Source organism: Phyllobates terribilis, unplaced genomic scaffold, assembly GCF_046119375.1.
Source record: "Phyllobates terribilis strain yellow unplaced genomic scaffold, ASM4611937v1 Scaffold_11__3_contigs__length_659146591, whole genome shotgun sequence".
Classification (NCBI taxonomy): domain Eukaryota; kingdom Metazoa; phylum Chordata; class Amphibia; order Anura; family Dendrobatidae; genus Phyllobates; species Phyllobates terribilis.
In genome coordinates, this window is record NW_027362771.1 from 613,961,275 (window position 1) to 614,210,051 (window position 248,777).

General features: G+C 48.9%; 4 protein-coding genes across 6 annotated transcripts; 1 reads left to right on the forward strand and 3 right to left on the reverse strand.

Annotated features, from left to right (window-relative positions):
• Window positions 1-946: 946 nt before the first annotated feature.
• Window positions 947-81,135, reverse strand: TNFSF12 (TNF superfamily member 12). The gene is made up of 7 exons (XM_073654481.1): window positions 80,177-81,135; window positions 8,716-8,751; window positions 8,061-8,142; window positions 7,479-7,547; window positions 6,174-6,206; window positions 5,976-6,100; window positions 947-3,142 (listed from the first exon to the last, which is right to left on the reverse strand). Exons 1-7 carry the CDS (start codon window positions 80,342-80,344, stop codon window positions 2,891-2,893), a joined length of 765 nt encoding a protein of 254 aa, XP_073510582.1. The 5' UTR covers window positions 80,345-81,135; the 3' UTR covers window positions 947-2,890.
• A 21,832-nt stretch (window positions 81,136-102,967) lies between these two features.
• LOC141167118 (uncharacterized) lies at window positions 102,968-143,080 on the reverse strand. 3 transcript variants are annotated; one of them, XM_073654482.1, is made up of 8 exons: window positions 142,925-143,080; window positions 130,523-130,585; window positions 129,070-129,141; window positions 128,902-128,990; window positions 128,492-128,546; window positions 103,746-103,902; window positions 103,352-103,549; window positions 102,968-103,200 (listed from the first exon to the last, which is right to left on the reverse strand). In XM_073654482.1, the coding sequence occupies exons 1-8, from the start codon at window positions 142,934-142,936 to the stop codon at window positions 103,112-103,114; spliced, it is 735 nt and encodes a 244-aa protein (XP_073510583.1). In that variant the 5' UTR covers window positions 142,937-143,080; the 3' UTR covers window positions 102,968-103,111. The 3 variants fall into 3 exon arrangements, with proteins under 3 accessions (XP_073510583.1, XP_073510584.1, XP_073510585.1); XM_073654483.1 differs by lacking the exon at window positions 130,523-130,585 and having other exon boundaries at window positions 142,925-143,078; XM_073654484.1 differs by lacking the exons at window positions 103,746-103,902; window positions 128,492-128,546.
• Window positions 143,081-209,191: 66,111 nt separating this feature from the next.
• Window positions 209,192-218,030, reverse strand: LOC141167393 (uncharacterized). The gene is made up of 23 exons (XM_073654800.1): window positions 217,933-218,030; window positions 216,802-216,860; window positions 216,032-216,124; window positions 215,829-215,956; window positions 215,587-215,724; window positions 215,374-215,436; window positions 214,921-215,076; window positions 214,742-214,838; window positions 214,445-214,662; window positions 213,736-213,892; window positions 213,427-213,635; window positions 213,140-213,257; window positions 212,864-213,069; window positions 212,519-212,633; window positions 212,280-212,449; window positions 211,908-212,005; window positions 211,652-211,830; window positions 210,600-210,650; window positions 210,319-210,499; window positions 209,718-209,817; window positions 209,547-209,637; window positions 209,378-209,470; window positions 209,192-209,298 (listed from the first exon to the last, which is right to left on the reverse strand). Exons 1-23 carry the CDS (start codon window positions 218,028-218,030, stop codon window positions 209,192-209,194), a joined length of 2,925 nt encoding a protein of 974 aa, XP_073510901.1.
• A 2,808-nt stretch (window positions 218,031-220,838) lies between these two features.
• On the forward strand, window positions 220,839-227,485 carry RANGRF (RAN guanine nucleotide release factor). Its single transcript, XM_073651005.1, has 5 exons — window positions 220,839-221,136; window positions 223,237-223,353; window positions 223,455-223,611; window positions 225,396-225,490; window positions 227,112-227,485. The coding sequence occupies exons 1-5, from the start codon at window positions 221,057-221,059 to the stop codon at window positions 227,227-227,229; spliced, it is 567 nt and encodes a 188-aa protein (XP_073507106.1). The 5' UTR covers window positions 220,839-221,056; the 3' UTR covers window positions 227,230-227,485.
• Window positions 227,486-248,777: the final 21,292 nt, after the last annotated feature.

Consider the following 248,777-nt stretch of genomic DNA (forward strand, 5'->3'; position numbering starts at 1 on the left):
ATAATGTGGGAATTCACCCGTGTGGACATCATGATGTGCAGAGTCACTATTAGGGCCCCATATTGTGTGTTGGGGCTGTGGGGGCATCATATTGTTTTGGGGGCATCATACTGTACATGTGGGGAGTACTGTGAGGGTAAATTATGGGGGGGAATTCACCGTGAGGTTATCAGGCTGTGCGGGGGGCATTATACTCTGTGAGGACCAGGACCGGAGTATCTTTGTGGGGTGAGAACACTAAGGAGCTTTAATAGGGGCACCATTTCTTTGTCCGTGCCTCAGTTTATGTCTCTCTGTGGTTAATAGTTTGGCGGTGTGCCCCTCTGTGCCTATGTGCCATGACTTCCCCACATAATATATTTTGTTTAATGGGGGTGAGGGGCAATTAGGACTTTTGCTATAGGGCCCCATGATTTCTAGATATACTATATGTAGTAAACTTCAGAGCTGTACTCACTATACTGCTGTGTGCAGCTCTGGAATATAGGACGGGATGAGCAGTCAGTGGATGGACGCAAGACACTATCGACGACGTCCATGTGTCTAAATAGGTCATACCAAGATGGATCGTCTTTCAAGAGTTAAAAAAAAAATCATGTGCCCCAATATAAGACCACCAAGGTTCTTTCCAAAGAAGTTTTTATTGTGCACAAGTAGAAAACCATTTAAAAACAGTCTTTTAGCACTGCCGTACTCCCACTGACCTGCAGAAGAACGCTTTCATGTCCTTCATACCTCAAAAAGCAATTGCAAAAAATGTTTTCTTTCCTCTTTGTCACCCCCCAAAAAATGTAATAAAATGTATAAAATACCCCCAAGTGATTCTATTTAGAAAATTAAACTCATCCTGCAAAAAAAAAAAAAAAAACCCTTATGTCGATGGAAAAAAAGTGAAATATTTAGATGAAAAAAATAAATAAAATAGAAAATTGTGCGGAGAAAAGACTTTTTATAGATGGTAGATATTCTTTATTGTACAACCCCAATACAATGTCTAAATAATAAGCAATGCCGGAACCTGACAGTGACCCATTTATAAAATATATTTTTATTCGACAGTGATCGGTGTTATATAAATCCAGAAAGTATTGGGTTATGACCTGTACAGATAATTATAATCGGTGCTCAGGCAGAGTTCACACAGTCCGTAAGATTAGGGGGGTGTTTTGAGTGAAATCGAGAAAATTGTTTTACAAAAACTTCACTAGTTCTTTCCTAAATCAAACCTGTAGGCACTTTGTGATCCCCAATGTTCAATGCACACACTGAACCCCGATATCCTGCAGTAAAGTGCACTTTGTATGAGTAAGGTGCATGTTGTCTCCATACAGTTGTTGAGTTTGGTCTTTGGTAAGAACACCATGGCCAGAGGATCAAATAACAGGTCATCGACAAAATTAAGTAGAACCATCCTCTTAAAAAAACCAAAGGATGAGACTAAAAACTTTATTGTGTTTGAGATGTCCATCTCATTCTTAAAGACTATAATTGCTCGAAAGAGTTTAAGGCTTCGGTCAAAAGTCAATGTACTCATGGAAAACATACTCATTGAGAGGTTTGAAGACCCAACCTCAAGACGGGAGAGGAACACTGGGCGTGGGTTGACTGGACCCATCAATGATCTAGAACAACATTCAGAGGTGTTCTATTTTTTGTGACCAAGAACATGGACTATTAGTTGACTATGCCATATTGATGCTGTTTGGATTTACGGACTGTTTCGGTTCATACATCTCGTAGACATCTTCTGATGCGGGTAGCCTTGTAAGTTCTGCTTTATAAGATCGAGAGAGTCAGAGAAGTCATGTTCTGAAGACGCAATGTAAAGACAGAATAGGATCACTGACTGTATATGGTCATGGATCAACAACACTCCATTCAATGGCCCAACACAACATACTACTTTTACATGACCAAGAAAATGGATTAGTAGTTGACTATGCCAATTTGATGATGTTTGGATGGATGGACTGTATCTTTTGCATATTATAGACATCTTCTGATGTGGGTAGGCTTGTAAGTTCTGCTTTCTTCAATGAAGAGAGTCAAGTAAGTCATGACCTGAAGACCCAATCTAAGGAAGGGAGAGTATGACCAGTGTCCAGTCGACTCATGGTGACCATACAATCAGTAATGTAACACAACACACAGAGGTGTTCTACTCTATGTGACCTAGAAGTTGTACTGATAGTAGACTATGGCATATTGATGGTTTTTGGGTTAATGGACTTTTTCGTTCACAAGTCTTGTAGACATCTTCTGATGTGTGTTGTCTTGTAAGTTCTGCTTTCTTCCACCAAGAGAGTCATCGTTATTAATAGGCCTGAAGAAGACCGAACCTTAAGATAGTGGAGGAACTCTAATCATATGGTCACCATGGGTTGATTGGACACTTAGAGGTGTTCTATTGTACGTGACAAAGAATAGAAGCTAGTAGTTGACTATGGCGTACTGATCAGAATCAATGGACTGCTTAGTTTACATAACTTGTAGACATCTACTGATATGTGGGTAGTCTTGTTAGTTCTGTTTTCTGGCCTTTTCTTATCGTAACCGTCTCAGCTTCCTGCAAACAGTAATATTTCCTGTAGTTTACTTCTCTTTCTTCATGGAAAGTTCTGCTTTGTTGTTTACTTGGTATTTTCAGCGGCTAGTAACATCATAGTCTTTGTTCGTGGCATGAAATATATCTTTGTTTAAAATCGAGGGGTTGGAATTGTCTATATATCGTCCCATTGAGGATATATATAACATTCTCATGATTCAGGATCATTTCCATAGTGGTTTTTTGGTTGTACTATTGACCTCTGGAACCAGGCATATGGTGTAATAATGGACCAAGGGTAAGCAAGGTGCTCATTGTTTTCCTTATCTCACCAAACCAACACTTTCAGTGAACCTGGAAAAGACCAAAGTAGGTGAGGAAATGGTCTACCCTCAGGCTGACTTTGGGAAGAGTTTTGATACGGAGGGAATTGCCAGGACGAAGGATCACAAGCCCGGAAACGCTGCAGGTCTTCACCGTGGGTTCACGGATGCTTGCGGCAGTAGCAGAAAACTCTTGCAAGCAGCGAAATATCAGTTTGCCATCTAGAAGTAGATCCAACTTGATGTAGCTGCTTCGGTCCTCATTGAAGTGCACCTTGGAAGGAAGGAGAAGCAGGCTTAATAGGAAAACCAATGGAAGGACTCTAGTATGTGACTGAAGAAGAGGTAGACCACATCGGGAAAAAGAGTTTTTGAAGACACCATCTCAGAGATTGAGTATGTGGTAGACCAATAAGATATGGAGACTCCTTGAAGACGGACATCACTCGTGATTGAAGATGTGGAGAGGAGGAAAAGATTCACTCTATCTAAATAAACAAAGATGTCGATTGCCTTCTGTTATCAGCCAGCTAGTACAATAGTTTTTTTTCTCACACAAAACCACACATTCCTGGCTGGTTTTTACCCATTTCATAATCCAGCTCGCATGCCCTGGGCACACTACTCGAAACCTCAACTTCTCCACACTCAACCACACTCTCCAAATCACAAAATAATCTCTCCTTCTCTCTTCTTCTACCCTACAGGTGTCCATATACTTTACATGTGATTCAGCCAAAGTCAACAATTTTGGTGGGATTTGGTTGTCTCCCAAGTTGCCGCCACAGCAGATATTGAAGAAAAGGGGATCAAGCGTATTGGATTTCGTGTTGACTCAACCTTAGAGACTAGTCACTGTCCAAAGAAGTCCGTAGGGGTCAGAAGAATCTGGAGAAGACATAGCAGTCAAAGCAACAGAGGTGTTGAAGGGGTAGACAATTCTCGAATAGAAAAAGGAGTCTGGAGGGGACAGAGGTATTTGAAGGGGGCAGAGGAGTCTGAACAGGAATTTGGAAGAGCAAAAAGAGTCTATAGGAGACACGGGAGTATGGGGGGATATATATATGTCTGGAGAAACTAGCGGGGTCTGGAGGGGATGGGTGTCTGGCAAGGACATAGGTGTCTGAAGGGGACAAGGGAGTCTGAAGGAGACAAGGGAATGTTGGGGGACTGAGAAATCTGGAGGCGACAAAGGAGGAAAAGAAGTATGGAAGAGACAGCTGTGTTTGGAGGGGACAGGGGAGTCCTAGGAGTCATGTATGGAGGGGACAGAATTGTTAGAGGGGCAGAGAAATCTTGAAAAGACGGGAGTCAGGAGGGTATAGAGAAGACTGGGGGAGGCAGAGAAGTATGGAATGGGCAAAGAAATCTTGAGGGGACTGGGGACTCTGGAGGGCACAGAGAAGTCTGAAAGGCACGTACATGTTTGGAGGGTACAGGAGAGTCAGGAAGGGACTGAAGTCTGGAGGGGATAGAGGTGTCTGAAGAGGGAAACAGCAGTCTGGAGGAGACAGAGAAGTCCTGAGGTGTCTGGAGGGGACAGAGGGGTCTGGAGGGGACAGAGGGGCCTAGAGTGGAGCAGAGGATTCGAGAGGGAAAAAAGAAGGTTCTGGATGGGATAGAGGCTTCTAGAGGAGATTGAGGAATTTGGAAAGAACAGAGAGGTGTGGAGGGCACAAGAGTTTTTGGGGGACATAAGGATGGGGATTGGAGGGGGCAGAAAAGTCTATAGGGAGCAGAGGAGTCTGAAGGGGAGAGAGGGATCTGGAAATGACAAGAAGAGTCTGGAGGGGACAGCGAAGTCTGGAGGGGGCAAATAAGTCTGGAAGGGACAGAGGAGTCTGGAGGGGATTGAGTAGTTTGTAGAGTGAAGAGAAGAGACCAGAGCTTTGAGGGGAGAGAGGGATCTGGAGGGGCACAGAAAGGTTTTGGAGGTGATTGAAGAGTCTTGAGACGACAGAGGAGTCTGTAGGAGGACAAAAAGATCTGGAGGGGACATTTGAGTCAGAGGAGTCTGGTGGGGACAGAGAAGGCCTGTGTGTGGAGGGTACAGTGGAGTCAGATGGGTCTAGAGGGGGACAAGAGTCCAAAGGAGGATAAAGTAGTCTGCCAGTGGCCTATTGCCTTTTTGCCATGTAACTTATTCCACTCTTTCCATTGAAAATACAGAAGCATGCATGTGGGTGGGGGAGCAGGCGTCAGCCGAGGGCTGTACTGGAGGAAGTGCTGACTTCTCCATTAGTTAATCACTTCTTCCATATTCCTCTCATTTATGCTAAGCAAATATATTGTAATCCCTGCCTGACACATTCAAAGCTTCCCACAAGGCTGCACAATTACACCGTCTCTCGCCTACAGCTTTAGGTGGACTTCCTTTATTTTACTCACTTATGTGGCTCCATTAATTCCACAGCGCTTCACAGACATCACAATCACTGTTCCATAGTCACTGTCCCCATTGGAGGAAACCCTCGCAAACACAGGGAGAACATACAAAACTCTTTTCAGATATTGTCCTTGAGGGGATTTGAGCCCAGGACTAGGGAAGAGCGGACCTGTGGAAGTTTGGGTTCTGGTACTTTATTCCAAAGTTTGGTTCTAGTACCAGAACTTTACACCTGAACTTCAACCAGAACTCAAACCCCATTGAAAACAACGAGGACCCGAACTTTTGAGTCAGAAAATTCTTCTAATCCAACCCCCTTCCCCGTCAATACAGCATCCACAACAGAGAATGGGGCTGGCTTAGCAATTAATATGAGCCAGGCAGCCATCCCCATTCATACACATCACTGGTCCTGTGGTGACCGGAAGCGGACGTTCTCTCTTAATAAAATGGTTCCATGACAATGATCCTTCCTTTGACAGGAGATTGGTTATGGAAGCAGATATTCTAGGCATTGAGTTCCAGACATGTTGGGGCCACCACGAATCATGCTTGATTGCAGACCTTCCGACTATGATGTTGATGATCTTGTGATGGACTTACAAAGTAGGATAAAGAAGGTGAATAAATATGACTAAAGACGTGGTAGTTAAAAGAGAAGACGAAGACCAGAAGGATTAGGGGGGTAGTGAAGAATTTGGCATGTGCAGACCCTACTCACCTGGCAATACAAGTAGAACAATCCCTTGACGTTGACTATAAACTCCCCCCTTCCATCATCGTATCTGACCGGACTGGTAGAGTTTCGTTGAACTTCCGTCCAGTGCAGGATTGTGCCATTATCATCTGCCGAAGAAGAAGGTTATCAGCCGGTGTCGCATGACGGAAAGAAAGGAAAAGTCGTCTGTCGTCTGCTTACCCGCGTTCATCTGTCCTCCTTTCTGCAACTTAACTGCAAAGCACAAAAGAAAACATTGAGGTCGGCCAAAATCCTACCTACCATTCACACATTCACATTCAAAGGGTTTCTGGAGCACACGATGTAATAACGTGATAAAAGGCAGAGAAGACCCTGGTGGACCTATCTAGGCCTACACAATATCCATCTTCCTAGAGAGCGTTCATCTATCAATTCGCAATGGGTCGAGATCGAGCCTAAGGCCATTAAATTAAATAATTAAAGTGAGGTCTTGGTGACCACTTTTAGGACTTTTCCATGACAAACTTCCAATATTTTTGTCATGTGTTCAAGATTCTAGTCCATGATGACTTGATGACTCTTCATTGACTTCCGTTCCACGTGGGCTTTATGTTCTACCATATCGGGAAGGTCTTCTATTGAGATGACGTATGCTTCCAACCTCTAGGATGTATAGATTAGTAAACTGTAGCCATCGTCAGCATCAAATGGCCTTGTCTTATCATAGATGACCGCTCACATAGCTGTGCTGCTATGGTGGGCGAGTCCAGTTCTGGCCCAAAAAAAAAAAGTCGACAATTACCGATAAATGGCCATAAATCTGACACCTTGATTCCATCAGAGATATCGGTCCATAGAGAAGGATCGTAAGCGAGGGACCCCCTTTTTATTATGTCCATATGCCTTTTAGAGCATATCGAAAAGCAGGAAATGGCCTGAGGGGCTGTGATTGTTGCTGAGGTCGTCCAGTCTGAACCGGGGGGGGTCTTCATTAAATAATTTTTTTTAAGGAAACTAATATGCGTCAAGATTACTCTCCCTTGGCCAACATTGGACTGGGACAATAAGGCTGGAGTTATGTGCTCTTCAAAACATTTTCTATCCACCATCTGCGAGTCTTAGGATCTAGTGGCAGTTTTCTTCTTTTTTTTTCGGTTTTAGAGCCATTTTGATTTTGTGGTCTTATCTAGTGAAAGTGAAATCTTTTGTGGATTTCAGTGGTAAGCCCATCAACGTCAAGGCTCAATGTGTTCAGAGATGTCCTTTTGTAGAACACACATGATCATTTCGACCACTTTTTTGTCATAGTCCGTTGACCTTTGTAAAGATATAGGGTGTTTGATTAGTATCTCAAGATCTAACAAAAATGTACCGGTCACGTTCACGCACATCGCACTTTTTTCCCTACAATCGAGGACTTCGATCAGAACATTTCTGGTCTTTTGAAGCCACTTCGTCCCTTCCATTCATGACCAGATTGGCCTTGACCTGAAACCTAAATGGTTGAGACTTCTGAAGCATCACCTTCATAATGAGCTGCGGTGACTGTTGAAGATTTACGATTGTTGTGTTTGTTTTTTCTGTTCCCATTGGCTGGAAAAAAAAAGATGAATAATTAGGATACAATACGACATAATAGTAAAAAAAAAAAGCCGAGGCGTTTCTCTTACGAAGCGGAAAACTTTTTTGGACAACTCACAGTGAAGATCCATTTTTCGGGGCAAATTACATTGAACTCAACTTTTTTTTACTAACAATAAAGTTCTAATTTGTTTTGAGAAGTTAGAAACGTTTTAGTGAACTTAAAGTCCAGCTTCACTTTTTTGGGTCAAATTATAACAAAGCTTAACTTTTTTTGGGGGGTTAAACTAAAATAAAGCCCGCGGGGTTTATGGACAATTTGAAGTCAAGCTTAACTTTTTGGATAACTTACAACTTTTTCAGGAAAAATTACAGCGAATTTCAACATTTTGGGCAACTTACTGAGAGGCTTCATTTTTTTTTTTTTTTAACAAATCATAATGGAGCTCTCAACCTTTTGGGGGGTAAGCTACAATAAAGCCCCCTTTTTTGACCATTTGAAGTGAAGCTGAACTTTTTGAGTACCTGAACGTCTGTGACGAGTCCGATCCTCCGTCAGCTTCTGATACAGAAGTTGATGTTTTTCCCAAATATTCTGATAATAGATCTAATAAAGAAAAATAGATTCGGTTGATTAATAGGATCGAGCCTCATTCCAAGCCGCCACATGACCGTGAAGTCCATATTCGTTACATCGGTCAAAGCTTCTCGTTTCGATCTTAATGTTTGCCGCTCGAAAGAGACCATCAAGAAATCCATCATGTGTAATCTAAGACCGGGAGGAGGGGGATGCAGCTGCAGCCCACCCATCTCGTGTAGTGTAAGAGGGGAGGAAGAGCTGCAGACCCACGAAGAGTAACCTGCCCACTCAGCAAGTATGGAAAGAGTACAAAAGAGGGAAGGAAATCATTTTTGGACCCTTCGGAAATATTTGCGTCCATAGAACTATTGGAAGCCCCCTCGGATTGTCTCAAGTTTTGTGAGAAACACAACTCTGCTTCTCCAAGACCCTCTACACAAAGGCATATTCAGAAAAGATGCTGCGCCAGCAGTGTAGCAGATAGGAGCCTTTGTCCTGGTGCCGATCCTATGAAAGGCGCTATTCTTCTATGAAGGCGGAGGAAGAATGTCTGCGTGACGGGACGACGCTGCCATACAACTCCCGCGGTGCGACTCTTACCTGGGTATCGGCTCTGGGCTCTCGCAATGGAGGCATCTGCGGCACAAACAAGCAAGATGTGAATACGTGTAAGAGTGACATTGTCTTATACTCCAGTTACATCCAGAGCTGCACTTACACCCCTGACACCAATACAATCATTAGAAGTATCTGTGCACCGTCTATGTGCAGTACTCTGTATAGATCTAGGGTGAGAGTGACACTACTGATTCATGGCAACCTGTGAAGTGCCTACCCAAAGCCACCACTAGAGGGAGCTATCTGTATAGAGATTTATACAACCACCACTATGGGAAAGTTCACTAAAGTGTAGTTTTATACAGCCACCATTAGAGGGAGCTCACTACATACAGATTTATACAGTCACCACTAGAGGGAGCTCACTACATACAGATTTATACAGCCACCACTAGAGGGAGCTCACTACATAGAGATTTATACAGCCACCACTAGAGGGAGCTCACTACATACAGATTTATACAGCCACCACTAGAGGGAGCTCACTACATACAGATTTATACAGCCACCACTAGGGGGAGCTCACTACATACAGATTTATACAGCCACCACTAGAGGGAGCTCACTACATACAGATTTATACAGCCACCACTAGGGGGAGCTCACTACATACAGATTTATACAGCCACCACTAGGGGGAGCTCACTACATACAGATTTATACAGTCACCACTAGAGGGAGCTCACTACATACAGATTTATACAGCCACCACTAGAGGGAGCTCACTACATACAGATTTATACAGCCACCACTAGAGGGAGCTCACTACATACAGATTTATACAGCCATCACTAGAGGGAGCTCATTACATACTGATTTATACAGCCACCACTAGAGGGAGCTCACTACATACAGATTTATACAGCCACCACTAGGGGGAGCTCACTACATACAGATTTATACAGTCACCACTAGGGGGAGCTCACTACATACAGATTTATACAGCCACCACTAGGAGGAGCTCACTACATACAGATTTATACAGCCACCACTAGAGGGAGCTCACTACATACAGATTTATACAGCCACCACAAGAGGGAACTCACTACATACAGATTTATACAGCCACCACTAGAGGGAGCTCACTACATACAGATTTATACAGTCACCACTAGAGGGAGCTCACTACATACAGATTTATACAGCCACCACTAGAGGGAGCTCACTACATACAGATTTATACAGACACCACTAGAGGGAGCTCACTACATACAGATTTATACAGTCACCACTAGGGGGAGCTCACTACATACAGATTTATACAGCCACCACTAGAGGGAGCTCACTGCATACAGATTTATACAGCCACCACTAGAGGGAGCTCACTGCATACAGATTTATACAGCCACCACTGGAGGGAGCTCACTACATACAGATTTATAAAGCCACCACTAGAGGGAGCTCACTACATACAGATTTATACAGTCACCACTAGAGGGAGCTCACTACATACAGATTTATACAGTCACCACTAGGGGGAGCTCAGTACATACAGATTTATACAGCCACCACTAGAGGAAGCTCACTACATACAGATTTATACAGCCACCACTAGAGGGAGCTCACTACATACAGATTTATACAGCCACCACTAGAGGAAGCTCACTACATACAGATTTATACAGCCACCACTAGAGGGAGCTCACTACATACAGATTTATACAGCCACCACTAGAGGGAGCTCGCTACATACAGATTTATACAGTTACCACTAGAGGGAGCTCACTACATACAGATTTATACAGCCACCACTGGAGGGAGCTCACTACATACAGATTTATACAGCCACCACTAGAGGGAGCTCACTACATACAGATTTATACAGTCACCACTAGAGGGAGCTCACTTCATACAGATTTATACAGCCACCACTAGAGGGAGCTCACTACATACAGATTTATACAGTCACCACTAGGGGGAGCTCACTGCATACAGATTTATACAGTCACCACTAGGGGGAGCTCACTACACACAGATTTATACAGCCACCACTAGAGGGAGCTCACTTCATACAGATTTATACAGCCACCACTAGAGGGAGCTCACTACATACAGATTTATACAGCCACCACTAGAGGGAGCTCACTACATACAGATTTATACAGCCACCACTAGAGGGAGCTCACTACATACAGATTTATACAGTCACCACTAGGGGGAGCTCACTACATACAGATTTATACAGCCACCACTAGGGACAGCTCACTACATACAGATTTATACAGTCACCACTAGCGGGAGCTCACTACATACAGATTTATACAGCCACCACTAGAGGGAGCTCACTACATACAGATTTATACAGCCACCACTAGAGGGAGCTCACTACATACAGATTTATACAGCCACCACTAGAGGGAGCTCACTACATACAGATTTATACAGTCACCACTAGGGGGAGCTCACTACATACAGATTTATACAGCCACCACTAGGGACAGCTCACTACATACAGATTTATACAGTCACCACTAGCGGGAGCTCACTACATACAGATTTATACAGCCACCACTAGAGGGAGCACACTACATACAGATTTATACAGCCACCACTAGGGGGAGCTCACTACATACAGATTTATACAGTCACCACTAGAGGGAGCTCACTACATACAGATTTATACAGCCACCACTAGAGGGAGCTCACTACATACAGATTTATACAGTCACCACTAGAGGGAGCTCACTACATACAGATTTATACAGCCACCACTAGGAGGAGCTCACTATATACAGATTTATACAGTCACCACTAGCGGGAGCTCACTACATAAAGATTTATACAGCCACCACTAGGGGGAGCTCACTACATGCAGATTTATACAGTCACCACTAGGGGGAGCTCACTACATACAGATTTATACAGCCACCACTAGGGGGAGCTCACTACATGCAGATTATACAGCCACCACTAGAGGGAGCTCACTACATACAGATTTATACAGCCACCACTAGAGGGAGCTCACTACAAACAGATTTATACAGTCACCACTAGGGGGAGCTCACTACATACAGATTTATACAGCCACCACTAGAGGGAGCTCACTACATACAGATTTATACAGTCACCACTAGGGGGAGCTCACTACATACAGATTTATACAGCCACCACTAGAGGGAGCTCACTACATACAGATTTATACAGTCACCACTAGGGGGAGCTCACTACATGCAGATTATACAGCCACCACTAGAGGGAGCTCACTACATACAGATTTATACAGCCACCACTAGAGGGAGCTCACTACAAACAGATTTATACAGTCACCACTAGGGGGAGCTCACTACATACAGATTTATACAGCCACCACTAGAGGGAGCTCACTACATACAGATTTATACAGTCACCACTAGGGGGAGCTCACTACATACAGATTTATACAGCCATCACTAGAGGGAGCTCACTACATACAGATTTATACAGTCACCACTAGGGGGAGCTCACTACATACAGATTTATACAGCCACCACTAGAGGGAGCTCACTATATACAGCTTTATACAGCCACCACTAGAGGGAGCTCACTACATACCGATTTATACAGCCACCACTAGATGGAGCTCACTACATACAGATTTATACAGTCACCACTAGAGGGAGCTCACTACATACAGATTTATACAGCCACCACTAGAGGGAGCTCACTGCATACAGATTTATACAGCCACCACTAGAGGGAGCTCAATACATACAGTTTTATACAGTCACCACTAGAGGGAGCTCACTGCATACAGATTTATACAGCCACCACTAGAGGGAGCTCACTGCATACAGATTTATACAGTCACCACTAGAGGGAGCTCACTGCATACAGATTTATACAGTCACCACTAGAGGGAGCTCACTACATACAGATTTATACAGCCACCACTAGAGGGAGCTCACTGCATACAGATTTATACAGCCACCACTAGAGGGAGCTCACTACATACAGATTTATACAGCCACCACTAGGGGGAGCTCATTACATACAGATTTATACAGCCACCACTAGAGGAAACTCACTACATACAGATTTATACAGCCACCACTAGAGGGAGCTCACTACATACAGATTTATACAGCCACCACTAGAGGAAGCTCACTACATACAGATTTATACAGCCACCACTGGAGGGAGCTCACTACATACAGATTTATACAGCCACCACTAGAGGGAGCTCACTACATACAGATTTATACAGTCACCACTAGAGGGAGCTCACTACATACAGATTTATACAGTCACCACTAGGGGGAGCTCAGTACATACAGATTTATACAGCCACCACTAGAGGAAGCTCACTACATACAGACTTATACAGCCACCATTAGAGGGAGCTCACTACATACAGATTTATACAGCCACCACTAGAGGAAGCTCACTACATACAAAATTATACAGCCACCACTGGAGGGAGCTCACTACATACAGATTTATACAGCCACCACTAGAGGGAGCTCACTACATACAGATTTATACAGTCACCACTAGAGGGAGCTCACTACATACAGATTTATACAGCCACCACTGGAGGGAGCTCACTACATACAGATTTATACAGCCACCACTAGAGTGAGCTCACTACATACAGATTTATACAGTCACCACTAGAGGGAGCTCACTTCATACAGATTTATACAGCCACCACTAGAGGGAGCTCACTACATACAGATTTATACAGTCACCACTAGGGGGAGCTCACTGCATACAGATTTATACAGTCACCACTAGGGGGAGCTCACTACACACAGATTTATACAGCCACCACTAGAGGGATCTCATTTCATACACATTTATACAGCCACCACTAGAGGGAGCTCACTGCATACAGATTTATACAGCCACCACTAGAGGGAGCTCACTACATACAGATTTATACAGCCACCACTAGAGGGAGCTCACTACATACAGATTTATACAGTCACCACTAGGGGGAGCTCACTACATACAGATTTATACAGCCACCACTAGGGACAGCTCACTACATACAGATTTATACAGTCACCACTAGCGGGAGCTCACTACATACAGATTTATACAGCCACCACTAGAGGGAGCTCACTACATACAGATTTATACAGCCACCACTAGGGGGAGCTCACTACATACAGATTTATACAGTCACCACTAGAGGGAGCTCACTACATACAGATTTATGCAGCCACCACTAGGAGGAGCTCACTACATACAGATTTATACAGTCACCACTAGAGGGAGCTCACTACATACAGATTTATACAGCCACCACTAGGAGGAGCTCACTACATACAGATTTATACAGCCACCACTAGAGGGAGCTCACTACATACAGATTTATACAGCCACCACTAGGGGGAGCTCACTACATACAGATTTATACAGTCACCACTAGGGGGAGCTCACTACATACAGATTTATACAGTCACCACTAGCGGGAGCTCACTACATACAGATTTATACAGCCACCACTAGAAGGAGCTCACTACATACAGATTTATACAGCCACCACTAGGGGGAGCTCACTACATGCAGATTTATACAGTCACCACTAGGGGGAGCTCACTACATACAGATTTATACAGCCACCACTAGGGGGAGCTCACTACATGCAGATTATACAGCCACCACTAGAGGGAGCTCACTACATACAGATTTATACAGCCACCACTAGAGGGAGCTCACTACAAACAGATTTATACAGTCACCACTAGGGGGAGCTCACTACATACAGATTTATACAGCCACCACTAGAGGGAGCTCACTACATACAGATTTATACAGTCACCACTAGGGGGAGCTCACTACATACAGATTTATACAGCCACCACTAAAGGGAGCTCACTACATACAGATTTATACAGTCACCACTAGGGGGAGCTCACTACATGCAGATTATACAGCCACCACTAGAGGGAGCTCACTACATACAGATTTATACAGCCACCACTAGAGGGAGCTCACTACAAACAGATTTATACAGTCACCACTAGGGGGAGCTCAGTACATACAGATTTATACAGCCACCACTAGAAGGAGCTCACTACATACAGATTTATACAGTCACCACTAGGGGGAGCTCCCTACATACAGATTTATACAGCCATCACTAGAGGGAGCTCATTACATACAGATTTATACAGTCACCACTAGGGGGAGCTCACTACATACAGATTTGTACAGCCACCACTAGAGGGAGCTCACTATATACAGCTTTATACAGCCACCACTAGAGGGAGCTCGCTACATACCGATTTATACAGCCACCACTAGATGGAGCTCACTACATACAGATTTATACAGTCACCACTAGAGGGAGCTCACTACATACAGATTTATACAGCCACCACTAGAGGGAGCTCACTGCATACAGATTTATACAGCCACCACTAGAGGGAGCTCAATACATACAGATTTATACAGTCACCACTAGAGGGAGCTCACTGCATACAGATTTATACAGCCACCACTAGAGGGAGCTCACTGCATACAGATTTATACAGTCACCACTAGAGGGAGCTCACTGCATACAGATTTATACAGTCACCACTAGAGGGAGCTCACTACATACAGATTTATAAAGCCACCACTAGAGGGAGCTCACTGCATACAGATTTATACAGCCACCACTAGAGGGAGCTCACTACATACAGATTTATACAGCCACCACTAGGGGGAGCTCATTACATACAGATTTATACAGCCACCACTAGAGGAAGCTCACTACATACAGATTTATACAGCCACCACTAGAGGGAGCTCACTACATACAGATTTATACAGCCACCACTAGAGGAAGCTCACTACATACAGATTTATACAGCCACCACTGGAGGGAGCTCACTACATACAGATTTATACAGCCACCACTAGAGGGAGCTCACTACATACAGATTTATACAGTCACCACTAGAGGGAGCTCACTTCATACAGATTTATACAGCCACCACTAGAGGGAGCTCACTACATACAGATTTATACAGTCACCACTAGGGGGAGCTCACGGCATACAGATTTATACAGTCACCAATAGGGGGAGCTCACTACACACAGATTTATACAGCCACCACTAGAGGGAGCTCACTTCATACAGATTTATACAGTCACCACTAGAGGGAGCTCACTACATACAGATTTATACAGCCACCACTAGAGGGAGCTCACTACATACAGATTTATACAGCCACCACTAGAGGGAGCTCACTACATACAGATTTATACAGTCACCACTAGCGGGAGCTCACTTCATACAGATTTATACAGCCACCACTAGGGAGAGCTCACTACATACAGATTTATACAGTCACCACTAGCGGGAGCTCACTACATACAGATTTATACAGCCACCACTAGAGGGAGCTCACTACATACAGATTTATACAGCCACCACTAGGGGGAGCTCACTACATACAGATTTATACAGTTACCACTAGAGGGAGCTCACTACATACAGATTTATACAGCCACCACTAGAGGGAGCTCACTACATACAGATTTATACAGCCACCACTAGAGGGAGCTCACTACATACAGATTTATACAGCCATCACTAGAGGGAGCTCATTACATACTGATTTATACAGCCACCACTAGAGGGAGCTCACTACATACAGATTTATACAGCCACCACTAGGGGGAGCTCACTACATACAGATTTATACAGTCACCACTAGGGGGAGCTCACTACATACAGATTTATACAGCCACCACTAGGAGGAGCTCACTACATACAGATTTATACAGCCACCACTAGAGGGAGCTCACTACATACAGATTTATACAGCCACCACTAGAGGGAGCTCACTACATACAGATTTATACAGCCACCACTAGAGGGAGCTCACTACATACAGATTTATACAGACACCACTAGAGGGAGCTCACTACATACAGATTTATACAGTCACCACTAGGGGGAGCTCACTACATACAGATTTATACAGCCACCACTAGAGGGAGCTCACTGCATACAGATTTATACAGCCACCACTAGAGGGAGCTCACTGCATACAGATTTATACAGCCACCACTGGAGGGAGCTCACTACATACAGATTTATAAAGCCACCACTAGAGGGAGCTCACTACATACAGATTTATACAGTCACCACTAGAGGGAGCTCACTACATACAGATTTATACAGTCACCACTAGGGGGAGCTCAGTACATACAGATTTATACAGCCACCACTAGAGGAAGCTCACTACATACAGATTTATACAGCCACCACTAGAGGGAGCTCACTACATACAGATTTATACAGCCACCACTAGAGGAAGCTCACTACATACAGATTTATACAGCCACCACTGGAGGGAGCTCACTACATACAGATTTATACAGCCACCACTAGAGGGAGCTCACTACATACAGATTTATACAGTCACCACTAGAGGGAGCTCACTACATACAGATTTATACAGCCACCACTGGAGGGAGCTCACTACATACAGATTTATCCAGCCACCACTAGAGGGAGCTCACTACATACAGATTTATACAGTCACCACTAGAGGGAGCTCACTTCATACAGATTTATACAGCCACCACTAGAGGGAGCTCACTACATACAGATTTATACAGTCACCACTAGGGGGAGCTCACTGCATACAGATTTATACAGTCACCACTAGGGGGAGCTCACTACACACAGATTTATACAGCCACCACTAGAGGGAGCTCACTTCATACAGATTTATACAGCCACCACTAGAGGGAGCTCACTACATACAGATTTATACAGCCACCACTAGAGGGAGCTCACTACATACAGATTTATACAGCCACCACTAGAGGGAGCTCACTACATACAGATTTATACAGTCACCACTAGGGGGAGCTCACTACATACAGATTTATACAGCCACCACTAGGGACAGCTCACTACATACAGATTTATACAGTCACCACTAGCGGGAGCTCACTACATACAGATTTATACAGCCACCACTAGAGGGAGCACACTACATACAGATTTATACAGCCACTACTAGGGGGAGCTCACTACATACAGATTTATACAGTCACCACTAGAGGGAGCTCACTACATACAGATTTATACAGCCACCACTAGAGGGAGCTCACTACATACAGATTTATACAGTCACCATTAGAGGGAGCTCACTACATACAGATTTATACAGCCACCACTAGGAGGAGCTCACTATATACAGATTTATACAGTCACCACTAGCGGGAGCTCACTACATAAAGATTTATACAGCCACCACTAGGGGGAGCTCACTACACACAGATTTATACAGCCACCACTAGAGGGAGCTCACTTCATACAGATTTATACAGCCACCACTAGAGGGAGCTCACTACATACAGATTTATACAGCCACCACTAGAGGGAGCTCACTACATACAGATTTATACAGTCACCACTAGGGGGAGCTCACTGCATACAGATTTATACAGTCACCACTAGGGGGAGCTCACTACACACAGATTTATACAGCCACCACTAGAGGGAGCTCACTTCATACAGATTTATACAGCCACCACTAGAGGAAGCTCACTACATACAGATTTATACAGCCACCACTAGAGGGAGCTCACTACATACAGATTTATACAGTCACCACTAGGGGGAGCTCACTACATACAGATTTATACAGCCACCACTAGGGACAGCTCACTACATACAGATTTATACAGTCACCACTAGCGGGAGCTCACTACATACAGATTTATACAGCCACCACTAGAGGGAGCACACTACATACAGATTTATACAGCCACCACTAGGGGGAGCTCACTACATACAGATTTATACAGTCACCACTAGAGGGAGCTCACTACATACAGATTTATACAGCCACCACTAGAGGGAGCTCACTACATACAGATTTATACAGTCACCACTAGAGGGAGCTCACTACATACAGATTTATACAGCCACCACTAGGAGGAGCTCACTATATACAGATTTATACAGTCACCACTAGCGGGAGCTCACTACATAAAGATTTATACAGCCACCACTAGGGGGAGCTCACTACATGCAGATTTATACAGTCACCACTAGGGGGAGCTCACTACATACAGATTTATACAGCCACCACTAGGGGGAGCTCACTACATGCAGATTATACAGCCACCACTAGAGGGAGCTCACTACATACAGATTTATACAGCCACCACTAGAGGGAGCTCACTACAAACAGATTTATACAGTCACCACTAGGGGGAGCTCACTACATACAGATTTATACAGCCACCACTAGAGGGAGCTCACTACATACAGATTTATACAGTCACCACTAGGGGGAGCTCACTACATACAGATTTATACAGTCACCACTAGGGGGAGCTCACGGCATACAGATTTATACAGTCACCAATAGGGGGAGCTCACTACACACAGATTTATACAGCCACCACTAGAGGGAGCTCACTTCATACAGATTTATACAGTCACCACTAGAGGGAGCTCACTACATACAGATTTATACAGCCACCACTAGAGGGAGCTCACTACATACAGATTTATACAGCCACCACTAGAGGGAGCTCACTACATACAGATTTATACAGTCACCACTAGCGGGAGCTCACTTCATACAGATTTATACAGCCACCACTAGGGAGAGCTCACTACATACAGATTTATACAGTCACCACTAGCGGGAGCTCACTACATACAGATTTATACAGCCACCACTAGAGGGAGCTCACTACATACAGATTTATACAGCCACCACTAGGGGGAGCTCACTACATACAGATTTATACAGTTACCACTAGAGGGAGCTCACTACATACAGATTTATACAGCCACCACTAGAGGGAGCTCACTACATACAGATTTATACAGCCACCACTAGAGGGAGCTCACTACATACAGATTTATACAGCCATCACTAGAGGGAGCTCATTACATACTGATTTATACAGCCACCACTAGAGGGAGCTCACTACATACAGATTTATACAGCCACCACTAGGGGGAGCTCACTACATACAGATTTATACAGTCACCACTAGGGGGAGCTCACTACATACAGATTTATACAGCCACCACTAGGAGGAGCTCACTACATACAGATTTATACAGCCACCACTAGAGGGAGCTCACTACATACAGATTTATACAGCCACCACTAGAGGGAGCTCACTACATACAGATTTATACAGCCACCACTAGAGGGAGCTCACTACATACAGATTTATACAGACACCACTAGAGGGAGCTCACTACATACAGATTTATACAGTCACCACTAGGGGGAGCTCACTACATACAGATTTATACAGCCACCACTAGAGGGAGCTCACTGCATACAGATTTATACAGCCACCACTAGAGGGAGCTCACTGCATACAGATTTATACAGCCACCACTGGAGGGAGCTCACTACATACAGATTTATAAAGCCACCACTAGAGGGAGCTCACTACATACAGATTTATACAGTCACCACTAGAGGGAGCTCACTACATACAGATTTATACAGTCACCACTAGGGGGAGCTCAGTACATACAGATTTATACAGCCACCACTAGAGGAAGCTCACTACATACAGATTTATACAGCCACCACTAGAGGGAGCTCACTACATACAGATTTATACAGCCACCACTAGAGGAAGCTCACTACATACAGATTTATACAGCCACCACTGGAGGGAGCTCACTACATACAGATTTATACAGCCACCACTAGAGGGAGCTCACTACATACAGATTTATACAGTCACCACTAGAGGGAGCTCACTACATACAGATTTATACAGCCACCACTGGAGGGAGCTCACTACATACAGATTTATCCAGCCACCACTAGAGGGAGCTCACTACATACAGATTTATACAGTCACCACTAGAGGGAGCTCACTTCATACAGATTTATACAGCCACCACTAGAGGGAGCTCACTACATACAGATTTATACAGTCACCACTAGGGGGAGCTCACTGCATACAGATTTATACAGTCACCACTAGGGGGAGCTCACTACACACAGATTTATACAGCCACCACTAGAGGGAGCTCACTTCATACAGATTTATACAGCCACCACTAGAGGGAGCTCACTACATACAGATTTATACAGCCACCACTAGAGGGAGCTCACTACATACAGATTTATACAGCCACCACTAGAGGGAGCTCACTACATACAGATTTATACAGTCACCACTAGGGGGAGCTCACTACATACAGATTTATACAGCCACCACTAGGGACAGCTCACTACATACAGATTTATACAGTCACCACTAGCGGGAGCTCACTACATACAGATTTATACAGCCACCACTAGAGGGAGCACACTACATACAGATTTATACAGCCACTACTAGGGGGAGCTCACTACATACAGATTTATACAGTCACCACTAGAGGGAGCTCACTACATACAGATTTATACAGCCACCACTAGAGGGAGCTCACTACATACAGATTTATACAGTCACCACTAGAGGGAGCTCACTACATACAGATTTATACAGCCACCACTAGGAGGAGCTCACTATATACAGATTTATACAGTCACCACTAGCGGGAGCTCACTACATAAAGATTTATACAGCCACCACTAGGGGGAGCTCACTACACACAGATTTATACAGCCACCACTAGAGGGAGCTCACTTCATACAGATTTATACAGCCACCACTAGAGGGAGCTCACTACATACAGATTTATACAGCCACCACTAGAGGGAGCTCACTACATACAGATTTATACAGTCACCACTAGGGGGAGCTCACTGCATACAGATTTATACAGTCACCACTAGGGGGAGCTCACTACACACAGATTTATACAGCCACCACTAGAGGGAGCTCACTTCATACAGATTTATACAGCCACCACTAGAGGAAGCTCACTACATACAGATTTATACAGCCACCACTAGAGGGAGCTCACTACATACAGATTTATACAGTCACCACTAGGGGGAGCTCACTACATACAGATTTATACAGCCACCACTAGGGACAGCTCACTACATACAGATTTATACAGTCACCACTAGCGGGAGCTCACTACATACAGATTTATACAGCCACCACTAGAGGGAGCACACTACATACAGATTTATACAGCCACCACTAGGGGGAGCTCACTACATACAGATTTATACAGTCACCACTAGAGGGAGCTCACTACATACAGATTTATACAGCCACCACTAGAGGGAGCTCACTACATACAGATTTATACAGTCACCACTAGAGGGAGCTCACTACATACAGATTTATACAGCCACCACTAGGAGGAGCTCACTATATACAGATTTATACAGTCACCACTAGCGGGAGCTCACTACATAAAGATTTATACAGCCACCACTAGGGGGAGCTCACTACATGCAGATTTATACAGTCACCACTAGGGGGAGCTCACTACATACAGATTTATACAGCCACCACTAGGGGGAGCTCACTACATGCAGATTATACAGCCACCACTAGAGGGAGCTCACTACATACAGATTTATACAGCCACCACTAGAGGGAGCTCACTACAAACAGATTTATACAGTCACCACTAGGGGGAGCTCACTACATACAGATTTATACAGCCACCACTAGAGGGAGCTCACTACATACAGATTTATACAGTCACCACTAGGGGGAGCTCACTACATACAGATTTATACAGCCACCACTAGAGGGAGCTCACTACATACAGATTTATACAGTCACCACTAGGGGGAGCTCACTACATGCAGATTATACAGCCACCACTAGAGGGAGCTCACTACATACAGATTTATACAGCCACCACTAGAGGGAGCTCACTACAAACAGATTTATACAGTCACCACTAGGGGGAGCTCACTACATACAGATTTATACAGCCACCACTAGAGGGAGCTCACTACATACAGATTTATACAGTCACCACTAGGGGGAGCTCACTACATACAGATTTATACAGCCATCACTAGAGGGAGCTCACTACATACAGATTTATACAGTCACCACTAGGGGGAGCTCACTACATACAGATTTATACAGCCACCACTAGAGGGAGCTCACTGCATACAGATTTATACAGTCACCACTAGAGGGAGCTCACTGCATACAGATTTATACAGTCACCACTAGAGGGAGCTCACTACATACAGATTTATACAGCCACCACTAGAGGGAGCTCACTGCATACAGATTTATACAGCCACCACTAGAGGGAGCTCACTACATACAGATTTATACAGCCACCACTAGGGGGAGCTCATTACATACAGATTTATACAGCCACCACTAGAGGAAGCTCACTACATACAGATTTATACAGCCACCACTAGAGGGAGCTCACTACATACAGATTTATACAGCCACCACTAGAGGAAGCTCACTACATACAGATTTATACAGCCACCACTGGAGGGAGCTCACTACATACAGATTTATACAGCCACCACTAGAGGGAGCTCACTACATACAGATTTATACAGTCACCACTAGAGGGAGCTCACTACATACAGATTTATACAGTCACCACTAGGGGGAGCTCAGTACATACAGATTTATACAGCCACCACTAGAGGAAGCTCACTACATACAGATTTATACAGCCACCACTAGAGGGAGCTCACTACATACAGATTTATACAGCCACCACTAGAGGAAGCTCACTACATACAGATTTATACAGCCACCACTGGAGGGAGCTCACTACATACAGATTTATACAGCCACCACTAGAGGGAGCTCACTACATACAGATTTATACAGTCACCACTAGAGGGAGCTCACTACATACAGATTTATACAGTCACCACTGGAGGGAGCTCACTACATACAGATTTATACAGCCACCACTAGAGGGAGCTCACTACATACAGATTTATACAGTCACCACTAGAGGGAGCTCACTTCATACAGATTTATACAGCCACCACTAGAGGGAGCTCACTACATACAGATTTATACAGTCACCACTAGGGGGAGCTCACTGCATACAGATTTATACAGTCACCACTAGGGGGAGCTCACTACACGCAGATTTATACAGCCACCACTAGAGGGATCTCATTTCATACACATTTATACAGCCACCACTAGAGGGAGCTCACTGCATACAGATTTATACAGCCACCACTAGAGGGAGCTCACTACATACAGATTTATACAGCCACCACTAGAGGGAGCTCACTACATACAGATTTATACAGTCACCACTAGGGGGAGCTCACTACATACAGATTTATACAGCCACCACTAGGGACAGCTCACTACATACAGATTTATACAGTCACCACTAGCGGGAGCTCACTACATACAGATTTATACAGCCACCACTAGAGGGAGCTCACTACATACAGATTTATACAGCCACCACTAGAGGGAGCTCACTACATACAGATTTATACAGTCACCACTAGAGGGAGCTCTCTACATACAGGTTTATACAGCCACCACTAGAGGGAGCTCACTACATACAGATTTATACAGTCACCACTAGAGGGAGCTCACTACATACAGATTTATACAGCCACCACTAGGAGGAGCTCACTACATACAGATTTATACAGCCACCACTAGGGGGAGCTCACTACATACAGATTTATACAGTCACCACTAGGGGGAGCTCACTACATACAGATTTATACAGTCACCACTAGCGGGAGCTCACTACATAAAGATTTATACAGCCACCACTAGGGGGAGCTCACTACATGCAGATTTATACAGTCACCACTAGGGGGAGCTCACTACATACAGATTTATACAGCCACCACTAGGGGGAGCTCACTACATGCAGATTATACAGCCACCACTAGAGGGAGCTCACTACATACAGATTTATACAGCCACCACTAGAGGGAGCTCACTACAAACAGATTTATACAGTCACCACTAGGGGAAGCTCACTACATACAGATTTATACAGCCACCACTAGAGGGAGCTCACTACAAACAGATTTATACAGTCACCACTAGGGGGAGCTCACTACATACAGATTTATACAGCCACCACTAGAGGGAGCTCACTACATACAGATTTATACAGTCACCACTAGGGGGAGCTCCCTACATACAGATTTGTACAGCCAGCACTAGAGGGAGCTCACTATATACAGCTTTATACAGCGACCACTAGAGGGAGCTCACTACATACCGATTTATACAGCCACCACTAGATGGAGCTCACTACATACAGATTTATACAGTCACCACTAGAGGGAGCTCACTACATACAGATTTATACAGCCACCACTAGAGGGAGCTCACTGCATACAGATTTATACAGCCACCACTAGAGGGAGCTCAATACATACAGATTTATACAGTCACCACTAGAGGGAGCTCACTGCATACAGATTTATACAGCCACCACTAGAGGGAGCTCACTGCATACAGATTTATACAGTCACCACTAGAGGGAGCTCACTGCATACAGATTTATACAGTCACCACTAGAGGGAGCTCACTACATACAGATTTATAAAGCCACCACTAGAGGGAGCTCACTGCATACAGATTTATACAGCCACCACTAGAGGGAGCTCACTACATACAGATTTATACAGCCACCACTAGGGGGAGCTCATTACATACAGATTTATACAGCCACCACTAGAGGAAGCTCACTACATACAGATTTATACAGCCACCACTAGAGGGAGCTCACTACATACAGATTTATACAGCCACCACTAGACGAAGCTCACTACATACAGATTTATACAGCCACCACTGGAGGGAGCTCACTACATACAGATTTATACAGCCACCACTAGAGGGAGCTCACTACATACAGATTTATACAGTCACCACTAGAGGGAGCTCACTTCATACAGATTTATACAGCCACCACTAGAGGGAGCTCACTACATACAGATTTATACAGTCACCACTAGGGGGAGCTCACTGCATACAGATTTATACAGTCACCAATAGGGGGAGCTCACTACACACAGATTTATACAGCCACCACTAGAGGGAGCTCACTTCATACAGATTTATACAGTCACCACTAGAGGGAGCTCACTACATACAGATTTATACAGCCACCACTAGAGGGAGCTCACTACATACAGATTTATACAGCCACCACTAGAGGGAGCTCACTACATACAGATTTATACAGCCACCACTAGAGGGAGCTCACTACAAACAGATTTATACAGTCACCACTAGGGGGAGCTCACTACATACAGATTTATACAGCCACCACTAGAGGGAGCTCAATACATACAGATTTATACAGTCACCACTAGGGGGAGCTCATTACATACAGATTTATACAGCCATCACTAGAGGGAGCTCACTACATACAGATTTATACAGTCACCACTACGGGGAGCTCACTACATACAGATTTATACAGCCACCACTAGAGGGAGCTCACTGCATACAGATTTATACAGTCACCACTAGAAGGAGCTCACTGCATACAGATTTATACAGTCACCACTAGAGGGAGCTCACTACATACAGATTTATACAGCCACCACTAGAGGGAGCTCACTGCATACAGATTTATACAGCCACCACTAGAGGGAGCTCACTACATACAGATTTATACAGCCACCACTAGGGGGAGCTCATTACATACAGATTTATACAGCCACCACTAGAGGAAGCTCACTACATACAGATTTATACAGCCACCACTAGAGGGAGCTCACTACATACAGATTTATACAGCCACCACTAGAGGAAGCTCACTACATACAGATTTATACAGCCACCACTGGAGGGAGCTCACTACATACAGATTTATACAGCCACCACTAGAGGGAGCTCACTACATACAGATTTATACAGTCACCACTAGAGGGAGCTCACTACATACAGATTTATACAGTCACCACTAGGGGGAGCTCAGTACATACAGATTTATACAGCCACCACTAGAGGAAGCTCACTACATACAGATTTATACAGCCACCACTAGAGGGAGCTCACTACATACAGATTTATACAGCCACCACTAGAGGAAGCTCACTACATACAGATTTATACAGCCACCACTGGAGGGAGCTCACTACATACAGATTTATACAGCCACCACTAGAGGGAGCTCACTACATACAGATTTATACAGTCACCACTAGAGGGAGCTCACTACATACAGATTTATACAGCCACCACTGGAGGGAGCTCACTACATACAGATTTATACAGCCACCACTAGAGGGAGCTCACTACATACAGATTTATACAGTCACCACTAGAGGGAGCTCACTTCATACAGATTTATACAGCCACCACTAGGAGGAGCTCACTACATACAGATTTATACAGTCACCACTAGGGGGAGCTCACTACACACAGATTTATACAGCCACCACTAGAGGGATCTCATTTCATACACATTTATACAGCCACCACTAGAGGGAGCTCACTGCATACAGATTTATACAGCCACCACTAGAGGGAGCTCACTACATACAGATTTATACAGCCACCACTAGAGGGAGCTCACTACATACAGATTTATACAGTCACCACTAGGGGGAGCTCACTACATACAGATTTATACAGCCACCACTAGGGACAGCTCACTACATACAGATTTATACAGTCACCACTAGCGGGAGCTCACTACATACAGATTTATACAGCCACCACTAGAGGGAGCTCACTACATACAGATTTATACAGCCACCACTAGAGGGAGCTCACTACATACAGATTTATACAGTCACCACTAGAGGGAGCTCACTACATACAGATTTATACAGCCACCACTAGAGGGAGCTCACTACATACAGATTTATACATTCACCACTAGAGGGAGCTCACTACATACAGATTTATACAGCCACCACTAGGAGGAGCTCACTACATACAGATTTATACAGCCACCACTAGGGGGAGCTCACTACATACAGATTTATACAGTCACCACTAGGGGGAGCTCACTACATACAGATTTATACAGTCACCACTAGCGGGAGCTCACTACATAAAGATTTATACAGCCACCACTAGGGGGAGCTCACTACATGCAGATTTATACAGTCACCACTAGGGGGAGCTCACTACATACAGATTTATACAGCCACCACTAGGGGGAGCTCACTACATGCAGATTATACAGCCACCACTAGAGGGAGCTCACTACATACAGATTTATACAGCCACCACTAGAGGGAGCTCACTACAAACAGATTTATACAGTCACCACTAGGGGGAGCTCACTACATACAGATTTATACAGCCACCACTAGAGGGAGCTCACTACATACAGATTTATACAGTCACCACTAGGGGGAGCTCACTACATACAGATTTATACAGCCACCACTAGAGGGAGCTCACTACATACAGATTTATACAGTCACCACTAGGGGGAGCTCACTATATGCAGATTATACAGCCACCCCTAGAGGGAGCTCACTACATACAGATTTATACAGCCACCACTAGAGGGAGCTCACTACAAACAGATTTATACAGTCACCACTAGGGGGAGCTCACTACATACAGATTTATACAGCCACCACTAGAAGGAGCTCACTACATACAGATTTATACAGTCACCACTAGGGGGAGCTCCCTACATACAGATTTATACAGCCATCACTAGAGGGAGCTCACTACATACAGATTTATACAGTCACCACTAGGGGGAGCTCACCACATACAGATTTGTACAGCCACCACTAGAGGGAGCTCACTATATACAGCTTTATACAGCGACCACTAGAGGGAGCTCACTACATACCGATTTATACAGCCACCACTAGATGGAGCTCACTACATACAGATTTATACAGTCACCACTAGAGGGAGCTCACTACATACAGATTTATACAGCCACCACTAGAGGGAGCTCACTGCATACAGATTTATACAGCCACCACTAGAGGGAGCTCAATACATACAGATTTATACAGTCACCACTAGAGGGAGCTCACTGCATACAGATTTATACAGCCACCACTAGAGGGAGCTCACTGCATACAGATTTATACAGTCACCACTAGAGGGAGCTCACTGCATACAGATTTATACAGTCACCACTAGAGGGAGCTCACTACATACAGATTTATAAAGCCACCACTAGAGGGAGCTCACTGCATACAGATTTATACAGCCACCACTAGAGGGAGCTCACTACATACAGATTTATACAGCCACCACTAGGGGGAGCTCATTACATACAGATTTATACAGCCACCACTAGAGGAAGCTCACTACATACAGATTTATACAGCCACCACTAGAGGGAGCTCACTACATACAGATTTATACAGCCACCACTAGAGGAAGCTCACTACATACAGATTTATACAGCCACCACTGGAGGGAGCTCACTACATACAGATTTATACAGCCACCACTAGAGGGAGCTCACTACATACAGATTTATACAGTCACCACTAGAGGGAGCTCACTTCATACAGATTTATACAGCCACCACTAGAGGGAGCTCACTACATACAGATTTATACAGTCACCACTAGGGGGAGCTCACTGCATACAGATTTATACAGTCACCAATAGGGGGAGCTCACTACACACAGATTTATACAGCCACCACTAGAGGGAGCTCACTTCATACAGATTTATACAGTCACCACTAGAGGGAGCTCACTACATACAGATTTATACAGCCACCACTAGAGGGAGCTCACTACATACAGATTTATACAGCCACCACTAGAGGGAGCTCACTACATACAGATTTATACAGTCACCACTAGGGGGAGCTCACTTCATACAGATTTATACAGCCACCACTAGGGAGAGCTCACTACATACAGATTTATACAGTCACCACTAGCGGGAGCTCACTACATACAGATTTATACAGCCACCACTAGAGGGAGCTCACTACATACAGATTTATACAGCCTCCACTAGGGGGAGCTCACTACATACAGATTTATACAGTCACCACTAGAGGGAGCTTACTACATACAGATTTATACAGCCACCACTAGAGGGAGCTCACTACATACAGATTTATACAGTCACCACTAGAGTGAGCTCACTACATACAGATTTATACAGCCACCACTAGGAGGAGCTCACTATATACAGATTTATACAGTCACCACAAGCCGGAGCTCACTACATACAGATTTATACAGCCATCACTAGGGGGAGCTCACTACATGCAGATTTATACAGTCACCACTAGGGGGAGCTCACTACATATAGATTTATACAGCCACCACTAGGGGGAGCTCACTACATGCAGATTATACAGCCACCACTAGAGGGAGCTCACTACATACAGATTTATACAGCCACCACTAGAGGGAGCTTACTACAAACAGATTTATACAGTCACCACTAGGGGGAGCTCACTACGTACAGATTTATACAGCCACCACTAGAGGGAGCTCACTACATACAGATTTATACAGTCACCACTAGGGGGAGCTCACTACATACAGATTTATACAGCCACCACTAGAGGGAGCTCACTACATACAGATTTATACAGTCACCACTAGGGGGAGCTCACTACATACAGATTTATACAGCCACCACTAGGGGGAGCTCACTACATGCAGATTATACAGCCACCACTAGAGGGAGCTCACTACATACAGATTTATACAGCCACCACTAGAGGGAGCTCACTACAAACAGATTTATACAGTCACCACTAGGGGGAGTTCACTACATACAGATTTATACAGCCACCACTAGAGGGAGCTCACTACATACAGATTTATACAGTCACCATTAGGGGGAGCTCACTACATACAGATTTATACAGCCATCACTAGAGGGAGCTCACTACATACAGATTTATACAGTCACCACTAGGCGGAGCGCACTACATACAGATTTATACAGCCACCACTAGAGGGAGCTCACTATATACAGCTTTATACAGCCACCACTAGAGGGAGCTTACTACATACCGATTTATACAGCCACCACTAGATGGAGCTCACTACATACAGATTTATACAGTCACCACTAGAGGGAGCTCACTACATACAGATTTATACAGCCACCACTAGAGGGAGCTCACTGCATACAGATTTATACAGCCACCACTAGAGGGAGCTCAATACATACAGATTTATACAGTCACCACTAGAGGGAGCTCACTGCATACAGGTTTATACAGCCACCACTAGAGGGAGCTCAATACATACAGATTTATACAGTCACCACTAGAGGGAGCTCACTGCATACAGATTTATACTGCCACCACTAGTGGGAGCTCAATACATACAGATTTATACAGTCACCACTAGCGGGAGCTCATTACATACAGGTTTATACCACTACCACTAGGGGGAGCTCACTACATACAGATTTATACAGCCACTACTAGAGGGAGCTCACTACATACAGATATATACAGCCACCACTTGGGGGAGCTCACTACATACAGATTTATACAGCCATCACTAGAGGGAGCTCACTACATACAGATTTATACAGTCACCACTAGAGGGAGCTCACTACATACAGATTTATAGAGACAACACTAGAGGGAGCTCACTACATACAGATTTATACAGTTACCACTAGAGGGAGCTCACTACATACAGATTTATACAGCCACCACTAGGGGGAGCTCACTACATACAGATTTATACAGCCACCACTAGAGGGAGCTCACTACATACAGATTTATACAGTTACCACTAGAGGGAGCTCACTACATACAGATTTATACAGCCACCACTAGAGGGAGCTCACTTCATACAGATTTATACAGTCACCACTAGAGGGAGATCACTTCATACAGATTTATACAGCCACCACTAGAGGGAGCTCACTACATATAGATATATACAGTCACCACTAAGGGGAGCTCACTACATACAGCTTTATACAGCCACCACTAGAGGGAGCTCACTACATATAGATTTATACAGTCACCACTAGGGGGAGCTCACTACATACAGCTTTATACAGCCACCACTAGAGGGAGCTCACTACATATAGATTTATACAGTCACCACTAGGGGGAGTTCACTACACACAGATTTATACAGTCACCACTAGAGGGAGCTCACTACATACAGATTTATACAGCCACCACTAGGGGGAGCTCACTACATACAGATTTATACAGCCACCACTTGTGGGAGCTCACTACATACAGTTTTATACAGCCACCACTAGAGGGAGCTCACTACATACAGATTTATACAGCCACCACTAGAGGGACCTCACTACATACAGATTTATACAGTCACCACTAGTGGGAGCTCACTACATACAGATTTATACAGCCACCACTAGAGGGAGCTCACTACATACAGATTTATACAGTCACCACTAGAGGGAGCTCACTACATACAGATTTATACAGTCACCACTAGTGGGAGCTCACTACATACAGATTTATACAGTCACCACTCGTGGGAGCTCACTTCATACAAATTTATACAGCCACCACTAGAGGGAGCTCACTACATACAGATTTATACAGTCACCACTAGAGGGAGCTCACTACATACAGATTTATACAGCCACCACTAGAGGGAGCTCACTACATACAGATTTATACAGCCACCACTAGAGGGAGCTCACTACATACAGATATATACAGTCACCACTAGAGGGAGCTCACTACATACAGATTTATACAGCCACCATTAGAGGGAGCTCACAACATACAGATTTGTACAGCCACCACTAGAGGGAGCTCACTACATACAGATTTATACAGCCACCACTAGAGGGAGCTCACTACATACAGATATATACAGTCACCACTAGAGGGAGCTCACTACATGCAGATTTATACAGCCACCATTAGAGGGAGCTCACAACATAGAGATTTGTACAGCCACCACTAGAGGGAGCTCACTACATACAGATTTATACAGTCACCACTAGGGGGAGCTCACTACATACAGATTTATACAGTTACCACTAGAGGGAGCTCACTACATACAGATTTATACAGCCACCACTAGAGGGTGCTCACTACATACAGATTTATACAGCCACCACTAGAGGGAGCTCACTACATACAGATTTATACAGTCAACACTAGAGGGAGCTCACTTCATACAGATTTATACAGCCACCACTAGAGGGAGCTCACTACATATAGATTTATACAGTCACCACTAGAGGGAGCTCACTACATACAGATTTATACAGCCACCACTAGAGGGAGCTCACTACATACAGATTTATACAGTCACCACTAGGGGGAGCTCACTGCATACAGATTTATACAGTCACCACTAGGGGGAGCTCACTACACACAGATTTATACAGCCACCACTAGGGGGAGCTCACTACATACAGATTTATACAGCCACCACTAGAGGGAGCTCACTACATACAGATTTATACACCCACCACTAGAGAGCTCACTACATACAGATTTATACAGTCACCACTAGGGGGAGCTCACTGCATACAGATTTATACAGTCACCACTAGGGGGAGCTCACTACACACAGATTTATACAGCCACCACTAGAGGGAGCTCACTTCATACAGATTTATACAGCCACCACTAGAGGGAGCTCACTACATACAGATTTATACAGCCACCACTAGAGGGAGCTCACTACATACAGATTTATACAGCCACCACTAGAGGGAGCTCACTACATACAGATTTATACAGTCACCACTAGGGGGAGCTCACTACATACAGATTTATACAGCCACCACTAGGGAGAGCTCACTACATACAGATTTATACAGTCACCACTGGAGGGAGCTCACTACATACAGATTTATACAGTCACCACTAGAGGGAGCTCACTACATACAGATTTATACAGCCACCACTAGAGGGAGCTCACTACATACAGATTTATACAGTCACCACTAGAGGGAGCTCACTACATACAGATTTATACAGCCACCACTAGAGGGAGCTCACTACATACAGATTTATACAGCCACCACTAGAGGGAGCTCACTACATACAGATTTATACAGTCACCACTAGGGGGAGCTCACTACATACAGATTTATACAGCCACCACTAGAGGGAGCTCACTACATACAGATTTATACAGTCACCACTAGGGGGAGCTCACTACATACAGATTCATACAGCCACCACTAGAGGGAGCTCACTACATACAGATTTATACAGCCACCACTAGAGGGAGCTCACTGCATACAGCTTTATACAGCCACCACTAGAGGGAGCTCAATACATACAGATTTATACAGTCACCACTAGAGGGAGCTCACTGCATACAGATTTATACAGCCACCACTAGAGGGAGCTCAATACATACAGATTTATACAGTCACCACTAGAGGGAGCTCACTGCATACAGATTTATACAGCCACCACTAGAGGGAGCTCAATACATACAGATTTATACAGTCGCCACTAGAGGGAGCTCACTACATACAGATTTATACAGCCACCACTAGAGGGAGCTCACTACATACAGATTTATACAGTCACCACTAGAGGGAGCTCACTACATACAGATTTATAGAGACAACACTAGAGGGAGCTCACTATATACAGATTTATACAGCCACCACTAGAGGGAGCTCACTACATACAGATTTATACAGTCACCACTAGGGGGAGCTCACTACATACAGATTTATACAGCCACCACTAGAGGGAGCTCACTATATACAGCTTTATACAGCCACCACTAGAGGGAGCTCACTACATACAGATTTATACAGCCACCACTAGATGGAGCTCACTACATACAGATTTATACAGTCACCACTAGAGGGAGCTCACTACATACAGATTTATACAGCCACCACTAGAGGGAGCTCACTGCATACAGATTTATACATCCACCACTAGAGGGAGCTCAATACATACAGATTTATACAGTCACCACTAGAGGGAGCTCACTGCATACAGATTTATACAGCCACCACTAGAGGGAGCTCAATACATACAGATTTATACAGTCACCACTAGAGGGAGCTCACTGCATACAGATTTCTACAGCCACCACTAGAGGGAGCTCAATACATACAGATTTATACAGTCACCACTAGAGGGAGCTCACTGCATACAGATTTATTCAGCCACCACTAGAGGGAACTCATTACATACAGGTTTATACCACTACCACTAGGAGGAGCTCACTACATACAGATTTATACAGCCACCACTAGAGGGAGCTCACTACATACAGATATATACAGCCACCACTAGGGGGAGCTCACTACATACATATTTATACAGCCATCACTAGAGGGAGCTCACTACATACAGATTTATACAGTCACCACTAGAGGGAGCTCACTACATACAGATTTATAGAGACAACACTAGAGGGAGCTCACAACATACAGATTTATACAGTTACCACTAGAGGGAGCTCACTACATAAAGATTTATACAGCACCACTAGGGGGAGCTCACTAAATACAGATTTATACAGCCACCACTAGAGGGAGCTCACTACATACAGATTTATACAGTTACCACTAGAGGGAGCTCACTACATACAGATTTATACAGCTACCACTAGAGGAAGCTCACTTCATACAGATTTATACAGTCACCACTAGAGGGAGCTCACTTCATACAGATTTATACAGCCACCACTAGAGGGAGCTCACTACATATAGATTTATACAGTCACCACTAGGGGGAGCTCACTACGTACAGCTTTATACAGCCACCACTAGGGGGAGCTCACTACATACAGATTTATACAGTCACCACTAGCGGGAGCTCACTACATATAGATTTATACAGTCACCACTAGGGGGAGTTCACTACATACAGATTTATACAGTCACCACTAGGGGGAACTCACTACATACAGATTTATACAGTCACCACTTGCGGGAGCTCACTGCATACAGATTTATACACCCACCACTAGAGGGAGCTCACTACATACAGATTTATACAGTCACCACTAGAGGGAGCTCACTACATACAGATTTATACAGCCACCACTAGAGGGAGCTCACTACATACAGATTTATACAGCCACCACTAGAGGGAGCTCACTACATACAGATTGAAACAGTCACCACTAGGGGGAGCTCACTACATACAGATTTATACAGCCACCACTAGAGGGAGCTCACTACATACAGATTTATACAGTCACCACTTTGGGGAGCCCACTGCATACAGATTTATACAGCCACCACTGGAGGGAGCTCACTACATACAGATTTATACAGCCACCACTAGAGGGAGATCAATACATACAGATTTATACAGTCACAACTAGAGGGAGCTCACTGCATACAGATTTATACAGCCACCACTAGAGGGAGCTCAATACATACAGATTTATACCGTCACCACTAGAGGGAGCTCACTACATACAGATTTATACAGCCACCACTAGAGGGAGCTCACTACATACGGATTTATACAGTCACCACTAGAGGGAACTCACTACATACAGATTTATACAGCCACCACTAGAGGGAGCTCACTACATACGGATTTATACAGCCACCACTAGAGGGAGCTCACTGCATACAGATTTATACAGCCACCACTAGAGGGAGCTCAATACATACAGATTTATACAGTCACCACTAAAGGGAGCTCAATGCATACAGATTTATACAGCCACCACTAGAGGGAGCTCAATACATACAGATTTATACAGTCACCACTAGAGGGAGCTCACTGCATACAGATTTATACAGCCACCACTAGAGGGAGCTCAATACATACAGATTTATACAGTCACCACTAGAGGGAGCTCACTACATACAGATTTATACAGCCACCACTAGAGGGAGCTCACTACATACGGATTTATACAGTCACCACTAGAGAGAGCTCACTACATACAGATTTATAGAGACAACACTAGAGGGAGCTCACTACATACAGATTTATACAGCCACCACTAGAGGGAGCTCACTACATACAGATATATGCAGTCACCACTAGAGGGAGCTCACTACATACAGATTTATACAGCCACCATTAGAGGGAGCTCACATCATACAGATTTGTACAGCCACCACCAGAGGGAGCTCACTACATACAGATTTATACAGCCACCACTAGTGGGAGCTCACTACATACAGATTTATACAGCCATCACTAGGGGGAGCTCACTACATACAGATTTATACAGCCATCACTAGGGGGAGCTCACTACATACAGATTTATACAGTCACCACTAGGGGGAGCTCACTACATACAGATTTATACAGCCACCACTAGGGGGAGCTCACTACATGCAGATTATACAGCCACCACTATAGGGAGCTCACTACATACAGGTTTATACAGTCACCACTAGAGGGAGCTCACTACATACAGATTTATACAGTCACCACTAGAGGGAGCTCATTACATAAAGATTTATACAGCCACAACTAGAGGGAGCTCACTACATACAGATTTATACAGCCACCACTAGAGGGAGCTCACTACATACAGATTTATACCGCCACCACTAGAGGGAGCTCACTACATACAGATTTATACAGTCACCACTAGAGGGAGCTCACTACATACAGATTTATACAGCCACCACTAGAAGGAGATCACTACATACAGATTTATACAGTCACCACTAGAGGGAGCTCACTACATACAGATTGATACAGTCACCACTAGAAGGAGCTCAATACATACAGATTTATACCGTCACCACTAGAGGGAGCTCACTACATACAGATTTATACAGCCACCACTAGAGGGAGCTCACTACATACGGATTTATACAGTCACCACTAGAGGGAGCTCACTACATACAGATTTATACAGCCACCACTAGAGGGAGCTCACTACATACGGATTTATACAGCCACCACTAGAGGGAGCTCACTGCATACAGATTTATACAGCCACCACTAGAGGGAGCTCAATACATACAGATTTATACAGTCACCACTAGAGGGAGCTCAATGCATACAGATTTATACAGCCACCACTAGAGGGAGCTCAATACGTACAGATTTATACAGTCACCACTAGAGGGAGCTCACTGCATACAGATTTATACAGCCACCACTAGAGGGAGCTCAATACATACAGATTTATACAGTCACCACTAGAGGGAGCTCACTACATACAGATTTATACAGCCACCACTAGAGGGAGCTCACTACATACGGATTTATACAGTCACCACTAGAGGGAGCTCACTACATACAGATTTATACAGTCACCACTAGGGGGAGCTCACTACATACAGATTTATACAGCCACCATTAGAGGGAGCTCACATCATACAGATTTGTACAGCCACCACTAGAGGGAGCTCACTACATACAGATTTATACAGCCACCACTAGTGGGAGCTCACTACATACAGATTTATACAGCCATCACTAGGGGGAGCTCACTACATACAGATTTATACAGCCACCACTAGAGGGAGCTCACTACATACAGATTTATACAGCCACCACTAGAGGGAGCTCACTACATACAGATTGAAACAGTCACCACTAGGGGGAGCTCACTACATACAGATTTATACAGCCACCACTAGAGGGAGCTCACTACATACAGATTTATACAGTCACCACTTTGGGGAGCCCACTGCATACAGATTTATACAGCCACCACTGGAGGGAGCTCACTACATACAGATTTATACAGCCACCACTAGAGGGAGATCAATACATACAGATTTATACAGTCACAACTAGAGGGAGCTCACTGCATACAGATTTATACAGCCACCACTAGAGGGAGCTCAATACATACAGATTTATACCGTCACCACTAGAGGGAGCTCACTACATACAGATTTATACAGCCACCACTAGAGGGAGCTCACTACATACGGATTTATACAGTCACCACTAGAGGGAACTCACTACATACAGATTTATACAGCCACCACTAGAGGGAGCTCACTACATACGGATTTATACAGCCACCACTAGAGGGAGCTCACTGCATACAGATTTATACAGCCACCACTAGAGGGAGCTCAATACATACAGATTTATACAGTCACCACTAAAGGGAGCTCAATGCATACAGATTTATACAGCCACCACTAGAGGGAGCTCAATACATACAGATTTATACAGTCACCACTAGAGGGAGCTCACTGCATACAGATTTATACAGCCACCACTAGAGGGAGCTCAATACATACAGATTTATACAGTCACCACTAGAGGGAGCTCACTACATACAGATTTATACAGCCACCACTAGAGGGAGCTCACTACATACGGATTTATACAGTCACCACTAGAGAGAGCTCACTACATACAGATTTATAGAGACAACACTAGAGGGAGCTCACTACATACAGATTTATACAGCCACCACTAGAGGGAGCTCACTACATACAGATATATGCAGTCACCACTAGAGGGAGCTCACTACATACAGATTTATACAGCCACCATTAGAGGGAGCTCACATCATACAGATTTGTACAGCCACCACCAGAGGGAGCTCACTACATACAGATTTATACAGCCACCACTAGTGGGAGCTCACTACATACAGATTTATACAGCCATCACTAGGGGGAGCTCACTACATACAGATTTATACAGCCATCACTAGGGGGAGCTCACTACATACAGATTTATACAGTCACCACTAGGGGGAGCTCACTACATACAGATTTATACAGCCACCACTAGGGGGAGCTCACTACATGCAGATTATACAGCCACCACTATAGGGAGCTCACTACATACAGGTTTATACAGTCACCACTAGAGGGAGCTCACTACATACAGATTTATACAGTCACCACTAGAGGGAGCTCATTACATAAAGATTTATACAGCCACAACTAGAGGGAGCTCACTACATACAGATTTATACAGCCACCACTAGAGGGAGCTCACTACATACAGATTTATACCGCCACCACTAGAGGGAGCTCACTACATACAGATTTATACAGTCACCACTAGAGGGAGCTCACTACATACAGATTTATACAGCCACCACTAGAAGGAGATCACTACATACAGATTTATACAGTCACCACTAGAGGGAGCTCACTACATACAGATTGATACAGTCACCACTAGAAGGAGCTCAATACATACAGATTTATACCGTCACCACTAGAGGGAGCTCACTACATACAGATTTATACAGCCACCACTAGAGGGAGCTCACTACATACGGATTTATACAGTCACCACTAGAGGGAGCTCACTACATACAGATTTATACAGCCACCACTAGAGGGAGCTCACTACATACGGATTTATACAGCCACCACTAGAGGGAGCTCACTGCATACAGATTTATACAGCCACCACTAGAGGGAGCTCAATACATACAGATTTATACAGTCACCACTAGAGGGAGCTCAATGCATACAGATTTATACAGCCACCACTAGAGGGAGCTCAATACGTACAGATTTATACAGTCACCACTAGAGGGAGCTCACTGCATACAGATTTATACAGCCACCACTAGAGGGAGCTCAATACATACAGATTTATACAGTCACCACTAGAGGGAGCTCACTACATACAGATTTATACAGCCACCACTAGAGGGAGCTCACTACATACGGATTTATACAGTCACCACTAGAGGGAGCTCACTACATACAGATTTATACAGTCACCACTAGGGGGAGCTCACTACATACAGATTTATACAGCCACCATTAGAGGGAGCTCACATCATACAGATTTGTACAGCCACCACTAGAGGGAGCTCACTACATACAGATTTATACAGCCACCACTAGTGGGAGCTCACTACATACAGATTTATACAGCCATCACTAGGGGGAGCTCACTACATACAGATTTATACAGCCATCACTAGGGGGAGCTCACTACATACAGATTTATACAGTCACCACTAGGGGGAGCTCACTACATACAGATTTATACAGCCACCACTAGGGGGAGCTCACTACATGCAGATTATACAGCCACCACTATAGGGAGCTCACTACATACAGGTTTATACAGTCACCACTAGAGGGAGCTCACTACATACAGATTTATACAGTCACCACTAGAGGGAGCTCATTACATAAAGATTTATACAGCCACAACTAGAGGGAGCTCACTACATACAGATTTATACAGCCACCACTAGAGGGAGCTCACTACATACAGATTTATACCGCCACCACTAGAGGGAGCTCACTACATACAGATTTATACAGTCACCACTAGAGGGAGCTCACTACATACAGATTTATACAGCCACCACTAGAAGGAGATCACTACATACAGATTTATACAGTCACCACTAGAGGGAGCTCACTACATACAGATTTATACAGTCACCACTAGAGGGAGCTCACTGCATACAGATTTATACAGCCACCACTAGAGGGAGCTCACTACATACAGATTTATACCGCCACCACTAGAGGGAGCTCACTACATACAGATTTATACAGTCACCACTAGAGGGAGCTCACTACATACAGATTTATACAGCCACCACTAGAAGGAGATCACTACATACAGATTTATACAGTCACCACTAGAGGGAGCTCACTACATACAGATTTATACAGTCACCACTAGAGGGAGCTCACTGCATACAGATTTATACAGCCACCACTAGAGGGAGCTCACTGCATACAGATTTATACAGTCACCACTAGAGGGAGCTCACTACATACAGATTATACAGCCACCACTAGAGGGAGCTCACTACATACAGATTTATACAGTCACCACTAGCGGGAGCTCACTACATATAGATTTATACAGTCACCACTAGGGGGAGTTCACTACATACAGATTTATACAGTCACCACTAGGGGGAACTCACTACATACAGATTTATACAGTCACCACTAGCGGGAGCTCACTGCATACAGATTTATACAGCCACCACTAGAGGGAGCTCACTACATACAGATTTATACAGTCACCACTAGAGGGAGCTCACTTCATACAGATTTATACAGCCACCACTAGAGGGAGCTCACTACATATAGATTTATACAGTCACCACTAGAGGGAGCTCACTACATACAGATTTATACAGCCACCACTAGAGGGAGCTCACTACATACAGATTTATACAGTCACCACTAGGGGGAGCTCACTGCATACAGATTTATACAGTCACCACTAGGGGGAGCTCACTACACACAGATTTATACAGCCACCACTAGGGGGAGCTCACTACATACAGATTTATACAGCCACCACTAGAGGGAGCTCACTACATACAGATTTATACACCCACCACTAGAGAGCTCACTACATACAGATTTATACAGTCACCACTAGGGGGAGCTCACTGCATACAGATTTATACAGTCACCACTAGGGGGAGCTCACTACACACAGATTTATACAGCCACCACTAGAGGGAGCTCACTTCATACAGATTTATACAGCCACCACTAGAGGGAGCTCACTACATACAGATTTATACAGCCACCACTAGAGGGAGCTCACTACATACAGATTTATACAGCCACCACTAGAGGGAGCTCACTACATACAGATTTATACAGTCACCACTAGGGGGAGCTCACTACATACAGATTTATACAGCCACCACTAGGGAGAGCTCACTACATACAGATTTATACAGTCACCACTGGAGGGAGCTCACTACATACAGATTTATACAGTCACCACTAGAGGGAGCTCACTACATACAGATTTATACAGCCACCACTAGAGGGAGCTCACTACATACAGATTTATACAGTCACCACTAGAGGGAGCTCACTACATACAGATTTATACAGCCACCACTAGAGGGAGCTCACTACATACAGATTTATACAGCCACCACTAGAGGGAGCTCACTACATACAGATTTATACAGTCACCACTAGGGGGAGCTCACTACATACAGATTTATACAGCCACCACTAGAGGGAGCTCACTACATACAGATTTATACAGTCACCACTAGGGGGAGCTCACTACATACAGATTCATACAGCCACCACTAGAGGGAGCTCACTACATACAGATTTATACAGCCACCACTAGAGGGAGCTCACTACATACAGATTTATACAGCCACCACTAGAGGGAGCTCACTACATACAGATTTATACAGCCACCACTAGAGGGAGCTCAATACATACAGATTTATACAGTCACCACTAGAGGGAGCTCACTGCATACAGATTTATACAGCTACCACTAGAGGGAGCTCAATACATACAGATTTATACAGTCACCACTAGAGGGAGCTCACTGCATACAGATTTATACAGCCACCACTAGAGGGAGCTCAATACATACAGATTTATACAGTCGCCACTAGAGGGAGCTCACTACATACAGATTTATACAGCCACCACTAGAGGGAGCTCACTACATACAGATTTATACAGTCACCACTAGAGGGAGCTCACTACATACAGATTTATAGAGACAACACTAGAGGGAGCTCACTATATACAGATTTATACAGCCACCACTAGAGGGAGCTCACTACATACAGATTTATACAGTCACCACTAGGGGGAGCTCACTACATACAGATTTATACAGCCACCACTAGAGGGAGCTCACTATATACAGCTTTATACAGCCACCACTAGAGGGAGCTCACTACATACAGATTTATACAGCCACCACTAGATGGAGCTCACTACATACAGATTTATACAGTCACCACTAGAGGGAGCTCACTACATACAGATTTATACAGCCACCACTAGAGGGAGCTCACTGCATACAGATTTATACATCCACCACTAGAGGGAGCTCAATACATACAGATTTATACAGTCACCACTAGAGGGAGCTCACTGCATACAGATTTATACAGCCACCACTAGAGGGAGCTCAATACATACAGATTTATACAGTCACCACTAGAGGGAGCTCACTGCATACAGATTTCTACAGCCACCACTAGAGGGAGCTCAATACATACAGATTTATACAGTCACCACTAGAGGGAGCTCACTGCATACAGATTTATTCAGCCACCACTAGAGGGAACTCATTACATACAGGTTTATACCACTACCACTAGGAGGAGCTCACTACATACAGATTTATACAGCCACCACTAGAGGGAGCTCACTACATACAGATATATACAGCCACCACTAGGGGGAGCTCACTACATACATATTTATACAGCCATCACTAGAGGGAGCTCACTACATACAGATTTATACAGTCACCACTAGAGGGAGCTCACTACATACAGATTTATAGAGACAACACTAGAGGGAGCTCACAACATACAGATTTATACAGTTACCACTAGAGGGAGCTCACTACATAAAGATTTATACAGCACCACTAGGGGGAGCTCACTAAATACAGATTTATACAGCCACCACTAGAGGGAGCTCACTACATACAGATTTATACAGTTACCACTAGAGGGAGCTCACTACATACAGATTTATACAGCTACCACTAGAGGAAGCTCACTTCATACAGATTTATACAGTCACCACTAGAGGGAGCTCACTTCATACAGATTTATACAGCCACCACTAGAGGGAGCTCACTACATATAGATTTATACAGTCACCACTAGGGGGAGCTCACTACGTACAGCTTTATACAGCCACCACTAGGGGGAGCTCACTACATACAGATTTATACAGTCACCACTAGCGGGAGCTCACTACATATAGATTTATACAGTCACCACTAGGGGGAGTTCACTACATACAGATTTATACAGTCACCACTAGGGGGAACTCACTACATACAGATTTATACAGTCACCACTTGCGGGAGCTCACTGCATACAGATTTATACACCCACCACTAGAGGGAGCTCACTACATACAGATTTATACAGTCACCACTAGAGGGAGCTCACTACATACAGATTTATACAGCCACCACTAGAGGGAGCTCACTACATACAGATTTATACAGCCACCACTAGAGGGAGCTCACTACATACAGATTGAAACAGTCACCACTAGGGGGAGCTCACTACATACAGATTTATACAGCCACCACTAGAGGGAGCTCACTACATACAGATTTATACAGTCACCACTTTGGGGAGCCCACTGCATACAGATTTATACAGCCACCACTGGAGGGAGCTCACTACATACAGATTTATACAGCCACCACTAGAGGGAGATCAATACATACAGATTTATACAGTCACAACTAGAGGGAGCTCACTGCATACAGATTTATACAGCCACCACTAGAGGGAGCTCAATACATACAGATTTATACCGTCACCACTAGAGGGAGCTCACTACATACAGATTTATACAGCCACCACTAGAGGGAGCTCACTACATACGGATTTATACAGTCACCACTAGAGGGAACTCACTACATACAGATTTATACAGCCACCACTAGAGGGAGCTCACTACATACGGATTTATACAGCCACCACTAGAGGGAGCTCACTGCATACAGATTTATACAGCCACCACTAGAGGGAGCTCAATACATACAGATTTATACAGTCACCACTAAAGGGAGCTCAATGCATACAGATTTATACAGCCACCACTAGAGGGAGCTCAATACATACAGATTTATACAGTCACCACTAGAGGGAGCTCACTGCATACAGATTTATACAGCCACCACTAGAGGGAGCTCAATACATACAGATTTATACAGTCACCACTAGAGGGAGCTCACTACATACAGATTTATACAGCCACCACTAGAGGGAGCTCACTACATACGGATTTATACAGTCACCACTAGAGAGAGCTCACTACATACAGATTTATAGAGACAACACTAGAGGGAGCTCACTACATACAGATTTATACAGCCACCACTAGAGGGAGCTCACTACATACAGATATATGCAGTCACCACTAGAGGGAGCTCACTACATACAGATTTATACAGCCACCATTAGAGGGAGCTCACATCATACAGATTTGTACAGCCACCACCAGAGGGAGCTCACTACATACAGATTTATACAGCCACCACTAGTGGGAGCTCACTACATACAGATTTATACAGCCATCACTAGGGGGAGCTCACTACATACAGATTTATACAGCCATCACTAGGGGGAGCTCACTACATACAGATTTATACAGTCACCACTAGGGGGAGCTCACTACATACAGATTTATACAGCCACCACTAGGGGGAGCTCACTACATGCAGATTATACAGCCACCACTATAGGGAGCTCACTACATACAGGTTTATACAGTCACCACTAGAGGGAGCTCACTACATACAGATTTATACAGTCACCACTAGAGGGAGCTCATTACATAAAGATTTATACAGCCACAACTAGAGGGAGCTCACTACATACAGATTTATACAGCCACCACTAGAGGGAGCTCACTACATACAGATTTATACCGCCACCACTAGAGGGAGCTCACTACATACAGATTTATACAGTCACCACTAGAGGGAGCTCACTACATACAGATTTATACAGCCACCACTAGAAGGAGATCACTACATACAGATTTATACAGTCACCACTAGAGGGAGCTCACTACATACAGATTGATACAGTCACCACTAGAAGGAGCTCAATACATACAGATTTATACCGTCACCACTAGAGGGAGCTCACTACATACAGATTTATACAGCCACCACTAGAGGGAGCTCACTACATACGGATTTATACAGTCACCACTAGAGGGAGCTCACTACATACAGATTTATACAGCCACCACTAGAGGGAGCTCACTACATACGGATTTATACAGCCACCACTAGAGGGAGCTCACTGCATACAGATTTATACAGCCACCACTAGAGGGAGCTCAATACATACAGATTTATACAGTCACCACTAGAGGGAGCTCAATGCATACAGATTTATACAGCCACCACTAGAGGGAGCTCAATACGTACAGATTTATACAGTCACCACTAGAGGGAGCTCACTGCATACAGATTTATACAGCCACCACTAGAGGGAGCTCAATACATACAGATTTATACAGTCACCACTAGAGGGAGCTCACTACATACAGATTTATACAGCCACCACTAGAGGGAGCTCACTACATACGGATTTATACAGTCACCACTAGAGGGAGCTCACTACATACAGATTTATACAGTCACCACTAGGGGGAGCTCACTACATACAGATTTATACAGCCACCATTAGAGGGAGCTCACATCATACAGATTTGTACAGCCACCACTAGAGGGAGCTCACTACATACAGATTTATACAGCCACCACTAGTGGGAGCTCACTACATACAGATTTATACAGCCATCACTAGGGGGAGCTCACTACATACAGATTTATACAGCCATCACTAGGGGGAGCTCACTACATACAGATTTATACAGTCACCACTAGGGGGAGCTCACTACATACAGATTTATACAGCCACCACTAGGGGGAGCTCACTACATGCAGATTATACAGCCACCACTATAGGGAGCTCACTACATACAGGTTTATACAGTCACCACTAGAGGGAGCTCACTACATACAGATTTATACAGTCACCACTAGAGGGAGCTCATTACATAAAGATTTATACAGCCACAACTAGAGGGAGCTCACTACATACAGATTTATACAGCCACCACTAGAGGGAGCTCACTACATACAGATTTATACCGCCACCACTAGAGGGAGCTCACTACATACAGATTTATACAGTCACCACTAGAGGGAGCTCACTACATACAGATTTATACAGCCACCACTAGAAGGAGATCACTACATACAGATTTATACAGTCACCACTAGAGGGAGCTCACTACATACAGATTTATACAGTCACCACTAGAGGGAGCTCACTGCATACAGATTTATACAGCCACCACTAGAGGGAGCTCACTACATACAGATTTATACCGCCACCACTAGAGGGAGCTCACTACATACAGATTTATACAGTCACCACTAGAGGGAGCTCACTACATACAGATTTATACAGCCACCACTAGAAGGAGATCACTACATACAGATTTATACAGTCACCACTAGAGGGAGCTCACTACATACAGATTTATACAGTCACCACTAGAGGGAGCTCACTGCATACAGATTTATACAGCCACCACTAGAGGGAGCTCACTGCATACAGATTTATACAGTCACCACTAGAGGGAGCTCACTACATACAGATTATACAGCCACCACTAGAGGGAGCTCACTACATACAGATTTATACAGTCACCACTAGCGGGAGCTCACTACATATAGATTTATACAGTCACCACTAGGGGGAGTTCACTACATACAGATTTATACAGTCACCACTAGGGGGAACTCACTACATACAGATTTATACAGTCACCACTAGCGGGAGCTCACTGCATACAGATTTATACAGCCACCACTAGAGGGAGCTCACTACATACAGATTTATACAGTCACCACTAGAGGGAGCTCACTACATACAGATTTATACAGCCACCACTAGAGGGAGCTCACTACATACAGATTTATACAGCCACCACTAGAGGGAGCTCACTACATACAGATTGATACAGTCACCACTAGGGGTAGCTCACTACATACAGATTTATACAGCCACCACTAGAGGGAGCTCACTACATACAGATTTATACAGTCACCACTAGAGGGAGCTCACTGCATACAGATTTATACAGCCACCACTAGAGGGAGCTCAATACATACAGATTTATACAGTCACCACTAGAGGGAGCTCACTACATACAGATTTATACAGCCACCACTAGAGGGAGCTCACTACATACGGATTTATACAGTCACCACTAGAGGGAGCTCACTACATACAGACTTATACAGTCACCACTAGGGGGAGCTCACTACATACAGATTTATACAGCCACCATTAGAGGGAGCTCACATCATACAGATTTGTACAGCCACCACTAGAGGGAGCTCACTACATACAGATTTATACAGCCACCACTAGTGGGAGCTCACTACATACAGATTTATACAGCCATCACTAGGGGGAGCTCACTACATACAGATTTATACAGCCATCACTAGGGGGAGCTCACTACATACAGATTTATACAGTCACCACTAGGGGGAGCTCACTACATACAGATTTATACAGCCACCACTAGGGGGAGCTCACTACATGCAGATTATACAGCCACCACTATAGGGAGCTCACTACATACTGGTTTATACAGTCACCACTAGAGGGAGCTCACTACATACAGATTTATACAGTCACCACTAGAGGGAGCTCATTACATAAAGATTTATACAGCCACAACTAGAGGGAGCTCACTACATACAGATTTATACAGCCACCACTAGAGGGAGCTCACTACATACAGATTTATACCGCCACCACTAGAGGGAGCTCACTACATACAGATTTATACAGTCACCACTAGAGGGAGCTCACTACATACAGATTTATACAGCCACCACTAGAAGGAGATCACTACATACAGATTTATACAGTCACCACTAGAGGGAGCTCACTACATACAGATTTATACAGTCACCACTAGAGGGAGCTCACTGCATACAGATTTATACAGCCACCACTAGAGGGAGCTCACTACATACAGATTTATACCGCCACCACTAGAGGGAGCTCACTACATACAGATTTATACAGTCACCACTAGAGGGAGCTCACTACATACAGATTTATACAGCCACCACTAGAAGGAGATCACTACATACAGATTTATACAGTCACCACTAGAGGGAGCTCACTACATACAGATTTATACAGTCACCACTAGAGGGAGCTCACTGCATACAGATTTATACAGCCACCACTAGAGGGAGCTCACTGCATACAGATTTATACAGTCACCACTAGAGGGAGCTCACTACATACAGATTATACAGCCACCACTAGAGGGAGCTCACTACATACAGATTTATACAGTCACCACTAGCGGGAGCTCACTACATATAGATTTATACAGTCACCACTAGGGGGAGTTCACTACATACAGATTTATACAGTCACCACTAGGGGGAACTCACTACATACAGATTTATACAGTCACCACTAGCGGGAGCTCACTGCATACAGATTTATACAGCCACCACTAGAGGGAGCTCACTACATACAGATTTATACAGTCACCACTAGAGGGAGCTCACTACATACAGATTTATACAGCCACCACTAGAGGGAGCTCACTACATACAGATTTATACAGCCACCACTAGAGGGAGCTCACTACATACAGATTGATACAGTCACCACTAGGGGGAGCTCACTACATACAGATTTATACAGCCACCACTAGAGGGAGCTCACTACATACAGATTTATACAGTCACCACTAGAGGGAGCTCACTGCATACAGATTTATACAGCCACCACTAGAGGGAGCTCAATACATACAGATTTATACAGTCACCACTAGAGGGAGCTCACTACATACAGATTTATACAGCCACCACTAGAGGGAGCTCACTACATACGGATTTATACAGTCACCACTAGAGGGAGCTCACTACATACAGATTTATACAGTCACCACTAGGGGGAGCTCACTACATACAGATTTATACAGCCACCATTAGAGGGAGCTCACATCATACAGATTTGTACAGCCACCACTAGAGGGAGCTCACTACATACAGATTTATACAGCCACCACTAGTGGGAGCTCACTACATACAGATTTATACAGCCATCACTAGGGGGAGCTCACTACATACAGATTTATACAGCCATCACTAGGGGGAGCTCACTACATACAGATTTATACAGTCACCACTAGGGGGAGCTCACTACATACAGATTTATACAGCCACCACTAGGGGGAGCTCACTACATGCAGATTATACAGCCACCACTATAGGGAGCTCACTACATACAGGTTTATACAGTCACCACTAGAGGGAGCTCACTACATACAGATTTATACAGTCACCACTAGAGGGAGCTCATTACATAAAGATTTATACAGCCACAACTAGAGGGAGCTCACTACATACAGATTTATACAGCCACCACTAGAGGGAGCTCACTACATACAGATTTATACCGCCACCACTAGAGGGAGCTCACTACATACAGATTTATACAGTCACCACTAGAGGGAGCTCACTACATACAGATTTATACAGCCACCACTAGAAGGAGATCACTACATACAGATTTATACAGTCACCACTAGAGGGAGCTCACTACATACAGATTTATACAGTCACCACTAGAGGGAGCTCACTGCATACAGATTTATACAGCCACCACTAGAGGGAGCTCACTACATACAGATTTATACCGCCACCACTAGAGGGAGCTCACTACATACAGATTTATACAGTCACCACTAGAGGGAGCTCACTACATACAGATTTATACAGCCACCACTAGAAGGAGATCACTACATACAGATTTATACAGTCACCACTAGAGGGAGCTCACTACATACAGATTTATACAGTCACCACTAGAGGGAGCTCACTGCATACAGATTTATACAGCCACCACTAGAGGGAGCTCACTGCATACAGATTTATACAGTCACCACTAGAGGGAGCTCACTACATACAGATTATACAGCCACCACTAGAGGGAGCTTACTACATACAGATTTATACAGTCACCACTAGCGGGAGCTCACTACATATAGATTTATACAGTCACCACTAGGGGGAGTTCACTACATACAGATTTATACAGTCACCACTAGGGGGAACTCACTACATACAGATTTATACAGTCACCACTAGCGGGAGCTCACTGCATACAGATTTATACAGCCACCACTAGAGGGAGCTCACTACATACAGATTTATACAGTCACCACTAGAGGGAGCTCACTACATACAGATTTATACAGCCACCACTAGAGGGAGCTCACTACATACAGATTTATACAGCCACCACTAGAGGGAGCTCACTACATACAGATTGATACAGTCACCACTAGGGGGAGCTCACTACATACAGATTTATACAGCCACCACTAGAGGGAGCTCACTACATACAGATTTATACAGTCACCACTAGGGGGAGCCCACTGCATACAGATTTATACAGCCACCACTGGAGGGAGCTCACTACATACAGATTTATACAGCCACCACTAGAGGGAGATCAATACATACAGATTTATACAGTCACCACTAGAGGGAGCTCACTGCATACAGATTTATACAGCCACCACTAGAGGGAGCTCAATACATACAGATTTATACCGTCACCACTAGAGGGAGCTCACTACATACAGATTTATACAGCCACTACTAGAGGGAGCTCACTACATACGGATTTATACAGTCACCACTAGAGGGAGCTCACTACATACAGATTTATACAGCCACCACTAGAGGGAGCTCACTACATACGGATTTATACAGCCACCACTAGAGGGAGCTCACTGCATACAGATTTATACAGCCACCACTAGAGGGAGCTCAATACATACAGATTTATACAGTCACCACTAGAGGGAGCTCAATGCATACAGATTTATACAGCCACCACTAGAGGGAGCTCAATACATACAGATTTATACAGTCACCACTAGAGGGAGCTCACTGCATACAGATTTATACAGCCACCACTAGAGGGAGCTCAATACATACAGATTTATACAGTCACCACTAGAGGGAGCTCACTACATACAGATTTATACAGCCACCACTAGAGGGAGCTCACTACATACGGATTTATACAGTCACCACTAGAGGGAGCTCACTACATACAGATTTATAGAGACAACACTAGAGGGAGCTCACTACATACAGATTTATACAGCCACCACTAGAGGGAGCTCACTACATACAGATATATGCAGTCACCACTAGAGGGAGCTCACTACATACAGATTTATACAGCCACCATTAGAGGGAGCTCACATCATACAGATTTGTACAGCCACCACTAGAGGGAGCTCACTACATACAGATTTATACAGCCACCACTAGTGGGAGCTCACTACATACAGATTTATACAGCCATCACTGGGGGAGCTCACTACATACAGATTTATACAGCCATCACTAGGGGGAGCTCACTACATACAGATTTATACAGTCACCACTAGGGGGAGCTCACTACATACAGATTTATACAGCCACCACTAGGGGGAGCTCACTACATGCAGATTATACAGCCACCACTATAGGGAGCTCACTACATACAGGTTTATACAGTCACCACTAGAGGGAGCTCACTACATACAGATTTATACAGTCACCACTAGAGGGAGCTCATTACATAAAGATTTATACAGCCACAACTAGAGGGAGCTCACTACATACAGATTTATACAGCCACCACTAGAGGGAGCTCACTACAAACAGATTTATACCGCCACCACTAGAGGGAGCTCACTACATACAGATTTATACAGTCACCACTAGAGGGAGCTCACTACATACAGATTTATACAGCCACCACTAGAAGGAGATCACTACATACAGATTTATACAGTCACCACTAGAGGGAGCTCACTACATACAGATTTATACAGTCACCACTAGAGGGAGCTCAATACATACAGATTTATACCGTCACCACTAGAGGGAGCTCACTACATACAGATTTATACAGCCACCACTAGAGGGAGCTCACTACATACGGATTTATACAGTCACCACTAGAGGGAGCTCACTACATACAGATTTATACAGCCACCACTAGAGGGAGCTCACTACATACGGATTTATACAGCCACCACTAGAGGGAGCTCACTGCATACAGATTTATACAGCCACCACTAGAGGGAGCTCAATACATACAGATTTATACAGTCACCACTAGAGGGAGCTCAATGCATACAGATTTATACAGCCACCACTAGAGGGAGCTCAATACATACAGATTTATACAGTCACCACTAGAGGGAGCTCACTGCATACAGATTTATACAGCCACCACTAGAGGTAGCTCAATACATACAGATTTATACAGTCACCACTAGAGGGAGCTCACTACATACAGATTTATACAGCCACCACTAGAGGGAGCTCACTACATACCGATTTATACAGTCACCACTAGAGGGAGCTCACTACATACAGATTTATAGAGACAACACTAGAGGGAGCTCACTACATACAGATTTATACAGCCACCACTAGAGGGAGCTCACTACATACAGATATATGCAGTCACCACTAGAGGGAGCTCACTACATACAGATTTATACAGCCACCATTAGAGGGAGCTCACATCATACAGATTTGTACATCCACCACTAGAGGGAGCTCACTACATACAGATTTATACAGCCACCACTAGTGGGAGCTCACTACATACAGATTTATACAGCCATCACTAGGGGGAGCTCACTACATACAGATTTATACAGCCATCACTAGGGGGAGCTCACTACATACAGATTTATACAGTCACCACTAGGGGGAGCTCACTACATACAGATTTATACAGCCACCACTAGGGGGAGCTCACTACATGCAGATTATACAGCCACCACTATAGGGAGCTCACTACATACAGGTTTATACAGTCACCACTAGAGGGAGCTCACTACATACAGATTTATACAGTCACCACTAGAGGGAGCTCATTACATAAAGATTTATACAGCCACTACTAGAGGGAGCTCACTACATACAGATTTATACAGCCACCACTAGAGGGAGCTCACTACATACAGATTTATACCGCCACCACTAGAGGGAGCTCACTACATACAGATTTATACAGTCACCACTAGAGGGAGCTCACTACATACAGATTTATACAGCCACCACTAGAAGGAGATCACTACATACAGATTTATACAGTCACCACTAGAGGGAGCTCACTACATACAGATTTATACAGTCACCACTAGAGGGAGCTCACTGCATACAGATTTATACAGCCACCACTAGAGGGAGCTCACTGCATACAGATTTATACAGTCACCACTAGAGGGAGCTCACTACATACAGATTATACAGCCACCACTAGAGGGAGCTCACTACATACAGATTTATACAGTCACCACTAGAGGGAGCTCACTACATACAGATTTATACAGCCACCACTAGAAGGAGCTCACTACATACAGATTTATACAGCCACCACTAGAGGGAGCTCGGTACATACAGATTTATACAGCCACCACTAGAGGGAGCTCACTGCATACAGATTTATACAGCCACCACTAGAAGGAGCTCACTACATACAGATTTATACAGTCACCACTAGAGGGAGCTCACTACATACAGATTTATACAGTCACCACTAGAGGGAGCTCACTACATACAGATTTATACAGCCACCACTAGAGGGAGCTCAGTACATACAGATTTATACAGCCACCACTAGGGGGAGCGCACTGCATACTGATTTATACAGCCACCACTAGAAGGAGCTCACTACATACAGATTTCTACAGCCACTACTAGAGGGAGCTCACTACATACAGATTTATACAGTCACCACTAGAGGGAGCTCACTACATACAAATGTATACAGTCTCCACTAGGGGGAGCTCACTACATACAGATTTATACAGCCACCACTAGAGGGAGCTCACTACATACAGATTTATACAGTCACCACTAGAGGGAGCTCACTTCCTAGAGATTTATACAGCCATCACTAGAGGGAGCTCACTACATACAGATTTATACAGACACCACTAGAGGGAGCTCACTACATACAGATTTATACAGCCACCACTAGAGGGAGCTCACTACATACAGATTTATACAGCCACCACTAGAGGGAGCTCACTAAATACAGATTTATACAGACACCACTAGAGGGAGCTCACTACATACAGATTTGTACAGACACCACTAGAGGGAGCTCACTACATACAGATTTATACAGACACCACTAGAGGGAGCTCACTACATACAGATTTATACAGCCACCACTAGGGGGAGCTCACTGCATACAGATTTATACAGCCACCACTAGGGGGAGCCCACTACATACAGATTTATACAGTCATCACTAGAGGGAGCTTACTACATACAGATTTATACAGCCACCACTAGGGGGAGCTCATTACATACATATTTATACAGCCACCACTAGGGTGAGCTCACTACATACAGATTATACAGCCACGACTAGAGGGAGCTCACTACATACAGATTTATACAGCCACCACTAGGGGGAGCTCATTACATACAGATTTATACAGCCATCACTAGGGGGAGCGCACTACATACAGATTATACAGCCACCTCTAGAGGGAGCTCACAACATACAGATTTATACAGTCACCACTAGGGGGAGCTCACTACATACAGATTTATACAGCCACCACTAGAGGGAGCTCACTACATACAGATTTATACAGTCACCACTAGGGGGAGCTCACTACATACAGATTTATACAGCCACCACTAGAGGGAGCTCACTACATACAGATTTATAAAGCCACCACTAGAAGGAGCTCACTACATACAGATTTATACAGCCACCACTAGGGGGAGCTCACTACATACAGATTTATACAGTCACCACTAGAGGGAGCTCATTACATACAGATTTATACAGTCACCACTAGGGGGAGCTCACTACATACAGATTTATATAGCCACCACTAGAGGGAGCTCACTACATACAGATTTATACAGTCACCACTAGGGGGAGCTCACTACATACAGATTTATACAGCCACCACTAGAGGGAGCTCACTACATACAGATTTATAAAGCCACCACTAGAAGGAGCTCACTACATACAGATTTACACAGCCACCACTAGGGGGAGCTCACTACATACAGATTTATACAGCCACCACTAGAGGGAGCTCAATACATACAGATTTATACAGTCACCACTAGACGGAGCTCACTACATACAGATTTATACAGCCACCACTAGAGGGAGCTCACTACATACAGATTTATACAGCCACCATTAGAGGGAGCTCACTACATACAGATTTATACAGCCACCACTAGAGGGAGCTCACTACATACAGATTTATACAGCCACCACTAGAGGGAGCTCAATACATACAGATTTATACAGTCACCCCTAGAGGGAGCTCACTGCATACAGATTTATACAGCCACCACTAGAGGGAGCTCATTACATACAGGTTTATACCACTACCACTAGGAGGAGCTCACTACATACAGATTTATACAGCCACCACTAGAGGGAGCTCACTACATACAGATATATACAGCCACCACTAGGGGGAGCTCACTACATACATATTTATACAGCCATCACTAGAGGGAGCTCACTACATACAGATTTATACAGTCACCACTAGAGGGAGCTCACTACATACAGATTTATAGAGACAACACTAGAGGGAGCTCACAACATACAGATTTATACAGTTACCACTAGAGGGAGCTCACTACATAAAGATTTATACAGCCACCACTAGGGAGAGCTCACTAAATACAGATTTATACAGCCACCACTAGAGGGAGCTCACTACATACAGATTTATACAGTTACCACTAGAGGGAGCTCACTACATACAGATTTATACAGCCACCACTAGAGGAAGCTCACTTCATTCAGATTTATACAGTCACCACTAGAGGGAGCTCACTTCATACAGATTTATACAGCCACCACTAGAGGGAGCTCACTACATATAGATTTATACAGTCACCACTAGGGGGAGCTCACTACGTACAGCTTTATACAGCCACCACTAGGGGGAGCTCACTACATACAGATTTATACAGTCACCACTAGCGGGAGCTCACTACATATAGATTTATACAGTCACCACTAGGGGGAGTTCACTACATACAGATTTATACAGTCACCACTAGGGGGAACTCACTACATACAGATTTATACAGTCACCACTTGCGGGAGCTCACTGCATACAGATTTATACAGCCACCACTAGAGGGAGCTCACTACATACAGATTTATACAGTCACCACTAGAGGGAGCTCACTACATACAGATTTATACAGCCACCACTAGAGGGAGCTCACTACATACAGATTTATACAGCCACCACTAGAGGGAGCTCACTACATACAGATTGATACAGTCACCACTAGGGGGAGCTCACTACATACAGATTTATACAGCCACCACTAGAGGGAGCTCACTACATACAGATTTATACAGTCACCACTAGGTGGAGCCCACTGCATACAGATTTATACAGCCACCACTGGAGGGAGCTCACTACATACAGATTTATACAGCCACCACTAGAGGGAGATCAATACATACAGATTTATACAGTCACCACTAGAGGGAGCTCACTGCATACAGATTTATACAGCCACCACTAGAGGGAGCTCAATACATACAGATTTATACCGTCACCACTAGAGGGAGCTCACTACATACAGATTTATACAGCCACCACTAGAGGGAGCTCACTAAATACGGATTTATACAGTCACCACTAGAGGGAGCTCACTACATACAGATTTATACAGCCACCACTAGAGGGAGCTCACTACATACGGATTTATACAGCCACCACTAGAGGGAGCTCACTGCATACAGATTTATACAGCCACCACTAGAGGGAGCTCAATACATACAAATTTATACAGTCACCACTAGAGGGAGCTCAATGCATACAGATTTATACAGCCACCACTAGAGGGAGCTCAATACATACAGATTTATACAGTCACCACTAGAGGGAGCTCACTGCATACAGATTTATACAGCCACCACTAGAGGGAGCTCAATACATACAGATTTATACAGTCACCACTAGAGGGAGCTCACTACATACAGATTTATACAGCCACCACTAGAGGGAGCTCACTACATACGGATTTATACAGTCACCACTAGAGGGAGCTCACTACATACAGATTTATAGAGACAACACTAGAGGGAGCTCACTACATACAGATTTATACAGCCACCACTAGAGGGAGCTCACTACATACAGATATATGCAGTCACCACTAGAGGGAGCTCACTACATACAGATTTATACAGCCACCATTAGAGGGAGCTCACATCATACAGATTTGTACAGCCACCACTAGAGGGAGCTCAATACATACAGATTTATACAGCCACCACTAGTGGGAGCTCACTACATACAGATTTATACAGCCATCACTAGGGGGAGCTCACTACATACAGATTTATACAGCCATCACTAGGGGGAGCTCACTACATACAGATTTATACAGTCACCACTAGGGGGAGCTCACTACATACAGATTTATACAGCCACCACTAGGGGGAGCTCACTACATGCAGATTATACAGCCACCACTATAGGGAGCTCACTACATACAAGTTTATACAGTCACCACTAGAGGGAGCTCACTACATACAGATTTATACAGTCACCACTAGAGGGAGCTCATTACATAAAGATTTATACAGCCACAACTAGAGGGAGCTCACTACATACAGATTTATACAGCCACCACTAGAGGGAGCTCACTACATACAGATTTATAGAGACAACACTAGAGGGAGCTCACTACATACAGATTTATACAGCCACCACTAGAGGGAGCTCACTACATACAGATATATGCAGTCACCACTGGAGGGAGCTCACTACATACAGATTTATACAGCCACCATTAGAGGGAGCTCACATCATACAGATTTGTACAGCCACCACTAGAGGGAGCTCACTACATACAGATTTATACAGCCACCACTAGTGGGAGCTCACTACATACAGATTTATACAGCCATCACTAGGGGGAGCTCACTACATACAGATTTATACAGCCATCACTAGGGGGAGCTCACTACATACAGATTTATACAGTCACCACTAGGGGGAGCTCACTACATACAGATTTATACAGCCACCACTAGGGGGAGCTCACTACATGCAGATTATACAGCCACCACTATAGGGAGCTCACTACATACAAGTTTATACAGTCACCACTAGAGGGAGCTCACTACATACAGATTTATACAGTCACCACTAGAGGGAGCTCATTACATAAAGACTTATACAGCCACAACTAGAGGGAGCTCACTACATACAGATTTATACAGCCACCACTAGAGGGAGCTCACTACATACAGATTTATACCGCCACCACTAGAGGGAGCTCACTACATACAGATTTATACAGTCACCACTAGAGGGAGCTCACTACATACAGATTTATACAGCCACCACTAGAAGGAGATCACTACATACAGATTTATACAGTCACCACTAGAGGGAGCTCACTACATACAGATTGATACAGTCACCACTAGAGGGAGCTCAATACATACAGATTTATACCGTCACCACTAGAGGGAGCTCACTACATACAGATTTATACAGCCACCACTAGAGGGAGCTCACTACATACGGATTTATACAGTCTCCACTAGAGGGAGCTCACTACATACAGATTTATACAGCCACCACTAGAGGGAGCTCACTACATACGGATTTATACAGCCACCACTAGAGGGAGCTCACTGCATGCAGATTTATACAGCCACCACTAGAGGGAGCTCAATACATACAGATTTATACAGTCACCACTAGAGGGAGCTCAATGCATACAGATTTATACAGCCACCACTAGAGGGAGCTCAATACATACAGATTTATACAGTCACCACTAGAGGGAGCTCACTGCATACAGATTTATACAGCCACCACTAGAGGGAGCTCAATACATACAGATTTATACAGTCACCACTAGAGGGAGCTCACTACATACAGATTTATACAGCCACCACTAGAGGGAGCTCACTACATACGGATTTATACAGTCCCACTAGAGGGAGCTCACTACATACAGATTTATAGAGACAACACTAGAGGGAGCTCACTACATACAGATTTATACAGCCACCACTAGAGGGAGCTCACTACATACAGATATATGCAGTCACCACTAGAGGGAGCTCACTACATACAGATTTATACAGCCACCATTAGAGGGAGCTCACATCATACAGATTTGTACAGCCACCACTAGAGGGAGCTCACTACATACAGATTTATACAGCCACCACTAGTGGGAGCTCACTACATACAGATTTATACAGCCATCACTAGGGGGAGCTCACTACATACAGATTTATACAGCCATCACTAGGGGGAGCTCACTACATACAGATTTATACAGTCACCACTAGGGGGAGCTCACTACATACAGATTTATACAGCCACCACTAGGGGGAGCTCACTACATGCAGATTATACAGCCACCACTATAGGGAGCTCACTACATACAGGTTTATACAGTCACCACTAGAGGGAGCTCACTACATACAGATTTATACAGTCACCACTAGAGGGAGCTCATTACATAAAGATTTATACAGCCACAACTAGAGGGAGCTCACTACATACAGATTTATACAGCCACCACTAGAGGGAGCTCACTACATACAGATTTATACCGCCACCACTAGAGGGAGCTCACTACATACAGATTTATACAGTCACCACTAGAGGGAGCTCACTACATACAGATTTATACAGCCACCACTAGAAAGAGATCACTACATACAGATTTATACAGTCACCACTAGACGGAGCTCACTACATACAGATTTATACAGTCACCACTAGAGGGAGCTCACTGCATACAGATTTATACAGCCACCACTAGAGGGAGCTCACTGCATACAGATTTATACAGTCACCACTAGAGGGAGCTCACTACATACAGATTATACAGCCACCACTAGAGGGAGCTCACTACATACAGATTTATACAGTCACCACTAGCGGGAGCTCACTACATATAGATTTATACAGTCACCACTAGGGGGAGTTCACTACATACAGATTTATACAGTCACCACTAGGGGGAACTCACTACATACAGATTTATACAGTCACCACTAGCGGGAGCTCACTGCATACAGATTTATACAGCCACCACTAGAGGGAGCTCACTACATACAGATTTATACAGTCACCACTAGAGGGAGCTCACTACATACAGATTTATACAGCCACCACTAGAGGGAGCTCACTACATACAGATTTATACAGCCACCACTAGAGGGAGCTCACTACATACAGATTGATACAGTCACCACTAGGGGGAGCTCACTACATACAGATTTATACAGCCACCACTAGAGGGAGCTCACTACATACAGATTTATACAGTCACCACTAGGGGGAGCCCACTGCATACAGATTTATACAGCCACCACTGGAGGGAGCTCACTACATACAGATTTATACAGCCACCACTAGAGGGAGATCAATACATACAGATTTATACAGTCACCACTAGAGGGAGCTCACTGCATACAGATTTATACAGCCACCACTAGAGGGAGCTCAATACATACAGATTTATACTGTCACCACTAGAGGGAGCTCACTACATACAGATTTATACAGCCACCACTAGAGGGAGCTCACTACATACGGATTTATACAGTCACCACTAGAGGGAGCTCACTACATACGGATTTATACAGTCACCACTAGAGGGAGCTCACTACATACAGATTTATACAGCCACCACTAGAGGGAGCTCACTACATACGGATTTATACAGCCACCACTAGAGGGAGCTCACTGCATACAGATTTATACAGCCACCACTAGAGGGAGCTCAATACATACAGATTTATACAGTCACCACTAGAGGGAGCTCAATGCATACAGATTTATACAGCCACCACTAGAGGGAGCTCAATACATACAGATTTATACAGTCACCACTAGAGGGAGCTCACTGCATACAGATTTATACAGCCACCACTAGAAGGAGCTCAATACATACAGATTTATACAGTCACCACTAGAGGGAGCTCACTACATACAGATTTATACAGCCACCACTAGAGGGAGCTCACTACATACGGATTTATACAGTCACCACTAGAGGGAGCTCACTACATACAGATTTATAGAGACAACACTAGAGGGAGCTCACTACATACAGATTTATACAGCCACCACTAGAGGGAGCTCACTACATACAGATATATGCAGTCACCACTAGAGGGAGCTCACTACATACAGATTTATACAGCCACCATTAGAGGGAGCTCACATCATACAGATTTGTACAGCCACCACTAGAGGGAGCTCACTACATACAGATTTATACAGCCACCACTAGTGGGAGCTCACTACATACAGATTTATACAGCCATCACTAGGGGGAGCTCACTACATACAGATTTATACAGCCATCACTAGGGGGAGCTCACTACATACAGATTTATACAGTCACCACTAGGGGGAGCTCACTACATACAGATTTATACAGCCACCACTAGGGGGAGCTCACTACATGCAGATTATACAGCCACCACTATAGGGAGCTCACTACATACAGGTTTATACAGTCACCACTAGAGGGAGCTCACTACATACAGATTTATACAGTCACCACTAGAGGGAGCTCATTACATAAAGATTTATACAGCCACAACTAGAGGGAGCTCACTACATACAGTTTTATACAGCCACCACTAGAGGGAGCTCACTACATACAGATTTATACCGCCACCACTAGAGGGAGCTCACTACATACAGATTTATACAGTCACCACTAGAGGGAGCTCACTACATACAGATTTATACAGCCACCACTAGAAGGAGATCACTACATACAGATTTATACAGTCACCACTAGAGGGAGCTCACTACATACAGATTTATACAGTCACCACTAGAGGGAGCTCAATACATACAGATTTATACCGTCACCACTAGAGGGAGCTCACTACATACAGATTTATACAGCCACCACTAGAGGGAGCTCACTACATACGGATTTATACAGTCACCACTAGAGGGAGCTCACTACATACAGATTTATACAGCCACCACTAGAGGGAGCTCACTACATACGGATTTATACAGCCACCACTAGAGGGAGCTCACTGCCTACAGATTTATACAGCCACCACTAGAGGGAGCTCAATACATACAGATTTATACAGTCACCACTAGAGGGAGCTCAATGCATACAGATTTATACAGCCACCACTAGAGGGAGCTCAATACATACAGATTTATACAGTCACCACTAGAGGGAGCTCACTGCATACAGATTTATACAGCCACCACTAGAGGGAGCTCAATACATACAGATTTATACAGTCACCACTAGAGGGAGCTCACTACATACAGATTTATACAGCCACCACTAGAGGGAGCTCACTACATACGGATTTATACAGTCACCACTAGAGGGAGCTCACTACATACAGATTTATAGAGACAACACTAGAGGGAGCTCACTACATATAGATTTATACAGCCACCACTAGAGTGAGCTCACTACATACAGATATATGCAGTCACCACTAGAGGGAGCTCACTACATACAGATTTATACAGCCACCATTAGAGGGAGCTCACATCATACAGATTTGTACAGCCACCACTAGAGGGAGCTCACTACATACAGATTTATACAGCCACCACTAGTGGGAGCTCACTACATACAGATTTATACAGCCATCACTAGGGGGAGCTCACTACATACAGATTTATACAGCCATCACTAGGGGGAGCTCAATACATACAGATTTATACAGTCACCACTAGGGGGAGCTCACTACATACAGATTTATACAGCCACCACTAGGGGGAGCTCACTACATGCAGATTATACAGCCACCACTATAGGGAGCTCACTACATACAGGTTTATACAGTCACCACTAGAGGGAGCTCACTACATACAGATTTATACAGTCACCACTAGAGGGAGCTCATTACATAAAGATTTATACAGCCACAACTAGAGGGAGCTCACTACATACAGATTTATACAGCCACCACTAGAGGGAGCTCACTACATACAGATTTATACCGCCACCACTAGAGGGAGCTCACTACATACAGATTTATACAGTCACCACTAGAGGGAGCTCACTACATACAGATTTATACAGCCACCACTAGAAGGAGATCACTACATACAGATTTATACAGTCACCACTAGAGGGAGCTCACTACATACAGATTTATACAGTCACCACTAGAGGGAGCTCACTGCATACAGATTTATACAGCCACCACTAGAGGGAGCTCACTGCATACAGATTTATACAGTCACCACTAGAGGGAGCTCACTACATACAGATTATACAGCCACCACTAGAGGGAGCTCACTACATACAGATTTATACAGTCACCACTAGAGGGAGCTCACTACATACAGATTTATACAGCCACCACTAGAAGGAGCTCACTACATACAGATTTATACAGCCACCACTAGAGGGAGCTCAGTACATACAGATTTATACAGCCACCACTAGAGGGAGCTCACTGCATACAGATTTATACAGCCACCACTAGAAGGAGCTCACTACATACAGATTTATACAGTCACCACTAGAGGGAGCTCACTACATACAGATTTATACAGTCACCACTAGAGGGAGCTCACTACATACAGATTTATACAGCCACCACTAGAGGGAGCTCAGTACATACAGATTTATACAGCCACCACTAGGCGGAGCGCACTGCATACAGATTTATACAGCCACCACTAGAAGGAGCTCACTACATACAGATTTCTACAGCCACCACTAGAGGGAGCTCACTACATACAGATTTATACAGCCACCACTAGGGGGAGCGCACTGCATACAGATTTATACAGCCACCACTAGGGGGAGCGCACTGCATACAGATTTATACAGCCACCACTAGAAGGAGCTCACTACATACAGATTTATAAAGCCACCACTAGGGGGAGCTCACTACATACTGATTTATACAGCCACTACTAGAGGGAGCTCACTACATACAGATTTATACAGTCACCACTAGAGGGAGCTCACTACATACAAATGTATACAGTCTCCACTAGGGGGAGCTCACTACATACAGATTTATACAGCCACCACTAGAGGGAGCTCACTACATACAGATTTATACAGTCACCACTAGAGGGAGCTCACTACATACAGATTTATACAGCCATCACTAGAGGGAGCTCACTACATACAGATTTATACATACACCACTAGAGGGAGCTCACTACATACAGATTTATACAGCCACCACTAGAGGGAGCTCACTACATACAGATTTATACAGCCACCACTAGAGGGAGCTCACTACATACAGATTTATACAGACACCACTAGAGGGAGCTCACTACATACAGATTTGTACAGACACCACTAGAGGGAGCTCACTACATACAGATTTATACAGACACCACTAGAGGGAGCTCACTACATACAGATTTATACAGCCACCACTAGGGGGAGCTCACTGCATACAGATTTATACAGCCACCACTAGGGGGAGCCCACTGCATACAGATTTATACAGTCATCACTAGAGGGAGCTTACTACATACAGATTTATACAGCCACCACTAGGGGGAGCTCATTACATACATATTTATACAGCCACCACTAGGGTGAGCTCACTACATACAGATTATACAGCCACGACTAGAGGGAGCTCACTACATACAGATTTATACAGCCACCACTAGGGGGAGCTCATTACATACAGATTTATACAGCCATCACTAGGGGGAGCGCACTACATACAGATTATACAGCCACCTCTAGAGGGAGCTCACTACATACAGATTTATACAGTCACCACTAGGGGGAGCTCACTACATACAGATTTATACAGCCACCACTAGAGGGAGCTCACTACATACAGATTTATACAGTCACCACTAGGGGGAGCTCACTACATACAGATTTATACAGCCACCACTAGAGGGAGCTCACTACATACAGATTTATAAAGCCACCACTAGAAGGAGCTCACTACATACAGATTTATACAGCCACCACTAGGGGGAGCTCACTACATACAGATTTATACAGTCACCACTAGAGGGAGCTCATTACATACAGATTTATACAGTCACCACTAGGGGGAGCTCACTACATACAGATTTATACAGCCACCACTAGAGGGAGCTCACTACATACAGATTTATACAGTCACCACTAGGGGGAGCTCACTACATACAAATTTATACAGCCACCACTAGAGGGAGCTCACTACATACAGATTTATAAAGCCACCACTAGAAGGAGCTCACTACATACAGATTTACACAGCCACCACTAGGGGGAGCTCACTACATACAGATTTATACAGCCACCACTAGAGGGAGCTCAATACATACAGATTTATACAGTCACCACTAGATGGAGCTCACTACATACAGATTTATACAGCCACCACTAGAGGGAGCTCACTACATACAGATTTATACAGCCACCATTAGAGGGAGCTCACTACATACAGATTTACACAGCCACCACTAGGGGGAGCTCACTACATACAGATTTATACAGCCACCACTAGAGGGAGCTCACTACATACAGATTTATACAGCCACCACTAGAGGGAGCTCAGTACATACAGATTTATACAGCCACCACTAGGGGGAGCGCACTGTATACAGATTTATACAGCCACCACTAGAAGGAGCTCACTACATACAGATTTATAAAGCCACCACTAGGGGGAGCTCACTACATACAGATTTATACAGCCACTACTAGAGGGAGCTCACTACATACAGATTTATACAGTCACCACTAGAGGGAGCTCACTACATACAGATTTATACAGCCACAACTAGAGGGAGCTCACTACATACAGATTTATACAGTCACCACTAGAGGGAGCTCACTACATACAGATTTATACAGCCACCACTAGAGGGAGCTCACTACATTCAGATTTATACAGTCACCACTAGAGGGAGCTCACTACATACAGATTTATACAGCCACTACTAGAGGGAGCTCACTACATACAGATTTATACAGCCACTACTAGAGGGAGTTCACTACATACAGATTTATACAGCCACCACTAGGGGGAGCTCACTGCATACAGATTTATACAGCCACCACTAGGGGGAGCCCACTACATACAGATTTATACAGTCATCACTAGAGGGAGCTTACTACATACAGATTTATACAGCCACCACTAGGGGGAGCTCAATACATACATATTTATAAAGCCACCACTAGGGTGAGCTCACTACATACAGATTATACAGCCACCACTAGAGGGAGCTCACTACATACAGATTTATACAGCCACCACTAGGGGGAGCTCATTACATACAGATTTATACAGCCATCACTAGGGGGAGCGCACTACATACAGATTATACAGCCACCACTAGAGGGAGCTCACTACATACAGATTTATACAGTCACCACTAGGGGCAGCTCACTACATACAGATTTATACAGCCACCACTAGAGGGAGCTCACTACATACAGATTTATACAGTCACCACTAGGGGGAGCTCACTACATACAGATTTATACAGCCACCACTAGAGGGAGCTAACTACATACAGATTTATAAAGCCACCACTAGAAGAAGCTCACTACATACAGATTTATACAGCCACCACTAGGGGGAGCTCACTACATACAGATTTATACAGTCACCACTAGAGGGAGCTCATTACATACTGATTTATACAGTCACCACTAGGGGGAGCTCACTACATACAGATTTATACAGCCACCACTAGAGGGAGCTCACTACATACAGATTTATACAGTCACCACTAGGGGGAGCTCACTACATACAGATTTATACAGCCAACACTAGGGGGAGCTCATTACATACAGATTTATACAGCCATCTCTAAGGGGAGCTCACTACATACAGATTTATACAGTCACCACTAGAGGGAGCTCACTACATACAGATTTATACAGCCACCACTAGAAGGAGCTCACTACATACAGATTTATACAGTCACCACTAGAGGGAGCTCACTACATACAGATTTATACAGTCACCACTAGAGGGAGCTCACTGCATACAGATTTATACAGCCACCACTAGAGGGAGCTCACTACATACAGATTTATACAGTCACCATTAGAGGGAGCTCACTACATACAGATTTATACAGTCACCACTAGCGGGAGCTCACTGCATACAGATTTATACAGTCACCACTAGAGGAAGCTCACTACATACAGATTATACAGCCACCACTAGAGGGAGCTAACTACATACAGATTTATACAGTCACCACTAGAGGGAGCGCACTACATACATATTTATACAGCCACCACTAGCAGGAGCTCGCTACACACAGATTTATACAGCCACCACTAGAGGGAGCTCACTACATACAGATTTATACAGTCACCACTAGAAGGAGCTGTCACGGGTGTGTTGCCACGAAGATCGTCACGAGTACACAGCCTGACTTCTCGCAGCTGACTTGTTGGTGCTTTGTGTTTCTCGGCAGTGAGGGAGTTAATTCTCTCTCTCTCTGTGCTAGACGAGGTCCAGCCTCGCCCAGCTGCAATCAATACTTCTGTAGTGAGACTCCTTCATATACCTGCTGGTCTGTTTGGGAGGTGTCGGTGAAAGCATTTCATTCAGACTGACAGAGCGGATCGTGGTGTTTGGAGTTGCTGAGATAAGTGTATTTGGAAGTGTTTTTTCCCTTTCCTCGCTTTATCATTTATCTCCTTTCCCGTTGGTTTTCCCTCTGTTGTAGTTGAGAAGTTGTTTGTATGCAAGGTGGTTTTGGTTTTTCCCTTGTACTGTCTCGTTCGTCTAAATACTGTGTTTGGGCATATTATTTCTTGTTCCCTTTGGTTGTGATCGGGGTCCTTCTCAGGACTAGATTACTGAGGTGCAGGGATCTTCAGGAGGTAGGGGTTACGCTGGCGGCCTGGACCTCTGTACCTTTAACAGTACCTCCAGGTTGAGGGACTAGTCAGGGCCCCAGCTTAGGGTCAACTTAGGCCCCCTACCTCCAGTATACTGTGACAGCGTGACAGGAGCTCACTACATACAGATTTATACAGCCACCACTAGAGGGAGCTCATTGCATACAGATTTATACAGTCACCACTAGAGGGAGCTCACTACATACAGATTTATACAGCCACCACTAGAAAGAGCTCACTACATACAAATTTATACAGTCACCACTACAGGGAGCTCACTACATACAGATTTATACAGCCACCACTAGAGGGAGCTCACTACATACAGATTTATACAGCCACCACTAGAGGGAGCTCACTACATACAGATTTATAAAGCCACCACTAGGGGGAGCTCACTACATACAGATTTATACAGACACCACTAGTGGGAGCTCATTACATACAGATTTATACAGCCATCACTAGGGGGAGCGCACTGCATACAGATTATACAGCCACCACTAGAGGGAGCTCACTACATACAGATTTATACAGACACCACTAGTGGGAGCTCATTACATACAGATTTATACAGCCATCACTAGGGGGAGCGCACTGCATACAGATTATACAGCCACTACTAGAAGGAGCTCACTACATACAGATTTATACAGCCACCACTAGAGGGAGCTCACTACATACAGATTTATACAGTCACCACTAGAGGGAGCTCACTACATACAGATTTATACAGTCACCACTAGAGAGAGCTCACTACATACAGATTTATACAGCCACCACTAGAGGGAGCTCACTACATACAGATTTATACAGCCACCACTAGAGGGAGCTCACTACATACAGATTTATACAGTCACCACTAGAGGGAGCTCACTACATATAGATTTATACAGCCATCACTAGAGGGATCTCACTACATACAGATTATACAGCCACCACTAGGGGGAGCTCAATGCATACAGATTTATACAGCCACCACTAGAGGGAGCTCACTACATACAGATTAATACAGCCATCACTAGAGGGATCTCACTACATACAGATTTATACAGCCACCACTAGGGGGAGCTCACTACATACAGATTTATACAGACACCACTAGGGGGAGCTCACTACATACAGATTTATACAGACACCACTAGAGGGAGCTCACTACATACAGATTTATACAGCCACCACTAGAAGGAGCTCACTACATACAGATTTATACAGTCACCACTAGGGGGAGCTCACTACATACAGATTTATACAGCCACCACTAGAAGGATTTCACTACATACAGATTTATACAGCCACCACTAGAGGGAGCTCACTGCATACAGATTTATACAGTCACCACTAGCGGGAGCTCGCTGCATCCAGATTTATACAGTCACCACTAGGGGGAGCTCACTACATATACATTTATACAGCCATCACTAGAGGGATCTCACTACATACAGATTATACAGCCACCACTAGGGGGAGCTCACTGCATACAGATTTATACAGCCACCACTAGGGGGAGCTCACTACATACAGATTTATACAGACACCACTAGAGGGAGCTCATTACATACAGATTTATACAGACACCACTAGAGGGAGCTCACTACATACAGATTTATACAGTCACCACTAGAGGGAGCTCACTACATACAGATTTATACAGTCACCACTAGAGGGAGCTCACTACATACAGATTTATACAGTCACCACTAGAGAGCTCACTACATACAGATTTATACAGCCACCACTAGAGGGAGCTCACTACATACAGATTTATACAGCCACCACTAGAGGGAGCTCACTACATACATATTTATACAGCCACCACTAGAGGGAGCTCACTACATACAGATTTATACAGTCACCACTAGGGGGAACTCATTACATACAGATTTATACAGCCACCACTAGGGGGAGCTCACTACATACAGATTTATACAGCCACCACTAGAGGGAGCTCACTACATACAGATTTATACAGCCACCACTAGAGGGAGCTCACTACATACAGATTTATACAGCCACCACTAGAGGGAGCTCACTACATACAGGTTTATACAGCCACCACTAGAGGGAGCTCACTACATACAGGTTTATACAGCAATCACTAGAGAGAGCTCACTACATACAGGTTTATAGAGTCACCACTAGAAGGAGCTCACTACATACAGATTTATACAGTCACCACTAGGTGGAGCTCACTACATACAGATTTATACAGCCACCACTAGAGGGAGCTCTCTACATACAGATTTATACAGCCACCACTAGAAGGAGTTCACTACATACAGATTTATACAGCCACCACTAGAGGGAGCTCACTGCATACAGATTTATACAGTCACCACTAGCGGGAGCTCACTGCATACAGATTTATACAGCCACCACTAGAAGGAGTTCACTACATACAGATTTATACAGCCACCAATAGAGGGAGCTCACTACATACAGATTTATACAGCCACCACTAGAGGGAGCTCACTGCATACAGATTTATACAGTCACCACTAGCGGGAGCTCACTACATACAGATTTATACAGCCACAACTAGAGGGAGCTCACTACATACAGATTTATACAGTCACCACTAGAGGGAGCTCACTACATACAGATTTATACAGTCACCACTAGAGGGAGCTCACTACATACAGATTTATACAGCCAACACTAGGGGGAGCTCATTACATACAGATTTATACAGCCATCTCTAAGGGGAGCTCACTACATACAGATTTATACAGTCACCACTAGAGGGAGCTCACTACATACAGATTTATACAGCCACCACTAGAAGGAGCTCACTACATACAGATTTATACAGTCACCACTAGAGGGAGCTCACTACATACAGATTTATACAGCCACCACTAGCGGGAGCTCGCTACACACAGATTTATACAGCCACCACTAGAGGGAGCTCACTACATACAGATTTATACAGTCACCACTAGAAGGAGCTGTCACGGGTGTGTTGCCACGAAGATCGTCACGAGTACACAGCCTGACTTCTCGCAGCTGACTTGTTGGTGCTTTGTGTTTCTCGGCAGTGAGGGAGTTAATTCTCTCTCTCTCTGTGCTAGACGAGGTCCAGCCTCGCCCAGCTGCAATCAATACTTCTGTAGTGAGACTCCTTCATATACCTGCTGGTCTGTTTGGGAGGTGTCGGTGAAAGCATTTCATTCAGACTGACAGAGCGGATCGTGGTGTTTGGAGTTGCTGAGATGTGTATTTGGAAGTGTTTTTTCCCTTTCCTCGCTTTATCATTTATCTCCTTTCCCGTTGGTTTTCCCTCTGTTGTAGTTGAGAAGTTGTTTGTATGCAAGGTGGTTTTGGTTTTTCCCTTGTACTGTCTCGTTCGTCTAAATACTGTGTTTGGGCATATTATTTCTTGTTCCCTTTGGTTGTGATCGGGGTCCTTCTCAGGACTAGATTACTGAGGTGCAGGGATCTTCAGGAGGTAGGGGTTACGCTGGCGGCCTGGACCTCTGTACCTTTAACAGTACCTCCAGGTTGAGGGACTAGTCAGGGCCCCAGCTTAGGGTCAACTTAGGCCCCCTACCTCCAGTATACTGTGACAGGAGCTCACTACATACAGATTTATACAGCCACCACTAGAGGGAGCTCATTGCATACAGATTTATACAGCCACCACTAGAAAGAGCTCACTACATACAAATTTATACAGTCACCACTACAGGGAGCTCACTACATAAAGATTTATACAGCCACCACTAGAGGGAGCTCACTACATACAGATTTATACAGCCACCACTAGAGGGAGCTCACTACATACAGATTTATAAAGCCACCACTAGGGGGAGCTCACTACATGCAGATTTATACAGCCACCACTAGAGGGAGCTCACTACATACAGATTTATACAGCCACCACTAGAAGGAGCTCACTACATACAGATTTATACAGCCACCACTAGGGGGAGCTCACTACATACAGATTTATACAGCTACCACTAGAGGGAGCTCACTACATACAGATTTATACAGTCACCATTAGAGGGAGCTAACTACATACAGATTTATACAGTCACCACGAGAGGGAGCTCACTACATACAGATTTATACAGTCACCACGAGAGGGAGCTCACTACATACAGATTTATACAGCCACCACTAGCGGGAGCTCGCTACACACAGATTTATACAACCACCACTAGAGGGAGCTCACTACTTACAGATTATACAGCCACCACTAGAGGGAGCTCACTACATACAGATTTATACAGTCACCACTAGAGGGAGCTCACTGCATACAGATTTATACAGCCACCACTAGAGGGAGCTCACTACATACAGATTTATGCAGTCACCACTAGGGGGAGCTCACTGCATACAGATTTATACAGCCACCACTAGAGGGAGCTCACTACATACAGATTTATACAGTCACCACTAGGGGGAGCTCACTACATACAGATTTATACAGACACCACTAGAGGTAGCTCACTACATACAGATTTATACAGCCACCACTAGAGGAAGCTCACTACATACAGATTTATACAGCCACCACTAGAGGGAGCTCACTACATACAGATTTATACAGACACCACTAGTGGGAGCTCATTACATACAGATTTATACAGCCATCACTAGGGGGAGCGCACTGCATACAGATTATACAGCCACTACTAGAAGGAGCTCACTACATACAGATTTATACAGCCACCACTAGAGGGAGCTCACTACATACAGATTTATACAGTCACCACTAGAGGGAGCTCACTACATACAGATTTATACAGTCACCACTAGAGAGAGCTCACTACATACAGATTTATACAGCCACCACTAGAGGGAGCTCACTACATACAGATTTATACAGCCACCACTAGAGGGAGCTCACTACATACAGATTTATACAGTCACCACTAGAGGGAGCTCACTACATATAGATTTATACAGCCATCACTAGAGGGATCTCACTACATACAGATTATACAGCCACCACTAGGGGGAGCTCAATGCATACAGATTTATACAGCCACCACTAGAGGGAGCTCACTACATACAGATTAATACAGCCATCACTAGAGGGATCTCACTACATACAGATTTATACAGCCACCACTAGGGGGAGCTCACTACATACAGATTTATACAGACACCACTAGAGGGAGCTCACTACATACAGATTTATACAGCCACCACTAGAAGGAGCTCACTACATACAGATTTATACAGTCACCACTAGGGGGAGCTCACTACATACAGATTTATACAGCCACCACTAGAAGGAGTTCACTACATACAGATTTATACAGCCACCACTAGAGGGAGCTCACTGCATACAGATTTATACAGTCACCACTAGCGGGAGCTCGCTGCATACAGATTTATACAGCCACCACTAGGGGGAGCTCACTACATATACATTTATACAGCCATCACTAGAGGGATCTCACTACATACAGATTATACAGCCACCACTAGGGGGAGCTCACTGCATACAGATTTATACAGCCACCACTAGGGGGAGCTCACTACATACAGATTTATACAGACACCACTAGAGGGAGCTCATTACATACAGATTTATACAGCCATCACTAGAGGGAGCTCACTACATACAGATTTATACAGCCATCACTAGAGGGAGCTCACTACATACAGATTTATACAGTCACCACTAGAGGGAGCTCACTACATACAGATTTATACAGTCACCACTAGAGGGAGCTCACTACATACAGATTTATACAGTCACCACTAGAGGGAGCTCACTACATACATATTTATACAGCCACCACTAGAGGGAGCTCACTACATACAGATTTATACAGTCACCACTAGGGGGAGCTCATTACATACAGATTTATACAGCCACCACTAGGGGGAGCTCACTACATACAGATTTATACAGCCACCACTAGAGGGAGCTCACTACATACAGATTTATACAGCCACCACTAGAGGGAGCTCACTACATACAGGTTTATACAGCCACCACTAGAGGGAGCTCACTACATACAGGTTTATAGAGTCACCACTAGAAGGAGCTCACTACATACAGATTTATACAGTCACCACTAGGTGGAGCTCACTACATACAGATTTATACAGCCACCACTAGAGGGAGCTCTCTACATACAGATTTATACAGCCACCACTAGAAGGAGTTCACTACATACAGATTTATACAGCCACCACTAGAGGGAGCTCACTGCATACAGATTTATACAGTCACCACTAGCGGGAGCTCACTGCATACAGATTTATACAGCCACCACTAGAAGGAGTTCACTACATACAGATTTATACAGCCACCAATAGAGGGAGCTCACTACATACAGATTTATACAGCCACCACTAGAGGGAGCTCACTGCATACAGATTTATACAGTCACCACTAGCGGGAGCTCACTACATACAGATTTATACAGCCACCACTAGAGGGAGCTCACTGCATACAGATTTATACAGCCACCACTAGAAGGAGTTCACTACATACAGATTTATACAGCCACCAATAGAGGGAGCTCACTACATACAGATTTATACAGACACCACTAGGGGGAGCTCACTACATACAGATTTATACAGCCACCACTAGAGGGAGCTCATTACATACAGATTTATACAGCCACCACTAGAGGGAGCTCACTGCATACAGATTTATACAGTCACCACTAGGGGGAGCTCATTACATACAGCTCCTATTAACTACAATAGTAACAGTATAAATCTGCACAGTGGTGAAGGCCGAACATGATTTGAATGTGACCCGGCATCTTGTCCTTTCTTGATGTTGTGTTTATGTTCTGCGCCTATACATCATGTCTGTGCTGACACGGGCACGCTGCTGCCAGTCACTAATATTATTACCGCTCAACGGGCACACTGCTGTCTGTCACTGATATTATTACCGCTCAACGGGCATGCTGCTGCCTGTCACTAATATTATTACCGCTCAAAGGGCACACTGCTGTCTGTGACTAATATTATTACCGCTCAACGGGCACGCTGCTGCCTGTCACTAATATTATTACCGCTCTGTACAGAGTTATTGTTATATAATGGCCGACAGCTGAGGAAAGAAATGTATCACAGAGATGAGTCAGACGAGTCTATAACACACAAAGGATTGAGATACTGACTGCTGAGCCGTGTATCTAATCCTATCCTGTGTGATACTGACTGCTGAGCCGTGTATCTAATCCTATCCTGTGTGATACTGTCTGCTGAGCCGTGTATCTAATCCTCTCCTGTGTGATACTGACTGCTGAGCTGTGTATCTAATCCTATCCTGTGTGATACTGTCTGCTGATCTGTGTATCTAATCCTATCCTGTGTGATACTGACTGCTGAGCTGTGTATCTAATCCTATCCTGTGTGATACTGTCTGCTGATCTGTGTATCTAATCCTATCCTGTGTGATACTGTCTGCTGAGCCGTGTATCTAATCCTCTCCTGTGTGATACTGACTGCTGAGCTGTGTATCTAATCCTATCCTGTGTGATACTGTCTGCTGAGCTGTGTATCTAATCCTATCCTGTGTGATACTGACTGCTGAGCCGTGTATCTAATCCTCTCCTGTGTGATACTGACTGCTGAGCCGTGTATCTAATCCTCTCCTGTGTGATACTGACTGCTGAGCCGTGTATCTAATCCTCTCCTGTGTGATACTGACTGCTGAGCTGTGTATCTAATCCTCTCCTGTGTGATACTGACTGCTGAGCTGTGTATCTAATCCTCTCCTGTGTGATACTGTCTGCTGAGCTGTGTATCTAATCCTCTCCTGTGTGATACTGACTGTTGAGCCGTGTATCTAATCCTCTCCTGTGTGATACGGTCTGCTGAGCCGTGTATCTAATCATCTCCTGTGTGATACTGTCTGCTGAGCCGTGTATCTAATCCTATCCTGTGTGATACTGACTGCTGAGCCGTGTATCTAATCCTGTGTGATACTGACTGCTGAGCCGTGTATCTAATCCTATCCTGTGATACTGTCTGCTGAGCCGTGTATCTAATCCTGTGTGATACTGTCTGCTGAGCCGTGTATCTAATCCTATCCTGTGTGATACTGTCTGCTGAGCCGTGTATCTAATCCTGTGTGATACTGTCTGCTGATCCGTGTATCTAATCCTCTCCTGTGTGATACTGACTGCTGAGCTGTGTATCTAATCCTCTCCTGTGTGATACAGGCTGCTGAGCCATGTATCTAATCCTCTCCTGTGTGATACTGTCTGCTGAGCCATGTATCTAATCCTATCCTGTGTGATACTGTCTGCTGAGCTGTGTATCTAATCCTCTCCTGTGTGATACTGACTGCTGAGCCGTGTATCTAATCCTCTCCTGTGTGATACTGTCTGCTGAGCCGTGTATCTAATCCTATCCTGTGTGATACTGACTGCTGAGCCGTGTATCTAATCCTGTGTGATACTGACTGCTGAGCCGTGTATCTAATCCTATCCTGTGTGATACTGTCTGCTGAGCCGTGTATCTAATCCTGTGTGATACTGTCTGCTGAGCCGTGTATCTAATCCTATCCTGTGTGATACTGTCTGCTGAGCCGTGTATCTAATCCTGTGTGATACTGTCTGCTGATCCGTGTATCTAATCCTCTCCTGTGTGATACTGACTGCTGAGCTGTGTATCTAATCCTCTCCTGTGTGATACAGGCTGCTGAGCCATGTATCTAATCCTCTCCTGTGTGATACTGTCTGCTGAGCCATGTATCTAATCCTATCCTGTGATACTGTCTACTGAGCCGTGTATCTAATCCTCTCCTGGGTGATACTGTCTGCTGAGCCGTGTATCTAATCCTATCCTGGGTGATACTGTCTGCTGAGCCGTGTATCTAATCCTATCCTGTGTGATACTGTCTGCTGAGCCGTGTATCTAATCCTGTGTGATACTGACTGCTGAACCTTGTATCTAATCCTATCCTGTGTGATACTGTCTGCTGAGCCGTGTATCTAATCCTATCCTGTGATACTGTCTGCTGAGCCGTGTATCTGATACTGTCTGCTGAGCCGTGTATCTAATCCTCTCCTGTGTGATACTGTCTGCTGAACCTTGTATCTAATCCTATCCTGTGTGATACTGACTGCTGAGCCGTGTATCTAATCCTCTCCTGTGTGATACTGTCTGCTGAACCTTGTATCTAATCCTATCCTGTGTGATACTGACTGCTGAGCCGTGTATCTAATCCTCTCCTGGGTGATACTGTCTGCTGAGCCGTGTATCTAATCCTATCCTGGGTGATACTGTCTGCTGAGCCGTGTATCTAATCCTGTGTGATACTGACTGCTGAACCTTGTATCTAATCCTATCCTGTGTGATACTGTCTGCTGAGCTGTGTATCTAATCCTCTCCTGTGTGATACTGTCTGCTGAACCTTGTATCTAATCCTATCCTGTGTGATACTGACTGCTGAGCCGTGTATCTAATCCTCTCCTGTGTGATACTGTCTGCTGAACCTTGTATCTAATCCTATCCTGTGTGATACTGTCTGCTGAGCTGTGTATCTAATCCTCTCCTGTGTGATACTGTCTGCTGAGCCGTGTATCTAAATCTATCCTGTGTTATACTGTCTGCTGAGCTGTGTATCTAATCCTATCCTGTGATACTGTCTACTGAGCAGTGTATCTAATCCTCTCCTGGGTGATACTGTCTGCTGAGCCGTGTATCTAATCCTGTGTGATACTGACTGCTGAGCCGTGTATCTAATCCTATCCTGTGTGATACTGTCTGCTGAGCCGTGTATCTAATCCTGTGTGATACTGACTGCTGAGCCGTGTATCTAATCCTATCCTGTGTGATACTGTCTGCTGAGCCGAGTATCTAATCCTATGCTGTGTGATACTGGCTGCTGAGCCGTGTATCTAATCCTCTCCTGTGTGATACTGTCTGCTGAGCCATGTATCTAATCCTATGCTGGGTGATACTGACTGCTGAGCCGTGTATCTAATCCTATCCTGTGTGATACTGTCTGCTGAGCCGTGTATCTAATCCTCTCCTGTGTGATACTGACTGCTGAGCCGTGTATCTAATCCTCTCCTGTGTGATACTGACTGCTGAGCCGTGTATCTAATCCTTTCCTGTGTGATACTGTCTGCTGAGCCGTGTATCTAATCCTCTCCTGGGTGATACTGACTGCTGAGCCGTGTATCTAATCCTATCCTGTGTGATACTGTCTGCTGAGCCGTGTATCTAATCCTCTCCTGTGTGATACTGACTGCTGAGCCGTGTATCTAATCCTATCCTGTGTGATACTGTCTGCTGAGCCGTGTATCTAATCCTCTCCTGGGTGATACTGACTGCTGAGCTGTGTATCTAATCCTATCCTGTGTGATACTGTCTGCTGAGCCGTGTATCTAATCCTATCCTGTGTGATACTGTCTGCTGAGCTGTGTATCTAATCCTATCCTGTGTGATACTGTCTGCTGAACCTTGTATCTAATCCTATCCTGTGTGATACTGTCTGCTGAGCTGTGTATCTAATCCTATCCTGTGTGATACTGTCTGCTGAACCTTGTATCTAATCCTATCCTGTGTGATACTGTCTGCTGAGCCGTGTATCTAATCCTATCCTGTGATACTGTCTGCTGAGCCGTGTATCTAATCCTATCCTGTGTGATACTGTCTGCTGAACCTTGTATCTAATCCTATCCTGTGTGATACTGTCTGCTGAACCTTGTATCTAATCCTATCCTGTGTGATACTGTCTGCTGAGCCGTGTATCTAATCCTATCCTGTGTGATACTGTCTGCTGAGCCGTGTATCTAATCCTATCCTGTGATACTGTCTGCTGAGCCGTGTATCTAATCCTATCCTGTGTGATACTGTCTGCTGAGCCATGTATCTAATCCTATCCTGTGTGATACTGTCTGCTGAGCCGTGTATCTAATCCTATCCTGTGTGATACTGTCTGCTGAACCTTGTATCTAATCCTATCCTGTGTGATACTGTCTGCTGAGCCGTGTATCTAATCCTATCCTGTGTGATACTGTCTGCTGAGCCGTGTATCTAATCCTCTCCTGTGTGATACTGACTGCTGAGCCGTGTATCTAATCCTATCCTGTGTGATACTGTCTGCTGAGCCGTGTATCTAATCCTATCCTGTGTGATACTGACTGCTGAGCCGTGTATCTAATCCTCTCCTGTGTGATACTGAATGTTGAGCCGTGTATCTAATCCTCTCCTGTGTGATACTGTCTGCTGAGCCGTGTATCTAATCCTATCCTGTGTGATACTGTTTGCTGAGCCGTGTATCTAATCCTCTCCTGTGTGATACAGTCTCTGTGGTATAGGGATGTGTCGGGGACCTGAGTTGTGTGCGGTGGGCTCCGCGGGGTCGTGGGCAGATGCCCAGCTCCTGCCCCTTCACCTGTCAGGTGGTGGATCTCGTGCCCTTACCTGCTGGTGCTGCGCCCCTCCATGGCACAGGTTGTGGCCCCAGGAGGTGGTGGTCAGGAGCAGATTCAGAGATGCTAGGACAAGAGAGGTGCCCCCTAGTGCCAGCGCCAGGAGTAGCAGCGGAAGCAGAGCTCCTCTGCCGGTCCCTTTCTTCCTCCAGCGAGACATCGATGTCGCTCCGTCCCCTTATTCCCACCTCATTCTATGGTCTCACCACCCGCACCCGCTCCTGCTCCCAAATACTCAAATTTACGCCCTGGAAGACCCCGACTGACGCCCCCCTTCTACATCTCGCCAACGGCCGAGAAAAATTCTAATTCAATATTTAAAAAGAACATTTTTCAAAAATTTTTTTGAAAAATTTGAAACATTCCTTCCAAACTTCCACGGAGAGAATAAAACCTTCGGGAGGGCCGCCGTCCTCTGCCCATGTGACAGAGACTGGAGGGGTCCGCGTCTAGGGAAAAAAAAAATCTAAAAATTAATCTTCCGCCGGAAAAAAAAAAATTAAAAAATTGAAGACTTTTTCAAAAATTGTCACGTAATTGTGAGACGGTGAGCCGACGTTGACCAGAGAGCAGCCATATTGTCTCATTCTGCTCGCACCACCGACGACCTGGACAATGAAAGGTTATAGGAATGTTCAGACCCCCCTGTCCTCCAGGGCCAAAAGAAGAGTCCGCTGTGCCAGAGGGATGATGGTGGTGATGATCCCCCCCCCCTCCACTGATTCTAAAGAGAAGTGAAGGAATACTTGAGGAGGACGAGGCCGGAGATCTGGAGGAGAAGGAAAAGCGGGTGGCCACTCGGAGGAGTTGTAGTCAGCAGTTCGCACTCGGATCTTGTGTTTTTCTTGTCTCTGGATGAGGTCCAGAAAAAAAGGAAAAAAATAAAGAATGACAGGAAATAGAAGGAGAGGAGGAAAGGAGGAGCGAGAGGGGTGACTGTGAGCACTGACAGGAGGAGAGGGGGAGGAACAACAGGAACAGTCACAGGAACAGAGAAGAAAAGGACGACCACCAACAAGAGCGATGGAGGCGAAGAATCCAGAGACAGCTCACAGGGTCCTTACACATAATGGTGGTGGTAGTAGAAGTCCTTGTACAAATCTGTGGCCTCCTGACACTGGGCCGCAGCAGTATCGGCCTAATCACATCCAACGGCAAGTTCATCTCCGAAGGTGGAGGACCAAAAGGAGAACTGCGGCACTCCGAGGAGTAGCCGAGATGTGTGGGTGCCACTGGAGAAAATGAGAATTACACCCAGTATAAAGGGCAAAAGTGGTACTGTGCAGTGTGTATATACAGGACAGGAGGAGGGGTACTGTGCAGTGTGTATATACAGGACAGGAGGAGTGGTACTGTGCAGTGTGTATATACAGGACAGGAGGAGGGGTACTGTGCAGTGTATATATACAGGACAGGAGGAGTGGTACTGTGCAGTGTATACACACAGGACAGGAGGAGTGGTACTGTGCAGTGTATATACAGGACAGGAGGAGTGGTACTGTGCAGTGTATATACAGGACAGGAGGAGTGGTACTGTGCAGTGTATATATACAGGAGAGGAGGAGTGGTACTGTGCAGTGTATATATACAGGACAGGAGGAGTGGTACTGTGCAGTGTATATATACAGGACAGGAGGAGTGGTACTGTGCAGTGTATATATACAGGACAGGGGAAGTGGTACTGTGCAGTGTATATATACAGGACAGGAGGAGAGGTACTGTGCAGTGTATATATACAGGACAGGAGGAGTGGTACTGTGCAATGTATACACACAGGACAGGAGGAGTGGTACTGTGCAGTGTATATATACAGGAGGAGTGGTACTGTGCAGTGTATATATACAGGACAGGAGGAGTGGTACTGTGCAGTGTATATATACAGGACAGGAGGAGTGGTACTGTGCAGTGTATATATACAGGACAGGAGGAGTGGTACTGTGCAATGTATACACACAGGACAGGAGGAGTGGTACTGTGCAGTGTATATACAGGAGAGGAGGAGTGGTACTGTGCAATGTATACACACAGGACAGGAGGAGTGGTACTGTGCAGTGTATATACAGGACAGGAGGAGTGGTACTGTGCAGTGTATATATACAGGAGAGGAGGAGTGGTACTGTGCAGTGTATACACACAGGACAGGAGGAGTGGTACTGTGCAGTGTATATACAGGACAGGAGGAGTGGTACTGTGCAGTGTATATATACAGGACAGGAGGAGTGGTACTGTGCTGTGTATATATACAGGACAGGAGCAGTGGTACTGTGCAGTGTATATGTACAGGACAGGAGGAGTGGTACTGTGCAGTGTGTATATACAGGATAGGAGGAGTGGTACTGTGCAGTGTATATATACAGGACAGGAGAAGTGGTACTGTGCAGTGTATATATACAGGACATGAGGAGTGGTACTGTGCAGTGTATATATACAGGACAGGAGGAGTGGTACTGTGCAGTGAATATATACAGGACAGGAGGAGTGGTACTGTGCAGTGTATATATACAGGACAGGAGGAGTGGTACTGTGCAGTGTATATATACAGGACAGGAGGAGTGGTACTGTGCAGTGTATATATACAGGACAGGAGGAGTGGTACTGTGCAGTGTATATATACAGGACAGGAGGAGTGGTACTGTGCAGGGTGTATATACAGGACAGGAGGAGTGGTACTGTGCAGTGTATATATACAGGACAGGAGGAGTGGTACTGTGCAGTGTATACACACAGGACAGGAGGAGTGGTGCTGAGAGTAGCACCTGCCTCCTGAGCCCAAGCACTTCCAGGAGGAGGGTCGTCGTCTGCCTCTCTTCTCCCCAGGGAGAGGCAGGCCTACTGGGAGGCCGGCATGGCTTCCCAGCCTCCTATCCCCTGGTCTATGCCGGCGGGGGAGAAGGAGCCTCAACAACCGGCCCAGGAGGGAGTGAGGAGATCGGGAAGGGTGAGGAAGAGTACATCCACCTGCTCCAACCCCGAGACTGTTCACCGCCCGCCCAGAGAGGGAGACCGGGGCACCCCAGGCCCCAGGAACAAGAGCCCAGCAAGATCCTGGGGGGAGATGAGCTCCAGCGAGTCCACAAGTTCCTTCTCCTCCCGAGTGGTCGCCACGTTGCGAGAGTACGAGGACGCCGGCAAAGCACTAACCCAGCTGAAAGAGGAGCTGAGGGAGGCCCGGGTCCTGAACACCCGGGCGTCCAACAAGGAAAGACCCACGACCTCCCAGAGGTTTAAAGCCCTCAGAGACGAGGTGGTCAGGTTAGTGCTCCTCCGGGAGGGGATTGAGAAAAGCGCAGGTCCCTTCCTGGAGAGGTTTAAGAACCAGCGGCGGTTCTCAGAAATGAAGGGGTTAAACACCTCAGGAGAACCGCCAGCCGGCGTCCTTAGTGAAGAGGAGGGGGAGGATGAAGAGGTGACTGGAGTCTCAGTTGCTGGAGCCAGTGAGGGGCAGAGCCGGAGTTCCAGTGGTCTCCCTGCAGGGCAGAGGACTCCGACAGCAGAGGCTGGAGTGTCGGGGGAGGAGGAGGAAGGAGGACTGCTGAGGGAGATCCGACTGCTGGAGTCTCCAGTGGACCTGACACGGTTTTCTTTCGGTGAGGACAAACCAGTGGAGGAGACCAAGAGGAGGAAGAGGAAGACCGGAGGAGCCGCACAGGAGGTGGTGAGTTATAAGTATGTACCAATGTCTGATGTTGCGCCTGCCACCTTCTGTTTAAACCCCACCAAACCTAAAGGCACGGGCTCTGCAGTGGGCTCGAGGCAGAGGCAAGGTGGGGAGAGGAGGAGGACGTCCGGCGATGCTGCCCTCTGTGCGGGGAACAGTGCAGGGGGCGAGGCTGTGGAGGTACTCACAGCGCCGGACATAGGAAGTTCTGTGGAGTTTCCCACCCTGCCCTCTGCGGCTAAGCCGGTTATCACCGGGGCCGGGGGGGCCGGGAGGGATGTGAAAAAAACACCTGTGAGGAACACTGGGCACACTGCTGCGCCAGGGGGGCAGTGTGCCCCAGCGCCCAAAACTGACACTAAGACCCCAAAGTCTGTGGGTGCAGGGCGGGCAGAGGTGCCGAGAGAACTTTCTGGCCAGAACAAGGACCAAAATGCTGCAGTAGAGGGGCGGGGCGCTCCAGGAGACGACCTGCAGAAAGCCAGCAGCAACCAAAAGAAAACTGGTGTGGTGCTGCAGGGAAAGGAATCTCTGGGAGTGCTCCCCTCCCCCGGCCCAGCAGTTGTGAGTGCAGAGACACCAGACACAAGGGAGGAAGGAATGGAGGTGACTGTGGAAGGTGCAGAGAACAGCAGAGGTAATGGGGTGACAAGTAAAGGGAATGGAGATAGTGGTGCAGTGAATGATGGGAGTAATGGTGGAGCAGATGGTGGGAGTAATGGTGGAGCAGATGATGAGAGTAGTAGGAATGGTGGAATTAGTGGTACAGTGAATGATGATGCAGCAAATGGTGGGGGTAGTGGTGCAGTGAATGATGTAGCAAATGGTGGGGGTAGTAGTGGAATGAATGCTGGGAGTTGTGGGAATGGTGGGAGTTGTGGTGTAGCAAATGTTGGGGGTAGTGGTGTAATGAATGGTGGGAGTAATGGTCCTGCGAATGGTGTGAGTAGTAGTGGAGTGAACGATGGGAGTAATGGTCCTGCGAATGGTGTGAATAGTACTGGAGTGAATGGTGGGAGCAGCACTGGTGTTGGTGGGGGGGAAGTAGGCGCTGGTCCCGCTGCCCACCCAGCATTGGCGGGGGCTTCAGCCCAAAGCTATTCAGGAGCTGTCAGTGCTGGGGGTAGTAGTGCGCCCTCGTCTGGTGGCCCTGGGGATGGTGACTTGCAACAGCAGCTCCTGGACGCCCTGAGGAGAGGGGAGAGCTCCATCACTGTAGAGGGGAGGGAGGTTGATCTGTCTTTCTGGATAGAGAGACATGGTCTTTCAGCCTTCCGAGATAGAGGGGCAGAGACTGTCTGGTCTCTGCCGACAACGGGGCAGAGGAGTAACCGTAGGAACGTGGTCCGTCTCCAGTGGGTAAGCAAGGATGCCTGTCCTGATAGGTCGAAGGTGGTTGAGCTCCTGCTGGGGATGGGCTTTGCGGCATATGACATCTTTGCCTTGATCCATCCCTACGGGACCTCCTACTTCGATGTCAGCTTCGTGAGACCGGAGGGCCTTGAGCTTTTCTGGTCTCGCCATGAGCTGGCTCGGAGTCGCCCCGAATGGCATGGTCTCTTTCCCCTGGCAATAACCCGCCAAGATTCAGTCAGGAAAGTGACCGTTTTGACTAGTAACGAGTCGCTTTCCTGTATGGACATTACCACCTGGGTGAGTCGATACGGAGAGGTCACCAATATTCCCGAAAAGAATCTGGATGACCATGGTATCTGGTCAGGGGCCTGGACCTTCATGGTGAGATTGAAGGTTTCGGGAAACACTGTTACCCATATCCCCTCCTCAACCTTTTTGGGGAGGGATAGGATCTTGATTTTCTACCGGGGGCAGCCTAAAGTCTGTCACAGGTGCGGTAGTCCCACACACTTCAGTGCGCAGTGTACCACCCAGAAATGCGCACTGTGTGGGGACCTCGGTCATCTTGCTGCTGCCTGTCGCAGGATTAGGTGTAACTTGTGTGGTGACCTCGGTCACCCGTTCAGTCGCTGTCCGCATTCCTTCGCCAATGCGGTCCTGAAAGCGGCGAGTGCGGGACAGGCGAAAGCTGGAACTAATCTTGCCGGTGAAGGGACCAGTAGGGGCGGGGGAGGCAGGGAACCGGTGAGGAGCAAGCTGCCGCCATCCACCATCAGGCGGCAGGAGAAGCGCCGTGGGGACAGGGGGCAGGGAGTAATGTCCCTAAACTCTGACCCAGGTACTTCACTTGCAGCTGAGGATCCTAAAGACAGTGAATTGAGCGAGGAAGTCAAGAGACTTGAAAGGGAAGAGCGAGAGGATGCCACATCTTCCCAGGAACCCTCTTCTGGTGACAGTCTAGATGAGGGAGAGGGGGAGTGGTCACAGAAAAAGAAAAAGGGTAACAGAAAAACGGCCAGAGGTAGGAGGGGGACCAGGTCTCGAGCTGCCTCTTTGGAGTGCGACCCCTCTGACTCTCTGGCCGTGATCCAAGCGCCATTGGAGGGTTCAGCCGCCCCCCCTCTGGTGGATCTCTCCAACCGGTTCGGGGCTCTCCAGGACCTCCCTCTGGAGGGGGGGAAGTGGGGACCCGGGGCCGGAGGTTGCGGACAAGGTGGTTGGGGCTCAGGAGATGGCTGGGTCTTCCTCTCGGGGGGGCAAATACAAAGCCCTCTGGGGGGACGACTAACCCAGGACCACCAGACGAGGGCAAGAATGTATGTAAGGAGAGAATGGACGAGTCTGTTTGTCTTAAGCGCACTAAAAACCCGTCATTATCGGAGGAAGAGGTTGGGACTGTCAGTGGTGGGAAGAAAAAGGCTATCTAATTCAATCAATCATGATGACGGCACCCACCCCGTTGACGCTGGCAACTATTAACGTTTGCAGCATAAAGTCAGATGCGGCAAGGTACACGGCCTTTCATTTTCTCGGCCAACTTGACGCCGACATTTTGTTTTTGCAGGAGACCAGGTTGACCGATATATCAACCTTGCATAAAGCAAGGCGGGAGTGGAGGCATGGGCCCTCCTACTGGTCTCTTGCGGCCGAGCCGTATAGCGGGGTGGCGGTCCTTTTTAAGACCGCAGCGGTTGAATGCAGACGAGTGATCGAATTAGAAATGGGGAGATGCTTGATCCTAGATGTCTCCATGGGGGGACAAGAGCTTCGGCTCATTAACATCTATGGTTCCCAGTCCAAGTGGGACCGCAAATGTCTCTTCCTGAAGATCAAACCTTTTTTATTTTCGAGTCGGCAGGTGGTCTTCGGAGGGGATTTCAACAATGTCACGAGATCCTGTGATAGAGGAGGTTCCGGAGACCGGCTGGCTTATGACTGCGTCGCGTTAAACAGGATAGTGAGTGAGGCTCGCCTGGTGGATGTCCACATCCGGCACAACCTGGGCGACACGGGATTCACCTTTTTTAGAGGTAGTCAGTGCAGGTCTAGGCTAGACAGGTTTTATTTGAAGGAGGAGGCCGTCTCTTCACCGTTGTCGGTTGTGGAGGTGGAGTTCTCCGATCACTGTTTGATTATGTTTTCTCTGAACGTTACAGAGACTCCTCGGATGGGAAGAGGCTATTGGAAGCTGAATTCATCACTCCTTGAGGAAGAAGCTGTGAGACGGTCTTTTGAGGAATTCTTTCAGAGCCAGGTACCATTGCTGGGCCTAAGTAACACTAAGTCAGAGTGGTGGGAGATGTTCAAACATCGGGTGGCGAGATTCTTCCGGCAGCTCTCGAACCTCAGAAGCCTGAACAGGGATCGCCTGTATCAGAGCCTGAGGAGGAAACTCGAGCATCTTGTCTCGACTGGAGGTAGCCGCGAGGAGATCTCCAGAGTGAAGTCCTTCCTGAAGAGGTGTCAGTACGATAGGCACGCATCTTTGGTTTTCGAGAGGGACTACGGGAAGTACTGCTCGCCCGACACTTACAGAAACTGTAAGATGTCAGTGAATAGTAAGATAGTGACGGGGCTGGTGGACAGTACGGGGTCCCTGAGAAGGTCCAGATCAGGGATCTTGGAGGTCGTCAGTTCCTACTACTCGCACCTCTTGGGAAGGAGGGAGCTTGATCGTGACGGGATGTCGGCTTTCCTGGCTGAATCCGTTCCTGAGCCAGGGGCTGACCTCTCGCTGGGCGATTTGGCAGAAGCAATCAAAGAAGAGGAAGTGAGACTGGCGATCGATGGGCTTAGGCCCAAAAAGTCGCCAGGTCCGGATGGCTTAACATCCGAGTTCTTTAGGACCTTTAGGGACTCTTTGGTCCCCCTCTTGACTCAGGTGTTTAACGAGTGTCTCTCCTCGGGCACTCTGCCGAGATCATTAAGGAGGTCAGCTTTGATCATTTTGTCAAAGGGTAAGGATCCGTCACGCATTGAGAACTGGCGTCCCATAGCACTTCTCAATGTGGACAGGAAGATTTTGGCTAAGATACTTTTCAACAGGCTGGTGAAGTTTGCACCCCGGCTCCTTTCGGAGGTTCAGCACTGTTGCGTTCCTGGCCGTAGCACTTTTAGTGCTGTTCTAGGTGTCCGAGAGGCCGTGGAGCAAGGCAGGGCGGGCCTCTGGAAGGGGTTCTTGCTGACCCTGGATCAGGCAAAAGCCTTTGATCGGGTTAACCACGAGTACCTCTGGTCCACTCTTTTGAGGTATGGTCTGCCTGGAGGGTTTGTGGACTGGCTTAAGACCTTGTATGCAGGGGCTGAGACTTTCCCTCTGGTGAATGGGTGGATTGGACGACCTTTCGGGGTAGGATCCGGTGTCCGTCAGGGCTGTCCTCTTAGCCCTTTGCTCTACGCGTTTGCAATCGATCCCTTCCTCAGAAGGATCGATTGTGGACCGTTGGCGGGGGTGCGGATGGGCGGGGCCGCGCCGGAGGCTATCCTGAGGGTGGTGGCCTACGCGGACGATGTCACCGTCTTTGTTTCTTCGCAAGAGGAGGCAGTGGTGGTGATGTCAGAAGTGGAACGCTACTCGGACGCATCCGGGTCCAAGGTCAACCAGGATAAGTGTGAGAGTCTCTGGCTGGGAGGCGGAGATCCCGGGTTTGATCTTCCGGACACCCTCCCCGAACCCCAAGAACATGCCAAAGTCCTGGGCATCGAATTCGGCCAGGGTGATAACCCCACGAAAAACTGGGAAGGCAGAATCAAAGGTGTCACTCAAAGAGTGGACCAATGGAGGGGTTGGTCTTTGACCCTGAGGGAAAGGGTTGGCCTGTGCAAAGCTTTCCTGCTCCCCTTGCTAATCTACCTGGGCAGTGTCTGTGTCTTGCCAGAGCCTCTCTGGACACGGGTCTACAGTCTGTTCTTCCAGATGTTATGGGGGAACAGACTGAACCTAGTCAAGCGGGAGGTCACTTACCGCACGAGGAGACTAGGGGGTTTTTCACTGGTGAACCCCGTGGTGTTCCTAGTGAACACCTTCTTGAAAGTGAACGTGGCAAACCTCTGGACAGAGAGGGCTCCTCCGTGGGTATTCTCCTGCAAGGGATGGTTTCAGCCTTTCTTCCAGGAATGGGAGACAGGGGGAAGATTGAAGGATCTTCGCACACCACACGGGCATCTCCCGGCTTATGTTACCCCGGTTCTGAAAATGATCCGCCGGTGGGGTCTGGGAATGTGGGAGGTGAGGTCCCTCCCGAGGAAACTCCTCGATATGAGGGTCTTGCTTTCTCATTTTCAGAGTCCATTGGCCCTCAAAGACTGCCCAAGTCGGGATCTGGAGGTTGGGTTGAGTTTGTTAAATTCTAGCAGGATCCCCGAGAAGTACTAGGACTTGACTTGGCGCTGCTTCCATGGTAAGCTGTATGTGAGGGACAATTTGAAGTTCAGGAGCTCCGAGGACAGGAATTGCCCCCGTGATGCTTGTGCTAACATGCTGGAAAGCATGGAGCACTTCCTGCTTCATTGTCCCTTTAATACTGAGGTGTACAACAGGGTGGGGGCTTCCATTGGTTGGCCGCGGCTGGCTACTCTGTCCTACGCCGGGTGGGCCTATGGAGCGTTCGGAGACCTTGGGAGAAGGGACCGAGACACTTTATTCATAGTCAGCGCAGTGGTGAGGTATTTCACGTGGAACGCACGAGTTTTAGTCTCGACGCAGAGTAAAATCCTCCATGTAGATGAAGTCTGTAGGAACATCCTAGGTGACCTGGTGAAGGTACGTTCTCTGGAGTATGAAGAACTGGGTGCCCGGAGGGCGGCCCGTCTCTGGAGGGGCTTTTCCTTCAGGGTATCTTAGTCCGGTAGTACTCCTATATCCTGGTGGTGGGCTGATGTCTTTCCACCCTAGATTTTTGTTTTGTATTTCTGTCTCCTGGATAGAAGGTTTGCCGGCATCGAACTTGAGCCTTGGATGGTGAGTGTGTAGGTTGTGTTCTGTATATATTGTATATAATGTATAATAGGGGGTTTTAGTTAGGTTGGGTGGGGGATTTGGGGGGGGGGGGGGGTCTTCATCAGCGGTGATAAGAGGACTGATCTGGCCTGGTCCAGGCCCCGCCTGGGGAAAAACTTTGGGGCCTGATCCTAGCTCGGAGTAATCCTGAACTTTGTGGCCAGAGCTGGATCAGGGGTGGCGGGATAGTTACTGTAGGTCTGTGTTTAATATATATATTAAAAAATTACAAAAAAAAAAAAAAAAAAAAAAGGTTTAAAATTGTCCATGTCACTATTGTATATATTGTTATTTTTGGTTTTCTGTGGTGTGAATGAGGTGCGGTAAGGGGGTGACTAAGGTCAGGCAGTGGGACCAGTAGGTTAGTGTTAGTTTCCGGTTGTATATACGTTATATTAGGTTTAGTGTTTTATTGTATATAGGACGGTGTTTTATGTGTATATAGGACGGTGTGAGCGTTGTGTGGGATTGTATATAGTAGTATGAATGAAGCTGGGCCGGGGGTTTTATAGGTTTTATAATAGTTATTTCTTGTATATATATATATATATATATATATATATATATATATATATATATATATATTTATATTCCTGGGGGGATTTATTTTCTGTGATTTGTCGTCTTGTTTTGTTCTTATGTTCGGTGTCCTGTAATGTATTATTGTTCTGTCATGTACTGTACTTATTCTATCAATAAAAAAAAGACCTGCAGTGTATATATACAGGACAGGAGGAGTGGTACTGTGCAGTGTATATATACAGGAGGAGTGGTACTGTGCAGTGTATATATATATACAGGAGGAGTGGTACTGTGCAGTGTATACATACAGGACAGGAGGAGTGGTACTGTGCAGTGTATATATACAGGAGGAGTGGTACTGTGCAGTGTATATATACAGGAGGAGTGGTACTGTGCAGTGTATACACACAGGACAGGAGGAGTGGTACTGTGCAGTGTATATATACAGGACAGGAGGAGTGGTACTGTGCAGTGTATATATACAGGACAGGAGGAGTGGTACTGTGCAGTGTATATATACAGGAGGAGTGGTACTGTGCAGTGTATATATACAGGACAGGAGGAGTGGTACTGTGCAGTGTATATATACAGGAGGAGTGGTACTGTGCAGTGTATACATACAGGACAGGAGGAGTGGTACTGTGCAGTGTATATATACAGGAGGAGTGGTACTGTGCAGTGTATATATACAGGAGGAGTGGTACTGTGCAGTGTATATGTAGCACCCCGAGGACTCGGCTGCTACAGGGGTATTGCACCTCGAACCAGAGGTGTGGTATTCCACTCCCGGGTAAGGATGGGGCGTGGAACTGAGCTCAGTAGGCTGCATGCACTACACTCACCCCATTTCCGGGGGACAGAACAACGGTACTCCCACCAGATAGTTGTGCAGGTACGACAGCGTCTGTCCCTGGCTGGAGTGGGGGGGGGGGAGGAACATCCCAGTGGTGTAGGAGCAGACAGGGGAGGGACTCTGGGCATAGCTAGGAGCCCATTGGTTGCATTGTCACCAGGGCTCGGGTGTCAGAGGGAGTATAAAGGTGGGCACCATCTTGGAAGAAGGGAGTTCAGTCTGAGGAGGAGCTGAGAGAGAGTTCAGCCAGAGAGGGCTGACAGGGAGCTGTGGCTCTGTCTGGGCCCAGCTCCAGAGCTAGGCCTGAAGCAGAGAGGAGAGAGAAGGAAGAGGAGAAACACAAAGAAAGGCCCAGAGACGCAAGCATAGAGGGAACCCTGAGATCCCACGAGAGAACGAAAACGGGTGAAGGGTTGGCAGAGAAGGGTACCGGATCCCAAACTGGTGGAGGCCAATTATCCTTAGCCAGGAACCGGAGGTCGTGGTCAAGTTTTGGCACGACCCCTCACCACATCCACCAGGAAGGCACGCCACATAGGGTCAGGGAAACCGGAGAGAGGTTTTATCCCCATAAGGCCCGAGGAAGCCGGACAAAGGTGGGTCCCTGGTGGGGATGGCCAGTAGGAAGGAAGAGAGGGGAGCTCAGGACCACGCTCTGGAATTGCCTGGGAGTTGGCCGAGTCCCTGACCTGGTGAACGCAGCACGACTCGGGTGGTCCTACTGTGCACAAGCGACCTGATAAAGAACCGTGAGTAAAGCTTTTGAAACTGCACTACCAGACTCCGTGTTTCATCGTCGTACCTGCACCACCAGTACTGGGACATCCACACCACCACCCCCATCATCAACTCTACAATAGCTGCCCTGAGGCAATACTCCTCCCGTGGGGAGTCGTTTCATTCTCAGCTGCACCAACAACACCAGCCTCGGCGGTCTGCCCTGCAGCGGCGGTCTCATGACCGCAATCCACGGGTGGCGTAGTCGAACATTCTAACAGCTACTGCTAAATACTGCCACTCAGTTTGACTCCCTGGGCACGGACCGGGTCACCGCCACGAGACTACTACCCCTATCTGATCCGGCTCCGGGTAAGCCCCCGTGCGCGCGATGCCGCACGACTCAGGCCCAGGGGCGCGTCAACTTTGGCGTAGTCGGCAGGATCACGTGCCCGCAACCACCGGGTACTGCGTGCCTGAAGAAAAGTTCACATGTACCGTAAGAAGAAGTCTCCCGCCAATTCCAGAGGGTCCCCGCCATCGGACGCCATCTCGGGTCGTTTCCCGCCGTTTGCCCGCCATCTGCAGCCTTTGCCCGCCATCCACGGAGTTTCCCGCCATAAGGAGACGATTCCTGCCATCTGAGACGATTTCCCGCTCTGGCAGAGCGGACGCCATTATGGGCGTGCCAGAGGGTGGCAAAAGACCACCTCCCATCGTGGGCCAGGTCCAAGAATGGCGCCAAAAGCGGAAACCGCCCCCACCAGCAGAGACTGCAAAGATAGAAATGTCCATCAGCGTGAGGGGGCTGCCCCTGGAACTGACAGTCACCAAGTTGCCCCAGGACCACCCTCAATGGGGGCGGATAGGGAACAAAACAGAGAGGATGGGTGCGGCCTGGAGGAGTTTGGACAGATCGCACCCGGAGATGGAGGGAGAGTCGAGCAGCACCGACCCTGTGGTCCGGAACCTGTTGCAGGCTGCCACCCCAGAAGTCCTGGTGGAGATCCTGGCACAGCTCCCCAGAGATCGGGAGCGTGCACAGACCGCGCTGGAGGCCTTGGCCCGGAAGATGGCCCGAGCGCAGCAAGAAGCACTGGCCGAGTGGAGAAGGGAGATGGTCCAGCAGGCTGGAACCCGCCAGCAGAGGACGCCACCCGCAACGTGGAGCTTGTCTGCCCCTGAGGATGGTGCAGGAAGGACGAAGGCCGGAGACGACGCCGCGGAGGGAGCCGCAGGGATGGAAGCAGGTAATGGGGACGTCATCACCCCGAGCCCAGTAGCCGAAAGCCTGCCCCAGCTCCCCGTCGCAGAGCCCGAAGTCCCACTCACCGCGCCCGTTGCCGCACCACCACCGCTCTTAGCTAGGCCTCAAGCGGCAGGAGCCGCGGTCACGCCCTCTGTTACGCCATGCCCCTTGACCCTGAGTGCAGCAAAGCAGGAAGTACCACCGGCCTGGTTTCAGGGCCGAGTACGCCCGGGCGCCGCGGTCTCCACAGCGCCCTCTACCTCCACAGTGCCACCGGCCTGGTCGCAAGGCCTGGTGAACCCGGGCGCCGCTGCCCCTTCAGCGCCCTCTTCCCCAAAGGTGCCATACCTGGACCCAAAGAGGATGCCTCCGGCCTGGACGCAAGGCCGGGTACCTCCGGGCGCCGCTGCCCCCACAGCGCCCTCGACCTCCACAGTGCTGCCCCTGGGTGAAGATCTCTTTGCGCAGCATACTAGCCCGGACGGGCTGCCCTTCGTGTGGCCACCGGAGTACATCAACCCCCGACTCCGGAGGGAACGGCCCCTGTGTGAGCCTCTGATCCCGGCACCGGCACCCGCTAAAATTGTCCCGCTCCCGTTGGAAGACGCCCAATTCGCATGGGATCCCACCGGTGAGGACCTCATGGGATTCACCAAGGAGACCCGGGCGGCCGCAGCCCGGCGGGAGGAGTGCTGCCGTCAACAGCTGGAGGTCTTTGGGAGAGAACGGCGAGAGAGGCGGATCCGCGAGGAACAGCTGCAGGTCCAAAGCGCGGAGCAGAAACGCCGGGCCCGACGAAACCCCCGTGCGGCCCACGGTCCCCGCGCCAACGGGACCGTAATAAAGTTCCAGTTGGAGCATGGCTGGGGCTTTATCTGGGATCACCGAACCCCCGGCGACGTCTTTGTCACCCGCAGGGATGTTGAGAGCCACCTGCCGGAGGGACACCGCGGACGTGACCTTTACCCGGGTGATGAGGTCACCTTCACCCGGCATCAGTGTGCCAAAGGACCATACGCCCTTCACGTGCACCGGTTGATGGAGGAGGAGATACAGTATGAGGAAGACCAAGAGGACCCGGACGGGTCTGAAGACTACCCTCAGGAGGAAACGAGGAGAGGACACCGCTACTGAAGGGAAGTAGCATAAACAAAGTACTGTATATAGTTACCCGTAAGGGTACTTGACATGCTGCTAATTGAAGTGTGGTCCCCGTTGGGACTAGTGTGGAACTGTTTAAAGGAACTGTTTCCTGTGTGCCCCTATCCCTAACCAGGCTGAGGACTGTGAGCAACCACTCCCTTATCCCCACTGGCCGAGGACTGAGAGCGGTCACCCTGTAAATAGTTGCGCTTCCTAAGGCGCCCCCTACTGGTTTTATAGAAGAACTGCGTTTCTACTTTAGAACTAGAGACTGTTGCACTTTACCTGGTCACAAGTTGCACCGTGGCCAGAGGTCAAGAATGTGTTTTTGAAGAACGTTTTTATATGAGAATGTTTTATTGGAAAAAGTTTTATATTGAAAGTTACATATGCTGCTAACAGAGTTTATAGTATTTTATATGGTGTTTTTTCAAAAAGAGTTCCGGTGGCATTAGAAAAATGTTTATACCAGTAACGTTTAAAAAGAAAAGTACCTCCCATAAAGGGACGATTTAAAGTTAATATATCTTACATGCAAGTGTACACTTTAAAATTTTTGTATGTCTAAATTGTTTTACTCTTTTCCAGCCCGAGGACGTGCTGTGATTTACCAGGGGGGAATGTAGCACCCCGAGGACTCGGCTGCTACAGGGGTATTGCACCTCGAACCAGAGGTGTGGTATTCCACTCCCGGGTAAGGATGGGGCGTGGAACTGAGCTCAGTAGGCTGCATGCACTACACTCACCCCATTTCCGGGGGACAGAACAACGGTACTCCCACCAGATAGTTGTGCAGGTACGACAGCGTCTGTCCCTGGCTGGAGTGGGGGGGGGGGGGGACATCCCAGTGGTGTAGGAGCAGACAGGGGAGGGACTCTGGGCATAGCTAGGAGCCCATTGGTTGCATTGTCACCAGGGCTCGGGTGTCAGAGGGAGTATAAAGGTGGGCACCATCTTGGAAGAAGGGAGTTCAGTCTGAGGAGAAGCTGAGAGAGAGTTCAGCCAGAGAGGGCTGACAGGGAGCTGTGGCTCCGTCTGGGCCCAGCTCCAGATTTAGGCCTGAAGCAGAGAGGAGAGAGAAGGAAGAGGAGAAACACAAAGAAAGGCCCAGAGACGCAAGCATAGAGGGAACCCTGAGATCCCACGAGAGAACGAAAACGGGTGAAGGGTTGGCAGAGAAGGGTACCGGATCCCAAACTGGTGGAGGCCAATTATCCTTAGCCAGGAACCGGAGGTCGTGGTCAAGTTTTGGCACGACCCCTCACCACATCCACCAGGAAGGCACGCCACATAGGGTCAGGGAAACCGGAGAGAGGTTTTACCCCCATAAGGCCCGAGGAAGCCGGACAAAGGTGGGTCCCTGGTGGGGATGGCCAGTAGGAAGGAAGAGAGGGGAGCTCTGGACCACGCTCTGGAATTGCCTGGGAGTTGGCCGAGTCCCTGACCTGGTGAACGCAGCACGACTCGGGTGGTCCTACTGTGCACAAGCGACCTGATAAAGAACCGTGAGTAAAGCTTTTGAAACTGCACTACCAGACTCCGTGTTTCATCGTCGTACCTGCACCACCAGTACTGGGACATCCACACCACCACCCCCATCATCAACTCTACAATAGCTGCCCTGAGGCAATACTCCTCCCGTGGGGAGTCGTTTCATTCTCAGCTGCACCAACAACACCAGCCTCGGCGGTCTGCCCTGCAGCGGCGGTCTCATGACCGCAATCCACGGGTGGCGTAGTCGAACATTCTAACATCTACTGCTAAATACTGCCACTCAGTTTGACTCCCTGGGCACGGACCGGGTCACCGCCACGAGACTACTACCCCTATCTGATCCGGCTCCGGGTAAGCCCCCGTGCGCGCGATGCCGCACGACTCAGGCCCAGGGGCGCGTCATATATATACAGGAGGAGTGGTACTGTGCAGTGTATACATACAGGACAGGAGGAGTGGTACTGTGCAGTGTATATATACAGGAGGAGTGGTACTGTGCAGTGTATATATACAGGAGGAGTGGTACTGTGCAGTGTATATATACAGGAGGAGTGGTACTGTGCAGTGTATACATACAGGACAGGAGGAGTGGTACTGTGCAGTGTATATATACAGGAGGAGTGGTACTGTGCAGTGTATATATACAGGAGGAGTGGTACTGTGCAGTGTATATATACAGGAGGAGTGGTACTGTGCAGTGTGTATATATACAGGAGGAGTGGTACTGTGCAGTGTATACATACAGGACAGGAGGAGTGGTACTGTGCAGTGTATATATACAGGAGGAGTGGTACTGTGCAGTGTATACACACAGGACAGGAGGAGTGGTACTGTGCAGTGTGTATATATACAGGACAGGAGGAGTGGTACTGTGCAGTGTATATATACAGGACAGGAGGAGTGGTAGTGTGCAGAGCATATATACAGGACAGGAGAAGTGGTACTGTGCAGTGTATATATACAGGACATAAGGAGTGGTACTGTGCAGTGTATATATACAGGAGGAGTGGTACTGTGCAGTGTATACATACAGGACAGGAGGAGTGGTACTGTGCAGTGTATATATACAGGAGGAGTGGTACTGTGCAGTGTATATATACAGGAGGAGTGGTACTGTGCAGTGTATATATACAGGAGGAGTGGTACTGTGCAGTGTATATATACAGGAGGAGTGGCACTGTGCAGTGTATATATACAGGAGGAGTGGCACTGTGCAGTGTGGGTGTATTTCGTGTGTACTGAGCAATACCAGTGCTGCGGTCACTCACACTCACATGACAGCCGCTGTGTGTAATATTGTGATCTATGACTTTGTCTCATCTGATTGTTTTACTGATTTATTATTAGAATTCCCTTTTAATTTATAACATCTGAAAGCCAAGATAGCGATCCGCTGCCCGTGATTGTGAGTACACTGACCTCAGGCTGCTAACAGCAATTGTATTTTTCTGCTAGAACCTCGGAGGCTCAATATACAAATACATACAAATATCAAAAGACTGACCGTCCCTTCCAAATCAGAAAACTGGTGTGTACAGGTGCTTACTAAGAGTAGCCATCTCCAAATATAACTTAACAAATGAATAACTGAGTATACTTAGCGCATAAATTGGCTAATTCATGTGTACCCAGGAGCCATGGTAAGGTAACTCTCGTTGCTGGGAACCTACCTAGTGTGAATCCTCTCTTAGACTGAAGCTACATGTATAACTGGACATAATTTCAAACAAAAAAACAAAAATGGGTTGGACAAAATTATTGGCACCTTTCCTAAATTGTGGGTAAACGACTTTATTTCAAGTAACAGGTGTGGAAAATCACACCTGAAACCAGATAAAAAGAGAAGTTGACTCAGTCTTTGGATTGTGTGTCTGTGTGTGCCACACTAAGCATGGAGAACAGAAAGAGCAGAAGAGAACTGTCTGAGGACTTGAGAACCATAATTTGTGAACAATATCAACAATCTTAAGGTTATAAGTTCATCTCCAGAGATCTTAATGTTCATTTGTCCATGGTGAGCAACATAATGAAGAAGTTTACAACCCATGGCACTGTAGCTAATCTTCCTGGACGTGGACGGCAGAGAAAAATTGATGAAAGGTTGCAACCCAGGATAGTCCAGATGGTGGATAATCAGCCCCAATCAAGTTCCAAAGAAATTCATGCCGTCCTGCAGGCTCAGGGTGCATCAGTGTCAGCGCAAACTATCCGTCCACATGTGAATGAAATGAAACGCTCTGGCAGGAGACCCAGGAGGACCCCACTGCTGACACAGAGACATAAAAAGCTAGACTGCAGTTTGCCAAAATGTACATGAGTAAACCAAAATCCTTCTGGGAAAGTGTCTTGTGGACAGATGAGACCAAGACAGAGCTTTTTGGTAAAGCACATCATTCTACTGTTTACTGTAAATGGAATGAGGCCTACAAAGAAAAGAACACAATACCTACAGTCAAATATGGTGGAGGCTCAAAAATGTTTTGTGGTTGTTTTGCTACCTCCGGCACTGGATGCCTTGACTGTGTGTAAGCCATCATGAAATGTGAAGATTATCAAAGGAGTTTGGGTGGCAGTGTAGTGCCCCGTGTTAGAAAGCTGAGTTTTCGTCCTAGGTCATGGGTCTTCCAGCAGGACAATGACCCCAAACATATTTCCAGAAGCCCCCAGAAATGGATGGAAACAAAGCACTGGAGAGTTCTGAAGAGGCAGCAATGAGTCCGGATCTAAATCCCATCCGTTTTCTTGTCTTGCAGGTTGGATCAGGGGGCTTATATACAGCATTATAGAACGCTGTATATCAGGGCTGAAGGGTGGTGGCCGTATCTCATATCGGTCACACCTGGTTCCCTTTAATTATCAGCTGCCTATCCTGTAGTATCCTTATAAAGCCAATATAAATATAAGGGACATTGGCTAACATTTAATACAGACTGACAACATTATACCATCTTCTGTTTTATAAAGGTGCCAACAATTGTGTCCGGCCAATTTTTAGGGTTTTGTGTGATATTATGTCCAATTTGCCTTTTCTTCTCAAGTTTCTTGTGTTGTTCCAATACACACAAAGGAAATAAACCTGAGTATAACAAAACATGTGCCTAAACTTTGAGGTGTACCCAAATTTTGTGCCTTATCTCTATCTCTGGTGTGCAACCATCAAGCCACATCTGTCATCTATAATGTGTACCCACCAAGCTGCATCTGTCATCTATAATGTGTACCCGCCAAGCTGTGTTCCTCCACTATAACCATAACCCTCAAGATTTGTGCCTCAAAGAAGATGTGTAACCAAGTTTTGTGCCTCAACAATGATGCTTAACTGCCAAGCTCTGCGCCTCAGTTCTGATGTGTAAAGATCAATCTCTGTAACTCTACTCTGATCTATAGACACCAAGCTCTTTGCATCCACAATCATGCTCTACTACCAAGATTTGTCCCACACCTCCGATGCACAACTACAAAGGTCTCTGACTCCACTGTGATGTGTAACCATCAAATTTTATGCCTCAACAATGATGCTTAACTGCCAAGCTCCGCGCCTCAATTCTGATGTGTAAAGACCAATCTCTGTAACTCAACTCTGGTCAGTAGCCACCAAGCTCTTTGCATCCACAATCGTGCTCCACTGCCAAGATTTGCCCCTCATCTCTGATGCACAACCACGAAGCTCTGTGCCTCCACTGTGATGTGTAACGACCAAGTTTTGTGCCTCAACAATGATGCTTAACTGCCAAGCTCTATACCTCAATTCTGATGTGTAACGACCAATCTCTGTAATTCAACTCTGATCCGTAGACACCAATTTCTTTGCATCCATAATCATGCTCCACTTCCAAGATTTGACCCTCAACTCTGATGCACAACTTTGAACCTCTGTGCCTCCACTGTAATGTGTACCCACAAAGTTTTATGCCTCAACAATGATGTTGAACTGCCAAGCTCTGTGCCTCAATCTGATGTGTAACGACCATTCTCTGTAATTCAACTCTGATCTGTAGACACCAAGCTCTTTGCATCCACAATCATGCTCCACTATCAAGATTTGTCCCACACTTCTGATGCACAACAAAGCTCTGTTCCTCCATTGCGATGTGTAACCATCAAGTTTATGCCTCAGTTCTGATGTGTAAAGACCAATCGCTGTAACTCTACTCTGATCTGTAGCCACCAAGCTCTCTGCATCCATAGCCATACTCTACTATCAAAATTTGTTACTGAACTCTGATGCACAACTTTGAAGCTCTGTGCCTCCACTCTGATGTGTAACCACCAAGTTCTGCGCCTCAATAATGATGCTTAATTGCCAATCTCCGTGCTCCAATTCTGATGTGTAATGTCTGATCCAGTTGAATCTTGTTGAGTCCACGTGAGTCTCTGCACCATCCTTTAGTGGGCAACAAAGTTAATAGTCATAAATCTGTCCCCAAACTGACTCTCCTACGCTTGGTACAGTCAAATTAGCAGAGTCTCCCATGAGGCATGGAAGAGCTGAAAGGTTTTGGTAGGGTGTCCAGTGGGAAACGGTCAACCCGCCCTAAGTGGGCACTGGTTAGAGCTAGCAATCATACAAGGACCAGGACTGGGGGAGAAATGTTTGCATTGATTTGTCATTGCTTTTTTTGGAAAAAGAAATTACGATGCCGGTGTGAACAGCACCAACGAGAAGAAAAATGTAGAAGGCAAGCTCACGGAGAACTGGTTAAGTTTATGTTCTTGTGCTGGATCTGTGACTAGACCAACCCTACACCTGCACGGCAATCCTCAGCGGGCTGCACTGGGAGCGGTAATGAATGATGCTCTGACTGCCAAACATCCCAGCCCTCCGCACATGGCGGGTGCGGTGCAGGCGGAGCAGACGATCTGTTACTGGAAGTAGGAGAAGAACTATGGCTGAGTGGTCGTACATGATATATATCCTTGATGTCACACATTGTAATCTACCTGTAGGGGGTTCTACATCAGGGGGGGTCCTGGATGACATGACCAGAAATGGTTTGTAGAAGATACTTCGCATAGCGGCCATTTTCAGCAGCTATGTTGCAATCATCTTCTCATATGTAAGTGGACTCTCAAGAATTGTCCCAAGCAGCAAGTAACTTCAAATGGGGTTGTCTTCTAACGGTTCTTTGGGACCAGCAGAATATCATAGGTAGTACAAGCCTGCTCTCATAGATAGAGAGATACAGTGCTTTTGAATCGCCCCTAAAAGTCACATAATTAGAAAGTTGAGTCAACCTGGTTGTGATTTCTACTCAGTATAACTACAGCTGTTCTGTGAAAGCCTCAGAGGTTTGTGTGAGAATAGGGATCAAACAGCATCAAGAAAACCAAGGAGCTCACCAGACAGGTCAGGGATAAAGTTGTGGAGAAGAGTAAAGCAGGGTAAGGTTATAAAAAAAAAAAAAAAAAAAATAGCCCAAGCTCTGAACATCTCATGGAGCACTGTTCAATCCATCATTCAAAAATGGAAGGAGAATGACACAACGACATACCTACTAAGACATGGCCGTCCACCTAACCTGACATCCCAAGCAAGGAGAGCACTAATGGGAGAAGCAGCCAAGAGGCCCATGGTCACTGGAGGAGCTGCAGATCCACAGCTCAGGGGGGGGAGAATCTGTGCACAGGACAAATATTAGTCATATACTCCACAAATCTGTCCTTTATGGAAGAGTGACAAGAAGAAAGACATTTATGAAAGCCATAAGAAGTCTTGTTTGTAGTTTGCAATAAGCCATGTAGGGGACACAGTGAGCATGTGAAGAAGGTTCTCTAGGCAAATAAAAGTAGGACTTTTTTGGCTAAATACAAAACTCCATTGTGTGGTGGAAAACTAACACTGCACATCACCCTGAAAACAACATCCCCACCGTCACACATGGTGGTGGCAGCATCATGATGTGGGGAGCCTTTTCTTCTGCAGGGGCAGGGAAGCTGGTCAGAGATGATGGGAAGATGGATGGAACTAAATATAGAGCAATCCTGGAGGAAAACCTGTCAGAGGCTGCAAGAGACTTGAGACCGGAATGTAGGTTCACTTTCCAGCAGGACAACGACCCTCAACATCCTGCTACAGCTACAATGGAGGGTTTAGATCAGAGCATATTTCTGTGTATGAACGGTGCAGTCACAGTCCAAACCCAAATCCCAGAGAATCTGTGACAAGACGTGAAAATTACTGATCACAGACGACTCCATCCAATCTTACTGAGCGAGTGTGAGGGGGCAAAGAAGAAGGGGCAAAATGTCACCTCTAGATGTGCAAGAGACAGACCCCAAAAGACTGCAGCAGGAATTGCAGCGATGGATGGATGGATGGATGGATAGGTGGATGCATGGAGATAGAAGGATGGATAGGTGGATGCATGGAGATAGATGGGTGGATGCATGGAGATACTGTAGATGGATGGATGGATAGGTGGATGGATGGATAGGTGGTTGGATGGATAGGTGGATGCATGGAGATAGGTGGATGGATGGATAGGTGGTTGGATGGATAGGTGGATGCATGGAGATAGATGGATGGATGGATAGGTGGATGCATGGAGATAGATGGATGGATGGATAGATGTAAATGGATGGATGGATAGAGATGGATGGATGGATAGGTGGATGGATGGATAGGTGGATGCATGGAGATAGATGGATGGATGGATAGGTGGATGCATGGAGATGGATGGATGGATAGATGTAAATGGATGGATGGATAGAGATGGATGGATCATGAGGCAACAGATAAAACCAAAAAAGAGATAAACAGACGAAGCTAAAGAAAACTTCCACAGTAAACTGTTTATAAACCGTCTTGTGTCTTTTATTACATCCGGAGGCCATGGCGGATAACGGGGATACACACGTTGTTTGGGGTCTGGGGTGGCGGTGACACCACTGGTCCTCTGTATCCCGGATATATCTTCAGGTCTGGACTGCACATGGTCAGATCAGGTTCTTGATGAGGTTCTGCTCCTTTAGATCCTGCAGGGTGAGAGCGTGAAGACGTGTGAGGTCCGCCAGCTCCTCCCAGACTAAGAAAGAAGGGAAAACAAGAATTCTCTTTCACAGCTGAATATTGGTAGTCTGGATCCAGATGGACCTTATAGTCAGTGGGGTTGGTCATTGACTATATGGATCCATCATGGCTGCAAAATACTAAATAATAGGTCAGGAAGAACTTACCATAAGAAAACAACAAGCTTCCCCGAGGTTCTCGCAGCAACAAACTGTGGAAAAAACTGACCAGAGCTCCTGATGAGAGCGACCTCTCCGGAAGAGGAAGGGACTTCAGGTAGGTAAAGTCCACAGCCAGGGGGTTCCTCGGGGGCGGAGAAACACAGGTGCTGACCACGTCCCACACAATGTGCCACACCCCCACATCTAGAGGGCGGAGACATGAGGGCGTCACTGATAGTGATGATCATACACAGATAGGTCAGTATGTGGCCGCAACGTTCAGGTGCCCGGAGCTGGAGATCACCAGAGCCTCATCCAATGATGACCCGCTCCAGGCCCCCGAGGAGCTTCATAGAAGCCAGACAACCCCTCTAATTACAAGGAGAGGTGTTGAGCTCACCCTTCGTGTCCCAGTCAGAGTAAGATGGCAGCATGAGGGGCGAGTCGTTATCGCAGAGCTCTGTGCCCATGAAGCGTTGATGATTGGACCTCACCCACACATAAGGGCGGCCATACTTGGCGTAGGCGGCCAGCAAAAACAGAGTGCAATGCGTTTCCTGAAAATAGATGAAACGGAGAATTACCGTAACCAGAGCGGGTAGTGTCCAGCTTTACAGTAACGCCCCCCGGTGGCTTTGTGCAGCAAGGAGATTAATGGAGGCACCCACTACTGGACGACCCCGGCGTAATCATTTTAGGGCGCCACCTGCTGCACCGTTGCAGCAATGTTTGCGCTGCCATCCTATTGTGGTGTCACATCACCACTGCAGCCAATCAACGGTCTCTCATTGGCTGCAGCTCATCCATATACGTCCGCTTTGACTAAATAGTTAACACTGCCACTGGTTAGTGGCTTCTGATTGGCTGCAGCGGTTTCGTGAGACCATTGTTTTGATTTTCAATGGGACACATAATTCATTAAACAAAGCTTGTACAGTAGTGGATAAGTCCATTAATGTCATTATCCCTGGTGGTCTAGAGAAACGAAAGGCTTACTGCCGGTATTCCTGGTGGTCTACTCCAGCAAAGGTGTTCATGTCAGTGTCCTTTGTGCTCTTCTGTATAAAGTTATAGAGTTATGTGGTCTTGAGCATAAAAGTGGTTCATTTCAGTATCCCTGGTGGTCTTGGAAAGTGAAGCAGTATTGTCAGGTGGTATAGTGCAGTATAAAGATTAATTCATAGTATAATAGGTGGTCTACAGCAGTGAATGGTATTAATAGTATCCCAGGTGGTCTAGGGCAGTGAACTGTATTACCAGTATCCCAGGTGGTCTAGGGCAGTGAACTGTATTACCAGTATCCCAGGTGATCTAGGACAGTGAACTGTATTACCAGTATCCCAGGTGATCTAGGACAGTGAACTGTATTACCAGTATCCCAGGTGGTCTAGGGCAGTGAACTGTATTACCAGTATCCCAGGTGGTCTAGGGCAGTAAACTGTATTACCAGTATCCCAGGTGGTCTAGGGCAGTGAACTGTATTACCAGTATCCCAGGTGATCTAGGACAGTGAACTGTATTACCAGTATCCCAGGTGATCTAGGACAGTGAACTGTATTACCAGTATCCCAGGTGGTCTAGGGCAGTGAACTGTATTACCAGTATCCCAGGTGGTCTAGGGCAGTGAACTGTATTACCAGTATCCCAGGTGGTCTAGGGCAGTGAACTGTATTACCAGTATCCCAGGTGGTCTAGGGCAGTGAACTGTATTACCAGTATCCCAGGTGGTCTAGGGCAGTGAACTGAATTACCAGTATCCCAGGTGGTCTACGGCAGTGAACTGTATTACCAGTATCCCAGGTGGTCTAGGGCAGTGAACTGTATTACCGGTATCCCAGGTGATCTAGGGCAGTGAACTGTATTACCAGTATCTGAGGTGGTCTAGGGCAGTGAACTGTATTACCACTATCCCAGGTGGTCTAGGGCAGTGAACTGTATTACCAGTATCCCAGGTGGTCTAGGACAGTGAACTGTATTACCGGTATCCCAGGTGATCTAGGGCAGTGAACTGTATTACCAGTATCCGAGGTGGTCTAGGGCAGTGAACTGTATTACCAGTATCCCAGGTGGCCTAGGGCAGTGAACTGTATTACCAGTATCCCAGGTGGTCTAGGGCAGTGAACTGTATTACCAGTATCCCAGGTGGTCTAGGGCAGTGAACTGTATTACCAGTTTCCCAGGTGATCTAGGGCAGTGAACTGTATTACCAGTATCCCAGGTGGTCTAGGGCAGTGAACTGTATTACCGGTATCCCAGGTGGTCTAGGGCAGTGAACTGTATTACCAGTATCTCAGGTGATCTAGGGCAGTGAACTGTATTACCAGTATCCCAGGTGGCCTAGGGCAGTGAACTGTATTACCAGTATCTCAGGTGATCTAGGGCAGTGAACTGTATTACCAGTATCCCAGGTGGCCTAGGGCAGTGAACTGTATTACCAGTATCCCAGGTGGTCTAGGGCAGTGAACTGTATTACCAGTATCCCAGGTGGTCTAGGGCAGTGAACGGTATTACCAGAATCCCAGGTGGTCTAGGGCAGTGAATTGTATTACCAGTATCCCAGGTGGTCTAGGGCAGTGAATTGTATTACCAGTATCCCAGGTGGTCTAGGGCAGTGAACTGTATTACCAGTATCCCAGGTGGTCTAGGGCAGTGAACTGTATTACCAGTATCCCAGGTGGTCTAGGGCAGTGAACTGTATTACCAGTATCCCAGGTGGTCTAGGGCAGTGAACTGAATTACCAGTATCCCAGGTGGTCTACGGCAGTGAACTGTATTACCAGTATCCCAGGTGGTCTAGGGCAGTGAACTGTATTACCGGTATCCCAGGTGATCTAGGGCAGTGAACTGTATTACCAGTATCTGAGGTGGTCTAGGGCAGTGAACTGTATTACCACTATCCCAGGTGGTCTAGGGCAGTGAACTGTATTACCAGTATCCCAGGTGGTCTAGGACAGTGAACTGTATTACCGGTATCCCAGGTGATCTAGGGCAGTGAACTGTATTACCAGTATCCGAGGTGGTCTAGGGCAGTGAACTGTATTACCAGTATCCCAGGTGGCCTAGGGCAGTGAACTGTATTACCAGTATCCCAGGTGGTCTAGGGCAGTGAACTGTATTACCAGTATCCCAGGTGGTCTAGGGCAGTGAACTGTATTACCAGTTTCCCAGGTGATCTAGGGCAGTGAACTGTATTACCAGTATCCCAGGTGGTCTAGGGCAGTGAACTGTATTACCGGTATCCCAGGTGGTCTAGGGCAGTGAACTGTATTACCAGTATCTCAGGTGATCTAGGGCAGTGAACTGTATTACCAGTATCCCAGGTGGCCTAGGGCAGTGAACTGTATTACCAGTATCTCAGGTGATCTAGGGCAGTGAACTGTATTACCAGTATCCCAGGTGGCCTAGGGCAGTGAACTGTATTACCAGTATCCCAGGTGGTCTAGGGCAGTGAACTGTATTACCAGTATCCCAGGTGGTCTAGGGCAGTGAACGGTATTACCAGAATCCCAGGTGGTCTAGGGCATTGAACTGTATTACCAGTATCCCAGGTGGTCTAGGGCAGTGAATTGTATTACCAGTATCCCAGGTGGTCTAGGGCAGTGAACGGTATTACCAGTATCCCAGGTGGTCTAGGGCAGTGAACTGTATTACCAGTATCCCAGGTGATCTAGGGCAGTGAACTGTATTACCAGTATCCCAGGTGGTCTAGGGCAGTGAACTGTATTTCCAGAATCCCAGGTGGTCTAGGGCAGTGAACGGTATTACCAGTATCCCAGGTGGTCTAGGGCAGTGAACTGTATTACCAGTATCCCAGGTGGTCTAGGGCAGTGAACTGTATTTCCAGAATCCCAGGTGATCTAGGGCAGTGAACTGTATTACCAGTATCCCAGGTGGTCTAGGGCAGTGAACTGTATTACCAGTATCCCAGGTGGTCTAGGGCAGTGAACGGTATTACCAGAATCCCAGGTGGTCTAGGGCAGTGAATTGTATTACCAGTATCCCAGGTGGTCTAGGGCAGTGAACTGTATTACCAGTATCCCAGGTGGTCTAGGGCAGTGAATTGTATTACCAGTATCCCAGGTGGTCTAGGGCAGTGAACGGTATTACCAGTATCCCAGGTGGTCTAGGGCAGTGAACTGTATTACCAGTATCCCAGGTGATCTAGGGCAGTGAACTGTATTTCCAGAATCCCAGGTGGTCTAGGGCAGTGAACGGTATTACCAGTATCCCAGGTGGTCTAGGGCAGTGAACTGTATTACCAGTATCCCAGGTGATCTAGGGCAGTGAACTGTATTACCAGTATCCCAGGTGATCTAGGGCAGTGAACTGTATTACCAGAATCCCAGGTGGTCTAGGGCAGTGAACTGTATTTCCAGAATCCCAGGTGATCTAGGGCAGTGAACTGTATTACCAGTATCCCAGGTGGTCTAGGGCAGTGAACTGTATTACCAGTATCCCAGGTGGTCTAGGGCAGTGAACGGTATTACCAGAATCCCAGGTGGTCTAGGGCAGTGAATTGTATTACCAGTATCCCAGGTGGTCTAGGGCAGTGAACTGTATTACCAGTATCCCAGGTGGTCTAGGGCAGTGAATTGTATTACCAGTATCCCAGGTGGTCTAGGGCAGTGAACGGTATTACCAGTATCCCAGGTGGTCTAGGGCAGTGAACTGTATTACCAGTATCCCAGGTGATCTAGGGCAGTGAACTGTATTTCCAGAATCCCAGGTGGTCTAGGGCAGTGAACGGTATTACCAGTATCCCAGGTGGTCTAGGGCAGTGAACTGTATTACCAGTATCCCAGGTGATCTAGGGCAGTGAACTGTATTACCAGTATCCCAGGTGATCTAGGGCAGTGAACTGTATTACCAGAATCCCAGGTGGTCTAGGGCAGTGAACTGTATTTCCAGAATCCCAGGTGATCTAGGGCAGTGAACTGTATTACCAGTATCCCAGGTGATCTAGGGCAGTGAACTGTATTACCAGTATCCCAGGTGGTCTAGGGCAGTGAACTGTATTACCAGAATCCCAGGTGGTCTAGGGCAGTGAACTGTATTACCAGTATCCCAGGTGATCTAGGGCAGTGAACTGTATTACCAGTATCCCAGGTGGTCTAGGGCAGTGAACTGTATTACCAGTATCCCAGGTGGTCTAGGGCAGTGAACGGTATTACCAGTATCCCAGGTGATCTAGGGCAGTGAACTGTATTACCAGTATCCCAGGTGGTCTAGGGCAGTGAACTGTATTACCAGTATCCCAGGTGGTCTAGGGCAGTGAACTGTATTACCAGTATCCCAGGTGGTCTAGGGCAGTGAACTGTATTACCAGTATCCCAGGTGGTCTAGGGCAGTGAACTGTATTACCAGTATCCCAGGTGGTCTAGGGCAGTGAACTGTATTTCCAGAATCCCAGGTGATCTAGGGCAGTGAACTGTATTACCAGAATCCCAGGTGGTCTAGGGCAGTGAACTGTATTACCGGTATCCCAGGTGATCTAGGGCAGTGAACTGTATTACCGGTATCCCAGGTGGTCTAGGGCAGTGAACTGTATTTCCAGAATCCCAGGTGATCTAGGGCAGTGAACTGTATTACCAGTATCCCAGGTGATCTAGGGCAGTGAACTGTATTACCAGTATCCCAGGTGGTCTAGGGCAGTGAACTGTATTTCCAGAATCCCAGGTGATCTAGGGCAGTGAACTGTATTACCAGTATCCCAGGTGATCTAGGGCAGTGAACTGTATTACCAGTATCCCAGGTGGTCTAGGGCAGTGAACTGTATTACCAGTATCCCAGGTGGTCTAGGGCAGTGAACTGTATTACCGGAATCCCAGGTGGTCTAGGGCAGTGAACTGTATTACCGGTATCCCAGGTGGTCTAGGGCAGTGAACTGTATTACCAGTATCCCAGGTGGTCTAGGGCAGTGAACTGTATTACCAGTATCCCAGGTGGTCTAGGGCAGTGAACTGTATTACCAGTATCCCAGGTGGTCTAGGGCAGTGAACTGTATTACCAGAATCCCAGGTGGTCTAGGGCAGTGAACGGTATTACCAGTATCCCAGGTGGTCTAGGGCAGTGAACTGTATTACCAGTATCCCAGGTGGTTTAGGGCAGTGAACTGTATTACCAGAATCCCAGGTGGTCTAGGGCAGTGAACTGTATTACCAGTATCCCAGGTGATCTAGGGCAGTGAACTGTATTACCAGTATCCCAGGTGGTCTAGGGCAGTGAACGGTATTACCAGTATCCCAGGTGGTCTAGGGCAGTGAACTGTATTACCAGAATCCCAGATGGTCTAGGGCAGTGAACTGTATTACCAGTATCCCAGGTGATCTAGGGCAGAGAACTGTATTACCAGTATCCCAGGTGGTCTAGGGCAGTGAACTGTATTACCAGTATCCCAGGTGGTCTAGGGCAGTGAACGGTATTACCAGTATCCCAGGTGGTCTAGGGCAGTGAACTGTATTACCAGAATCCCAGATGGTCTAGGGCAGTGAACTGTATTACCAGTATCCCAGGTGGTCTAGGGCAGTGAACTGTATTACCAGTATCCTAGGTGGTCTAGGGCAGTGAACTGTATTACCAGTATCCCAGGTGGTCTAGGGCAGTGAACGGTATTACCAGTATCCCAGGTGGTCTAGGGCAGTGAACTGTATTACCAGAATCCCAGATGGTCTAGGGCAGTGAACTGTATTACCAGTATCCCAGGTGGTCTAGGGCAGTGAACTGTATTACCAGAATCCCAGATGGTCTAGGGCAGTGAACTGTATTACCAGTATCCCAGGTGATCTAGGGCAGAGAACTGTATTACCAGTATCCCAGGTGGTCTAGGGCAGTGAACTGTATTACCAGTATCCCAGGTGGTCTAGGGCAGTGAACTGTATTACCAGTATCCCAGGTGGTCTAGGGCAGTGAACTGTATTACCAGAATCCCAGATGGTCTAGGGCAGTGAACTGTATTACCAGTATCCCAGGTGATCTAGGGCAGTGAACTGTATTACCAGTATCCCAGGTGATCTAGGGCAGTGAACGGTATTACCAGTATCCCAGGTGGTCTAGGGCAGTGAACTGTATTACCAGTATCCCAGGTGGTCTAGGGCAGTGAACTGTATTACCAGTATCCTAGGTGGTCTAGGGCAGTGAACTGTATTACCGGTATCCCAGGTGATCTAGGGCAGTGAACTGTATTACCAGTATCTGAGGTGGTCTAGGACAGTGAACTGTATTACCACTATCCCAGGTGGTCTAGGGCAGTGAACTGTATTACCAGTATCCGAGGTGGTCTAGGGCAGTGAACTGTATTACCAGTATCCCAGGTGGCCTAGGGCAGTGAACTATATTACCAGTATCCCAGGTGGTCTAGGGCAGTGAACTGTATTACCAGTATCCCAGGTGGTCTAGGGCAGTGAACTGTATTACCGGTTTCCCAGGTGATCTAGGGCAGTGAACTGTATTACCAGTATCCCAGGTGGTCTAGGGCAGTGAACTGTATTACCGGTATCCCAGGTGGTCTAGGGCAGTGAACTGTATTACCAGTATCTCAGGTGATCTAGGGCAGTGAACTGTATTACCAGTATCCCAGGTGGCCTAGGGCAGTGAACTGTATTACCAGTATCTCAGGTGATCTAGGGCAGTGAACTGTATTACCAGTATCCCAGGTGGCCTAGGGCAGTGAACGGTATTACCAGTATCCCAGGTGGTCTAGGGCAGTGAACTGTATTACCAGTATACCAGGTGGTCTAGGGCAGTGAACGGTATTACCAGAATCCCAGGTGGTCTAGGGCAGTGAATTGTATTACCAGTATCCCAGGTGGTCTAGGGCATTGAACTGTATTACCAGTATCCCAGGTGGTCTAGGGCAGTGAATTGTATTACCAGTATCCCAGGTGGTCTAGGGCAGTGAACGGTCTTACCAGTATCCCAGGTGGTCTAGGGCAGTGAACTGTATTACCAGTATCCCAGGTGATCTAGGGCAGTGAACTGTATTACCAGTATCCCAGGTGGTCTAGGGCAGTGAACTGTATTTCCAGAATCCCAGGTGGTCTAGGGCAGTGAACGGTATTACCAGTATCCCAGGTGGTCTAGGGCAGTGAACTGTATTACCAGTATCCCAGGTGGTCTAGGGCAGTGAACTGTATTTCCAGAATCCCAGGTGATCTAGGGCAGTGAACTGTATTACCAGTATCCCAGGTGGTCTAGGGCAGTGAACTGTATTACCAGTATCTGAGGTGGTCTAGGGCAGTGAACTGTATTACCAGTATCCCAGGTGGTCTAGGGCAGTGAACTGTATTTCCAGAATCCCAGGTGATCTAGGGCAGTGAACTGTATTACCAGTATCCCAGGTGGTCTAGGGCAGTGAACTGTATTACCAGTATCCCAGGTGGTCTAGGGCAGTGAACGGTATTACCAGAATCCCAGGTGGTCTAGGGCAGTGAATTGTATTACCAGTATCCCAGGTGGTCTAGGGCAGTGAACGGTATTACCAGTATCCCAGGTGGTCTAGGGCAGTGAACTGTATTACCAGTATCCCAGGTGGTCTAGGGCAGTGAACGGTATTACCAGAATCCCAGGTGGTCTAGGGCAGTGAATTGTATTACCAGTATCCCAGGTGGTCTAGGGCAGTGAACTGTATTACCAGTATCCCAGGTGGTCTAGGGCAGTGAACTGTATTACCAGTATCCCAGGTGGTCTAGGGCAGTGAATTGTATTACCAGTATCCCAGGTGGTCTAGGGCAGTGAACGGTATTACCAGTATCCCAGGTGGTCTAGGGCAGTGAACTGTATTACCAGTATCCCAGGTGATCTAGGGCAGTGAACTGTATTACCAGTATCCCAGGTGATCTAGGGCAGTGAACTGTATTACCAGAATCCCAGGTGGTCTAGGGCAGGGTTCCCCAACTCCAGTCCTCAAGGCCCACCAACAGGTCATGTTTTCAGGATTTCCTTAGTATTGCACAGGTGATAATTCCATCATCAGCACAGGCAATAGTTACATCACCTGTGCAATACTAAGGAAATCCTGAAAACATGACCTGTTGGTGGGCCTTGAGGACTGGAGTTGGGGAACCCTGGTCTAGGGCAGTGAACTGTATTTCCAGAATCCCAGGTGATCTAGGGCAGTGAACTGTATTACCAGTATCCCAGGTGATCTAGGGCAGTGAACTGTATTACCAGTATCCCAGGTGGTTTAGGGCAGTGAACTGTATTACCAGAATCCCAGGTGGTCTAGGGCAGTGAACTGTATTACCAGTATCCCAGGTGATCTAGGGCAGTGAACTGTATTACCAGTATCCCAGGTGGTCTAGGGCAGTGAACTGTATTACCAGTATCCCAGGTGGTCTAGGGCAGTGAACGGTATTACCAGTATCCCAGGTGATCTAGGGCAGTGAACTGTATTACCAGTATCCCAGGTGGTCTAGGGCAGTGAACTGTATTACCAGTATCCCAGGTGGTCTAGGGCAGTGAACTGTATTACCAGTATCCCAGGTGGTCTAGGGCAGTGAACTGTATTACCAGAATCCCAGGTGATCTAGGGCAGTGAACTGTATTACCGGTATCCCAGGTGGTCTAGGGCAGTGAACGGTATTACCAGTATCCCAGGTGGTCTAGGGCAGTGAACTGTATTACCGGTATCCCAGGTGGTCTAGGGCAGTGAACTGTATTACCGGTATCCCAGGTGATCTAGGGCAGTGAACTGTATTACCAGTATCCCAGGTGATCTAGGGCAGTGAACGGTATTACCAGTATCACAGGTGGTCTAGGGCAGTGAACTGAATTACCAGAATCCCAGGTGATCTAGGGCAGTGAACTGTATTACCAGTATCCCAGGTGGTCTAGGGCAGTGAACTGTATTACCAGTATCCCAGGTGATCTAGGGCAGTGAACTGTATTACCAGTATCCCAGGTGGTCTAGGGCAGTGAACTGTATTACCAGTATCCCAGGTGATCTAGGGCAGTGAACTGTATTACCAGTATCCCAGGTGGTCTAGGGCAGTGAACTGTATTACCAGTATCCCAGGTGGTCTAGGGCAGTGAACTGTATTACCAGAATCCCAGGTGGTCTAGGGTAGTGAACTGTATTACCGGTATCCCAGGTGGTCTAGGGCAGTGAACTGTATTACCGGTATCCCAGGTGGTCTAGGGCAGTGAACTGTATTACCGGTATCCCAGGTGGTCTAGGGCAGTGAACTGTATTACCAGTATCCCAGGTGGTCTAGGGCAGTGAACTGTATTACCAGCATCCCAGGTGGTCTAGGGTAGTGAACTGTATTACCGGTATCCCAGGTGGTCTAGGGCAGTGAACTGTATTACCAATATCCCAGGTGGTCTAGGGCAGTGAACTGTATTACCGGTATCCCAGGTGATCTAGGGCAGTGAACTGTATTACCAGTATCCCAGGTGGTCTAGGGCAGTGAACTGTATTACCGGTATCCCAGGTGATCTAGGGCAGTGAACTGTATTACCGGTATCCCAGGTGATCTAGGGCAGTGAACTGTATTACCGGTATCCCAGGTGGTCTAGGGCAGTGAACTGTATTACCAGTATCCCAGGTGGTCTAGGGCAGTGAACTGTATTACCAGTATCCCAGGTGGTCTAGGGCAGTGAACTGTATTACCAGTATCCCAGGTGGTCTAGGGCAGTGAACGGTATTACCAGTATCCCAGGTGATCTAGGGCAGTGAACTGTATTACCAGTATCCCAGGTGGTCTAGGGCAGTGAACTGTATTACCAGTATCCCAGGTGGTCTAGGGCAGTGAACTGTATTACCAGTATCCCAGGTGGTCTAGGGCAGTGAACTGTATTACCAGTATCCCAGGTGGTCTAGGGCAGTGAACTGTATTACCAGTATCCCAGGTGGTCTAGGGCAGTGAACGGTATTACCAGTATCCCAGATGGTGTAGGGCAGTGAACTGTATTACCAGTATCCCAGGTGGTCTAGGGCAGTGAACTGTATTACCAGTATCCCAGATGGTGTAGGGCAGTGAACTGTATTACCAGTATCCCAGGTGGTCTAGGGCAGTGAACTGTATTACCGGTATCCCAGGAGGTCTACGGCAGTGAACTGTATTACCAGTATCCCAGGTGGTCTAGGGCAGTGAACTGTATTACCAGTATCCCAGGTGGTCTAGGGCAGTGAACTGTATTACCGGTATCCCAGGTGGTCTAGGGCAGTGAACTGTATTACCAGTATCCCAGGTGGTCTAGGGCAGTGAACTGTATTACCGGTATCCCAGGTGGTCTAGGGCAGTGAACTGTATTACCGGTATCCCAGGTGGTCTAGGGCAGTGAACTGTATTACCGGTATCCCAGGTGGTCTAGGGCAGTGAACTGTATTACCAGTATCCCAGGTGGTCTAGGGCAGTGAACGGTATTACCAGTATCCCAGGTGATCTAGGGCAGTGAACTGTATTACCAGTATCTGAGGTGGTCTAGGGCAGTGAACTGTATTACCAGTATCCCAGGTGATCTAGGGCAGTGAACTGTATTACCAGTATCCCAGGTGGTCTAGGGCAGTGAACTGTATTACCAGTATCTCAGGTGATCTAGGGCAGTGAACTGTATTACCAGTATCCCAGGTGGTCTAGGGCAGTGAACTGTATTACCAGTATCCCAGGTGATCTAGGGCAGTGAACTGTATTACCAGTATCCCAGGTGGTCTAGGGCAGTGAACTGTATTACCAGTATCCCAGGTGGTCTAGGGCAGTGAACTGTATTACCAGTATCCCAGGTGGTCTAGGGCAGTGAACTGTATTACCAGTATCCCAGGTGGTCTACGGCGGTGAACTGTATTACCAGAATCCCAGGTGGTCTAGGGCGGTGAACGGTATTACCAGTATCCCAGGTGATCTAGGGCAGTGAACTGTATTACCAGTATCCCAGGTGGTCTAGGGCAGTGAACGGTATTACCAGTATCCCAGGTGGTCTAGGGCAGTGAACTGTATTACCAGTATCCCAGGTGGTCTAGGGCAGTGAACTGTATTTCCAGAATCCCAGGTGATCTAGGGCAGTGAACTGTATTACCAGTATCCCAGGTGATCTAGGGCAGTGAACTGTATTACCAGTATCCCAGGTGGTCTAGGGCAGTGAACTGTATTACCAGTATCCCAGGTGGTCTAGGGCAGTGAACTGTATTTCCAGAATCCCAGGTGATCTAGGGCAGTGAACTGTATTACCAGTATCCCAGGTGATCTAGGGCAGTGAACTGTATTACCAGTATCCCAGGTGGTCTAGGGCAGTGAACGGTATTACCAGTATCCCAGGTGATCTAGGGCAGTGAACTGTATTACCAGTATCCCAGGTGGTCTAGGGCAGTGAACTGTATTACCAGTATCCCAGGTGGTCTAGGGCAGTGAACTGTATTACCAGTATCCCAGGTGGTCTAGGGCAGTGAACTGTATTACCAGTATCCCAGGTGGTCTAGGGCAGTGAACTGTATTACCAGAATCCCAGGTGGTCTAGGGCAGTGAACTGTATTACCAGAATCCCAGGTGGTCTAGGGCAGTGAACTGTATTTCCAGAATCCCAGGTGATCTAGGGCAGTGAACTGTATTTCCAGAATCCCAGGTGATCTAGGGCAGTGAACTGTATTACCAGTATCCCAGGTGGTCTAGGGCAGTGAACTGTATTACCAGTATCCCAGGTGGTCTAGGGCAGTGAACTGTATTACCAGTATCCCAGGTGGTCTAGGGCAGTGAACTGTATTACCAGTATCCCAGGTGGTCTATGGCAGTGAACTGTATTTCCAGAATCCCAGGTGATCTAGGGCAGTGAACTGTATTACCAGTATCCCAGGTGATCTAGGGCAGTGAACTGTATTACCAGTATCCCAGGTGGTCTAGGGCAGTGAACTGTATTACCAGTATCCCAGGTGGTCTAGGGCAGTGAACTGTATTTCCAGAATCCCAGGTGATCTAGGGCAGTGAACTGTATTACCAGTATCCCAGGTGGTCTAGGGCAGTGAACTGTATTACCAGTATCCCAGGTGGTCTAGGGCAGTGAACTGTATTACCAGAATCCCAGGTGGTCTAGGGCAGTGAACTGTATTACCGGTATCCCAGGTGGTCTAGGGCAGTGAACTGTATTACCGGTATCCCAGGTGGTCTAGGGCAGTGAACTGTATTACCGGTATCCCAGGTGGTCTAGGGCAGTGAACTGTATTATCAGTATCCCAGGTGATCTAGGGCAGTGAACTGTATTACCAGTATCCCAGGTGGTCTAGGGCAGTGAACTGTATTACCAGTATCCCAGGTGGTCTAGGGCAGTGAACTGTATTACCAGTATCCCAGGTGGTCTAGGGCAGTGAACTGTATTACCAGTATCCCAGGTGGTCTAGGGCAGTGAACTGTATTTCCAGAATCCCAGGTGATCTAGGGCAGTGAACTGTATTACCAGTATCCCAGGTGGTCTAGGGCAGTGAACTGTATTTCCAGAATCCCAGGTGATCTAGGGCAGTGAACTGTATTACCAGTATCCCAGGTGGTCTAGGGCAGTGAACTGTATTACCAGTATCCCAGGTGGTCTAGGGCAGTGAACTGTATTACCAGTATCCCAGGTGGTCTAGGGCAGTGAACTGTATTACCAGTATCCCAGGTGGTCTAGGGCAGTGAATTGTATTACCAGTATCCCAGGTGGTCTAGGGCAGTGAACTGTATTACCAGTATCCCAGGTGGTCTAGGGCAGTGAACTGTATTACCAGTATCCCAGGTGGTCTAGGGCAGTGAACTGTATTACCAGTATCCCAGGTGGTCTAGGGCAGTGAACTGTATTACCAGTATCCCAGGTGGTCTAGGGCAGTGAACTGTATTTCCAGAATCCCAGGTGATCTAGGGCAGTGAACTGTATTTCCAGAATCCCAGGTGATCTAGGGCAGTGAACTGTATTACCAGTATCCCAGGTGGTCTAGGGCAGTGAACTGTATTACCAGTATCCCAGGTGGTCTAGGGCAGTGAACTGTATTACCAGTATCCCAGGTGGTCTAGGGCAGTGAACTGTATTTCCAGAATCCCAGGTGATCTAGGGCAGTGAACTGTATTACCAGTATCCCAGGTGGTCTAGGGCAGTGAACTGTATTACCAGTATCCCAGGTGGTCTAGGGCAGTGAACTGTATTACCAGTATCCCAGGTGATCTAGGGCAGTGAACTGTATTACCAGTATCCCAGGTGGTCTAGGGCAGTGAACGGTATTACCAGTATCCCAGGTGATCTAGGGCAGTGAACTGTATTACCAGTATCCGAGGTGTTCTAGGGCAGTGAACTGTATTTCCAGAATCCCAGGTGATCTAGGGCAGTGAACTGTATTACCAGTATCCCAGGTGGTCTAGGGCAGTGAACTGTATTACCAGTATCCCAGGTGGTCTAGGGCAGTGAACTGTATTACCAGTATCCCAGGTGGTCTAGGGCAGTGAACTGTATTACCAGTATCCCAGGTGGTCTAGGGCAGTGAACTGTATTACCAGAATCCCAGGTGGTCTAGGGCAGTGAACTGTATTACCAGTATCCCAGGTGATCTAGGGCAGTGAACTGTATTACCAGAATCCCAGGTGATCTAGGGCAGTGAACTGTATTACCAGAATCCCAGATGGTCTAGAGCAGTGAACTGTATTACCAGTATCCCAGGTGGTCTAGGGCAGTGAACTGTATTACCAGTATCCCAGGTGATCTAGGGCAGTGAACTGTATTACCAGTATCCCAGGTGGTCTAGGGCAGTGAACTGTATTACCAGTATCCCAGGTGATCTAGGGCAGGGTTCCCCAACTCCAGTCCTCAAGGCCCACCAACAGGTCATGTTTTCAGGATTTCCTTAGTATCGCACAGGTGATAATTCCATCACGTGCACAGGAAATAGTTCCATGTCCTGTGCAATACTAAGGAAATCCTGAAAACATGACCTGTTGGTGGGCCTTGAGGACTGGAGTTGGGGAACCCTGATCTAGGGCAGTGAACTGTATTACCAGTATCCCAGGTGGTCTAGGGCAGTGAACTGTATTACCAGTATCCCAGGTGATCTAGGGCAGTGAACTGTATTACCAGTATCCCAGGTGATCTAGGGCAGTGAACTGTATTACCAGTATCCCAGGTGGTCTAGGGCAGTGAACTGTATTACCAGTATCCCAGGTGGTCTAGGGCAGTGAACTGTATTACCAGTATCCCAGGTGGTCTAGGGCAGTGAACGGTATTACCAGTATCCCAGGTGATCTAGGGCAGTGAACTGTATTACCAGTATCCCAGGTGGTCTAGGGCAGTGAACTGTATTTCCAGAATCCCAGGTGATCTAGGGCAGTGAACTGTATTACCAGTATCCCAGGTGGTCTAGGGCAGTGAACGGTATTACCAGTATCCCAGGTGGTCTAGGGCAGTGAACTGTATTACCGGTATCCCAGGTGGTCTAGGGCAGTGAACGGTATTACCAGTATCCCAGGTGGTCTAGGGCAGTGAACTGTATTACCAGAATCCCAGATGGTCTAGGGCAGTGAACTGTATTACCAGTATCCCAGGTGGTCTAGGGCAGTGAACTGTATTACCAGTATCCCAGGTGGTCTAGGGCAGTGAACTGTATTACCAGAATCCCAGGTGATCTAGGGCAGTGAACTGTATTACCGGTATCCCAGGTGGTCTAGGGCAGTGAACGGTATTACCAGTATCCCAGGTGGTCTAGGGCAGTGAACTGTATTACCGGTATCCCAGGTGGTCTAGGGCAGTGAACTGTATTACCGGTATCCCAGGTGATCTAGAGCAGTGAACTGTATTACCAGTATCCCAGGTGATCTAGGGCAGTGAACGGTATTACCAGTATCACAGGTGGTCTAGGGCAGTGAACTGAATTACCAGAATCCCAGGTGATCTAGGGCAGTGAACTGTATTACCAGTATCCCAGGTGGTCTAGGGCAGTGAACTGTATTACCAGTATCCCAGGTGATCTAGGGCAGTGAACTGTATTACCAGTATCCCAGGTGGTCTAGGGCAGTGAACTGTATTACCAGTATCCCAGGTGATCTAGGGCAGTGAACTGTATTACCAGTATCCCAGGTGGTCTAGGGCAGTGAACTGTATTACCAGTATCCCAGGTGGTCTAGGGCAGTGAACTGTATTACCAGAATCCCAGGTGGTCTAGGGTAGTGAACTGTATTACCGGTATCCCAGGTGGTCTAGGGCAGTGAACTGTATTACCGGTATCCCAGGTGGTCTAGGGCAGTGAACTGTATTACCGGTATCCCAGGTGGTCTAGGGCAGTGAACTGTATTACCAGTATCCCAGGTGGTCTAGGGCAGTGAACTGTATTACCAGCATCCCAGGTGGTCTAGGGTAGTGAACTGTATTACCGGTATCCCAGGTGGTCTAGGGCAGTGAACTGTATTACCAATATCCCAGGTGGTCTAGGGCAGTGAACTGTATTACCGGTATCCCAGGTGATCTAGGGCAGTGAACTGTATTACCAGTATCCCAGGTGGTCTAGGGCAGTGAACTGTATTACCGGTATCCCAGGTGATCTAGGGCAGTGAACTGTATTACCGGTATCCCAGGTGATCTAGGGCAGTGAACTGTATTACCGGTATCCCAGGTGGTCTAGGGCAGTGAACTGTATTACCAGTATCCCAGGTGGTCTAGGGCAGTGAACTGTATTACCAGTATCCCAGGTGGTCTAGGGCAGTGAACTGTATTACCAGTATCCCAGGTGGTCTAGGGCAGTGAACGGTATTACCAGTATCCCAGGTGATCTAGGGCAGTGAACTGTATTACCAGTATCCCAGGTGGTCTAGGGCAGTGAACTGTATTACCAGTATCCCAGGTGGTCTAGGGCAGTGAACTGTATTACCAGTATCCCAGGTGGTCTAGGGCAGTGAACTGTATTACCAGTATCCCAGGTGGTCTAGGGCAGTGAACTGTATTACCAGTATCCCAGGTGGTCTAGGGCAGTGAACGGTATTACCAGTATCCCAGATGGTGTAGGGCAGTGAACTGTATTACCAGTATCCCAGGTGGTCTAGGGCAGTGAACTGTATTACCAGTATCCCAGATGGTGTAGGGCAGTGAACTGTATTACCAGTATCCCAGGTGGTCTAGGGCAGTGAACTGTATTACCGGTATCCCAGGAGGTCTACGGCAGTGAACTGTATTACCAGTATCCCAGGTGGTCTAGGGCAGTGAACTGTATTACCAGTATCCCAGGTGGTCTAGGGCAGTGAACTGTATTACCGGTATCCCAGGTGGTCTAGGGCAGTGAACTGTATTACCAGTATCCCAGGTGGTCTAGGGCAGTGAACTGTATTACCGGTATCCCAGGTGGTCTAGGGCAGTGAACTGTATTACCGGTATCCCAGGTGGTCTAGGGCAGTGAACTGTATTACCGGTATCCCAGGTGGTCTAGGGCAGTGAACTGTATTACCAGTATCCCAGGTGGTCTAAGGCAGTGAACGGTATTACCAGTATCCCAGGTGATCTAGGGCAGTGAACTGTATTACCAGTATCTGAGGTGGTCTAGGGCAGTGAACTGTATTACCAGTATCCCAGGTGATCTAGGGCAGTGAACTGTATTACCAGTATCCCAGGTGGTCTAGGGCAGTGAACTGTATTACCAGTATCTCAGGTGATCTAGGGCAGTGAACTGTATTACCAGTATCCCAGGTGATCTAGGGCAGTAAACTGTATTACCAGTATCCCAGGTGGTCTAGGGCAGTGAACTGTATTACCAGTATCCCAGGTGATCTAGGGCAGTGAACTGTATTACCAGAATCCCAGGTGGTCTAGGGCAGTGAACTGTATTACCAGTATCTGAGGTGGTCTAGGGCAGTGAACTGTATTACCAGTATCCCAGGTGATCTAGGGCAGTGAACTGTATTACCAGTATCCCAGGTGGTCTAGGGCAGTGAACTGTATTACCAGTATCTCAGGTGATCTAGGGCAGTGAACTGTATTACCAGTATCTGAGGTGGTCTAGGGCAGTGAACTGTATTACCAGTATCCCAGGTGATCTAGGGCAGTGAACTGTATTACCAGAATCCCAGGTGGTCTAGGGCAGTGAACTGTATTACCGGTATCCCAGGTGATCTAGGGCAGTGAACTGTATTACCAGTATCCCAGGTGGTCTAGGGCAGTGAACTGTATTACCAGTATCCCAGGTGGTCTAGGGCAGTGAACTGTATTACCAGTATCCCAGGTGGTCTAGGGCAGTGAACGGTATTACCAGTATCCCAGGTGGTCTAGGGCAGTGAACGGTATTACCAGTATCCCAGGTGGTCTAGGGCAGTGAACGGTATTACCAGTATCCCAGGTGGTCTAGGGCAGTGAACTGTATTACCGGTATCCCAGGTGGTCTAGGGCAGTGAACTGTATTACCAGTATCCCAGGTGGTCTAGGGCAGTGAACTGTATTACCAGTATCCCAGGTGATCTAGGGCAGTGAACTGTATTACCAGTATCCCAGGTGGTCTAGTGCAGTGAATAATATTGTCAGTTTCAGGGGAATATTGAGAAATATTGAAAATATTAACCATTTCTCCCAAGTCCTTCTCACCCCTCCCTTATCCACCTTTGTCACAAGAGCTAGCAATCGACCACTTGTCAGTACAAGAGCCGTCTCCATGTAAATCTCAGCACAAAACCCCAATTAACACAGTCCTGAGTAAGGCCTTGTACACAAATGCTGGCAAGATAGGTGCCACCTACCTACTTAAAATACCAGTAGATTTCCCCTGGCAAAGGCAGGGGACAATTAGACGCAGGCTTGCAATAAATCTTCAGATACCTGTTGAAATTTCATTCCCAGGGCTTCAAAGAGTTTAACACAAGTCTCTAGACTCTTCGGAGCTAAAACTAAATATGGAATAAGTAAAGTTCCATACATCCGATAATGATGGGACCCATATTTTTAGTGACAGGGTCAGCTAGGGAAAAATAGGGATATTTTCCTGTCGCAGTAAACCCCTCCGTGGAGCTGTAGCGCAAAAGCACCAGAATAACGGATCACAGGTACGCCATGCGTGGCCTCTACGGAAATGTAAATTCATAACAGAAAATATGGTATCACTTTTGGGCTTCTGCGAGCAACCAGGAATAAATTATCGCAGAAGTTAGTTATTTTAATAACAACATGAAGGGTGGAGACCAAGCCCACAAGATGTCGCCACAGGGGTGTGTGGGTAGATCTCCCCTTAGGCATAAAACTGAAAATTGATACATACTCATTGCCAGGGGGTTATACATACTATAAGCAACAGGTCACATTTGATAACGTTCAAATCAAATCGGGGAGCCCCTCCTCCTCCACCTATATTGAATCGTCTCAGCGATCTTATAGTAAGTTTCTTCTTTAGTCCTTATTATTTTGTGTAACTGCTTATGTATTGTATTGTCTCCTTTTTTGAAATCTTTTGTATATTTTTCCTTAACACTGCCTCCCTTTTGGATTAAATATAAAATTTAATAGTTCTGTTTCTTTTGTCCTGTAATTGTTCCCTTCCCTGAAGCCATACGCTACCAGAACGTAGGTGTCCGGCCAGGCCTGTATTATATTTAAAACTTGGCCGGTGGTGGCAGCGAATAATATTAATAATCGGGCTATCATGAAGCTGACAGTGGCCGTACGGAGGGCGTAAACACATTCCATGCGTTGGAATCCAGAGGTGTGACGCCATACACTCACTGGTCGCTTGCCGATACCTTCGTAGGCAGTAGTGGGGTCTGTGTGCTTGCGGATCCCTGACGAAATCCTGACAGAGTGACGGCACGGTGAGATATTGTGAGATCTCCTCGGTGTCGTCTCTGTGGAATACCTGACAGTCAGTATACCAGATAATCTAGGGCAATGAACTGTATTACCATTATTCTAGGTGGTCTAGAGCAGTGAATGACATCCCGGGTGGTCTAGGGCAATGAATGACATCCCGGGTGGTCTAGGGCAGTGAATGACATCCCGGGTGGTCTAGAGCAATGAGTGACATCCCGGGTGGTCTAGGGCAGTGAATGACATCCCGGGTGGTCTAGGGCAGCGAATGACATCCCGGGTGGTCTAGGGCAGCGAATGACATCCCGGGTGGTCTAGGGCAGCGAATGACATCCCGGGTGGTCTAGGGCAGTGAGTGACATCCCGGGTGGTCTAGGGCAGTGAGTGACATCCCGGGTGGTCTAGGGCAGTGAATGACATCCCGGGTGGTCTAGGGCAGTGAATGACATCCCGGGTGGCCTAGGGCAGTGAATGACATCCCGGGTGGTCTAGGGCAGTGAATGACATCCCGGGTGGTCTAGGGCAGTGAATGACACCCTGGGTGGTTAAGGGCAATGAATGACATCCCGGGTGGTCTAGGGCAGTGAATGACATCCCGGGTGGTCTAGGGCAGTGAATGACACCCTGGGTGGTTAAGGGCAATGAATGACATCCCGGGTGGTCTAGGGCAGTGAATGACATCCCGGGTGGTCTAGGGCAGTGAATGACATCCAGGGTGGTCTAGGGCAGTGAATGACATCCCGGGTGGTCTAGGGCAGTGAATGATATCCCGGGTGGTCTAGGGCAGTGAGTGACATCCCGGGTGGTCTAGGGCAGTGAGTGACATCCCGGGTGGTCTAGGGCAGTGAATGACATCCCGGGCGGTCTAGGGCAGTGAATGACATCCCGGGCGGTCTAGGGCAATGAATGACACCCTGGGTGGTTAAGGGCAATGAATGACATCCCGGGTGGTCTAGGGCAGTGAATGACATCCCGGGTGGTCTAGGGCAGTGAATGACATCCCGGGTGGTCTAGGGCAGTGAATGACATCCCGGGTGGTCTAGGGCAGTGAATGACATCCCGTGTGGTCTAGGGCAGTGAATGACATCCCGTGTGGTCTAGGGCAGTGAATGACATCCCGGGTGGTCTAGGGCAGTGAATGACATCCCGGGTGGTCTAGGGCAGTGAATGACATCCCGGGTGGTCTAGGGTAGTGAATGACATCCCGGGTGGTCTAGGGCAGTGAATGACATCCCGTGTGGTCTAGGGCAGTGAATGACATCCCGGGTGGTCCAGGGCAGTAAATGACATCCCGTGTGGTCTAGGGCAGTGAATGACGTCTCGGGTGGTCTAGGGCAATGAATGAAATCCTGGGAGGTCTAGGGCAGTGAATGAAATCCCGGGTGGTCTAGGGCAGTGAATGACACCCTGGGTGGTCTAGGGCAGTGAATGACATCCCGGGAGGTCTAGGGCAATGAATGAAATCCCGGGTGGTCTAGGGCAGTGAATGACATCCCGGGAGGTCTAGGGCAATGAATGAAATCCCGGGAGGTCTAGGGCAGTGAATGACACCCTGGGTGGTCTAGGGCAGTGAATGACATCCCGGGTGGTCTAGGGCAGTGAATGACATCCCGGGTGGTCTAGGGCAGTGAATGACATCCCGGGTGGTCTAGGGCAGTGAATGACATCCCGGGTGGTCTAGGGCAGTGAATGAAATCCTGGGAGGTCTAGGGCAATGAATGAAATCCCGGGTGGTCTAGGGCAGTGAATGACACCCTGGGTGGTCTAGGGCAGTGAATGACATCCCGGGAGGTCTAGGGCAATGAATGAAATCCCGGGTGGTCTAGGGCAGTGAATGACATCCCGGGAGGTCTAGGGCAATAAATGAAATCCCGGGAGGTCTAGGGCAGTGAATGACATCCCGTGTGGTCTAGGGCAGTGAATGACATCCCGGGTGGTCTAGGGCAATGAATGAAATCCTGGGAGGTCTAGGGCAATGAATGAAATCCCGGGTGGTCTAGGGCAGTGAATGACACCCAGGGTGGTCTAGGGCAGTTAATGACATCCCGGGAGGTCTAGGGCAATGAATGAAATCCCGGGTGGTCTAGGGCAGTGAATGACATCCCGGGAGGTCTAGGGCAATGAATGAAATCCCGGGAGGTCTAGGGCAGTGAATGACATCCCGGGTGGTCTAGGGCAGTGAATGACATCCCGGGTGGTCTAGGGCAGTGAATGACATCCCGGGTGGTCTAGGGCAGTGAATGACATCCCGGGTGGTCTAGGGCAGTGAATGACATCCAGGGTGGTCTAGGGCAGTGAATGACATCCCGGGTGGTCTAGGGCAGTGAATGACATCCCGGGTGGTCTAGGGCAGTGAATGACATCCCGGGTGGTCTAGGGCAGTGAATGACATCCCGGGTGGTCTAGGGCAATGAATGAAATCCTGGGAGGTCTAGGGCAATGAATGAAATCCCGGGTGGTCTAGGGCAGTGAATGACACCCTGGGTGGTCTAGGGCAGTGAATGACATCCCGGGAGGTCTAGGGCAATGAATGAAATCCCGGGAGGTCTAGGGCAATGAATGAAATCCCGGGTGGTCTAGGGCAGTGAATGACATCCCGGGAGGTCTAGGGCAATGAATGAAATCCCGGGAGGTCTAGGGCAGTGAATGACACCCTGGGTGGTCTAGGGCAGTGAATGACATCCCGGGTGGTCTAGGGCAGTGAATGACATCCCGGGTGGTCTAGGGCAGTGAATGACATCCCGGGTGGTCTAGGGCAGTGAATGAAATCCCGGGTGGTCTAGGGTAGTGAATGAAATCCCGGGTGGTCTAGGGCAGTGAATGACATCCCGTGTGGTCTAGGGCAGTGAAAGACATCCCGGGTGGTCTAGGGCAATGAATGAAATCCCGGGTGGTCTAGGGCAGTGAATGACACCCTGGGTGGTCTAGGGCAGTGAATGACATCCCGGGAGGTCTAGGGCAATGAATGAAATCCCGGGTGGTCTAGGGCAGTGAATGACATCCCGGGAGGTCTAGGGCAATGAATGAAATCCCGGGAGGTCTAGGGCAATGAATGAAATCCCGGGTGGTCTAGGGCAGTGAATGGCATCCCGGGTGGTCTAGGGCAGTGAATGACACCCTGGGTGGTCTAGGGGAGTGAATGACATCCCGGGTGGTCTAGGGCAGTGAATGACATCCCGGGTGGTCTAGGGCAGTGAATGACATCCCGGGTGGTCTAGGGCAGTGAATGACATACCGGGTGGTCTAGGGCAATGAGTGACAACCTGGGTGGTCTAGGGCAGTGAATGACATCCCGGGTGGTCTAGGGCAATGAATGACATCCCGGGTGGTCTAGAGCAATGAATGACATCCCGGGTGGTCTAGGGCAGTGAATGACATCCCGGGTGGTCTAGGGCAGTGAATGACATCCCGGGTGGTATAGGGCAGTGAATGACAGCCCGGGTGGTATAGGGCAGTGAATGACATCCCGGGTGGTCTAGGGCAGTGAATGACATACCGGGTGGTCTAAAGCAATGAGTGACATCCCGAGTGGTCTAGGGCAGTGAATGACATCCCGGGTGATTTAGGGCAGTGAATGACATCCCGGGTGGTCTAGGGCAATGAATGATATCCCGGGTGGTCTAGGGCAGTGAGTGACATCCCGGGTGGTCTAGGGCAATGAACGACATCCCGGGTGGTCTAGGGCAGTGAGTGACATCCCGAGTGATTTAGGGCAGTGAGTGACATCCCGGGTGATTTAGGGCAGTGAATGACATCCCGGGTGATTTAGGGCAGTGAATGACATCCCGGGTGGTCTAGGGCAATGAATGACATCCCGGGTGGTCTAGGGCAGTGAGTGACATCCCGGGTGGTCTAGGGCAATGAATGACATCCCGGGTGGTCTAGGGCAGTGAATGACATCCCGGGTGGTCTAGGGCAATGAATGACATCCCGGGTGGTCTAGGGCAGTGAATGACATCCCGGGTGGTCTAGGGCAGTGAATGACATCCCGGGTGGTCTAGGGCAGTGAGTGACATCCCGGGTGGTCTAGGGCAGTGAATGACATCCCGGGTGGTCTAGGGCAGTGAGTGACATCCCGGGGGGTCTAGGGCAATGAATGACATCCCGGGTGGTATAGGGCAGTGAGTGACATCCCGGGTGGTCTAGGGCAATGAATGACATCCCGGGTGGTCTAGGGCAGTGAGTGACATCCCGGGTGGTCAAGGGCAATGAGTGACATCCCGGGTGGTATAGGGCAATGAATGACATCCCGGGTGGTCTAGGGCAGTGAGTGACATCCCGGGGGGTCTAGGGCAATGAATGACATCCCGGGTGGTATAGGGCAATGAGTGACATCCCGGGTGGTCTAGGGCAATGAATGACATCCCGGGTGGTCTAGGGCAGTGAATGACATCCCGGGTGGTCTAGGGCAATGAATGACATCCCGGGTGGTCTAGGGCAGTGAGTGACATCCCGGGTGGTCTAGGGCAGTGAGTGACATCCCGGGTGGTCTAGGGCAATGAGTGACATCCCGGGTGGTCTAGGGCAGTGAGTGACATCCCGGGTGGTCTAGGGCAGTGAATGACATCCCGGGTGGTCTAGGGCAGTGAGTGACATCCCGGGTGGTCTAGGGCAGTGAGTGACATCCCGGGTGGTCTAGGGCAATGAATGACATCCCGGGTGGTCTAGGGCAGTGAATGACATCCCGGGTGGTCTAGGGCAGTGAGTGACATCCCGGGTGATTTATGGCAGTGAATGACATCCCGGGTGGTCTAGGGCAGTGAATGACATCCCGGGTGGTCTAGGGCAGTGAATGACATCCCGGGTGGTCTAGGGCAATGAATGACATCCCGGGTGGTCTAGGGCAGTGAGTGACATCCCGGGTGGTCTAGGGCAGTGAGTGACATCCCGGGTGGTCTAGGGCAGTGAGTGACATCCCGGGTGATTTAGGGCAGTGAATGACATCCCGGGTGGTCCAGGGCAGTAAATGACATCCCGGGTGGTCTAGGGCAGTGAATGATATCCCGGGTGATTTAGGGCAGTGAATGACATCCCGGGTGATTTAGGGCAGTAAATGACATCCCGGGTGGTCTAGGGCAGTGAATGACATCCCGGGTGGTCTAGGGCAGTGAATGACATCCCGGGTGGTCTAGGGCAGTGAATGATATCCCGGGTGATTTAGGGCAGTGAATGACATCCCGGGTGATTTAGGGCAGTAAATGACATCCCGGGTGGTCTAGGGCAGTGAATGACATCCCGGGTGGTCTAGGGCAGTGAATGACATCCCGGGTGGTCTAGGGCAGTGAGTGACATCCCGGGTGATTTAGGGCAGTGAATACTATTACCAAACCCCAGTGCTTGGATCAGACTGCTGGCAGGGTATCTGAGGTCTCCGCTTGGATCCTTCATGTTAGTGTCACCCTGAAGAAGCCGCAATGGCCGAGTGACTCTTACCGGAATAGCGATTTCTCTATCGCAGGGAGACGCGGGCGGCAGCAGGGCAGAGTCTCTGGAGGAAAAAACATAAATGGAGCTAAAGAGACTGGTCAAGTCCTTCAGGGGTTGGGTTGTGAGAAAGTTTGGAAAACTTTTATAAAGAATCTGCAAGTTTCTAACATGATCCCTGCTTCCTCTTAAGAAGTTAAAAAATTCTTGTAAGTCAAAATTCTGCATAATAATTTGCTCACAGAGCTGATGTGTTGTTACAATGTACAATTATCAGCTGGAATGTGTCATGGTATCACATGAGAAATCTCCTCTGTGTCCAGACTGGATGGAGCAGCTCTTCTTCTCCTTCTCACAGCTGAAGATCTTACAATGTAACAGAACTAGAGACCAAAACTAATAGCAGGGTCTGGACGTACCGTGGTGTGGACTGGTCACTGCTGCACGTAGGAAGGTGGTAGAGGGTCTCACTGCTGAGAGACCCCGGAGAGCGAGGAGGCAGCCAGCTCTGGAAGAGACACGAGGAAATAAGGAGCGTGATGGAGGCGACCGAGAGACCAGACAATAATCCAAAAGGGAGAACTCACCAGATCGTCATTCACCACAGTAAGTAAAATCTCTTCTCTTCCCCTCAGCCACGGCTGAAAGTATCGGAAACCCTAGAATGATAGCACAACAGCAAAAAAATAAAACACGTAAAACATCACCCCTGTACAAGAAAGAACTATAACACTGCCCCTATATACCGAAATATAACTACTATAATACTGCCCCTATATACCGAAATATAACTACTATAATACTGCCCCTATATACCGAAATATAACTACTATAATACTGACCCTATGTACAAGAATATAACTACTATAATACTGCTCCTATGTACAAGAATATAACTACTATAATACTGCCCCCTATGTACAAGAATATAACTACTATAATACTGCCCCTATATACAAGAATATAACTACTATAATACTGCTCCTATGTACAAGAATATAACTACTATAATACTGCCCCCTATGTACAAGAATATAACTACTATAATACTGCTCCTATGTACAAGAATATAACTACTATAATACTGCTCCTATGTACAAGAATATAACTACTATAATACTGCCCCTATGTACAAGAATATAACTATTATAATACTGCTCCTATGTACAAGAATATAACTACTATAATACTGCCCCCTATGTACAAGAATATAACTACTATAATACTGCCCCTATGTACAAGAATATAACTACTATAATACTGCCCCCTATGTACAAGAATATAACTACTATAATACTGCCCCTATGTACAAGAATATAACTACTATAATACTGCCCCCTATGTACAAGAATATAACTTCTATAATACTGCCCCCTATGTACAAGAATATAACTACCATAATACTGCCCCTATGTACAAGAATATAACTACTATAATACTGCCCCTATGTACAAGAATATAACTACTATAATACTGCCTCTATGTATAAGAATATAACTACTATAATACTGCCCCTATGTACAAGAATATAACTACTATAATACTGCCCCTATGTATAAGAATATAACTACTATAATACTGCCCCCTATGTACAAGAATATAACTACTATAATACTGCTCCTATGTACAAGAATATAACTACTATAATACTGCTCCTATGTACACGAATATAACTACTATAATACTGCCCTCTATGTACAAGAATATAACTACTATAATACTGCCCTCTATGTACAAGAATATAACTACTATAATACTGCTCCTATGTACAAGAATATAACTACTATAATACTGCCCCTATGTACAAGAATATAACTACTATAATACTGCCCCTATGTACAAGAATATAACTACTATAATACTGCCCCCTATGTACATGAATATAACTACTATAATACTGCCCCCTATGTACAAGAATATAACTACTATAATACTGCTCCCTATGTACAAGAATATAACTACTATAATACTGCCCCCTATGTACAAGAATATAACTACTATAATACTGCTCCTATGTACAGTATATAGTTGTGTCCTTACTTGTAGGGACCCCAGTACAGACAGGTCAGAGAGGAGTTGATCCAGTTTTTGCTTTTCTTCATCCTGAGGAAGGCGTGATGTTACATATGAGCAGATATTCTAGGACAATGGCTCAGACAATGATTCAGTGACTGTTATATCTGGAGAGTGGTGATGTCACTGCTGTATAATATAACTGATATCTGGAGAGTGGTGATGTCACTGCTGTATAATATAACTGATATCTGGAGAGCGGTGATGTCATCGCTGTGTAATATAACTGATATCTGGAGAGCGGTGATGTCATCGCTGTGTAATATAACTGATATCTGGAGAGCGCTGATGTCATCGTTGTATAATATAACTGATATCTGGAGAGTGGTGATGTCACCGCTGTATAATATAACTGATATCTGGAGAGCGGTGATGTCACTGCTGTATAATATAACTGATATCTGGAGAGCGGTGATGTCACTGATGTATAATATAACTGATATCTGGAGAGCGGTGATGTCACTGCTGTGTAATATAACTGATATCTGGAGAGTGGTGATGTCACCGCTGTATAATATAACTGATATCTGGAGAGCGGTGATGTCACTGCTGTATAATATAACTGATATCTGGAGAGCGGTGATGTCACTGCTGTATAATATAACTGATATCTGGAGAGCGGTGATGTCACTGCTGTATAATATAACTGATATCTGGAGAGCGGTGATGTCACTGCTGTGTAATATAACTGATATCTGGAGAGTGGTGATGTCACTGCTGTGTAATATACCTGATATCTGGAGAGCGGTGATGTCACTGCTGTATAATATAACTGATATCTGGAGAGCGGTGATGTCACTGCTGTATAATATAACTGATATCTGGAGAGCGGTGATGTCACTGCTGTATAATAACACTGATATCTGGAGAGCGGTGATGTCACTGCTGTATAATATAACTGATATCTGGAGAGCGGTGATGTCACTGCTGTGTAATATAACTGATATCTGGAGAGTGGTGATGTCACTGCTGTGTAATATAACTGATATCTGGAGAGTGGTGATGTCACTGCTGTATAATATAACTGATATCTGGAGAGCGGTGAGGTCACTGCTGTATAATATAACTGATATCTGGAGAGTGGTGATGTCTCTGCTGTATAATATAACTGATATCTGGAGAGCGGTGAGGTCACTGCTGTATAATATAACTGATATCTGGAGAGCGGTGAGGTCACTGCTGTATAATATAACTGATATCTGGAGAGCGGTGATGTCACTGCTGTATAATATAACTGATATCTGGAGAGCGGTGAGGTCACTGCTGTATAATATAACTGATATCTGGAGAGCGGTGATGTCACCGCTGTATAATATAACTGATATCTGGAGAGCGGTGATGTCACTGCTGTATAATATAACTGATATCTGGAGAGCGGTGATGTCACTGCTGTATAATATAACTGATATCTGGAGAGCGGTGATGTCACTGCTGTATAATATAACTGATATCTGGAGAGCGGTGATGTCACTGCTGTATAATATAACTGATATCTGGAGAGTGGTAATGTCACTGCTGTATAATATAACTGATATCTGGGGAGCGGTGATGTCACTGCTGTATAATATAACTGATATCTGGAGAGCGGTGATGTCACTGCTGTATAATATAACTGATATCTGGAGAGCGGTGATGTCACTGCTGTATAATATAACTGATATCTGGAGAGCGGTGATGTCACTGCTGTATAATATAACTGATATCTGGAGAGCGGTGATGTCACAGCTGTATAATATAACTGATATCTGGAGAGTGGTAATGTCACTGCTGTATAATATAACTGATATCTGGAGAGCGGTGATGTCACAGCTGTATAATATAACTGATATCTGGAGAGCGGTGATGTCACTGCTGTATAATATAACTGATATCTGGAGAGCGGTGATGTCACTGCTGTATAATATAACTGATATCTGGAGAGCGGTGATGTCACTGCTGTATAATATCACTGATATCTGGAGAGCGGTGATGTCATCGCTGTATAATATCACTGATATCTGGAGAGCGGTGATGTCACAGCTGTATAATATAACTGATATCTGGAGAGCGGTGATGTCACTGCTGTATAATATCACTGATATCTGGAGAGCGGTGATGTCATCGCTGTATAATATAACTGATATCTGGAGAGCGGTGATGTCACTGCTGTATAATATAACTGATATCTGGGGAGCGGTGATGTCACTGCTGTATAATATAACTGATATCTGGAGAGTGGTGATGTCTCTGCTGTATAATATAACTGATATCTGGAGAGCGGTGATGTCACTGCTGTATAATATAACTGATATCTGGAGAGCGGTGATGTCACTGCTGTATAATATAACTGATATCTGGAGAGCGGTGATGTCACTGCTGTATAATATAACTGATATCTGGAGAGCGGTGATGTCACTGCTGTATAATATAACTGATATCTGGAGAGCGGTGATGTCACTGCTGTATAATATAACTGATATCTGGAGAGCGGTGATGTCACTGCTGTATAATATAACTGATATCTGGAGAGCGGTGATGTCACTGCTGTATAATATAACTGATATCTGGAGAGCGGTGATGTCACTGCTGTATAATATAACTGATATCTGGAGAGCGGTGATGTCACTGCTGTATAATATAACTGATATCTGGAGAGTGGTGATGTCTCTGCTGTATAATATAACTGATATCTGGAGAGCGGTGAGGTCACTGCTGTATAATATAACTGATATCTGGAGAGCGGTGATGTCACCGCTGTATAATATAACTGATATCTGGGGAGCGGTGATGTCACTGCTGTATAATATAACTGATATCTGGAGAGTGGTGATGTCACTGCTGTATAATATAACTGATATCTGGAGAGCGGTGATGTCACTGCTGTATAATATAACTGATATCTGGAGAGCGGTGATGTCATCGTTGTATAATATAACTGATATCTGGAGAGCGGTGATGTCATCGTTGTATAATATAACTGATATCTGGAGAGCGGTGATGTCACCGCTGTATAATATAACTGATATCTGGAGAGCGGTGATGTCATCGCTGTATAATATAACTGATATCTGGGGAGGGGTGATGTCACCGCTGTATAATATAACTGATATCTGGAGAGCGGTGATGTCACTGCTGTATAATATAACTGATATCTGGGGAGCGGTGATGTCACTGCTGTATAATATAACTGATATCTGGAGAGCGGTGATGTCACTGCTGTATAATAACACTGATATCTGGAGAGCGGTGATGTCACTGCTGTATAATATAACTGATATCTGGGGAGCGGTGATGTCACTGCTGTATAATATAACTGATATCTGGAGAGCTGTGATGTCACTGCTGTATAATATAACTGATATCTGGAGAGCGGTGATGTCACTGCTGTGTAATATAACTGATATCTGGAGAGCGGTGATGTCACTGCTGTATAATATAACTGATATCTGGAGAGCGGTGATGTCACTGCTGTATAATATAACTGATATCTGGAGAGCGGTGATGTCACTGCTGTATAATATAACTGATATCTGGAGAGCGGTGATGTCACTGCTGTATAATATAACTGATATCTGGAGAGCGGTGATGTCACTGCTGTATAATATAACTGATATCTGGAGAGTGGTGATGTCATCGCTGTATAATATAACTGATATCTGGAGAGCGGTGATGTCACTGCTGTATAATATAACTGATATCTGGAGAGTGGTGATGTCATCGCTGTATAATATAACTGATATCTGGGGAGCGGTGATGTCACTGCTGTATAATATACCTGATATCTGGAGAGTGGTGATGTCATCGCTGTATAATATAACTGATATCTGGAGAGCGGTGATGTCACTGCTGTATAATATAACTGATATCTGGAGAGCGGTGATGTCACTGCTGTATAATATAACTGATATCTGGGGAGCGGTGATGTCACTGCTGTATAATATAACTGATATCTGGAGAGCGGTGATGTCACTGCTGTATAATATAACTGATATCTGGAGAGCGGTGATGTCACCGCTGTATAATATAACTGATATCTGGAGAGCGGTGATGTCACTGCTGTATAATATAACTGATATCTGGAGAGCGGTGATGTCACTGCTGTATAATACAACTGATATCTGGAGAGCGGTGATGTCACTGCTGTATAATATAACTGATATCTGGAGAGCGGTGATGTCACTGATGTATAATATAACTGATATCTGGAGAGCGGTGATGTCACTGCTGTATAATATAACTGATATCTGGAGAGTGGTGATGTCATCGCTGTATAATATAACTGATATCTGGAGAGCGGTGATGTCACTGCTGTATAATATAACTGATATCTGGAGAGTGGTGATGTCATCGCTGTATAATATAACTGATATCTGGGGAGCGGTGATGTTACTGCTGTATAATATACCTGATATCTGGAGAGAGGTGATGTCACTGCTGTATAATATAACTGATATCTGGGGAGCGGTGATGTCATCGCTGTATAATATAACTGATATCTGGAGAGCGGTGATGTCACTGCTGTATAATATAACTGATATCTGGAGAGCGGTGATGTCACTGCTGTATAATATAACTGATATCTGGAGAGCGGTGATGTCACTGCTGTATAATATAACTGATATCTGGAGAGCGGTGATGTCACTGCTGTATAATATAACTGATATCTGGAGAGCGGTGATGTCACTGCTGTATAATATCACTGATATCTGGATAGCGGTGATGTCTCTGCTGTATAATATCACTGATATCTGGAGAGTGGTGATGTCATCGCTGTATAATATCACTGATATCTGGAGAGTGGTGATGTCATTGCTGTATAATATAACTGATATCTGGAGAGCGGTGATGTCATCGCTGTATAATATAACTGATATCTGGAGAGCGGTGATGTCATCGCTGTATAATATAACTGATATCTGGAGAGCGGTGATGTCACTGCTGTATAATATAACTGATATCTGGAGAGCGGTGATGTCACCGCTGTATAATATAACTGATATCTGGAGAGTGGTGATGTCACTGCTGTATAATATAACTGATATCTGGAGAGCGGTGATGTCTCTGCTGTATAATATAACTGATATCTGGAGAGCGGTGATGTCTCTGCTGTATAATATAACTGATATCTGGAGAGCGGTGATGTCACTGCTGTATAATGTAACTGATATCTGGAGAGCGGTGATGTCACTGCTGTATAATATCACTGATATCTGGATAGCGGTGATGTCTCTGCTGTATAATATCACTGATATCTGGAGAGTGGTGATGTCATCGCTGTATAATATCACTGATATCTGGAGAGCGGTGATGTCATCGCTGTATAATATAACTGATATCTGGAGAGTGGTGATGTCTCTGCTGTATAATATAACTGATATCTGGAGAGCGGTGATGTCATCGCTGTATAATATAACTGATATCTGGAGAGCGGTGATGTCACTGCTGTATAATATAACTGATATCTGGAGAGCGGTGATGTCACTGCTGTATAATATCACTGATATCTGGATAGCGGTGATGTCTCTGCTGTATAATATCACTGATATCTGGAGAGTGGTGATGTCATCGCTGTATAATATCACTGATATCTGGAGAGCGGTGATGTCATCGCTGTATAATATAACTGATATCTGGGGAGCGGTGATGTCATCGCTGTATAATATAACTGATATCTGGGGAGCGGTGATGTCACTGCTGTATAATATAACTGATATCTGGGGAGCGGTGATGTCATCGCTGTATAATATAACTGATATCTGGGGAGCGGTGGTGTCACTGCTGTATAATATAACTGATATCTGGAGAGCGGTGATGTCACTGCTGTATAATATAACTGATATCTGGAGAGTGGTGATGTCATCGCTGTATAATATAACTGATATCTGGAGAGTGGTGATGTCACTGCTGTATAATATAACTGATATCTGGAGAGTGGTGATGTCACTGCTGTATAATATAACTGATATCTGGAGAGTGGTGATGTCATCGCTGTATAATATAACTGATATCTGGAGAGTGGTGATGTCACTGCTGTATAATATAACTGATATCTGGAGAGCGGTGATGTCACTGCTGTATAATATAACTGATATCTGGAGAGCGGTGATGTCTCTGCTGTATAATATCACTGATATCTGGAGAGCGGTGATGTCACCGCTGTATAATATAACTGATATCTGGAGAGTGGTGATGTCACTGCTGTATAATATAACTGATATCTGGAGAGCGGTGATGTCACCGCTGTATAATATAACTGATATCTGGAGAGTGGTGATGTCACTGCTGTATAATATAACTGATATCTGGAGAGCGGTGATGTCACTGCTGTATAATATAACTGATATCTGGAGAGTGGTGATGTCATCGCTGTATAATATAACTGATATCTGGAGAGTGGTGATGTCACTGCTGTATAATATAACTGATATCTGGAGAGCGGTGATGTCACCGCTGTATAATATAACTGATATCTGGGGAGCGGTGATGTCATCGCTGTATAATATAACTGATATCTGGAGAGCGGTGATGTCATCGCTGTGTAATATAACTGATATCTGGAGAGCGGTGATGTCACTGCTGTATAATATAACTGATATCTGGAGAGTGGTGATGTCACTGCTGTATAATATAACTGATATCTGGGGAGCGGTGATGTCACTGCTGTATAATATAACTGATATCTGGAGAGCGGTGATGTCATCGCTGTATAATATAACTGATATCTGGAGAGCGGTGATGTCACTGCTGTATAATATAACTGATATCTGGAGAGTGGTGATGTCACTGCTGTATAATATAACTGATATCTGGAGAGCGGTGATGTCACTGCTGTATAATATAACTGATATCTGGAGAGCGGTGATGTCACTGCTGTATAATATAACTGATATCTGGGGAGCGGTGATGTCATCGCTGTATAATATAACTGATATCTGGAGAGCGGTGATGTCATCGCTGTATAATATAACTGATATCTGGAGAGCGGTGATGTCATCGCTGTATAATATAACTGATATCTGGAGAGCGGTGATGTCATCGCTGTATAATATAACTGATATCTGGAGAGCGGTGATGTCACTGCTGTATAATATAACTGATATCTGGAGAGCGGTGATGTCATCGCTGTATAATATAACTGATATCTGGAGAGCGGTGATGTCACTGCTGTATAATATAACTGATATCTGGAGAGCGGTGATGTCACTGCTGTATAATATAACTGATATCTGGGGAGCGGTGATGTCACTGCTGTATAATATACCTGATATCTGGGGAGCGGTGATGTCACTGCTGTATAATATAACTGATATCTGGAGAGCGGTGATGTCACTGCTGTATAATAACACTGATATCTGGAGAGCGGTGATGTCACTGCTGTATAATATAACTGATATCTGGACAGCGGTGATGTCACTGCTGTATAATATAACTGATATCTGGAGAGCGGTGATGTCACTGCTGTATAATATAACTGATATCTGGAGAGCGGTGATGTCACTGCTGTATAATATAACTGATATCTGGAGAGCGGTGATGTCACTGCTGTGTAATATAACTGATATCTGGAGAGTGGTGATGTCACTGCTGTGTAATATAACTGATATCTGGAGAGTGGTGATGTCTCTGCTGTATAATATAACTGATATCTGGAGAGCGGTGATGTCACTGCTGTATAATATAACTGATATCTGGAGAGCGGTGAGGTCACTGCTGTATAATATAACTGATATCTGGAGAGTGGTGATGTCACTGCTGTATAATATAACTGATATCTGGAGAGCGGTGATGTCACCTCTGTATAATATAACTGATATCTGGAGAGCGGTGATGTCTCTGCTGTATAATATAACTGATATCTGGAGAGCGGTGATGTCACTGCTGTATAATATAACTGATATCTGGAGAGCGGTGATGTCACTGCTGTATAATATAACTGATATCTGGGGAGCGGTGATGTCACTGCTGTATAATATAACTGATATCTGGAGAGCGGTGATGTCACTGCTGTATAATATAACTGATATCTGGAGAGCGGTGATGTCACTGCTGTATAATATAACTGATATCTGGAGAGCGGTGATGTCACTGCTGTATAATATAACTGATATCTGGAGAGCGGTGATGTCACTGCTGTATAATATAACTGATATCTGGAGAGCGGTGATGTCACTGCTGTATAATATCACTGATATCTGGAGAGCGGTGATGTCATCGCTGTATAATTTCACTGATATCTGGAGAGCGGTGATGTCACAGCTGTATAATATAACTGATATCTGGAGAGCGGTGATGTCACTGCTGTATAATATCACTGATATCTGGAGAGCGGTGATGTCATCGCTGTATAATATAACTGATATCTGGAGAGCGGTGATGTCACAGCTGTATAATATAACTGATATCTGGAGAGCGGTGATGTCACTGCTGTATAATATAACTGATATCTGGGGAGCGGTGATGTCACTGCTGTATAATATACCTGATATCTGGAGAGTGGTGATGTCATCGCTGTATAATATAACTGATATCTGGAGAGCGGTGATGTCACTGCTGTATAATATAACTGATATCTGGAGAGCGGTGATGTCACTGCTGTATAATATAACTGATATCTGGAGAGCGGTGATGTCACTGCTGTATAATATAACTGATATCTGGAGAGTGGTGATGTCATCGCTGTATAATATAACTGATATCTGGAGAGCGGTGATGTCACTGCTGTATAATATAACTGATATCTGGAGAGTGGTGATGTCATCGCTGTATAATATAACTGATATCTGGGGAGCGGTGATGTCACTGCTGTATAATATACCTGATATCTGGAGAGTGGTGATGTCATCGCTGTATAATATAACTGATATCTGGAGAGCGGTGATGTCACTGCTGTATAATATAACTGATATCTGGAGAGCGGTGATGTCACTGCTGTATAATATAACTGATATCTGGGGAGCGGTGATGTCACTGCTGTATAATATAACTGATATCTGGAGAGCGGTGATGTCACTGCTGTATAATATAACTGATATCTGGAGAGCGGTGATGTCACCGCTGTATAATATAACTGATATCTGGAGAGCGGTGATGTCACTGCTGTATAATATAACTGATATCTGGAGAGCGGTGATGTCACTGCTGTATAATACAACTGATATCTGGAGAGCGGTGATGTCACTGCTGTATAATATAACTGATATCTGGAGAGCGGTGATGTCACTGATGTATAATATAACTGATATCTGGAGAGCGGTGATGTCACTGCTGTATAATATAACTGATATCTGGAGAGTGGTGATGTCATCGCTGTATAATATAACTGATATCTGGAGAGCGGTGATGTCACTGCTGTATAATATAACTGATATCTGGAGAGTGGTGATGTCATCGCTGTATAATATAACTGATATCTGGGGAGCGGTGATGTTACTGCTGTATAATATAACTGATATCTGGAGAGCGGTGATGTCACTGCTGTATAATATAACTGATATCTGGAGAGCGGTGATGTCACTGCTGTATAATATACCTGATATCTGGAGAGAGGTGATGTCACTGCTGTATAATATACCTGATATCTGGAGAGAGGTGATGTCACTGCTGTATAATATAACTGATATCTGGAGAGCGGTGATGTCACTGCTGTATAATATAACTGATATCTGGGGAGCGGTGATGTCATCGCTGTATAATATAACTGATATCTGGAGAGCGGTGATGTCACTGCTGTATAATATAACTGATATCTGGAGAGCGGTGATGTCACTGCTGTATAATATAACTGATATCTGGAGAGCGGTGATGTCACTGCTGTATAATATAACTGATATCTGGAGAGCGGTGATGTCACTGCTGTATAATATAACTGATATCTGGAGAGCGGTGATGTCACTGCTGTATAATATCACTGATATCTGGATAGCGGTGATGTCTCTGCTGTATAATATCACTGATATCTGGAGAGTGGTGATGTCATCGCTGTATAATATCACTGATATCTGGAGAGTGGTGATGTCATTGCTGTATAATATAACTGATATCTGGAGAGCGGTGATGTCATCGCTGTATAATATAACTGATATCTGGAGAGCGGTGATGTCATCGCTGTATAATATAACTGATATCTGGAGAGCGGTGATGTCACTGCTGTATAATATAACTGATATCTGGAGAGCGGTGATGTCACCTCTGTATAATATAACTGATATCTGGAGAGCGGTGATGTCACTGCTGTATAATGTAACTGATATCTGGAGAGCGGTGATGTCATCGCTGTATAATATAACTGATATCTGGAGAGCGGTGATGTCACTGCTGTATAATATAACTGATATCTGGAGAGCGGTGATGTCACTGCTGTATAATATCACTGATATCTGGATAGCGGTGATGTCTCTGCTGTATAATATCACTGATATCTGGAGAGTGGTGATGTCATCGCTGTATAATATCACTGATATCTGGAGAGCGGTGATGTCATCGCTGTATAATATAACTGATATCTGGGGAGCGGTGATGTCATCGCTGTATAATATAACTGATATCTGGGGAGCGGTGATGTCACTGCTGTATAATATAACTGATATCTGGGGAGCGGTGATGTCATCGCTGTATAATATAACTGATATCTGGGGAGCGGTGGTGTCACTGCTGTATAATATAACTGATATCTGGAGAGCGGTGATGTCACTGCTGTATAATATAACTGATATCTGGAGAGTGGTGATGTCATCGCTGTATAATATAACTGATATCTGGAGAGTGGTGATGTCACTGCTGTATAATATAACTGATATCTGGAGAGTGGTGATGTCACTGCTGTATAATATAACTGATATCTGGAGAGTGGTGATGTCATCGCTGTATAATATAACTGATATCTGGAGAGTGGTGATGTCACTGCTGTATAATATAACTGATATCTGGAGAGCGGTGATGTCACTGCTGTATAATATAACTGATATCTGGAGAGCGGTGATGTCTCTGCTGTATAATATCACTGATATCTGGAGAGCGGTGATGTCACCGCTGTATAATATAACTGATATCTGGAGAGTGGTGATGTCACTGCTGTATAATATAACTGATATCTGGAGAGCGGTGATGTCACCGCTGTATAATATAACTGATATCTGGAGAGTGGTGATGTCACTGCTGTATAATATAACTGATATCTGGAGAGCGGTGATGTCACTGCTGTATAATATAACTGATATCTGGAGAGTGGTGATGTCATCGCTGTATAATATAACTGATATCTGGAGAGTGGTGATGTCACTGCTGTATAATATAACTGATATCTGGAGAGCGGTGATGTCACCGCTGTATAATATAACTGATATCTGGGGAGCGGTGATGTCATCGCTGTATAATATAACTGATATCTGGAGAGCGGTGATGTCATCGCTGTGTAATATAACTGATATCTGGAGAGCGGTGATGTCACTGCTGTATAATATAACTGATATCTGGAGAGTGGTGATGTCACTGCTGTATAATATAACTGATATCTGGGGAGCGGTGATGTCACTGCTGTATAATATAACTGATATCTGGAGAGCGGTGATGTCATCGCTGTATAATATAACTGATATCTGGAGAGCGGTGATGTCACTGCTGTATAATATAACTGATATCTGGAGAGTGGTGATGTCACTGCTGTATAATATAACTGATATCTGGAGAGCGGTGATGTCACTGCTGTATAATATAACTGATATCTGGAGAGCGGTGATGTCACTGCTGTATAATATAACTGATATCTGGGGAGCGGTGATGTCATCGCTGTATAATATAACTGATATCTGGAGAGCGGTGATGTCATCGCTGTATAATATAACTGATATCTGGAGAGCGGTGATGTCATCGCTGTATAATATAACTGATATCTGGAGAGCGGTGATGTCATCGCTGTATAATATAACTGATATCTGGAGAGCGGTGATGTCACTGCTGTATAATATAACTGATATCTGGAGAGCGGTGATGTCATCGCTGTATAATATAACTGATATCTGGAGAGCGGTGATGTCACTGCTGTATAATATAACTGATATCTGGAGAGCGGTGATGTCACTGCTGTATAATATAACTGATATCTGGAGAGCGGTGATGTCATCGCTGTATAATATAACTGATATCTGGAGAGCGGTGATGTCATCGCTGTATAATATAACTGATATCTGGGGAGCGGTGATGTCACTGCTGTATAATATAACTGATATCTGGGGAGCGGTGATGTCATCGCTGTATATGGATTCAGCAGATTTTTGTTTTTTCACCTCTGGATTCTCCAGTACAGGTCTATGTATTATGTGAACCCCACCTGTCCATGGCTGCAGATCCCCCCTGCAGACCCCTATAATATATACATATACACACACATCTTACTCTGAGATTCATGGTGTCGTCCCTGGTTGCTGTCGCACGGATTTAACCCCTCGTGGTTTGTGTGGACTCGGCAGCTTTCATCCTCCGGCTAGCAGCCATTCTTCTCTTCTCCTCCCTCTGCATCATAATCCCACCCCGCTTGCCCGGCCTTTTCCTTGCACACGCTGTTGGTGCAGCATTTATTGTAACCTTCCATCTCTAGGATAAATCCCCGGCCATATATACTATAGGATTATTGTCTCCAAGGAAAGGCCGTTACATTGTTGATCTATTGGGACATACACTGCTCAAAACAAATACAGGGACCCCTGAAATCCCCCCTCCTAGATGTGAATAGATGAAATCTTCTCATTGAATACTTTGTTCTGTAGAAAGTTGAATGTGCTGACAACAAAATCACACAAAAATCATCAATGGAAATCACATTTATTAACCAATGGAGGCCTGGATTTGGAGTCACCCCCAAAACTAAAGAGGAAAAACACACTACAGGCTGATCCAACTGTGATGTAATGTCCTTAAAACAAGTCAAAATGAGGCTCAGTATTGTGTGTGGCCTCCACGTGCCTGTATGACCTCCCTACAACGCCTGGGCATGCTCCTGATGAGGCTCAGTATTGTGTGTGGCCTCCACGTGCCTGTATGACCTCCCTACAACGCCTGGGCATGCTCCTGATGAGGCTGAGTATTGTGTGTGGCCTCCACGTGCCTGTATGACCTCCCTGCAACGCCTGGGCATTCTCCTGATGAGGCTGAGTATTGTGTGCGGCGTCCACGTGCCTGTATGACCTCCCTACAACGCCTGGGCATGCTCCTGATGATGCTGAGTATTGTGTGCGGCCTCCACGTGTCTGTATGACCTCCCTACAACGCCTGGGCATGCTCCTGATGAGGCTGAGTATTGTGTGTGGCCTCCACGTGCCTGTATGACCTCCCTACAACGCCTGGGCATGCTCCTGATGAGGCTGAGTATTGTGTGTGGCCTCCACGTGCCTGTATGACCTCCCTACAACGCCTGGGCATACTCCTGATGAGGCTGAGTATTGTGTGTGGCCTCCACGTGCCTGTATGACCTCCCTACAACGCCTGGACATGCTCCTGATGAGGCTGAGTATTGTGTGTGGCCTCCACGTGCCTGTATGACCTCCCTACAACGCCTGGGCATGCTCCTGATGAGGCAGAGTATTGTGTGTGGCCTCCACGTGCCTGTGTGACCTCCGTACAACGCCTGGGCATGCTCCTGATGAGGCTGAGTATTGTGTGTGGCCTCCACGTGCCTGTATGACCTCCCTACAACGCCTGGGCATGCTCCTGATGAGGCTGAGTATTGTGTGTGGCCTCCACGTGCCTATATGACCTCCCTACAACGCCTGGGCTTGCTCCTGATGAGGCAGAGTATTGTGTGTGGCCTCCACGTGCCTGTATGACCTCCCTACAACGCCTGGGCATGCTCCTGATGAGGCTGAGTATTGTGTGTGGTCTCCACTTGCCTGTATGACCTCCCTACAACGCCTGGGCATGCTCCTGATGAGGCTGAGTATTGTGTGTGGCCTCCACGTGCCTGTATGACCCCCCTACAACGCCTGGGCATGCTCCTGATGAGGCTGAGTATTGTGTGTGGCCTCCACGTGCCTGTATGATCTCCCTACAACACCTGGGCATGCTCCTGATGAGGCTGAGTATTGTGTGTGGCCTCCACGTGCCTGTAGGACCTCCCTATGTAGCACCCTGAGGATTCGGCTGCTACAGGGGTATTACACCTCAAGCCAGAGGTGTGGTATTCCACTCCCGGGTAAGGATGGAGTGTGGAACTGAGCTCAGTTAGCTGCATGCACTACACACATCCCATTTCCGGGGAACAGACCGATGGTACTCCCACTAGAGAAATGTGCAGGTACGACAGTGTCTGTTCCTGGCTGGAGTGGGAGGGGGGTGGAACATCCCAGTAGTGTAGGGGCAGATAGGGGGAGCAGTCTGGGTAGTGCTAGGAGCTCATTGGGTGCTGGTCACCTGAGCTCACACATAGAGGGAGTATATAAGGTGGGAACCATCTTAGATCAGGGTCAGTCTTTTGCAGAGTGAGGTCAGTCTGTCAGAGCAGAGGAGAAGAGCAGCTCCAAGGCCAAGAGAGAGAGAGAGGAGAAAGAAAGACCCAGAGGGGGAGAAAGAAGGAACTCCAAGAGCCCAAATTAGACCAGAGGGTGAAGAGTTGGCAACAGGGTACCGGATCCCAAGCTGGCAGAGGCTACAGCACACCTTAGCCAGGAACCGGAGGTCGTGGGCAGGACCGATCTGCCACGATCACCCACTAAATCCACCCGGAAGGCAGACCAGGAATAGGGTCAGGGAACCCAGAGACAAGGGTTTACCACCAAGAGGCCCGAGGGAGCCGGACATAGGTGGATCCCTGGTGGGGAAGGCCAGAGAAGAGGACAGGACAGAAAGGGAGCTCAGGACCACGCTCCAGAATCACCTGGGGGTTGGCTGAGTCCAGGACCTGGTGGACGCAGCACGGCTCGGGTGGTCACTTAAGGCCGGAGTGACCAGAACAACTGCAGTAAGTAAACAAACCCTGAACTGCACAGCCCGACTCTGAGTCTCATTTCCATCCCCGCTGCACCACCACAACCCCCATCCTCTGCAACTGACCCCCTGAGGCTATACCCCTCCCGTTGGGGGTTATACTACCTAAGCTGCACACACATCACCAGCCTCAGTGGACCCTGCTGCAGCGGCGGCCTTTTGACCGCAAATCAACGGGTGGCGTAGTCGACACAAAAGAACATCTAGTAACATCATAAGGACTGCCACACACTGAGCTTGACACCCTGGGCACGGACCGGGTCACAGCCACTCGGAGACTACAACCCCCATCTGATCCGGCTCCGGGTATCCCCAACAACACTGGCCCAGGGGGCGCGTCAACTTTGGCGTAGTCGGCAGGATTACGTGCCCGCAACAACCGGGTACTGCGTGCCTGAAGAAAAGTTCACCGTTACCTTAAAAAGAAGTCTCCTGCCGGTTCCGGAGGGTCCCCGCCATCGGGCCCCATCACAGGTCGTTTCCCGCCGGTTGTCCGCCATTTGCAGCTTTTTCCCGCCATCCATGGAGTTTCCCGCCACTGGGAGACGATTCCCGCCATTTCCAAAGATTTCCCGCCTTCTGGGAGCGGACGCCATTATGGGCGTGCCAGAGGGTGGCAAAAGGCCACCTCCCATCGTGGGCCAGGTCGAAGAATGGCGCCAAAAGCGGAAACCGCGCCCACCAACAGAGACTGTGATGCTGGAAGTGTCCATCAGCGTAAGAGAACTGCCCCTGGAACTGAAGTTGCCCCGGGACCACCCTCGATGTGGGCGGAGACAGAAGAAGAGAACGAAGATGGGTGTCGCCTGGAGCAGTCTGGAGAGAGCGCACCCGGAGACAAGACGTCTGGAGGAGAGTCCAGAGAAAGCCTACCCGGAGATGGAGGGAGAGTCAGGCAGCACCGACCCAGTGGTCAGGAGCCTGCTACAAGCCACAACCCCACTAGGCCTAGTGGAGGTCCTGGCACAGCTCCCCCGAGACCGGGAGTGTGCACAGACCGCGCTGGAGAGCCTCGCACGGAGGATGGCCCGGGTACAGCGAGAGACGTTGGCGGAGTGGAGCCGAGAGATGGCCCAGCAGACCGAAACCCGTCAGCGGAGCACGCCACCCGAGACGAGGAGACAGACCGCCTCTGAGGATGGCGCAGGAGGAATGAAGGCAGGAGACGGCGCCGAGAAGGGAGCTGAACGGACGGAGGCAGGTAAAGGGGACGTCTCTACCCCGAGCCGGGAAACCGCGTGCCTGCCCCAGCTCCCCGTCGCAGAGCCCGAAATTCCCCCTGCCGTGACCGTCGCTGCATCGTCACCGCCGCCGACTAGGCCTCAACCGGAAACCGCGGCCGCGACCCCTGTGACGTCACACGCCTCGACCTCGAGCGTGGCCAAGCAGGAGATACCACCGGCCTGGTCGCAAGGCCTAGTACCCCCGGGCGCCGCAATACCAACAGCGCCCCCTACCTCCGCGGAGCCACCGGCCTGGCCGCAGGGCCGAGTAACCACGGGCGCCGCCGTTCTTACGGTGCCCTTTGCCTTTAGCGTGCCCCAAGCCTGGTCGCAAGGCCTGGTCAACCCGGGCGCCGCTACCACCACAGCGCCTATAGCACCTAAAGTACCGCACCTGGGTGAGGACCTGTTCGCCCAGCATACGTGCCCGGATGGGCAGCCCTTCATATGGCCACCGGAGTTTCACCATCCCCGACTCCGGAAAGAGAGACCCCTAGATGAACCCCTGATTCCGGTTCCGAAGCCCGCAAGGAGGACCTCGCCCCCGCTGGAGGAGGCACAGTTCGAGTGGGACCCCACCGGAGAAGACCTCATGGGGTTCACTCAGGAGACTCGGGCGGCCGCAGCGGAGCGTGCAGAGTGCTGCCGGCAGCAGCTCGAGGTCTTCGAGAGGGAGCGGAGAGAGAGGCGGGTCCGGGAACAGCAAATGCAGATAAGGAGCGCGGAGCAGAAGAGCCGGACCAGGAGGAATCCCCGTGCAGCTCATGGTCCCCCTTCCACCGGGACTGTGATAAAATTCAATATGCAGCACGGATGGGGCTTTATCAGAGACCATCATACCCCCGGCGACGTCTTTGTGACCCGCAGAGACGTAGAAAGCCATCTGCCGGAGGGACACAGAGGTCGTGACCTGTACGTAGGGGACGAGGTCACCTTCACCCGGCACAAGTGTGCCAAAGGACCCTACGCCCTCCATGTGCATCGCCTGACGGAGGAGGAGCTGCGGTGTGAGGAGGAGCAAGAGGACCCGGACGGGTCTGAAGAATCTAAAGAAGGAGCAGGAGGACGCCGTCGTTGAAGTACGGTAGAGAGAGACTGTATAAAGTTACCCGTCAGGGTATAAGAACTGTTCTAGTTAAAATATAGTCCCCGTTGGGACCAGCCAAGAGTGAACTGTTAACCCCGTGTGTCCCTATTCCCACTGACCGAGGACTGAGAGCGGTCAATCCTCCCTAATACCTGGCCGAGGACTGAGAGCGGCCATATCCCCTTGTAAATAGTTGCGCTTCCTAAAGCGCCCCCTACCGGTTTTATAGGAAACTGTTTTCTTCAAGAGACTGTAGCACTTTACCCGGTCACAAGTTGCACCGTGACCGGAGGAACCAGAAACAAGAATGTTTATATGAAAAGTTTATTGCTGCTGATGATGTTTTATATGTTTTATATGTTTATGTTTATGAAAAAAAAAAAAAAAAAAAAAAAATGTATGTTTGTGGATGTTTATATCTTACAGCCCGAGGACGTGCTGTGATTTACCAGGGGGGAATGTAGCACCCTGAGGATTCGGCTGCTACAGGGGTATTACACCTCAAGCCAGAGGTGTGGTATTCCACTCCCGGGTAAGGATGGAGTGTGGAACTGAGCTCAGTTAGCTGCATGCACTACACACATCCCATTTCCGGGGAACAGACCGATGGTACTCCCACTAGAGAAATGTGCAGGTACGACAGTGTCTGTTCCTGGCTGGAGTGGGAGGGGGGTGGAACATCCCAGTAGTGTAGGGGCAGATAGGGGGAGCAGTCTGGGTAGTGCTAGGAGCTCATTGGGTGCTGGTCACCTGAGCTCACACATAGAGGGAGTATATAAGGTGGGAACCATCTTAGATCAGGGTCAGTCTTTTGCAGAGTGAGGTCAGTCTGTCAGTCTTTTGCAGAGTGAGGTCAGTCTGTCAGAGCAGAGGAGAAGAGCAGCTCCAAGGCCAAGAGAGAGAGAGAGGAGAAAGAAAGACCCAGAGGGGGAGAAAGAAGGAACTCCAAGAGCCCAAATTAGACCAGAGGGTGAAGAGTTGGCAACAGGGTACCGGATCCCAAGCTGGCAGAGGCTACAGCACACCTTAGCCAGGAACCGGAGGTCGTGGGCAGGACCGATCTGCCACGATCACCCACTAAATCCACCCGGAAGGCAGACCAGGAATAGGGTCAGGGAACCCAGAGACAAGGGTTTACCACCAAGAGGCCCGAGGGAGCCGGACATAGGTGGATCCCTGGTGGGGAAGGCCAGAGAAGAGGACAGGACAGAAAGGGAGCTCAGGACCACGCTCCAGAATCACCTGGGGGTTGGCTGAGTCCAGGACCTGGTGGACGCAGCACGGCTCGGGTGGTCACTTAAGGCCGGAGTGACCAGAACAACTGCAGTAAGTAAACAAACCCTGAACTGCACAGCCCGACTCTGAGTCTCATTTCCATCCCCGCTGCACCACCACAACCCCCATCCTCTGCAACTGACCCCCTGAGGCTATACCCCTCCCGTTGGGGGTTATACTACCTAAGCTGCACACACATCACCAGCCTCAGTGGACCCTGCTGCAGCGGCGGCCTTTTGACCGCAAATCAACGGGTGGCGTAGTCGACACAAAAGAACATCTAGTAACATCATAAGGACTGCCACACACTGAGCTTGACACCCTGGGCACGGACCGGGTCACAGCCACTCGGAGACTACAACCCCCATCTGATCCGGCTCCGGGTATCCCCAACAACACTGGCCCAGGGGGCGCGTCAACTTCAACGCTTGGGCATGCTCCTGATGAGGCTGAGTATTGTGTGTGGCCTCCACGTGCCTGTATGACCTCTCTACAACGCCTGGGCATGCTCCTGATGAGGCTGAGTATTGTGTGTGGCCTCCACGTGCCTGTATGACCCCCCTACAACACCTTTGCATGCTCCTGATGAGGCTGAGTATTGTGTGTGGCCTCCACGTGCCTGTATGACCTCCCTACAACACCTGGGCATGCTCCTGATGAGGCTCAGTATTGTGTGTGGCCTCCACGTGCCTGTATGACCTCCCTACAACGCCCCGGCATGCTCCTGATGAGGCTGACTATTGTGTGTGGCCTCCACGTGCCTGTATGACCTCCCTACAATGCCTGGGCATGCTCCTGATGAGGCTGAGTATTGTGTGTGGCCTCCACGTGCCTGTATGACCCCCCTACAACGCCTGGGCATGCTCCTGATGAGGCTGAGTATTGTGTGTGGCCTCCACGTGCCTGTATGACCTCCCTGCAACGCCTGGGCATGCTCCTGATGAGGCTGAGTATTGTGTGTGGCCTCCACGTGCCTGTATGACCTCCCTACAACGCCTGGGCATGCTCCTGATGAGGCTGAGTATTGTGTGTGGCCTCCACGTGCCTGTATGACCTCCCTACAACACCTGGGCATGCTCCTGATGAGGCTGAGTATTGTGCGTGGCCTTCACGTGCCTGTATGACCTCCCTACAACGCCTGGGCATGCTCCTGATGAGGCTAAGTATTGTGTGTGGCCTCCACGTGCCTGTATAACCTCCCTACAACGCCTGGGCATGCTCCTGATGAGGCTGAGTAGTGTGTGTGGCCACCACGTGCCTGTATGACCTCTCTACAACGCCTGGGCATGCTCCTGATGAGGCTGAGTATTGTGTGTGTGACGCGCCCCCTGGGACATATTCCTTTTTGAGGGGAATACCCGGCACCGGATCAGATGGGGGGGTTGTAGTCTCCGAGCGGCTGTGACCCGGTCCCGTGCCCAGGGCGTCAAGCTCAGTGTTATGTGGCAGTCCTTACTGATGTTATTAAAGTTCGTTGTGTCGACTACGCCACCCGTTGTGATGCGGTCACTGTGGCCGCCGCTGCTGCAGGGTCCGCTGAGGCTGATGGTGGGTGCACAGCTTGGTGGGATAACCCCCAACGGGAGGGGTATAGCCTCAGAGGGGACAGGCGCAGAGGATGGGGGTTGTGGTGGTGCGGTGCAGCCGGTAATGATGACAGACTCGGGTTGTGCAGTTAAGGGTCTTTACTTACTGCAGATGTTCCTGGTCACTCTAGCTCCAAGTGACCTCCCGAGCCGTGCTGCGTCCACCAGGTCCTGGATCCAGCCAACCCCCAAACAAGTCCGGAGCGTGGCCCTGAGCTCTCCCTCTGTCCTTTCTTCAGCCGTCCCCACCAGTGATTCACCTAAATCCAGCTCCCTCGGGCCTTCTGTTGGGCAACCTTTGGCCTCAGGTTCCCTGACCCTCCATGTGGTGTGCCTTCAGGGTGAATGTAGTGGGTGACCGTGACAGACTCTGCCCACGGTCTCCGGTCTCTGGCTGGGGAATGTCTTTACCCCCACCAGCTTGGGTTCCGGTACCCTTCTGCTGACTCCTCACCCGGTGTTCTTATTTGGGTTCTTGGGTCCCTTCTTTGTCCCCCTCTGGGTCTCCTTCTTTACTCCACTCTCTCTCCAGGGCTGTTGTTTCTTTCTGCAGGCTTGTCCTCTGCATCTGACTTACTCTCTGCGTCTGACCCTGATCTTTGATGGTGCCCACCTTATATACACCCTCTATGTGTGAGCTCAGGTGACCAGCACCCAATGAGCTCCTATCACTACCCAGACTGCTCCCCCTTTCTGCCCCTACACTACATGGGATGTTCCTCCCCCCTCCCACTCCAGCCAGGAACAGGCTCGGTCGCACCTGCACATTTCTAAGTGGGAGTGCCGTCGGCCTGCTCCTCTGGAATGGGATGTATGTAGTGCATGCAGTCTATCTGAGCTCAGTTCCACACTCCTTCCTTACCCGGGAGTGGAATATCACACCTCTGGGTTGAGGTGCAATACCCCTGTAGCAGCCGAATCCTCAGGGTGCTACATTCCCCCCTGGTAAATCACAGCACGTCCTCGGGCTGCAAAGACAAAAACACCAAACATACAAATTTTTATAAACATGTAAAACATATAAAATATTATATATATATAAACTTTTTCATATAAACATCATCATAACATTCTCGTCGTCTCTTTCTTTCTTCCTCCTCTGGTCACCGTGCAACCCGTGACCAGGTAAAGTGCGACAGTCTTTTGAAAAGCAGTTCCTTATAAAACCAGTAGGGGGCGCCTTAGGAAGCGCAACTATGTACAGGGAAGTTTTGGCCGTTCTCAGTTCCCGGCCAGGTAAGGGAAAGGGATGGCTGCTCACAGTCCTCAGCCTGGTATGGAAGGGGTCACACAGGTAAACAGTTCACTGGTCCCAACGGGGACTAAACTTTAAAGCAGCCACGGTTACTTGGGTACCCCGACAGGTAACTATATACAGTCCTTTGTACTATTTCAGTCATAGTACCTTCTAGCCTTGAACCCGTCCGGGTCTTCTGGCTCTTCCTCCCTACACCGCAACTCCTCCTCTGTCAGGCGATGCACGTGGAGGGCGTAAGGTCCCTTGGCACACTTGTGCCGGGTGAACGTTACCTCGTCACCGACGTAGAGGTCACGGCCTTTGTGACCCTCTGGCAGGTGAGACTCGACATCCCGTCGGGTAACGAAGACGTCACCCATGGTGTTCTGGTCCTTTATGAAGCCCCACCCATGCTGCGCATTAAACTTTATTACCGTCCCGATGGTACGGGGACGATCTGCTGCACGGGGGTCCCTTCTGGTCCGGCTCTTTTGCTCCGCGCTACGGGTCCGGGCCCATTGCTCTCTGGCCCGCCTCTCCTCCCGCTCTCTCTTGAACTCTGCCAGCTGTTGACGGCAACACTCGGTACGCTCTGCTGCAGCTGCCCGAGTCTCTCCGGTGAACCCCATCAAATCTTCTCCCATGGGGTCCCACACGAACTGGGCTTCCTCGAGTGGAGGCGAGACCCGAGTCACGGGCTTTGGAGCCGGGATCAGGGGCTCACACAAGGGCCCTAGTCTTTGCTGCCGCTCTAGCTCAGGGTACCCTTCGGGCCAGATGAAGGGCCGCCCGTCCGGCCATGTGAGCTGGCCGAAGAGGTCCTCCCCCAGGTGTGGCACCCTTGGTATTACGGGCGCGGGCGCGGTGGTGATGGCGCCCGGGTTGCCCAGGCCTTGCGGCCAGGCCTGGGGCACCTGGAAGGTGAAGGGCACCGTTAGGACGGCGGCGCCCTGGGTTACCTGGCCTTGCGACCAGGCCGGAGGCTCCGCGGAGGTAGATGGCTCTGCTTTGGATGCGGCGCCCGGAAATGCTAGGCCCTGTGACCAGGCCGGAGGCTCCTCTTCCGGCGCCACGCTCCGGGTCACGATGCGTGACGTCATCGGGGTCGCGACGGCGGCTTCCGGTCGGGGCCTAGTCGGTGGCGGTGTCATGGCGGTCTCGGGTACGGCCGGGGGACCTTCGGGCTCTGCGACGGGGAGCTGGGGCAGGTAAGCGGTCTTCCGGTATGGGGTATAGGCATCCCCCTTACCTGCTGCCATGCGTCTCGCTCCCTCTTCTGCGCCGTCTCCGGCCTTGGGTCCTCCCGCGTCATCCGCAGAGGTAGTCGGTGTCTTCTTCCAAGGGAGCGGGTTCCGTGGGCGGATTCCAGCTTGCTGGGCCATCTCCCGGCCCCACTCCGCCAGGATCTCCCTCTGCACTCGGGCCATCCTTCCCGCGAGGCCCTCCAGGGCACTCCGCGCGCACTCCCGATCTCGGGGAAGCTGCGCCAGGATCTCCGCTAAGCCTAGCGGGGTTGTTGACTCTAGCAGGCTCCTGACCATCGGGTCGGTGCTGCTCTGCTCTTCTTCCGGCAGGCTCCTGGCCAGCGGGCCGGTGCTGCTCTGCTCTCCTCCTTCTTCCTTCTGCAGGCTCCTGGCCAGCGGGCCGGTGCTGCTCTGCTGCCGCTCCATTCCCGGGTCTACTCTTTCTCTCCTCGACTCCGGGTGCTCTTGCTCTAGACACCTTGCCTCCGGGTGCGCTCGTTCTAGACTGCTCCAAGCGACACCCATCTTCTCTCCTTTCTTTCGTCTCCTCCCACTTCGAGGGCGGTCCCGGGGCAACTCGGTGACTGTCAGCTCCAGGGGGAGTTCTTTCACGCTGACAGACACCTCCAGCATCACAGTCTCTGTTGGTGGGGGCGGTTTCCACTTTTGGCGCCATTTTCTGTCCTGGCCCACGATGGGAGGTGGCCTCTTGCTCTCCTTTGGCACGCCCATAATGGCGTCCGCTGCTCTTCCAAGGCGGGAAATCTGCGGTTTTGGCGGGAATCGCTTCCCAGTGGCGGGAAACTCGGCAGATGGCGGGAACAAGCTGGAAATGGCGGACAATCGGCGGGAAACGACTGGTGATGGAGTCCGATGGCGTGGACCCTCCGGAACCGGCGGGAGACTTCTTTCTGAGGTAAACTTGCACTTTTCTTCAGGCACGCAGTACCCGGGTGTTGCGGGCACGTAATCCTGCCGACTACGCCAAAGTTGACGCGCCCCCTGGGACATATTCCTTTTTGAGGGGAATACCCGGCACCGGATCAGATGGGGGGGTTGTAGTCTCCGAGCGGCTGTGACCCGGTCCCGTGCCCAGGGCGTCAAGCTCAGTGTTATGTGGCAGTCCTTACTGATGTTATTAAAGTTCGTTGTGTCGACTACGCCACCCGTTGTGATGCGGTCACTGTGGCCGCCGCTGCTGCAGGGTCCGCTGAGGCTGATGGTGGGTGCACAGCTTGGTGGGATAACCCCCAACGGGAGGGGTATAGCCTCAGAGGGGACAGGCGCAGAGGATGGGGGTTGTGGTGGTGCGGTGCAGCCGGTAATGATGACAGACTCGGGTTGTGCAGTTAAGGGTCTTTACTTACTGCAGATGTTCCTGGTCACTCTAGCTCCAAGTGACCTCCCGAGCCGTGCTGCGTCCACCAGGTCCTGGATCCAGCCAACCCCCAAACAAGTCCGGAGCGTGGCCCTGAGCTCTCCCTCTGTCCTTTCTTCAGCCGTCCCCACCAGTGATTCACCTAAATCCAGCTCCCTCGGGCCTTCTGTTGGGCAACCTTTGGCCTCAGGTTCCCTGACCCTCCATGTGGTGTGCCTTCAGGGTGAATGTAGTGGGTGACCGTGACAGACTCTGCCCACGGTCTCCGGTCTCTGGCTGGGGAATGTCTTTACCCCCACCAGCTTGGGTTCCGGTACCCTTCTGCTGACTCCTCACCCGGTGTTCTTATTTGGGTTCTTGGGTCCCTTCTTTGTCCCCCTCTGGGTCTCCTTCTTTACTCCACTCTCTCTCCAGGCCTGTTGTTTCTTTCTGCAGGCTTGTCCTCTGCATCTGACTTACTCTCTGCGTCTGACCCTGATCTTTGATGGTGCCCACCTTATATACACCCTCTATGTGTGAGCTCAGGTGACCAGCACCCAATGAGCTCCTATCACTACCCAGACTGCTCCCCCTTTCTGCCCCTACACTACATGGGATGTTCCTCCCCCCTCCCACTCCAGCCAGGAACAGGCTCGGTCGCACCTGCACATTTCTAAGTGGGAGTGCCGTCGGCCTGCTCCTCTGGAATGGGATGTATGTAGTGCATGCAGTCTATCTGAGCTCAGTTCCACACTCCTTCCTTACCCGGGAGTGGAATATCACACCTCTGGGTTGAGGTGCAATACCCCTGTAGCAGCCGAATCCTCAGGGTGCTACATGTGGCCTCCAGGTGCCTGTATGACCTCCCTACAACGCCCGGGCATGCTCCTGATGAGGCTGAGTATTGTGTGTGGCCCCCACGTGCCTGTATGACCTCCCTACAACTCCTGGGCATGCTCCTGATGAGGCTCAGTATTGTGTGTGGCCTCCACGTGCCTGTATGACCTCCCTACAACGCCTGGGCATGCTCCTGATGAGGCTCAGTATTGTGTGTGGCCTCCACGTGCCTGTATGACCTCCCTACAACTCCTGGGCATGCTGCTGATGAGGCTGAGTATTGTGTGTGCCCTGCACGTGCCTGTATGACCTCCCTACAACGCCTGGGCATGCTCCTGATGAGGCTGAGTATTGTGTGTGGCCTCCACGTGCCTGTATGGCCTCCCTACAACGCCTGGGCATGCTCCTGATGAGGCTGAGTATTGTGTGTGGCCTCCACGTGCATGTATGACCCCCCTACAACGCCTGGGCATGCTCCTGATGAGTCTGAGTATTGTGTGTGGCCTCCACGTGCCTGTATGACCTCCCTGCAACGCCTGGGCATGCTCCTGATGAGGCTGAGTATTGTGTGTGGCCTCCACGTGCCTGTATGACCTCCCTACAACGCCTGGGCATGCTCCTGATGAGGCTGAGTATTGTGTGTGGCCTCCACGTGCCTGTATGACCTCCCTACAACACCTGGGCATGCTCCTGATGAGGCTGAGTATTGTGTGTGGCCTCCATGTGCCTGTATGACCTCCCTACAACGCCTGGGCATGCTCCTGATGAGGCTAAGTATTGTGTGTGGCCTCCACGTGCCTGTATAACCTCCCTACAACGCCTGGGCATGCTCCTGATGAGGCTGAGTATTGTGTGTGGCCACCACGTGCCTGTATGACCTCTCTACAACGCCTGGGCATGCTCCTGATGAGGCTGAGTATTGTGTGTGGCCTCCACGTGCCTGTATGACCTCCCTACAACACCTGGGCATGCTCCTGATGAGGCTGAGTATTGTGTGTGGCCTCCACGTGCCTGTATGACCTCCCTACAACGCCTGGGCATGCTCCTGATGAGGCTGAGTATTGTGTGTGGCCTCCACGTGCCTGTATGACCTCCCTACAACGCCTGGGCATTCTCCTGATGAGGCTAAGTATTGTGTGTGGCCTCCACGTGCCTGTATAACCTCCCTACAACGCCTGGGCATGCTCCTGATGAGGCTGAGTATTGTATGTGGCCACCACGTGCCTGTATGACCTCTCTACAACGCCTGGGCATGCTCCTGATGAGGCTGAGTATTGTGTGTGGCCTCCACGTGCCTGTATGACCTCCCTACAACGCCCGGGCATGCTCCTGATGAGGCTGAGTATTGTGTGTGGCCTCCACGTGCCTGTATGACCTCCCTACAACGCCTGGGCATGCTCCTGATGAGGCTGAGTATTGTGTGTGGCCTCCACGTGCCTGTATGACCTCCCTACAACGCCTGGGCATGCTCCTGATGAGGCTGAGTATTGTGTGTGGCCTCCACGTGCCTGTATGACCTCCCTACAATGCCTGGGCATGCTCCTGATGAGGCTGAGTATTGTGTGTGGCCTCCACGTGCCTGTATGACCTCCCTACAACGCCTGGGCATACTCCTGATGAGGCTGAGTATTGTGTGTGGCCTCCACGTGCCTGTATGACCTCCCTACAACGCCTGGACATGCTCCTGATGAGGCTGAGTATTGTGTGTGGCCTCCACGTGCCTGTATGACCTCCCTACAACGCCTGGGCATGCTCCTGATGAGGCTGAGTATTGTGTGTGGCCTCCACGTGCCTGTATGACCTCCCTACAACGCCTGGGCATGCTCCTGATGAGGCTGAGTATTGTGTGTGGCCTCCACGTGCCTGTATGACCTCCCTACAACGCCTGGGCATGCTCCTGATGAGGCTGAGTATTGTGTGTGGCCTCCACGTGCCTGTATGACCTCCCTACAACGCCTGGGCATGCTCCTGATGAGGCTGAGTATTGTGTGTGGCCTCCACGTGCCTGTATGACCTCCCTACAACGCCTGGGCATGCTCCTGATGAGGCTGAGTATTGTGTGTGGCCTCCACGTGCCTGTATGACCTCCCTACAACGCCTGGGCATGCTCCTGATGAGGCTGAGCATTGTGTGTGGCCTCCGCGTGCCTGTATGACCTCCCTACAACTCCTGGGCATGCTGCTGATGAGGCTGAGTATTGTGTGTGCCCTCCACATGCCTGTATGACCTCCCTACAACGCCTGGGCATGCTCCTGATGAGGTTGAGTATTGTGTGTGGCCTCCGCGTGCCTGTATGACCTCCCTGCAACGCCTGGGCATGCTCCTGATGAGGCTGAGTATTGTGTGTGGCCTCCACGTGCCTGTATGACCTCTCTACAACGCCTGGGCATGCTCCTGATGAGGCTGAGTATTGTGTGTGGCCTCCACGTGCCTGTATGACCTCCCTACAACGCCCCGGCATGCTCCTGATGAGGCTGAGTATTGTGTGTGGCCTCCACGTGCCTGTATGACCCCCCTACAACGCCTGGGCATGCTCCTGATGAGGCTGAGTATTGTGTGTGGCCTCCACGTGCCTGTATGACCTCCCTGCAACGCCTGGGCATGCTCCTGATGAGGCTGAGTATTGTGTGTGGCCTCCACGTGCCTGTATGACCTCCCTACAACGCCTGGGCATGCTCCTGATGAGGCTGAGTATTGTGTGTGGCCTCCACGTGCCTGTATGACCTCCCTACAACACCTGGGCATGCTCCTGATGAGGCTGAGTATTGTGTGTGGCCTCCACGTGCCTGTATGACCTCCCTACAACGCCTGGGCATGCTCCTGATGAGGCTGAGTACTGTGTGTGGCCTCCACGTGCCTGTATGACCTCCCTACAACGCCTGGGCATGCTCCTGATGAGGCTAAGTATTGTGTGTGGCCTCCACGTGCCTGTATAACCTCCCTACAACGCCTGGGCATGCTCCTGATGAGGCTGAGTATTGTGTGTGGCCACCACGTGCCTGTATGACCTCTCTACAACGCCTGGGCATGCTCCTGATGAGGCTGAGTATTGTGTGTGGCCTCCACCTGCCTGTATGACCTCCCTACAACGCCCGGGCATGCTCCTGATGAGGCTGAGTATTGTGTGTGGCCTCCACGTGCCTGTATGACCTCCCTACAACGCCTGGGCATGCTCCTGATGAGGCTGAGTATTGTGTGTGGCCTCCACGTGCCTGTATGACCTCCCTACAACGCCTGGGCATGCTCCTGATGAGGCTGAGTATTGTGTGTGGCCTCCACGTGCCTGTATGACCTCCCTACAATGCCTGGGCATGCTCCTGATGAGGCTGAGTATTGTGTGTGGCCTCCACGTGCCTGTATGACCTCCCTACAACGCCTGGGCATACTCCTGATGAGGCTGAGTATTGTGTGTGGCCTCCACGTGCCTGTATGACCTCCCTACAACGCCTGGACATGCTCCTGATGAGGCTGAGTATTGTGTGTGGCCTCCACGTGCCTGTATGACCTCCCTACAACGCCTGGGCATGCTCCTGATGAGGCTGAGTATTGTGTGTGGCCTCCACGTGCCTGTATGACCTCCCTACAACGCCTGGGCATGCTCCTGATGAGGCTGAGTATTGTGTGTGGCCTCCACGTGCCTGTATGACCTCCCTACAACGCCTGGGCATGCTCCTGATGAGGCTGAGTATTGTGTGTGGCCTCCACGTGCCTGTATGACCTCCCTACAACGCCTGGGCATGCTCCTGATGAGGCTGAGTATTGTGTGTGGCCTCCACGTGCCTGTATGACCTCCCTACAACGCCTGGGCATGCTCCTGATGAGGCTGAGTATTGTGTGTGGCCTCCACGTGCCTTTATGACCTCCCTACAACGCCTGGGCATGCTCCTGATGAGGCTGAGCATTGTGTGTGGCCTCCGCGTGCCTGTATGACCTCCCTACAACTCCTGGGCATGCTGCTGATGAGGCTGAGTATTGTGTGTGCCCTCCACGTGCCTGTATGACCTCCCTACAAAGCCTGGGCATGCTCCTGATGAGGCTGAGTATTGTGTGTGTCCTCCGCGTGCCTGTATGACCTCCCTGCAACGCCTGGGCATGCTCCTGATGAGGCTGAGTATTGTGTGTGGCCTCCACGTGCCTGTATGACCTCCCTACAACGCCTGGGCATGCTCTGATGAGGCTGAGTATTGTGTGTGGCCTCCACGTGCCTGTATGACCTCCCTACAACGCCCCGGCATGCTCCTGATGAGGCTGAGTATTCTGTGTGGCCTCCACATGCCTGTATGACCTCCCTACAACGCCTGGACATGCTCCTGATGAGGCTGAGTATTGTGTGTGGCCTCCACGTGCCTGTATGACCTCCCTACAATGCCTGGGCATGCTCCTGATGAGGCTGAGTATTGTGTGTGGCCTCCACGTGCCTGTATGACCTCCCTACAACGCCCGGGCATGCTCCTGATGAGGCTGAGTATTGTGTGTGGCCTCCACGTGCCTGTATGACCTCCCTACAACGCCTGGGCATGCTCCTGATGACGCTGAGTATTGTGTGTGGCCTCCACGTGCCTGTATGACCTCCCTACAATGCCTGGGCATGCTCCTGATGAGGCCGAGTATTGTGTGTGGCCTCCACGTGCCTGTATGACCTCCCTACAACGCCTGGGCATGCTCATGATGAGGCTGAGTATTGTGTGTGGCCTCCACGTGCCTGTATGACCTCCCAACAACGCCTAGGCATGCTCCTGATGAGGCTGAGTATTGTGTGTGGCCTCCACGTGCCTGTATGACCTGCCTACAACGCCTGGGCATGCTCCTGATGAGGCTGAGTATTGTGTGATGCCTTCACGTGCCTGTATGACCTCCCTACAACGCCTGGGCATGCTCCTGATGAGGCTGAGTATTGTGTGTGGCCTCCACGTGCCTGTATGACCTCCCTACAACGCCTGGGCATGCTCCTGATGAGGCTGAGTATTGTGTGTGGCCTCCACGTGCCTGTATGACCTCCCTACAACGCCTGGGCATGCTCCTGATGAGGCTGAGTATTGTGTGTGGCCTCCACGTGCCTGTATGACCTCCCTACAATGCCTGGGCATGCTCCTGATGAGGCTGAGTATTGTGTGTGGCCTCCACGTGCCTGTATGACCTCCCTACAACGCCTGGGCATGCTCCTGATGAGGCTGAGTATTGTGTGTGGCCTCCACGTGCCTGTATGACCTCCCTACAACGCCTGGGCATGCTCCTGATGAGGCTGAGTATTGTGTGTGGCCTCCATGTGCCTGTATGACCTCCCTACAACGCCTGGGCATGCTCCTGATGAGGCTGAGTATTGTGTGTGGCCTCCATGTGCCTGTATGACCTCCCTACAACGCCTGGGCATGCTCCTGATGAGGCTGAGTATTGTGTGTGGCCTCCACGTGCCTGTATGACCTCCCTACAACGCCTGGGCATGCTCCTGATGAGGCTGAGTATTGTGTGTGGCCTCCATGTGCCTGTATGACCTCCCTACAACGCCTGGGCATGCTCCTGATGAGGCTGAGTATTGTGTGTGGCCTCCACGTGCCTGTATGACCTCCCTACAACGCCTGGGCATGCTCCTGATGAGGCTGAGTATTGTGTGTGGCCTCCACATGCCTGTATGACCTCCCTACAACGCCTGGACATGCTCCTGATGAGGCTGAGTATTGTGTGTGGCCTCCACGTGCCTGTATGACCTCCCTACAACGCCTGGGCATGCTCCTGATGACGCAGAGTATTGTGTGTGGCCTCCACGTGCCTGTATGACCTCCCTACAACGCCTGGGCATGCTCCTGATGAGGCTGAGTATTGTGTGTGGCCTCCATGTGCCTGTATGACCTCCCTACAACGCCTGGGCATGCTTCTGATGAGGCTGAGTATTGTGTGTGGCCTTCACGTGCCTGTATGACCTCCCTACAACGCCTGGGCATGCTCCTGATGAGGCTGAGTATTGTGTGTGGCCTCCACATGCCTGTATGACCTCCCTACAATGCCTGGGCATGCTCCTGATGAGGCTGAGTATTGTGTGTGGCCTCCACGTGCCTGTATGACCTCCCTACAACGCCTGGGCATGCTCCTGATGAGGCTGAGTATTGTGTGTGGCCTCCACGTGCCTGTATGACCTCCCTACAATGCCTGGGCATGCTCCTGATGAGGCTGAGTATTGTGTGTGGCCTCCACGTGCCTGTATGACCTCCCTACAACGCCTGGGCATACTCCTGATGAGGCTGAGTATTGTGTGTGGCCTCCACGTGCCTGTATGACCTCCCTACAATGCCTGGACATGCTCCTGATGAGGCTGAGTATTGTGTGTGGCCTCCACGTGCCTGTATGACCTCCCTACAACGCCTGGGCATGCTCCTGATGAGGCTGAGTATTGTGTGTGGCCTCCACGTGCCTGTATGACCTCCCTACAACGCCTGGGCATGCTCCTGATGAGGCTGAGTATTGTGTGTGGCCTCCACGTGCCTGTATGACCTCCCTACAACGCCTGGGCATGCTCCTGATGAGGCTGAGTATTGTGTGTGGCCTCCACGTGCCTGTATGACCTCCCTACAACGCCTGGGCATGCTCCTGATGAGGCTGAGTATTGTGTGTGGCCTCCACGTGCCTGTATGACCTCCCTACAACGCCTGGGCATGCTCCTGATGAGGCTGAGTATTGTGTGTGGCCTCCACGTGCCTGTATAACCTCCCTACAACGCCTGGGCATGCTCCTGATGAGGCTGAGCATTGTGTGTGGCCTCCGCGTGCCTGTATGACCTCCCTACAACTCCTGGGCATGCTGCTGATGAGGCTGAGTATTGTGTGTGCCCTCCACGTGCCTGTATGACCTCCCTACAACGCCTGGGCATGCTCCTGATGAGGCTGAGTATTGTGTGTGGCCTCCGCGTGCCTGTATGACCTCCCTGCAACGCCTGGGCATGCTCCTGATGAGGCTGAGTATTGTGTGTGGCCTCCACATGCCTGTATGACCTCCCTACAACGCCTGGGCATGCTCCTGATGAGGCTGAGTATTGTGTGTGGCCTCCACGTGCCTGTATGACCTCCCTACAACGCCCCGGCATGCTCCTGATGAGGCTGAGTATTGTTTGTGGCCTCCACTTGCCTGTATGACCCCCCTACAATGCCTGGGCATGCTCCTGATGAGGTTGAGTATTGTGTGTGGCCTCCACGTGCCTGTATGACCTCCCTGCAACGCCTGGGCATGCTCCTGATGAGGCTGAGTATTGTGTGTGGCCTCCACGTGCCTGTATGACATCCCTACAACACCTGGGCATGCTCCTGATGAGGCTCAGTATTGTGTGTGGCCTCCACGTGCCTGTATGACCTCCCTACAATGCCTGGGCATGCTCCTGATGAGGCTGAGTATTGTGTGTGGCCTCCACGTGCCTGTATGACCTCCCTACAACGCCTGGGCCTGCTCCCAATGAGGCTGAGTATTGTGTGTGGCCTCCACATGCCTGTATGACCTCCCTACAACGCCTGAGCATGCTCCTGATGAGACTGAGTATTGTGTGTGGCCTCCACGTGCCTGTATGACCTCCCTACAACGCCTGGGCATGCTCCTGATGAGGCTGAGTATTGTGTGTGGCCTCCACGTGCCTGTATGACCTCCCTACAACGCCTGGGCATGCTCCTGATGAGGCTGAGTATTGTGTGTGGCCTCCATGTGCCTGTATGACCTCCCTACAACGCCTGGGCATGCTCCTGATGAGGCTGAGTATTGTGTGTGGCCTCCACGTGCCTGTATGACCTCCCTACAACGCCTGGGCATGCTCCTGATGAGGCTGAGTATTGTGTGTGGCCTCCACATGCCTGTATGACCTCCCTACAACGCCTGAGCATGCTCCTGATGAGACTGAGTATTGTGTGTGGCCTCCACGTGCCTGTATGACCTCCCTACAACGCCTGGGCATGCTCCTGATGAGGCTGAGTATTGTGTGTGGCCTCCACGTGCCTGTATGACCTCCCTACAACGCCTGGGCATGCTCCTGATGAGGCTGAGTATTGTGTGTGGCCTCCATGTGCCTGTATGACCTCCCTACAACGCCTGGGCATGCTCCTGATGAGGCTGAGTATTGTGTGTGGCCTCCACGTGCCTGTATGACCTCCCTACAACGCCTGGGCATGCTCCTGATGAGGCTGAGTATTGTGTGTGGCCTCCACGTGCCTGTATGACCTCCCTACAACGCTTGGGCATGCTCCTGATGACGCAGAGTATTGTGAGTGGCCTCCACGTGCCTGTATGACCTCCCTACAACGCCTGGGCATGCTCCTGATGAGGCTGAGTATTGTGTGTGGCCTCCACGTGCCTGTATGACCTCCCTACAACGCCTGGGCATGCTCCTGATGAGGCTGAGTATTGTGTGTGGCCTTCACGTGCCTGTATGACCTCCCTACAACGCCTGGGCATGCTCCTGATGAGGCTGAGTATTGTGTGTGGCCTCCACGTGCCTGTATGACCTCCCTACAACGCCTGGGCATGCTCCTGATGAGGCTGAGTATTGTGTGTGGCCTCCACGTGCCTGTATGACCTCCCTACAACGCCTGGGCATGCTCCTGATGAGGCTGAGTATTGTGTGTGGCCTCCACGTGCCTGTATGACCTCCCTACAACGCCTGGGCATGCTCCTGATGAGGCTGAGTATTGTGTGTGGCCTCCATGTGCCTGTATGACCTCCCTACAACGCCTGGGCATGCTCCTGATGAGGCTGAGTATTGTGTGTGGCCTTCACGTGCCTGTATGACCTCCCTACAACGCCTGGGCATGCTCCTGATGAGGCTGAGTATTGTGTGTGGCCTCCACATGCCTGTATGACCTCCCTACAATGCCTGGGCATGCTCCTGATGAGGCTGAGTATTGTGTGTGGCCTCCACGTGCCTGTATGACCTCCCTACAACGCCTGGGCATGCTCCTGATGAGGCTGAGTATTGTGTGTGGCCTCCACGTGCCTGTATGACCTCCCTACAATGCCTGGGCATGCTCCTGATGAGGCTGAGTATTGTGTGTGGCCTCCACGTGCCTGTATGACCTCCATACAACGCCTGGGCATACTCCTGATGAGGCTGAGTATTGTGTGTGGCCTCCACGTGCCTGTATGACCTCCCTACAACGCCTGGACATGCTCCTGATGAGGCTGAGTATTGTGTGTGGCCTCCACGTGCCTGTATGACCTCCCTACAACGCCTGGGCATGCTCCTGATGAGGCTGAGTATTGTGTGTGGCCTCCACGTGCCTGTATGACCTCCCTACAACGCCTGGGCATGCTCCTGATGAGGCTGAGTATTGTGTGTGGCCTCCACGTGCCTGTATGACCTCCCTACAACGCCTGGGCATGCTCCTGATGAGGCTGAGTATTGTGTGTGGCCTCCACGTGCCTGTATGACCTCCCTACAACGCCTGGGCATGCTCCTGATGAGGCTGAGTATTGTGTGTGGCCTCCACGTGCCTGTATGACCTCCCTACAACGCCTGGGCATACTCCTGATGAGGCTGAGTATTGTGTGTCGCCTCCACGTGCCTGTATAACCTCCCTACAACGCCTGGGCATGCTCCTGATGAGGCTGAGCATTGTGTGTGGCCTCCGCGTGCCTGTATGACCTCCCTACAACTCCTGGGCATGCTGCTGATGAGGCTGAGTATTGTGTGTGCCCTCCACGTGCCTGTATGACCTCCCTACAACGCCTGGGCATGCTCCTGATGAGGCTGAGTATTGTGTGTGGCCTCCGCGTGCCTGTATGACCTCCCTGCAACGCCTGGGCATGCTCCTGATGAGGCTGAGTATTGTGTGTGGCCTCCACATGCCTGTATGACCTCCCTACAACGCCTGGGCATGCTCCTGATGAGGCTGAGTATTGTGTGTGGCCTCCACGTGCCTGTATGACCTCCCTACAACGCCCCGGCATGCTCCTGATGAGGCTGAGTATTGTTTGTGGCCTCCACGTGCCTGTATGACCCCCCTACAATGCCTGGGCATGCTCCTGATGAGTTTGAGTATTGTGTGTGGCCTCCACGTGCCTGTATGACCTCCCTGCAACGCCTGGGCATGCTCCTGATGAGGCTGAGTATTGTGTGTGGCCTCCACGTGCCTGTATGACATCCCTACAACACCTGGGCATGCTCCTGATGAGGCTCAGTATTGTGTGTGGCCTCTGTTAGAACCTTGCTGTTAGGTTTTTTTTCCTTTGCTGGTCACATGACCTTGTTGGCCTATTTAATCCTGCTCCGCCCTTCTGGCTTTGCTGGACTTCATTGTATATCTACTTTCTAGCTAGCCTGTGCTCTGTATCTAACTCTGTTAGTTTGCTTGGTCTACGGACCTCTAGGTTCTATCTATTTTGTTTGTTCGTCTGTCTGCTGCTATTTCTGTTAGGAGGTGTCCCATATTCCTCCCAGTCCTTAGTACTTGTAGGGATTCCCTCCCCAAATCTATAGGTCTCCGTACAGACTAGATTAGGACTTTAGCAGGTCTGATCGCAGGATCAGGTTCCCTGTTACATCGTAGGGATTCAGCTGAGTCTTATAGTAGGGACAGATCTCCTCTCTTTCCTTAGCTTTGGTAGCAGAACATAACAGTAAGTCCAGCCTGTAAATTCTCTAAGGAAAGATTTTTTTTTGTTCCATCATGGTGTCGGTTCAGGATTTGGCTAAACACCTGCAGGGACTCTCTCTGGAAGTGGCCGAGCTCCGTCAGCACGTGAGTAACTGTCCTGGAGCATATTTCTTGGAGCCTAAGGTATGTTTGCCGGATTTATTTTTTGGTGAACATCGAGAATTTTTTTCATTTAAAAATGCTTGCTTATTGTATTTTCGTTTGAGACCCAAGTCCTCTGGGGATGAATCCCAGCGCGTAGGGTTCATAATGTCACTTTTGCGCAAAGAGCCTCAGGAGTGGGCCTTTTCTTTGCAACCTAGTGATACATGCTTCAGATCAGTGGATAGTTTTTTTTCTGCTTTAGGACTATTATATGATGATCCTGACCGTGTGGCATCAGCTGAGACTGAGTTGAGACGTTTAAAACAAGGATCAGGTAATATGGAAAAATATTGTACACATTTTCGTCGTTGGTCCACTCAAACAGGGTGGAACGATTCTGCTCTGAAAAGTCTATTTCTTGCTGGGCTCAGTGAAAAGGTTAAAGACCTGCTAATTGCTTATCCTACACCTGAGGATTTGCAACAGGCTATGCAATTAGCTATACGGGTGGACAGAAGACTGCGTGCTAGGGTTAATGAGAGCAAATCCTCTGCTATGTCAGTTTCTGGTTATGATAATGTGTGTACTAACAGTGGTGAACCGATGGAGATTGGATCGGTGGCACCTCGCTCTCAAGAAAAACACCGTCGTTTTTCAGAAGGCTTGTGTTTCTATTGTGGAAAATCTGGTCATTTGATTAAAGGCTGTGAGCTTCGTATGAAGAAAGAAAAAAAAATGGTCAGTCACGCCCGTATTGCCTGTTTAAATTCCAAGGGTATATTTTTAGCTGCTTCCACGATTGCTCAGGAAAAATTAATGGAATTTCGGGTGTTTGTTGATTGCGGGTCTACACTGAATGTTATTGATGGGGGATTCGTGGAAAAACTCAATTTAAAACCTGAACCTTTATCATCCCCCATTGCTGTGGTTTCTGTGGATGGCTCCCCTTTGAAGAATATTACTCTCAAGGTCAGTGAATTTCCTCTCACTATTAATGGTGTTCACCATGAGAAATTGGATTTGGTAGTGTTGAATAACTTGCCTTCTCCAGTAATATTGGGTTTGCCCTGGTTAAAATTTCACAATCCTGTACTGGATTGGTCTACCAGTGAAATTAAATCCTGGAGCCATAAATGTTATGACAAGTGTTGTAACGGGCGTATTGCAGCTTTGGATAGGGGAGAATTGCCTGTTCCTATTCAGGATTTTTGGAGAGTTTTTTCTGAGAAGGAATCGCAGGTTTTGCCTCCCCATAGAGACTATGATTGTTCTATTGAATTTGTCCCTGGAGCGACTCTTCCTAAAAGTCGTTTATTTAACCTTACTATTCCTGAGAGGAAGGCTTTGGAGGAATACATACAGACAAGTTTGGCCGCCGGTCACATTAGGCCCTCTAAGTCTCCTGTGGCGGTTGGATTTTTTTTTGTAAAAAAAAAGGACGGCGGTTTACGTCCTTGTCTGGATTTTCGTGAGATTAACAAAATTACGGTACGCAATCCTTACCCACTGCCATTGATTCCTGATCTGTTTAACCAGTTATTGGGGGCCAAGTGGTTCTCTAAAATTGACCTTAAGGGGGCATACAATCTGTTGCGCATGAAGGAGGGTGATGAATGGAAGACTGCTTTTAACACTCCTGTGGGTCATTTTGAGAATCTGGTTATGCCTTTTGGTCTTACTAATGCTCCTGCATTTTTTCAGAATCTGATTAATGACATCCTTAGACCTTTGATCGGTAAAAATGTGGTTGTGTATTTGGATGACATTTTGATTTATTCGCCAGATCTGGAGTCTCATTGGCGGAGCGTGCGTGAGGTATTACAGTTATTAATGGACAATTCGCTTTTTGCTAAGCTGGAGAAATGTGAGTTCGCTGTACAGAGAATTAGTTTTTTGGGCTACATTATCTCCAGCAAAGGTTTTGAGATGGATCCGGTTAAGGTTCAGGCTGTGCAGGAATGGCCTAGGCCTATTGGTTTGAAATCAATACAGAGGTTTTTGGGTTTCGCCAATTACTATAGAAAATTCATAAAAAATTTTTCTAGTATTGTCAAACCTCTGACTGATCTCACCAGGAAAGGTGCTGATGCGGTTCAGTGGTCTTCTGAGGCCATTGAAGCTTTTGTGTATCTCAAGGAGAGGTTCACCTCTGCTCCCATCCTTATGCAGCCTGATGTTACTAGGCCGTTTTTGGTTGAGGTTGATGCTTCCTCTGTGGGGGTTGGTGCAGTATTGTCTCAGGATAACGGGGATGGATTACATCCCTGTGCATTTTTTTCAAAAAAATTTTCGGAGACTGAATTGAATTACGATATTGGTAATCGGGAATTATTGGCTATTAAACTCGCATTTGAACACTGGCGCCACTTCTTGGAAGGTGCGGAATTTCCCGTTCAGGTTCTTACGGATCATAAAAATCTGATATATCTTGACGCTGCCAAGCGCCTGAATGCCCGTCAGGCTAGGTGGGCACTGTTTTTCTCGCGGTTTAATTTCTCCGTTACTTACATCCCTGGTACTAAGAATGTTAAGGCGGATGCCTTGTCTCGCAGTTTTTCTCCCATAGTCGGTGCTGAGAAAGAGGAAAACATTTTACAAGAAGGTGTTGTGATAGCTGCTTTAGACTCCGTTTTGGAAGATGAGATTCTTAAAGCTCAGGAGAATGCCCCATCTAACACTCCTCATGGGAGGTTGTTTGTGCCTGGGACCTTTAGGAGAGATTTGTTTGTTGAGTGTCACGAATCTCGGTTGGCAGGTCATCCCGGAATCTCTGAGACCAAGAGACTGGTGGGTCGCAGTTTTTGGTGGCCTGGATGGCAGAAGGAAGTCATTAAGTGGGTGCGCCAATGTACTATATGTGCTAGATCTAAGTCCTCACATACTCCTGCTGCGGGGTTGCTTTGTCCTTTGGAGGTCCCCAGTGCTCCTTGGACACATTTGGCTATGGACTTTATAACTGACCTTCCCCCCTCTGAGGGTTTTACTGTCATCTGGGTGGTCGTGGACCGTTTTAGCAAGATGTGTCACTTGGTTCCCTTCGTCAAACTGCCCTGCGCTAAAACTCTCGCTAAGGCCTTTGTCAAGGAAATTGTCAGACTTCATGGCGTTCCTACTGACATTGTTTCTGATAGGGGTCCTCAGTTCGTGGCTCGTTTTTGGCGTGCCTTTTGTGACAGGTTGGGAATTCATTTGTCGTTTTCGTCCGGATATCATCCTGAATCTAATGGCCAGACAGAAAGGAAAAACCAGGATGTTGAGCAGTTCTTGCGTTGTTTTGTGGCAGACAATCAAGAGGGGTGGTCTGAGTTTCTGCCACTTGCCGAATTTGCTCTGAACAATCATACATCTTCTTCTGCTGGTTGTTCGCCTTTTTTTTGTTGTTCTGGGAGACATCCGTCGTTTGGGTCGTTCTCCAAGTTGGGATCTGCCGTGCCTGAGGAGGAGAATTTTTCCGGTGATTTGGAAAGAGTTTGGACGGATGTGCGTGGTAATCTTCAGGAGGCCAACAGAAAATCTAAAGACTACTTTGATAGGAAACGACAGGAGGTTTTGTTCGCTGTTGGTGACATGGTTTGGTTGTCCTCTAGGAATCTGCGGTTGAGGATTCCTTCTAAGAAATTGGGTCCCAAGTTTGTAGGGCCCTTTAAGGTGCTTCAGGTTGTCAACCAATCTGCTGTTAGGTTGGAGGTTCCTACCTCCTGGAGAATTAATCCGGTCTTTCATGTCTCTCTGTTAAAAAAAGCTGTTGTGTCGGATGGTGACGCCTCTGCCTCTGTTCCTCCGGTGGTGGAGGACGGGGAATATGAAATTTCTCGCATCCTTGACTCTAGACGGTATAGAGGTAGTTTGCAGTATCTTGTGGCCTGGAAAGGTTTCGGACCCGAGGATAACTCTTGGGTGAGGTCAGATGATGTTTCCGCGTCCAGACTTATCAGAGCGTTTCACAGGAGATTTCCTGATAAGCCTGGTCCTAGGGGATCCGGAGGATCCTCTTAGAAGGGGGGGTACTGTTAGAACCTTGCTGTTAGGTTTTTTTTCCTTTGCTGGTCACATGACCTTGTTGGCCTATTTAATCCTGCTCCGCCCTTCTGGCTTTGCTGGACTTCATTGTATATCTACTTTCTAGCTAGCCTGTGCTCTGTATCTAACTCTGTTAGTTTGCTTGGTCTACGGACCTCTAGGTTCTATCTATTTTGTTTGTTCGTCTGTCTGCTGCTATTTCTGTTAGGAGGTGTCCCATATTCCTCCCAGTCCTTAGTACTTGTAGGGATTCCCTCCCCAAATCTATAGGTCTCCGTACAGACTAGATTAGGACTTTAGCAGGTCTGATCGCAGGATCAGGTTCCCTGTTACATCGTAGGGATTCAGCTGAGTCTTATAGTAGGGACAGATCTCCTCTCTTTCCTTAGCTTTGGTAGCAGAACATAACAGCCTCCACGTGCCTGTATGACCTCCCTACAATGCCTGGGCATGCTCCTGATGAGGCTGAGTATTGTGTGTGGCCTTCACGTGCCTGTATGACCTCCCTACAACGCCTGGGCCTGCTCCCAATGAGGCTGAGTATTGTGTGTGGCCTCCACATGCCTGTATGACCTCCCTACAACGCCTGAGCATGCTCCTGATGAGACTGAGTATTGTGTGTGGCCTCCACGTGCCTGTATGACCTCCCTACAACGCCCGGGCATGCTCCTGATGAGGCTGAGTATTGTGTGTGGCCTCCACGTGCCTGTATGACCTCCCTACAACGCCTGGGCATGCTCCTGACGAGGCTCAGTATTATGTGTGGCCTCCACGTGCCTGTATGACCTCCCTACAACGCCTGGGCATGCTCCTGATGAGTCTCAGTATTGTGTGTGGCCTCCACGTGCCTGTATGACCTCCCTACAACGCCTGGGCATGCTCCTGATGAGGCTCAGTATTGTGTGTGGCCTCCACGTGCCTGTATGACCTCCCTACAACGCCTGGGCATGCTCCCTATGAGGCTGAGTATTGTGTGTGGCCTCCACGTGCCTGTATGACCTCCCTACAACGCCTGGGCATGCTCCCTATGAGGCTGAGTATTGTGTGTGGCCTCCACGTGCCTGTATGACCTCCCTACAATGCCTGGGCATGCTCCTGATGAGTCTCAGTATTGTGTGTGGCCTACACATGCCTGTATGACCTCCCTACAATGCCTGGGCATGCTCCTGATGAGGCTCAGTATTGTGTGTGGCCTCCACGTGCCTGTATGACCTCCCTACAACGCCTGGGCATGCTCCTGATGAGGCTCAGTATTGTGTGTGGCCTCCACGTGCCTGTATGACCTCCCTACAACGCCTGGGCATGCTCCTGATGAGGCTGAGTATTGTGTGTGGCCTCCACGTGCCTGTATGACCTCCCTACAACGCCTGGGCATGCTCCTGATGAGGCTGAGTATTGTGTGTGGCCTCCACGTGCCTGTATGACCTCCCTACAACGCCTGGGCATGCTCCTGATGAGGCTGAGTATTGTGTGTGGCCTCCACGTGCCTTTATGACCTCCCTACAACGCCTGGGCATGCTCCTGATGAGGCTGAGCATTGTGTGTGGCCTCCGCGTGCCTGTATGACCTCCCTACAACTCCTGGGCATGCTGCTGATGAGGCTGAGTATTGTGTGTGCCCTCCACGTGCCTGTATGACCTCCCTACAACGCCTGGGCATGCTCCTGATGAGGCTGAGTATTGTGTGTGTCCTCCGCGTGCCTGTATGACCTCCCTGCAACGCCTGGGCATGCTCCTGATGAGGCTGAGTATTGTGTGTGGCCTCCACGTGCCTGTATGACCTCCCTACAACGCCTGGGCATGCTCTGATGAGGCTGAGTATTGTGTGTGGCCTCCACGTGCCTGTATGACCTCCCTACAACGCCCCGGCATGCTCCTGATGAGGCTGAGTATTGTGTGTGGCCTCCACATGCCTGTATGACCTCCATACAACGCCTGGACATGCTCCTGATGAGGCTGAGTATTGTGTGTGGCCTCCACGTGCCTGTATGACCTCCCTACAATGCCTGGGCATGCTCCTGATGAGGCTGAGTATTGTGTGTGGCCTCCACGTGCCTGTATGACCTCCCTACAACGCCCGGGCATGCTCCTGATGAGGCTGAGTATTGTGTGTGGCCTCCACGTGCCTGTATGACCTCCCTACAACGCCTGGGCATGCTCCTGATGACGCTGAGTATTGTGTGTGGCCTCCACGTGCCTGTATTGTAGCACCCTGAGGATTCGGCTGCTACAGGGGTATTGCACCTCAACGCAGAGGTGTGATATTCCACTCCCGGGTAAGGAAGGAGTGTGGAACTGAGCTCAGATAGACTGCATGCACTACATACATCCCATTCCAGAGGAGCAGGCCGACGGTACTCCCACTTAGAAATGTGCAGGTACAACCGAGCCTGTTCCTGGCTGGAGTGGGAGGGGGGTGGTACATCCCATGTAGTGTAGGGGCAGATAGGGGGAGCAGTCTGGGTAGTGATAGGAGCTCATTGGGTGCTGGTCACCTGAGCTCACACATAGAGGGATATATAAGGAGGGCACCAACTTAGATCAGGGTCAGACGCTGAGAACAAGTCAGTTGGAGAGAGAGAAGGAAACAGCAGCCCTGGAGAGAGAGAGAGGAGAAAGAAAGAGAAAGACCCAGAGGGGGAAGACTGAAGGGACCCAAGAACCCAAATTAGAGCACCGGGTGAGGAGTCAGCACAAGGGTACCGGAACCCAAGCTGGTGGGGGCAAAAACAATCCCCAGCCAGAGACCGGAGGCTGTGGGCAGCATCTGCCACGGCCACCCACTACATCCACCCTGAAGGCATACCACATGGAGGGTCAGGGAACCTAAGGCCAAGGGTTGCCCAACAGAAGGCCCGAGGGAGCTGGACCTAGGTGGATCACTGGTGGGGACGGCTGAAGAAAGGACAGAGGGAGAGCTCAGGGCCACGCTCCGGACTTGTTTGGGGGTTGGCCGGATCCAGGACCTGGTGGACGCAGCACGGCTCGGGTGGTCACTAACAGCTGGAGTGACCGAAACATCAGCAGTAAGTAAACTCCCTTAACTGCACAACCCGAGTCTGTCTTCATTGCCGGCTGCACCGCACCACCACAACCCCCATCCTCTGCGCCTGTCCCCTCTGAGGCTATACCCCTCCCGTTGGGGGTTATCCCACCAAGCTGCACATCCACCATCAGCCTCAGCGGACCCTGCTGCAGCGGCGGCCACAGTGACCGCATTACAACGGGTGGCGTAGTCGACACAAAAGAACTCTTATAACATCAGTAAGGACTGCCACATAACACATAGCTTGACGCCCTGGGCACGGGACCGGGTCTCAGCCGCTCGGAGACTACAACCCCCCATCTGATCCGGTGCCGGGTATTCCCCTCAAAAAGGAATATGTCCCAGGGGGCGCGTCAACTTTGGCGTAGTCGGCAGGATTACGTGCCCGCAACACCCGGGTACTGCGTGCCTGAAGAAAAGTGCAAGTTTACCTCAGAAAGAAGTCTCCCGCCGGTTCCGGAGGGTCCACGCCATCGGACTCCATCACCAGTCGTTTCCCGCCGATTGTCCGCCATTTCCAGCTTGTTCCCGCCATCTGCAGAGTTTCCCGCCACTGAGCGACGCTTCCCGCCAAAACCGCAGATTTCCCGCCTTGGAAGAGCAGCGGACGCCATTATGGGCGTGCCAAAGGAGGGCAAGAGGCCACATCCCATCGTGGGCCGGGACAGAAAATGGCGCCAAAAGTGGAAACCGCCCCCACCAACAGAGACTGTGATGCTGGAGGTGTCTGTCAGCGTGAAAGAACTCCCCCTGGAGCTGACAGTCACCGAGTTGCCCCGGGACCGCCCTCTAAGTGGGAGGAGACGAAAGAAAAGAGAAAAGATGGGTGTCGCTTGGAGCAGTCTAGAACGAGCGCACCCGGAGGCAAGGTGTCCAGAGCGAGAGCACCCGGAGTCGAGGAGAGGAAGAGTAGACCCGGGAATGGAGCGGCAGCAGCGCAGCACCGGCCCGCTGGCCAGGAGCCTGCAAAAAGAAGAAAGAGGAGAGCAGAGCAGCACCGACCCGATGGTCAGGAGCCTGCTGGAGTCAACAACCCCGCTAGGCTTAGCGGAGATCCTGGCGCAGCTTCCCCGAGATCGGGAGTGCGCGCGGAGTGCCCTGGAGGGCCTCGCGGGAAGGATGGCCCGAGTGCAGAGGGAGATCCTGGCGGAGTGGGGCCGGGAGATGGCCCAGCAAGCTGGAACCCGTCCACGGAAGCCGCTCCCTTGGAAGAAGACACCGACTGCCTCTGCGGATGACGCGGGAGGACCCAAGGCCGGAGACGGCGCAGAAGAGGGAGCGAGACGCATGGCAGCAGGTAAGGGGGACGCCTATACCCCATACCGGAAGACCGCTTATCTGCCCCAGCTCCCCGTCGCAGAGCCCGAAGGTCCCCCGGCCGTACCCGAGACCGCCATGACACCGCCACCGACTAGGCCCCGACCGGAAGCCGCCGTCGCGACCCCGGTGACGTCACGCGTCGTGACCCGGAGCGTGGCGAAGGAAGAGGAGCCTCCGGCCTGGTCGCAGGGCCTAGCGTTTCCGGGCGCCGCATCCCCAGCAGAGCCATCTACCTCCGCGGAGCCTCCGGCCTGGTCGCAAGGCCAGGTAGCCCAGGGCGCCGCCGTGTTAACAGTTCCATTTACCTTCCAGATGCCCCCGGCCTGGCCGCAAGGCCTGGGTAACCTGGGCGCCCCCACCATCACGCCCGCACCCGAAACACCAAGGGTGCCATATCTGGGAGAGGACCCCTTCAGCCAGCTGGCGTGGCCGGACGGGCGGCCTTTCATCTGGCCCGAAGAATTCTTGGAACTGGAGCGACAAAAGAAGTTAGGTCCCCTGTGTGAGCCCCTGATCCCGGCTCCAAAGCCCGTGACTCGGGTCTCGCCTCCACTAGAAGAAGCCCAATTCGTGTGGGACCCCACGGGAGAAGATTTGATGGGGTTCACCGGAGAGACTCGGGCAGCTGCAGCTGAACGCACAGAGTGTTGCCGTCAACAGCTGGCAGAGTTTAAGAGAGAACGGGAGGAGAGGCGGGTCAGAGAGCAATGGGCCCAGACCCGCAGCGCGGAGCAAAAGAGTCGGACCAGAAGGGACCCCTGTGCAGCAAATCGTCCCCGTACCATCGGGACGGTAATAAAGTTTAATGCGCAGCATGGGTGGGGCTTCATAAAGGACCGGAACACCATGGGTGACGTCTTCGTTACCCGACGGGACGTCGAGTCCCACCTGCCAGAGGGTCACAAAGGCCGTGACCTCTACGTCGGTGACGAGGTAACGTTCACCCGGCACAAGTGTGCCAAGGGACCTTATGCCCTCCACGTGCATCGCCTGACAGAGGAGGAGTTGCGGTGTAGGGAGGAGGAGCCAGAAGACCCGGACGGGTTCAAGGCTAGAAGGTACTATGACTGAGATAGTACAAAGGACTGTATATAGTTACCTGTTGGGGTACCCAAGTAACCGTGGCTGCTTTAAAGTTTAGTCCCCGTTGGGACCAGTGAACAGTTTAACCCGTGTGTCCCCTACCCAAACCAGGCTGAGGACTGTGAGCAGCCATCCCTTTCCCTTTACCTGGCCGAGGACTGAGAGCGGCCAACTTTCAACTTTCCCTGTATATAGTTGCGCTTCCTAAAGCGCCCCCTACCGGTTTTATAGGAGAAACCATTTTTCTAGAAAGACTGTCGCACTTTTCCCGGACACACGTTGCACAGTGTCCGGAGGAGGAACCTGAAACCAGAGACGACGAGAATGTTTATATGAAAAAGTTTTATATATATATAATGTTTTACATGTTTTATATGTTGATATAAAAATTTTGTATGTTTTGGTGTTTTGTCTTACAGCCCGAGGACGTGCTGTGATTTACCAGGGGGGAATGTAGCACCCTGAGGATTCGGCTGCTACAGGGGTATTGCACCTCAACCCAGAGGTGTGATATTCCACTCCCGGGTAAGGAAGGAGTGTGGAACTGAGCTCAGATAGACTGCATGCACTACATACATCCCATTCCAGAGGAGCAGGCCGACGGTACTCCCACTTAGAAATGTGCAGGTACAACCGAGCCTGTTCCTGGCTGGAGTGGGAGGGGGGTGGTACATCCCATGTAGTGTAGGGGCAGATAGGGGGAGCAGTCTGGGTAGTGATAGGAGCTCATTGGGTGCTGGTCACCTGAGCTCACACATAGAGGGATATATAAGGAGGGCACCAACTTAGATCAGGGTCAGACGCTGAGAACAAGTCAGTTGGAGAGAGAGAAGGAAACAGCAGCCCTGGAGAGAGAGAGAGGAGAAAGAAAGAGAAAGACCCAGAGGGGGAAGACTGAAGGGACCCAAGAACCCAAATTAGAGCACCGGGTGAGGAGTCAGCACAAGGGTACCGGAACCCAAGCTGGTGGGGGCAAAAACAATCCCCAGCCAGAGACCGGAGGCTGTGGGCAGCATCTGCCACGGCCACCCACTACATCCACCCTGAAGGCATACCACATGGAGGGTCAGGGAACCTAAGGCCAAGGGTTGCCCAACAGAAGGCCCGAGGGAGCTGGACCTAGGTGGATCACTGGTGGGGACGGCTGAAGAAAGGACAGAGGGAGAGCTCAGGGCCACGCTCCGGACTTGTTTGGGGGTTGGCCGGATCCAGGACCTGGTGGACGCAGCACGGCTCGGGTGGTCACTAACAGCTGGAGTGACCGAAACATCAGCAGTAAGTAAACTCCCTTAACTGCACAACCCGAGTCTGTCTTCATTGCCGGCTGCACCGCACCACCACAACCCCCATCCTCTGCGCCTGTCCCCTCTGAGGCTATACCCCTCCCGTTGGGGGTTATCCCACCAAGCTGCACATCCACCATCAGCCTCAGCGGACCCTGCTGCAGCGGCGGCCACAGTGACCGCATTACAACGGGTGGCGTAGTCGACACAAAAGAACTCTTATAACATCAGTAAGGACTGCCACATAACACATAGCTTGACGCCCTGGGCACGGGACCGGGTCTCAGCCGCTCGGAGACTACAACCCCCCATCTGATCCGGTGCCGGGTATTCCCCTCAAAAAGGAATATGTCCCAGGGGGCGCGTCAGTATGACCTCCCTACAATGCCTGGGCATGCTCCTGATGAGGCCGAGTATTGTGTGTGGCCTCCACGTGCCTGTATGACCTCCCTACAACGCCTGGGCATGCTCATGATGAGGCTGAGTATTGTGTGTGGCCTCCACGTGCCTGTATGACCTCCCTACAACGCCTGGGCATGCTCCTGATGAGGCTGAGTATTGTGTTTGGCCTCCACGTGGCTGTATGACCTCCCTACAACGCCTAGGCATGCTCCTGATGAGGCTGAGTATTGTGTGTGGCCTCCACGTGCCTGTATGACCTCCCTACAACGCCTGGGCATGCTCCTGATGAGGCTGAGTATTGTGTGTTGCCTTCACGTGCCTGTATGACCTCCCTACAACGCCTGGGCATGCTCCTGATGAGGCTGAGTATTGTGTGTGGCCTCCACGTGCCTGTATGACCTCCCTACAACGCCTGGGCATGCTCCTGATGAGGCTGAGTATTGTGTGTGGCCTCCACGTGCCTGTATGACCTCCCTACAACGCCTGGGCATGCTCCTGATGAGGCTGAGTATTGTGTGTGGCCTCCACGTGCCTGTATGACCTCCCTACAATGCCTGGGCATGCTCCTGATGAGGCTGAGTATTGTGTGTGGCCTCCACGTGCCTGTATGACCTCCCTACAACGCCTGGGCATGCTCCTGATGAGGCTGAGTATTGTGTGTGGCCTCCACGTGCCTGTATGACCTCCCTACAACGCCTGGGCATGCTCCTGATGAGGCTGAGTATTGTGTGTGGCCTCCATGTGCCTGTATGACCTCCCTACAACGCCTGGGCATGCTCCTGATGAGGCTGAGTATTGTGTGTGGCCTCCACGTGCCTGTATGACCTCCCTACAACGCCTGGGCATGCTCCTGATGAGGCTGAGTATTGTGTGTGGCCTCCACGTGCCTGTATGACCTCCCTACAACGCCTGGGCATGCTCCTGATGAGGCTGAGTATTGTGTGTGGCCTCCACGTGCCTGTATGACCTCCCTACAACGCCTGGGCATGCTCCTGATGAGGCTGAGTATTGTGTGTGGCCTCCACGTGCCTGTATGACCTCCCTACAACGCCTGGGCATGCTCCTGATGAGGCTGAGTATTGTGTGTGGCCTCCACATGCCTGTATGACCTCCCTACAACGCCTGGACATGCTCCTGATGAGGCTGAGTATTGTGTGTGGCCTCCACGTGCCTGTATGACCTCCCTACAACGCCTGGGCATGCTCCTGATGACGCAGAGTATTGTGTGTGGCCTCCACGTGCCTGTATGACCTCCCTACAACGCCTGGGCATGCTCCTGATGAGGCTGAGTATTGTGTGTGGCCTCCATGTGCCTGTATGACCTCCCTACAACGCCTGGGCATGCTCCTGATGAGGCTGAGTATTGTGTGTGGCCTTCACGTGCCTGTATGACCTCCCTACAACGCCTGGGCATGCTCCTGATGAGGCTGAGTATTGTGTGTGGCCTCCACATGCCTGTATGACCTCCCTACAATGCCTGGGCATGCTCCTGATGAGGCTGAGTATTGTGTGTGGCCTCCACGTGCCTGTATGACCTCCCTACAACGCCTGGGCATGCTCCTGATGAGGCTGAGTATTGTGTGTGGCCTCCACGTGCCTGTATGACCTCCCTACAATGCCTGGGCATGCTCCTGATGAGGCTGAGTATTGTGTGTGGCCTCCATGTGCCTGTATGACCTCCCTACAACGCCTGGGCATACTCCTGATGAGGCTGAGTATTGTGTGTGGCCTCCACGTGCCTGTATGACCTCCCTACAACGCCTGGACATGCTCCTGATGAGGCTGAGTATTGTGTGTGGCCTCCACGTGCCTGTATGACCTCCCTACAACGCCTGGGCATGCTCCTGATGAGGCTGAGTATTGTGTGTGGCCTCCACGTGCCTGTATGACCTCCCTACAACGCCTGGGCATGCTCCTGATGAGGCTGAGTATTGTGTGTGGCCTCCACGTGCCTGTATGACCTCCCTACAACGCCTGGGCATGCTCCTGATGAGGCTGAGTATTGTGTGTGGCCTCCACGTGCCTGTATGACCTCCCTACAACGCCTGGGCATGCTCCTGATGAGGCTGAGTATTGTGTGTGGCCTCCACGTGCCTGTATGACCTCCCTACAACGCCTGGGCATGCTCCTGATGAGGCTGAGTATTGTGTGTGGCCTCCACGTGCCTGTATGACCTCCCTACAACGCCTGGGCATGCTCCTGATGAGGCTGAGCATTGTGTGTGGCCTCCGCGTGCCTGTATGACCTCCCTACAACTCCTGGGCATGCTGCTGATGAGGCTGAGTATTGTGTGTGCCCTCCACGTGCCTGTATGACCTCCCTACAACGCCTGGGCATGCTCCTGATGAGGCTGAGTATTGTGTGTGGCCTCCGCGTGCCTGTATGACCTCCCTGCAACGCCTGGGCATGCTCCTGATGAGGCTGAGTATTGTGTGTGGCCTCCACATGCCTGTATGACCTCCCTACAACGCCTGGGCATGCTCCTGATGAGGCTGAGTATTGTGTGTGGCCTCCACGTGCCTGTATGACCTCCCTACAACGCCCCGGCATGCTCCTGATGAGGCTGAGTATTGTTTGTGGCCTCCACGTGCCTGTATGACCCCCCTACAATGCCTGGGCATGCTCCTGATGAGGTTGAGTATTGTGTGTGGCCTCCACGTGCCTGTATGACCTCCCTGCAACGCCTGGGCATGCTCCTGATGAGGCTGAGTATTGTGTGTGGCCTCCACGTGCCTGTATGACATCCCTACAACACCTGGGCATGCTCCTGATGAGGCTCAGTATTGTGTGTGGCCTCCACGTGCCTGTATGACCTCCCTACAATGCCTGGGCATGCTCCTGATGAGGCTGAGTATTGTGTGTGGCCTCCACGTGCCTGTGACGCGCCCCCTGGGACATATTCCTATTTGAGGGGAATACCCGGCACCGGATCAGATGGGGGGTTGTAGTCTCCGAGCGGCTGTGACCCGGCCCCGTGCCCAGGGCGTCAAGCTCAGTGTGATGTGGCAGTTCTACAGATGTTACTAAAGTTCTTTTGTGTCGACTACGCCACCCGTTGTGATGCGGTCACTGTGGCCGCCGCTGCAGCAGGGTCCGCTGAGGCTGATGGTGGGTGCGCAGCTTGGTGAGATAACCCCCAACGGGAGGGGTATAGCCTCAGAGGGGACAGACGCAGAGGATGGGGGTTGTGGTGGTGTAGTGCAGACGGCAGTGAAGACAGAGTCGGGTTGTGCAGTTAAGGGTGTTTACTTACTGCAGATGTTGTACTGGTCACTCCAGCTGCTAGTGACCACCCGAGCCGTGCTGCGTCCACCAGGTCCTGGATCCAGCCAACCCCCAAACAAGTCCGGAGCGTGGCCCTGAGCTCTCCCTCTGTCCTTTCTTCAGCCGTCCCCACCAGTGATCCACCTAGGTCCAGCTCCCTCGGGCCTTCTGTTGGGACACCCTTGGCCCTGGGTTCCCTGACCCTTCATGTGGTGTGCCTTCGGGGTGGATGTGATGGGTGACCGTGGCAGACGCTGCCCACGGTCTCCGGTCTCTGGCTGGGGATTGTTTTTACCCCCACCAGCTTGGGTTACGGTACCCTGATGCTGACTCCTCACCCGGTGCTCTAATTTGGGTTCTTGGGTCCCTTCAGTCTTCCCCCTCTGGGTCTTTCTCTGCTCCACTCTCACTCTGGGTCTTGATCTTTCTTCTCTCCTCTCCTGACTTGTTCTCTGCAGCTGATCCTCTCTGCATCTGATCCTCTGCATCTGACTCTCTGCGTCTGACCCTGATTCTAGTTGGTGCCCACCTTATATATCCGTCTATGTGTGAGCTCAGGTGGCCAGCACCCAATGAGCTCCTATCACTACCCAGACTGCTTCCCCTATCTGCCCCTACACTACATGGGATGTACCACCCCCCTCCCACTCCAGCCAGGAACAGACTCGGTCGTACCTGCACATTTCTAAGTGGGAGTACCGTCGGTCTGCTCCTCGGAAATGGGATGTATGTAGTGCATGCAGCCTACCGAGCTCAGTTCCACACTCCATCCTTACCCGGGAGTGGAATATCACACCTCTGGGTTGAGGTGCAATACCCCTGCAGCAGCCGAATCCTCAGGGTGCTACATTCCCCCCTGGTAAATCACAGCACGTCCTCGGGCTGTAAGACATAAAACATCACCAAAACATACAAAATTTTTCATATAAACATATAAAACATATAAAACACTATATATATAAAACTTTTCATATAACATTCTCGTCGTCTCTTGTTTCTGGTTCCTCCTCCGGACACTGTGCAACGTGTGTCCGGGAAAAGTGCGACAGTCTCTCTAGGAAAATGGTTTTCCTATAAAACCAGTAGGGGGCGCTTTAGGACGCGCAACTATATACAGGGAAGTTGGCCGCTCTCAGCCCTCGGCCAGGTAGAGGGAAGGGAATGGCTGCTCACAGTCCTCAGCCTGTGGGATTAAGGGGTTAACGGGTTAACAGTTCACTGGTCCCAACGGGGACTATTTTAGCAGCAACGGTTCATTGTGCCCCGACGGGCAACTATATACAGTCTCTACTCCCGTCCTCAACGACGGCTCCCTCCTGCTTTTTCTTGGTGATACGGTGTTGCTTCAGACCCGTCCGGGTCCTCTGGCTCCTCCTCCCCGTACCGCAACTCCTCTTCCGTCAAGCGGTGTACGTGGAGGGCGTAAGGTCCTTTGGCACACTTGTGCCGGGTGAAAGTGACCTCGTCTCCGACGTAGAGGTCACGGCCTTTGTGACCTTCCGGCAGGTGGGATTCGACGTCTCTGCGGGTCACAAAAACGTCACCGCGGTTGTTACGGTCCCGAATAAAGCCCCACCCATGCTGCGGGTTGAACTTTATCACCGTCCCGATGGTGCGGGGACAGTGCGCTGCACGGGGGTTCCTCCTAGTCCGGCTCTTCTGCTCCGCGCTCCGGATTTGGGCCTGTTGTTCTCTGACCCGCCTCTCCTCCCGTTCTCTCGCAAACTCTGCTAGCTGCTGGCGACAACACTCAGTACGCTCAGCGGCGACTGCCCGAGTTTCTCCGGTGAACCCCATCAAATCTTCTCCCGTGGGGTCCAACACGAATTGGGCTTCTTCTAAAGGAGGCGAGACCCGAGTCACGGGCTTCGGAGCCGGGATCAGGGGCTCACACAAGGGCCCTAGTCTCTGTTGCCGCTCCAGCTCACAAAACTCCTCGGGCCAGATAAAGGGCCGCCCGTCCGGCCATGTGAGCTGGCTGAAGAGGTCCTTTCCCAAACTCGGCACCCTTGGTTTTACGGGTGCGGGCGCGGTGGTGGTGGCGCCCAGGTCGCCCAGGCCTTGCGGCCAGGCCTGGGGCACTTGGAACGTGAAGGGCACCGTTAATACGGCGGCGCCCTGGGCTACCTGGCCTTGCGACCAGGCCGGAGGCTCCGCGGAGGTAGGGGGCGCTGTTGGTGATGCGGGGCCCGGGAGTACTGGGCCTTGCGACCAGGCCGGAGGCTCTTCCTGCTTGGTCACGCTCCGGGTCGGTGCGTGTGACGTCACAGGGGTCGCGGCGGCGGCTTCTGGTCGGGGCCTAGTCATTAGCGATGACATGGCGGTTACGGGCACGGACGGGGGACTTTCGGGCTCTGCGACGGGGAACCGGGGCAGGTGGGCGGTCTCTCGGTATGGGGTATAAGCGTCCCCTTTACCTGCCTTCATACGTTCGGCTCCCTTCTCAGCGCCGTCTCCGACCTTGGGTCCTCCCGCGTCATCCGTAGAGGCAGTTGGTGTCCTCTCCCAGGGGAGCATGCTCCGTGGACGGGTTCCAGCTTGCTGGGCCATCTCCCGGCTCCACTCCGCCAGTATCTCACGCTGTACCCGGGCCATCCTCCTTGCGAGGCCCTCCAGGGCAGTTTGTGCACACTCCCGGTCTCGGGGGAGCTGCGCTAAGATCTCCGCTAGACCTAGCGGGGTTGTGGACTCTAGCAGGCTCCTGACCATCGGGTCGGTGCTGCTCTGCTCTTCTTCCGGCAGGCTCCTGGCCAGCGGGCCGGTGCTGCTCTGCCCTCCTTCCTCGGTCTCTAGCAGACTCCTGGCCAGCGGGCCGGTGCTGTTCTGCTTTCTCTCCATCTCCGGGTGAGCTCCTCCGCTACTCCTCGTTAGACCTCTTGCCTCCGGGTGCGCTCGCTCCAGACTGCTCCAGGCGACACCCATCTTTTCTCTTCTCTTTCGTCTCCTCCCACTTCGAGGGCGGTCCCGGGGCAACTCGGTGACTGTCAGCTCCAGGGGTAGTTCTTTCACGCTGACAGACACCTCTAACATCACAGTCTCTGTTGGTGGGGGCGGTTTCCACTTTTGGCGCCATCTTCTGTCCCGGCCCACGATGGGAGGCGGCCTCTTGCCCTCCTTTGGCACGCCCATAATGGCGTCCGCTGCTCTTCCAAGGCGGGAAATCTGCGGTTTTGGCGGGAAGCGTCGCCCAGTGGCGGGAAACTCTGCAGATGGCGGGAACAAGCTGGAAATGGCGGACAATCGGCGGGAAACGACTGGTGATGGAGTCCGATGGCGTGGACCCTCCGGAACCGGCGGGAAACTTCTTTCTGAGGTAAACTTGCACTTTTCTTCAGGCACGCAGTACCCGGGTGTTGCGGGCACGTAATCCTGCCGACTACGCCAAAGTTGACGCGCCCCCTGGGACATATTCCTATTTGAGGGGAATACCCGGCACCGGATCAGATGGGGGGTTGTAGTCTCCGAGCGGCTGTGACCCGGCCCCGTGCCCAGGGCGTCAAGCTCAGTGTGATGTGGCAGTTCTACAGATGTTACTAAAGTTCTTTTGTGTCGACTACGCCACCCGTTGTGATGCGGTCACTGTGGCCGCCGCTGCAGCAGGGTCCGCTGAGGCTGATAGTGGGTGCGCAGCTTGGTGAGATAACCCCCAACGGGAGGGGTATAGCCTCAGAGGGGACAGACGCAGAGGATGGGGGTTGTGGTGGTGTAGTGCAGACGGCAGTGAAGACAGAGTCGGGTTGTGCAGTTAAGGGTGTTTACTTACTGCAGATGTTGTACTGGTCACTCCAGCTGCTAGTGACCACCCGAGCCGTGCTGCGTCCACCAGGTCCTGGATCCAGCCAACCCCCAAACAAGTCCGGAGCGTGGCCCTGAGCTCTCCCTCTGTCCTTTCTTCAGCCGTCCCCACCAGTGATCCACCTAGGTCCAGCTCCCTCGGGCCTTCTGTTGGGACACCCTTGGCCCTGGGTTCCCTGACCCTTCATGTGGTGTGCCTTCGGGGTGGATGTGATGGGTGACCGTGGCAGACGCTGCCCACGGTCTCCGGTCTCTGGCTGGGGATTGTTTTTACCCCCACCAGCTTGGGTTCCGGTACCCTGATGCTGACTCCTCACCCGGTGCTCTAATTTGGGTTCTTGGGTCCCTTCAGTCTTCCCCCTCTGGGTCTTTCTCTGCTCCACTCTCACTCTGGGTCTTGATCTTTCTTCTCTCCTCTCCTGACTTGTTCTCTGCAGCTGATCCTCTCTGCATCTGATCCTCTGCATCTGACTCTCTGCGTCTGACCCTGATTCTAGTTGGTGCCCACCTTATATATCCCTCTATGTGTGAGCTCAGGTGACCAGCACCCAATGAGCTCCTATCACTACCCAGACTGCTTCCCCTATCTGCCCCTACACTACATGGGATGTACCACCCCCCTCCCACTCCAGCCAGGAACAGACTCGGTCGTACCTGCACATTTCTAAGTGGGAGTACCGTCGGTCTGCTCCTCGGAAATGGGATGTATGTAGTGCATGCAGCCTACCGAGCTCAGTTCCACACTCCATCCTTACCCGGGAGTGGAATATCACACCTCTGGGTTGAGGTGCAATACCCCTGCAGCAGCCGAATCCTCAGGGTGCTACACCTGTATGACCTCCCTACAACGCCTGGGCCTGCTCCCAATGAGGCTGAGTATTGTGTGTGGCCTCCACATGCCTGTATGACCTCCCTACAACGCCTGAGCATGCTCCTGATGAGACTGAGTATTGTGTGTGGCCTCCACGTGCCTGTATGACCTCCCTACAACGCCCGGGCATGCTCCTGATGAGGCTGAGTATTGTGTGTGGCCTCCACGTGCCTGTATGACCTCCCTACAACGCCTGGGCATGCTCCTGACGAGGCTCAGTATTATGTGTGGCCTCCACGTGCCTGTATGACCTCCCTACAACGCCTGGGCATGCTCCTGATGAGTCTCAGTATTGTGTGTGGCCTCCACGTGCCTGTATGACCTCCCTACAACGCCTGGGCATGCTCCTGATGAGGCTCAGTATTGTGTGTGGCCTCCACGTGCCTGTATGACCTCCCTACAACGCCTGGGCATGCTCCCTATGAGGCTGAGTATTGTGTGTGGCCTCCACGTGCCTGTATGACCTCCCTACAACGCCTGGGCATGCTCCCTATGAGGCTGAGTATTGTGTGTGGCCTCCACGTGCCTGTATGACCTCCCTACAATGCCTGGGCATGCTCCTGATGAGTCTCAGTATTGTGTGTGGCCTACACATGCCTGTATGACCTCCCTACAATGCCTGGGCATGCTCCTGATGAGGCTCAGTATTGTGTGTGGCCTCCACGTGCCTGTATGACCTCCCTACAACGCCTGGGCATGCTCCTGATGAGGCTGAGTATTGTGTGTGGCCTCCACGTGCCTGTATGACCTCCCTACAACCCCTGGGCATGTTCCTGATGAGGCTGAGTATTGTGTGTGGCCTCCACGTGCCTGTATGACCTCCCTACAACGCCTGGGCATGCTCCTGATGAGGCTGAGTATTGTGTGTGGCCTCCACGTGCTTGTATGACCTCCCTACAACCCCTGGGCATGCTCCTGATGAGGCTGAGTATTGTGTGTGGCCTCCACGTGCCTGTATGACCTCCCTACAATGCCTGGGCATGCTCCTGATGAGGCTGAGTATTGTGTGTGGCCTCCACGTGCCTGTATGACCTCCCTACAACGTCTGGGCATGCTCCTGATAAGGCTGAGTATTGTGTGTGGCCTCCACGTGCCTGTATGACCTCCCTACAACGCCTGGGCATGCTCCTGATGAGGCTCAGTATTGTGTGTGGCCTCCACGTGCCTGTATGACATCCCTACAACACTTGGGCATGCTCCTGATGAGGCTGAGTATTGTGTGTGGCCTCCACGTGCCTGTATGACCTCCCTACAACGCCTGGGCATGCTCCTGATGAGGCTGAGTATTGTGTGTGGCCTCCACGTGCCTGTATGACCTCCCTACAACGCCTGGGCATACTCCTGATGAGGCTGAGTATTGTGTGTGGCCTCCACGTGCCTGTATGACCTCCCTACAACGCCTGGACATGCTCCTGATGAGGCTGAGTATTGTGTGTGGCCTCCACGTGCCTGTATGACCTCCCTACAACGCCTGGGCATGCTCCTGATGAGGCTGAGTATTGTGTGTGGCCTCCACGTGCCTGTATGACCTCCCTACAACGCCTGGGCATGCTCCTGATGAGGCTGAGTATTGTGTGTGGCCTCCACGTGCCTGTATGACCTCCCTACAACGCCTGGGCATGCTCCTGATGAGGCTGAGTATTGTGTGTGGCCTCCACGTGCCTGTATGACCTCCCTACAACGCCTGGGCATGCTCCTGATGAGGCTGAGTATTGTGTGTGGCCTCCACGTGCCTGTATGACCTCCCTACAACGCCTGGGCATGCTCCTGATGAGGCTGAGTATTGTGTGTGGCCTCCACGTGCCTGTATGACCTCCCTACAACGCCTGGGCATGCTCCTGATGAGGCTGAGTATTGTGTGTGGCCTCCACGTGCCTGTATGACCTCCCTACAACGCCTGGGCATGCTCCTGATGAGGCTGAGCATTGTGTGTGGCCTCCGCGTGCCTGTATGACCTCCCTACAACTCCTGGGCATGCTGCTGATGAGGCTGAGTATTGTGTGTGCCCTCCACGTGCCTGTATGACCTCCCTACAACGCCTGGGCATGCTCCTGATGAGGCTGAGTATTGTGTGTGGCCTCCGCGTGCCTGTATGACCTCCCTGCAACGCCTGGGCATGCTCCTGATGAGGCTGAGTATTGTGTGTGGCCTCCACATGCCTGTATGACCTCCCTACAACGCCTGGGCATGCTCCTGATGAGGCTGAGTATTGTGTGTGGCCTCCACGTGCCTGTATGACCTCCCTACAACGCCCCGGCATGCTCCTGATGAGGCTGAGTATTGTTTGTGGCCTCCACGTGCCTGTATGACCCCCCTACAATGCCTGGGCATGCTCCTGATGAGGTTGAGTATTGTGTGTGGCCTCCACGTGCCTGTATGACCTCCCTGCAACGCCTGGGCATGCTCCTGATGAGGCTGAGTATTGTGTGTGGCCTCCACGTGCCTGTATGACATCCCTACAACACCTGGGCATGCTCCTGATGAGCCTGAGTATTGTGTGTGGCCTCCACGTGCCTGTATGACCTCCCTACAACGCCTGGGCGTGCTCCTGATGAGGCTGAGTATTGTGTGTGGCCTCCACGTGTCTGTATGACCTCCCTACAACGCCTGGGCGTGCTCCTGATGAGGCTGAGTATTGTGTGTGGCCTCCACGTGCCTGTATGACCTCCCTACAACGCCTGGGCGTGCTCCTGATGAGGCTCAGTATTGTGTGTGGCCTCCACGTGCCTGTATGACCTCCCTACAATGCCTGGGCATGCTCCTGATGAGGCTGAGTATTGTGTGTGGCCTCCACGTGCCTGTATGACCTCCCTACAACGCCTGGGCCTGCTCCCAATGAGGCTGAGTATTGTGTGTGGCCTCCACATGCCTGTATGACCTCCCTACAACGCCTGGGCATGCTCCTGATGAGACTGAGTATTGTGTGTGGCCTCCACGTGCCTGTATGACCTCCCTACAACGCCCGGGCATGCTCCTGATGAGGCTGAGTATTATGTGTGGCCTCCACGTGCCTGTATGACCTCCCTACAACGCCTGGGCATGCTCCTGACGAGGCTCAGTATTATGTGTGGCCTCCACGTGCCTGTATGACCTCCCTACAACGCCTGGGCATGCTCCTGATGAGTCTCAGTATTGTGTGTGGCCTCCACGTGCCTGTATGACCTCCCTACAACGCCTGGGCATGCTCCTGATGAGGCTCAGTATTGTGTGTGGCCTCCACGTGCCTGTATGACCTCCCTACAACGCCTGGGCATGCTCCCTATGAGGCTGAGTATTGTGTGTGGCCTCCACGTGCCTGTATGACCTCCCTACAACGCCTGGGCATGCTCCCTATGAGGCTGAGTATTGTGTGTGGCCTCTACATGCCTGTATGACCTCCCTACAACGCCTGGGCATGCTCCTGATGAGGCTGAGTATTGTGTGTGGCCTCCACGTGCCTGTATGACCTCCCTACAACGCCCCGGCATGCTCCTGATGAGGCTGAGTATTGTTTGTGGCCTCCACGTGCCTGTATGACCCCCCTACAATGCCTGGGCATGCTCCTGATGAGGTTGAGTATTGTGTGTGGCCTCCACGTGCCTGTATGACCTCCCTGCAACGCCTGGGCATGCTCCTGATGAGGCTGAGTATTGTGTGTGGCCTCCACGTGCCTGTATGACATCCCTACAACACCTGGGCATGCTCCTGATGAGCCTGAGTATTGTGTGTGGCCTCCACGTGCCTGTATGACCTCCCTACAACGCCTGGGCGTGCTCCTGATGAGGCTGAGTATTGTGTGTGGCCTCCACGTGTCTGTATGACCTCCCTACAACGCCTGGGCGTGCTCCTGATGAGGCTGAGTATTGTGTGTGGCCTCCACGTGCCTGTATGACCTCCCTACAACGCCTGGGCCTGCTCCCAATGAGGCTGAGTATTGTGTGTGGCCTCCACATGCCTGTATGACCTCCCTACAACGCCTGGGCATGCTCCTGATGAGACTGAGTATTGTGTGTGGCCTCCACGTGCCTGTATGACCTCCCTACAACGCCCGGGCATGCTCCTGATGAGGCTGAGTATTATGTGTGGCCTCCACGTGCCTGTATGACCTCCCTACAACGCCTGGGCATGCTCCTGACGAGGCTCAGTATTATGTGTGGCCTCCACGTGCCTGTATGACCTCTCTACAACGCCTGGGCATGCTCCTGATGAGTCTCAGTATTGTGTGTGGCCTCCACGTGCCTGTATGACCTCCCTACAACGCCTGGGCATGCTCCTGATGAGGCTCAGTATTGTGTGTGGCCTCCACGTGCCTGTATGACCTCCCTACAACGCCTGGGCATGCTCCCTATGAGGCTGAGTATTGTGTGTGGCCTCCACGTGCCTGTATGACCTCCCTACAACGCCTGGGCATGCTCCCTATGAGGCTGAGTATTGTGTGTGGCCTCTACATGCCTGTATGACCTCCCTACAACGCCTGGGCATGCTCCTGATGAGGCTGAGTATTGTGTGTGGCCTCCACGTGCCTGTATGACCTCCCTACAATGCCTGGGCATGCTCCTGATGAGTCTCAGTATTGTGTGTGGCCTACACATGCCTGTATGACCTCCCTACAACGCCTGGGCATGCTCCTGATGAGGCTCAGTATTGTGTGTGGCCTCCACGTGCCTGTATGACCTCCCTACAACGCCTGGGCATGCTCCTGATGAGGCTCAGTATTGTGTGTGGCCTCCACGTGCCTGTATGACCTCCCTACAACGCCTGGGCATGCTCCTGATGAGGCTCAGTATTGTGTGTGGCCTCCACGTGCCTGTATGACCTCCCTACAACTCCTGGGCATGCTGCTGATGAGGCTGAGTATTGTGTGTGCCCTCCACGTGCCTGTATGACCTCCCTACAACGCCTGGGCATGCTCCTGATGAGGCTGAGTATTGTGTGTGGCCTCCACGTGCCTGTATGACCTCCCTACAACCCCTGGGCATGTTCCTGATGAGGCTGAGTATTGTGTGTGGCCTCCACGTGCCTGTATGACCTCCCTACAACGCCTGGGCATGCTCCTGATGAGGCTGAGTATTGTGTGTGGCCTCCACGTGCTTGTATGACCTCCCTACAACCCCTGGGCATGCTCCTGATGAGGCTAAGTATTGTGTGTGGCCTCCACGTGCCTGTATGACCTCCCTACAATGCCTGGGCATGCTCCTGATGAGGCTGAGTATTGTGTGTGGCCTCCACGTGCCTGTATGACCTCCCTACAACGTCTGGGCATGCTCCTGATGAGGCTGAGTATTGTGTGTGGCCTCCACGTGCCTGTATGACCTCCCTACAACGCCTGGGCATGCTCCTGATGAGGCTCAGTATTGTGTGTGGCCTCCACGTGCCTGTATGACATCCCTACAACACTTGGGCATGCTCCTGATCAGGCTGAGTATTGTGTGTGGCCTCCACGTGCCTGTATGACCTCCCTACAACGCCTGGGCATGCTCCTGATGAGGCTGAGTATTGTGTGTGGCCTCCACGTGCCTGTATGACCTCCCTACAATGCCTGGGCATGCTCCTGATGAGGCTGAGTAATGTGTGTGGCCTCCACGTGCCTGTATGACCTCCCTACAACGCCTGGGCATGATCCTGATGAGGTTGCGGATGGTCTCCTGTGGGATCTCCTATCAGACCTGGACTAAAGCATCCGCCAACTCCTGGACAGTCTGTGGTGCAACGTGACGTTGGTGGATGGAGCGAGACATGATGTCCCAGATGTGCTCAATCGGATTCAGGTCTGGGGAACGGGCGGCCAGTCCATAGCTTCAATGTCTTCATCTTGCAGGAACTGCTGACACACTCCAGCCACATGAGGTCTGGCATTGTCCTGCATTAGGAGGAACCCAGGGCCAACCGCACCAGCATATGGTCTCACAAGAGGTCTGAGGATCTCATCTCTGTACCTAATGGCAGTCAGGCTACCTCTGGCGAGCACATGGAGGGCTGTGCGGCCCTCCAAAGAAATGCCACCCCACACCATTACTGACCCACTGCCAAACCGGTCATGCTGAAGGATGTTGCAGGCAGCAGATCGCTCTCCACGGCGTCTCCAGACTCTGTCACGTCTGTCACATGTGCTCAGTGTGAACCTGCTTTCATCTGTGAAGAGCACAAGGCGCCAGTGGCGACTTTGCCAATCCTGGTGTTCTGTGGCAAATGCCAAGCGTCCTGCACGGTGTTGGGCTGTGAGCACAACCCCCATCTGTGGACATCGGGCCCTCATACCACCCTCATGGAGTCGGTTTCTAACCGTTTGTGCAGACACATGTGTGCACGTGTGTGGGTTACCCGGAGCCAGGTCTCTGGGGGATGCTGTGGGTTGTAGTCACCGTGGCGGCGACCCGGTCCCGTGTTCCAGGGTGGTCAAACCAGTGGCAGTCTTTATAGGGTTTTTTGTGGTTTAATGTCCGACTACGTCACCCGTGGATTGCGGTCAGGAAGAACCGCCGCTGCAGGGCAGACCGCTGAGGCTGGTGTTGTGGGTGCAGCAGAGTGTAGTACAACTCCCCACGGGAGGAGTATAGCCTCAGGGCAATGTAGAGTGATGATGGTGGTTGTGGTGCGGGGCGTCCCAGTACTAGTAGTGCTGACGCGGTGAGAAAGCACAGAGACAAGGTGTTGCAGTTCAGGTTCTTTACTCACAGTTCTCATCCAGGTCACTTGTGCACAGATAGGACCGCCTGAGCCGTGCTGCTTCCACCAGGCAGGGGGCTCGATCAACCCCCAGGCAATTCCGGAGTGTGGCACAGGACTCCCTTCTATCCTTTAGTCAGCCGTGCCCCACCAGTGACACTACAGTCATGGCCAAAAGTTTTGAGAATGACACCAAAATTATATTTTCACATGATCTGCTGGTCTCTGGTTTTTATTAGTGTTTGTCTGATGTTTCTATCACATACAGAAATATAATTGCAATCATATTATGAGGACCAATAGGTTATATTGACAGTTAGAATGAGTTAATGCAGCAAGTCAATATTTGCAGTGTTGCCCCTTCTTCTTCAAGACCTCTGTAATTCTCCCTGGCATGCTCTCAATCAACTTTTGGACCAAATCCTGACTGATAGCAGTCCATTCTTGCATAATCAATGCTTGCATTTTGCCAGAATTTGTTGGTTTTTGTTTGTCCACCCGTCTCTTGATGATTGACCACAAGTTCTCAATGGGATTAAGATCTGGGGAGTTTCCAGGCCATAGACCCAAAATCTCTATGTTTTGTTCCATGAGCCATTTAGTTATCACCTTTGCTTTATGGCAAGGTGCTCCATCATGCTGGAAAAGGCATTGTTGGGCGCCAAACTGCTCTTGGACGGTTGGGAGAAGTTGCTCTTGGAGGACATTCTGGTACCATTCTTTATTCATGGCTGTGTTTTTAGGCAAGACTGTGAGTGAGCCGATTCCCTTGGCTGAGAAGCAACCCCACACATGAATGGTTTCAGGATGCTTTACAGTTGGCATGAGACGAGACTGGTGGTAGCGCTCACCTCTTCTTCTCCGAATAAGCTGTTTTCTAGATGTCCCAAACAATCGAAAAGGGGATTCATCAGAGAAAATGACTTGCCCCAGTCCTCAGCAGTCCACTCCCTGTATCTTTTGCAGAATATCAGTCGGTCCCTGATGTTTTTTCTGGAGAGAAGTGGCTTCTTTGCTGCCCTCCGTGAAACCAGCCCTTGCTCAAAGAGTCTCCGCCTCACAGTGCGTGCAGAAGCACTCACACCAGCCTGCTGCCATTCCTGAGCAAGCTCGGCACTGCTGGTAGTCCGATCCCGCAGCTGAAACAGTTTTAAGATACGGTCCTGGCGCTTGCTGGTCTTTCTTGGGCGCCCTGGAGCCTTTTTGACAACAATGGAAGCTCTCTCCTTGAAGTTCTTGATGATGCGATAGATTGTTGACTGAGGTGCAATCTTTGTAGCTGCGATACTCTTCCCTGTTAGGCCATTTTTGTGCAGTGCAATGATGGCTGCACGTGTTTCTTTAGAGATAACCGTGGTTAACTGAAGAGAAACAATGATACCAAGAACCAGCCTCCTTTTAAAGTGTCCAGTGATGTCATTCTTACTTAATCATGACTGATTGATCGCCAGCCCTGTCCTCATCAACACCCACACCTGTGTTAATGGATCAATCACTAAAACGATGTTAGCTGCTCCTTTTAAGGCAGGACTGCAATGATGTTGAAATGTGTTTTGGGGGTTAAAGTTCATTTTCTGGGCAAATATTGACTTTGCAAGTACAGTAATTGCTGTTAAGCTGATCACTCTTTGACATTCAGGAGTATATGCAAATTGCCTTTACAAAAAATGAAGCAGTAAACTTTGGAAAAATTACTATTTGTCTGATTCTCAATACTTTTGGCCATGACGGTACTTCTGTCCAGCTGCCTCGGGTCTTCTCCTGGGAGGACTGGGTGTCCACTTCCCTGACCCTATGTGGTGTGCCTTTCTGGTAGGTGTAGTGAGGGGTCGCACCAGTAAATGATCACGACCACCGGTTCTTGGTTAAGGATTAGTCACCTCCACCAACTTGGGGTCCGGTACCCTGTTCTGCCAACCCGTCACCCGTAATCTCCTGGGTCCTTAGGGTTCCTTCCGCCTTCGTGTCTCTGGGCCTTTCTACACTTTGGGTACTTCTCTTTCTCTGCTGTTCCTTTCTGTTTCTGTTCCTTTCTGTTTCTGTTCCTTTCTTCTGGCTCCGGCCTTCACCCTAGGCCTGCCTCGTGGAGCTGGGCCCAGACTGAGCCACAGCTCCCTGTCAGCCCTCTCTGGCTGAACTCCTTCTCTCACTCCACTGACTGAACTGAACTTCTTCCCTTCGAACCAAGATGGTGCCCACCTTATATTCCTCCCTCTCTGTGTATGAGCCCAGGTGACTTGCAACCAATGGGCTCCTACCTATGGCCAGAAACCGTCCCCTCCTGCTCCTACATCACTGGGTTTTCCTCCCCCCTCCCCACTACAGCCAGGGACATGATCTGTCGTGCCTGCATTACTGTACTAATGGGAGCACCGTTGAGCTGTTCCCCGGAAATGGGGTGTGTGTGATGCATGCAGCTAACTGAGTCCCGGTCCACACACCATCCTTACCCGGGAGTGGGATATCACACCTCTGGTTGAGGTGCAATACCTCTGTAGCGACCGAACCCACGGGGCGCTACATTCCCCACAGGTAAACCACAGCACGTCCTCGAGCTGGAAAAGAGTAAAGACAATTCAAAAACATACAAAATTTTTAGAATGCATTCGCATATAAGACAATAACCATTTAACCCCTCCCTTTATGGGAGGCACTTTTCTCCTTCAACGTTACCAGGACACTTTTCTCTTTTAACAAGTATTACACATATAAAATACCATAAAACTCTTTTAGCAGCATATAAAACTTTTCAGTATAAAACATTCTCAAGTAAAACACATTCTTGGGTACTGGCCGCCGTGCATCTTGCGACCAGGTGTCCTTTCTTCTTAAAGGTGCAACAGTCCATTAAATTTGTCTTGAGGTAGACGTTGCAGTCTTTTTATAAAACCAGTAGGGGGCGCTTTAGGAAGCGCAACTATTTACAGGATGGCCGCTCTCAGTCCTCGGCCAGGTAGGGAAAAGGGATGGCGGTTCTCAGTCCCCAGCCAGGTAACTTAGGGGATGGGGCAATTTTTATCAGTTCTATATCAGTCCCAATGGGGACCACACACTAAGCAGGAGGAGTCCCTTAAACAGTTCTTATACCCTAACGGGTAACTATATACATTTGTGCGCTGCCACATTTCAGTAGCGGTGTCCTCCTTGTGCACCTTCTTCCGGGTAGTCTTCAGGCCCGTCCTGGCCCTCTTGGTACTCGGGGTCCCACGATGTCCCTCTGGCAGGTGGCTCTCGACGTCCCTGCGGGTCACAAAGACGTCGTCGGTGGTCTCAGGATCCCTGATGAAGCCCCAGCCGCGCTCCATATGGAATTTCACCACGATCCCGGTGGCTCGGGGACTGCGGGCGGCTCGGGGATCCTGTCGGGCTCTCCTCTTTTGCTCCGCACTCCGTGCTTGGAGCCGCTCCTCCCTGACACTTCGCTCCCGCTGCTCCCTCTCAAACGTCGCCAACTGCTGGCGGCAGAACTCCAGTCGACAGGCTGCGTCCGCCCGGGTTTCCTGGGTGAACCCCATCAGGTTTTCTCCAGTGGGGTCCCACTCGAACTGGGCGTCCTCCAGTGAGGGATGGATTATCTCTCTGGGCTCCGGAGCCGGTATCAGGGGTTCACGCGGGGGCTGGTCTCTCCATGGGCGGCTGCTGATCAGGTCGGCCGGCCATACCAGGGGCAGTCCATCCGGGCCGGTGTGCTGGGCGAATAGATCCACGCCCAGGGGCAGTATGGCAGGGGGCCCCGGTTGGGGAGCAGCGCCCGGGGGCACTCGTCCTGGCGACCAGGCCGGTGGGCGTCTTCCGGTTGTGCCCGGGAGTGGCACCGTCAAGGAATAGGGTGCTCGTGAGGCAGTGACGCCCGGGTGCACTAGGCCTTGCGACCCGGCCTGTGGCGCCTGTTTCTTTATTGCGCCCGGGGTTAAAGGGCACGGCGCGGGGTGTGACAGCAGCGCTTGCAGCCTGAGGCCTAGCTGGTAGCGGCGGAGGCGTGGCGTCAGGTACGGTTCCCGGGGCTTCGGGTCCCGCAACGGGAGGCGGGGGTAGGCTTGCGGCCTCAGGGCTTGGGGTGATGACGTCCCCGTTACCTGCCTCGGTCTCTGTGGCCTCCTCCGCGGCGTCATCCCCGTACTCCGGTCCACCTTCACCGCCCTCAGAGGCAGGCGTGCGGCTGGGCGGTGGTAGCGCCTCCTGCGGTCGGGTCACGGCTTGCCGGGCCATCTCCCTCCACCCGGCGATCACATCCCGCTGTGCCCGGACCATCCTCCGGTCCAGGTCTTCTAGCGTGGCTTGCGCATGCTCCGGGTCTCTGTGGAGCTGTGCCAGCAACTCTGTTAGGCTGCATGGCGGTTCAGCCTGCAACAGGCTACGGGCCAAGGTGCTGGTGGTGTTTGGTGTTCCTTCCATTCCCGGGTGCGGCCTGTCCAGACTGATCCAGACCGCACCCTGCCCCACAGTTTTCTTTCCTGTCCGCCCCCATTGGGGGTGGTCTTGGGGCCATCTGCTGACAATCACTTTCAGGGGCAGCCCCCCACGTTGATGGACATCTATACAGCCGCACTCATGGCTGTTGGGGGCGGGCTCCTACTTTGGCGCCATTCTGGGACCTGGCCCACGATGGAAGGTGGCTTCCTGTTGTCTTTTGGCGCGCACATTATGGCGTCTGTTCTGCTGGGGCGGGCGCCATTTTCAACACAGTCAATTTCAATTAAACAGTCTCTTTCTCTTCAGGCGCGCAATACCCGTTTGTGGCGGGTTGGTCGCAAACCTGCCGACTACGCCAAAGCTAACTCGCCCCCTGGGCCGCGTGGGGAACCCGGAACCAGGCCTTTTGTGGGATGCTGGGGTTTGTAGTCTCCGTGGCGGCGACCCGGTCCCGTGGCTCAGGGTGGTCAAACCAGTGGCAGTCTTTATAGGGTTTTTTGTGGTTTAATGTCCGACTACGCCACCCATGGATTGCGGTCAGGATGAACCGCCGCTGCAGGGCAGACCGCTGAGGCTGGTGTTGTGGGTGTAGCAGAGTGTAGTACAACTCCCCACGGGAGGAGTATAGCCTCAGGGGAATGTAGAGTGATGAAGGTGGTTGTGGTGCGGGGCGTCCCAGTACTAGTAGTGCTGACGCGGTGAGAAAGCACAGAGACAAGGTGTTGCAGTTCAGGTTCTTTACTCACAGTTCTCATCCAGGTCACTTGTGCACAGATAGGACCGCCTGAGCTGTGCTGCGTCCACCAGACAGGGGGCTCGATCAACCCCCAGGCAATTCCGGAGTGTGGCACAGGGCTCCCTTCTATCCTTTCGTCAGCCGTGCCCCACCAGTGACACTACTTCTGTCCAGCTGCCTCGGGTCTTTTCCTGGGAGGACTGGGTGCCCACTTCCCTGACCCTATGTGGTGTGCCTTCCTAGTAGGTGTAGTGAGGGGTCGCACCAGTAAATGATCACGACCACCGGTTCTTGGTTAAGGATTAGTCACCTCCACCAACTTGGGGTCCGGTACCCTGTTCTGCCAACCCGTCACCCGTAATCTCCTGGGTCCTTAGGGTTCCTTCCGCCTTCGTGTCTCTGGGCCTTTCTACACTTTGGGTACTTCTCTTTCTCTGCTGTTCCTTTCTGTTTCTGTTCCTCTCTTCTGGCTCCGGCCTTCACCCTAGGCCTGTGTGGCACCCCAGGGGTCTGGTTGCCACCGTAATAGAGATATTATGTCTGAGAGCAAGTGGGAGGTTTCTCTGGTCAGGAGCCCTAAGCATGCAACACGGCCCACCCAGACCTGGGAGGGGAGGAATCTGCCCTTATAAACTGGGTCTGGGGCGGGATTAGTGAGTGAAGTCCCAGACAGAGACACAGTCAGGTCTGGAGGACAGCAGACACAGGGAAAGTGACAACAGGAGCTCTGTAGGAGCAGGAGCGAGTGCCAGAGGCTGAAAGCTAGAAGGCTCGCCTTGGCTGAAGACACTAAACCCGGACACGGAGTCCGAGGCTGTGGGGACATCCAGGTCCAGCAGCAGAATCCAACCGGCAGGGGATTCCATGTCCTCTGGCCTTAGAAGCCCGGAGGCACGGTCACAAGCAAGGGACCAGCACCACCATCGTGAAGCGGAGGCTAACGGAAGGCCCCTAGTCACCGGCCATACGGGTGAGCACCACATGGTATACTCAGGGACGTGGGCTACTTCTAACCGCATAGAGCAAGGTAGCCAGGAAAGAGTGCAGATAGTCGGGGAGGCCTACAACTCCACCTAGCCAGGGGAGATCCTGCTTGCTCACAGACTGACCAGGCCCCTACTGCTAACCAGTACTCCCGGGAGGGTCTGCGTTATACCATCAGTAAAGACCCTGAACTGCACCACACGTCTCTGTGTTTCATCGCCGCACCAGCACCATTACTACTGGGACGCTCACACCATCACTCCCATCATCCACACTAGCTGCCCTGAGGCAATACTTCTCCCGTGGGGAGTTATCCCATACTCGGCTGCGCAAACAACATCAGCCTCAGCGGTCTGCAGCGCAGCGGCGGTCCCCACTGACCGCAATCCACGGGTGGCGTAGTCGGACATTGTTATTACTTAAGACTGCCACTGGTTTGACCGCCCTGGGCACGGACCGGGTCACCGCCACGGAGAATTACAACCCCCAGCGATCCGGCTCCGGGTTTCCCCCTGCACAGAACAGGCCCAGGGGGCGCGTCACCTGCCTCGTGGAGCTGGGCCCAGACTGAGCCACAGCTCCCTGTCAGCCCTCTCTGGCTGAACTCCTTCTCTCACTCCACTGACTGAACTGAACTTCTTCGCTTCGAACCAAGATGGTGCCCACCTTATATACCTCCCTCTCTGTGTATGAACCCAGATGACTTGCAACCAATGGGCTCCTACCTATGGCCAGAAACCGTCCCCTCCTGCTCCTACATCACTGGGTTTTCCTCCCCCCTCCCCACTCCAGCCAGGGACATGATCTGTCGTGCCTGCATTACTGTACTGATGGGAGCACCGTTGAGCTGTCCCCCGGAAATGGGGTGTGTGTGATTGAGTCCTGGTCCATACTCCATCCTTACCTGGGAGTGGGATATCACACCTCTGGTTGAGGTGCAATACCTCTGTAGCGACCGAACCCACGGAGCGCTACACATGCACATTTGTGGCCTGCTGGTGGTCATTTTGCAGGGCTCTGGCAGTGCTCCTGTTCCTCCTTGCACAAAGGCAGAGGTAGCGGTCCTGCTGCTGGATTGTTGCCCTCCTACGGCCCCCTCCACGTCTCCTGGTGTACTGGCTTGTCTCCTGGTAGCGCCTCCAGCCTCTGGACACTACGCTGACAGACTGAGCAAAGCTTCTTGCCACAGCTCGCATTGATGTGCCATCCTGGATGAGCTGCACTACCTGAGCAACTTCTGTGGGTTGTAGAGTCCGTCTCATGCTACCACGAGTGTGAAAGCACAACCAACATTCAAAAGTGACCAAAACATCAGCCAGAAAGCATTGGTACTGAGATGTGGTCTGTGGTCCCCACCTGCAGAACCACTCCTTTATTGAGGGGGTCTTGATAATTGCCAATAATTTCCAACTATTGTCTATTCCATTTGCACAACAGCATGTGAAATTGATTGTCAATCAGTGTTGCTTCCTAAGTGGACAGTTTGATTTCACAGAAGTTTGATTTACTTGGAGTTATATTCTGTTTAAATGTATATAAAAAAGCAGACCGATTAAAATTTATTTATTTATTTTTTTATTTTTAATGCCGCTACAGGCTGCATGGCATTGATGCGATACTGACCTATCAGATTGGGGGCAGAATATATGTTTAAATCCCCAAAGTAATCTATATAGTGTTGTTTTTTTTTTGCCTTCATGTGTTCTGTGCTAAAAATGAAACACTGGTTTGACCATTTCCTTGCAGAATGAGTTAACTGAGAATCCATCGGAGAGCTCACCTATTACTGTTATTGGATGGAATTCAGTTACCTGCTATTGCTTATATTTGGGGGTTTTAATAAAGTGATTGATGGGGATTTATGTAAAATGAGTTTTAATAGGGGGAAAGGGTGAGCCATCTCATAGTTATTTGATTGCTGGGTTGAGGATTGACATTTGCAGGAAGATTCATCCAGAAATTAAATAGTGCTCATGTGACACCCCAGGGGTCTGGTTGCCACAGTGATAGAGATATTATGTCTGAGAGCAGGTGGGAGGTCCTTTGGTCAGGGATCCTGTGCATGCCACACCTCCTGCCCAGTCTTGGGAGGGGAAGAACTTCCCCTATATAAACCCGGGGCTGAAGCAGGGTGAGCAGTCAAGGAGAGTAGAGACAAGAAGCAGCATAGGAAGAAACAGCAGAAGCTCAGTGGGAGCAATACTACTACGAGTCAGGGGCTGGCAGCTGCAGAGCTCGCCCTGACTGAGAAGATTTCTTACCGGACCCGGAGTCCGAGGCTGTGGGGACTAATTCCTACCCAGCAGCAGAATCCGTCAGGCAGGGGATTTCAGGTCCTCTGGCCAAGAAGCCCGAAGGCACGGTCACACGCGTGGGACCAGCACCGCCATCGTGGAGCGGAAGCCATTAGAAGGCCCCGAGTCACCGGCCATACGGGTGAGCACCACACGGTACACTCAGGGACGTGGGCTACTTATATCCGCTTCTAGCAAGGTAGCCAGAAGAGTACAGTCAGTTTGGGAGGCCTACAACTCCGCCTGGCCAGGGGAGATCCCATCTGCTCAAGGACTGACCAGGCCCCGTTCGCTAGCAAGTACTCCGGGAGGGTCTATCGTTGTTACCAGTAAAGACCCTGAATTACACCGCACCGTCTCTGAGTGGTTCCTGCTACCCCCATCATCCACGTCGGCTGCCCTGAGGTCATACCCCTCCCGTTGGGGGTTATGCCATCCCCGCTGCACCATCCATCCACCGGCCTCAGCGGACTGTCCTGCAGCGGCAGCTCCATAAGCTGCATTCAACGGGTGGCGTAGTCGTACTACATCTACTGCCGTCCAGTTTGACTCCCTGGGCACGGACCGGGTCACCGCCACGAGACTACAACCCTCAAGAGATCCGGCTCCGGGTAAGCTCCCGCGTGCGCAACGCAGCGCGACACAGGCCCAGGGGCGCGTCAACTTTGGCGTAGTCGGCAGGATTTCGTGCCCGCAACCACCGGGTACTGCGTGCCTGAAAAAGAGACTTTTAAAACTTACCATCCGTGAAGTTTTCCCGCCATCGGTGAAGATTCCCGCCATCCGGCGCCATTTTCAGCCTTCTTCCCACCATCTGTGAAGATTCCCGCCATCCGGCGCCATAATCAGCCTTCTTCCCGCCATCCGTGGAGTTTTCCCGCCGTTGGACGCCATCTTGAGGACGCCGCGCGGGAAGAAGAGGGGCGTGGACTCCGAAAGCGCGCGAGAACTGAAGCCCCGCCTCACGTCCGGACGTTGCGTAAGGTCCTGGAAGGAGCCCAGCAGACGCCGACGTCACCGGAGCGCGACGGAAGGTCCTCAACCCTGACGATCTACTGCGGAGCCGTGGCCTACGGAACAGGATCATCGCAAGGTAGGCCACGGTCCACTAGGGGGGAGGAAGATGTCGGATGCGGAGGAGAGCTTCATTGCCTCAACCCCCGCCAGCGCCACCGCTGCTGCAGTTATGCCCTTCACCATGCCCTATATCCCGGGAGCAGCTTGGCTACCCCAGTACTCAGGGGAGTCACATACCCTGCATGACTTTAGAGAAAAGCTGGATAGCCTCTTCCAGGTGTACCCCCTCACAGAAGAGCAAAAAGTGAGCATCCTGGTGGCTCAACTAACCGGGGCAGCCAAAAGGGAAGTAAAATCCTGGCCACCTGGGAGGAAGACTGTCGCAGGGATACTAACCCAGCTGAAGGACACCTTTGATACCCGCACCTCAGCCGAGATTAAGCTTAGATTCTACGGGTGCAAGCAGCGAGCGCATGAGAGTATAAGGGACTATGCACTAAACCTACAAGAGGCCCTGAGGGCCATTAAGCAGACCGACCCTGATGGAGTGGGAAACGAGGACAGGCTCTTGACCGAACAATTTATAGAGGGACTATATTGTAATGCCCACCGAACCCAGTTGCGGGCGATGGCCTTACAGGATCCCCATCTGGGCTTTGCACAGTTCAAGGACAGAGCCATCCGGGTGCTCCGAGAACCGGCACCGGGTGGCGTTGTGACCCACAGGCGCCCAGCTATCACTTACCACCAGGAGGCAGCGCCCTTGTCGGCAGGGCCTGTGGGAGCTGATGCGCAGGCTTTGGACAATGACCCGGCTCCAGACCTACACCATCAGGTCCAAGAGCTAGCTAAGAGCGTTGCTGCGCTAACCCGAACTGTGCAGTCTTTACAGGTTTCCACTCCAGGGAAGATCCAGCTGGCATCCGGACCGGAGGACATCCCGTGGCGTCGACCAAGGAGGACCCCACCGGCCAGAGGAAGACCCAGTGACCGATACAGCGAAGACGGACGACCCATCTGCCGCCGCTGCAATCAACCCGGACATATGGCAAGGTACTGTTCTTTAAACGGGCACAACCTGGGGTAGAGGGCCAACCCCCAGGAAAAAGATCACCAGGCCCATCGAACTGGCGCGACAGATATGTGGGAGGACGTCCAGTCTTGCCTGTGGTACTGGATGGCATTCCCATGAGTGCCCTACTGGACACCGGGTCACAGGTCACCACCATCCCGTACGTGCTCTTTAAGCAGTACTGGAATGACTCGGATATTACCCGCTACCCTGACGACGACTTGAGTATCATCGCCAGCAATGGCCAGCCCGTGCCACAGATCGGATTTAAAGAGGTGACCATCAAAATCGGTAGAGTCGAACTGGCAGCACAGGGACTGATCATTGTAGATATTGACAAACATGAGAGCCACCCAAAAATAACTTTAGGAACTAATGTAATTGAAAATTGTCTTGCAGAGGTGATTTTCCTTTTACAGCAGGTTGCCAAGAACGCCAGCTCCGGCGAGCAGCGGGTGCTCCAGAAAGAGATCCGGGCACTGATGCGACGGCAACAGGTGGAACTCTCCGGCGGTGAGATTGGTAGCGTAAGAATGTGTGACCCTTTTCCTATTGCCATGCCCCCAAAAAGTGAAATGATGATTTGGTGCCGGGCAGCTATTGGTCTGAGAGGTAGAGATTACCAGGCAATGGTAGAACCAGTTTACTCAGACAGTAGGCCCACCATCTTGACAGCACGGGGGGTGGTTAATGTACGCCATGGGAGGGTGCCCGTTCGCATAATCAATATCGGGAAGAGGGAAGTGTACCTGCCCCGGTATGCCACGCTAGCCAAATTATATACCATTAACCAAAATGCTATACAATCTGTGGAACCCTTGCCTCCATCTCACCCGGAGGAAGGTAATGGCTCTAAGAAAACAAAGGAGGACTGGTGTCAGCAACTACATTTGGGTACTGACTCCACTCCCTCACATCAGAAACAGGGAGTCTATCGGGTGGTTCAAGAGTACGAGAGAGTGTTTAGTAAACACCCGTTAGACTTCGGGCGAGTCAAGGGGGTAGAACACCACATCCCCACGGGAGACCATCCTCCCATAAAAGAGAGGTATCGACCCGTACCCCCTGCACACTACCAACATGCCAAGGGGATGCTTAGAGACATGAAGGAGGCTGGGGTGATCAGGGATAGCTGTAGCCCCTGGGCAGCTCCACTAGTCTTAGTCAGAAAAAAAGACAACACCATGAGGATGTGTGTAGATTACCGGAAAATCAACCGTATCACACACAAGGATGCGTACCCCTTACCAAGGATAGAGGAGTCATTGGCTGCTTTAAGATCTGCTAACTTCTTCTCTACCTTGGATCTCACTAGCGGGTACTGGCAGGTTCCTGTAGCAGAGGCGGACCGGGAGAAGACCGCATTCACCACCCCGATGGGACTTAGCGAGTTCACCTGCATGCCGTTCGGACTCTGGAACGCACCAGGAACCTTCCAACGACTAATGGAGTGTTGTCTGGGCCACAGAAACTTCGAGACGGTCCTGTTGTACCTGGACGATGTCATCGTATATTCCAAGACGTATGAGGACCACCTGAAACACCTGGCGGAAGTGTTCGAAGCTCTGGCGAGTTACGGCCTAAAGGTGAAACCCTCCAAGTGTCACCTCCTGAAGCCAAAGGTGCAGTACCTGGGACACGTGGTGAGCGCTGACGGAGTGGCTCCCGACCCTGATAAGATCACCGCAATTAAGGAATGGCCAAGCCCCTCCAGCGTAAAAGAAGTGCGGCAGTTCCTCGGGTTGGTAGGCTACTACCGAAGGTTTATTCCCGGTTTCACCAAAAAGGCAGCACCTATGCAGGACCTCCTGATAGGCCAGTCCCGGAAGGCCAAGAACCAGAAGCCGCCCTTCAAATGGGAGGAGCTGGAAGAAGAGTCCTTCCGCCAGCTGAAGATGGCCCTCACGGGGGACGAAATCCTGGCGTACCCGGATTATAGCCAGCCCTTTATCCTCTACACCGACGCCAGTAACATCGGGCTAGGAGCCGTACTGTCCCAGATCCAGCAGGGGAAGGAACGAGTAATCGCCTACGCCAGCCGAAAGCTGCGACCCACCGAAAGGAATCCCGAGAATTACAGCTCATTTAAGCTAGAGTTCCTGGCCGTAGTATGGGCAGTCACCGAGCGCTTTAAGCATTACCTCGCTTCTTCCCGGTTCACCGTGTACACGGATAACAACCCGTTGACACACCTGGACACGGCAAGACTCGGTGCCCTGGAGCAGAGGTGGATGGCCCGTCTGTCCAACTACGAGTTCACAATCAAATACCGGGCCGGACGCTCCAATACCAACGCGGACGCCCTGTCCAGGATGCCCAACCTGCCGGACGAAGGAGAAGATCCGGAGGGACTGGAAGAAGTTGAACTCCCTGCGTTCCACCGTCATGGGACTATCCAGTACTCCCACCGGGTAAGGAGTAAGCAGGCTGCTACGTTGAACCCCTTACCTCACTACAACTGGGCGGAAACGCAAGACAGCGACCCTGCCGTCCGACTGGTGAAGGAGATGCTGACTCGCCCGGAGGCTTGCCTTGAACCAGACGCTCCGGAGGAAGCCAAACAACTATGGGCGGAGAGGAGTCGACTGTTCCTTTACAAGGGGAAGTTGTGCCGCAGAATGGTTAACTCCCGGACGCATGAACTACTCTGGCAAGTAGTGGTGCCACGAAGAGACGCAGCCATGGTGATGGAGGCATACCACGACGGAGCTGGACACTTCGGGTGGAAGAAGCTGGAGTTCCTGCTGCGCGAGCGATTCCACTGGGTAGGCATGAGGGGAACCATTGAGAAGTGGTGCAGAGACTGTGGCCCGTGCAACCTAAGAAGGAAGGATCGTGCCAGCCAGAAGACTCCCCTGCAGTCCATCGTCACCCGGCAGCCATTGGAACTGGTAGCCTTGGATCATGTAAAACTGACCCCAAGCAGAAGTGGCTACGTCTACGCACTAACCATCGTGGATCACTACTCCCGGTTCTTGGTTGTCGTCCCCGTCAAGGACTTAACAGCTCGAACAGCAGCGAGAGCCTTCCAGCAGCATTTCTGCCGTCCACACGGGTACCCGGACCAAGTGTTGACAGACCAGGGACCTGCCTTTGAAGCGGAGGTCTTCCAAGAATTCTGCACTCTGTATGGCTGCCGGAAGATAAGGACGACACCCTATCATCCGCAAACTAATGGACTTTGTGAGAAAATGAACCAGGTGGTAATGGATCTTCTGAAAACGTTGCCCCTGGAAGAACGTAGTCTGTGGCCTGAGAAGCTGCCCGATCTGGTGGACCTATACAACCACATCCCGGTAGGTTCCACCAACTGTACCTCGGCTTACCTAATGAGGGCAAGACCTGGTAAGTTACCTGTTGACCTGGAAATGGGAGTCCTGACACCCGAGGACACTTCACCAGAAGCAGACTGGGACACAGAGAGGCAGCAGCAGTACCGGAGAGTACAGGAGAGCGTGGAGCGAAGTCTCTGTCAGGCTAGGGAAAGACAAGAGAAAACTTACAACCAGTATGCTCCCGCTGTTCCCCTGGTACCCGGAGAGCAGGTCTGGAAGAGGAAGAGACGGCTCCACAAGTTGGACGACCAGTGGGAGAAGGACCCGTACACCGTACTGCCCTCAAGCCACGAGAACCCGAAGGTTTGTACCATCAGTAAAGACGGAGGGGAAACTACAGCCATTGTATCCCGGGACCACCTGAAGAAGTGTCCCGAACAACTGAGGAACCCTGAAGAGGAACAAGAAGACCATCGACCCGTAGAGGAAAGGGAAGATATGGTTAGTACTGTGCTCGGGGACTTCCCTCGGTCTTGGACTCAAGTCAATGGTGCAGTTGTGGTACCCCTACTCACCTTCCTCCAACCAGCATCCCAAGCACCTACGGAGCAACAGGTAGAGCTGGAAGAGCAGCCGGTCCAGGAGGCAGAAGACTCCACACAAGCAGAACAGGAGGATCAACCCTCTGCTTATAGTGAGCCTGCCGTACCCCTAGTGAGACAAAGAGCCGGTAGACAGCTGCCCAGTTTACCCTTGACAGCTCCTACACCCTGTAGTTCAGGGCCAGACAGTCAGCTCCGTAGGTCCACTAGGGCCACTAGGGGCCAGTTACCCGCACGCTGGAGGATTTGAAGTGTATAAATTGTTTTATTTATGTTTATCTGTGTATTGTTGCTTGTGTATAATTTTGTGTTTCCAGTTATTTTTAGGAATCCTTGGTGGATTTACCGGGAATCCTTGTACATAGTTGGAGCGTAACCCAGGATGGACTAGAGACTGTTAAGGACTCGGGGTAGGACAGACCCCTACCTGGTTACGTCTCCCTGTTTTGGTGAAATGGACACCTTGCTTTCTTCAAAGACTGCACCCGGTTACGGACATGCCGTGACCACCTTTATGTGTTTCTTTATTGTATTGTTATTGTTATATCTTGTTATGTTTTTCTAAAATATGTTTAGTCCCGGAGTACTAAATTTTACTAGGGGGGAATGTGACACCCCAGGGGTCTGGTTGCCACAGTGATAGAGATATTATGTCTGAGAGCAGGTGGGAGGTCCTTTGGTCAGGGATCCTGTGCATGCCACACCTCCTGCCCAGTCTTGGGAGGGGAAGAACTTCCCCTATATAAACCCGGGGCTGAAGCAGGGTGAGCAGTCAAGGAGAGTAGAGACAAGAAGCAGCATAGGAAGAAACAGCAGAAGCTCAGTGGGAGCAATACTACTACGAGTCAGGGGCTGGCAGCTGCAGAGCTCGCCCTGACTGAGAAGATTTCTTACCGGACCCGGAGTCCGAGGCTGTGGGGACTAATTCCTACCCAGCAGCAGAATCCGTCAGGCAGGGGATTTCAGGTCCTCTGGCCAAGAAGCCCGAAGGCACGGTCACACGCGTGGTACCAGCACCGCCATCGTGGAGCGGAACCCATTAGAAGGCCCCGAGTCACCGGCCATACGGGTGAGCACCACACGGTACACTCAGGGACGTGGGCTACTTATATCCGCTTCTAGCAAGGTAGCCAGAAGAGTACAGTCAGTTTGGGAGGCCTACAACTCCGCCTGGCCAGGGGAGATCCCATCTGCTCAAGGACTGACCAGGCCCCGTTCGCTAGCAAGTACTCCGGGAGGGTCTATCGTTGTTACCAGTAAAGACCCTGAATTACACCGCACCGTCTGAGTGGTTCCTGCTACCCCCATCATCCACGTCGGCTGCCCTGAGGCCATACCCCTCCCGTTGGGGGTTATGCCATCCCCGCTGCACCATCCATCCACCGGCCTCAGCGGACTGTCCTGCAGCGGCAGCTCCATAAGCTGCATTCAATGGGTGGCGTAGTCGTACTACATCTACTGCCGTCCAGTTTGACTCCCTGGGCACGGACCGGGTCACCGCCACGAGACTACAACCCTCAAGAGATCCGGCTCCGGGTAAGCTCCCGCGTGCGCAACGCAGCACGACACAGGCCCAGGGGCGCGTCACTCATACATTTCTACATCACAAAGTGTCACTACTAACAGGACCAGCTTTCATCTCACAGCAGTCAGTGTAAATGAAGAGGTAGTACAGCAGAGCTTAGTGTGATTACAATAGCAGGCTTTCATATCACGCAGAGACGAGTGAGGGGAGTACAGCAGAGGCGAGTGCGATTATGAACGTCTTCAGCTTTCATTCACTGTAGTCATACGTGAGGGAAGGCGTCTTTGCAAACACCTTCAATTTTCACATCCAATCAGTCAGTGAATGGTGCTGTACTCATTCACCCCAATATGAAAATTGGAGGTTTTCTTATTGATGCTCAACTCTGCTATACTCGACCTTCCGCCCACAGTGACTGCAGTGACCGAAAGCTGGAGGTGTTTGGAATCACATTTCTCTGCTATACTGAACCTTCCCCGAACACTTCCAGCTCTCATCTTATAGCAATGTGGAGGATGGGAGTAGAGCAGATCTTCGTGTCATTACAAATACCGCTACTAACCTTCTTAGAGCAGTCAGTGTGGTGGGAGGAGAATACAGTTGATCCTACAGTAGTGTAAGAGGAGAGCAGCAATTGGTGTATGTAATGACTCAGCCCTGCTGACGCGCGCCCCCCCCTCCCCACACTGACTGCCATGAGATTAATACTGGAGGTATTTGTAATGACTCAGCTCCACTTAAGAGGTGAAAGCTGGAGGTGTTTGTAATGACAGTCATGTCTGCTGTATTCCCCTTTCCACACACTGACTGCTGTGATGTGAAAGCTGAAAGTATTTGTAGTTAGACATCACTCTACACTTCTCTGGGGTGTGTTCTTCCCCTGCATGAAGAGTCTGGTAATGCCACTGGTTTTAACAAATTTAGCCTAAAACGTTAGAAGCCAATCTGTCCAAACTGGAAGTTAAGTGTTTTCAGCTCTGCAGCTGTTCCATAAAGGCGGCCAGTTTACCCCAGAAGGACACACACCATTTCCTCAAAGACATCAAATGAAGATCTAAATTTTTTTTTTCCTCTCCCCCTCCATATAGAGAGATGCAGAGTTGACAAAGAAGTTATGGCTCTTCCTACAAGGGTAAAAAAAAAAAAAAAAGTATTTTTGTCTAGATTTGGATATACCCATTTACGTCTCCTTAATAAAGCTTGCTTTTGTCCTTCTTTCCCTTCCCATCTCTCCAATTACAATAAAATATGTCTTAAGTATAGTAAAACATTAAGAGAATATCTTTTATGTATAATAAACTGGATGTGGCTAAAAAAAAAAAAAAAAAGTGTATTTTGGCAGCAGTCACCACTAGGGGGAGCTGTATAGAGGAGTGTGGTGAGCTCCCTCTAGTGGTGGCTACAGTGAGACCATGCAGGAGGTTTGGAGTCCTTTACGGAGAAAAAAAGTAAACCAAAGACATTTTAGAAAATATAATGGTTTTATTCATCTAGTAAAGAGGCGAACTGAGAGGACGATTGCGCCAACAAAAAAAGCAGAGATGACGGCCAGGCCGAGCGGCAGCACCCAGGTCCATGTAGACCACGACTTCTCTCCGGCTGCAGGGAAATAAAGGATTTGTTAATCTGATGAGTATGTGTGCCTCTAGTGGTCAGGTGTGGTATGACTCACCTATGTGCTGATACATGACACCACTCTGATGTCCCACAATTTGGACAGGGCCAGCAGATACCAACTCCATGGCCAGGGGGGCAGATCTTTTATCTAGAGAAGAGCCAATTATCTACTGAAGCAGAACTCCTAATTAAAAGTCTGTTGCAAGTGAAGCGTCCATGCTTACCCATGAGGCGCTCAGTCTGGTTGCAGATTTTGGTGCAGCTCTCGCGGTGCGTGATGGCATCACAGATTATAACGTTGCAGTAGATCGAGAGCTGAATGGAAAGTAGGAACTCATGGCTGAATGCGTTTTAGTTTGGAGTTACACCCCCTCACCCCAGGCCCCTTCTATTACCTGACTTATTGGGGGTTCCTGAAGTTTCACCTTGAATCTGGGAGACCGTTCTGAAGAAGCCTGGACATCAGTGGAGAAGTCTTCTGCCGCCACACCACATCTGAAAGCAGATCACAGTACTAGTGACCCAGAATAAGGATCATTGCAACTACAAGAGGGGGTTAAGAAAAGTCCTAGCAGACTAGAGCCATTGTTACACTGCGGAGGTGGCCAAGCGTTGTACCCATCTCCCCAGCAATGCTGTAGACCAAGTGGTCGCACATGTGGGGCCACTGCTCCATTTCAGAGCTCTGGTCCCAAGATCAATGGTGTCCAGATGGGCTTGGTCCCTGAGCAATAGGCACCAATCGAATGGATTGATGTACAACCTGAAGAATCTAAGGTGGTACCAAGGCCTAACCAGGTGGAAGCCCAGTCTACAGAGTCACATGGCATTAGCGTCTGCAACCATTAAAAGCCAAAAGTCTCATCCTGCCCATGGATTCCCCTTGTTAATGTAAGTTGGGGCAAAACCCCACAGTCCCTTTTGAAGTTAGTTCCTTGTCTGAAGATGGTCCACTTTGGATCACCGACTTGCAGGATACATGCAAAGTCTACTCACCCATCCACGATCAGCTCCCATTGTGTCATGCCGTTTTTGTTGGGCAATGTAGTGGCCCAACAATCCTTCAGCTCAGCCATGGGTTCTGGACTCTGCACATCCGCCTGGAAGTGTAGGACATCAGTGGGCTGCACCGATACTGGGAAGTCTCCATCCTGGTAAAAGGCCGTGTAGCTCTCGTCTGTGGGTACAGCATTCAGTGATCGCCCAAGGCAGGAGGAAGATGGTGGAGCAACGCCACCACATCATGGACCTTTTGGTTCTTCACCACCCCATCTTACCTTTAGCAAGTTTCAGATCAGCCATGTGATGCCTGGCTCTCCTCCGCAACACTGGAAGGCAAAGAAACACAACCTGAACCTTCCTCAAGACAACTGCTATTCTACAGATGAACTGAGCACCTCAAAAGCGATGGGCACCAGAGACGTTAGTGGGTAGACATGCCAGAAGGTAACGTGCATGGAGACCCATGGGCCGAGATCTGCACTAGTTACAGATGAGGTGGTGTATTCCATGAGAATGTCAAAAAGTAATCTATGGTTTAATTTTCCATCTCAAGAGATAATTCGGCAATTGTTATTGGCCACTGGGTATATTCCAAATGCTTGTTTCAAGTATCTCAGTAAGTTGACAAGTACATTAGCAGCAATAGACTCAGACTATCAAGGAGTGGGGAGGAAGGCGAGCTGTGACATCCACCACTGTATAGTGGACCCAGCTGTATACAGCAGGTTTTAGTGCATTCTGAAAAAAACCCAGCCCCCCACCAGTGATCAGCTAACTATGGATCCTCAGGGGTGGATGCAGGAGATACCTCTTGTTGAACAATACATGTTTGGTGCCAGGCAACAACTTTTTATTTCCATCCTTGCCCATGTTAGTGATTTTCCCCCTGCTCCCAGTGACATGTGGGCCTATAGCCCCTAGTAAGACCAGTGTACAAGATGCAGCCACTATGCAGCCTGTGTGATTTATCTCCCTACTGTTGCATTTTTCTCCATAGCTATTACTTTAATACACTACAGCCTTGGTGGTCTGCCCTCCCTGAAGACCTGAATGCTTTCCTCACCCTGATTTGTGTAAGTGTTCCTCACTGTTGCCATAGCCAAAAAGGAGAAGCGTTCAGAAGTCAATACAGCCCGGAGCAATGTGCTTTCTGGCCAGCAGGACAGCCAGCTATGTGGAGGAGTTACAGACTTTGCATTAAAATGGAAAAGAAGCTCAGTTTTTGTTTAGGGGGAAGGGAGACAACGCAAGATTATGGCATAAATGTGCGCTAGGTGGGACCAGAGTCAGTCTCCAGTGCAGGAAAAAAAAAAGTTGCAGTTTTTACTTCCATAGAAGAGAATGGAGAGCCAAACAAGTTGATTTAAAGTTGATATATCTAGTACTATGGAGAAAGTATCAGAGCCACCTTTTGCCCTAGATGTGGCGATTCCAGAAACGGCGTTCCGATGTTGGCCACCGATCCACAAGGTATCTCTGATTGGGTATCTGCAGCGTAGAGTCAGCCTAGAATGAAGGAGACATGGAGGTTAGTGATGGCTCTACTAGATCAAGAAAGATCACTTATGAGTGAAGTCCATCACCTATAGGAAGAATCCCTGGAAATGATGGGTTGTTCTGGAAACAGGACCTGGCGATCAAAAGTCACTTCGTTCTCATACACCAGGTAGTCACCGTCAAACTGGAAACAGGAAGGTTAGACTTTAATAGGAAGTATAGTTTTACCAAGCTAGCCTGCTCAGCCATGTTAGGCTTGTAGATGACTGGTGGTTCTGGAGACCCAAGAGCCCAGTGGAGCCTTTCACCCCAAATACCCTCTAAGGGTTTTATCTCTGTCTTTGAGATGATCCCATAGTTCATAGGTTACAAGTTGCTTTTGGTCAAGGTTAAATTTAGGCTACATGACCCCTGAAGATAGTTTTTTTTCTCAGCACTAGACACCCATGCCATCTTACCCGGCGTGTGGTCCCACATGTATAGGCTGCAAAGCTGAACAGAGCCTTCTCGGATGTAGCCTCACTGGGAGTGCAGTTGGGATCCCTCAGATGGGCTTTGTGGGCATCAAATGCAGGTTTGGTGACAGTGCTGTCGACAACTGCAATCATGGTACCATTGGAGAGGCAGACTATGGTATGAAGAGACTCATGTTAGACATTGCCTTTCAAAAGCCTAAGGTGGTCATAAGAGTACTCACGTAGACCCCGGGTAGGGAACGGGCAGCTGATGGCATGAGAGAACTTTATTTCCTGAGTTACGTTGTGACGAAATGTGAAGTTTAGGCTGGCGACAGACGTGTCCAACCCGATTACCTGCAAGACACCATATCAGAAGGGACATACATCTACTCAACCTCCTTAGGCTGCTTTACAGCACTGCTCTCCAGCAGTTGTCAATGGATGTGGTAAGTTACCAGATCTGGAAAAGTTTTAGATGCCAAGTGTACACAAGTCACTCCTATGAGGGCCACCCTGCCACATACATAAGGTTCTAGACTTTGGGTATCAACCATAGTTCATTATACTCTATAGAATGGATTTACCTCGTAGGTCAAGCCAACAGCAGTATACGGGACCTCGATGTCCAGAGCGGTCACTGAATTTTGGACAATGATATTTTGAGAGGTGATCAAGGCGTTGTTCAGAGGGAGTTCCCGGATGTATGGAAGCCAGTAGTTGTCCATATTTCCCCTTTCCACATTGATGACCAGACGATCGTTTTCACAGTGACTGGTGATGCTTGGTGGCACTGGAAGGTGAAGCATCATGCATGTCAAATATAAGTATGAAGAGTACGGTGGTAAACAACGACCACTTACCAGCATCCTCAATTATACAATCCACCACACCAGAGTATGTCAAGTTCTTGTTCTGGGGCAGGAGGAGCAGGATGTAGGTCACGTAGAGCCTATATCTCCTTTTAGCACCACCAAGATACTAAGGAACAAAACAAGTATGAGCCCATACACCACAATAGTCACCCTTTATAGGAAAGGACCAACTGATGACAAGTCACAACAGGTCTAACACCCAAGACTATGGCGGAGCTGAAGAGGAAAGGGTCAGACAGTCCAAGAACAATCCCAGCACTCTTAGAAGTTCCTACCGTCTGTTCCACAACAGGGTCCGAGAAGGGCACTGTAAGGTAAAAGGCGCGTGTGTCATTTGGATTAACGGCAGTCTCAATAGTCATCTGTCTCCTGGGCAATTCGTCAAGGGTAAGAGGAACGCTGTAGATTATGAAGGACTTGACACTCATGTCAGAGTAGAAGTTTCCCAGGGACACATTGAAGTAGCCATCCTCTTTAATGGTGTCTAGAAGAGAATTGGAGGCTTAGTCAACCTCAGTCTTCATGCCCCAGAGGCCAAGAGATCGCCAGAGACTAATTTCAACTGATACAAGGCTCATACTTACGGTTCAGAAACACAGGAACATGTACAACCTTTGGGGCAATGATTGGCTTGTAAGATGTATGTGTGGTAGAGTCATCTTCATTGATGCCCAACCACTGGCGCTGAAGGAGGAGGTGGATTCTGTACTCGGTCGTGTAAGTGTTATTCACGATATCACTCTGAAAAGGCAAGAAGAGTCTCAGAATGTCTATAGTTGAAGAAACTTATGGTCGACGTGTATATGAGGAGCCGTTTTGAAGAACGAAAGCTTGAACTTTTTGAATTCTAATCAAGTAAAAAAGGCAAGAGATCCCGAAGAACAGCTAGACTTCTGGAACAGTGTATGAGAGATATATACAGGTAAAAGTTTTCCTTGTGGAGGAAGCCAAGCTGGAGTAGTGGGACTTCTAGACTCCCCTGGGAAATAAGGATTTTAATGCCACCTACTGGAGGTAGCAATCCTAAATCAATATTGATCTCTTAAAAAAAGGGTCTTACCAGATTTAGGAGCCAAACCAAAAGCTTGCAGATTAGCAAATCCTAAAACCCAGACATACACTAAAGCTACTCCCCAACTGCATATGTAAAAACTTTAGGATTACTGTACAAGTTAAGGCTGGAGACATATATGACTCCTAATCCAGCCACTGCTGAAGTTGTAGATTTTGTAAGCATCACACGAATAACCACCACATGGAAATTTTTAGTATTCAAAATGTTCTACCACCAACCTCTACATAGCCCCCAGGAGCTCCATATGGCACAGTAACCTCCACCTCATTAAAGTCATAACGCAAAATGTACTTGTATGCTGCAAGTTGGGTTGAGTTTAAGAGCTTTCCATTGACCCCCATAGCAAGTTCATTTGTAGTGAAGCCTCCAGTGATTAGAGGGCTGAGGACCGCTGGAGAGAACCAGGAGAGTGCGCTGTCTGTGAACACAGGAGGATCTGTACGGAATGGAGAACGTTAGTTGTAAGACATGTTCATTACCAGACCACCAAGCAGCTTTAGATTCCACGTCATTACCGTTAGGACAAGCAATTGTAGTGTCCACGATGATCCGGAGGAGCGTTTGAGAATACAACATATTGCTCGCGACGACATCAAGATGAAAGTTACCAAGCTGCAGAGAATTAGACCAAAACGTGTCAAACCCATCATGACCATGTGGTTGACCCTTTGACACCCTGGGTATATCCTCCTACCTCAACAATTTGAGACTCGGGGGTGACATATGGGGACCTGAAGAGAACTCTAGTCACTGTTGCATTGACCCCATAGCCTTTATTGATGGCATCTTGGGCTGGAATAGGTACATTCGAGTTGTTGAACCAAACTTGCCACCTCTGAGATATGCTAACCTGCATAATTTTTTTTTTGAGGGAAAATATTAATTTAGTTTTTTAAAAAAAAAATTGACTTTTGGGAATGTCAAGAGGACATACAGCCAAGATGTTTGCCTTAAAAGATTCTTAACCCTACCAGATTATCTGAAATATGGACACAGTACCAAAGTTAGGAGCCACTGTGACTACAGAGTCACCAAGTAGTGGATAAGCATGAAGATGAAGAAATATCCCCCCCATCTACAGTAGTTCCAAGAAGGTTTATGAGCAGAGTGGCCAGGTAGGTCAATACCAATAAAGAACCCCACTCACCACAGGTCCAGATAGATTAATTATTTTTAAGATGGCCGGTGGTATAATCCTTGTAACAGACACCTGGAAACCAGAGAAAAATCATAACAAGCCAATAAGGAAACAAGTCAAACTATAAGGACTAGTTATGACATCTGGTGACCACAATAAGGGTCATGAAGTGAACAAGGGATTTGAGTTCCATCCTGGTTATCCACAATGTGTAGGTCTTACCTCCATGTAGTTCTCCTCACAGGCAATCTCCCTCACGTCCCAGGCATCAGGGATGCACGACATGGAGACGGGATAGAGTCCGAGACGGCCACTTTGGGTTACCCTGAATTGCACGGTGACCGTAAACTGCTGGTCATTCTGAAAACAATCCAGGAGGAAGGATGAGGTGGCGAGAAGATCTCCCAGTCAGGCTCATGTAGATACCAACATAGTTGGAGGCCTTCTGAAGGATGGAAACTTACTATATTTTTCACCCAGCAGCCAAGGAAGGAAATCCTGACTTCCACATTGTCGTACACATCTTTGGTGATAGTGTAGCCACACTGCGTCGCCCGGTTTGTCTGCATCACGTCTGGGAAACCAGTATCATCTGCAACAAAGGAGGAGAATGTGAGAATGCAACGTGGAGAGGTCTGCCAAACTAAGATGTGGACAGTCAACTTACTCAACGCCTCTAGCTGCCACTGCTTTGACACCAAGAAAGCTTTGTCCACCAAGATCCAGAACGAACGCGTCCGACATTCTGTTTGGAGGACACCTACACAAGACATGGTCAGGAGGAGTACAGACAAGAACATGCACAGCAACTTTAGATCTGCACCTCTTGTGTTAGGACAACTAGAAGGAGGCCATGTTAAGATCTTCCAAGATGCCTCTATCGGTTTGCCAAAAACAGTGGTTACAGGTCATCTGGCGTATTGCAGGTCAGCCCCACATTCACATCAATAGAGTAACAAACACCACATCTATGGGTTGTCTGGTTTTATTTTTAAGACCTTGACCTTGGGTCCCTCTGCTAAAATAGGAAGGCATTAGCACCTTTCCAACTCAAAGCAGGACACCCATTTCTCAATTCTCTAGACAACTCCCCACAAAGCAAAGGTTGCAGTCTCTACACTATGCATAAGACCGCTCAGGTTGGCATATCTACAATCCTGACCATGACATACCAAGACGGCCACACCATGACATACCAAGACGGCCACACCATGACATACCAAGACGGCCACACCATGACAGTGTGGGACTGGGGGAGCAGTGACTTTAAAAGTCCCCTTCAAGTCTACCTGCAAATAGGGGAAACTGCTTGGGTCCTCCAATCAATTCTAACCTGGCCAAGGCTACATCCATGCGCCATACGGGAAGTTCTCTAACATCAAGGACCCCCAGATACATAGTAGGATTTGGGCTTAAAGGCAGAATATTTTAACTTACCCGAAGGGAAACTCAGGGGTTGTGCCAACAAAGGGGCGCTCAGAGAGAGCAACGTCACTCTAAAACCAAGAGGCAATCAGGTTAATGAAACCCCAAGACATTGTACTGTGCGCACCCCTACTATGGAGCCAACAGATATAGGTATGGAGAAGTAGTAAGAATGCCAGACTACATGGTCAGATCAGCAGTGGTGGCGAGTACGGGCTGCACAATGCAATGCAGAGGTACTGTGCAGTCTAGATGAACGCTGCAGACAGTCAGTACCAAGCAGAGCCTGTAGTACCAGCACAAGAGAGAAGACTGCAGAGTGGTACTGTGCAGAGTGGTACTGTGCAGAGTGGTACTGTGCAGAGTGGTACTGTGCAGAGTGGTACTGTGCAGAGTGGTACTGTGCAGAGTGGTACTGTGCAGAGTGGTACTGTGCAGAGTGGTACTGTGCAGAGTGGTACTGTGCAGAGGCACCAACCACAGAGCAAAAGAAGCAACACTACACAACTGCTGAGACTTGTAGTACCACAACAATCCACTCACTGCAGACCAATGACACCTACCCAACAAGGAGCGTAAAGTACATGACTATGGCACCCGGTCAGGAGCCACAAGCCAGTATTAAAAAGCCAGGCAGGACAATGGTGCGCTGTCCGGGGGCCTCTTATAACGAGCAGCCAGGTGACCACAATCATGGCCACTAATTACTGATCAGGGACTGACGGCTCCAATGGCAGCGAGCGAGGGCACCACACCTACACGTGACCCAAGGGCCGCTTTATTTTATGTAGCCCCTGATAAATCCGTGTGGTGAAAAGCCGCGGCGATATATGGTGACACAGTCTGGGGTTTCCATGGCTGCTGACCGATGTGGTCGACGCCGCAGGGTGTGAATGCCTCCTTAGGCCGGGGCGCCATTATACACGTTTCCAGGGAAACGCACGGCTGTGTCTTCCCATGGGACGATGTCTGCCCAGTCACGATATCACAGGAATCCCCCACACTAGTAATATAGGCGACAACAGGCGGACCCCGCATCGCCATGGCGATTTCCCACAGATTATGCTTGATGACGGAGTTTGGGGCCCCCTCCCGGTTCATGCGGGCCCTTGGGTGACAGAATCTGATTGGTCCCTTCTTTACTTTCGATTTTTCCCGCCATCCGAGACACGTAACTTTATTTCTACTTTTTTGTGGATCGTGTTGTGCGATTCTTGTTTTTTATGTGACGTTTTTATCATTAGGTTCCGCACATATGGAGGTGTTTTGGGGAAAAAAAGCATAAAAAATCTCTAAAAAAAACGCTTCACAGACCCCTCCTGCTGTTTTCTATGGCAAAATCACTTTGCCGTTCACGGTCGATCTTTGGAGTCTTTTTTTCTTCCCACCAGGCGTTTTTTTTAGAAGCCAGCTCCCAAATGAGTCCGATCCAAAGGCTTAAAAAAAACAAAGCCACCGGGACAAAGAATCTCCAAAATCAGGAAACGAAAAAGTCCAAAAACTCCCCGAAAACAGAGCGTTTCCTCCAGAAAATTCACTGTTTTTCACCACTTTAAGAAAACACCGGAGACAATTTATCATTTAATTTTTATTTATTTAATCATTTTTATTTCTTTTGTCTTTTTTTTTTTTTGTTTTTTTTTGCTCCAAGTTCTTGGAATAAAAAAAATATTTTTCTCTTTCTTTTTAAACTAAAGTCACAAAATTGCCCCCCCCCCCAACCAAACATGAAATCACCCATTGGCATCAGAAGAGACACCTTTCCTTATTTCTAACCGTTTAACTGCTGCTGTCATGATTGGCCGCAGCATATCGGGGGTTAAACTGTCGCGCACTGAACCAGCTCTGTTTGCAGCCTTGGGCGTGTTCACACTGTGTCTTTTTCTGAGTTTTTTTCAGCAGTTTCTTTCCTAAAAATGTAGGAAAAACCTCTCACAAAACGGAAATAAGATTCGGCTTATTTATTATCGGGTAAAAACAAATGATGGAAAACAAACGAGCGGCAAGAAAAACACAAAGGAAAAAACAGGAAGAAAAAACACAGGAAAAAACAGGAAGAAAAACACAAAGGAAAAAACAGGAAGAAAAAACACAGGAAAAAGCAGGAAGAAAAACACAAAGGAAAAAACAGGAAGAAAAACACAGGAAAAAACAGGAAGAAAAACACAAAGGAAAAAACAGGAAGAAAAAACACAGGAAAAAACAGGAAGAAAAACACAAAGGAAAAAACAGGAAGAAAAACACAAAGGAAAAAACAGGAAGAAAAAACACAGGAAAAAACAGGAAGAAAAACACAAAGGAAAAAACAGGAAGAAAAACAGCCAGAGAAAAGGAGGATTCCGAAAGCGCATTCATCAAGAAAATGTCAGCGCCCCCTTATGGTATGTGGTAGAAATGCAACGTGAACGCCCCCTTATGGTATGTGGGAGAAATGCAGCGTGAACACCCCCTTATGGTATATGGGGGAAATGCAGTGTGAACGCCCCCTTATGGTATGTGGGGGAAATGCAGTGTGAACGCCCCCTTATGGTATATGGGGGAAATGCAGCGTGAACGCCCCCTTATGGTATGTGGGGGAAATGCAGCGTGAACGCCCCCTTATGGTATGTGGGGGAAATGCAGCGTGAACGCCCCCTTATGGTATGTGGGGGAAATGCAGTGTGAATGCCCACTTATGGTATGTGGGGAAATGCAGTGTGAACGCCCCCTTATGGTATATGGGGGAAATGCAGTGTGAACGCCCCCTTATGGTATATGGGGGAAATGCAGTGTGAACGTCCCCTTATGGTATGTGGGGGAAATGCAGCGTGAACGCCCCCTTATGGTATGTGGGGGAAATGCAGCGTGAACGCCCCCTTATGGTATGTGGGGGAAATGCAGCGTGAACACCCCCTTATGGTATATGGAGGAAATGCAGTGTGAACGCCCCCTTATGGTATATGGGGGAAATGCAGCGTGAACTCCCCCTTATGGTATATGGGAGAAATGCAGCGTGAACGCCCCCTTATGGTATATGGGTGATAAATGCAGTGTCAACGCCCCCTTATGGTATATGGGGGAAATGCAGTGTGAACGCCCCCTTATGGTATGTGGGTGATAAATGCAGTGTCAACGCCCCCTTATGGTATGTGGGGGAAATGCAGTGTGAACATCCCCTTATGGTATGTGGGGGAAATGCAGCGTGAACGCCCCCTTATGGTATGTGGGGGAAATGCAGTGTGAACACTCCCTTATGATATGTGGGGGAAATGCAGCGTGAACGCCCCCTTATGGTATATGGGTGATAAATGCAGTGTGAACTCCCCCTTATGGTATATGGGTGATAAATGCAGTGTCAACGCCCCCTTATGGTATGTGGGAGAAATGCAGTGTGAACGTCCCCTTATGGTATGTGGGGGAAATGCAGTGTGAACGCCCCCTTATGGTATGTGGGGGAAATGCAGTGTGAACATCCCCTTATGGTATATGGGTGATAAATGCAGTGTCAACGCCCCCTTATGGTATGTGGGGGAAATGCAGTGTGAACGCCCCCTTATGGTATGTGGGGGAAATGCAGTGTGAATGCCCCCTTATGGTATGTGGGGGAAATGCAGTGTGAATGCCCCCTTATGGTATATGGGTGATAAATGCAGTGTGAACGCCCCCTTATGGTATATGGGTGATAAATGCAGTGTGAACGCCCCCTTATGGTATGTGGGAAAAATGCAGTGTGAACGCCCCCTTATGGTATGTGGGGGAAATGCAGTGTGAACGCCCCCTTATGGTATGTGGGGAAAATGCAGTTTGAACGCCCCCTTATGGTATGTGGGGGAAATGCAGTGTGAACGCCCCCTTATGGTATGTGGGGGAAATGCAGTGTGAATGCCCCCTTATGGTATGTGGGGAAAGACAAACTGAAGTGTATTAGATAAGATAAGTAAAATTATGACATTATAAGCTCCAATAAAATCGAAACGCGCATGTGCAGTGTCCTTGACACGCCTAAGCTGAGGGTTTCATAAACGTAAATGCGCATGCGTACAAGCCACGCTTGCCGCAAACTGTTCACGAAGTAACTAACAATTTACCGTAATATTTCTAAAAGTGTTCCAGAGCAAATAGGATCCACAATTAATTCAATGGTTGTGTAATACAATGATTACGGTAAGACGTTCTCACACCGGAAGTAGATATCGCTGCTCCTGGTGCTTCACGGTAAATGTAGTTTGGAGGTGAATTTGTTAGAAGAGGTATTTGCTGGGAGTTGTTATCCGCCAGAAGTGACAGAATGGAAGGCGCCTCAGATCAGCGGCCGCTCTTCGGAGGAGCAATGTCTGCAGTGCTGCCCCCCAGCGTACAGGATGTCAGGTAGAAGAGATACACGTCTGTATAATAATGTGTGTATACTGGGGGCGCTCAGGAGGTGTATACGAGGGGCTGTGTATACGAGGCCTGCTCTCTATACGGGGGGCTGTGTATACGAGGCCTGCTCTCTATACGGGGGGCTGTGTATACGAGGCCTGCTCTCTATACGGGGGGCTGTGTAGACGAGGCCTGCTCTCTATACGAGGGGCTGTGTATACGAGGCCTGCTCTCTATACGGGGGGGCTGTGTATACGAGGCCTGCTCTCTATACGAGGGGCTGTGTATACGAGGCCTGCTCTCTATACGGGGGGGCTGTGTATACGAGGCCTGCTCTCTATACGAGGGGCTGTGTATGCGAGGCCTGCTCTCTATACGGGGGGGCTGTGTATACGAGGCCTGCTCTCTATACGAGGGGCTGTGTATACGAGGCCTGCTCTCTATACGGGGGGCTGTGTATGCGAGGCCTGCTCTCTATACGGGGGGGCTGTGTATACGAGGCCTGCTCTCTATACGGGGGGGCTGTGTATACGAGGCCTGCTCTCTATACGAGGGGCTGTGTATACGAGGCCTGCTCTCTATACGAGGGGCTGTGTATACGAGGCCTGCTCTCTATACGAGGGGCTGTGTATACGAGGCCTGCTCTCTATACGAGGGGCTGTGTATGCGAGGCCTGCTCTCTATACGAGGGGCTGTGTATGCGAGGCCTGCTCTCTATACGGGGGGCTGTGTATACGAGGCCTGCTCTCTATACGGGGGGCTGTGTATACGAGGCCTGCTCTCTATACGAGGGGCTGTGTATGCGAGGCCTGCTCTCTATACGAGGGGCTGTGTATACGAGGCCTGCTCTCTATACGGGGGGGCTGTGTATACGAGGCCTGCTCTCTATACGGGGGGCTGTGTATACGAGGCCTGCTCTCTATACGGGGGGCTGTGTATACGAGGCCTGCTCTCTATACGGGGGGCTGTGTATACGAGGACTGCTCTCTATACGGGGGGCTGTGTATGCGAGGCCTGCTCTCTATACGGGGGGCTGTGTATGCGAGGCCTGCTCTCTATACGAGGGGCTGTGTATGCGAGGCCTGCTCTCTATACGAGGGGCTGTGTATGCGAGGCCTGCTCTCTATACGAGGGGCTGTGTATGCGAGGCCTGCTCTCTATACGAGGGGCTGTGTATGCGAGGCCTGCTCTCTATACGAGGGGCTGTGTATGCGAGGCCTGCTCTCTATACGAGGGGCTGTGTATGCGAGGCCTGCTCTCTATACGAGGGGCTGTGTATGCGAGGCCTGCTCTCTATACGAGGGGCTGTGTATGCGAGGCCTGCTCTCTATACGGGGGGCTGTGTATGCGAGGCCTGCTCTCTATACGGGGGGCTGTGTATGCGAGGCCTGCTCTCTATACGGGGGGCTGTGTATGCGAGGCCTGCTCTCTATACGGGGGGCTGTGTATGCGAGGCCTGCTCTCTATACGGGGGGCTGTGTATGCGAGGCCTGCTCTCTATACGGGGGGCTGTGTATGCGAGGCCTGCTCTCTATACGGGGGGCTGTGTATGCGAGGCCTGCTCTCTATACGGGGGGCTGTGTATGCGAGGCCTGCTCTCTATACGGGGGGCTGTGTATGCGAGGCCTGCTCTCTATACGGGGGGCTGTGTAGACGAGGCCTGCTCTCTATACGGGGGGCTGTGTAGACGAGGCCTGCTCTCTATACGGGGGGCTGTGTAGACGAGGCCTGCTCTCTATACGGGGGGCTGTGTAGACGAGGCCTGCTCTCTATACGGGGGGCTGTGTAGACGAGGCCTGCTCTCTATACGGGGGGCTGTGTAGACGAGGCCTGCTCTCTATACGGGGGGCTGTGTAGACGAGGCCTGCTGCCCCGTATACCGGGGGGGGGGGGGCTGTGTAGACGAGGCCTGCTGCCCCGTATACCGGGGGGGGGGGGGGCTGTGTAGACGAGGCCTGCTGCCCCGTATACCGGGGGGGGGGGGGGGGCTGTGTAGACGAGGCCTGCTGCCCCGTATACCGGGGGGGGGGGGGGCTGTGTAGACCAGGCATACCAGGCCTGCCAGGGGGCCATGTGTGACCTTTTATCTTTATTATCTCCGCACAGTGACCTCCGGGAGATCCCTGACAACCAGGAGGTCTTCGTCCACCCTCGCACTGACCAGAGCATCGTTGTGGAGCTGCTGGAATATCAGTGGGGGGTGTCGGACCCCGATGCTGCTCGGTAAGTGGGGACCGAAGGTTGTAGTTCTCCCATTGGCCTCCAGATGTCGCTGCAGAGCTCTGTGGCTCCTCGCTTTTCTTAACCCCTTGTGTTATCTGTAGATACCACTTTGAGGATGTTGCGGCCAGCAATGATGCCGAGGGCAGAGCGGACGTGCTGACTGTGGAGCCGCTGCCGCTGGCACAGCTGTCTCTCACCCGCTGCTCCGGGGCCTGGACGCTGACCGGCCACCAGATCGTCTCCAAGTTCAGTAAGCGGGTGAGTAATGCACGGTGTGTATGAGAGGAACTATAACTCCCAGCCTGGCCGACATGATGGTAAGAGGGAGACTGCGACTCCCAGACTGGCCGCCATGATGGTAAGAGGGGAACTGCGACTCCCAGCCTGGCCGCCATGATGGTAAGAGGGGAACTGCGACTCCCAGCCTGGCCGCCATGATGGTAAGACGGGAACTGCGACTCCCAGCCTGGCCGCCATGATGGTAAGACGGGAACTGCGACTCCCAGCCTGGCCGCCATGATGGTAAGACGGGAACTGCGACTCCCAGCCTGGCCGCCATGATGGTAAGACGGGAACTGCGACTCCCAGCCTGGCCGCCATGATGGTAAGACGGGAACTGCGACTCCCAGCCTGGCCGCCATGATGGTAAGACGGGAACTGCGACTCCCAGCCTGGCCGCCATGATGGTAAGACGGGAACTGCGACTCCCAGCCTGGCCGCCATGATGGTAAGACGGGAACTGCGACTCCCAGCCTGGCCGCCATGATGGTAAGACGGGAACTGCGACTCCCAGCCTGGCCGCCATGATGGTAAGACGGGAACTGCGACTCCCAGCCTGGCCGCCATGATGGTAAGACGGGAACTGCGACTCCCAGCCTGGCCGCCATGATGGTAAGACGGGAACTGCGACTCCCAGCCTGGCCGCCATGATGGTAAGAGGGGAACTGCGACTCCCAGCCTGGCCGCCATGATGGTAAGAGGGGAACTGCGACTCCCAGCCTGGCCGCCATGATGGTAAGAGGGGAACTGCGACTCCAAGCCTGGCCGCCATGATGGTAAGAGGGGAACTGCGACTCCCAGCCTGGCCGCCATGATGGTAAGAGGGGAACTGCGACTCCCAGCCTGGCCGCCATGATGGTAAGAGGGGAACTGCGACTCCCAGCCTGGCCGCCATGATGGTAAGAGGGGAACTGCGACTCCCAGCCTGGCCGCCATGATGGTAAGAGGGGAACTGCGACTCCCAGCCTGGCCGCCATGATGGTAAGAGGGGAACTGCGACTCCCAGCCTGGCCGCCATGATGGTAAGAGGGGAACTGCGACTCCCAGCCTGGCCGCCATGATGGTAAGAGGGGAACTGCGACTCCCAGCCTGGCCGCCATGATGGTAAGAGGGGAACTGCGACTCCCAGCCTGGCCGCCATGATGGTAAGAGGGGAACTGCGACTGCCAGCCTGGCCGCCATGATGGTAAGAGGGGAACTGCGACTGCCAGCCTGGCCGCCATGATGGTAAGAGGGGAACTGCGACTGCCAGCCTGGCCGCCATGATGGTAAGAGGGGAACTACGACTGCCAGCCTGGCCGCCATGATGGTAAGACGGGAACTGCGACTCCCAGCCTGGCCGCCATGATGGTAAGAGGGGAACTGCGACTCCCAGCCTGGCCGCCATGATGGTAAGAGGGGAACTGCGACTCCCAGCCTGGCCGCCATGATGGTAAGAGGGGAACTGCGACTCCCAGCCTGGCCGCCATGATGGTAAGAGGGGAACTGCAACTCCCAGCCTGGCCGCCATGATGGTAAGAGGGGAACTGCAACTCCCAGCCTGGCCGCCATGATGGTAAGACGGGAACTGCAACTCCCAGCCTGGCCGCCATGATGGTAAGACGGGAACTGCAACTCCCAGCCTGGCCGCCATGATGGTAAGACGGGAACTGCAACTCCCAGCCTGGCCGCCATGATGGGGATTGTAGTTTTTGTTTCGTACAGACGTTGGAGAATAATCCTGGTGTGATTCTCATTTATATTTAATACTTTTTCCTCCTCAGGCTCAGAATACGGTGATGATGCATATGGGGCTCCTCCGTATACAGCAGCACAACACCGACCTCCTGGTGACCTTCAATGACCCTGTACTTACCGAGTAAGTGACACATAGGAGGAGCTATGAGTCTCCTCCCCCTGCAGGGTGATACAGATAGGAGGAGCTGAGTCTCCTCCCCTGCAACGTGATACAGATAAGAGGAGCTATGAGTCTCCTTCCCCTGCAGGGTGATACAGATAGGAGGAGCTATGAGTCTCCTCCCCCTGCAGGGTGATACAGATAGGAGGAGCTATGAGCCTCCTCCCCCTGCAGGGTGATACAGATAGGAGGAGCTATGAGTCTCCTCCCCCTGCAGGGTGATACAGATAGGAGGAGCTATGAGTCTCCTCCCCCTGCAGGGTGATACAGATAGGAGGAGCTATGAGTCTCCTTCCCCTGCAGGGTGATACAGATAGGAGGAGCTATGAGTCTCCTTCCCCTGCAGGGTGATACAGATAGGAGGAGCTATGAGTCTCCTCCCCCTGCAGGGTGATACAGATAGGAGGAGCTATGAGTCTCCTCCCCCTGCAGGGTGATACAGATAGGAGGAGCTATGAGTCTCCTCCCCCTGCAGGGTGATACAGATAGGAGGAGCTATGAGTCTCCTCCCCCTGCAGGGTGATACAGATAGGAGGAGCTATGAGTCTCCTCCCCCTGCAGGGTGATACAGATAGGAGGAGCTATGAGTCTCCTTCCCCTGCAGGGTGATACAGATAGGAGGAGCTATGAGTCTCCTTCCCCTGCAGGGTGATACAGATAGGAGGAGCTATGAGTCTCCTCCCCCTGCAGGGTGATACAGATAGGAGGAGCTATGAGTCTCCTTCCCCTGCAGGGTGATACAGATAGGAGGAGCTATGAGTCTCCTTCCCCTGCAGGGTGATACAGATAGGAGGAGCTATGAGTCTCCTCCCCCTGCAGGGTGATACAGATAGGAGGAGCTATGAGTCTCCTCCCCCTGCAGGGTGATACAGATAGGAGGAGCTATGAGTCTCCACCCCCTGCAGAGTGATACAGATAGGAGGAGCTATGAGTCTCCTCCCCCTGCAGGGTGATGCAGATAGGAGGAGCTATGAGTCTCCTCCCCCTGCAGGGTGATGCAGATAGGAGGAGCTATGAGTCTCCTCCCCCTGCAGGGTGATACAGATAGGAGGAGCTATGAGTCTCCACCCCCTGCAGGGTGATACAGATAGGAGGAGCTATGAGTCTCCACCCCCTGCAGGGTGATACAGATAGGAGGAGCTATGAGTCTCCACCCCCTGCAGGGTGATACAGATAGGAGGAGCTATGAGTCTCCACCCCCTGCAGGGTGATACAGATAGGAGGAGCTATGAGTCTCCTCTCCCTGCAGGGTGATACAGATAGGAGGAGCTATGAGTCTCCTCCCCCTGCAGGGTGATACAGATAGGAGGAGCTATGAGTCTCCTCCCCCTGCAGGGTGATACAGATAGGAGGAGCTATGAGTCTCCTCCCCCTGCAGGGTGATACAGATAGGAGGAGCTATGAGTCTCTTCCCCCTGCAGGGTGATACAGATAGGAGGAGCTATGAGTCTCCTCCCCCTGCAGGGTGATACAGATAGGAGGAGCTATGAGTCTCCTCCCCCTGCAGGGTGATACAGATAGGAGGAGCTATGAGTCTCCTCCCCCTGCAGGGTGTGACTCTGATCTCTCTCTCTCTCTGCAGTGCGGCCAGTAGCAGTATTCCTGTCCCCGGGGCATCTGACTCTCCTGTGTGGACGGTTGATGATTTCCGGCGTCTCCTCTGCAGTCTTCGGCTCCATGATCCCGGCCTCTTCGGATAATGTGTCGGCACTGGTTACGGTGATGATGCAGTGATGAACGTGGGGGTCTCCAGCCGCTCTGGACTGTCGTCCCCTCCTGTGTCCGCCCTCATTGCTCCCAGCGCTTGTGCTGTGTAATCCTGCATCAGAGCACGAGGTGTAAGAGGGGCCACGTACAGCTCCCACCTGTAGGGGACGACCTCTGGGGTTTCTGTTAACCCTATCAATACTGTACATAAATGATTTAGAAATATATAATAAAACATTTTGCACATTTGGTCTGATGTATAAAGGTGTTCTCCCTGCGACTGACAATGAAGAAACCGCCATGTATGCTCCATATATAATCTCGTGTAGAGTCTTTATTTCATAAGTGTGCGGTATAATGCGAGGAGCGAGTCCACCAGTGTGCAAAACACAAACCTCCGAGGAAACGCAAGTAACAGGTATGGCGGCTTTATTTATAGTGTTTGTAGCAGACTGAGCTTCACATCAACAAAGCAATGTTCTCCACATCCAGAAAACCTGCACCACAGGCAAAGAGAGGGACCTAAAGAGAACAGAAAACTATAATACTGCCCCTATGTACAAGAATATAACTACTATAATACTGCCCCCTATGTACAAGAATATAACTACTATAATACTGCCCCCTATGTACAAGAATATAACTACTATAATACTGCCCCCTATGTACAAGAATATAACTACTATAATACTGCCCCCTATGTACAAGAATATAACTACTATAATACTGCCCCCTATGTACAAGAATATAACTACTATAATACTGCCCCCTATGTACAAGAATATAACTACTATAATACTGCCCCCTATGTACAAGAATATAACTACTATAATACTGCCCCCTATGTACAAGAATATAACTACTATAATACTGCCCCCTATGTACAAGAATATAACTACTATAATACTGCCCCCTATGTACAAGAATATAACTACTATAATACTGCCCCCTATGTACAAGAATATAACTACTATAATACTGCCCCCTATGTACAAGAATATAACTACTATAATACTGCCTCTATGTACAAGAATATAACTACTATAATACTGCCCCTATGTACAAGAATATAACTACTATAATACTGCCCCCTATGTACAAGAATATAACTACTATAATACTGCCTCTATGTACAAGAATATAACTACTATAATACTGCCCCCTATGTACAAGAATATAACTACTATAATACTGCCCCCTATGTACAAGAATATAACTACTATAATACTGCCCCCTATGTACAAGAATATAACTACTATAATACTGCCCCCTATGTACAAGAATATAACTACTATAATACTGCCCCCTATGTACAAGAATATAACTACTATAATACTGCCCCCTATGTACAAGAATATAACTACTATAATACTGCCCCCTATGTACAAGAATATAACTACTATAATACTGCCCCCTATGTACAAGAATATAACTACTATAATACTGCCCCCTATGTACAAGAATATAACTACTATAATACTGCCCCCTATGTACAAGAATATAACTACTATAATACTGCCCCCTATGTACAAGAATATAACTACTATAATACTGCCCCCTATGTACAAGAATATAACTACTATAATACTGCCCCCTATGTACAAGAATATAACTACTATAATACTGCCCCCTATGTACAAGAATATAACTACTATAATACTGCCCCCTATGTACAAGAATATAACTACTATAATACTGCCCCCTATGTACAAGAATATAACTACTATAATACTGCCCCCTATGTACAAGAATATAACTACTATAATACTGCCCCTATGTACAAGAATATAACTACTATAATACTGCCCCTATGTACAAGAATATAACTACTATAATACTGCCCCTATGTACAAGAATATAACTACTATAATACTGCCCCTATGTACAAGAATATAACTACTATAATACTGCCTCTATGTACAAGAATATAACTACTATAATACTGCCCCTATGTACAAGAATATAACTACTATAATACTGCCCCTATGTACAAGAATATAACTACTATAATACTGCCCCCTATGTACAAGAATATAACTACTATAATACTGCCCCCTATGTACAAGAATGTAACTACTATAATACTGCCTCTATGTACAAGAATATAACTACTATAATACTGCCCCCTATGTACAAGAATATAACTACTATAATACTGTCTCCAATGTACAAGAATATAACTACTATAATACTGCCCCTATATACAAGAATATAACTACTATAATACTGCTCATATGTACAAGAATATAGCTACTATAATACTGTCCCCTATGTACAAGAATATAACTACTATAATACTGTCTCCAATGTACAAGAATATAACTACTATAATACTGCCCCTATATACAAGAATATAACTACTATAATACTGCTCCTATGTACAAGAATATAGCTACTATAATACTGTCCCCTATGTACAAGAATATAACTACTATAATACTGTCCCCTATGTACAAGAATATAACTACTATAATGATCTTTTTATTTAAAACTGACAACCAAATATTACAGAATAATTACATTAAAATCACAAAATAATAAATATTAAAGAAAATAAATCCTGTGTTGTTACATCACTTACACAATAATATTAGATAACATTGATAAATCCCGCCACATGAACGTTCCTCCAGTTCACATTACCTGGGTTAATCTTTATGTCCTTCTTATACACTGACTTGAGACTTTCCAGGATCTTATACCTGACACTATCACAGGACAGGACCTCCTTATTGATGAGCAGGCAGCACCGTGCCCACCACAGATGATAGATGGTCTCCACATTTATTACATACAGGGGGCTTCGGTTATACGCCCTGAGCTCAGGCTGGAAGTCTCCGTACAGCAGCTGACCATACGACTGTCCCACCAGGTACGGTAACTTTAGGGACAAGGACACACACTCCCATACCTGCATACTGAAGGGACACTCTAGCAGCAGATGCTCCATGGTCTCCTGTATATGGGGACACTCTAGCAGCAGATGCTCCATGGTCTCCTGTATATGGGGACACTCTAGCAGCAGATGTTCCATGGTCTCCGGTATATGTGGACACTCTAGAAGCAGATGCTCCATGGTCTCCTGTATATGGGGACACTCTAGAAGCAGATGCTCCATGGTCTCCTGTATATGGGGACACTCTAGCAGCAGATGTTCCATGGTCTCCTGTATATGGGGACACTCTAGAAGCAGATGCTCCATGGTCTCCGGTATATGTGGACACTAGAAGCAGATGCTCCATGGTCTCCTGTATATGGGGACACTCTAGCAGCAGATGCTCCATGGTCTCCTGTATATGGGGACACTAGCAGCAGATGTTCCATGGTCTCCTGTATATGGGGACACTCTAGAAGCAGATGTTCCATGGTCTCCTGTATATGGGGACACTCTAGCAGCAGATGCTCCATAGTCTCCTGTATATGGGGACACTCTAGCAGCAGATGCTCCATAGTCTCCTGTATATGGGGACACTCTAGCAGCAGATGTTCCATGGTCTCCTGTATATGGGGACACTCTAGCAGCAGATGTTCCATGGTCTCCTGTATATGGGGACACTCTTCTCTAGGACAGGATCTATCTGATACATTCCTGCACTTTAGGTTATCTCTGTCGTACATCTTACCATGGAGCCCCAGCCACGCCACATCTCTCATATGAGGGGGGACTCTGGGATCTAGGACGTTTTTTGCAGCCTGTTTTACATCTAGACTTGGGGCGCCCCTCAGTTGTACATGGACACTAAAGTGAGATGACAGCACGTTCTTATACAGCTCCTTCCTACTGAGCTGCTTGACGTCCTCATACAGGATCCTCCATCTAACGACCTTATTTATTACATGGACACCATACTAAGAAACATTATTCTTTAGTCGTCCTGAGATTCTCTTGATGGGGTCCCCTACCGACCACACGGACACAAACTGCTGGATCTGGCCCTTAAACAAACAAGACCATGGCGTCTTCTCTGAATTCTTACAAAATGAAAAATTCTTCATAAGAAACATGAGATTAAAGAAGAGCTCAGGACAGGGCATGGAGAGACCACCCTCCTTATGGGGGAGATAGACAATGTTTCTCCTGACCATATTCACTCTGTTACCCCACAAGAAGTGAAAGAAGACATTGGTAAGTCTGGGGAGTAACGCATCGGGCACAGGGAACACCACACTGATATAGAGGAAGAGCGGGAGCAGGAAGGTCTTCAGCAGGCGGACCTTCTCCAGATACGTCAGCTTCCAGTGTCTCCAGCTCTGCACCTTCTGCTCACACACCACCAGCTTCTCCTCCCAGTTCACCTTCCCATCATCTACAGCTCCAAACACTACTCCCAAAATCTTTATCTGACCCTGAACTGTTCTGAAGGGCACAGAGAAGACATCACTGTCACCCCCCAACCACAACGCCTCGCTCTTCTCCATGTTCATAGAGGAGTTAGACACATTGGAGAAGGCTGTCATCTCCTGCTGTAGAGCCGCACAGTCATCTCTAGAAGACACCACCACCGACACGTCATCCGCATAGGCGCAGAACTTTACATCCTCCACTGTACTCTGCAGGTGACACCTCAGCCCTGTGAAACCTCTATGATCCTGCACTTTTCTGAGGAAAGGATCCAGACTGAAAACATACAACAATGGGCTGAGAGGACAGCCCTGCCTCACCCCTGACATGATCCTGAAGGGCTCGGCCAAGTGACCATTAATCAGCGGCCGGCTTACAGCCTCCTTATACAGAACCTGCAGCCACTGCACAAACCGCACCGGGAGGCCATAGTGTAACAACACCTGGTACAGGTAGTCATGATGGACTCTATCAAAGGCTTTACTCTGGTCTAAGCCCACAATATACGCCCCCACATTGTGCTGCTTAATGTACGTCACAGCTTCTCTCACCAGCAGCAATGAGTCCTCTATCGTCCGACCCTTCACACCACACGTCTGGTTGGCGATGATCAGCTCACCCGCCACCTCACTCAGCCGATAATACAAGATCTTGGCCAGGATTTTATAGTCAGTGTTTAGCAAAGACAGTGGACGCCAGTTCTTTACATCTTTTAGATTTCCCTTCTTTGCTAAGAGAACCAGAACAGATCTATACTGGGACTGTAGGAGCTTCCCTGCAGAGAGGCAATCATTATAGACCTGCACCAGGTCCGGAGCCAACAAGTCCCTGAACTCTTTGTAAAACTCGCTGGTCAGGCCGTCCAGTCCTGGGCTCTTGTTGGCCTTTAAGGAGTCAATGCTCCTCTTCACCTCATCCTCAGTTATGGGATCGGCCATACTATCTGCCTGCACCAGGTCTAACATTGGTAGGGACACCCCCTTCAGATAAGCTTTAATGTCATCCTTATCAATATGAGCCCCTTTATACAGATCTCTATAATAATCCCCAATGATCCTGTGGACTTTCTCCGGCTCTGACTGCTCCACCCCATTCTCATCTAACAAGCCAGTGATCAGCTTCTTACTAACCCTGTTCTTACAGGCAATAAAGGGATCTGGGTTATGGACGCCCCAACTATCAAACTGTCCCTCCGCCTTGAGAGACTTGAGGCGATCGTACTGCAGCTCCCTCATCCGCTGCTTTATATGGCTGACGCTCCGTCCGTCCACCTCCTCACCACCATTCATCCTGCTGTATAGCCGGCTGAGGTGCAGTCTCAGGGCTGTGTATCTCATATAATCCATATTACTACGTCTCCTGGCTGCTCGTATAATAAACTGCTTGATGTCACTCTTCATGATCTCCCACCACTCAGCTGTGTCATCACACATACACTGGGTGGTCCTACGTTCATTATAGAATGTGGTGAAGGCCTCTCTGAACCGAGGATCTTGGACCACAGAGCTGTTCACCTTCCAGTACCCCTTTCCACAGACCACAGCTTGGGCCAAATCCAGCGTCACACTCACCATACAATGGACAGAATACTCCAGGGGGCTGATCCTGTACTGAGAGCATCTCACCTCCCTCTTTATATACACCCGGTCTATCCTACTGGCATTACCACCCTTATGGTAAGTGTACGTCTTACTGGTATGATGAGACCCATAGGGGTCTACTAGGTGGGCCTGCTGGACTATATTATTAAGGAACATCTCATCATATCTTAGTTGCTTATGACTGCTGGATCTGTCCACATTACAGGACACATTATTAAAGTCCCCACACAATATAAATACTTTAGATGTAAAGCAATATGGCTTCATGTGAACAAATAGTTCCCTCCGCTCTTTCCTGGTCTGCGGAGCATAAATGTTTATCGCTCTATAATGGATGGAGTCCAATGTAAAGTCCAGCATCAGACAGCGACCCGGACAGATCTCTAGGATTCTGTCCACCTGGACATTCATGGTATTAAAGAGGATCCCCACACCGTCATTTCTCTCCAGACCGAAGGACCAGTATGACGGCCCAAGTCTCCAGTCTCTCTTGGCTGCATACACATGAGCATTGCTCTTCAAATACGTCTCCTGCAAGAAGAAGACATCAGATCTCTCTTCAGACAAACGCTGGTAAATCGCCTGCCGCCGGCTCACAGTCCTCACACTGTTCACATTAATGGAGTTTATTCTCAGCCGCATCCTGATCACTTAGACTTTTTGGTCTTCTTCCTCCTTCCACTGCTGTCACCTGTAGTGCCCCATCTCTTTGTGGACATGGGAGGGTCAGGATCCCCCTCATCAGAGACGTTTTCGAGGACGCATGAAGGACTTTGCTCCATTTGTGACTCTTCATCTTGGTCTTCTCCCAGCACATTGTAACGTCCAGGACTTATCACCATCACTGGAGGCTCAGAGGTTTTCTGTACTGTTGTGACTTTTCTGGTGGGATCCACAGATGCATTTTTTCTTTTTACGGTCACAAAGCCTTCCTCATCCACACTGGACAGTGCAGGCGGACTAACTGCTTCCACAGATGTACTGGGCTGATGCTTGGATGGTTTGGTGGCAGGCTTTCTGGACACCTTAGGCCTCTCTTTAACAACTGGCATTTTAGGCCCTACTTTAGTGGCTGATCGAAGCTTAGGTCTTATTATATTGGCTGATGGCGGTTTAGGTCTTTCTTTAGTGGCTGGTGGGCCTTTAGGTGGTTCTTCAGTGGCTGGTGGTCCTAGTAGTGCAGCATCCGTTAGTACCTCAGACTCTGGAGCAGGTTCACTGATACTGTGACTTCTGTCCTCATCCATACCAGCTTCTGGGACATCAGAACCTCTGGTGACATCTTCCTGAATAACTTCTGAGGAGGTCTGGCCATTATATTTATTATGTTCTGCATGCCGGCAATCCCGGAACGTATGCCCTGGTTCTGAGCACAGATTACAGATGACGGCTCCTGTGCATTTGTCCTTTGTATGACCTGACTGTCCACATAATGAGCATGTGATACGAGAGCAGTTTATGGCGAGATGCCGGCCCCCACATCTATGGCACAGACGTGGCTGACCAGGGTAGTAGCAGATCCCCCTCTCTGAGCCCAGGTAGAAGGAGTGCGGCAGATGTCTGGTCACGCCGCTCTCTTGTATCAGCTGGATTTTCAGTGTATATCCTCCATTCCATATCTGCTCCTCATCATAGATCTTGTCGGGATGACTTCTCACTATGCACTGCCGGTTCAGCCAGTGCTGCAGATCCGCCACCGCCACCATCTCAGACTGGAACAGGACAGTGGCCGTTATCTCCTGCGGCTTAGACAGCTGGATACAATGGAGGTGATCCCAGATCTCATCTTCTCTGGTGTCATTATAGATGTTCCAGAACAGATCCAGATCGCATTGGAGCTTAAAGCTGATGTCATAGATCCTGCTGGATGGGATATGGATCAGAGCGTAGACCTCAGACGCATTGAACTTCATGAAGTCTTTTAGGAGAACTTTCCCAATGTAAATTCTGGATGGGATGTTCTCCTCTGGTCCTGTGCATTTTATCCTGACTGCGTTTCTCCTCTGAGGCGGGGGGTTCACTGGTCTGGTGACATTAGAGAACAGTCTCCTGAACTGATGGTCAGCAGATGGGTCAGTGCCGGAGCTTTCACCAGCCACAGATGGGTCAGTGCCGGAGCTTTCACCAGCCGCAGATGGGTCAGTGCCGGAGCTTTCACCAGCCGCAGGTGGATCAGTGCTGGAGATCTCCACCGCTGCTGGAGGATTAGTGCTGGAGCTCTCCCTAGCTCCATGATTACTGACACCTGACTGTGCTGCAACAACGCCCAGATCTACTACTGATGGTTGCACAGTATTGTCTCCATTCACTGACATGGAGGGTTCAGAGTCCATTACCACTGCAGTGTGGTCTCCATCCGCTGACACACATGACATAGAGTCCATCACCACTGATTGCTGCACAGTATTATCTCCATTCACTGACATGGATGGTGCAGAGTCCATTATAATATTTGTATTATCTGTTGCAGACAGACATTTGACGCGCCCCCTGGGCCATGTTCAAGGGATACCCGGAGCCGGATCTGTATGGGGGTAGTAGTCCTTGTGGCGGTGACCCGGTCCGTGCCCAGGGTGGCAAACTAAGTGGCAGTCTATGGCAGTAGATGTTAATTTGATCGACTACGCCACCCGTTGAGTGCGGCTTTGAAGCCGCCGCTGCAGAGCAGTCCGCTGAGGCCGGTGGTATATGTGCAGCAGTGATGGTATAACCCCCAACGGGAGAGGTATGGCCTCAGGGCAGCAGGTGTGGATGATGGGTGTAGTTATGTTGTAGAAAGGAGAGTCAGAGACTTGAGGTGCAGTTTCAGGATTTTTACTCACAGGTGTTCTCTCAGTCACTCTGGCCTTGAGTGACCACCCGAGCCGTGCTGCGTCCACCAGGTCCTGGACTCGGCTAACCCCCAGGCAGTTCTGGAGCGTGGTCCTGAGCTTCCCTCTCACTCTCTTTCTCCTGGCCGTCCCCACCAGGGATCCACCTTTGGCCGGCTCCCTCGGGTCTCTTGGTGGTCAAACCTCCTCTGGGTTCCCTGACCCTATACTTGGTGTGCCTTTCTGGTGGATTTGGTGAGGGTCGTGGCAAATCTTGACCACGACCTCCGGTTCCTGGCTGAGGATAAGTGGCCTCCACCAGTTCGGGTTCCGGTACCCGTGTTCGCCAACCCTTCACCCTTTCTGGTCTGTTTCTGGGTTCTTGGGGTTCCCTCTGTCTTTCTCTCTGGGTCCTTCTTACTCCTCTCTCTCTCTCTCTGCAGGCCTTGCTCTGGAGCTGGGCCCAGCCGGAGCCACAGCTCCCTGTCAGCCCTCCAGGCTGAGCTCCTCTGCTCTGCTTCTCCTCAGACTGACTGACCCTGTCCTAAGATGGTGCCCACCATATATACTCCCTCTATGTGTGAGCCCAGGTGACTAGCACCCAATGAGCTCCTAGCTTTACCCAGACTACTCCCCCTATCTGCCCCTACACTACTGGGATGTTCCACCCCCCTCCCACTCCAGCCAGGGACAGACGCTGTCGTACCTGCACATATACTGGTGGGAGTACCGTTGTTCTGTCCCCCGGAAATGGGATGTATGTAGTGCATGCAGCCTACTAAGCTCAGTTCCACACTCCATCCTTACCCGGGAGTGGAATACCACACCTCTGGCTTGAGGTGTAATACCCCTGTAGCAGCCGAATCCTCAGGGTGCTACATTCCCCCCTGGTAAATCACAGCACGTCCTCGGGCTGTAAAAGAATAAAATATCCAAAAACATACAATTCTTTTTCAAAACATCATAAACATATAAAACACTATATATATTATCAGCAGCAATAAACTCTTCATATAAAACTTTTCATTATAAACATTCTTGTTCCTCCGGCCACGGTGCAACTTGTGACCGGGTAAAGTGCAACAGTCTCTTCTGGAAAAAACACAGTTCCTTATAAAACCAGTAGGGGGCGCTTTAGAAAGCGCAACTATATACAAGGGGAGGTGGCCGCTCTCAGTCCTCGGCCAGTGGGATGAGGAAAGAATGACCGCTCTCAGTCCTCGGCCAGTGGGATAAAGGGACATACGGGTAACAGTTTAATTTGCTGGTCCCAACGGGGACTATAATGGTAACAGTTCCTGTACCCTGACGGGTAACTATTTTACAGTTCCATTTACCGTACTTTAGTAGCGGCGTCCTCCTAATACTTCCTCCGTGTACCCTTCAGACCCGTCCGGGTCCTCTTGCTCCTCCTGACACCTCAGCTCTTCCTCTGTCAGCCGGTGTACATGAAGGGCATAGGGTCCTTTGGCACATTGGTGCCAGGTAAAGGTGACCTCATCACCCAGGTAAAGGTCACGACCTCTGTGTCCCTCCGGTAGGTGGGACTCGACATCTCTTCTGGTCACGAAGACGTCGCCGGGGGTGTGATGATCTCTGATGAAGCCCCAACCGTGCTGCAGTTGGAATTTAATTACAGTCCCGGTGGCACGGGGACCGTGGGCTGCACGGGGGTTTCTTCGGGTCTGGCTCTTTTGTTCTGCACTCTTTACTTGCAGCCGCTCCTCGCGGACCCGCCTCTCTCGTCGTTCCCGGTCGAAAACCTCTAATTGCTGCCGGCAGCACTCTGCTCGCTGGGCTGCGGCCGCCCGGGTCTCTTGAGTGAACCCGATGAGGTCTCCTCCAGTGGGGTCCCACGCAAACTGAGCTTCCTCCAACGAGAGTGGGGTGATCTTGGCGGGCGCCGGAGCCGGAATCAGGGGCTCATCCAGGGGTCTTTCTTTCCGGAGTCGGGGATGGTAGTACTCCGGTGACCACTCAAAGGGCTGCCCATCCGGGCAAATATGCTGGGCTAACAAGTCTTCACCCAGGTGCGGCACTGTGGAGGTTGAGGGCGCGGTGGTGGTAGCGGTGCCCGGGTTCACCAGGCCTTGCGACCAGGCCTGGGGCACCCTGAAGGTGAAGGGCACCGTGAAGACGGCGGCGCCCGGGTGTACTTGACTTTGCGACCAGGCCGGTGGCTCGGTAGAGGGCGCTGTTGGTACTGCGGCGCCCGGGGGTACTCGGCCCTGCGACCAGGCCGGTGGCGTCTCCTGCTTGGCCGCGCTCAGGGTTGAGGCGCGTGACGTCACAGGGGGTGTGGCCGCGCATCCTGTTTGAGGCCTAGTCGGGAGCGGTGACGGTGCAACGACGGGCACGGCAGGGGAAATTTCGGGCTCTGCGACGGGGAGCTGGGGCAGGCTCACGGCTTCTCGGCTCGGGGTAGTGACGTCCCCTTTACCTGCCTCCGTTTCTTTAGCTCCTTCCTCGGCGTCGTCTCCGGCCTTGATTCCTCCTGCGCCATCCTCAGAGGCGGTCTGACTCCTCGTCTCGGGTGGCGTGCTCCGTTGGCGGGTTCCTGCCTGCAGGGCCATCTCTCTGCTCCATGTGGCCAGTACGTCTCGCTGCACTCGGGCCATCCTCTGAGCCAAGCCCTCCAGTGCGGTCCGTGCATGCTCCCGATCTTTGGGGAGCTGCGCCAGGATCTCCACCAGGCCTTCTGGGGTTGTCGCTTGCAACAGGCTCCTGACCGCTGGGTCGGTGCTGCCTGCCTCCCCCTCCATCTCCGGGTACGACTCCTCCAAGCTGCTCCCATCTTCTCTCGTTTGTTCTCTCTCCGCCCCCATTGAGGGCGGTCCTGGGGCAACTTGGTGATTGTCAGTTCCAGGGGCAGACCCCCCACGCTGATGGACATCTCAATCATTGCAGTCTCTGCTGGTGGGGGCGGTCTTCGTTTTTGGCGCCATTCTTGGTCCTGGCCCACGATGGGAGGTGGCCTCTTGCCACCCTCTGGCACGCCCATAATGGCGTCCGCTCTGCCAGGGCGGGAAATCTTCTCAGATGGCGGGAACCGCTTCCCAATGGCGGGAAACTCTGTGGATGGCGGGAAAAGACTGCAGATGGCGGGCAAACGGCGGGAAACGATCCGAGATGGCGTCCGATGGCGGGGACCCTCCGGAATTGGCGGGAGACTTCTTTTTGAGGTAAATGTGAACTTTTCTTCAGGCACGCAGTACCCGGTGGTTGCGGGCACGTTATCCTGCCGACTACGCCAAAGTTGACGCGCCCCCTGGGCCATAGAATCATAGAATCATAGAATGGTAGAGTTGGAAGGGACCTCCTGGGTCATCTGGTCCAACCCCCTGCTCAAAGCAGGATTCACTAGATCATCTCAGACAGATGTCTGTCCAGCCTCTGTTTGAAGACGTCCATTGAAGGGGAACTCACCACCTCTCGTGGCAGCCTGTTCCACTCATTAATCACCCTAACTGTCAAAAAGTTTTTTCTAATATCTAATCTGTGTCTCCTCCCATTTAGTTTCATCCCATTGCTTCTAGTCTTTCCTTGTGCAAATGAGAATAAAGATGATCCTTCTACAATGTGACAGCCCTTGACATATTTGTAGACAGCTATTAAGTCTCCTCTCAGTCTTCTTTTTTGCAAGCTAAACATTCCCAAATCCTGCAACCGTTCCTCATAGGACATGGTTTGCAGACCAGTCACCATTCTGGTCGCTCTTCTCTGAACTTGCTCCAGTTTGTCTATGTCTTTTTTAAAATGTGGTGCCCAAAACTGTACACAGTATTCCAGATGAGGTCTGACCAAAGAGGAGTAAAGACCGATAATGACTTCACGTGATCTAGACTGTATGCTTCTGTTAATACATCCCAGAATTGTATTTGCCTTTTTTGCTGCTGCATCACACTGTTGACTCATGTTCAGTCTATGATCTATTAGTATACCTAAGTCTTTTTCACATGTACTGTTGCTTAGCTCTATTCCTCCCATTCTGTATATGCTTTTTTCATTTTTATTGCCCAGATGTAGTACTTTGCATTTTTCCCTGTTAAAAACCATTCTGTTGGTTGCTGCCCACTGCTCCAGTTTATTTAGGTCTTTTTGAATCCTCTCTCTCTCTTCTCTAGTATTAGCTATCCCTCCTAGCTTTGTGTCATCAGCAAATTTAATCAGTTTACCCTCAATTCCTTCATCTAAATCATTGATAAAGATGTTGAACAATACAGGTCCCAGGACGGAGCCCTGTGGTACCCCACTTGAGACATTCATCCAGCTGGATGTGAAGCCATTTACAACCACCCTTTGAGTCCGATCACTAAGCCAGTTATGAATCCACCTAACAGTTGCCTGGTCCATTGCATACTTGGTCATTTTTTCAATAAGGATGATGTGAGATACTTTGTCAAATGCTTTGCTGAAGTCAAGATATACTATATCTACAGCATTTCCCTGATCCACCCAGTCAGTGATTCTGTCATAGAAGGAAATTAAGTTAGTCTGACATGACTTGTTAGTTACAAACCCATGCTGACTCTGGTTAATCACTTCATTCTTATCCATGTACTTACATACATGTTGTTTAATAATTTGTTCAAAGATCTTTCCTGGTATAGAAGTCAGACTCACCGGCCTATAGTTCCCTGGGTCCACCTTCTTCCCCTTTTTGAAGATAGGAACAACATTTGCTCTTCTCCAGTCTTCTGGGACTTCTCCTGTTCTCCAAGAATTTTCAAAGATTATGGAGAGTGGTTCTAAAATTTCTTCTACAATCTCCTTCAGTACTCTGGGGTGTAATTCATCTGGACCTGGAGACTTGAACTCATTTATGTTAGCTAAATATTCCCTCACAATCTTTCTGTTTACTGATAACTTGGATTCCTCTATTCCTTTAAAAGGACAGTGAAGATCAGTTGATGTTACATTTTCTTTCTGAGAGAAAACAGATGCAAAATAGGAATTAAAAAGTTCGGCCTTCTCAACATCCTCTCTTACCATTTCTCCATTTTCATCCTGTAAAAATCCTATAGCATCTTTGACTTTTCTTTTACTTTTGACATACCCCCAAAATCCTTTTTTATTGCTTTTGACATCTCTTGCAAGCCTTAATTCATTGTCAGCTTTAGCTAACCTGATACGTGCCCTGCAGGATCTGCAGACTGCATTATAATCTTCTTTAGATATGCCTCCCTCTTTCCATTTAATAAACATTTCTTTCTTTCTTTTTAGCATGTGTTTAAGTTCTGTGTTCATCCATCCTGGTTTCCTTAAATGCTTCCCATTCTTCCTACTTTTTGGGATTGTTAACGATTGTGCTTTGAGAATCTCATTTTTAAAAATTTCCCATCCTTCCTGGACATTTTTATCCTTAAGGACATCCAGCCATTGGATCCCTCCTATTCTCTTTCTGAGTCTCTTAAAATCTGCCTTTCTAAAATCTAACCTTGAAGTTTGAGTCTTCACATGTCTTCCTCCTCTAGTTATCCAAAATTCTATAATAGCATGATCGCTGCCTCCTAGGGTCCCAGCCACCTTTACCTCCTCAACCATTTCCTCCCTGTTTATAAGGATTAGATCCAAAGTAGCAGATCCCCTTGTTTTCTCCCCTACCTTTTGGAAGATAAAGTTGTCAGCAAGAGAGGATAAGAATTTGCTTGACCTGTTAGTTTTACTTGAGAGAGATTCCCAACAAATGTCTGGATAGTTGAAATCTCCCATGACCACTACGTCATATTTTTTGGAGAACTTGGTCATTTGATACATAAAGAGTTCATCCATATCTTCAGCTTGCCCAGGTGGCCTGTAGTAATCGCCTACAATGGTGTCCTTTCCGTTGTTCTCTCCTTGTATTCTTACCCAAACAGTTTCCACAGAACTCCCAGTCTCTGAAGCTTCAATCTCTGTGCAGATATTCGCTTTTCTAACATACAATGCAACACCTCCTCCTCGTTTATCAAGTCTGTTTCTTGCAAATAAGTTGTATCCTTTTAGCCTTTTATTCCAATCATGTGTATCGTCCCACCAAGTTTCAGTGATTCCAATGACATCATATTCCTTTTCCTGCATTAGTAGTTCCAATTCTCCTTGTTTGTTGCCCATGCTTTGTGCATTTGTATAAAAACATTTTAGTTTGTGATTGGTTTCTCTTCCCCCCATATTTTTATTATTTAGATTTTTTTGTCTTTGTTCTTCCTTTCCACTTCCAGTAGCAGAGATCTCAATAGTATTTGTCAGCTGTATGGCTTTTTCTGGCCTTTTGCTTCCCTTCCCACATTGTTCTAGTTTAAAGCTCTTCTGATGAGTGTAGCAAGGCGACTTCCAAATACATGTTTTCCAGTCTTCGTAAGGTGCACCCCATCTCTAGCAAGTAGTCCATCGTATAGGTAATTCATTCCGTGATCCAGAAATCCAAATCCTTGTTGACGGCACCATCGACGTAGCCAGTTGTTCACCTGTAGAATCTTATTCCACCTCATTGTTCCATGGCCATCCACTGGGAGGATGGATGAGAAGACCACCTGCGCTCCCAATTCTTTCACTTTCTTGCCTAAGACTTCAAAGTCACTGCAGATGGTTTCCAGGTCCTTTCTTGCGGTGTCATTTGTCCCCACATGTATTAGCAGGAATGGGTAGTGATCTGTAGGTCTGAAGAGTCTTGATATCCTGTCAGACACATCTTTAATTTTTGCTCCTGGAAGACAGCACATTTCTCTTGAGGTTATGTCTGGTCTGCAGATAGCGGCCTCTGTTCCTCTTAACAGGGAATCCCCCATGACCACCACTCTCCGTTTTTTCTTCACAACATTCTTCTTTCTCCATCCAGGAGGATTCTGAAGGCTTACAAGGTTATTCATTGCTGGCAAAGTCTTATTTTGCTGTATTTCTTCATGGTTCTCCTGCGTGAGAGCCTGGTACTGGTTCCTGAGCAGTATGGGTGCTGACTGCCTCTCGATCCTCCTGCTTCTCTGGGTCACATGCTTCCATTCCTCTGTTTCGTCAGGTGCAGTTCGAATTTCTTCTCTTTCTGAATCATGAAGAGATAATTCTGCTCTGTCTAAGAACTCTTCACCTTCCTTAATGATTTTCAAGGTAGTTAACCTCTCTTCTAGATTTCGCAACTTTTCCTCCAACAGGGACACAAGCTTGCATTTCTGGCATGTGAAGTCTGGCTTTTCCACTGGCAAGTCTGTGAACATGTAGCAGGATATGCAGCTCACCAAATGGCTCCTGGACTCTTCCATGTTCTTATTGTTAATGTTCTGAAAACAGTGAAAAAAGATTAAAAAAAAAGCTTCAAAATGATGTCCTCTTTTCAGCTCCAACAACCAAAATCCAGTGTTCTTTGAGCTCGCGGAGACTCTTCACTTACCCCAAAATGCAGTGGGAATATGCAAATTATCTCCTCAGGACTCCTCCCCTGGTTTACCGATGTCCTCTTTTCAGCTCCAACAGCCAAAATCCAGTGTTCTTTGAGCTCGCGGAGACTCTTCACTTACCCCAAAATGCAGTGGGAATATGCAAATTATCTCCTCAGGACTCCTCCCCATGTTCAAGGGATACCCGGAGCCGGATCTGTATGGGGGTAGTAGTCCTTGTGGCGGTGACCCGGTCCGTGCCCAGGGTGTCAAACTAAGTGGCAGTCTATGGCAGTAGATGTTAATTTGATCGACTACGCCACCCGTTGAGTGCGGCTTTGAAGCCGCCGCTGCAGAGCAGTCCGCTGAGGCCGGTGGTATATGTGCAGCAGTGATGGTATAACCCCCAACGGGAGAGGTATGGCCTCAGGGCAGCAGGTGTGGATGATGGGTGTAGTTATGTTGTAGAAAGGAGAGTCAGAGACTTGAGGTGCAGTTTCAGGATTTTTACTCACAGGTGTTCTCTCAGTCACTCTGGCCTTGAGTGACCACCCGAGCCGTGCTGCGTCCACCAGGTCCTGGACTCGGCTAACCCCCAGGCAGTTCCGGAGCGTGGTCCTGAGCTTCCCTCTCACTCTCTTTCTCCTGGCCGTCCCCACCAGGGATCCACCTTTGGCCGGCTCCCTCGGGTCTCTTGGTGGTCAAACCTCCTCTGGGTTCCCTGACCCTATACTTGGTGTGCCTTTCTGGTGGATTTGGTGAGGGTCGTGGCAAATCTTGACCACGACCTCCGGTTCCTGGCTGAGGATAAGTGGCCTCCACCAGTTCGGGTTCCGGTACCCGTGTTCGCCAACCCTTCACCCTTTCTGGTCTGTTTCTGGGTTCTTGGGGTTCCCTCTGTCTTTCTCTCTGGGTCCTTCTTACTCCTCTCTCTCTCTCTCTGCAGGCCTTGCTCTGGAGCTGGGCCCAGCCGGAGCCACAGCTCCCTGTCAGCCCTCCAGGCTGAGCTCCTCTGCTCTGCTTCTCCTCAGACTGACTGACCCTGTCCTAAGATGGTGCCCACCATATATACTCCCTCTATGTGTGAGCCCAGGTGACTAGCACCCAATGAGCTCCTAGCTTTACCCAGACTACTCCCCCTATCTGCCCCTACACTACTGGGATGTTCCACCCCCCTCCCACTCCAGCCAGGGACAGACGCTGTCGTACCTGCACATATACTGGTGGGAGTACCGTTGTTCTGTCCCCCGGAAATGGGATGTATGTAGTGCATGCAGCCTACTAAGCTCAGTTCCACACTCCATCCTTACCCGGGAGTGGAATACCACACCTCTGGCTTGAGGTGTAATACCCCTGTAGCAGCCGAATCCTCAGGGTGCTACACATTCACTAGCACCAGTGAGCGGGGTCTCACTCACAGCGCTGAGGGGGTCTCACTCACAGTATCAGTACAGGGTGCACTTTCTTTCTCACTCTCAGCAGCTGAGCTCACTTCATTGCTGCATACAGAGGTCCCTGCAGTTAACCCCTCGTTTGCTGGCACACTTTCCTCTGCAGCACTTTCTGGTGTCTCGGACCCCTCACATTGTGCCCCTGATATCAGCGCTGCACTTCTCACTGGGCTTCCTTGCTCCACAATGCTGTACACAGCTTTATATTTAATGTCCTTATTCCCTATGAAGCGTTTTCTGCTCACAGTCTGGGCTCTGGATTCCTTCTTTTTCTCTTTAGCCCAAGTCTCCTTTCTGGGCACAGAGATTAAACCTTTCTCCAGTTTTTCTTTCCTGATCAGCAGCTCTCGGCTGCAATCATCCAGACACTCACACTTCATCAGCTTTACCTTAGGATCAGTCTCTTTCTTAATTTCTTCTTTTAGTTTGCTGATTTGCAATTCCAGCTTAAATATACTTTGCCTTGTAACTTTAGCATTTAATCCTCCAACATAACAAGCAGGTTTAGAAGACTCACCAGCCACCATCTCCAGCTTTCCATTACCATCAGATGCAGGCTGCAGGCCCGACTCCAGACCAGGGGCTTTCCCTGGATCATCAGCCCAGCTCCCCTCCCCTCCACCTGGGTCAGAAGCCATGCCTCCGCCCTGCTGAGAGCTCACAAGCACACGTCTATCCTCTCCTATGGACAAGAATAGAACTACTATAATACTGCTCCTATGTACAAGAATATAACTACTATAATACTGCCCCTATGTACAAGAATATATCTACTTTAATACTGCCCCCTATGTACAAGAATATAACTACTATAATACTGCCCTCTATGTACAAGAATATAACTACTATAATACTGCCCCTATGTACAAGAATATAACTACTATAATACTGCCCCCTATGTACAAGAATATAACTACTATAATACTGCTCTTATGTACAGGAATATAACTACTATAATACTGCTCCTATGTACAAGAATACAACTACTATAATACCGCCCCCTATGTACAAGAATATAACTACTATAATACTGCCCCCTATGTACAAGAATATAACTACTATAATACTGCTCTTATGTACAGGAATATAACTACTATAATACTGCTCCTATGTACAAGAATACAACTACTATAATACCGCCCCCTATGTACAAGAATATAACTACTATAATACTGCTCCTATGTACAAGACTATAACTACTATAATACTGCTCCTATGGACAAGAATAGAACTACTATAATACTGCTCCTATGGACAAGAATATAACTACTATAATACTGCTCCTATGTACAAGAATATAACTACTATAATACTGCCCCTATGTACAAGAATATAACTACTATAATACTGCTCCTATGTACAAGAATATAACTACTATAATACTGCTCCTATGTACAAGAATATAACTACTATAATACTGCTCCTATGTACAAGAATATAACTACTATAATACTGCCCCCTATGTACAAGAATATAACTACTATACTACTGCCCCTATGTACAAGAATATAACTACTATAATACTGCCCCCTATGCACAAAAATATAACTACTATACTACTGCCCCTATGTACAAGAATATAACTACTATAATACTGCCCCTATATACAAGAATATAACTACTATAATACTGCCCCATATGTACAAGAATATAACTACTATAATACTGCTCCTATGTGCAAGAATATAACTACTATAATACTGCCCCTATGTACAAGAATATAACTACTATAATACTGCCCCCTATGTACAAGAATATAACTACTATAATACTGCCTCCTATGTACAAGAATATTACTATAATACTGCCCCCTATGTACAAGAATCTAACTACTATAATACTGCCCCTATGTACAAGAATATAACTAGTATAATACTGCCCTCTATGTACAAGAATATAACTACTATAATACTGCCCCCTGTGTACAAGAATATAACTACTATAATACTGCCCCTATGTACAAGAATATAACTACTATAATACTGCCCCTATGTACAAGAATATAACTACTATAATACTGCCCCCTATGTACAAGAATATAACTACTATAATACTGCTCCTATGTACAAGAATATAACTACTATAATACTGCCCCCTATATACAAGAATATAACTACTATAATACTGCCCCCTATGTACAAGAATATAACTACTATAATACTGCCCCCTATGTACAAGAATATAACTACTATAATACTACTCCTATGTACAAGAATATAACTACTATAATACTGTCCCTATGTACAAGAATATAACTTCTATAATACTGCCCCTATGTACAAGAATATAACTACAATAATACTGCCCCCTATGTACAAGAATATAACTACTATAATGCTGCCCCCTATGTACAAGAATATAACTACTATAATACTGCCCCTATGTACAAGAATATAACTACAATAATACTGCCCCCTATGTACAAGAATATAACTACTATAATACTGCCTCCTATGTACAAGAATATTACTATAATACTGCCCCCTATGTACAAGAATATAACTACTATAATACTGCCCCCTATGTACAAGAATCTAACTACTATAATACTGCCCCTATGTACAAGAATATAACTAGTATAATACTGCCCTCTATGTACAAGAATATAACTACTATAATACTGCCCCCTGTGTACAAGAATATAACTACTATAATACTGCCCCTATGTACAAGAATATAACTACTATAATACTGCCCCTATGTACAAGAATATAACTACTATAATACTGCCCCCTATGTACAAGAATATAACTACTATAATACTGCTCCTATGTACAAGAATATAACTACTATAATACTGCCCCCTATATACAAGAATATAACTACTATAATACTGCCTCCTATGTACAAGAATATAACTACTATAATACTGCCTCCTATGTACAAGAATATAACTACTATAATACTGCCCCTATGTACAAGAATATAACTACTATAATACTGCCCCCTATGTACAAGAATATAACTACTATAATACTGCCTCCTATGTACAAGAATATAACTACTATAATACTGCCTCCTATGTACAAGAATATAACTACTATAATACTGCCCCCTATGTACAAGAATATAACTACTATAATACTGCCCCTATGTACAAGATTATAACTACAATATTACTGCCCCCTATGTACAAGAATATAACTACTATAATACTGCCCCTATGTACAAGAATATAACTACTATAATACTGCCCCCTATGTACAAGAATATAACTACTATAATACTGCCCCTATGTACAAGAATATAACTACAATAATACTGCCCCCTATGTACAAGAATATAACTACTATAATACTGCCTCCTATGTACAAGAATATTACTATAATACTGCCCCCTATGTACAAGAATATAACTACTATAATACTGCCCCCTATGTACAAGAATCTAACTACTATAATACTGCCCCTATGTACAAGAATATAACTAGTATAATACTGCCCCCTATGTACAAGAATATAACTACTCTAATACTGCCCCCTGTGTACAAGAATATAACTACTATAATACTGCCCCTATGTACAAGAATATAACTACTATAATACTGCCCCTATGTACAACAATATAACTACTATAATACTGCCCCCTATGTACAAGAATATAACTACTATAATACTGCCCCTATGTACAAGAATATAACTACTATAATACTGCCCCCTATGTACAAGAATATAACTACTATAATACTGCTCCTATGTACAAGAATATAACTACTATAATACTGCTCCTATGTACAAGAATATAACTACTATAATACTGCCCCTATGTACAAGAATATAACTACTATAATACTGCTCCCTATGTCCAAGAATATAGCTACTATAATACTGCCCCCTATGTACAACAATATAACTACTATAATACTGCTCCTATGTACAAGAATATAACTACTATAATACTGCCCCCTATGTACAAGAATATAACTACTATAATACTGCCCCCTATGTACAACAATATAACTACTATAATACTGCTCCTATGTACAAGA

Bases quoted from the DNA above. Each gene is read 5' to 3' on its own strand.
- TNFSF12 (XM_073654481.1), bottom strand. From the start codon at position 80,344: ATGTCTCGCTGGAGGAAGAAAGGGACCGGCAGAGGAGCTCTGCTTCCG. The intron at 8,143-8,715 runs GTAAGAGTCGCA...TTTCTTTATTAG, and splicing joins AGCCCAGAGCCGATACCCAG to ATCTATTATCAGAATATTTG. The intron at 7,548-8,060 runs GTACTCAAAAAG...TTTTTTTTCCAG, and splicing joins GACTCGTCACAGACGTTCAG to CCAATGGGAACAGAAAAAAC.
- LOC141167118 (XM_073654482.1), bottom strand. The intron at 128,547-128,901 runs GTACGTCCAGAC...TTTTTCCTCCAG, and splicing joins AGTGACCAGTCCACACCACG to AGACTCTGCCCTGCTGCCGC. The intron at 103,550-103,745 runs GTGAGCTCAACA...TCCGCCCTCTAG, and splicing joins CTCTGACTGGGACACGAAGG to ATGTGGGGGTGTGGCACATT.
- LOC141167393 (XM_073654800.1), bottom strand. From the start codon at position 218,030: ATGATAAAAACGTCACATAAAAAACAAGAATCGCACAACACGATCCAC. The intron at 212,006-212,279 runs GTAAGATGGCAT...TCCTGTTTCCAG, and splicing joins CATGTGGGACCACACGCCGG to TTTGACGGTGACTACCTGGT. The intron at 209,471-209,546 runs GTAAGCATGGAC...GCTCTTCTCTAG, and splicing joins CCAGACTGAGCGCCTCATGG to ATAAAAGATCTGCCCCCCTG.
- RANGRF (XM_073651005.1), top strand. From the start codon at position 221,057: ATGGAAGGCGCCTCAGATCAGCGGCCGCTCTTCGGAGGAGCAATGTCT. The intron at 223,354-223,454 runs GTAAGTGGGGAC...TGTTATCTGTAG, and splicing joins TCGGACCCCGATGCTGCTCG to ATACCACTTTGAGGATGTTG. The intron at 223,612-225,395 runs GTGAGTAATGCA...TTTCCTCCTCAG, and splicing joins TCTCCAAGTTCAGTAAGCGG to GCTCAGAATACGGTGATGAT.